At 35.5% G+C, this 212,043-nt stretch overlaps 12 protein-coding genes across 18 annotated transcripts; 8 read left to right on the forward strand and 4 right to left on the reverse strand.

Moving 5' to 3' along the window:
- Positions 1 to 6,126: 6,126 nt before the first annotated feature.
- On the forward strand, positions 6,127 to 8,626 carry LOC119083104 (kelch-like protein 10). The gene is made up of 7 exons (XM_037192734.1): positions 6,127 to 6,380; positions 6,437 to 6,712; positions 6,889 to 7,141; positions 7,212 to 7,610; positions 7,700 to 7,910; positions 7,976 to 8,321; positions 8,388 to 8,626. Exons 1-7 carry the CDS (start codon positions 6,202 to 6,204, stop codon positions 8,515 to 8,517), a joined length of 1,794 nt encoding a protein of 597 aa, XP_037048629.1. The 5' UTR covers positions 6,127 to 6,201; the 3' UTR covers positions 8,518 to 8,626.
- LOC119083103 (mediator of RNA polymerase II transcription subunit 15-like) lies at positions 6,579 to 57,484 on the forward strand. 4 transcript variants are annotated; one of them, XM_037192732.1, is made up of 11 exons: positions 6,579 to 6,583; positions 24,561 to 24,680; positions 24,763 to 24,936; positions 53,730 to 53,803; positions 55,251 to 55,550; positions 55,616 to 55,955; positions 56,026 to 56,181; positions 56,249 to 56,431; positions 56,495 to 56,664; positions 56,732 to 56,847; positions 56,906 to 57,484. In XM_037192732.1, the coding sequence occupies exons 2-11, from the start codon at positions 24,575 to 24,577 to the stop codon at positions 57,375 to 57,377; spliced, it is 2,091 nt and encodes a 696-aa protein (XP_037048627.1). In that variant the 5' UTR covers positions 6,579 to 6,583; positions 24,561 to 24,574; the 3' UTR covers positions 57,378 to 57,484. The 4 variants fall into 4 exon arrangements, with proteins under 4 accessions (XP_037048627.1, XP_037048625.1, XP_037048626.1 ...); XM_037192730.1 differs by lacking the exon at positions 6,579 to 6,583 and adding an exon at positions 24,339 to 24,480 and having other exon boundaries at positions 24,547 to 24,680; XM_037192731.1 differs by lacking the exon at positions 6,579 to 6,583 and adding an exon at positions 24,404 to 24,506.
- Positions 9,908 to 16,900, forward strand: LOC119083107 (replication initiator 1). The gene is made up of 3 exons (XM_037192739.1): positions 9,908 to 10,164; positions 13,539 to 14,439; positions 14,509 to 16,900. The coding sequence occupies exons 1-3, from the start codon at positions 10,105 to 10,107 to the stop codon at positions 14,784 to 14,786; spliced, it is 1,239 nt and encodes a 412-aa protein (XP_037048634.1). The 5' UTR covers positions 9,908 to 10,104; the 3' UTR covers positions 14,787 to 16,900.
- On the forward strand, positions 15,162 to 16,078 carry LOC119083094 (aspartic and glutamic acid-rich protein-like). The gene is made up of 2 exons (XM_037192717.1): positions 15,162 to 15,176; positions 15,287 to 16,078. Exons 1-2 carry the CDS (start codon positions 15,162 to 15,164, stop codon positions 16,076 to 16,078), a joined length of 807 nt encoding a protein of 268 aa, XP_037048612.1.
- On the reverse strand, positions 16,933 to 51,382 carry LOC119083106 (drebrin-like protein). 2 transcript variants are annotated; one of them, XM_037192738.1, is made up of 5 exons: positions 50,751 to 51,382; positions 50,415 to 50,624; positions 50,209 to 50,358; positions 50,026 to 50,147; positions 16,933 to 17,892 (listed from the first exon to the last, which is right to left on the reverse strand). In XM_037192738.1, the coding sequence occupies exons 1-5, from the start codon at positions 51,177 to 51,179 to the stop codon at positions 17,412 to 17,414; spliced, it is 1,392 nt and encodes a 463-aa protein (XP_037048633.1). In that variant the 5' UTR covers positions 51,180 to 51,382; the 3' UTR covers positions 16,933 to 17,411. The 2 variants fall into 2 exon arrangements, with proteins under 2 accessions (XP_037048633.1, XP_037048632.1); XM_037192737.1 differs by lacking the exons at positions 50,026 to 50,147; positions 50,209 to 50,358; positions 50,415 to 50,624; positions 50,751 to 51,382 and adding exons at positions 19,712 to 19,833; positions 19,895 to 20,044; positions 20,113 to 20,322; positions 20,458 to 21,136.
- Positions 26,460 to 43,305, forward strand: LOC119083105 (mediator of RNA polymerase II transcription subunit 15-like). Of its 2 annotated transcripts, XM_037192736.1 has the most exons (8): positions 26,460 to 26,718; positions 26,779 to 26,991; positions 41,642 to 41,768; positions 41,839 to 41,994; positions 42,066 to 42,248; positions 42,310 to 42,479; positions 42,550 to 42,665; positions 42,724 to 43,305. In XM_037192736.1, the coding sequence occupies exons 1-8, from the start codon at positions 26,470 to 26,472 to the stop codon at positions 43,193 to 43,195; spliced, it is 1,686 nt and encodes a 561-aa protein (XP_037048631.1). In that variant the 5' UTR covers positions 26,460 to 26,469; the 3' UTR covers positions 43,196 to 43,305. The 2 variants fall into 2 exon arrangements, with proteins under 2 accessions (XP_037048631.1, XP_037048630.1); XM_037192735.1 differs by lacking the exons at positions 26,460 to 26,718; positions 26,779 to 26,991 and adding an exon at positions 41,042 to 41,362 and having other exon boundaries at positions 41,429 to 41,768.
- LOC119083108 (mediator of RNA polymerase II transcription subunit 15-like) lies at positions 27,591 to 28,612 on the forward strand. The gene is made up of 3 exons (XM_037192740.1): positions 27,591 to 27,797; positions 27,865 to 27,980; positions 28,040 to 28,612. Exons 1-3 carry the CDS (start codon positions 27,645 to 27,647, stop codon positions 28,500 to 28,502), a joined length of 732 nt encoding a protein of 243 aa, XP_037048635.1. The 5' UTR covers positions 27,591 to 27,644; the 3' UTR covers positions 28,503 to 28,612.
- On the reverse strand, positions 30,664 to 33,767 carry LOC119083109. Its single transcript, XM_037192742.1, has 2 exons — positions 33,656 to 33,767; positions 30,664 to 31,231 (listed from the first exon to the last, which is right to left on the reverse strand). Exons 1-2 carry the CDS (start codon positions 33,696 to 33,698, stop codon positions 30,888 to 30,890), a joined length of 387 nt encoding a protein of 128 aa, XP_037048637.1. The 5' UTR covers positions 33,699 to 33,767; the 3' UTR covers positions 30,664 to 30,887.
- Positions 57,485 to 64,429: 6,945 nt separating the features above from the next.
- LOC119083101 lies at positions 64,430 to 114,808 on the reverse strand. Its single transcript, XM_037192728.1, has 3 exons — positions 114,145 to 114,808; positions 77,563 to 78,940; positions 64,430 to 77,494 (listed from the first exon to the last, which is right to left on the reverse strand). Exons 2-3 carry the CDS (start codon positions 78,914 to 78,916, stop codon positions 70,203 to 70,205), a joined length of 8,646 nt encoding a protein of 2,881 aa, XP_037048623.1. The 5' UTR covers positions 78,917 to 78,940; positions 114,145 to 114,808; the 3' UTR covers positions 64,430 to 70,202.
- Positions 114,809 to 128,181: 13,373 nt separating this feature from the next.
- LOC119083128 (multidrug resistance-associated protein 1-like) lies at positions 128,182 to 146,637 on the forward strand. 2 transcript variants are annotated; one of them, XM_037192763.1, is made up of 21 exons: positions 128,182 to 128,386; positions 135,756 to 136,052; positions 136,129 to 136,698; positions 136,986 to 137,095; positions 137,161 to 137,513; positions 137,577 to 137,719; positions 137,781 to 137,918; positions 137,983 to 138,115; positions 138,181 to 138,276; positions 138,349 to 138,759; positions 138,819 to 139,041; positions 139,106 to 139,182; positions 139,240 to 139,339; positions 140,045 to 140,168; positions 140,340 to 140,544; positions 140,611 to 140,831; positions 140,899 to 141,116; positions 145,168 to 145,409; positions 145,477 to 145,735; positions 145,800 to 146,181; positions 146,242 to 146,637. In XM_037192763.1, exons 1-21 carry the CDS (start codon positions 128,357 to 128,359, stop codon positions 146,461 to 146,463), a joined length of 4,554 nt encoding a protein of 1,517 aa, XP_037048658.1. In that variant the 5' UTR covers positions 128,182 to 128,356; the 3' UTR covers positions 146,464 to 146,637. The 2 variants fall into 2 exon arrangements, with proteins under 2 accessions (XP_037048658.1, XP_037048659.1); XM_037192764.1 differs by having other exon boundaries at positions 139,106 to 139,179.
- Positions 146,638 to 150,867: 4,230 nt separating this feature from the next.
- Positions 150,868 to 156,999, forward strand: LOC119083091 (multidrug resistance-associated protein 1-like). The gene is made up of 9 exons (XM_037192714.1): positions 150,868 to 151,195; positions 151,265 to 151,564; positions 151,623 to 151,773; positions 151,832 to 152,217; positions 152,425 to 152,534; positions 152,592 to 152,849; positions 156,064 to 156,154; positions 156,238 to 156,387; positions 156,470 to 156,999. Exons 1-9 carry the CDS (start codon positions 151,166 to 151,168, stop codon positions 156,512 to 156,514), a joined length of 1,521 nt encoding a protein of 506 aa, XP_037048609.1. The 5' UTR covers positions 150,868 to 151,165; the 3' UTR covers positions 156,515 to 156,999.
- A 2,399-nt stretch (positions 157,000 to 159,398) lies between these two features.
- LOC119083210 (UPF0764 protein C16orf89 homolog) lies at positions 159,399 to 163,604 on the reverse strand. The gene is made up of 6 exons (XM_037192877.1): positions 163,358 to 163,604; positions 163,128 to 163,268; positions 161,160 to 161,303; positions 160,980 to 161,094; positions 159,908 to 160,077; positions 159,399 to 159,733 (listed from the first exon to the last, which is right to left on the reverse strand). Exons 1-6 carry the CDS (start codon positions 163,542 to 163,544, stop codon positions 159,510 to 159,512), a joined length of 981 nt encoding a protein of 326 aa, XP_037048772.1. The 5' UTR covers positions 163,545 to 163,604; the 3' UTR covers positions 159,399 to 159,509.
- Between the last annotated feature and the right edge of the window lie 48,439 nt (positions 163,605 to 212,043).

Raw genomic sequence — 212,043 nt, forward strand, 5'->3', positions numbered from 1 at the left:
CAGCTTAACAAATTACAGGTTCTGGTATTCGTTAGCAATTTCAACGAAAACTGTAAGCTCGTTTTTTCGGTTAAAACAAAATGAATCCGCTAGGTGACACCACTTTATCAACGTAAGCTCTTTAACGCCTGTTAAAGAGACCAACATTTTTAAAATTTGATTTTTGTATTTAAAAGGAGGAAGGCATTTAAAGACATGAAAATAAATGTGTAAGGGTGTGGATGCAGTAGATTGCAGGTACTGTTACTTTCAATAAGCGTCCTTTCGAGACAGACTATTACTGAAAATGGAGGAAAGATTTGGTTGAAGTTTGTTGATAATTCTTATGTGTTATCTAATATTCGTCCGGATTGTTGCATATTTGGTTCTGTTCCTCTTATTTTCAGCACAACACACATCGCTATATAGTCTACGAAAATGTGAATCGTGCCTTCAGTAGCACTAGACGTATACTGTGTACGTATATACGTATATACGAGAGAGCACCGTTTTGAATTTCGTAACGTGTAACAATGCAATATGTAACGTATCATTTCGTATATTATATTGTTAGATATTGATGTCGTCAGATAGTTCGTTTCAACTGGGGGGCCTGACGCAACTATAAGGTAGCATTGTTGAATGGAAAATTTTTATTAGCAACTGCCTCTGCTAGAGATGTGTTTGTGTTGCTTGTTGCAAACGAACACTAGGTAATAGAAAACGACAAAGCATGGTAATAATTATCGGTTTTTTCTTCTTTCTGCGTCAGCCAATTAAACGTTCAGTTTTTAATACTTAAAGAGAAAACAAGCTGAACAACTGCAAGGCTGTATACTTTGGGGAGGTCACGCAGACCGCCATTTTATTAGATACGCGGGAACACACCACTTCTGATGATTTTACATGTAAAAAAATTCACCACATCATCAAGACGACTAGAATCATCAGAGTAGGTGAATTTTTATATGAAATCGGCCATTTTATCATCAACTGTGGTGTGTAACCCGCGTATCTGTATCTGCGTGACCTCCCCAAAGTATACAGCCTTGCAGTTGTTCAGCTTGTTTTCTCTTTAAGTATTAAAATTTAAAGCAAAATATAGGAGCGGAATTTTGCCCTTTAAACAATTTAATGTAATTCGGCACGTACACACATTGTTTGTGTGGAGAAAAAGTAGACGCAACGATTACGCTTCATTGTTAATCGAACTGGCAAGATAATAATTTTTCTTTGCGTGGATGCTTTATATGACAGACTTAAAATTAATTTAGTTCGAAGGATTCACCGATTTTCAAGAGTTTAATTTTAGAAGATCGCAATGAAATTATTGCTGACAACCAGGGCTTGTTACTCGTTAAATTTAACGAAATTTTGTGAAATTAACCGAAATTTTGTGAAATTTAACGAGATTTTGTGAAATTTAACGAAATTTTGTGAAATTTAACGAAATTTTGTGAAATTTAACGAAATTTTGTGAAATTTAACGAAATTTTGTGAAATTTAACGAAATTTTGTGAAATTTAACGAGATTTTGTAAAATTTAACGAAATTTTGTGAAATTTAACGAAATTTTGTGAAATTTAACGAAATTTTGTGAAATTTAACGAAATTTTGTGAAATTTAACGAAATTTTGTGAAATTTAACGAAATTTTGTGAAATTTAACGAAATTTTGTGAAATTTAACGAAATTTTGTGAAATTTAACGAAATTTTGTGAAATTTAACGAAATTTTGTGAAATTTAACGAAATTTTGTGAAATTTAACGAAATTTTGTGAAATTTAACGAAATTTTGTGAAATTTAACGAAATTTTGTGAAATTTAACGAAATTTTGTAAAATTTAACGAAATTTTGTGAAATTTAACGAAATTTTGTGAAATTTAACGAAATTTTGTGAAATTTAACGAAATTTTGTGAAATTTAACGAAATTTTGTGAAATTTAACGAAATTTTGTGAAATTTACCGAAATTTTGTGAAATTTAACGAAATTTTGTGAAATTTAACGAAATTTTGAGAAAATTTAACGAAATTCGGTTTAATCAAACGAAATTTTATGAAATTTAACGAAATTTTGTGAAATTTAACGAAATTTTGTGAAATTTAACGAAATTTTGTGAAATTTAACGAAATTTTGTGAAATTTAACGAAATTTTGTGAAATTTAACGAGATTTTGTAAAATTTAACGAAATTTTGTGAAATTTAACGAGATTTTGTGAAATTTAACGAAATTTTGTGAAATTTAACGAAATTTTGTGAAATTTAACGAAATTTTGTGAAATTTAACGAAATTTTGTGAAATTTAACGAAATTTTGTGAAATTTAACGAGATTTTGTAAAATTTAACGAAATTTTGTGAAATTTAACGAAATTTTGTGAAATTTAACGAAATTTTGTGAAATTTAACGAAATTTTGTGAAATTTAACGAAATTTTGTGAAATTTAACGAAATTTTGTGAAATTTAACGAGATTTTGTAAAATTTAACGAAATTTTGTGAAATTTAACGAAATTTTGTGAAATTTAACGAAATTTTGTGAAATTTAACGAAATTTTGTGAAATTTAACGAAATTTTGTGAAATTTACCGAAATTTTGTGAAATTTAACGAAATTTTGTGAAATTTAACGAAATTTTGAGAAAATTTAACGAAATTCGGTTTAATCAAACGAAATTTTATGAAACTTAACGAAATGTTTGTGAAATTTAACGAAATTTCACAAATAATAGGCACTGCTGACAACCATTATACTCGTGACGAACGCTGCCTACATCTAAATTTAGTTGGAAACTAAAAAAAATCGGTTTCGAAATGTTCACTATTTCATTTGGTACAACCTTTAACCAGCCACTTGGTTATCTGAGACTTAAAAAAAACGAACTCGTGCGAACTATATTATCAATGTGAAAAAAAGTGAAATAATAAAAACGTACAACTCAACAATCACACCGACTACCTAAGTAATTTTATCACCTAATCGTATTAAAGTAATTGATATCAATTTGATATGGCACAAATTGTAGAATACATATTTGGTTGTCTAGTCAAACAACGGCGAATAATATTTTTTCCGCGTTGTATGGCTGAATCGTAGCAGAAGGAATCCACAACGAAAAATATTTATTTTTTTTCCTACAACGAAATAACCAAATGGAAATGTACCTGCACCAATGTGGCGGTTTTATTAAAATCACCACGAACGTATATGTTATGTGGAAATAATATTGTTGCTCACAATATCACACACCTCCCAAATGTATGGCAAAATGATTGACGTCGCAAAACCGTAACCTTGTTTCAGTCAATATGCTTTATATATGCGGTCATCAGCCGCTGTTCACGTGATTGTACATCTGAAAGCATGAGGTCAATGCGTGATCGACGAAGGAAAAGAGCATGAACGAACAACAAGCCCCCGTATTTGATTGGATTTTTTCTCGTCTGAGTTCTATACACACACGATGTGATTCTCTGTAGGTACAAAGGCGTAAAAAAATCGAAATTTACTCAGCAAAATATTTATAGAAAATGAGCACGATACTCTCTGAGATGATGTCGTGATGAAGTCGTGACACAGAATATATTGTGGGTATGGTTATATCTACTGTAATGATTTTGTAAATACGACAAAGTTATTGTACCGATTATGGAAAATATGGGAGAGAAATGCGCAAGAATCGGTGTGCATTGTGAAAATTGTAACGGGAAATTGGGATGCTTATTTCGGGAAAATGTTAGACTTGAAACAAAATTGACAAAATAGTTTTCAGCCTGCAACTGATTCAATAAAAATGGTATCTTAATCACCCGAGATAAACTCACTTCCATTTTCTAAATTTTGTCTAGGCCATCCGTTAAAGAAAAGCAGTGGAAAAATGGTTCTACATATCTTAATGTTGCAGTGTACTTCAATACTTGAATACAGAGCAATGGTAGTCATAACCTACATCAACGCATTTTCTTCGAACACTTAAAATGATGCCTCATCTATCTTCTACGGCGGAAAGTAGACACGTAGAAAAATTATCTTAAAAGCACTGACAAGTTGGTATGAAATAACGAGTGAAACAGAACGTAAGAAACGACAAGGTTGAGGTTTCGATAAATGTAATTTTTTGCAAAAACAGCTTCAGCAGGAATCACAACTGGAAGTGTTGCCTGACGAGAAGTGTCCTGTCATTAGTGATCACCCTAGGATTCAGGACCAAGGGACAGATTCATTGACAAAGGGTTTTTAAAAAGAAAATCCTCTGAGGATTTTCAATGATTTTCTGAAGATTTTCTTTACTGGATTTCCTGGGATTTACATTGATTTTTAGATTTTGGAGATTTTATTCTTAAGCTTTAGGGATTTTCTTGGATTTATTTTTCTACGATGCCGTGTGTAATTGATGGAATTCGAAGCAGACGGTAAGGGCAAAGTGTTTGCCTATGTTCATAGATGACGAATCCGCAATAAAAATTTTGTCTGTCCGTCTGTCCGTCTGTCACGTCGATATCTTGAGTAAATCAAATCCGATTTCAAAATTCTTTTTTTCCCTGAAAGATAGTCGAAATAGTGAGGCTAAGTTCGAAGATGGGCATATTCGGGTCGGCCCTTCGTGAGTTAGGGCCACCTAAGTGATTTAAGGTCTTTTGGTGATATTTATGGCAAAATAAACGATGGAAATGTAAATGACACGGCAAATGATAGGTATTGTCAATACCAATCCAGGAAAAAATCGGGTGACTGGACCGTGAGTTAGGGCCTTAGAAGTGAAATGCTACTAGGGCCCTATGTGTATTTTACATATAACTCGAGCAAATTTCATCCGTTTTTCGTAATTTTTGTGTCATTTGGAAGGTAATCAAAGGCCGAATAGAATGTAGTTGAAAAAAAAAAATTTAAATTTGGGTCCTCGGACTGAGGCCGATACTAGGCCCTTCAAAAAAATAAAATTTTAGGGCGATTTGAAATTTTTGTTTCATTTGAAAGGAACGTCGTACGGGGCTTCGTAATTGCGCTATGCGCAATTTGTAAGATGTACACATTACATAATAATTTTACTTTCACTACTTTAACCGGCGCAATAGGCTTACGGTCAAAGTAGGGTGACAGACGCACTAGGGTCACGTACGCAATAGATATACGGGTTTGTACGGAGCTCAGTCGCAGCAAACGCTCCGACTGTTCTGATGGCTCGTTTTTGACCGACAAAGGTTTTTCTAATGAAATCAAAACGAATTTTTGAAGGTTGTGGCAACGTCGAAAGTCTGATACTAAAATTGAATACGATCGATGCAATTGACTCAGATGCTTTCGAACCATTGACGAATCTAAAATATATTTCCTTGAAATGGAATCAACGCATATCGCTCCCTGAGGGATTATTATCGAAGAACAAAAAATTGGAAGTACAGTATCACATCCCTTCCATCCGGATTCTTTTCCAATTTACCGAACTTACGCGAAATCGTCATCAAGAGTCAACAGTCCGCTATTCCGGATAATTTGATTCGTGGCTCCACCAATTTGGAACTTTTAAACCCACAATACAACAGATTGTCTTGGGTTCCCAGAACGTTACTCCAGAATCATACGAAATTAAAGGCGATTGAATTGTATGGAAACAGATTTGACGACACGACAACTAATCCGTTCGACAACAAATCACCGCTAACCATGGACTAATTTTGAGAAAATTTTAAAGTAAATTTGAGAAAATTTGGGAAAATTGAAAAAAATTGGGAAAATTGAAAAAATTTGGGAAAATTTTTGAGAAAATTTAGGAAAAATTTGAGAAAATTTTTGGAATTTTATTTCTTCTGGGAAAATTTGTAAAAATTTGGGAAAATTTGGAAAAATTGAAAAAATTTGGGAAAATTAAAAAAAAAATTGGAAAATTTTTGAGAAAATTATTTTGGGAAAATTGAGAAAATTTTGGAAAATTTTTGAGAAAATTTTGGAAAATTTTTGAGAAAATTGAAAATTTTTGAGAAAATTGAAAAAACGTTTTCTCAAAATTAGTCCCTGCCGCTAACCGAAGTCCGTTTTGGTAGATCAAAAAGATTGATCTCATTTTATACGTATACGATTCCATTTGGTTGCTTACATACCAACAAAGTCGAAAATAGTTATTTTCCTACCAAGGTAGGTATGAAGATATCTGTCACGTTCTTGCTTAGTAGCCTGAATTTATTTCGAAAGAAAATATTGTGATTTTTTTCGTCATTTTATTGCAATGGAACCACCAATTAAACGCAGCAAATCAGATAAATCAAACGAACCTTCCCTAAATCAAAAATCGTTAAGCGATCTTCGGAAATCGAACACCTTTTGTGATGCATTGATTGTACTCGAAGATGGTGGATGCATTCCCGTGCATCGAGTAATACTTTGCACAGCCAGTGGCTATTTTTAGTGAGTTGGATTAATAGCTGCATTTTAATTGCATTGATCATTCGTTCATAATTTAGCAATTTGTTCATGTCATCACCAATCGACAAACCGTTCGATAAGCCGGGTTACCTCGTCAAATGTGTTACAACGGCAACAATGGAATGTATAGTTGAGTTTGTGTATGCAGAGAACTGTGATGTGAATGAAACCAATTTGACGGAATTGTTATCATTAGCTGAACGTTTTTGCCTGTACTCATTAACTGACCGTTGTTTAACATTCTTACAAAGTTCTCTCAATGGGACCTTGACCAACTGCATTTCGTTGATGAGCACAGCGAAATTTCTATCAAGGTAAGTGAATAACATTTAATATTTTGTTACTTTGGCTGGTAAACCAATTTCGCGCTAAACGGTCGGACCTATAAATGGTCACCATTTAGTATAAGTTACAAAAAGCACTCAATTTTAATCGAAAAGAATTCAACGAAAATATTTTTGAATCAATCATTTTTCTTCTTTTTGTCCAGACGCGACATTCAGACAAACATTCACGTATACATCCTAAGCAATTTCCTAGAAATTGCTGCCACAAATGAAGATCTATTGACTCTGTCATGTGAAGACATTACAAATATCATTCGGGATGATGCGCTCAATACTAAAACTGAAGAGCCAGTCTGGGAGTTTTGCCAACGATGGATTGAATATGATGAAATGAATCGTCTACAAAGTGTTCCATTGTTGCTCAGTGGTATTCGGCTGGGACTGTTAACTCAGAAAGTAATGTATTCAATGCAATAGTGCCAATTGATTCCGTGAATGATGTTAGAAATTATTTTCGTCGTTGTAGTATTTTGAAGAGCGAGTTCTCCACAACAAATACGTGCGGTTGAATCCCGAAGCTACGGCATTTATTGAACAGGCCTACAAACTTGTATCCGATTCCAATGAAATGGAAGAGCTAAATGAATCTGATATATCTCTTCTTGTACCCCGTTTGCCTCAAGAAATTTTATTCGTCATTGGGGGATGGAAAGCTGGTTCAGCAACAACATTATTTCAAACATTTGACATCCGGGCTGATCGTTGGTCAGAATATGATGAGTTCAGCATTCCGGATGGTCCACGCTCATATCATGGTGCGGCTGTCCTTGGCAATAAAATCTACTGTATCGGCGGTTTGAACAGATCCTATGAGTTTAATAACAAGTGCAGTGTATTTGATGTTGTTGCAAAAACATGGACAGAAGTAAAATTTGTAGACACTTTCCGTTCGAAATAATTCGAAAACTTATTTTCGTTACAAAGATTTCAGAATTAAATTCTTTCTCCCATTAGATCGGTCCAATGCATTGCAAACGATGTTATGTCAGTGTTTGCGTCTTGGACGGAAAAATCTATGCAATGGGTGGAAATAGTGGAGACGATCGTCATAGATCAACGGAAGTTTATTGCCCAAAAACCAATCAATGGACCTTATTAGCAGATATGACGGATAAACGATCGGATGCTGATGCGGTTCAGATTGGTGGCAAAATTTACATTCTTGGTTTGTTCGCTTGATCTTCATACTCGAATACACAAAACTCTTTTATTGTTTTTATGCGCTTTTAGGCGGTTACGATGGCAACAAAAGTCTGCAAAGCTGTGAGGTATATGATGTTGCTGAAAATAAATGGACCTATATCCCCGACATGCTCAGTCAACGAAGTGGATTGAAGTGTGTGGTGTACAGAAATCAAATATACGCGATCGGTGGTTGGAACGGTGTCAGTCGAGTGACTACGTGTGAGTCATTTGATCCAGATTTAAATTGCTGGTCACCTGTTCCCGAAATGAATTCACCAAGAAGTAATTTTGGCGCTGAGATTATGGATGATGCAATTCTCGTATTCGGTGGTTATGATGGCTGTTCAATCGTCGATAAAGTGGAATATTTTAGAGCAGAAGAAAATAAATGGTATGAATAGTGATATGCTCCCCAATCAAATATTTAAATAATAAAACGTGCGCTACTGTTCAACAGGAATACAGCAACAAGTATGGCTCATTGTGTATCAGGATTCGCCTTTGCTAAAGTTGCAAATTTTTCGAATTTAGAACAGTTCGTTTGTGAAAAAGCACGTCGCGTCAACAAAAACGTATTGAAGTACTAAAATTATTGATCAAAGAAAACGATTGAGTGCACAAGAAGTTGTACCGGAAAACCCATTTGCAAATTTGAACCGTACGAAATTTCAAATACAAAATTTATGACTTTAGTTTTTCTGCTTCCTAACCCTTATCTCTACTTTTAAGTCCCATTTGAACTTAAGCAATAGGGCGTATCGAATTTTTAGAATTTTAAGGGCCGCGATAGCCTGTGTGCGGAAAACGTAGATCATTGAAAACTAATTCCAGGCATATGGTTGATGGATCCGAAGGTGCCCGGGAAGAAGTCCCCCCGGACGTCGATTTCGTTGGAAATACACATTTTTCGATATTTTTACAAAAGGTTGAACTTCGTGGTATACCGTGTCAATATAATGTGCTACATCGAGATCCCAAATATTTTGTAAAAGAGTTCAGCTACTGTTATGGAATATTATGTGCACTTACTGGCCAAGGTTACCTCGACTCAGCAACACCGGTTACATTGTCTGCAATGGCTTCGTGGGCGACGTGGGTACACTTAAAAAGTCCATTCAAAAATGTTGAAAAAGTGGTTTCGGATGGATCGCCGACCGGGACAATGCCTAGTGTACTGGTAGAACTCGACCTCCTCTACAACCTCATGCCAAAAGCTAAAGTTAATAATTTGTCTCTCAGGAAATAAAAGTCAAAAACCAAAATGTCGAACTTTCGATGTTAGAAAACCTCGACAGACACACCTTTTGGACCATCGGTTTCTTTGGCAGTTTTGTAGAGTTTTTAACGCTCTACATCCTGCTAGAACATTGTTTTCAGAAATACTCTCAACTTTCCGAGTTATGACCATTTGAAAGTTAAAGTCGTCCGGGGGGACTTCTTCCCGGGCACCTTCGGATCCATCAACCATATGCCTGGAATTAGTTTTCAATGATCTACGTTTTCCGCACACAGGCTATCGCGACCCTTAAAATTCTCAAAATTCGATACGCCCTATTAAGCAATCACTCTGTGTAGTGAAACAAAAGTTAAGTATTTGACGATTACAAAGAGGAAGCGCCTGGGCGACCATCCATCATTCAATTTATTATCTACATCAGATTACAACAGTGAAAAGACAATTTTTGAAAGATTGACGCAACAGTTTGTGTTCCACATCCGTTTGTAAATTAAATAACTTTATGAAGCGGATGAAACAAGCCAAAATCTATTACAGTGGAAGATCCTAGTTCTTCAACCAACAATTCCAGAGATTTTCACCAACAAAAAAATAAATTTCCTCATGACTGAAGGGAGCAAAAATTCATGCTCGCTCAACATACACTCAAACAAACACATTCATAATTCGAGAGAAACTCCATTCAAACCACTTGGCTGTGGCACAAAAAATTTTGCTGCTTCGCTTTTAAATGCCGTTCATTCAGTTCAGTTTTATACTGTAACGTGAAGAGAACAGAAGGCAAAAAGTTGCGTAAAAGGGAAACTAAATAAAGAAAATATTTTTTGTTGCTCAAAATTGAACTGAACATTTGAATTTGGTTTGAATTTGCTTTGAACAATTCAAGAGTAATAAATTTGCTGGTGTGTTTAAGTGATTATAATATTGTGCAAGTAAAATGGAACTAATGATTCTATCGCCACCATCCACCCCACCATTGAACAATACCAATTACACGGTAAGTGCAACAGTCAGTTTTCCCTTATACGAAAATTGTCAATGAAAAATTTCCCGAATGAACGGAGAACAAAAAAAAAAGTGATTAGAGAAGTGAATTCTTAGTGTCTAAAAATAGCCACATTATATTGACGACTTTCACATAAAAAAAAAAATTAATATTTTTCTGGTTGAAATCTGGGTGTTATAGTATTTGATATTCATACCGAGAAGATAGCATTACACATTTTCTGTACATTCCATTTTTTGTGTGTCTCTCACTTTGTCTTACACAATTTCCCAATACAAACATACGTTTGCTCTGTTGCTCCAAACATGCATGCTGAAAACACGCAACGAACACTCGCTGATCAGCTGGTGTTCACGTGAACAGTCAGTTGTAAACTTTGGACGGTGACGTCGGTCTTACACACCTATTATTATACCATATCAACATTTCGTTATAGGCATGAGTATGATTTTGAGTTTTTTTTTTGTTTTGATAAAATGTAGCACTCGTTTGAAACGTGCTTGGTCGATTTTTTTTTTCGTTTTAAATTCTTTGTAGCGAGAAGAGGGGCCAATATCATTTGTTTATACAAATTTTTTTTTTTTCCTGAAATGAGTAATAATAATCGGTCGGTTTTTTTTTCTGTTAAAGAGAACTTCATTTAATTGGTTGAATAAATTATTTAATTTTTTTTTAAATATTTCTCGCGATATATCATTCCGTTTCGGATTGTATATATGTTTGTTGTGCATCTTTTTGTCGATGACTGTTGCTTTCTACTGCTCAATCAGCAGTTCTTATTATGTGTCGTCCATACAGGCTTTGACTGTTAGTACATCAAATGGTTGTGTTTGCGTTGTCAATTATCGGAGGAACATAACACACAGAGATGACTCCTTCTGTTGCTCTTCTTTGTTAAATTATTTCGTTGAATTTTTTTTTTTTTCATGGCTGATGACGACGTAATAATTTTGTCCGAGACAATGAACAATATGCAACTTTAATTTGCAGACACACCCGAAAATGAAACATTTCGAAATAAAATAAAAAAAAGTTGCCGAATTGATTGAATTGAGTTTGCGGTTGCAAAACATTTCAAATTTGAGTGAAATACGAGTTTCGTTATTTAGCACATTATAGTTTCGGTAATCATTTCGGTTAGTACATACGACTCTGAGAATTTCCGGCCGAAAAATAATTTAAATGTCGGATTCGAATTGTTATTTGAAAAGTTGAAATGTCGCGTCAATTGAATTCGTTCAGAGCTAGAAATTGATTGGACCAAATTAGTTAGAGGCTATAGATGATTGATAGCCGAAAGAGTATAGGGTGGATCGAGTTTTGCAATTTATTTTATTTAAAAAATCATCGATGACGGATTCAGGATGGTCCAGATCTAGAGAATCTTTTGCGGAAGGAACTTTTTTTTAAAATATTCTCTTCAGATTTCCTATTCAGTCATACCACACCAGTCTTCATATGTCATGATTTGTCGATACATTCAACGCACTTCAAGCAAAAGTGGTACTCTAAATAGGGTACTGAAACGTGACAGTGTTCCATACAAAATTTTATACTGTAAAAAGAGTGAAGATAAAATTTTATACAAAATAGTACTCTATTTGACAGCTGTCATTAATAGCACTTTTGCCAAAAATTCAGGGTCAAGGCAACTTACTGCCTTTTTACTGTGCGAATGAAGACTCGACCTCAAACGTGTTGTCATTTTATGGCTACATTGTTCGGTAAAAACCTCCAGTCAATAGTAATGGTTATACCTCATCTCATTATACGATACATGCAACCTCACTTTAGTACACCAAAAATCAAGCTCTCAGGAGACAATTTTTTTAAGTTTAAGAAAAAGCTTAGAAAACGTTCAAAAATGTAAAATTCGACTCACCCTAAGTCGAGTAATTGCTTTGTATTGTCATTAACCCAGTGATTTCATTCGACTGATAAGGTCCATACGTTTCTTTTCGTCTTATAATTTTCTAATGCAATCAAACACTCGAACTCGACAATTTGTATTATCTTTCACTGAAAGTATTGTTTGATATCTGGAGGACTCTCCAGTGGAGAGGCAATTAACAGTTTGTGCCAGGGCCTACTTTTTAGAAACTTTTAGAGAAAATCGAGAAAATCAAGAAACTTCGAGAAATTCAAGAAACTTCGAGAAATATTTCTTGAATTTCTCGAAGTTTCTTGATTTTCTCGAATTAGAGAAATTTCAAGAAATTCCAGAAAATTCAAGAAATTCGAGAAACTTCGAGAAATTCAAGAAATTTCAAGAAACTAATTTCTCGAGTTTCTTGAAGTTTCTCGAATTTCTCGAATTCGAGAAATTTTAAGAAATTCGAGAAATTTCGAGAAATTCAAGAAATTAGTTTCCAAAAAGTAGCCCTTGGTTTGTGCATGTTAGATTGCTGAGACACTAGATTCATGTGCCTTCAACTCAGGGCCTATTTTAGGGAATTAACTTTTCTAAAATTTCTGGGTTCTCTTAAATACGAATCGGTTTATAGCTCAAAAGCATAAAAAACTACTAAAATTTTCGGGAATTTATTTCTTCGAAAATAGGCCCTGCTTCAACGTGAGTCCTTGTATTCTTATCCGTACCAACATTCGGAACTATATCAGACATTTTCCTCATTAATTTATCGACGAGTTCATCAATCTTTGGTCCTCAAGGTAAAACAAAAAAATTAACTTTTAACACCACACATCGGCTAAAAATAGATAAAAAAAACGAAAAATAAATTCAAACAGCATTGAAATACGCTACGATAATCATTCACACACACTATACGTCTCTGCAACTGAAAACCGAATTCGACCAAACGTACAAACCAAATTGAATACCCAAAAACTCACTCACCAATTTCATGTGTATCGTCCGAAAACATTTTGTCATAAATTTTATGGTTCAATGTTGGTCGACTTCGTCATTGAAAATTGGATTTTTAAGCGAACTCCGTCTATCTTATCGAATGTGTGTTTTCAGCAGCAAACACCAATTTAGCCGATTTATAAACATCAAATTTTCCATTGCGCGTTCTTCTCTTCCATCACACATTTCGTTTTTCGTCGAATAGCCTAGGCTTTCGAAGTGGTGCGATAACAATAATTTGATATTTTTGATGTTATCGATGAGGAATCAACTGGCTGTTGACTTAGCATTCATAAAAATAGATTTTTTGATAATTACGCAACATTTCGGTGGATGAATATCGATTATGAGATTGAGATCGTTGTGAATAGACACAAAAACATTTTGATTGAATTAAAAGTAAATTGAAACAAACCGAGACTGATAACACTCGTTCTAACGAAGCTCACATGATGTTCAAAATTTATTAACGTTCACATCGTCTTTCCCATTTCAGGTCCAAAAGTCGCCGCTAAAACGTACCTACGATGATATGCTGCTGCCGAAAAGTTTCGTCACACCAAATCCTAGCGATTCCGAGGACGAATCTGATCTACCTCCACGAAAGCGCCTTTACGCTCGTGATCAATTGAACTTCCAGTCAAACACATTGACTCCACCACCCGATCAAAATCAATTGTCAGCATACTTCGACAATCAGCAGAATGAATTCCACACTGCGCTCAACCAACGGATCAATGAAATTGTCAAAGGACTTCAGCAAGATGATAAAACATCCGCCGATGCAACGACACGGGAAGCAAATCAATTTTGTAGTACAGCACCTCCACAACAACAAAGGGCAAGCGTTATTATGCATGCCCGTTCTGATGGCACAACCAGCGCTCTGGGTTCAATAGATGAAGTTGGTCCATCGAAAGTTTTTTGGGACACAAAGGAAGTGAACTTGCTGCGTCGGTACAAATACAAGATGGGTAAAAATCAGGACAAACATTTCGACACAGATTCATCGTCACAGGAGAGCTTTTCGGTGGACAGCATTTCTTCGCCACCGCCCATGTCACCCACACCTTCAGAGCCAACAGTCAATGTGTCACTGAAAAAATCGCCTGCACGTAATACAACTCCAAAGCCAGCCTCGCCTCAATTGCCAACTCTAGCACCAAAACTTCCTCATAGCATTTACATAACGGGACCAAGTGCCATTTTCCAAAATGGCATCGTCATCTTAAAGCCCACCCAACTTCCACAAATCGTATCGGTCGTTCACAATCAGACAAAGCCGACAGTTACACCAGCGACACAAGAACGTCGCCGTGTCTTTAAGTGCACGTATGAAAATTGCAACAAAAACTATTTCAAATCAAGTCATCTGAAGGCGCACATTCGCATACACAGTAAGTCCTTTCTAACAAGTTTGACCAAAAAAACGATTTTCTAAAAAAAAAATCATTTTTTGCTTACAGCTGGTGAAAAGCCATTCCTATGCCGATGGCCCGACTGTAATCGTAAATTCACCAGAAGCGATGAACTCAGCCGGCATAAGCGGACTCATTCTGGCGAAAAGAAATTTGTTTGCGGCGAATGTTCAAAGGCATTCATGCGAAGTGATCACTTGTCGAAGCATGTGAAGCGGCACGCCAAGAAGAATAATCAAACCAATGGCATGTCTAATCTACGATCAATTATACCGGCTGGACCAACTGTTGGGGACACATACTATTTACATGGCATTCAACACTAGAGAAATAATGCGAATTCTTGACCAACAGGAACATTGAACGAAAAATGTGTCCGGAAACATTAATTCACTTTCGGACCGGCAAAAAGACGTTCACAATGAGATTTATATGAAATTGGTAGGATGTGAAGTAATCGATTTGTTTTGACCATGAAACCGATCTCGAACTGAGGAAAAAAAAAACAGAAAACTGAAGAAAACAGTACTCAGTCAATGGGAGAATCGGTGGTCGGAAAAATTCGGTTCTCGCTTATCACACTTCTCGTTTGTTTGTCAAATCGTTTACAATATCGGTTGACCGATCGGTTTGTGTATGCCGCGAAATTGTTATCGCGCATTTTATGTGGTAAGACGTTCAAGATACAAACGATTCGCAGAATGGTTAAACAAAATGTGCGATAAGTGAACTGTATATAATTGGTACAGTGACTTGTGCGAACAGTGTCTGGATTCGGGATATCCTGGAATATCAGTTAAAATTAATAAGTTTTTCGAAATTTAAGGCAGATCAGTCATTTGAAGATCAGTCGCATGAAGATCAGTCATTTGAAGATCAGTCATTTGAAGATCAGTCATTTGAAGATCAGTCATTTGAAGATCAGTCATTTGAAGATCAGTCATTTGAAGATCAGCCGCATGAAGATCAGTCATTTGAATGGCAATCATATGAAGATCAGTCGTATGAAGATCAGTCTTATGAAGATCAGTCGTATGCAGATCAGTCATTTAAAGATCAGTCATTTAAAGATCAGTCATTTAAAGATCAGTCATTTGAATGGCAATCATATGAAGATCAGTCGTATGAAGAACATTCCTATGAAGATCAGTCGTATGCAGATCAGTCATTTGAAGATCAGTCATTTGAATGGCAATCATATGAAGATCAGCCGCATGAAGATCAGTCATTTGAATGGCAATCATATGAAGATCAGTCGTATGAAGAACATTCCTATGAAGATCAGTCGTATGCAGATCAGTCATTTGAAGATCAGTCATTTGAAGATCAGTCATTCGAATGTCAATCATATGAAGATCAGTCATTTGAAGATCAGTCGTATGAAGAACATTCCTATGAAGATCAGTCGTATGCAGATCAGTCATTTGAAGATCAGTCATTCGAATGTCAATCATATGAAGATCAGTCGTTTGAAGAACATTCCTATGAAGATCAGTCGTATGCAGATCAGTCATATGAAGATCAGTCATTTGAAGATCAGTCATTCGAATGTCAATCATATGAAGATCAGCCGCATGAAGGTCAGTCATTGGAATGGCAATCAAGATCAGTCGTATGAAGATCATTCTTATGAAGATCAGTCGTATGCAGATCAGTCATTTAAAGATCAGTCATTTAAAGATCAGTCGTATGAAGATCAGTTATTCGAATGTCAATCATATAAAGATCGTCGTATGAAGATCAGTCGTAGAAGATCAGTCATACGATCAGTCATATGAATCCAAAACTTACTTTAAGAAATCAAAATTTCTGACATTCCCAAATTTTGCTCTTACAATTTAAGAAAACCCCTAGACCAACTGAAAAATGGTTGCTCAATGAGTCAATGAGGAGCGAATATTAAAAAAATTGCAGAATTTTCCAAGGTTTTATATATGAGGAGGTTACACCAATCGTTACGGCCGTTATCGCATAAGAATCACTTATGCAATTTGCGTACAAAATTTTGTCCCAATTTATGTCCAGTTGAAATTTTGTGTTGAAATTCAGTTAGAGTTACCGACAATTTTGCGATACGATCCCAGTGAAAAAAGTGGCGATCTGCGTAACCTCATCACATTACAACCTTGGAATTTTCAGGTATTTAGTTTCTTCAAAAAAGGCTCATCTCAGGGAACTTTTATCATAATTTGTTCGACAACAGAAAGTTTGTCGTTCGCACTGTAATTAAACGAAGTTTTTCGATGGAATTCAGACATTTAACAGCGAGCATTGACCAAATTTTGTTTAACTTTTTGCAGTAATAGATCAAGTGAGCGAAGTAAGCTTACGTTGCTGAAACTTTGAAAAGAAAAAAAAATTGTTTGCAGTCAAAGGCAGTGACTAAATAGATCTATAAGAAACAATGTGAGAGACCAACAATATTGAACGAAGAAAATAAGAAAACAAAAACCAAAACTTAATGATTCTATGTACACTTAACAACTAAATATTTTATTCATCATAAAGTTATTGATAAAGCATTTTGCGCCCTTTAGAAATCTGTGATAAAATTGAAATATTTTTTTTTTTGTTTTTGTTGTAATTTTCTTGCATAATTTCAATTCGATTAGAATTAGTGTTAACATTTTTTTAATTTTCTAAATTAATCTTAAGAAATAATTCGCTAAATTAATTGTAATAATAAGCGCAAAGTTAAATGAAATCAATACAAAATTGTCTGTTAGAATTAAAGTTGCAAAATATGTAACAATAAAATGAAACACGAAAAATTAAATGAACAACTTAAAAAAAACAATAAAAAGAAAAACAAAAAAAAAAATTCTTTTCAATATCCACTTTCCTCCGTCTTTCTCGCGCGCGCATACTCTGTAAAAAAACATAACATAAATAGAAGAAGAAATTTTTGTTTTAGATCGACTTTCGTGATCGATTTTTTTCATTCAAACGAGCTAGTTTGCTGGAAAATTTCCGTCTTGTTGTGAATAAAAGCGAGTCGCCTCACGTGAACGTTTATCCGTATTTTTCGCTTTCGGTAAAAATGCGAAATTTCCAGTTGAAATTGGCTGTGGCGGGAATAGATCGAACTGTCCCTGATCCAACTGTCGTTGATCGAACTGTCGCTGGGCGAACTGTTGCTGACCGAACTGTTGCTGTCCGAACGGTTGTTGTTCGTACTGTTGTTGTTCGTACTGCCGTTGTTCGTATTGTCGCTGATCGTACTGTCGCTGATCGTACTGTCGCTGATCGTACTGTCGTTGATCGTACTGTCGCTGATCGACCAGTCGTTGATCGACCAGTCGTTGATCGGCCAGTCGTTGATCGAACTGACGTTGATCGACCTGTCGTTGATCGACCTGTCGCTGATCGAACTGTCGTTGATCAACCTGTCGTTGATCGAACTGTGGCTGATCGAACTGTCGTTGAGCAAACCTGATGTGAAGGGCACAAAATCCGTTGTATATTTGATTCACCAATTAAAGAACATAAAAAGGACAAGGACATGAACAATAACAGTTGTAAATCTGCCAGCTCACTCAGGAGTATGAACATTCATCTACTAACTTTCCACAGTTGAAATTGCAAATCAAATGTTCAGATTAAGGGATTAAGATATTAGCTTTTTAGTAGGAGATTAGGAATCTCAACGGGTTGGAGCAGGTCAAGTGGATCTAAAACCTTAAGCTCTGAATCTGATCAGAAATTATGAACTGAAAATTTTTAGCTGACCTCAACTTACCTGAAATCTGAAAATCAGTAGGAGCTCAGGTAAATCAGGTACACCTGAAAAAATCACGGAAATCTGACCTCTTTTACCTGAACTTCTAATAATTTTCATATTTCTGTAAAATTCAGGTCAGGTCAGTTTAAATTCAAATATTCTCAGGTCGACCAGAAATTCAGCTCCAGAGATATCTGAACGAATCCGAGTCGTATTTCAATCTGTTGAAAATACTTCAATCAAAAGAGCTCGATGAATATATTGTTGATATGCTTGCCAGTTGTAAGGTGTTACCTCCATGCCGTCCAATCAAAATCAATCAATCAAAATATGAAAGATTCCGATGTCGGAAATCATTCATGAATGCACAGTGTTGCAGCACTGCGGTACGCAACTCTAAACCCATCGATTTCTTTGGCTTAGTCCACAATATTTTAACTTTTAATCGCCGCAACTTGGACCACCGAGTGTTCTATCTACTTCAGGACTCGTGAATCATGAGAAAATCAATTTTTAGTTACGTTTGAACAACACAACGCACATAATTCCGTACGCGGTTTCTGTTTTGTTTTGTGAAACGTGACTGTAGACGAAGCTACATGGTTATAAGTCAAGATGGCATTTCAGTGTTCCGAATGATAAGTGAGAAAGAAAAGGAAGGAAAGAACATTATGAAAAGTTATTATTTTTGTAGTAATCAATGAAAGCACAAAAGACACAATCTGTACGTTGTACCCGGTTCAGCTATTGACAATGTAGCTTTTTCAGAACGAAGTTCACTTATTTCCGTTCAATTAACTTCACCAATTAAAGCAAATCGTTTAAAAACTTTCGCATAACGGTGAACGCCCTTGCCGCACAGATACGACAATTATACATTTTGTACACTGACTTTCCGGTAAAGGCGGGCATGGAAATAACGTTTTCTTCCGGGTAACCGAGTCAAAATTTCCCGGTAACCAAACGTTGAAAAGTGACTTTCCGGTCCATACCTTTCCCGGAGCTTCGTTTTTAGCAGAGGCTCCATTTCCCAGTATCCAAATTTTTTTACAAAAAAAATTTCCCAGTAACCAGGTTACCAGGATAGCGCATTATATAACATGCCCTGGCAAAGGAAATGTTTTATCATTTTGGTGCACATTCAACGCGTTTCCGTGTGAAGAAGTTCTGATCTGTTACAATTGATGTTATCACAAGTTCATGCTTGCGCAGTGAGCAGTGAGCATACACAATCAATGAGACATAAAAGAGCTGTCCACTTCCGAACCCATACTATAAAAAGCTTTAAGCTCGCGATCGGGTACTGTTTCAACCATTTTTCGTCAATCGATTTATTGGGTAACGTGATAGCCGTTCAGTTTCTAACTTATTTCGAACGGAATATACTTCGTTCGCTTTCACACAAAGTCAAACACTAATAAAGCTCTCTACCAGCTACGATCCCTAAAGAAGTGAAATCACCGGAGGACCGATTTTCAAACTGGCTTCGCTTGACACAAATATTGAGCACAGCAAAATTATTCTTCTTACCTTTGACTTGGCGTCGTTTCTGGTGCTTTAGGAACATTCTGCCACTGATTTTTACCATTTACTTGTCCGTACGGGTTCGACATTGGCTGACTAGTGAAATTTTGCTGTTTTTGTTCCTGTGCCTGGAAGAGCAAAAGAATTTTCAACCGATGATCAGCAATGACCGAAAATCGCATCACTTACGGCAAACGATTCCAGTATGGTCTGCTGAATACGGGTCTGTTCAATGAATTGCTCTTGGCTTCTGGCGATTTCGCTTTGAATCAAACTGATTTTTTTGAAAGTGTTTTCAACTTCCTGTTGATTCGAATTGAGTTTAGCTCGACCGTATTCCTGTAAGATGACAGAATTGACAGAATGAGGACAAGTTAGTTGCCATTTTGTGGGTGACTGATACCAACCATAACATAAAAAATGAGCATTTGACACAGGTCGTAAAATTCCGGTGCCGTAGGTTCGGTCAAGATTTTGGGATCCAGGAAGCCATTTTTGACGATCACTTGAACTTTCTGCAAAAATGCTTCGAACGGCAGAGTTTGTGCCCAATATACTGAGTTCTCATAAATCGATGAGTTTGACAGGTTTGTCGATACTGAGCTGTTGTTGCTCGGCTTGAAATTGAGAAAGAACGCAATTAAACCTTCAAACTGTGAGGTTAAGGACTTTGGGCGCAAATACTTGAGATTTTTGAACCAATAAGAAGAATAATCTGAAAGGAAGCACCTGTCAGTAGATCCGCGTCTTACCTGATTCTCGCGGTTCTCATTACCATGATGCTGCGTACTGCAGCCGCCATTACGTGATGTTATGGCTCGTTTTTTCGTCGAGTTAGAATTTACGTTATTTGAGACTGTGTTGTAATGCGATCCCATACCAAGTGGTTGCACAACAGGCGTCGATTGAGCAGCTATGGCTATCACATTATTCCCGAATTGGACGTATTCGGTTGGTGGCGGTGGTTGTGCGAAATGTCCTTGCGGAACATTGTGCTGCGAAAGATCTGCACTGCTACAGGCACCAACGGCACCACCGGCACCAACGGCACCACCGGCACCACCGGCACCAACTGTTTTATCATCGGAAACGTCACTCCAAATCTGTTTCAGTGACGCAGAAATTTTGTAATCCTCACTCTGTGCTCCATCATTTTCGTCGCGCATGAAAACCATATTCCATGGATTTTTTGTTGTTTTATCGAAATTTTCGTCCGAGTTGGACATGTTTTTATTGTTCTTTAGTATACAGTGGGGGGAGTTCCGATGATTGGTAACGAAATGATTTTAACTTAACATGAAACACTTAAAGTATCGAAAAAAAATAAATTTTACAAAAGCAGCCAATGTAAATGTAACGGATAGAAGTATTGGAGGTTAGAATTTTTGATTCGTCCGTTCAATTTTTGTTGCGTGATCCGCATGTCACAGTAAAAAAGATTGCATTAAATTGATTTAAACGCACTCATTTGTTGGAGCGGTAATTTTTAAAATAACGGCTTTGACGTAAACATAAAAAATGATAAATCTTCTTGACGAACAGTTTAAAATACACTCCCAAACAAGGTTCTGGAAAAACAAGTTAAGAGGCATTCTTTTGAAAAACAGCCTACCGAAATCGGACGCATTTTCCGGTGGACTTTTCTATACGTGCCCAGAAAGGTATTCGACCCTAGAGGCCAAAACCACTTTCAAAAAAGTTCTTCGAAGATTGTTTGGCTGGTGAAAGGTGATCAAAAACCGAAAACTTGCACTTTTCTTACAAAAATGTCTCCAGTTACGCGAGCCGTACAGGGTCGTGTGGGGTGTCATTAGAAAGGTAATCACACGTACTATTGAGCCGAAAAGGGACTTATTGTGTTTAAAATTCATCGCCACTGAAATGTGTGCAGGTAAAGTTTTGAACCGAAGACTGACACTGCAATGAAAGTGTAAAACAGGTATGGTCTATTGTCCGCCCGGAGGACATAAAAATTTGATTTTCGTGCTTAAACGCACTCATTTTCAAATTATTTTGACATAAAATGTGAGTGCGTTTAAGACGAATTCGCCGATCGACCATACCTCTTCTAGACTTTCATTGTTACACTGTTCTTACTGAAATTTCTCGAGGTACACAAAATGTACATGGTCGTGTGGGGTATCATTTGAAAGGTAATTTAATGTGCTTTTGGGCCAAATAGGGTCTTATGAACTTGGGATGCATCTATGATGAAATATGTAGACCTAAACATTTCAACTTCTATTTCATCGTAGATGCATCCAAACCACATAAGTCCCTATTCACCCCAAAACTTTTTATCAAGTTGACATTTCGAATAATCTGTAATTCAACAAAATGTCTAAATTATCAAAATCTGTGTGTCACCGCCTTCGTGACACAGTTATTTTAATCTGTTCTTTTCTTCCATCACTGTACACACTATAAGAAACTCAAGGTTCTGAAAGAACAGGTTAAGACACCCACGAAGGCGGGTGACACCGAAATCGATAAACGCACTCAGTGCAGATTGTGTGTGAAATCAACTTGAAGAAAATGTTTTTTAGGAAAATTCGGAATTTTGTTTTTGGTACGTTGCCTTTTTCATATAAACTTCGTAGCCACTGAACTCAATTTGTGTGTCACCGCCTTCGTGATCAACTTAGAGTTGTCTTAACCTGGTTCTTTCAGAACCTTGAAGAAACTCAAAGTATATAAACACTGAAGGTAATGCAGACCCTCAGAGGATCAGAGAAATTACGGATCCAAACTTTCAGGTGAATTCATTTTCGTATGTTGTCTAACTTAGACTTGTGCAACATGACGGCCCTAAATACTTCCAATTCACCACTAAATACAACTTGACGCAAACGAATTTTATATGTGTGCAACATAACGCCGCTAAATCTTTCCAGATTCACCACTAGATGCAACTTGACGCAAATGAATTCAATACGTGTGCAACATGACGGAGCTAAAATTCACCTGAAAGTTTGGATCCGTGTGTAACTGCGGATTTGCATTACCTTCAGTGTTTATATACTTTGGAAGAAACTCACGAAGTAGGATGACATCAAATTCGTTAAACGCACTCATTACATTTTGTGTCTCAACATGTTCTTTCAGAACCTTGCTTCCAAAGGATCAACAGAAAATGTCGGTTTGTGTGTCCTAACCAAGCTTCTGTAGCTTCACACGACTATGCCAAAACGAAGGCGGCTGGCACCAAAATTAACCATTCGGTTTTACCATACAAAATACAAACCCCAAGATTTATAAACAAAGAGAAAGTAATGCCAACCCTCAAAGGCTAAAAAAACCAAAGTATATAAACACTGAAGGTAATGCAAATCCGCAGTTACACACGGATCCAAACTTTCAGGTGAATTTTAGCTCCGTCATGTTACACATGTATTGAATTCGTTTGCGTCAAGTTGCATCTAGTGGTGAATCTGGAACGATTTAGCGGCGTTATGTTGCACACATATAAAATTCGTTTGCGTCAAGTTGTATTTAGTGGTGAATTGGAAATATTTATGGCCGTCATGTTGCACAAGTCTAAGTTAGACAACTTACGAAAATGAATTCACCTGAAAGTTTGGATCCGTAATTCCTCTGATACGTTGAGGATATGCATTACCTTCAGTGTTTATATGCTTTGAAAAAAAAAACAGAGCCCACAGCGAATGTAGTTAAGTATTGGATCGGAAAAAGATGCAAACAGTAGTCACGCTGCATTCAGTAAATTTACCATAAACTCAACGTAAGGGTTCCGTGTGTTTTTTATGGATTTGCTTGCATTTAGTGTTTACATACTTTGACAATGTCGTTCGTCTTCTAAAATGATGGAAATTCTTGCTGTCATTGCTTTCGTAATCAATCAGTTAAGGTGGTGATTCTCGTGAATTTAAGAATTCGTAACTTGACCGTTGTCACCTTAAAATTTAAAAATCGTATGGACCACTCTTAGCATTAAGGGCTTAGATTATCGTAGCGTTCGTAACTTGACAGTTCTTTTGAGATTTTATTCACGCAATTTTCAAGTTACAAATAGTATTGGAGTTACGAAAATAAGAGAATAGTCGCCCAGAGGTTGTTAAATTAAACTTAAGATCTACTATAATCTTGCAGATTTTGATTTCAGTTGTAAAACAGTAGTAGTCCGTTGTTTATATAAACATTACTTCTCTAAAATTAGCTGACAGTTATTTGCGTATCTGCTTTGTATGTTCATACGATCGATGTTAAACAGTTTCGCGAATGAATAGCAAAAAGTGTAGCGTGGACGCTCTTTCCCGATATTTTTTTTAACACATTGAAATTAATTGCGGCCTGCCAACTTTCGGCACCCTGGACTTTACTTAAATAGTCGTGGAATGCCTCCAAATAAATTTCTAAAAATCCAAAAATGAATTCTAGATTTTTAGAAATTTATTTGGAGGCATTCCACGACTATTTAAGTAAAGTCCAGGGTGCCGAAAGTTGGCAGGCCGCAATTATTTTGAATGTGTTAAACAATTGCGCTACCGTTAAACTCACAACAAAAAATGCGTTTAATACTCACCATACTCACCATACATACTTCACCGATGCTAGCGACACTGTCATGACAGCTCTGACAGCTTCCTCCTGTGTCATTGTTTCAGATTTCATTTTAAATAGTCGTGCTTATGTTTGATTCGACATTTTTGTTTGCAAAGTAATTTTTTGAGTAAACAGTTGACTGTGCTAATCTGTGTCACGATGGCAGAAGAGTGGCAAACACCAGCTTTTCGTCAGAATGTTGTGAGCAAAATGTAAGCGCTTCTTGATCGATTTTCTCGCGAAAAATCCAAAAAATAATTTTGTTTTTCTATTCCAAGAAACGAAGCTATAGCCTCCGCAAGTCTGATGTCATCGAGAAACGGTACGGAAATGGAGAATCACGTATTCTCGAAAGCTAAAACCAAAGAAGAATATTTGGGATTTGTGGCCAAACTGATAATTCATGTCAGAGGTTAGTCGGCTTGTTGTTGTTGTTAGTTTAATCTTCCTGAGTGACTCATATTGTTCATGCACTCGACATTTTTTACACGTAGACACAAAGAACAAGAATGCACAGCAACAGCAGCAGCAGCAACAACAACAGCAGCAACAGCAACAACAACAACAACAAAATCCAGATGGTGGAATGCAAGATCCCATCAATGCGCTACAGAATCTGGCTAGCCAGGGTAGTCGACAACAAATTCAACCGCAAATGATGATGGGAGGCCGGTGCAGCAGGGATCGAATGTACTTCAGTCTCTTATTCATGTAAGTGTTAACGTTTTCCGGCTGACAAACAAAGAATCTGTGAATGCGCACACAGCAGGGGCCAGCTGAGAGCTTATCTTATTGAACTTTTAGCATATTAAAGAGACATTCTCACTCGTCTGATGATGAAATCTCTGGATTGAAGCCTTTTCAATTGAAACGGCTTACCATCCATTGTTGTTGTTGTCAGGGTTGGACTGGTTCGAAAAAGCCCTTTGGGCGATTTATGAAGAAATTTTGTAGAGAGCCCTTCACTGTCCTTTATTCATACAAAAACCAAAAAGGCCATTGAGGCATCGGCCGAATTTCCACAGGGCTAGTTCTTGTCTGGATGTTGCGATAAGCTCTGGTTGGTGTTCTTTTACATTGGGACACAAGTTTCGACTTCCCCTAGATCCCAAATTAAGAACAAGCTCCGTTTGTGTACCTGCAAGATTTTTGTCGACCTGTAGATTGGGTTAATGTATTGACTGTGGACGATGGGATGAGTCAAATACGATTCAAGTTCAGAAACACAATTTGGCGATGTTCGTTTTCGGATCAATTTGGTCTGATGCATGTTGCATGTTGTCCAGTTATTTGGCAAAGTATAGCCGAATTGTTAAAATTGGCGAAGGTCCAGACAAGGATTAGATTTGTAGCGTCCTGATCAGAATTTTCTGCCTACAAAATTGAAATTGTTAACAGGTAACTGCTGACGACTCAAACATTTCTATATCAAAAATGACTAACTTGACAGCCGACGACATTGTCAACCGATATGAATGCTCTGAAACCAGAAACATGTCGAACGCCCAGTTACAACGAATCATTGCGTCGGAACAAGGGAAGATTAGCAAGCTTAAACGAGTAAAGATGGAGCGCAAACTCAGTATGGCCGACGGCCAGTTGCAACGCATTATTTTGTTGGAGAAGCTTCACGTTCTCCAGTTGAAACGGATTCGAATGGAACGTGAATTGCAAACTACAGTTTGTAGTCACAATTCCGGCTAGAGGCGCCATAATTAATCACGTCTCAATTGTACACCGTCATTGGTGATAAATAGCAATAAAATGGAGATCGGAACGACCCATTCGAACGCAGTGCCTCAATAATTTTAAGTTTCGTTCATTTCAATGATTTCAACATTTTTGTATCAGAACTGGTTGTTCAATTAAATTGTCTGGAGAAAAATGAATTTTGTTTATTACGTCTTCCCGTCTGGTCGTTGGTATCATTTGCGGTTTTATCTTAATTTGTTTGAGGTTTCCTAATTCAATAATTTCTGGTTTGATCTTTTCCTTTGATGAAAAAGGAATCATTCCCGGGCAGTACTGTAGTAGCGGCACTAACAATCTATCGGGGATGTGTCTTAACGTTCAAGAAGTTGAACAAGCGGTCCGATCGTTCTTGGTTCCTCTTCTGCCGGTAGTAATGCGAATTTTTCATTTGTCCACAGCAAAGACCTGGCCAACAGCAAATGCCAAATATGCAAAATATTCGTCAGCAAATGCAACAAATGCCGGGCAATATGCAACAGGGTAATATGCCTCCGGGAGCAGGTATGGTCAATCACAATATGGGTATGGGAGCGATGGGGAATCAAGTTCCAAATCCGGCTGGTCAAATCGGTGGTAATATGGCTGGCCAGATCAACCAAATGCAGATGGGCAATATGCAAAATCAACAAATTAATCCCATGGGCAACATGGTGTCCATGCCAATCAATCAACAGCAAATGGGACAGAATCAGATGAATGTAAGGCATCGCCATACTATGGAAAATCGAACTGTTTCTCAAAATGTCATTCAATCTTAGGTCAACATGAACAATCAGATGAATCCTGGCCAAATGTCCCAGATGCTCGGCCGGATCAATGTGGGACCAGGTGCGGGTCCGATGAATCACCAGAACATGGGCAATCAAATGGGTCCGATGAATCCGAATGGAATGCCGCAAATGGCACCGAACAATATGCAACAGCAAATGGGACCGAATGTGATGAACGCACAGATACCAATAAATCAACAGGCCATGGCACCGAATCCAATGATGAATATGCAGCAACAACACATGGCTCGGAAGCCGCAGGAAATGATGATGAACAACAACCAGAATATGTATCAAGGTAACTAGCTCACAGTTCGAGTAAGACGCGCGTTAGAAACTATACCCTGCACATTGTATCCAATTCACAGTTCGAAATGTTGGTCCGAACCAATTTTTCCGAAAAAGTCCGAGTCCCAGTTCGACAACCTCGCCGGCAAACATTGCTTCATCTCATCAAAATCAAATGGTTCCGAGTCCAGCGTTGGTGGCATCACCTCAAATGCCAAACATGCAACAACGAAACGGTAATTTTCACAGAGATGAGGAGAATCACGGTCATGTGAGTGCAACATTGATTTCATTTTATTCCAGTTATGGGTATGGCGCCGTCTCCAAGCTCATCCATCAATACACCCGGACAGGCTGTCGCCGTTCCGAGTCCGTTGAATCCACACGAGGAGCAACAATATCGTGAAAAGTACAGACAATTGACGAAATACATTGAACCTTTGAAGCGAATGGTTGCTCGCATTGGCAATGACGGAAAAGATTCAAGTAAACGGCGAATCACACTGAAAATGTGAATCATTTTTGTTAACGCAGGCAAACTCTTTCCAGATGAAAAACTGTTGAAAATGAACAAATTGTTGGAGATTCTGTGCAATCCCAACCGACGTATTCCACTCGACACTTTACTGAAATGTGAAATAGCTTTGGAAAAGATGGACTTTAAAACGTATTCTTGTCCTCCGACCGGCGGTCTCATCGGTAATTTGAAAGAACATCCGGTAAGTCATTAATACACCAAACGTATACCACGCCTGGTTGGTCAATTAACTTTTTGCCCTGTTGTAGATAAACAATCCACTTCTGGAGGCTGTCAGTGCTAATCTACAGAGTCCGATCGGAAATCATACGTTGCAACGCTCATTTCGACCGTGTCTAGAGGCGCTCTTCGGACCAGACATCAAGTAAATATTCAGTCACAAATTTCAGGCTCAATTTATCAAACTTTTTCGTTGTCTAATAGGAACCTGCCGTCGCCAGCAAAACAACAGAGGTTATCCGTTACCAGCGATACAACTTCATCGTCAGCGCTCGAAATTCCGCATGTTCTGCAAGGGGAAATCGCCCGGCTCGACCAAAAATTCAAAGTGTCCCTGGATCCATCGTCCCAGAACGGCACCAAGCTAATCAAACTCGTCTGTTGTTTGGACTCGCAGCATCTGCCCTGCGTTCCGCCCGTTAGTGTTGTGATACCGGACGACTATCCGTACAGTGCGCCCAGCTGCAAATTCGCAACCGGACAGGAGTACAATGCAACTCCGTTCTTGATATCGGTGCAGAGTGCACTGATTGCTCGCATCTCGAAATTACCAAAATTATTTTCGCTATCGCATTTGCTGGAGATGTCGGTGCGTCAGGCATGCTCACCGGCGTTGAATGCACAACAAATGAATCCGACAGCTACGTCGGTGTTGCTGGGAATTTAAAATGAATGCCAACATTTAACGGAATTTATTAACTAAATTTATTTGGACTTTTTGGTCGTCATTTCTTGTTGCCTCAAAATAAAAACGAATATTTGTATACGTAGAACGAACAGAGTTGTTATTTATCGACGAAAATCTCTAGGTTAAAACATTCCTACCAGCAGAAACAACGAGTGCAATCATACAATGCGATTTTACCATTTTGTAAAACATAAACAAAGTTTGACAGTTTGAGTGGGAAATGTTCTATTTTCTCCCTCGTCAACAAAACAAAATTTCCTCATGGCCACTTGAGGGAGATGAGAAAGTAAGGTAAATCACGGTGGGGTTGAACAAAATTTAAATAGAGTCGCGACACCACCTCTGATTTTTTTTAATATTCTTATTGAGGGACTCGAGTACTACTATAAGGAACCACATTCAGTTCGAAAAATTTTCCAGCCGTTTCGGAGAACCGACACTCATGGCCGTGCGGGACCGACGAGTCAATTTGAATACAGATTGTTATCGCAACGGATAGAGGGACTAATTCTAAGCTAATTCGTATTGAAATGGCTCCCCTCGACAACTTGACCACGTAGCTACAGCCAGCTAAAGTCGAAAATTCGACATCTTTGAATGGTGATATGTCCAAGACGAAGAAAGTTTGAAACGCATTAGTGCGACAGAATATATAATAGTCATTAACAAGACACAAGCAAATGTTGCGTTGAAAGCGTATTCGATGTGTGGGATAAGTCTTTAAGTTTCTGATAAATCAAAAGAAATGTTGAGCTCACAAGTCGACTCGTAAATTAGAAGTTATAAGTCCTCTAATATGGAGGAAAGTACCATAACTTATAATTTATAGCTCGACCTTCAAGCCATAAATTGAAATTTGGAACTAACATTACATAACCGAATCACAAAAGTTTATTTTCAAAGATTTGCATCCCGATCTAACAATAACACTAAGAGTTGAATGACTTTTTGTACCATTTTTAACGTAAATTTTAGTTCGGTCACTAGTCAAGGGCTGTGCCTGTTTTAGCTTGATTCGGATAAAATAACAAAAGTTGTAGTCAAGAATTCATAAATATTTTCAAGTATTCGAAGATCGCCGTACGACGAAAGTAGGCATCATTCATAAAGTATGTAACGCTATAGTCTATGATTCTGTAGAACACGCTTCGCTGTCCCACAAAATGTAATTAAAACTTTCTTTTTATTAATGTGTAGACTGCCACGCAAGGCCAGATCCTCTTACGAACTTTAACAGACTTTATGAACACAGTCTCACAAAAGAACCAAATGTCGAGTCTTGACAACACTTGCTACAAAGCAATAAAGTAAAACTACCAAATACGAGCCCATGCTGTACTAACGTACAACGTGAAAAAGCCTCAGATTTTTTTTTGTTCTACGGTGGACGTCAGTGAATTTTAGGCATGAACTTCCTTTATCAGTTTTTCAGCTGGTCTACTCATACAAACAGAAGTTCTTATATTTGTTTATACCAGTGAAATAGTTACACGCACGCGTGTATCACTGGTAAAACCGTATAAAGACGTAACGAACAAGAAACAACTGAAGCCAATTCATGGCTAAATTTCACTACCGTCCAAGGCAAGAAATTCTCCTAACACTAAGCTCAGACCACGACATTTTACATAGAAGTAATTTGATCTATAGTTATCCTATTAACTTCAATTAGAACAGCAACTTTAATTAATTTCTTGCAAATGTACAGTTCATGAATGATTGTTTCATGTAAATAATTTGCTATGCATCGGATGCATCGGCTGATCGTCTGGATTATAGGTATATATTTCAGTGAGACGCATTACTATTTGCTCGGATGCTCGCCCGTGTTTTACCGATGTGAATTACCGAAATTACCTAATTCACTGACTAAATTACCTAAAAGTAAGTTCGGCAATTTTGCCAATAAATCAGGTAATTTCATCGGTGATTAAGGTGAATTTGGTAATTATTATCAATAATTAGCCCTGCTACTGATACAAACACTAGACATCGTAAAAAAACCTGGTGGCACAAGGAGCTATCGCAAGATACTGAACATTAACTATACATTGTAACGCAAAGACTAGACGATATTAATGAGAAAAAAGTATCGAGACTTTTTATGGAGTTTGATTCGATTTAAAGGCAAAAAAGCCGGACAAAACAGAAATAATTTACACATGCGGACGACCAATTATTATTTAAATTAGCTTTATATATATGTTAACAAAACTGTTTCAATATTTCAATTAGATTTTGACATTTCAACGGAATTCATTATTATTTTACAGGAAAAATTAATGTGAATCTAGACGATCAAAATGTTGAGTCCACAAAACCGGTCAACCAACAATGCACTAAAATTTTGTTAAATCAAAATATTTACCGTACGAAACGGTCATAATGCTTCATGATGCAACCAGCAAATCCAAAGATTGAGTGTACTCTTTCTTTTTGCTGAAAATCGGGACATGCAGATAGATTTAAAATTGATGCATGCGCTCTTGCTGCCAGGGCCTCCAAGCCAGCGCTGACAGTCTCTTGATCATCTTCCGGACTTGATTTGCCACTATCTTCGTCCGAAGACGATACATTCTCCGGCGTTATTCCGTCCCAAAAATTGAGGGTCGAAACTATTAAATTGTATTGTTTGACTGTGTAACTGGATTCTTGGATATGTCGTTTGACATAATCAGCGGCTGCTGTCAAGTCCATTGTACGTGGCCCTGTAACAAACACAATTATTTCATTTATTCTTCATTCTTTTCTTAAAAATTATTTTAATGTCGAAAATTTCGCAACATGGCGCGAATGCGATACAGGGGTCGTAGCCAAAATTGAGTGATCCTTATAAGGACATAAGGACAAAATTCATTGAGAAAGTAAGGACATATAAGGACAAATTTGGTAGTAAGAAAATTTTCAATTGATGCGATTTTAATTGGTACATTTTGTTGATATTCCAACAGACAGGCCGACTTTCCTTTTCTCGTTGAGTGCAGTGCAGAATCTTATTGTTTGAAAAACGCTTTTACATCACAAATTGTTTAAATGGTTTAAATCTATAGATACTGCTCTACTCTATCTACACAATCTTGACGCTAACATTGAGCAGACAGTGAGAAGTCTAAAAAAATCGCAGGATCTTTTGAAAACACTAATTTTGATGTCTTGAAGAGCGTTAAAGTAGCACCGATGGTCACGAGGTGAATCAGTGTTACTCTAAGAGAAAAGACAGTGGAGGCCAGCGTGTGTGACCCCAAGAAAAGAAGGTTTACAAAGGCTTTCGTCAATTAGGGGAAGTGAATTTATTACATTTCGGAAAATTTTTTTAAACTTGAACTGTAAAGATTTGAAAGTGTCATATGTGCCAGATTACTCTTGACCTATATATGCGATACGTTATTTTGCTAATTTAATTTTTATTAGGCGAAATACGCCGCAGGCGAAATTTTTACTGCCATACGTTCGTTCAAAATACTAGTAACTTCAATATTTTTCAGATCTGGTCAGCTTTATTCGAATAAAGAAACTTTGTTAATATCTGATTTCTGGTTGGGAACATTTAATACAGTTACCTTTCGAAGTCGGCGTGTCTGCTTTCCAAAATAGATTGATTCTGTTTTAAAATATGACTTACTGTAGTTTTTCCCGACTAATTTCGGACCCTCTTAGAACATTATTTCTTCTTAGTTTTGACTTTCATCAGCTAAGAACTTGCGGCTATACCTCGCGTATCTTTAAAGGCTCGGTCGAGCAGAGAAAATTTAGAAACAACCCCAGAACCACTAAATGACACTAAGAGAAACTTGACGCTACAATATTTTGACGTAATATTACGAATTAATAATGTTGGTTGCAGTGGATTTACCCAGGAATTTGTTCTTTTTACATTTCCTATGGAATTTCTTCCCAGCAGGTGAACTTCATGTTGTTTTTTAGTATCAATTATAAACTAGCCAAGAGCGGGCTAGCGGAAGATTACACAAACCCCAGATAATTTTAGTGCTTCTTATTGAACTTTGCTTATCAGTTTTTCATTTCAATTTTCACATTTTGTCTTGATGGGTACTACCCACTCAATTATTTTGTTACGTTCGGTTTACGAAACTCCTTATTTATTTATACGGAAGAACTGATAAACTTCTGTAGCTGATTGCGATTCTCTTAATAGTGATCAAATGACGAGAAAAGCCTTTTATAATACAAAATTGTTACCTAATAAATAAGAAATAAGGACAACTATGACCTCTGGATAAAATCATTTAACGAACTGTTAAGACCGCGTAGCTAACAATTCTAGGGAGCTACAATAAAAGTTGAGAAGAAACACAGCATTTTCAGGACCCAACTGAGATGCCATCATCCTGGAGCTTTGTGTCCAGAGACATGATTATCGAATGAACGTCACATTCTGAGATCGGCTCAAAGAACATCGACATTGGGTTAACTTTGAGAGTAGCGAACGAATTCAAGTCGTCTTTATCAGCTCCGGAATCTTACTGGCTATCCTTTCCAATACCAGCAAAGAACCTGTTGAACTTCTCTGGCACAACACAGCCTTCCGGAGTCACTACAATCGTGGAACAGGTCTTCCTATAATAGTCGGCTTAATACTTAATCTGAAACTTCTCAAAATCAATCAGGGCCACAGTTACTAAGGGGCTTGAGCGGGCTGAGCGGTTTTTCTTTAATTTTCCTATATAGAAATTTTTTTCTGGTCTTGAGCCCGCCCTGAAATTCCTGCTTAGCTACGTCCCTGAAATCAACGTTCAATGCCTCAAGCTTACCACTCAGAAAAGAGAAAGAGTGATCGAAACCCTGCCGTTTCTTTTTCTTAACCTTTCTTCTCAGGTTGCCGATCTTACGAATGACGTATTCCAGATGATCGTTCATGTACGGACAAGCTTAGTGAACAGTTTCGACAAATAAATCGAACCTTTGTAGGCTTCGAATGCTTCGAATGCAGGCCGTGTTTCATAATACATCGTGAGCCTAATCACGCACTTCGCACCGAGATTCATACGTTTTATGCAACAGAGGTATCTAATGTTCGCAGTTTTCGAACATTATGATGTCGAGTTGCATCAAAGTATTTAATGAAATCAAATAGTATTCCTGTATGCGCTCTAACTCAGCTAAATACTTACCACCGTAAGACCTTTTAAGTAACTTTTTCCGTAGATCTGGCATAGTTAAAAGAAAATATGAAAATTCTAAACTTGTATTTATTTCGGGAAATGACAGTTTTGACAGACGATTGGAGCGGTATTCATACGCTTCGTCCGTCAGTCCCAGCGTATATAGTTAAGATGGCATTTCAGTGCAATGAATGATAAGTCCAAAAACCCTTAAAGGGTAAATGTGACGCAAGTCCTTTATCTTACTTACAAAAAAACTGATATCGCTGAGGGTGACGCATTGTGCGTCGTACGCAAAAATTTTATCAACAAAAAATTGACTCAAAAAATTTGTGAAAGAAAATTTTACAAAAATAAATTTGCGTCACAAGTGGTAGATGATTCGGTTTTCTTCCGTTTAATTTCTTTCAGTTTTTCAACCATTTCCCAAACAATATGTTCCTCAACATCTGCCACTTGTGACGCAAATTTCTTTTTGTAAAATTTTCTTTCACAAATTTTTTGGGTCAATTTTTTGTTAAAAAAAACTTTTGCGTACGACGCACAGTGCGGTTTTTTGACTGATATCACCACTTTTGTAAGTATGTCATCCCCAAAAAAATGTTTTTTAAACATTTTTGGTAGTAGACTTGCGTCACGCCCGCTTACCAACGTGCGGGCATGATTTCGATAACATCAAAAAACCTTATGGAAATTAAAAAATTCTAGAGAAATCAGTCTGAATCCCAAAATCTAGAAACCAATCTTGGAACTTATATCGAAAATAACCCAAATCCAAGGCCCCTCTCAATAGAACAAAATGCCAAATAAAAATGAAAAATCATCTCTTGAATGTGTGTGTGTCGTTTTCGTGTACAGATAGCAACGTAACTTGAATTTGACATAATTCAAGTTACCTTATTTATGCGCGAAGGTTTTAAAATTCGCAGTAAATATTTGAAGTTTGTTTAATAAAATCATTTGAATTGGATGATTTGCAGTCGGAATTGGTGCATTGAATTATGGTATAGTATTTTCGATGCATTTTAAGACATCAAAACATTAAATTGAATTAAATAGTTCACACATAAAATGTCACTGGACACATGTTCATGAAGCAAGTACGATTGTCATGTTTAAAAAAGAAAAGAAAATATGACATTTTTGTCAGTTGTGTGTGTGAGATGATTTTTCATTGAATTTCGGCTCATAAATACTCTAGGTACCTCTATGCCCAAATCCATCAAAAAATCCGATGGAAGTTAGGTAGTGCCAGAGGAATCATCTGTCATCCCAAAATTTAGGAACCGACGTAGTATAAGTTAATACTTAATGATCCCAACAGTTCCCTACAAGAAATACATCTCAAAACAACACACATCTTTCACCACATTACCATCCATATCATGCACCGAAATATACAACACACACACACATACAAATTGGCTTTTCTATGGCATTGGTATGGAGACTTTGGAGAGCTCTAGCTCCCAAGATATGGATTTTTTCCAACTTTTGAAAATTCCATTCTTATTTTTGGGCCATTATTAGCCTACAGCCAAAATTTCAGGAAAATCTATAAAAGAAACGTTTAGGAGTTGCTGGATCCACTTTTCTATAGGTGAACTAACTAACGTAGGCGATTTGCATTATCTGACAATTCGAGATTTTGCTTTCATACAAACATCAATATTTCGAAGTTCAATATCTCAACCAATTTTGAAGCTGCAGTAACGTGTGATAGCTCGTTGGCCTCGTATAGATTCCTAGATTCCAGATATCCTAGGTTAGGGGTCGTTGAAGTTAAGGGCGAGAAGTCAAAAAGTTGCTGTAAATATGCTCCTCAAAATTTTTTTAAAACATTTTTGATAGTGGACTTGCGTCACGCCCGCTTACTAACGTGCGGGCATGATAAGCGAGAAAGAAAGAAAAGGAAGGAAAGAACATCATGAAAAGTTATGATTTGTATTTAAACGATGAAAGTGCCATCTGTCATCTGCCACACGGTTCAAACAAACTCAGGGAAAAAGGTGTAAAAAGCTCTTGGCAATACAATTATTACTCCGTCTCTTCAAACGTAAAGAACACGTCTGATTAATAATTCTAAAACAGCAGAATCGATGTTGAATGTAAAGTTGGTTGCTACAAGCATAAACCACAGAAGCATTCGGAATAATATTTCGTCTCCTCTTGTTAATAATAGTACATTTCGTAGGACTTAGACTTTTTTTAGAGTGTGAGAAGTTTCCAGACAGAGCCGAAGGCGAGGTCTGAAATCGAATACGCTAAAAAAGACTTTTAGTCCGTGGTACGAATAGTATTTTTCATACTGGACGGGTCCTAGGTATGAAATAAATATTATGCACGTATGACATAGTACTGCCCTAATTTGTAAAAAAAAAACTTATGTTTTTATGCAAATTATTTCTGGCCGTTTTTCCCCAAAAAGTTTTTTATGTGATTTTCAAAGTGCAGTATGAAAACCTGCATAAAAAACTTTTCTCAATTTCGTTCTAATTAAATTCACATAAAAAACTTTTTGCTGAAAAATGACAAGAAACAATTCGCATAAAAAGCTTTTTTTGACTACACGAACGGAATTTTGAAAACCGACACATTTTCTGTTTCTGTGTTTTACTTGAGTTTCTGATTTCTCCATATAAAAATACATGCAAAATTCACAAAAAACCAGTATAACATAAAACAGAAAATGTGTCGGTTTTCAAAATTCCGCGAGTGTAATTTTGTATTGAGATTTCTCAAAGTGTTTTTTATGCAAATTAATTGCAAGAAAAGTTTTTCTTACAAATTATTTGTTGTAATTTTTCGTCAATAAGTTTTTTATGCGATGAAAAATTTTGAGAAAAAATATTGAAAACCGGTTTGAAAGTTTTTATTACAAATTAGGACAGAGTAGTCGAGGCTTGCCGAGACTTCTTAGTAATACGTGCATATTCTTTTATCTACTGTAATGTCATAATATTCACAATTTGGTGACACTTTTAGAATCAAAATGAGCAAGATTTAAACACGTCATTCTCAGAACGTCAATTTACGAACTGAAAATTTCGATAATGTTTCATTCGCGCACGGCTAACTTCGATAATTTCTCATTTATTCACGGCGAACTTCGATAATTTCACATTTATTTACTGAAAATTGGCAGATTCTTGACAGTGTACTAGATCCGAGATTTATTTGTGGGGAATATGAATGTTTGACGGTGTCATGGCGTGTTGATGTTTCAGTTTGATTTTTTAAATTAGTTTTTTATGGTGATTATGACATTACAGTAGATAAAATCTTGTTCCTAACACGCTTCGCTCGTATCGGCAATCTCACATCTAGTGCGCAAAACACTCCCATTTACTACCTTGTTATGAAAATAGCTATTTTATCGCATAAGCGAAAACGAGACAACAAGATAGGCGAATGGCACATTTGACAAATTACAGAAGTATAATTCTTGATTATAGTACCTAGGTGAGTAATTTTTAGTACTTTATTTCAAATGGAGTGGAATCTTCGAGCGAGAATTCCACTCCATATGTATAAGTAATGATCTAAATCTCTGGTGATATAACGATGACGTCACAACATGGCATTAATGCGACAAATAGTAATTGATGTCACCCAGTGGTAATAGTTTTTTTTTGACGAATAGGAATGTACTTTACAAATTGATGACGTCGAAAGTAGTGGGGCATGGAAAATCAAACAAAAGATTTCGGTTATATTTATCAGCCCCAATAAATAATAACCGACAAATTTTCAATTTTCAACTACGGTCTTTGATGCATGTACATTGTACATGCTTTTTAGGCACACATAAGCAGATTTTCACTCGGATTCGTTTGACAAGTATGCAACAACAAGCATCTTGTGCCTAAAATAGCACTTTTCACAAATTACCACAAACGTCCATGAACGAGCTGTTGTACGATTCATTTTTTTCGGTAAACTCCCAAAACTAAAAGTAGAAAGCAAACCGATTTCAATAAAGAGACGATTCGGTTGCATTATTCAAACCATTTAGAATTTAGGATTCCTTAATTCGGAAACAATTTTGAGATACTCGCAAACTCACTCGTGTGTTGTTGAGCAACAAGCTTCGGTAACTGTTAGTTGAGACAAGGGTAGAGTTTACATATCCGAGCCGAAGGCGAGGTATTATGTAACTACACTTGTCGAAACTAACAGTTAGCGAAGCTTGTTGCTCAACAACACACGTGTGCGGTTGCTCTTATCTCAAAATTGTTCCCTCATGTAATGAATCATTTTCGCAGCATGCACCTATAACCTACTATTTTTGATGATTGACTTAGCCGTTACTCAGAACGACATAATTTCGAAATGCACAGAGACAAGACGAGGCCATTGTAAGATCACAATTTCCCCTTAACGGTTCACGTATAACCATTCATAAGCATCAAAAAATTCAAAATAATTGAACGACGATGGTTATTTATATTTTGTACTAATAACCCGTCACGATTTACTCAGTACTCAGAGCGAAACTTGAGCGAGAATTATGGGAATGAAAATTTGTCCGAGATCTTCTTTTAGCTATAATCTTACAAGATTCTTAAGAAAGTTATAACCGATTCTGTGGTCGATGCTCATTGGTGTAAATTAATTCTCTTACCTTTCTACAGTGCTCGATTTCGCAAATGTAACTGATAATTTTTGTTCAAAAGCTGAAAATAAATTCCTTTCTGTAACTGATTGATCGCTGTTTGTACGTTCCCTTTTTGTTGATCGGCTGGAAAGTGAGAAAGAACGAAATTAAACAATCGAACTGTAACGAATTTACTTAATTCATAACAACAACCACACAGATTGAACGACGATGGTTATTTATATTTTTTACAAGAAGAGCCTTTCAGCATTGATACATTTGAAGCGTCTTACCTTTCGATTATTAAATTGATATGTGAAAAACTGTCGAATAACAAATTAGCCAATATTAATACAACGGATAGAAGCACTGGATGTCAGTTGCGTGCTCCGCGTGTTCCTGGTAGGGTGGAAAAATTGAAGATTGCATCAAATTGATTTCATTTAAGAATGAAACGTATTCATTAGTTGGAGTGGCGATTTTTAAAATGTAACTGGTTTGACGTAGACGACATAGAAAATGATCATTATTCTGAAAGAACAGTTTAAAGCTCGGTTTGTGTGGCCTAACCAAGATTACTTTAGCTTCACACAACGATGCCAAAACCTTTGTTCCACGGTCATTTCGAAATGACAAATTTCATCCACAGAAGACGATCTAACCTCACCTTTGAGTATGACAAAGATTTAATCAAAAAATATACAAATGATTTGTTTGACGTTTAGGTTATGTTCATCTCTCTGGATGAAATCGTTGTTGTTAAAGTACCAGCCGGAGGCGATACACTTTCAGTGCTCTCTTTAGAGTATCACTCATGCTTGGTCACAAAATGATGGTTGTGTCTGTTTTTTTTTTAAATAATACTCGAAGTCATAGTTTTCGAAGGTTTACTTGTTTTTCTCATGAATGTTAGCTGGAGTTTTACGCAGTGACGATTTATCTCAATATTATAGTCAAGTCAAGCTACAAGCCGAAATAATACTTTGCGGAGGATATAGTTTAGATGAATTGGGATTGTAATATTAGGCACTGGAAGCAGAACTTCTACCATATTCATTGATTGCTTGTAGGCATTTAAAAAAAGTCAATATCAGTCGAATATAGATTATCGATTGAATTTTTTCATTGATTGATGATATTTTTCGGTGAACATGCCTACTTGTTTGGTAACTTTGTAAAAGACAATATAAATGAGCACAAATTTGAATTACGGTACTGCCGGACGAGCTCAAATGGCCAATTATCAACACAAAGTTAGAAAACGTCGATTACACTCTGGACGAACACAACGTTTTTTTTTCGCATTTGAGTTTAAAATTTTTCCGCGTAATTAATTTTTATGACAAAAATGCAATTCTGGCAGAGAACTAAATGTAAAATTAGGAAATATTGAAAAATAAGGAGGAATTGGGAGGATATTTCAAAAATAAGAAAAAATGAGAAATTAGGAGCCTGCAACTGCCATCGTAGGTGTCTTAACCTGTTCTTTCAGAACCTTGACGTAGAACACGTTATAACGTAACGTTCATTAAGAATAATAACAATAGATAATTTCTACTTAAACAACTTTCTGATATAATTACGAAATGAAACTACATAAAAATTAAAAGGATTTTGTGGACAATTTTTTAATTTACAAAAAAAAAATTGTCGTTTATCTTCTTACAGCCTGTAAATATTTTTCATATGCAGAATGAGCACCAGCTGAATATCACCAGCTGGATCTGCTAACACACACTTATTGTATGATAAACAATCAAAACACGTTCTTAACAATGTGTTTACTTCATTCATACGTGTTATGTGCGCGTAGATGACGTCAACGTAGAAATGGACTGTGTGTAGGTTGTCTTTGAATTGTATACAATACAAAGTGTTTGTAAACCAGCTGGTGATATTCAGCTGGTGCTCATTCTGCACATAAGGAACTTTTAGCAATTGTAGTGTTAGGAAATATAAATATGTTCCAAATTCAATGTTTAAGACAGACATCCACTATATACGTTTAGCATACGTGATGTGCGTTTAACTTCCGTCTCACTCGTAAGCTATTCACATTCCACGTTCACCACCACAATACGTTACACATGAATATTCAAATCTGACAATCGAAATACGTAGCCACGTTTTCAATGTATCTCACGTATAGTATAGAAAACAGTACTCATGTATGATATACCTCAATTAAGTATATGACACCTCCGAGAAATTTTACACACACCCGGAGTGTTGTCTGAATTTTCTTTTTCTGGGTGTACGAAGTGCAACGTATCTACATTTTTTGGATTGTTTGCTATCCAACAGAAAATATTGCAATCTAAAGCTAAAAAAAGGAGTCCGCAGTGGATGTAGTTAAATATGGGATTGGAAAGAGATGCAAACAGTTGTCACGCCGGATATACGTTATGCATGATTCCAGATTCCTATGTGTATCGATATTCAGTAAATTCACCAAACACTCACCTAGGGGTTCGGTGTTATATATTCACCTGTTCTGTACTTTCATTGATATATTCCTTGTTTACATACTTTAACACAAAACGTCGTCTTCTAAGTCGATAGAGATTCGTGCTGTCATTGATTTCGTAATCAATCAATTAGAGGTGTCAATGGCACGCAAAACTTTTTTCATGGAAAGAGTCGAAATACTTAAAAGTGTAACGTGGTCGCACTTTCTCGATTTGGTTTTTTTTTTTAAACAATCTACCGAAAATCAAACTTACACACAAAATGAAAACAGAAAAAATGCGTTTAATACTCACCACACATATTTCACCGATGCTAGCGACACTGTCATGACAGCTTCCTCCTGTGTCATTGTTTCAGATTTCATTTTAGTAATCGTGCTTATGTTTGATTCGACATTTTTGTGTGCAAAGTAATTTTTTGAGTAAACAGTAGACTGTGTTAATCTGTGACACGATGGCAGAAGAGTGGCAAACACCAGCAAAAAAAATATTTAAATTCCACGAAACGAAGCTATAGCATATGGGTATGGGAGCGATGGAAAATCAAGTTCCAAATCCGGCTGTAATATGCAAAATCAACAAATTAATCCGATGGGTAACATGGTGTCCATGCCAATCAATCAACAGCAAATGGGACAGAATCAGATGAATGTAAGTCATCGTCGTTATAAACTATGAAAAATGAACTGTTCAAAGTGTCGTTCAATCTTACGCTAGGTCAACATGAACAATCAGATGAATCCAGGCCAAATGTCCCAGATGCTCGGCCGAATCAATGTGGGACCAGGTGCGGGTCCGATGAATCACCAGAACATGGGCAATCAAATGGGTCCGATGAATCCGAATGGAATGCCACAAATGGCACCGAACAATATGCAACAGCAAATGGGACCGAATGTGATGAACGCACAGATCCCAATAAATCAACAGGCCATGGCACCGAATCAAATGAGTGGCGGTCCAATGGGCATGAATCCAATGATGAATATGCAGCAACAGCACATGGCTCGGAAGCCACAGGAAATGATGATGAACAACAACCAGAATATGTATCAAGGTAATGAGCACACAGTTTGAGTAAGACGCGTTTTAGAGATTATACGCTGAACATTGTATCCAATTCGCAGTTCGAAACGTTGGACCGAACCAATTTTTCCGGAAAAGTCCGAGTCCCAGTTCGACAACCTCACCGGCAAACATTGCTTCATCTCATCAAAATCAAATGGTTCCGAGTCCAGCGCTGGTGGCATCACCTCAAATGCCAAACATGCAACAACGAAACGGTAATTTGAACACAGATGGATGAGGAGAATCCCGGTCCAGTACATGAAACGTTGATTTCATTATTTTACAGTTATGGGCATGGCGCCGTCTCCAAGCTCATCCATCAATACACCCGGACAGGCTGTCGCCGTTCCGAGTCCGTTGAATCCACACGAGGAGCAACAATATCGTGAAAAGTACAGACAATTGACGAAATACATCGAACCTTTGAAGCGAATGGTTGCTCGCATTGGCAATGACGGAAAAGATTCAAGTAAACGGCGAATCACTGAAAATGTGAATCATTTTTGTTAACGCAGGCTAACTCTTTCCAGATGAAAAACTGTTGAAAATGAACAAATTGTTGGAGATTCTGTGCAATCCCAACCGACGTATTCCACTCGACACTTTACTGAAATGTGAAATTGCTTTGGAAAAGATGGACTTTAAAACGTATTCCTGTCCTCCGACCGGCGGTCTCATTGGCAATTTGAAAGAGCATCCGGTAAGTCATTCATATTCCGAACGTTTATCATGCCTGGTTGGTCAACTAATTTTTTCTTGTCCTGTTGTAGATAAACAATCCACTTCTGGAGGCTGTCAGTGCTAATCTACAGAGTCCGATCGGAAATCATACATTGCAACGCTCATTTCGACCGTGTCTTGAGGCGCTTTTCGGACCAGACATCAAGTAAATTTTCGGTCACAAATCTCAGACTCAATTTATCAAACGATTCGTTCTGTAATAGGAACCTGCCGTCGCCAGCAAAACAACAGAGGTTATCCGTTACCAGCGATACAACGTCATCGTCAGCGCTCGAAATTCCCCATGTTCTACAAGGTGAATTCGCCCGGCTCGACCAAAAATTCAAAGTCTCCCTGGATCCGTCGTCCCAGAACGGCACCAAGCTAATCAAACTCGTCTGTTGTCTGGACTCGCAGCATCTGCCTTGCGTTCCGCCCGTTAGCGTTGTGATACCGGATGACTATCCGTACGGTGCGCCCAGTTGCAAATTCGCAACCGGACAAGAGTACAATGCAACTCCGTTCTTGATATCGGTGCAGAGTGCACTGATTGCTCGCATCTCGAAATTACCAAAATTATTTTCGCTATCACATTTGCTGGATACGTGGGAGATGTCGGTGCGTCAGGCATGCTCGCCGACGTTGAATGCACAACAAATGAATCCGACAGCTACGTCGGTGTTGCTGGGAATTTAAAATGAATGCCAACATTTAACGGAATTTATTAACTAAATTTATTTGGACTTTTTGGTCGTCATTTCTTGTTGCCTCAAAATAAAAACGAATATTTGTATACGTAGAACGAACAGAGTTGTTATTTATCGACGAAAATCTCAAGGCTAAGACATTCCTACTAGCAGAAACAACGAGTGCAATTATAAAATAGGCATGAAATTGGTAGCCACTAATTGAATAATAAGACATAAACAAAGTAAGACAGTTTAAGTGGGAAAAGTTCTACTTTCTCCCTCGTCAACAAAACTAAATTTCCTCGTGGCCACTTGAGGGGAGATGAGAAAGTAAGGTAAATCACACCGCACACATCAAATTGTCACTTACATAACTCGGGATAAAAAGAAGAAAAATAGAGTTTTCGTGCGGATTTCGTTGATCCGAGGCGTAGCCGAGGTCAGTAATCACACGAAAACGAGACTTTTCACTTTTATCCCGAGTTATGTAATGGATTTTAAATGCTCAGGGCGACGAAAGTTTTTTTCTTTTCACTATAATGAAGTCTACCCACCCGCTTGGTGCAACATTGGCCTCTTTATACCAAATTTTTTGATGAAATACATTTTGGTCATCGACTGCTGTTTTCCAGCTTTCAGAGAGACTGGTGTAGATCAGTAGACCCTCTTTATAAAATTAATGGTCGTTGCCCATATAAACCAATAACAACCGTCAAGCACATCAAGCACTTCGTTCGGCTATAAATCCATTCGGCATTCCACCACAGATACGATACATATCCCATAAATAACACCACTAATGCCCCATTAAAAAACCTTCATGAAATTTGAATTTCGAATGAAGTGAAAAATGCCTTTCAAACCTGTAGTACTGTATAGTGGCGCCACTAAAAATCATGTGTAAAATATCCACTGAACCATTCAAATTCGGATGTAGTCCAGGTGGTGTCGCGACTCTAATTAAGTTTTGTTCAACTGCAAAGTGATTCCTAAAAATTCCTTAATGTGTAAATTCCTGAAAATAAGCTCTGCTGGACATCGAGTGTAAAGGGAAATGACAAGCATATGACGGAATAATTGACAAATCTCGTTCGTCTTTTGTTTTATGATTAGTTTGTTACAAAAATTTTTGCTTCGTTTTTTTACTATCAACATAGAATTTACTATATAAGAATAGGTTGCCAGCGATGAGTCATTGCTTATTTTTGCCACCGTTGTTAATAGCAGATGAGAATTGTTTTTGAAAGGCAAATATCCCTTGAGTAGTACCCAATGAATTAATAAAACTGATTGAATCCACAATACCAGAATGTGGATACATTCTACAAATGGAGTGCAAGAGAATTGCGAAAAGTTGTTCTAGACTTGTATGTTCTTACGTATCTCAAATTTTTTTACTCCAAATAATAAATTAAGCTTTTCATCGTAAGTCAGAAGAACAGAAAATAATTAAAATTACAGTTGCAGAGCAATTTTCCATACGGTTGATATTTAGAGTATTAAACTGCGACCATGCAGAGTAGTTCTAGCCGAAATGAACTTACCAAATCGATACAACGAAATGACAAATCAAATTGACACTCGCACCTGCACAGTTGCTCTGCAAAAAAATAACTTTTCAAACTGAACATCTGCAATGACTGGATCGTGTGAATTGGAAAATGCGAACATCTTTTTGAATAAAAATTTGCTTTTACAGTTTTTTGCCTTGACTTCTGTTTCTGTACCTAGTTGAGTTAACTGATCTGCCAGAAGGTCAGGTGGCACGTAAAAATAATCATAAGGAACCTCTGGCATTGAAAAAAAAACCTGACGAAACCGATCCGGTTATATTGTCTTAATCACTCTCGTCTCTAGATTATAGATGATACTGCACTGTGAGAGGCCTTTTTACCTCGTTGTCGATAGCCTCAGAGATCTTTCCAATGACCTTAAAGTCGTTTCCGAGTATTTTCGCATTAATAAGTTGACTTCGAACTTGAATAAGACCAAATTGGTTCTCTTACGCAAGCCCCACGTGAATATCGATGACTTGCCTACACTTAAGTTTAATGGTGTACTTCGGTCAAGTGTCTCGGTTTGATGCTAGACGAGCATGTCAGTTGGAACGAGCACATTACCAGTGTGCTAGTAGCACCACCTCTGGTGGCATTGGTGCTATAAAGAAGTTGAGTTTTCTTCCGAGGAAAATCCTCAGAATTATCTACTTTTCGATTGTACACCCAGTTTTGACGTATTGTGTCGGTGTGTGAGGTTCCGCATAGTTTCGCAGGCTATGCATTTCTCGAGTTATTTAGGATTTAATTTTGATGACAGCACTGAAAAAGCGTTACGTAATTTATGAGTCATCCTTTAAGCATTATAAAGGAGTAAATCTTGAGCTACGTTACAGAAAAATATTTTTTTTTTAATTCGATCTACAGTCAGAGGCAGCGAAATTTCAGCATGAATTTGATTCAGCTGTTTTTCAGCTGATCCACACATGCAATCAAAACTGTTTATACGGTTGAAGCTTCTACACGCGTGGTAGTGGAAGAACTGTACAAAGACGTATAAACAGTTTTGATTGTTTTTGTGGATCAGCTGGAAAACAGCTGAAGCAAATTCATGCTGAAATTTCACTGCCTTTGACTGTTCGAATATGCATCAAAATGCAATGAGAAAGAGGATACCGTGGGCTAAGTTACCAATTGTGACAAATATGTATTGTCGAGCAGCTTTTTCACCAAATAATGGTATATGGTCCCTAAGCAAATCAAGTGCTCCTGCCTGTATTAACTCTCGTGTCGTGCGAGAGATTGTAAAATAGTAATTTATACAACCGAGTGATAAATGCTTTTTTAGGCATTAGATGTGTAGATTGTCACTCGAGACCGCAGTTGTATACAACGTTTTTCGCAATAAAGGCAACGGAAGGTCCTACTTTTCGTCACTTGTTGCGAAAAATATCTATTGTCGATTTACCCATTTATGATTTAACTTACCTTCCACATCACACTTTTCACAACGGTTTGCTTCCGCCTACCTCCTACCGTCACTATTAGAAAGAATTCATTTCAACCATAAATTGTACATTTATTTCCAATTCAAAATACTTTTTTTCCGTGATTACAAAACAATCATTTTTAGTTCGTAATAATAATAATAAAAAACCATAACGACATTATACGACAGCAGTGACATAATAAATCCATTTCCTATACAAAAATAGGGTTGACAAAATTAACTTTAAAAATATAAAGTTCGTTCTACATGAAGGAACGACGTTATAGTGCACTTTCAAGAACCGCACACACACAATACACTCTCACTCTCACTCACACACAACCACGAATGTATGTATATATTACTGCTTTCGTAAAAGAAATCTTAATTTTTGTTTAATTAGAATTAAATATAATCTTCCAATCTATATTTTACCTTAAAAGCTAGTTCTTACACGTAGTTGGTTACTCTCAACATTTTAATATTTTTCTTTTAAACTCTTTTTTACTCTTCTTAAAAGTTTTCTTTCAATCAAATTCTATAATAATATCCTTTGGAATGCAAATTTTTTGTTTCAATTTTCTTTTATATTTGTTTGGTTTGGTTTGGTTAAACTCTTTTATTTTTCTATAATATTTACTTCATCGAAGTATGGTTTCATAATCTAATTCTTTTTTGTTTTTTTAAAAAAGGCACTCTAGTGTTGCAACCGTGAGAAAACTTCATTCATTTTCTGATAATATAATAGAAAAACCCAACCGTTGCAAAATCAAATTCATTTTTGCTTTAAAAAAAATATCTAAATAACGAGATATTTTAACTTTATATTTATCGTAAATTATTTAGTTTCTATTTTTTTTTTGTAAAAGCTCCTTATAAACGCATGATCCAATTTTAATTTTGATTTTATATTTTAGTGTATACGAAAAATTTGTAAATGTTTCATTATGCTTTGTGTATATGTAAGCCACGGATATTATTTATTATAAACATTTTCTTCTTCTTTTATATTATTTTGTTTTATCGTTGATAGCTAGTTTCCTAACTTGTGCCTAAATGGAAATTTGGCGAAGCCGAAGTATGAGCAAAATCCCAGTTTAGGCACAAGTTAGGAACAAGATTTTATGTACAGAAGTGGGATCCACGTTACATTACAAACGTCACTTTTACGCATTAGTGCGACAGAATATATAATAGTCATTAACAAGACACAAGCAAATGTTGCGTTGAAAGCGTATTCGATGTGTGGGATAAGTCTTTAAGTTTCTGATAAATCAAAAGAAATGTTGAGCTCACAAGTCGACTCGTAAATTAGAAGTTATAAGTCCTCTAATATGGAGGAAAGTACCATAACTTATAATTTATAGCTCGACCTTCAAGCCATAAATTGAAATTTGGAACTAACATTACATAACCGAATCACAAAAGTTTATTTTCAAAGATTTGCATCCCGATCTAACAATAACACTAAGAGTTGAATGACTTTTTGTACCATTTTTAACGTAAATTTTAGTTCGGTCACTAGTCAAGGGCTGTGCCTGTTTTAGCTTGATTCGGATAAAATAACAAAAGTTGTAGTCAAGAATTCATAAATATTTTCAAGTATTCGAAGATCGCCGTACGACGAAAGTAGGCATCATTCATAAAGTATGTAACGCTATAGTCTATGATTCTGTAGAACACGCTTCGCTGTCCCACAAAATGTAATTAAAACTTTCTTTTTATTAATGTGTAGACTGCCACGCAAGGCCAGATCCTCTTACGAACTTTAACAGACTTTATGAACACAGTCTCACAAAAGAACCAAATGTCGAGTCTTGACAACACTTGCTACAAAGCAATAAAGTAAAACTACCAAATACGAGCCCATGCTGTACTAACGTACAACGTGAAAAAGCCTCAGATTTTTTTTTTGTTCTACGGTGGACGTCAGTGAATTTTAGGCATGAACTTCCTTTATCAGTTTTTCAGCTGGTCTACTCATACAAACAGAAGTTCTTATATTTGTTTATACCAGTGAAATAGTTACACGCACGCGTGTATCACTGGTAAAACCGTATAAAGACGTAACGAACAAGAAACAACTGAAGCCAATTCATGGCTAAATTTCACTACCGTCCAAGGCAAGAAATTCTCCTAACACTAAGCTCAGACCACGACATTTTACATAGAAGTAATTTGATCTATAGTTATCCTATTAACTTCAATTAGAACAGCAACTTTAATTAATTTCTTGCAAATGTACAGTTCATGAATGATTGTTTCATGTAAATAATTTGCTATGCATCGGATGCATCGGCTGATCGTCTGGATTATAGGTATATATTTCAGTGAGACGCATTACTATTTGCTCGGATGCTCGCCCGTGTTTTACCGATGTGAATTACCGAAATTACCTAATTCACTGACTAAATTACCTAAAAGTAAGTTCGGCAATTTTGCCAATAAATCAGGTAATTTCATCGGTGATTAAGGTGAATTTGGTAATTATTATCAATAATTAGCCCTGCTACTGATACAAACACTAGACATCGTAAAAAAACCTGGTGGCACAAGGAGCTATCGCAAGATACTGAACATTAACTATACATTGTAACGCAAAGACTAGACGATATTAATGAGAAAAAAGTATCGAGACTTTTTATGGAGTTTGATTCGATTTAAAGGCAAAAAAGCCGGACAAAACAGAAATAATTTACACATGCGGACGACCAATTATTATTTAAATTAGCTTTATATATATGTTAACAAAACTGTTTCAATATTTCAATTAGATTTTGACATTTCAACGGAATTCATTATTATTTTACAGGAAAAATTAATGTGAATCTAGACGATCAAAATGTTGAGTCCACAAAACCGGTCAACCAACAATGCACTAAAATTTTGTTAAATCAAAATATTTACCGTACGAAACGGTCATAATGCTTCATGATGCAATGAGCAAATCCAAAGATTGAGTGTACTCTTTCTTTTTGCTGAAAATCGGGACATGCAGATAGATTTAAAATTGATGCATGCGCTCTTGCTGCCAGGGCCTCCAAGCCAGCGCTGACAGTCTCTTGATCATCTTCCGGACTTGATTTGCCACTATCTTCGTCCGAAGACGATACATTCTCCGGCGTTATTCCGTCCCAAAAATCGCGGTTTCTGTGTTGTTTTTTGAAACATAGCTTTAGACGAAGCTACATTTGTATAAACCCAGATGGCATTTGAGTGGACTGAATGATAAGTGAGAAAGAAAAGGAAAGAAAAAAACATCATGAAAATTTATGATTTATAGTAAACAATGAAAGCACACAATCTGTACATTGTACCCGGTTCAAACAAACTCAGGGGAAAAAAGTGTAAAAAGCTCTTGACAATACAACTTTTTCAGAACGAATTGTCCACAAGTTCATTTATTTCCGTTCAATTAACTTCACCAATTACCAGCAAATCGATTAAAAACTTTCTGAGACCGTGACTCTGACGCAACTTTTTTCATTGAAAACGTAAGAGTGAACGACAGTTACATTTTGTACACTGACTTTCAGGCAAAACGGGCATGGAAATAAGGTTTTCTTACCGGTCAACCGAGTCAAAATTTCCCGGTAACCAAAAGTTTAAAACTGACTTCCCGATCCATACATTTTCCGGAGCTTCGTTCAGCGACTCGCAATCGGGTATCAGTCAACCATTTTTCGTCAATCGATTTATTGAATAACGTGATTTAGTCGTTCAGTTTCAAACTTATTTAATAAAACTCTCTATCAGCCCCAATCCCTAAAGAAGTGAGATCACCTGAGGATCGATTTTAAGACTGGCTTCGCTTGACACAAATATTGAGCACAACAAAATTATTCCTCTTACCTTTGACTTGGCGTCGTTTCTAGTGCTTTAGGAACATTCTGCCACTGATTTTTACCATTTGATTGTCCGTACTGATTCGACATTGGCTGACTGGTGAAATTTTGTTGTTTTTGTTCCTGTGCCTGGAAGGGCAAAAAAGCTTTCAACAGAAGATCAGCAATGACCGAAAATCGCTTCACTTACGGCATACGATTCCAATATGTTCTGCTGAACACGGTTCTGTTCAATGAATTGCTCTTGGCATCTTAATATTTCGTTTTGAATCAAATTGATTTTGTAGAAATTTTTTTCAACTTCCTGTTGATTCGAATTCACTTTAGCTTTACCGTATTCCTGTAAGATGACGGAATTGACAAGTTTTCAGTGATTTTGTGGGTGAGGATACCAACCATAACATAAAAAATGAGCATTTGACACAGGTCGAAACATTCCGGTGCAGTAGGTTCGGTCAAGATTTTGGGATCCAGGAAGCCATTTTTGATGATCACTTGAACTTTCTGCAAAAATGCTTCGATCGGCAGAGTTTGCGCCCAAGATATTGAGTTCGCATGAAGCGATGAGTTTGACGGGATTGACGATACTGAACTGTTGTTGCTCGGCTTGAAATTGAGAAAGAACGCGATTAAACCATCGGACTGTGAGGTTAAGGACTTTGTGCCAAAATAGTTGAAATTTCTGAAGAATAATTCGAAAGGAAACGCCTGTCAGTAGATGCTGCGTCTTACCTGATTTTCGCGGTTCTCATTACCAAGATACTGCGCACTGTGGCCGCCATTACGTGATGTTATGGCTCGTCTTCTCATTGAGTTAGGATTCACGTTATTTGAGACTGTGTTGTAATGCGATCCCGTACCAAGTGGTTGCGCAACTGGCGTCGATTGAGCAGCTATGGCTATCACATTATTACCGAATTGGACGTATTCGGTTGGTGGCGGTGGTTGTGCGAAATATCCTTGCGGAACATTGTGCTGCGAAGAATCTGCATTGCTACAGGCATCAACTGTTTCATCATCGGAAACGTCACTCCAAATTTGTTTCAGTGACGCAGAAATTTTGTAATCCTCACTCTGTGCTCCATCATTTTCGTCACGCATGAAAACCATATTCCATGGATTTTTTGTTGTTCTATCGAAATTTTCGTCCGAGTTGGACATGTTTTTATTGTTCTTTAGTATACAGTGGGGGAGTTCCGACGATAGGTAACGAAATGATTTTAACTTAACATGAAACACTTAAAGTATCGAAAAAAAAAATAAATTTTACAAAAGCAGCCAATGTAACGGATAGAAGTATTGGAGGTTAGAATTTTTGATTCGTCCGTTGAATTATTGTTGCGTGCTCCGCATGTCATAGTAAAAAAAAGAATGGGAAAATTGGAGATTGCATAAAATTGATTAAATTTTGGAATGAAACGCACTCATTAGTTGGAGTGGCGATTTTTAAAATGTAACGTTTTTGACGTAAACATAGAAAATATCAATCTTTTGGAAGAACAGTTTAGAACAAGGCTGTAAACTTTGGGGAGGTCACGCAGACCGTCATTTTATTAGATACGCGGGAACACACCACGTCTGATGATTTTGCATACAAAAAAAATTCACCACATCATCACGGTAGGTGAATTTTTGTATGAAATCCGCCATGTTATCATCAAGTGTGGTGTGTCACCCGCGTATCTGTATCTGCGTGACCTCCCCAAAGTTTACAGCCTTGGTTTAGAACACAATTAGAACAAGTTAAGACACTTCTGAGTTGAATACGAAGGCGGTGAAACACAAATTTTGACATATAATGAGTGTGTTGAACAAAACATGTCTAAATTGTCAAAATTTGTGTTTCACTCAAGGTTCTGAAAGAACAGGCAAAGAGCTCGTTACAGTAATTCTTCGTTAAGTTTAACTAGTGAATTTTGACAAGTCTTCCCATATAAATTATACGGGTTAGACCTGTCAAAATTTTCACAGTGTTCGCAGCATTCTCGGATGTCTTTTTCGATTGTGGATCTCTACAACCTACGCCACTTATAGTTTAATTCAAATCGTCAACTGGCCTTACTATTATTTTCATCGATACCAGTGGATTAGGCTGTATTGATTCTGCACCACTAAAACCAAGATCGACGTCCTTGACCTACGATTGTTTACGTTTTCTTTTCACCGTAATGACTGAACTGTTCTCATTTGGTTTATATAACGACTTTTCTTCTGCGCAAATAATATGTAATTTAAAAGGCCGAAAGGCCTTACTCATATTATGACATGAAATAAACTAACTAACTAACTAACTAACTTCACTGGACAATACTGTACACAAAGTATATACAATGAAACCAGGTATGGTCTGTTCATTCAACCCGGAGGACAAGGCGAAAACAAACTCACCTCTCATGAGAGGTGAGTTTGTTTATATGAAATCGCTATGTCCTCCGCTCCATACAAAGTTTGACATTCGACCATACTTTGTTTTGACGGTCATTGAGTATATAAACACTGAAGGTAATGCAAATGGGTGAATTTGTGGTGAGTTTAAGGTATATTTATACACATACGTATTTACAGCACGATGTAAATATATGTATTAGCGTCATAGGAAATTCACCCGAAAGTTTGGATTTGATTTACGTACTTAAACGCACTCATTTTCATATTATTTTGACATAAAATGTGAGTGCGTTTAAGACGAATTCGACGATCGACCATACCTGTTCTATACTTTCATTGATTAAACTTAAGATCTACTAGAATTACGTAGATTACGTTACAAATTTTGGTTTCAGTTAAAAAACAGTAGAAGTTTATATACGTCGTTCAACAATAATTACCTCTCTAAAATTAGCTAACAGTTATTTGCGTATTTGTTTTGTATGTACATGCGATTGATTTTAAAACGTTTTTCATGAAAAGGGTCGAAATAGCTAAAAGTGTAACGTGGACGCACTTTCCCGATATTTTTTTTTTAAACTATTGCGCTACCGAAAATCAAACTGACACACAAAATGAAAACAACAAAGAATGCGTTCAATACTCACCATAAACATTCTTCACCGATGGTAGCGACACTGTCATGACAGCTCTGACAGCTTCCTCCTGTGTCATTGTTACAGATTTCATTTTAATTATCGTGCTTATGTTTGATTCGACATTTTTGTTTGCAAAGTAATTTTTTGAGTAAACAGTAGACTGTGTTAATTGGTGACGAGATGGCAGAAGAGTGGCAAACACCAGCTTTTCGTCAGAATGTTGTGAGCAAAATGTAAGCGCTTCTTGACTGATTTTTCTGGGGTAAAATCAAAAAATTAATTTTGTTTTCAATTCCAAGAAACGAAGCTATAGCCTCCGCAAGTCTGATGTCATCGAGAAACGGTACGGAAATGGAGAATCACGTATTCTCGAAAGCTAAAACCAAAGAAGAATATTTGGGATTTGTGGCCAAACTGATAATTCATGTCAGAGGTTAGTCGCTTGTTGTTGTTAGTTTAATCTTCCTTAGTGACTCATATTGTTCATGCACTCGACATTTTTTACACGTAGACACAAAGAACAAGAATGCACAGCAACAGCAGCAACAACAACAACAGCAGCAGCAGCAGCAACAACAACAACAACAAAATCCAGATGGTGGAATGCAAGATCCCATCAATGCGCTACAGAATCTGGCTAGCCAGGGTAGTCGACAACAAATTCAACCGCAAATGATGATGGGAGGCCAGCAAATGAACATCAATCCAAACATGGGACCGGTGCAACAGGGATCGAATGTACTTCAGTCTCTTATTCATGTAAGTGTTTTCCGGTTAAGTTTTTAGACAGACAAACAAGGAATCTGTGTGAATACAGTGCGTGCACTGTATATCGGGGTCGATTATTAAACTGCCAGAGCTTGTCATTGAACCTTAAGCATATTAAACCGACATTCTCAGCTACGTGCGAAATGAGATCTCTTGTTTGAAGTCTTTTCATTTGAAACGGCATGTGTACTTGATCAACAATCACTGTTATTGTTGTCAGGGTCGGACTGGCTTGAAAAAGCCCTTTGGGCGTTTTATGAAGAAAATTTGTAAAAAGCCCTTCGTTGCCTTTAATTCATACAAAAACCAAAAAGCCTGGTTGTTCGGGTCTGGTTGTTGCGATAAGCTCTGGTTGGTGTGTTCTTTTACTTTTCTCCTTCTTTTACACAAGTTTCGACTTCACCTAGATCCCAAGAACAAGCTCCGTTTGTGCACTTGCAAGATTTTTGTCGATTTGTGGGTTGGACATAACAATGGGATGAGTCAAATGCGATTCATGTTCAGAAACATATTTTGACGAATCTGTACAATGTTCGTTTTCGGATCAATTTGGTCTGATGTAGTTGCATGTTGCACAAAACGTTGTTTGGCAAAGTAGAGCCAAATTGTTAAAATTGGCGAAGGTCAATGGATTAGATTTGTAGCTTCCTGATCAGAATTTTCTGTCTACAAAATTGAAATTGTTAACAGGCAACTGCTGACGACTCAAACATTTCCATATCCAAACTGACTAACTTGACAGCCGACGACATTGTCAACCGATATGAATGCTCTGAAACCAGAAATATGGCGAACGCCCAGTTACAACGTATCATTGTGTCGGAACAAGGGAAGATTAGCAAGCTCAAACGAATAAAGATGGAGCGCAAACTGAGTACGGCCGACGGCCAGTTGCAACGGATCATTTTGTTGGAGAAACTTCACGTTCTCCAATTGAAACTGATTCGAATGGAACGTGAATTGCACACTACAGTTTGTAGTCACAGTTCTGGCTAGAGGCGCCATAATCAATCACGTCTCAATTGTACACCGTCATTGGTGATAGCAATAAAATGGAAATCGAAACGATCCATTCGAACGCAGTGCCTCAATAATTTTAAGTTTCGTTCATTTCTATGGTTTCAACATTTTTGTATCAGAATTTCTTGTTCGATTAAATTGTCTGGAGAAAAATGAATTTTCTTTATTACGGCTTCCTGTCTGGTCGTTGGTATCATTTGCGGTTTTATCTTAAATTATTCGAGGTTTGCCAATGCAACCAAGACATTGTCTTTCAAAGCAAATCATTCACCGACAGTAATGTAGGAGCGGAACTAACAATGTATCACGGGTGAACAAGCTTTCTCATCATTTTCAGCGTAAATCAATAAAAGGAAGCTTCGCTAAACCTTGGTCCATCTTCTGCCGGTAGTAATGCGAACTTTTCATTTTTCCACAGCAAAGACCGGGCCAACAGCAAATGCCAAATATGCAAAATATTCGTCAGCAAATGCAACAAATGCCGGGCAATATGCAACAGGGTAATATGCCTCCTGGAGCAGGTATGGTCAATCACAATATGGGTATGGGAGCGATGGGAAATCAAGTTCCCAATCCGGCTGGTCAAATCGGTGGTAATATGGCTGGCCAGATCAATCAAATGCAGATGGGCAATATGCAAAATCAACAAATTAATCCCATGGGCAACATGGTGTCCATGCCAATCAATCAACAGCAAATGGGACAGAATCAGATGAATGTAAGGCATTGCCGTAATGGGCTATGGAAAATCGAACTGTTTCTCAAAATGTCGTTCAATCTTAGGTCAACATGAACAATCAGATGAATCCTGGCCAAATGTCCCAGATGCTCGGCCGAATCAATGTGGGACCAGGTGCGGGACCGATGAATCATCAGAACATGGGCAATCAAATGGGTCCAATGAATCCGAATGGAATGCCACAAATGGCACCGAACAATATGCAACAGCAAATGGGACCGAATGTGATGAACGCACAGATCCCAATAAATCAACAGGCCATGGCACCCAATCAAATGAGTGGTGGTCCGATGGGCATGAATCCAATGATGAATATGCAGCAACAGCACATGGCTCGGAAGCCACAGGAAATGATGATGAATAACAATCAGAATATGTATCAAGGTAACGAGCACACAGTTTGAGTAAAAGGCGTTTTAGAGACTATACCCTGCACATTGTATCCAATTCACAGTTCGAAATGTTGGTCCGAACCAATTTTTCCGAAAAAGTCCGAGTCCCAGTTCGACAACCTCGCCGGCAAACATTGCTTCATCTCATCAAAACCAAATGGTTCCGAGTCCAGCGTTGGTGGCATCACCTCAAATGCCAAACATGCAACAACGAAACGGTAATTTTCACAGAGATGAAGAGAATCCCGGTCCAGTACATGAAACGTTGATTTCATTATGTTACAGTTATGGGTATGGCGCCGTCTCCGAGCTCATCCATCAATACACCCGGACAGGCTGTCGCCGTTCCGAGTCCGTTGAATCCACACGAGGAGCAACAATACCGTGAAAAGTACAGACAATTGACGAAATACATCGAACCTTTGAAGCGAATGGTTGCTCGCATTGGCAATGACGGAAAAGATTCAAGTAAACGGCGAATCACACTGAAAATGTGAATCATTTTTGTTAACGCAGGCAAACTCTTTCCAGATGAAAAACTGTTGAAAATGAACAAATTGTTGGAGATTCTGTGCAATCCCAACCGACGTATTCCACTCGACACTTTACTGAAATGTGAAATAGCTTTGGAAAAGATGGACTTTAAAACGTATTCTTGTCCTCCGACCGGCGGTCTCATTGGCAATTTGAAAGAGCATCCGGTAAGTCATTCATATTCCGAACGTATATCATGCCTGGTTGGTCAATTAACTTTTTGGCCTGTTGTAGATAAACAATCCACTTCTGGAGGCTGTCAGTGCTAATCTACAGAGTCCGATCGGAAATCATACATTGCAACGCTCATTTCGACCGTGTCTAGAGGCGCTCTTCGGACCAGACATCAAGTAAATATTCAGTCACAAATCTCAGACTCAATTTATCAAACGATTCGTTCTGTAATAGGAACCTGCCGTCGCCAGCAAAACAACAGAGGTTATCCGTTACCAGCGATACAACGTCATCGTCAGCGCTCGAAATTCCGCATGTTCTGCAAGGGGAAATCGCCCGGCTCGACCAAAAATTCAAAGTGTCCCTGGATCCATCGTCCCAGAACGGCACCAAGCTAATCAAACTCGTCTGTTGTTTGGACTCGCAGCATCTGCCCTGCGTTCCGCCCGTTAGCGTTGTGATACCGGACGACTATCCGTACAGTGCGCCCAGCTGCAAATTCGCAACCGGACAGGAGTACAATGCAACTCCGTTCTTGATATCGGTGCAGAGTGCACTGATTGCTCGCATCTCGAAATTACCAAAATTATTTTCGCTATCGCATTTGCTGGACACGTGGGAGATGTCGGTGCGTCAGGCATGCTCGCCGGCGTTGAATGCACAACAAATGAATCCGACAGCTACGTCGGTGTTGCTGGGAATTTAAAATGAATGCCAACATTTAACGGAATTTATTAACTAAATTTAATTTGGACTTTTTGGTCGTCATTTCTTGTTGTCTCAAAATAAAAACGAATATTTGTATACGTAGAATGAACAGAGTTGTTATTTATCGACGAAAATCTCTAGGTTAAAACATTCCTACCAGCAGAAACAACGAGTGCAATCATACAATGCGATTTTACCATTTTGTAAAACATAAACAAAGTTTGACAGTTTGAGTGGGAAATGTTCTATTTTCTCCCTCGTCAACAAAACAAAATTTCCTCATGGCCACTTGAGGGAGATGAGAAAGTAAGGTAAATCACGGTGGGGTTGAACAAAATTTAAATAGAGTCGCGACACCACCTCTGATTTTTTTTAATATTCTTATTGAGGGACTCGAGTACTATAAGGAACCACATTCAGTTCGAAAAATTTTCCAGCCGTTTCGGAGAACCGGCACTCATGGCCGTGCGGGACCGACGAGTCAATTTGAATACAGATTGTTATCGCAACGGATAGAGGGACTAATTCTAAGCTAATTCGTATTGAAATGGCTCCCCTCGACAACTTGACCACGTAGCTACAGCCAGCTAAAGTCGAAAATTCGACATCTTTGAATGGTGATATGTCCAAGACGAAGAAAGTTTGAAACTCTTTGAATGGCGATATTGGTAGAGCATTCCATGCTCTAATAAACGCCGAGAATAGATTTTACAAAATTTGTTTGAATTGTACAATATTTGAAAAAATTTATTTTCACCATCTTCGGCGAAACTAGGACTCGTCTGTAATACACAGGTTGATCCTGTCTGCAACAAAACAATAATGCCTGATCAGCCTGCAGTCTAAGCTTTACAACAATACCACACTCGCCATACCAGCCTCACAACAAGTATCTTTTACGACATTTTGTTTGCAGCAAGGTCACTCTACGACGAAATTTTCAATTTATCATCTATCTTCAAGTGCCCGTTCCTTTAGAATGAGTGGAATTGTTATGCATTCTTCATAAATAAGTGGTATAAGTCATTTGCAGCTATTCTTACATTAATTACGTGTATCTGGAGTCGGTTAAAGCTGATTTCCACATATTTTTACGGTAAATTTCCTCTAATGGTTAGCGAAATCAGCTTTAACCGACTGTTATTCTCGGCGTTTATTAGAGCATGGAATGCTCTACCAATATCGCCATTCAAAGAGTTTCAAACTTTCTTCGTCTTGGACATATCACCATTCAAAGATGTCGAATTTTCGACTTTAGCTGGCTGTAGCTACGTGGTCAAGTTGTCGAGGGGAGCCATTTCAATACGAATTAGCTTAGAATTAGTCCCTCTATCCGTTGCGATAACAATCTGTATTCAAATTGACTCGTCGGTCCCGCACGGCCATGAGTGCCGGTTCTCCGAAACGGCTGGAAAATTTTTCGAACTGAATGTGGTTCCTTATAGTACTCGAGTCCCTCAATAAGAATATTAAAAAAAATCAGAGGTGGTGTCGCGACTCTATTTAAATTTTGTTCAACCCCACCGTGAAATCACACCGCACACATCAAATTGTCACTGACATAACTCGGAATAAAAAGAAGAAAAATATAGTTTTCATGCGGATTTCGTTGATCCGAGGCGTAGCCGAGTTCTTTCTTTTCACTATAATGAAATCTGCAATACCCACCCGCTTGGTGCAACATCGCCCTCTTTATACCAAATTTTATGACCATTTCGGTCATCGACTATTTTGTTTTCCAATTAAAAATTAAAATTAATGGTCATTGCCCATATAAACCAACAACAACCGTCAAGCACATCAAGCACTTCGTTCGATATCCATTTGGCATTCCACCATAGATACTTAAATAACATAATGCCCCCATCCCCATTAAAACAAGCTGTCAGCGTTTGCTGCGACTGATCAACCCGTACAACCCGTAAACCTATTGCTTACGTGACCTTAATGCGTCTGTAACCCTAATTCGTCCGTGATCCTAATCCTTACGTAGCCCTAATACGTCCGTCACCCTAATACAGCTATAACACTTATGCGTCTGTTACCATAATGCTTCTGTAACCCTATTGCATAGAAAGTATTCACCTTAGCGCAATTACGAAAACCCGTCCGAAGTACCTCTCAAATAAAACAACAATTGACGAAGTAATTTTAGGAACTCAAATTCGAAGCTTTTCTATCACCATGTCCATATGCGTGATATATGGAACGCCTTTTTCCCCAAGATATATCACTTTTACTAAAATCCAATATGGCCGCCGGCAGCCATTTTGTTCTGACGATTTACATTCGTTCTTTCAAACAAAAAAAGAATCATGAAATTCGGTCAAAATTTACTCGAGATATTGACAAAATACACCACTGAGCCGGTTATGAGCTCACTCCAAAGGACCTATTGTACGCTATTGTCAAAATCAACGTGAATTTACCCATTTATAATACCACTTACCTTCCACATAACGCTCTTCAAAACGGTTTGCTTCCGCCTACCTCCTACCATCACGATTGGAAAGAACTCATTTCAACCATAAATTGTACATTTATTTCCAATTCAAAATACTTTTTTTCCGTGATTACAAAACAATCATTTTTAGTTCGTAATAATAATAAAAAAAAACCATAACGACATTATACGACAGCAGTGACATAATAAATCCATTTCCTATATAAAAATAGGGTTGACGAAATTAACTTTAAAATATAAAGTTCGTTCTATATGAAGGAAAACATATAGGAACGACGTTATAGTGCAATTTCAAGAACCGCACACACACACACACACACAATACACACTCTAACTCTCACTCACACACAACCACGAATGTATGTATAATATACATATATCACTGCTTTCGTAAAAGAAATCTTAATTTTTGTTTAAATTTTAATTTAATTTAATCAAATATATCTTCCAATCTATATTTTACCTTAAAAGCTAGTTCTTACTCTCAACAAATTTAAATATTTTTGTTTTAAACTCTTAGTTAAACGTTTTCTTTCAATCAAATTCTATAATAATATCCTTTGGAATGCAAATTTTTATTTTTTGTTTCAATTTTCTTTTATATTTGTTTGGTTTTGTTTGGTTAAACTCTTTTGTTTTTAGATATTATTTACTTCATCGAAGTATGGTTTCATAATCTAATTCTTTTTGTTTTGTTAAAAAAGGCACTCTAGTGTTGCAACCGTGAGAAAACTTCATTCATTTTCTTATAATATAATAGAAAAAACCCACCCGTTGCAAAATCAAATTCATTTTTGCTTTTTAAAAAAAATATCTAAATAACGAGATATTTTAACTTTAAATTTATCGTAAATTAATCAATTTATTTTTTTGTAAAAGCTCCTTATAAACGCATGATCCAATTTTAGATTTTAGTGTATACGAAAATTTGTAAATATTTCATTATCATTATGCTATGTGTATATGTAAGCCACGGATATTATTTATTATAAACATTTTCTTCTTCATTTATATTTCTCAAAACAACATCTAACAATGAATTTGAAATAAAAAATATTTTTGTAAATACTTTAGTTTTTCGTTTTCCAGTTTTTTTATAGGCTAAAATGTTTCTTCTTCTTTTTTCGTATGATAAAATGGAATGGAATGATGTGGAGAGACAAGACAATGATTTAACAAATAACTAGTATGTGATGGTCGTGATGAATAATAACGTTTTTATGGCTCTCATGTGTTCAAATTATTTTGTTTTATCGTTGATAACTATTTTCCAAGCATGTGCCTAAATGGAAATTTGGCGCAATAGATGTGAAAGTTGTTAATTTGAGGTAAAGCCAAATTTCACAACGCATCGTATGAGGAAAATTCCAGTTTAGACACAAATTAGGAACAGGACTTACTTTAGAGAATTTTAATTCCGAAAATTCTGAAAAAAATCCGAAAAAGTTCTGAAAAATTTCGAAAAATTATTTCAGAATTTTTCGGAACTTTTTCGGAATTTTTTCAGAATTTTCGGAATTAAAATTCTCTAAAGTAAGCCCTGGTTAGGAACAAGATTTTATGTACAGAAGTGGGATCTTTATTCTTACAAACGTCAATATTACGCACTAGTGCGACAGGATAAATAATAATGGATACTAATAAACGACCGATAAATTAATTCAAAACTACCGATAAAAAATAATAAATGACCGATAAATACGGTACCGATAGAAAATAATAAATTATCGATAGACAAATTCACAAGCACCGATAAAAATATTCAAAACTACCGATAACTTTTTACCGGTAAAAAGTGATAAAATACCGATAAATTAATAATTTTACGACTATTCATCGGTCAAATTCCATTTTCTATCGGTAGTTTATTACTTTATATCGGTAGTTCATTATTTTCTATCGGTAGTTCATTATTTTCTATCGGTAGTTCATCACTGGGGCCTTTCTGTTGATTTTTCTTCGATTTCAAATGGAAATTTTTCTACTGAGGGCCTTTCTGTTAATTTTTTTTTCGATTTCCAATCAAAATTTTCCAACTGAGGCCTTTCTGTTAATTTTTCTTCGATTTAGAATCAAATTTCTTCTACTGAGGCCTTTCTTTTAATTTTTTCGATTTCTAATCGAAATGTTTCCACTCAGGGCCTTTCTCTTAATTTTTTCGATTTCCAATCAAAATGTTTTCGATTTACAATCGTAATTTTTCCACTGAGGCCTTTCTGTTAACTTTTTTCAATTTCGAATGGAAATTTTTTCACTGTGGCCTTTCTGTTGGACGGGCAGCCTTACGACATTTATAAATTGGTTTTTGTTGTGTTTTCATTTCTCTATTATTACTTCCGTTATTTTTTTCGATTTTGTTTTTTATATTTTTCGTATTGTCTAAAAAATCTTGAGCACTAAAAATTTATGTTTGACCAATCGATAACAACAATTGACCATTAACATCAAGTATTATAAACTGCCGATAGAAAAAATTAAAGTACCGATAGAAAATGATGAACTACCGATACAAAATAATGAACTACCGATAAAAAATAATGAATTACCGATGGAAAGTAATAAACTACCGATAGAAAATGATAAATGATTGATAAAACCACCAGTTTATCGGTACTTTAGTACTTTTTATCGGTAAAAAGTTATCGGTAGTTTTGAATATTTTTATCGGTACTTGTGAATTTGTCTATCGATAATTTATTATTTTCTATCCGTACCGTATTTATCGGTCATTTATTATTTTTTATCGGTAGTTTTGAATTAATTTATCGGTAGAATATAATATCCCAATAATAATCCCTGACAAAAGACAAACAAAAGTAACGTTGATCGCGTGTTCGACAAATGGGATAATTTTTGAAGCATCTGATAAATCAAAAGAAAATTTCTATTAGACAGGCTGCGCTCGTGTACTACAAGTCGACTCGTAAGTTACAAATTGTAAGTCATCTAACAATATATGGAACCCTAAACTGAAATTTGGAACTTATTATGTAACCGAACCACTGAAGTTTCTTTATAAAGATTTGCATCCCGATTAAGAATAACGCAAAGAATGACTTTTTGTACCCTTTTGAACGTAAATCTTAGTTCAGTCACCAGTCAAGTGATGAAGGGGTTGTGCCTGTTTTAGTTTGATTCGGATAGAATACCAAAAGTCGTAGTCAAGAATTCATAAATAGTCTCAAGTATTCGAAGATCGACGTTCGACGAAAGTAGGCATCATTCATAAAGTATGTAACGCTACAGTCTATGATTTTATAGACCGCGTTTCCCTGTCTTACAAAATTGAATTAAAAGTTTTTTGTTTTCAATGTAATGACTGCCACGCAAGGCCAGATCGTCTTACGAAGTTTAACATACTTTATGAACATAGTCTTACAAAAGAATCAAACGTCAAATCTTGATAACTTTTGCTACAAAGACTCAAGTAAAGCTATCAAATAAGAGTCCCTGCTGTACTGAAGTACAATGTGAAAAAGTCCATTTTTTTTCTTAAGCTGGTATACTCATACAAACAGTGAAGTTCTTATACTTGTTTATACGAGTGAAATAGTGACACGCACGCGTGTGGTAGTGGTAGAACCGCATGAAGACGCAACAAAAAAAAAACAACTAAAGCAAATTCATGGCTAAATGTCGCCAACGTCCAAGGCAAGAAATTCCCCTAACACCTAGCTCAGACCAGGGCTTACTTTAGAGACTTTGAATTCCGAAAATTCCAAAAATTCTGAAAAAGTTCCGAAAAAGTTCTGAAAAATTCCGAAAAATTCCGAAAAATTATTTCAGAATTTTTCGGAACTTTCGGAATTAAAATTCTCTAAAGTAAGCCCTGGCTCAGGCCACGACATTTTACACAGAAGGCCGCAAAAAAGTAATTTGACCTATAGTTATCCTATTAACTTCAATTAATTTAATTAATTTCTTGCAATTACAAATTACAACCTACAGTTCATGAATGATTTCTCATGTAAATAATTTGCATGCATCGGCTGATCGCTTGGTTTGTAGGTATATTTCATAGAGATGCATTACTATTTGCTCGGAAGCTCGCCCGTGTTTGTACACTACTGAATCAGGGCACATTATTGGTTATTTAATTACCTTATTTACCGTTGTGAATTACCGAAATTACCTAATTTACTGACCTAAAAGAAAATTCGGTAATTTTGTCGGTAAATTAGGTAATTTCATCGGAAAATTAGGTGAATTCTGTAATTCAAATTAACAATAATTGGCCCTGTTACTAATACAAACACCAGACATCGTAAAAAAACCTGGTGGCACAAGGAGCTATCGCAAGATTCTGAACATTGAGGCTTGATTCCCACTTATAAAGCAAGTACTTCATGTGAGAGACAAAATGGTTTTTTTTTTAAATTTTTCTCTATTACTTGACAGCTTGCTCTCTCACGGATTACTTTTTGTTGAGTGGAAACCATACTTAACTATACATTGTAACGCAAAAAGACTAGACGATATTAATGAGAAAAAAGTATCGAGAGTTTTTATCGAGTTTGATTCGATTTAAAGGCAAAAAAAGTCGGACAAAACAGAAATAATTAACACATGCAGAGGACCAATTAGACTTTTTTTTTAATTAGCTTTATGATCAAAATTGGTTCTTTTTTGTTTCTAATAACAACGTACGAAGTTACCCTGTATATTATAATATGTTAACAGAATGCCACGTTTATTTATGATTATTTCAATGTTTTTATATGACAAACAATACACACGTCGATATTTTAATTAGATTTTTCACTTTTGATGAATAACAGTTTATCGATTTGGTTATTTCAACGGAATTTCATTATTTTACAGTAAAAATTAATGTGAATCTAGACGATCAAAATGTTGATCAGATATATTGTTGCATCCACACAAAGCCGTTCTCGCTCAGAAGTGGTTTTGAACAAGTTTATAAATTTCATTAGTTTGGCTATTTTGCTCACAACAATGCACGCAAATTTTTGTTACATTAAAATTAGAAAATTAATTTAACTCACAGACAATTGATTTTTCAATTTTTTTAAAATTTACTAAAATTACACATTTTAACGATCGTTAAAAGAAAACAACTCAAAGAAATCGGATATGACTACAAAAATACTAACAAAAAGACCACCCATCAACCTCTTTACAGAATAAAAACAAGAAATAAAAGGAAAACAAATAAAATCAAACAAAAAAACAGAAAAAATAATGAAAACAGAAAATTAATTATTTTTTTTAAATTAAATTAATTAATTAATTAACCTAATCAATAAAATGATGGATAAAATATTTTCGAATTATTTAAATATTTATTAAGCTCATCAATCGAAATTAAAACGAATTTCACTCACATTATTCAAACAATGCCATTTCATTTCATGACACACAACTTCGGGGTGTGAAATTTACCAACACGACAATTAAAAGTGGACAACTGATAATCACTCAATTTAATTTAATTTTTTTTTATTGTTTTTCAGAAATGAAAATATTTCTTTTTATTGTTTTCACTGAAAAAAAAATGGAATGTGTATGACAATGAATGAAAATGTATGTGACCTATGGGTCTTCAAGTGTAAATTGCGAATCAAATAGCGTAATACCACCGAGGAAGAGAATTTATGTAATAGGTGTGATCATTATCTCGAACCGAATGACACAGAAGTCGTAACATTCTAACGATAAATTCAAACGAACTGTATTCCATAAATAACAAAAAATATTTATTGTAAAGGTGCTATGACGTTCATTGCTCAATACCTGTATGGCGATTAAACAAAAATCATTTCACTATTTATTAGTGGTGTGCGACGGTTCGGGGAACGGACGATTTAAAAAAGAAAGTCGTTTGCCTTTCCTAGATGTCAAAATACCATTTTACAAATTTTGAAAAAGTCTTTAAAAACTTGCGCAAATCATTTTTAGGGCAGATAATCACTAACGCCACAAACATTTCAGAGACGTTTTTCAGAACTTTTAGAATCACCTACAAGATTCACAAGAAATTAAGCTCATTTGAGCAATAATCAATGAATAGTTGGAATCAAAAGCGAGCATTAGTGAAACTGACAGGAGAATTTACTCTTCCCCTGCATCAGTTTTCTCTTTTTCGCTTATGCAATTAAGTATTGACATTCAAATGCCAATAATATACTCGAGGGATATTTGTAAATTTCGATGACGAAGGATTTTCAAAAAGATATCCCTCCGAAGATATTGGAGGATTTTGCTATCGTTTTCCAAGGATTTTCAGAGGATTATTTACTCTTGGCTTCTCAAAGGATTTTTTCAATTTTCAAGGATTTTTTTCTGGGATTTGAGCCCTTTAAAGGATTTTGTATGATTTTGCGGATTTTCTCGAGGATTTTCTCTCGTAAAAGCTTGGAGGATTTTAAGGATTTTGTTTTCACTGACACAGGATTTGACATTCAAATGCCAATAATATACTCGAGGGATATTTGTAAATTTCGATGACGAAGGATTTTCAAAAAGACATCCCTCTGAAGATATTCGCAGATTTTCCTATCGTTTTCCAAGGATTTTCAGAGGATTATTTACTCTTGGCTTCTCAAAGGATTTTTTCAATTTTCAAGGATTTTCGTCTTGGAATTTCTTGAGCCCTTTAAAGGATTTTGTATGATTTTGCGGATTTTCTCGAGGATTTTCTCTCGTAAAAGCTTGGAGGATTTTAAGGATTTTGTTTTCACTGACACAGGATTTGACATTCAAATGCCAATAATATACTCGAGGGATATTTGTAAATTTCGATGACGAAGGATTTTCAAAAAGACATCCATCTGAAGATATTCGAGGATTTTCCTATCGTTTTCCAAGGATTTTCAGAGGATTATTTACTCTTGGCTTCTCAAAGGATTTTTTCAATTTTCAAGGATTTTCGTCTTGGATTTTCTTGAGCCTTTTAAAGGATTTTGTATGATTTTGCGGATGTTCTCGAGGATTTGCTTTCGTAAAAGCTTGGAGGATTTTAAGGATTTTGTTTTCACTGACACAGGATTTGACATTCAAATGCCAATAATATACTCGAGGGATATTTGTAAATTTCGATGACGAAGGATTTTCAAAAAGACATCCATCTGAAGATATTCGAGGATTTTCCTATCGTTTTCCAAGGATTTTCAGAGGATTATTTACTCTTGGCTTCTCAAAGGATTTTTTCAATTTTCAAGGATTTTCGTCTTGGATTTTCTTGAGCCTTTTAAAGGATTTTGTATGATTTTGCGGATGTTCTCGAGGATTTGCTTTCGTAAAAGCTTGGAGGATTTTAAGGATTTTGTTTTCACTGACACAGGATTTGACATTCAAATGCCAATAATATACTCGAGGGATATTTGTAAATTTCGATGACGAAGGATTTTCAAAAAGATATCCCTCTGAAGATATTCGCAGATTTTCCTATCGTTTTCCAAGGATTTTCAAAGGATTATTTACTCTTGGCTTCTCAAAGGATTTTTTCAATTTTCAAGGATTTTCTTCTTGGAATTTCTTGAGCCTTTTAAAGGATTTTGTATGATTTTGCGGATTTTCTCGAGGATTTTCTCTCGTAAAAGCTTGGAGGATTTTAAGGATTTTGTTTTCACTGACACAGGATTTGACATTCAAATGCCAATAATATACTCGAGGGATATTTGTAAATTTCGATGACGAAGGATTTTCAAAAAGACATCCATCTGAAGATATTCGAGGATTTTCCTATCGTTTTCCAAGGATTTTCAGAGGATTATTTACTCTTGGCTTCTCAAAGGATTTTTTCAATTTTCAAGGATTTTCGTCTTGGATTTTCTTGAGCCTTTTAAAGGATTTTGTATGATTTTGCGGATGTTCTCGAGGATTTGCTTTCGTAAAAGCTTGGAGGATTTTAAGGATTTTGTTTTCACTGACACAGGATTTGACATTCAAATGCCAATAATATACTCGAGGGATATTTGTAAATTTCGATGACGAAGGATTTTCAAAAAGACATCCATCTGAAGATATTCGAGGATTTTCCTATCGTTTTCCAAGGATTTTCAGAGGATTATTTACTCTTGGCTTCTCAAAGGATTTTTTCAATTTTCAAGGATTTTCTTCTGGGATTTTCTTCAGCCTTTTAAAGGATTTTGTATGATTTTGCGGATTTTCTCGAGGATTTTCTTTCGTAAAAGCTTGGGGGATTTTAAGGATTTTGTTTTCACTGACACAGGATTTGACATTCAAATGCCAATAATATACTCGAGGGATATTTGTAAATTTCGATGACGAAGGATTTTCAAAAAGACATCCCTCTGAAGATATTCGAGGATTTTCCTATCGTTTTCCAAGGATTTTCAGAGGATTATTTACTCTTGGCTTCTCAAAGGATTTTTTCAATTTTCAAGGATTTTCGTCTTGGAATTTCTTGAGCCCTTTAAAGGATTTTGTATGATTTTGCGGATTTTCTCGAGGATTTTCTTTCGTAAAAGCTTGGAGGATTTTAAGGATTTTGTTTTCACTGACACAGGATTTGACATTCAAATGCCAATAATATACTCGAGGGATATTTGTAAATTTCGATGACGAAGGATTTTCAAAAAGACATCCCTCTGAAGATATTCGAGGATTTTCCTATCGTTTTCCAAGGATTTTCAGAGGATTTTATTTACTCTTGGCTTCTCAAAGGATTTTTTCAATTTTCAAGGATTTTTTTCTTGGAATTTCTTGAGCCTTTTAAAAGTTTTTGTATGATTTTGCGGATTTTCTCGAGGATTTTCTTTCGTAAAAGCTTGGGGGATTTTAAGGATTTTCTTTTCACTGACACAGGATTTGACATTCAAATGCCAATAATATACTCGAGGGATATTTGTAAATTTCGATGACGAAGGATTTTCAAAAAGACATCCCTCTGAAGATATTCGAGGATTTTCCTATCGTTTTCCAAGGATTTTCAGAGGATTATTTACTCTTGGCTTCTCAAAGGATTTTTTCAATTTTCAAGGATTTTCTTCTGGGATTTGAGCCCTTTAAAGGATTTTGTATGATTTTGCGGATTTTCTCGAGGATTTTCTTTCGTAAAAGCTTGGGGGATTTTAAGGATTTTGTTTTCACTGACACAGGATTTGACATTCAAATGCCAATAATATACTCGAGGGACATTTGTAAATTTCGATGACGAAGGATTTTCAAAAAGATATCCCTCTGAAGATATATTCGCAGATTTTCCTACCGTTTCCAAGCATTTTCAGAGGATTATTTATTCTTGGCTTCTCAAAGGATTTTTTCAATTTTCAAGGATTTTCGTCTTGGAATTTATTGAGCCCTTTAAAGGATTTTGTATGATTTTGCGGATTTTCTCGAGGATTTGCTTTCGTAAAAGCTTGGAGGATTTTAAGGATTTTGTTTTCACTGACACAGGATTTGACATTCAAATGCCAATAATATACTCGAGGGATAATTGTAAATTTCGATGACGAAGGATTTTCAAAAAGATATCCCTCTGAAGATATTCGCAGATTTTCCTATCGTTTTCCAAGGATTTTCAAAGGATTATTTACTCTTGGCTTCTCAAAGGATTTTTTCAATTTTCAAGGATTTTCTTCTTGGAATTTCTTGAGCCTTTTAAAGGATTTTGTATGATTTTGCGGATTTTCTTTCGTAAAAGCTTGGAGGATTTTAAGGATTTTGTTTTCACTGACACAGGATTTTTTATGAATATTTGCCCCTCGAATATACTATTATCGATTTAAGATTAATTTTTGACGACTCACCAAACACACATTTTCGACAAATTTTTTCCAAAATCAATATTTCATGGTCAATGGAGTCTAATTAATAGAAAAAACAATAGTTTGACTAACAAACATCTCAAATCAGGCTTTTGGTAGAGGACGAACGACGAAACTCAAAAATCGATTTTTGACAAGGCAAGAATTTTTTGTGAGCCCTTTTCGTTCCGTTCCCTGAGCCACCACACACCGCTACTATTTATACAATTTCGGCGGGAAGAAAGAAAACTTTAGATTCGGAAACAAATGGGACAATCGGTAAACCAAAGTTCAACCGTTCGAACTAAATAGTTCTCAATATTAAAACATAACCCCAAGAATAGTGACCGAATCGAATCGTTTTAGTCTTCACTGACAAAGAAGATCTTAGAATGTTAATTCGTCTCTGTTTTGCATAAACAATTAAAGTTACCAGCAGCAGTTAAAGTATTTGTTATATGAGAAAAAAGGTTACCTGACGACAAGTTACCTACCACAGGTAACATTCTAAAATCTTTCTTGTCAGTATTCGTCCGTGGTCCATTAGTTTGTTTGTATTGAAACTGATTAGTTCGTCCGGAGTCTGTCCCACAGACCCAATGTTTACGAGACTTAGGTTTATCGCATTTTATTTTCGATAACTCACTAACTTGATCGTGCGTTTCACGTGAGACCTACTCAAACCATCAATGTACGGATCTCGAATCAATTTCACAAAAGGAATTTGTGCTACGGAAATTTGTCTACATTTTGTACTCACATTGGGTCCGTCGAAGATCTTACTTTTCGGTATGATCAATCGGCGCACCTTGTCTTTGGAATTGTTCAGAATATTTGAATTGGGCTGAACACATGACGGTTCTTTGGATCTATTGGGTGCATTGGATGGTTTCGTTTGTCTCGTTTCGATTCGGTCGCATTCGATCGCATTTTGTTTATAAAATCGATTAATGCCCAGCAACGTGTCGTCGAAGCTTAGTTTTCGTTTTTTATTGTTTCGCGTTTCCATTGATTCGGCAACGCTTTCACTGATTTTCCGCTTGGCTTTAGCTATTTGATTCGGTGGACTAACCGGCGACTGACCGATTGGTTTCGATTTGTCAACGATTGGCGATGATTGGGATGTGTTAGCCTTCGCATTCGATTTGGTTGACCGTTTTTTCGTGATGATTTCTTTGGCAAAGGCACGAGATTCTTTTAAATGATTATTTTTCGTCATTTCACTGACATAGGAACTTATTGCACTAACTTCATGTTTATTTACTTTTACCTTATGATTACGTTGTGTAGAATTTAAATTTCTTTTAGATTTAACATTATTGTTGGTCAACAATAACAGTTTTGATTTGTTAATATCACAATTCGATCGAAGAACATCGTTTTTGGGTACATTACCGTTATTTTTGACTGTGAAACGATCCAATGCCACCAGCATGGCTACCGAGCGACTTGTGGGTGTTTGTGGTGATGCTGATGGTAATGGTACCGTTTCATTGTTATTTTTTGTGTGTTTCGCAAGTGTTTTCTGCAAATTTTGCTGAATTCGATTCTTACAGTTTTGTATCGTGGCTTGCACATGGTTTTTGCGATATCTTTGGTAATTTAAATATTTTTTCAACAATTTCTTTATACAATGGATTTGAATGTCTTTTGGTTTTTGTATGTATTTGGATTGTAAATATCGTTTAAAAGTCTCTAATTTGTACATAGTTCGATTGACTGGCACAATTTCCTCATATTGAATGTCATGCGAATCGACGGTGAACGAATCAACGGAATGGGATTGGGAATTGCTCGAAAATGTCTCGGAAACATTCACTTGCTCATCCGGTACGTCTATCGGAGCGGCAAATTCAGACTCGACAAAAACATCGTCTTCCAATTCACCGTCGTAGCATACTATCAATGGTGGCGATGATTCGGTAGAACAATTCCAAAAATCGTCATCGTCATTCACGATGTAGAGATAAGAAATATTCTCATCATCGCCGCCGCTGATTGTCACAGCATCCTCATTATCGTCATCGTAATGTAGCCCGGCTACTCCTAACACTTTCTCGCAGAGAACTTTTAGGGAAGGAATAGAATCGTAAATGACTAGACTGGATTCAGGTGGAACGGTCCATTGATTATTTTCGGACTGACTAACTGCTTCGGTGTTTTCCTCATTTTTACCCACATTTCTCTCCCATTTCAATAGACTTTGGTTCTCTAAATATCGTCTTTTAAACTCGACGAAAACGGGCGCATTTTCGTTGATTGATTCGTTTGGTAATGGAATCAATTCGACTGGAATTTTCGAGTAAAAATCTTCAAAATCTATAATTTCATCGGCTTTTCGACTCGGGAAGATTTCACCGTTCGCGATCAGTGTCTGATAGAGCTTTTCATTGAAATTCTCGCCCGGCAAAGGAATCAGTTTGACTGGTATATCTAATACTGGATAGATTAAGTCTTTTCGGGCAGAAGGAGTAGCAGTTTCCTCTGCAACAGAGTCAGAATCTTCTTCTATTTCATCTATTTTCTCAACGAGTTGATTAATTGATTCTACTTCAGACGTGTTGGATAGAGATATCTCAGTTCTAGTATTGAAAATGGTTGCGATAGTTGCGACTTCACTGGCCTCATTTTCCCCGTCATCTTGACAATGACTTGATGCGATTGAGTTGATGGTTTCGGTTTCTACAATGTGATGTTCGGTTATTTCACAGTTTTTGGGACAATCTTCGTCCGTATCATTAACACTGAAGTCTTGGTTGGTAGTTACTTCAACGACATTTATCTCAAAAGCAGCAGTTTCATTCAAGGATTCATTGTCACATCCATCCATATTTTCTACTGACGAAATAACTTGGCAACATTCACCGGATTCATTCGACTGTAACAACACTTCACTGTCCGTTCCATCAATTTTAGCTGAAGCATCTGAATCTTCGTCATTCTGGAAAATGGTTTCCGGCTCCTGGTAGTCTTCATCTATTGAATTTTTAGAATTATCTGGACTGGACTGGTTTTCTCTTCTTGATTCATCATTTTCGGTTTCGTTTCGATCTGTCAGAATCGCTTCGTCTGTTGGAGTGTTGTCTGCACAATTGATCGATTCTTGAACAAGTTTTGGACTAGAAACAGGTACAACGTCTTCTATATCATCAATGGGTCTTGGACTAGAAACAGATAGAACTTCTTCTATATCATCAGTGGGTCTTGGACTAGAAACAGATAGAACTTCTTCCGTATCATCATTGCGTCTGGGACAAGAAACAGATAGAACTTCTTCTACATCATCAGTGGGTCTTGGACTAGAAACAGATAGAACTTCGTCTATATCATCAGTGGGTCTTGGACTAGAAACAGGTAAAGTTTCTTTCATGTCATCAATTGGGTCTTGGACATCAATATTTTGAATAGTCGACGGTTCATGAACATCTTCAGACGGACAACCACTTTTTTCATCACTTGCCACACAAGGAACAGGGATTTCGTCGCATGTTAAATCCGAAGTTATTCGTTCCGTGGAAAGCACGGAGTTTGATTCTTTCGACTCATTATCAATAGACATTTCTTTCGATAAAGTTTCGGAATTATTTTCCTGCTCACTTTCGAGCAATTCGTCTTCGACCTGTTCGGTCAGTATGTCAACGCTGTGACTCGAAATTTCAACAAATTCATCCAGACTATTGCAATGTATCAGATCATTTTGAACAATATGTTCCACCACTTCTTCGACATTGCCAATTGTTTCCAACTGTTCGAGAACATTGTCACTATCCTCCTGGTTTTTGTGTTCATTCTGTGCCATTTGATCTATTTCTTCGCTTTGTCTTGCTTCTGTTCTTTCCGAATCAATTGAATCAATTTTTTCTCTTGTATTGCTGTCTCGCATCTTTTGCGGTTTCGTTTCAAACACTTCATCATCATCAGACGAATCTTCATCAGAACTGGATGACTGTGAACTTGCTGACGATGATGAAGATGAAGAGGAACTGTAGCCGTCAGTGCTTGGAGTCGGTTTCAGACCTCGTATCGGAATCGGGACGACAGTTTTATTGGATAATTGTGATATTTTCCCTCTATGGTTGGGTATTCCTGAACAGTCACCCAGCGGACTGCTATTCATTGGACTGAGTTTCACGTATTCATCATCAGAATTGTCCGAACTGGACCCATGATGGTCGTCATTCATTGTTTCGGTTTTAATGAAATCTTCTTGTATCTCGAAAGTTCTGTTGCTGGAATAGGTGTCAATACTATCAGGAACGTGTTGTTCATCTGAATTAGTAGAAGAGTTTTGTCGAGTGATGGTTGTTGGGGTAGTCGTAGTACTGTCTGTACACGTCTCAGACTCTGTTACGCTATCGGATAAAGAATCGTGCTTATCGGTAATGGATGCCGCAGAACTGCGATGGCTTGAGCAGGACTTTTTGTCTTCATCGTCACTTTGATCAGTTTCCGAGGCGGTTTTGGGGCTTTCTACCAATTCTTCATCATTTTCAGCAACTGGATCGGATTTCATCGGACTGTGGGACACATATTCATCATCGGAATTTTCGGAACTTGAGTTCGACTTTATGCTATCGCTATCGTGCGCCGAATTACTTTTCGCAGGCGTTTTACATTCTGTTTCATCACAGCTTTCAGCTGAAGATTCGTCTGTCAAAGTATCGGAGTATCGATGCTCTAGCTCTGTCTTTATTTCTCTCACTACAAATGGCAAATGCACCTCCGGGATTTTCTTTTCAATATTGGAAACTGAATCGGAAACAGTGTCATCATCACTATCTGAAGACGATTCGTCGGAGTTATCTGAACAGCTGCTACTGTAAGAGCTACTCTTAAACTCATGATCTGGACTATGGCTCACTAGATCGTCTAACTTTGAGCTCGCTGCATTCTCTTCATTTTCGATTTTTATTTTCGGTTCGTTTTCCATTTCGATGGAACTTTGCTTAGAGCATACGTTATCCGAAACTGTCGGTGGGTTATTCAAATTCAATTTAGGTCCCGAACTACTCTCACTACTTTTGTCATCCAAATCTTCGGATTCATCTTCCGAAGAAGTACACGAAGTGTCGGCCACTTGAGCTTTATGGCCGTTATCCATATTGGTAACCGAAAGTATTGGCTTCGGTTCAGGTACGTCCGTTTCAGTGTGAGAATCACTATCGTCTGAATCGTCAGAGCTTGAGAAGGAAGAACTCGAACTGTCTGTGTAGTAGGACTCAGTTTTAAAAGCATTGCTTCCATTTGCTAATCCTTTTAAGTCATCTGTTGATTCGGTCGCTGATGCAACAAAACTCGCGTTTAAACTGATAACTGGGCAAGAACTTAGATCAGAATTTTCGGCTGAGTTATTTTCCCCTACTTTTTCCGTGTTAACACCAATTAGCTCTTCTAAATCTTCCAGCGATTCCATCAATTCCGAATCATTCACACAACTCAGCGGAGTTGAATGCGGTTCTTCTAAATTGACAATGATTTTTTCCACCGATTGAATGTCCACGATACTTTCCATACATCTCTCACTACCTTCAACGAGTCTCTGCGTTACTACTGTGTTGCTTGTGATGTTGTTGTCGCATTCTATGTGAATGCCATCAACGTTAACCGATGGCAAGTCAATTGTTTGTCGATTATTAATGGGGGAAAATGGCCTAATTTCGTCATTTGTATCATTAACGGTGATCGGACCTGGAGGCAGGTCGTCAGGAATCGATTCAAAATTTGAATCAAAATGGGGGTTGGCGAAATCATCACCCACGGAAGGAGTGTGGAATTTATAATCGGTCAAAGGATGTGTATCTAAGACAGTGTCGTCCTGTCGGAGGAAATCATGGGCGTCTGAGCTCTCTTTAGTGCTCTGATCATTATTGCCGAGAATAGACTGTGATTCGTCTTGTGTTGATTTATCAACACAATTGCTACCATTTAACGGCAAGCCCTTGTCATCGTCAGAGTCTGAACACACTGTCGGACGCGCTACAGGAGAATAATTAACTTTTTTACTAGCTATGAGATCAGTAGAAACATTCTTTACTTCAAACACTTCGTCGTTCCGTTCACCACTATTTTTCGACTCATCAACACAACATTCAATATGGTTCTCAATCGATGCGTGTCCCGAATACTGAAAAACATTTTGCGATTCAAACTCTTTCAAGGAAATTAAATGTTTTCGAAACGAGTTCGTATTTATGACGTCTACACAACATAACTTTAGAGTCTTAACCTGATATTCCGCCATCTCTTCATCACCTCGACATAATTTAATTTCCTCGTCAGTGTCAAAGGAATCGCTGCCGTTCTTTAACTTTCGACTGCGAAACGGTTTCGCCGATTTCGGACGCATAATTTTAATTTTTAATTTGGGAATGGAATAATCGGAATGAATACGGTCATCCCCGTTTGTACTAACCTTCTTCTGCACACATTTGTACCGAATCACCTCGCCGTCGTTTCTCGTTTCTATTTCTTCTTCCTTGTCGTCGTCTTCTTCTTTATCGATGTCATCGTTGGTCTGACCATCGTCAGCAGTCTTATCGTGAGCATTGCTCGAAATCTCTTCATCCGGTTCGATTGTGGGACTCGGAGCAGGTACAGTATGTTGATCCGCATGCACTGGAATGCTGAGTGGATCGCTTAACATTGCATTTTCTTCAACATCACTTCGACAGTCCGCCCGTATTGGACTAGCACAAGGTTCATTATCAAATTTTGCATCAAATTCAAAATCACTTTTATGCTGTCGAACACGTTCTTCACACTTTTCGATCATTTTCAACGTCTCTTCAACATCATCCAATGTATCACTCTTGCGACGGTCTATTTGCACTATATTGTCCGGCAATTTGTTGACAACACTTAAATGTTTGTACTTATTCAAGTCGGACAGCGGCACATCGATCGATTCCAGCACGTACAGCTTATCAGTCGCCGACGAGTAGCTTTCATCATTGCCAACTACTTTGGGCTTTTCAATATCGATGATAATATCCGGCAGATTTTTCGTTGGAACGCCACCGTTGTCCACCTTTATTCCGAAATGAATTTTGGTCGTTGGCACAGCGTCCATTTCTAATTTACTTTGGCCACAGCTACGAGACATAACGTCAACTGAAGCTATCCTTCGTGGATTCGACTTTTTGAGCCCACCGTGTGTCTCACTCTCATCTTCTTCATCGTCATTCCATGTTGTGATATAGTTTCGTATATCTTGATTTTTGGACGCCTCCTGGTCAGTGCTTCCACGCAACTGCTGATAACTGTTGCGCATAGCATCATAGTTGTAGAAGTAGGAGTTTTTGCTGTAATTACTCTTCGAACAATCATACGGATTGTTCGGTGTGATCTCGCGCGTTTTCAATATCTTTACACCGGTAACTTGTTCCTCGACATCGACCATTGCCATTTTATCGGTTGATGACGTTGTGTGTTTTGTATCGTACATCTGGTTATACTTTGGCAACTCTGTTTGGGCTACTTCACTTGTACCATGCGGATAAACCATTTGAGCATGAGTAGGATAAGAGTACTGGTCTTGAAGGTAGACCTTATTCGAACAGTTTGATGGTTGAACGTTTGAGCAACTGTAGCGCGAATAGTCATTCGATGAAACCACTTGATTCTGGATAACCGATTGATGATGATGATGATGATGCTGCTGTTGCTGTGGTGGTAGATTGTGATGTTGTTGCTGTTGCTGAGGTGGCTGCTGTTGATGATGTTGTTGTGGAGGATTTATTGGTTGTTGATTGGTTGTACCGGTTGTGTACGAATTCATTTGATTGGAATTGTAGGGGGCGAATATCACTTTGGACGATTTCGTTGGATAATGTGTTCCAGTCGGTGGTATTTGAGGATATTGAAAATCGTCGTAGTGGTCGTAGCTAACGTACGGCCGATGGTAGATATCATCGGAAAGGCCTGAAAACAACGAGAAACTTATCGTAAAAATCGCCAGACTCCAGCAACGAATTTAAAGACAAACTCACCGCTCATTATATCGATGTCGCCCTTCGTTTGTAATTTCGGCATCGGCATTGGATAATGCGATCTTGCGTGGGATGGATAGTGGCTCTGCTGAAATGCAATTTGACTGCGATTGTACGAACTGCCCCGTACAAGTAAATTGTTATGATGGAAATAACTCGGACTATCATCAATAGCCGGTTGCAACGGTGGCGGTAGAGATATGTTACGGTGTACATTGTTTGATCGATGATACATGGGGGGAAAGTAACTGTTGTTAGGTGTTGTGAATGCGCTGTTTTGTAATAAAAAATTTCGATTCGACAATCGGCTGTGTTGTTCAGCTGTGCCCGTACTGCTGCAAAAGAGTTCCGGTTGACTGGTTGGCTTGTGATTGGTCGCCATTGGCATTGTTTGGCAAACAAATGGTCGACTGTTGGCTGGATTATCGTCGTAGGATTTATGATGGGATGTCGGTCGCGGCTGAATGCTATACTTATCGTATGGTGGATACACATGGTGATATGTTTGTGGTACTGGTGGGAGTTTGTATGGCATTTTGGTGTCTTTATATCCTGACTGTTGTTGATAAGTATGCAGCGAATTCGTTGCTGGTGTTAATTTACTGTTGTAACATTTAGACGACGTCCGTTGATCAAAGGTTCCTAATACTTTTGTTTGCTGATTGCTAATGTCGTTTTGTACATTACCAATTGTCTGTGGAATAATCGCTGCGGTTGGTGGGTGCTGTGGGTGCTGTGGGTGCTGCGGGTGTGTTTGATGTGTTTGCTGAATTTGCTGTTGATTGAGTTGTTGATGATTGGTTTGATTAGATGAAGGATGTTGTTGAGTTGGTTGTATCTGTTGCTGCTGTTGTTGTTGTTGCTGTGGTATTACGAACGAACTGAATGACTTTTGTCCGATAGACGAACCACCGATGTGCTCGAAATCTGAATAGTTACTAACTGATGTTTGATTATATGCTGCTATGCCATCACCATTATCCAAACTTTTGGTGTAATGATACAAATTACCATGAAAATCATTCGCTGATGATACGGAATTGTTTCCTGTGTATCCGCCGCTGCACGCTTGAATTTCGTCATTTTTTTGCGTCGGCGATTTATTGATTGTATCGAGTTTAACACTAATCGTTGATTGGATGTCATGATGATGTTGTTGTTGATGCGTTGCTTGAACTTGATGTGGTAGCTGATGTTGTTGTTGTTGCTGCTGCTGTTGCTGCTGCTGCTGCTGTTGTGGTTGTACTTGACTGGAAGCTTGATATTCGGTGTAGCTATCATACGGTATCGAAAAGTTAACTGGTGGCAGCATGTAACTGCTGTGTTTGCCAGTGTAGTACACATTATTATCCATTTTTACATTATCACCAACTTAAATCTGAAAATTTAAAAAAAAAATGGAAAATCATTATAATAACAGCACACGACAGTAAATGGGGACAAATATAAATATTTGAAATAAAAACATTTAAAAATCAATTTTGTACTTAAATTGAACTGAAAATAGTCCGTAATGTTTATAGCTTTCGATTTTATACAATTCCGAATCCAATTGGTTATTCAAGCGCCATTTACACGGACAAAATTTATATTTTTGTTGTCCAGCTTTAGTATACACACAATTTTGAGGTATGCTCAGGCAATTTGACAAACAAACAAACATGGGGTGTTGCGTATACGAATAATGAGTTCAAAAAGTGTTAAAGTTGAACGTATGGTGGACGAAGCGAGAGACACGGGGTAAGTAGTAATATCTTTAATTGAGAATTTATACGCACAACCAGTCAGTCAGTCAATCAATACTCTTCAATACATTTTTATTCTCAACTCAATAGTGTAGTCGATAACGCAAATTCTGTTAAGGAACGTTTACCGAGCGAGTTCCGACAAACGAGTGATTGGAGGTTGTTGGGTACATCGAAGAAATAATTTTCTGAAGAAGAGACAAAAAATTCCTCCTCGTCCTTCCCCTCCCCACCCCTTCAAAGTTTAAATGCAGAGGTGTCTTTGTCGAATTATTGACAGGGCTGTGTGAAACGGAGAGATACGTGTGATAGCTCATTTTAAAGGTAAAGGTTCAAAGTTTTTTTTGACGCAGTTAGATTTTCCGAATTTTCCAAATCGTTTAAGAGTTTAAAAGTTAAATAATTTCTTAAATATGTTCCGAAGTAAATTTTTTTTTTGGTAATATTGTTCTGTATATCATTTGCTACAATTTTGCCGAAGAAAATAAAATTGTATTTTACAAAATGTAGGCGCCATATTAATTTTTCATGAAAAAATTCCATGGTTTCGCATAGGATTTTTAGACCGGTTTTTTGGTCAAAATTTCTTTTTTTGATTTTCTTGTTTAGATTGCTTCGAAATCATAAGAAATACATAGAAACACAAAATTTACGTCTTTAAACATGTTTAAAACGTCATTTTTGTCCATTTTTCAATATCAATTTTCGATTTCCACGCTGTCAGGGAAATTTGAACCACTCCCACATCCTTGTGATGGAGTACACAACTCCAAAATGATTTACTAGCTAAAGGAGAAAGCTAAGAAAGGTGTTTTGGTATTTCATGCTCCATCACAAGCATGTTAGGGTGGTTCAAATTTTCCTGAAGGCGAGGAAATCGAAAAATGTTATTTAAAAATTGACAAAAATGACGTTTTAAAAATGTTTAAAAACGTAATTTTTTTGTTTCTATGTATTTCTTATGATTTCGAAGCAATCTAAACAAGAAAATAAAAAAAATAAAAAATTACCAAAAAACCATGGAATTTTTTCATGAAAAATTAATATGGCGCCTACATTTTGTAAAATACAATTTTGAAATTTTGAGGCAAATGATATACAGAACAATATTTAAAAAAAAAAAATTTACTTCGGAACATATTTAAGAAATTATTTAACTTTAACCTTAAATTTAAAACATCAATTTGAAGAAAAGTCGGAAAAGTCTTAAACGATTTGGAAAATTCGGAAAATCTAACTGCGCCAAAAAAAACTTTGAACCTTTACCTTTAAAATGAGCTATCACACTTATCTCTCCGTTTCACACAGCCCTGTCAATAATTCGACAAAGACACCTCTGCATTTAAACTTTGAAGGGGTGGGGAGGGGAAGGACGAGGAGGAATTTTTTGTCTCTTCTTCAGAAAATTATTTCTTCGATGTACCCAAAACCTCCAATCACTCGTTTGTCGAAACTCGCTCGGTAAACGTTCATTGCGTTATCGACTACAGTCAAAAGCTACTCATGTAAGTGGATTTGGGGCTTATCAAGCTTGCGGAATGTATTTTGTCCATTCATAAAATTGCACAGAAGCTTTCAAAATCATGGTAAACATTTCGTGGTAATGATGATGAAAGTAAGAATAGTTTCCCCGTTCTGAAAACGGTTTTTAGTAAATTATATGAAGACTTAATTTTTTGTGTTGCAAAAGCCATGCAAATAATTAGGCCGGAAAATCTTGAAAATGTTTGGGTCGTCCTACCACAAACATAGAAATTTTTCGAAGTTACCTTGCATTACCACCTTTTGTGGCAATCCAATCCTATTGATTCTATAAAATTCCTCTCTCTCCATTCCCCATTGCTGAAATGTATTTATCGACAAGGACAACAAAAATAAGCGATGATCTCTCGCTTTGTGTTTTCTTGTATTCTTGGCATGATAGAGTTAGTCGCTTCTAGGTGATTTACTGCCAGTAATCTATCAGACAAACTCTATCAAAATCTCTTTGTAAGAACACATAGACCAAATCTAAGCAGATTCCTTCTCATTGCGATAAATACGTTTTATATGCTTCTGCACCGAAAACCGTTCATTCGATGAGGCGACATAACTACACGGTCAATATCGTCAGGAACGATTTTATCGTTTTTTGGACGATAGTATCGTTTTTTGGACGATAGTATCGTTTTTTAGACGATATTATCGTCCAAAAAAAGTTCATCCAGGACGATAATATCGTCTAAAATTATAAATTTTAAAATATTTTCAGGACGATATTATCGTTTTCTTGACGATATTATCGTTTAAAAAAACGATAATATCGTTTTTTTGGACGATACTATCGTTTTTTTGATGATACTATCGTCTAAAAAACGACATTATCGTTCAAAAAACGATAATATCGTTTTTTTGACGATAATATCGTCCTGGATGAAAATATCCGCTGGACGATATTATCGTTATTTTCTTTTTCTGAACAAATTTATCGTCCTGGGCGATAATTTTTGGGACGATAATATCGTTTTTAATTTATTTAAAATAAAAATTCTAGACGATAATATCGTCCTGGGCGATATTATCGTTCTGGATGGTTGTTGAAGACGAAACACAAAATCTTGTAGATAAACACCTTTTTATAGACGGCAAATATATATTAAAAATTGGTTCATTTGGTTCCGTAAATTTAAATTTTATATAGAAAAATTACACAGACTAATTATGAGACGATGCGAGAAAAAAAAATTAACTCCTAAGTTCCGACACCGTTCCGGCGCCCGGCTCGCATTGCGGCCCTCCGCTTCGCTCCGGGGCAATGGGCCGGATCGCTCGGCGTGTTAAAACGCTTTTTATGTATTCATTTCGTAAAAAGATGCATTATTTAGGGACGAACTAAACGCCTTTTTTAAACACTGATGTGTAGGTGATTTCCTCTGACAATTGTTTTTCGATATTTTGGAAGAGAATTCCGTTCTTGCTGCACCTCTGAGTAAAATTGAGTCCTGGACAATATTACCACCCAAAACTAAACGATAATATCGTCCTGGGCGATATTATCGTTTTTTTAACCGATAATATCGTCCAAAAAAACGATAATATCGTTCCTGACTATATTGACGGTGTGGAAATGTCCCGCCACCGTTCATTCCATCAATGAAGGATTCTTTACGGCTTCGCCTCGGATCAACAAACTTCGCGCGAAAACTCGACTTTTCCGTCCTTGTGACAGAAATATATCAGTGACAGTACACGACCCGATTTTTAGAACCGACCCGAAAAAATCATCATTACAACACTCGTAACACAACATACTTATTATATGCTTTTGATTTCCCTAGGGCCGAAAATGACTTATTGCATTACTAGGGAAAACAAGAGAATTGGTTTGGGAAATCAGAGCAAGTAAAGCCCATTACATCACAAAACTCTGGATAAAAATGAAAAGTCACGAAAACTGGCCTCTTCAACTTTTTATCCCTTCTCATGTAAATAACTATTGCTTGAAGCTCTATGAGGGAATGTGACATATTTCCATAGAAGAACTATAAAATAATACATGGGCTGCACCCTAAATTCAAGTCAAAACATAGCTAACGCCGACCCGTACGAAACACCTATTCGTATCAAAAGCCTTTACTGTGAAACTCTTCATTTCTTTTACTTCATTCTCTACTGAAAAGCTTTTCGCCCTTTAAAATCACTTACATTATCTTTCTTTGCCTTGTTAGCATATACAAATAAATTGCCGGAGGCAATATAGACAGCCCCGTACGAAGACAAATTTCATAAATTCCTATTTAAACAGCTATATACCGCTATATTTACCTATATTTTCCTATAAATAAACATTTCACAGATGAATATGCTATTATGTAGCTCTATATGCCTGTATATAGCTCAATATAGGTGAATATAGATATATATAGATGTCCATATATGGAATGCCTGAAACACCCCACACACATAACAAATTATTTCCATGTTAACAGAAACACTCTACAGTGGGTTCATTTTAGTTCGGAACATATTTGAAATTTTTGAGAGTTCTAAAAGTCATCGATGTTCCCAGTCAATAAAGCGTTTCCAGGTTATGATATTTTGGCACAAAATTTGAAAATCCCATAGCGAATTCAAATTTCGCGCCAAAATATCATAGACCGGGAAGAACTTAATTGACTGGAAACCTCGATGACTTTTAAAACTCTGATAAATCTGAAATTGTTCTTTCTAAAGATGAACACACTGTAAGTACCATTTTTCCCAAGATATATCACTTTTATTAAAATCCAATATGGCCACCGGCAGCCATTTTGTAAGGAGACCGGAAATTTTACCGACGCTTTACATTCGTTAATACCTTTCAAACAAAAAAAAAATTCAAGAAATTCGGTCAAAATTTACTCGAGATATTGACAAAATACTCCACGTTCACTGTACGGCCGAGTAGCCAGATAAGAGCTCACTCCAAGAGACCTAGCTCACGCTCCGGAGAACATAATTTCAAAAACTTTTTTTTCCCTGATTGGTACGGTCAATACCTATCTAATAAAGCTAAAACAGACGAAATATGTTCAAATGTGGCCGACCTACATACAAAAACTGCTTGCCGCCCTGTGCCTGTTTCACACCAAGGGGTCTAACTCACGAGTCGGTCATCCGATTTCCATAAACTTTTTTTTTGTTGATCGGTATTGTAAATACCTTTTATTTGACGTATCAGTTACAAGTGTAACGTTTAAATGTCCGGAGATATCTTCGAAAAACCGTAAAGCACTTATTGGGCGACAGCTCGGGAAGGGTCGATCCAAAATCACTCATCTTCGAACTTAGCCTGTCTTTTGACATTACCAAACGGGAAAAAAAAGAATTTTCAAAATCGGATGCGTTTTACTCAAGTTATCGTGCAGACGGACAGACGGACAGACGGACTTTTTTTTTCACTGATTTGGCATCTCTAGACAACCACAATAGGTTTCCCCTTACTCAGGGAGTCCAATTCGACGTGTTACGCATAAGACCCCAGTACTTCGTACGGGTCTAATAATAACTTTCCTTTACTAGGGACGGAAAATTGACTTTCCGTCCCTAGCGAAAAGTCTTTCGCTCCTTCGTAAAGGAAAACGTCATACTACACTCGGGAAATAATTGATATTTCGTATCACGATGAGTAAAAGTACCTCGGGCTAAAGCTCTCTGACACTTTACGAAATACGAAATATCAAATTCCTTCCATCGTATAGTAATATACTATTCTTGTATGCCACATGCGAAAGTCGACCATAACGTATCAGTTTTTCCCCTGCGAAAATGATCGATTACATGAAGAATATTTTCGGTTTATTTTGCGTGAATTCCTTTGATAATCAACTTTTAAATGAGGCAGACAATAAACCAGAATACATAGGATGCTGACACGTAATTTATTAATTCGTAAGTGACTTACCCGAAAAGCTTCCTCGTATATTTCTGAGCAACTTGCTACGGTAACTGTGTACCTCGATTTCAGCTAAGATGCCGAATCTTTATATTTGCCGAATATACAGCTTGTTGTTCAAAAACACACTTGTGAGTTTTCTTTTATCACAAAATTATTACCTAACGTAATGAACTATTTTCGAAACATCCAATGTAATCTACTAATCGTTCTACTGACGTAAATGACTATTCAATTAAGATATTGTTTACACTATTGAACTATTGTATAACTTTGATGCTAGAATTGGACCTCACAATAGTGACTATTCTAAGCCTGGCATTGGAACTTGCAATATGCAAGCGCTGATAAGAAAATCCTTCGGTTTTGTCCTACATATTGATAAATTATAAACTGGACATAGAAATGCAATCGTATGCAAAATCTCCTATCTGCCGAACAGTTGCAGACTCATCACAAAAAATCTCATGCACTCATTACAATATGATAACCGACACAGTTATGCATTCGGTTAATTGTAAATTATTTGTGAATAGGTTTGTTCCAAGGCCATACGAATTGTCAAATTACTGTCAAAGTTCATCCATAGAGACATACCTCATCAGTATTTGAAAACCGATCTCTATGGATGAAATCGTGTTCGTTCGGCCAGTGTAAATTCGTGCTTACAAATATTCGAAACAAACCAATTGCATATTCCAGCGTCAACAAATGAAGAAGTAGACTTCTAAGTTTTAGCATACCTAGTGACCGGCGTAACATATATAATGTCGATTTTCATTTTCAGTTTTTCCAACGCACTTCAAGCAAAAGTGCTTCGAGTGACAGCTGCCAAATAGTGGAAAATGTTTCCAGATTTTTTTACAGTGCCAAAATTTGTTTGATACACTGTCCCGTTTCAGTACTCTACTTAGAGTACCACTCATGCTTGAAGTGCGTTGATTTTTCGAAAAACCATTCCAATTATCCATTCTAACAAACGAAACTTTACTTTCAAATGGAAATGTGTTTTCAATTTGGTTTTCTTCACGAAATTTCTAGTTTATACGAAACTCATTTGCATTCAATTGTCCGACTGACAAATTATTTGAATATTCAACATCTAAAAATATAATTTCCAAATAATTTGTGATAAAGACACTGAAAAAACAATTTAACCAATAAAATTGTAACGACTAGGTCTTGTTTTGAAATGTTGTACAAAACAAAGCTTTTCAAATACCCATGTGAGGTATATGGAGATGACATGAAGAAATATTATAAAATGTTTAAATATAGACTCTGTCGAGCAGTAGAGGGGGGCGTGACGTAACATTGTCACGCAAGATAAGAGAAGAAATTGTCAATGACATGTTTGAAAGCCAAATTAGGTTCTTGATTCTCGACTACCTTGCGACTTTGCTAAATTTTTCTTTCAACCAATGCCATGGTCAGTCCCTCAACTTCCATCTGTTATTCGTAGAAAACAAGGCATCAGAACAGTCGGAGCGTTTGCTGCGACTTAGCCCCGTACGACCCGTAATCCTATTTCGTTCGTAACCATAATACGTCCGTAGCCGTAATACGCCCGGAACCCTAATATGTCTACAACCCTCTAATGCGTCTGTTACCAAAATGCAAGTCAAGTTGGGCATGGTCAAATTTACTGAAAGTGTTCATTTTTAAAATTGCGCATAGCGCAATTACGAAAGCCCGTACGAAGTACCTCTCAAATAAAACCAACAATTTACGATATTATTTTCTATTGGGTATTCAATTATCTCTCAAATGAAACCAAAACTAGCAAAATCGGATGAGATTTACTCGATTTATGTGCAAAAAACACTTAGGGCCGAGTAGCGGCCTTAGTCCAAGGGCCCAAATTTGAAACTTTTTTCGCCACGTTCTTTTTGGTATTCAATTAGATTCCATAAAAAACTAAATCTAGCAAAATCGGATGAGATTTACTCGATTTATGTGCAAAAAACACTTAGGGCCGAGTAGCGGCCTTAGTCCAAAGGCCCAAATTTGAAACTTTTTTTGCGATCATTCTATTCGGCATTCAATTATCTCTCAAATGAAACAAAATCTAGCAAAATCGGATGAGATTTACTCGATTTATGTGCAAAAAACACTTAGGGCCAAGTAGCGGCCTTAGTCCAAGGGCCCAAATTTGAAACTTTTTTCGACACGTTCTTTTCGGTATTCAATTACCTTCCATAAAAAACTAAATCTAGCAAAATCGGATGAGATTTACTCGATTTATGTGGAAAAAACACTTAGGGCCGAGTAACGACCTTTGAGCCCTCCCAACAAGCTCGCGTTGCATCCTACACAAAAACAATGTTCAGCAACTTTGTTCTACTCGTCAATACCTTTCATTTGATATATCACAAGCAGCTATTGCGTGCGTATTTCGGTAGATATCGTCGAAAGACTGAAAAACACCTATAGGGCCCTAGCTCTGGAAGGGCCGACCCTACCATGCCCATTTTCGAACTTGACCTTACTTTTGTCGATACCAATCGGGGAAAAAAAGAATTTTGAAAAAAGGTTGTGATTTGCTCAAGCTAGAGGGGTCACGGACGGACGGACGGACGGACGGACGGACGGACGGACATTTTTTTTATTGCGGATTCGTCATCTATGAACATAACAAAATGCTTTGCCCTTACTGTCTGCTTCCAATTCGACGTGTTACAAACGGCATATTAATCTTATAAGCCCCCAGTACTTCGTACGGGGCTAAAAATATATTACGCGGCGGCATGTGAGTGTTGTTGCTTTATGTTAGTGGAATTTTCGCACCAGCGTCACAATTTGAGATGTAAACATTACATCATGACTGATTGTTTAACTGTTTAATATTTTAAGCCGATTAACGTATGCATAACAAAACCAAAAATCTCTTTTTGTTGTAAAAATACGGAAGATTGTGAGAATCGATTTTCTCTACTTATTGATCCAGATAGGAGTTGTTGGGCACAATTGTAACAGAATTTTGGGTCGGGTGTAAATTTGCGAATTTCCGACAGGGAGTCAGGAATAGATTTTTAGCCCCGTACGAAGTACGAAGGGGCTTATAGGATTACGATGCCGTGTGTAATTGATAGGTATTGTCAATATCAATCATTTTTTTAAATCGGGTGTGTGGACCGTGAGTTAGGGCCTTAGAAGTCAAAAGCTACTAGGGCCCTATGTGTATTTTACATAGAACTCAAGTAAATTTCATTCGTTTTTCGTAATTTTTGTTTGATTTGGAAGGTAATCGGAGGCCGAATAGAATGTTGTTGAAAAAAAAATTAAATTTGGGTCCTTGGACTAAGGTCGCTACTAGGGCCCTATGTGTATTTTACATATAACTCGAGCAAATTTCATCCGTTTTTCGTATTTTTTGTTTCATTTGGAAGGTAATCGAACACCGAATAGAATGTTGTTGAAAAAAAAATTAAATTTGTATCCTCGGACTGAGGCCGATACTAGGCCCTATGTGTATTTATACTCAATAAATTAAAATTTTAGGTCAATTCGAAATTTGTGTTACATTTAAAAGGAACGTCGTACGGGGCTTCGTAATTGCGCTATGCGCAATTTTTAAGACGTACACATTTCATAAGAATTTTACTTTACCGACGTTTACGGGCGCAGTAGGTTTACGGTAAGAGTAGGGCGACGGACGAACTAGGATCACGTACGCAATAGATGTACGGGTCTGTACGGGGCTCAGTCGCAGCAAACGCTCCGACTGTTCTGACGGCTCGTTTATTTATTTATTTATTTATTTCGTCAATGGCATCCGCCCCTGTAACCTAATCGATACCGATTAGAAAAAGAACCATAGGTCCAGCATATTTGCAAGTGAAATCAGTCATGACATTTTGATCTTACCATTCAATTTGATTGGAATTTTCAACATTCTTGAGAAACGGTTAAATTCCAAGCACATGTTATTTATTGGTTCATGGTAACCATACTTAGTCCTGTGTTCATCGACAATGAGTAGATCGTCAGCTCGAGTGGGACGAGGATTTAGAGTAATTCTTCTCGTTATTTCAAATGAATCAAGACCACCACCTAAAAGGTCAAAAGTAAACTATGCACAGGCATTTATCCTGCGTCTAGCAAGCGGTTCAATGTCGATGGAGCAACATCTGTCAATGTAAGGTGGAAGTTTATAGTTCTCGTCACGTCTCACTGATCGTCTGAGTGCAAGCATCAAAAACTTCTTCTGCTGATCGTAGTTGAGAGAATAACTCAAATACATAAAATGGTCAACAATGCGACGAAGCATAATTTCGCTTTTAATTCCCGCCATTCTGTTCATGGAAGAACTACTAGACGTAGAAATGACATTTTCGTGGCTGCTAGCCATCCTAGCATTTTGAAGGCCCTTACCGATTATAACACTTTGGATGATGAATTATGTGGTATTAGAAATGCTAAATCCTTTAGGGAAAAGCTAAGGATTAAAGTGATGAAGGACTGTGATGTGTTCGTAGGTATCTCTCCTTTCTACTTTTTGAATTGATTTGTAATTTTTCTATTGATTTGTTTATTGTTTTTTATTTATCCAAAATTGACCTATGAATGATTCATTTAATTTTTCTAAATTAAATAAGATGTTTTTCGTTTTTTGATATAATGTTGTTTGGCAAACTGTTTCTTACAGTTTCCTACTGATTGTGTTCCACACTTAGAAAAAGGGACAATAATAAAGTGAAATTAAAAAAAAAAATCGATTCAATCCTATCAATGAAACTTTCTTGATACGGGTGCCAAACGACCGAAGCATATTCCAGATACGAACGCACACGTGCAAAATATAAACTCTTCAAGGTTTTGACATTCTTAAACTCCTTACAAGTCCTGATTTAACAGGCACGTAACATATAGCCAGTTTTCGAATTTTTGTTGATCCGAGGCGAAACCGATGTCAATTAGCATACCAAAATGTGACTATTCCGAGTTATGTAACGGATTTTACATGTTGAGGGCGTTGGTAGTAGTGCTTGAAACGGGGAAAGTACGGTTTGTCAAGTATTTTGGTTGAAACGAAAATAGTTATTTGTTTACAGAGTGGAGAAAATAAGAAATTCCTACAGTTCATCACTGTTGGATGTGGAATTTCCTATTCATATGTCAATGAAGTCATGACTTATTTCTCTGGGATGTAGTGTGTAAAATTCTATTTTCTCCACAAAATCTCAAGTGAACGGTTTACAGAAAATGCTGAAAAAATAGAAAGTTTCTAGCCTGAATTGTCATCAGTCAAAATGTCAACAAAACAGAGCCTAAAATAACATACATCGTTGGGGGAAAAGTGCACCAGACGCCCTCTGAGGTGCTCCAACGCCTTTTCCTGTCCTCCGGCGGAGGACGCCTCTTATTTTCTGTCAAAAAAATATTTAGAAAAATAATTCAAAAGAAATATTTGTGAGACCAGAAAAAAATGAAAACCATTATGATTGCTTATTTCAAATCAATTGCTTTTAAATTGTTGCACTACCTGGACAATTGACAATCAGAAATATTCAGTGCAAAGTGTGAGAAAAATACAAACTACGATTCAAATGAAAAAGACCACAGACCATGCATATTAGATAACACCGATTGTAGATAACATGGAAAATTAATGATTGGGGTTTCTACCTCGCTTTTATATCAAAACTGCGCTCACCCTTACATTTTCACACTCGAAACTTGCAATATCTGACGGTAGTAAATATATCTCTCTAAAACTAAAACTCTCAATGCGAGTTGAAACAAAAATTTCTTCGGTTGAAAATTACTCGAGTTATGGTGTCGACGAGATACAAGATCTTTTGAAAATAATGGATCCATTCACGAACTTATCCTGTAAATTTTTTTGGAAAGTAGAGATCTACTGGAAAATAATTCTGCTAGATAATTCTTGCACTTCTACTTCAGGAGCTCGGTAATAGAAGATCAGTTTAGATTTATTCATGTTACCGTGTAGAAATAAGTTTAAATATATTCTACATTTGTCGTAGATTTTTGAAAACCTACTATACATTCTTACAGTAGTAAATACACGAAATTCTGAGTATCCGACTGACACTTCATTTCGTAAAATTGTTGTTTCCGTTAGCTTTATAACACCATGATCCATACGATACCATACCACCATCTATTATTCTTCATTATTTTCATTACCGAAATTTAATAGTGGTGCAACATTTTCGCTCGCTCCGCTCGCAGTTCTTTCTTTTCTGATCTTAAATAAATGATATTTTTTGATTTCCAACCTCCACAAGATTCCTTATGTTAGTCCCTGTCTCTAGCTTCACTTTTCTTAGTGTTATTGTCAGGGTTTTATGACTGTGAGGCAAACAGGAATTTGAGTCGCTCGACCGACGTTTACAGGGCATTAAAGTCGTGGTGCTATGGTAAATGAAAGGCATACACTCTGAAAGAAATGTGACTTTGCTATTTCAGAACCGAAACCTCAGTGTATGGGAAAATATTCTTTCTTTAAACATATACTCCATTTCCGTTAAATGTATGCGCCTTTTCCGTTTAAAAAATGCGCCTTTTAGCGAAAAGTGCACCCCAGTCGAAGATCCTTACTTTAGGCTCTGCAACAAAACGTCTTTTTCTCAAGGCCTCTTGAGTGGAGAAAATAAGGATAATCACACCGCACACATGGAAATGTTTTACATTTAAGGAAGTATTTTCAATCCATTTACGTGGTGTGCATGTAAGCCACCTAAATACATGCACTATACTAAGCACCATTTTAAATAAATGATTTCGATCAGACAGAAATTTAAGGGCCATTCTATTCGGCAGAGATTTTTGATTTGTCCTGTTCAATATCGGAAATATAAAGGGCAAAAATTCACGGTCGTTTTCAAGAAAACCAGAGAATCATAACGACTCTCAATAGTTTACAGCCGAATACCTACAGAAAATTGACGAACAAGATAATTACCAAAGATAAGTTACATGCAACGATTAGCATATAAACCATTGACGATTTTATTGAAATTTGCCACAACGCACAACATGCCAAACTAGATCATAATTCGAATAATTTTTATTTTATTTTATTTTATAAACTTGAAAATCTTCTTTTGCATTTAAGAATAAATCAATAAATTCTTACGCTTGGTAACTTCTCCGGCTCAGTCCCGTATATGCAACGATAAAACATTTGAATCGGATCAATGATTATTTGTGTAAAGTTCATTGTCGTAATGCATGTTCACAACTCACGAGTTACAAGGAAATGTTCAGTAACAGAAAAGTTGCTAATTGAAGAAACGAATATTTGTGTTGTTCAGTATTTAGAAAGGTGAATGCTCTGTGATAACGTTTCGTTCTGACTACCTGTTCTACTCAATTCCATTTTTCAGCAGAGTATTTGAATGTTCGATTTAGAAAAAAAATGTGTTTCAGTCAAAATAAGAACTAAATCTTCGAGAGTTCAAAGTGGTTGCCACGGTGTTTCTAAGAAATACATCAGAACACGTAGGAAAAAGCTGTAAGCCTCTACTTCTCAGGATATTAAACCGAGTCTGACGTACGTAATGCTATCGATGTTTCTATGGTAGTATTACATTTTAAACTCATTCAATGCGGTTAGGTGTAAGATTTCACATCAACTTATGTGGTATGAAACTCGACCATACAGCTAACGAATGAGAAAATTCTTTTATTTCTTTTTCCACTTGACAAACATCACATTTATTTATACGCAGTCCAGTGGAGAATGATAAAAATACACAATTTTATCAACACAGTGTTGCACAATATAGCAAGCATCTCAATCTTCATGTGCCAGCGTACTTTTGTGGTATAATAACTGATTAACTAGCGGCTTTATCCATCAATTACTGATAATAAAAATAGCTTTCCAAAAATGTATAAACAAGCTCTGAAAGAAACCTGGTGATGTTTTCACTCAGAGTCCATTTCATTTTGATTTACGGACGCATTTTATTGTCGACTTAAAACTGCAAGCTCCACATTCGGTGTATATCACTTGAGAATGGTATTCTTGTGTTCTGGGAGCTCTGGTTGTTCTTCAACAAATGTACTATTGTAGCGAATTATTATAAAACTTTTACGGAATTGGATTACAGTGTGTGTTATACTAATTTCGTAGTAAACAAGCCATCTGATATCGATTAACAATAAGAGAGGATTGAGTTTAAATATTTTATTGTTGTCATAACAATGCCTGTTGGACGATGTGAGTTTGAACCAATTTTACTCAAAAAATCGGTCGACAAAAACTCAGAATATTTCGTAAAAAAGAAACGCGTGAAACAATTAGAACAACAAATTACATGCCACAGTAGAATAGTGTTTAACAATTCATTTCATTCATCGATTCATCTGTCTGCACGGGTAAAACATTCAATCGATCAAATTTGTGTACTTAATTAATTACTCAATCGATTGAATTAATTATGTAATTCATCATCTAGCCGTCCACGTCTGGTATAACTTCTGTAGCAATAGCATGTGTTTTCATATGGAACAGTACAGGGCCGTAGCTAAAAACCAGATGGGTCTGATCGATATAATTATGTAAGAGTGGACAAAATAAACGATTCCTAGCCATTTTGGACTACTGCAACAACACGTGACAGATAAATCTTTATTTAGAAAATATACTTTAGTTTAAACTAATGAAGAAGAAGTACAATAACATCTGTTGGACCAAGACATACAGAGAACCAAAATCTAGCGAATATATCCCATTGGTAACATCCTGAAGTTCACTTAAGCTTCATAATTTGTGTAGTTGCAGTGTGTTTGGGGTCTGCAATGACGTACGTATGTACTGAATGACGACGAAATTTTGTACATATGTCTAGCCTACATTTAGGCAAGATATCAATTAAAGAGTATTTGCATACTTCGAGTCGTGCTTTGAAAGTCATGTTAAGAGTGATATCGCCAAATCTTCAGGTGATTGGGAAACCGGTCTCCGATTTTAATGAGTGATAGCTCGTTGGATTCGTCTTTCAATTCTAGAAAACACGTGTCTTTCACTTTTTCTTAAAAAAATTTGTGTTCTGTGAAAAGCGCTCAAAAGTGAAGACATGCCAGAGGGTACCAAAAACAGTTTTTCGGCAATAACTCAAGAAAAAATTATTTTAAATGGTTGTAATGTTGTACGATTTTCGGCCTTGAAAAGACCTACAGGTAGAGTATACGCACCGCTTGGTGCTAGTTGATCCACTAGAGTTATGACTAGAAATATAGTGAATGTTCGGAGAGTCCGCCTTCTCTGCAGCTTAGATGTACCACGGAACTGAGTATGGGGTGGTGTAGCTGGCCTCACCCACTATCGTTGCACATATAAATGAACCCAGTACTTTTGGGCTGCAAGCCTACAGAAGTCTTGAAAAAAAAGTTGGTGCCAAAATGTAGATTTTTTCCTTCTGTCTGAGGGCCCAACTGCCAGAACAGCGTCTGGAACGGTACTACGGCAATCATTTCTTATTGTCTACTATTCTTTCACCTTATCAATAGAAAAACGCTTCGCTATGTCTCGAATATATCAGATCCACTATTAGTAATATCAAGAGAAAAATCATTAAAGTTTTCTCCGAGGATTTTAGTCAAATTAAGTGTTAGCGTATAGCAAATGACCTCAGGACTACGGAACAGTAACTAGTTTTTCAATTGGACCAATATTTGCTACGTGACAGGAGTTTGGAAAACCGTTTGCTCCCACTTGATCGTATCGTTTTTCCAAACTCCTGTCGCGTAGCAAATATTGGTCCAATTGAAAAACTAATTACTGTTCCGGACTCCTGGGGTCATTTGCTATACGCTAACACTTTATTTGACTAAAATCCTCCGAGAAAAATTTAATAATTTTTCACAAGAATTACTAACACTGGATATGTTGTAACGACCTATATTCGAGTCAAAGTGAAGCGTATACGGTAAGGGAATAGTAGACGATACAAAATTACTCACGTAGAACTGTTCCAGACGCTGTTCTGGCAGTTGGGCCCTCAGACAGAAGGAAAAAAATCTACATTTTGGCACCAACTTTTTTTTCAAGACTTCTGTAGGCTTGCAGCCCAAAAGTACTGGATTCATTTATATGTGCAACGATAGTGGGTGAGGCCAGCTACAACACCCCATACTTAGCTCCGTGGTACATCGAAGCTGCAGAAAAGGCGGACTCTCCGAACATTCACTATATTTCTAGTCATAACTCTTGTGGATCAACTAGCACCAAGCGGTGCGTATACTCCACCTGTAGGTCTTTTCAAGGCCGACAATCGTACAACATTACAACTATTTAAAATAATTTTTTCTTGAGTTATTGTCGAAAAACTGTTTTCGGTACCCTCTGACATGTCTTCACTTTTGAACGCTTTTCACAGAAAACAATTTTTTTTAAGAAAAAGTGAAAGACACGTGTTTCCTAGAATTGAAAGACGAATCCAACGAGCTATCACTCATTAAAATCGGAGACCGCTTGTTTCCAAAGTTAAAAAAATCACCTGAAGATTTGGCGATATCACTCTTTTAAGACGATGGTCCAGACTGCACTTATTATTGTCCTGGCTATAGGCTGTTATAGTGAGATCTCAAACAAATCAAATCAAACTTATTTGGACATTATTTCCATTATGATGTTCACAATCTTTTGTTTAAAAATTTTAAAAGATTTGGGCACGTTAGGCCCTGGAACAATATCGGGTGCTTGCTTAGACAAATTATACTCGGTATAGTGGACCTGCTTAGGCTGAAAAATGGGCTTAATCGTGCATCTTAGAAAATCGTTATAACGATGATTGTAGGTTGTTCCGTATCGATTACTAATTCTAAATTGATGTGGGGCCAAGACGGCAGCTCAATGGTTCTCTGGTGAGCGGCCGTTATGTCCCTTTTTTTCTATGATTTTTCATTCGTAAGCGAGAAGAGATGTCAATCCACTTCCAAAGGATAAGTTATAGAGAAAAGTCTAAATTTTTTTTTGGTGAAATTTATTTTTTGACATTTGAATCCAAAATGGCGGAAAAATTGGTCAAAGTAGAAAAATATTTTTTTCTCAAAGGAAAATCTCTGAAACCGATAGAAAGACTGTAAATTCGCAAAAAATTTCTTCTAAAGGTTTATAGAGACTTTAAAGAGCTACGTTTTCGTTTTTTATTTATTGAAATCGGGCAGCTCGTTCCAGAGATATGTCCGTAACAGTGAAGTCACCACATGCTCTTCATGTAAAAATACATCGAAATTATTATTTCTTTAGAGTAAATAATCGTATTTCCATGACAATCGACCTAAAGTTGTATTTTCTGTAAATTTTAGTAACTCAAGGCGTAACCGAGTTTCATATTTTCACGAAAACATGCTCCCTGTTCTAGAACTTAAGGATTTTGAAGGATCTCTGGGTTTTTTGGATTCTCTTCAGGATTTATTGAACTGTTGAGGTGGTCAGTTCCTAAAATTATGTCACTGCTCATGCACAATATGTTCCCAGCTCTAGAACGTAAGTATTATGAAGGATATCTGAGATTTTATTGGGTTCCCTTATGGACTTTTGGGATTGTTGAGGTTATATTATGTTAGTTCCTAAAATTCCACCACCTTACATGGTATACCATGCTATCAGTTCAAGAATTTGAGTAATTTGAAGGATTTGTCAAGTTTTTCTGGGTTTCCTTCTGGTCTTCTGGTGTTAATGAGATGGTAGTATTTTGGTTCTCAAAATTCCTCCATCCAACATGGTCTACTATCTTCCCAGTTCTAGAGTTTTGAGGTTTCTTAGGATATCGTTTGAACTTACGGGATTGTTAAGATGACTCTCAATAATCCTGAATATCCAGATGATGTACCATAATGGTTAAATTTTAGGATCTGACCAGTTCTATAATCCAAAAAGTCCAGAAGGAAACCCAGAAAAACTTGACAAATCCTTCAAATTACTCAAATTCTAGAACTGATAGCATGGTATACTATGTAAGGTGGTGGAATTTTAGGAACTAACATAATATAACCTCAACAATCCCAAAAGTCCAGAAGGGAACCCAATAAAATCTCAGATATCCTTCATAATACTTACGTTCTAGAGCTGGGAACATATTGTGCATGTGCAGTGACATAATTTTAGGAACTGACCCACTACCACCTCAACAGTTCAATAAATCCTGAAGAGAATCCAAAAAACCCAAAGATCCTTCAAAATCCTTAAATTCTAGAACAGGGAGCATGTTTTCGTGAAAATATGAAACTCGGTTACGCCTTGAGTTACTAAAATTTACAGAAAATACAACTTTAGGTGGATTGTCATGGAAATACGTATGATTATTTACTCTAACGAAAAAAATAATAATTTCGATGTATTTTTCCATGAAGAGCATATGGTGACTTCACTGTTACGGACATATCTCCGGAACGAGCTGCCCGATTTCAATCAATAAAAAACGAAAACGTAGCTCTTTAAATTCTCTATAAACCTTTTGAAGAAAAGTTTTGCGAATTTACAGTCTTTCTATCAGTTTCAGAGATTTTCCTTTGAGAAAAAAATATTTTTCGACTTTGACCAATTTTTTTGCCATTTTGGATTCAAATGTCAAAAAATTAATTTCACCAAAAAAAAATTTAGACTTTTCTCTATAACTTATCCTTTGGAAGTGGATTGACATCTCTTCTCGCTTACGAATGAAAAATCATAGAAAAAAAAGGGACATAACGGCTGCTCACCAGAGAACCGTTGAGCTGCCGTCTTGGCCCCACATCAATTTATAATCAGGAATTGATACGGAACAACATACAATCATCGTAATAACGATTTTCAAAGATGCACGATTTTTTGCCTAAGCAGGTCCACTAGTATGAGGTATGATTCTTCTACGGATGTTTGAAATTTGATATCACGAGATTTATTTATGTTACGGACATAGGTCAAGCAGCGTTGTGTGATCTCGACTTTCCGATTTACACTCCCGAAACCAATATAGATTCTGTCAGAAGTCCCTCGAGACATTTGGAAAATGTTTCTATTTGAAGAATTAGTTAATTGAAACAAGTCGATTTCAGCTGACAATCATTTTTCTGCTGTTTCTCGTACTCCAACTACTTATCTATACTTACAATTTATAAACAATTACGCAACAGAACACATAAAATACAGCCAGCAATGACATGACAATAATGCATGAATTTTAGCCTCGATCATGACACAGACAACATGTCTAACACAGATACTACTTCGTGCACATACATACCACATTTTATAGCATCAATTGCAGTATTTAAATTTCATATTTTTCTGTTCCAAGCAAACATGAAAAATTTAATGACAATAATCATGTGCTTTCGTACCTCTTGTTTATGGACAAGTTGTCTGTACATTTTTCAAACTATAAAGCAAAGTCAAGCGATTCGGTGTGACACTCATCACCGTCAGTGTTTTATTGAGTACTCGTAATATTAGCTATCAGTTTTTAAGACACCGACATAAACAAACGCGTTTTATTTATAGGAATACTGGTATTTACGCACTTTTGAAATGTAAAACGGCAATAAATGAACATGATACGAGCGTATTGATTATTTTGGTTTTTATGTTAAATGACACCATCGAACAAACGAAACAAATTTTAATGCCAAAGCAATGGGAAATAGCAAAACCGCCTTTTCATTATCGTTCTCGTTCTAAAGAAACCATGTAACGTCGTCAAATAAAAAAAAAATGAAAAATCGACCAAATACTTGCTTGTAGGCAGCAGACATTGTTGTTTCTTTAATGGATATATTATGTGAGGGGAATTCTTTAGATAAATAGTAGATTACATACAATCAACGCTGAACATGGAAATGGAAAGATTGATTTTACTAGAGAATACTAGCAGTTTTATTGCCTGCCCAATGCTAATGTTGACCATTACATGTGACAGTTGGGATCAAAAGTCGGTCTATTTCATCTGTCAAAGTGACGTTTTAAACGTCAAATCTAAAAATTTTACAAAAATCATTTATTTTTCTATAAGTCTCTTCCGCTGACAGAATTGTGGAAAAATAGGCGACTTCTTAACTATCTGGCGGAAAAATTTTGGTTTGACGTTTAAAACGTCACTTTGACAGATGTAATAGACCGACTTTTGATACCAACTGTCACACATGACAGTTTGCAGAATTTTTCTAGCAATTATGTCGCATTGATAACGTTCTGAAGTTCACTCAACTTGAGTGACTCAAACTTCATAATTTGGGTAGTTGCATGTATGACGTAAACCAAAATAAATAAATTTGTGTTCACATGTCTAGCCTACATTAAGGCGGAATATCAATTAAGCTTATAACGTTACCCAGCGAGTATTTGCATACTTCGAGGCGTGGTTCAGAAGTCTCGTTAAGAGGCACCGATACTTCGCTGAAATTGTAGCCTACATTTGTGTGCCTCATATTTCGTTTTTGATGATATCTTTCGATCAGAATCCTTTTTCAGAAATGAACGACCACAATTCCGACCACGAAATTTTCATCAACTGCTCACGTTTTTCAGAGCCGGACAAACTGTTACAACCAAATGTATTTTCTGTTGAAAAGTATCAGTGGTCGGAATTGTGGTCGTACATTTCTGAATAAGGATCCTGATGGAAAGATATCATCAAAAGTAAAGTAAAATCCAGTATTTAAAAATCGCCCTAGTGTATGCTTTTCAGCAAAGCACCGATGCCTCTAAATACCAATGGACTCTTTGCGCATTTGTAGCCTACATTTAGGCTGAAAAATATTAATTTTTTGATGATTTCTCTGAACCAAAATCTTTCTTTTTAAGTTAAAATATGAAAGCACGCAAAAATGTGTTAATTTTAAAGGAAAAATTGTTGTGTGAGTCATAACTTAACCCACTTGGAGAAACATGTGCAGATCACAAAAAAATTGCACAATCTGCAAAGGTTTCTCCAAGTGGGATTAGTTATCACCCACAAACCAATGCTTTCAAAAAAAAAGATTTTGGTTCAGAGAAACCACCAAAAAACGAATATTTTCCGCCTAAATGTAGGCCACAAATTTGCAAAGGGTACACTGATCTTAAGTCGGTGGTCCAGCCTGTATGTTTACAGTAAAAAAGCTGTTAGTGAGGTCTTTAAACAAAGAATGCCTTCTTCGAAATCATTCACGTCTGGACTCGCTAACTCAATCGTGTGCTGTATTACTTGCTTTAGTGACCGTTTTTCGACAAGTGTAGTTGTATACCTCGCCACTGGGATCCGATATATAAACTGTGCTTTTATCACAAAAGTGTTACCTCACGCAATGAATTACTTTCGCAGTCTCCACAGTAATCTACTATTACTCAACGCAGTGTTTCTCTGGTGATTGGGCTATAAGTTACACATTATTTTGTCCAATCACCCTCGTCCTCGTGTCAAATATCCACAATTTCTGTCGCAGATACGTAAACTACTATTAACGCTAAGGTCAATAACGAATATGCAGTGCAACGAGTCAAATTATAAACGCCTGAGTGTGTATCGTGACTAGCTTAATACGATTCGGAAACAAATATTTGGCATTTATGTTTGCATTTTGAACTACAGTTTTCTATTAATTTTGATCTGTTGACAATTTAAAAGACTTTTAGCAGTAATAATCCGTGCAGTGTCGAACATCGTTCCCAGTTTGAAAAAAAAAAAACAGTTCACAACTTTTATAATCATATTTACTGGCTTAAAACATGCACTAAGCGTAACGTAACGGGAGCAGTAGAGTGGATAAAATCAAATAAAGTTATGATTGCGCTGACATTCTTCCAATTGTGTGTCGTATTTATGTTATCAGAAACCAACATGGCATAAAACATTGTGGTCTGTCCTTTTTAAGATACAGTGTTGTTGTTCTTGCTTGTTATCCGTTTAGTGATTACATTTTAGTGATTTATTTTTGAGCTAAATGGGTATATGCCATTCGCATCCATTGTAAAAGATAACAAATTATGAGGCTCTCTCATAATGCGTATTCGGTGAAATGAATACGTATTCGAAATTGTCGGAAATTATTGGCCTCGTTGGCAATAGAGTATGGTGACAAACAAAGTCATGTGTAGTACATAACATGCACACAGTGACATGAATATTATCGTAAATGATTAAATGACGAAATTCGGTTGACGATCGTACATTTTATAGCAATTTTTAGTTTTGAAAAAGTAACACGCAAACACAAAAAATATTGTCAACAAAAAACAAGGTACACGTGAAAGAAAAGACAAAAAAAAAGAAGGTTTCGTAGAGATACACAGCAAACAGACCATAAATTCTGTGAAAAAAAAACTTATTTATTGTAAAACGTATCATAATTTAATAGTTTTCCGTTGCAAAGCACTTTTTCTCATTACCAATGGAGGTATAGGTATGATAGGTACATTACATACCCATGTATACCATACATTACTCCATAAAACGATATAAATATAGAAAACAACTTGAAACAAATTCATAGATTATAATGTTCAATTATGTAGTTGTATTTTCATTGATTACATTTTCAATTTTTTATTTGTGGCAAAGTTGTTCGGTAATATACCGCACATGGTAAAAATCAATTATTTGTGTTCTTAAAAGAAACAAATGTCGAGAGAGGGAAAAAAAAAACGTTTCGTTCTACATAGTAATTTCAATCGGTCAGAGAAAAAAATCAACAATTTTACCTACGATGTGTACATTCATATATATACGTTCCACAGGTTCGGTCTGCAACGCTTTTAAAAAAAATGGTTTCGATCTCATCCCTTGAGGGAATTGGAAAATAAAAAGTTGTGTGATTACCCACTGATAGCACACACACCGGCGTCGTATACCGTGTTTCGTACACAGCTCATTTCTCTTTCTATTTTCGTTTAATGCTTGGCGCATTTTTGTTATTTGATAAGAATTCTAATGCATATCGACCTACATATTAAGCGATTTATTACCGGGACTACTGCAACGTAAAAACAAAAGTTTAACTTCGTTTGTGTTCTCACAATTTTTTAACACTGAATCTATATACGAGGCGCCAGCATTAGGGTGGATCAGGTCACTTGACTGAGAATGTTTTCACTAGATTTTTGAATAATAAAAAATGATCGTGAAGGGATCGCAAACTGTGACTTTGGTTCGTTTCATTCGTTCTATTCGTCCCACAAAGAGTACCGACTCTCTTTACATTTATTCCACTTCATTTTCTGAATAAGGTTCTTAACACGTAGGGGATAATGCTCGAGCAGGCACTTTAGGCATTTTTGATTTTTAGAAATTTATTTAGAGGTATTCCTCGGCTCCTTTAGCACTTTCCGGTGTGTCTATTGACAAGTCACAATAACCGGAAACGTGTTAATGTTTAAGCTAGGTTATGACAGGTTTTTTGTCCATAAAAAGCTCTGAAGCGATGTTGCCATATTGTCTAATTGTAAAAAACACGTGTGAATTACGGCCCTCGCTTCGCTCTGGACGCAAACTTCATACTCATCAATTTTTACTGAAATTATCATTTTATCGTTTTTTTTTTTTTCAGGAAATACGTTTTTAGAACTACCATCTTCTCCATTATTATCCACGGACAAGCTCAACCTCCAGAATTTTATTCATTTTTGATTAAAGCAAAAATTCTGAAAATCAGTTAGAAATTACTTCAGTTTTCTTGTCATGCTAGCTAGGAAAATCGTCTGTGTAGAATTATTCATATCTCGTTGTTCCAATATTACCCATTCAACCTCGAGATTTTTATTCTACGTCGATTAAGAGTGATATCGCGAAATCTTCGAACAGCTTTGCGCCAAGGGGTCACGGATATTATTCAGTTATATCTCATTCGATTCGTTGAACTATATTGCGAGTAAAACGTAGTACTACGTTTGGTGAAATTTATTTTGTTGTCGACGATCGAGGTCATGAAGTAAGGGTCTGCCAAAAGAGTCCCAAAATCATTTTCTTGCGATTAATCGAGTGAAACAATTTTGAGAAAAAACTTTTTTTGCTAGCCCTGTAGGCCTTGAAGAGACGCACATTTTGAGTATACACACCACAAGGTCCATGTTGACCTGTTGGTGATATCAATGATTTTAGGTGAAAAAATAGGTGATTTTCCCGAGTCCCTGACCGCCTGCAGTGACACAAGTCCATGGCATAGTATACATGGTAAGATAACCTAGTCTCAGTAGTACCCTACTATGGAAAAACATCCTTGGATTAGTTTCACTGCAGAGGGTTGGAGCGACTTTAGTGGAAGTCCACCCCAAATCGACGAAATTTTATCGCTTTTTTGTGGTTTTTCATGTGGTATTCATTATTTACTGCATATAAGAGTGAGATCAACTAATATAAGGAGCTCCTCGATATATCCACGTGGGTCAGATACTCTTGGAACCCAATTGACAATTGACCTGGTGGTGTGTATACTCAAAATGTGCGTCTCTTCAAGGCCTACAAGGCTAGCTAAAACAGTTTTTTCTCAAATATGTTTCCCTCGATTAATTGCAAGAAAATGATTTTGGTGCTCTTTTGGCAGACCCTTACTTCAGGACCTCGATCGTCTGCATCAAAATAAATTTCGCCAAACGTAGTACTACGTTTTACTCGCAATATAGTTCAACGAATCGAATGAGATATAACTCAATAATATCCGTGACCCATTGTCCCAAAATGTCTGATTTTGTTCGATGTTTTGGCGATATCACTCTTAAAGCAAAAATTTTGAAAATAGGTAAAGAGTCACACAAGTTATCGTGGTAACAAGGGGGAAAAAATCTGTTGAGAATTACTCCCACCTCATTACTCCAACTATCGATCTACGAACTTGACCTAATAAACACGAACATGTCAAGTGATTTCTTGCAAGTGATTTTCAGCTATAAGACCCTGACTCACAGTCAACGGAATAAAATGCAATGTATTCCAACAAAAGTGGAACTGACTTCAATGGTTATTTAATAAAAACACTTACGATAACTGCATTAAATTATAAACCAGCGCTTATAACAATAAAGATGATAATGTTTACAAAACTTTAAACTAGTACATAAAACACAGGCGAAGGCCGAAGCGCTTTTCACAGAATCATTATGCTTTGAGGTTTATTATGCGGTGATGTGCTATAAACAACAGAAAAAAATAAATCGGTTTGCAAGTGAAAATTTTTGGCTGACACAGCTAGTGTAAAACGAGTAAAAGAATTCGGTTTTTCGAGGAATCATATTTCATTTTCAATAAGTAATGCGAACCTACCGTTATTGGATAAATCAACATAAATTTGTTTGATGGCATTGGTGGATGCGAACGGACCCGATTATTATCTGAGTATCTGATAAATTTGTATTAAAAAAAGTGGCTCCCTAGACTGTCTATATGTGATATGAAACAATGGTTTCCATTGTTCATGTAACAACTAGAAGCCATATGTCTTCGAGTATATAATGAATAAATTAGCTTAATTTTCAACTGGTTCACAGATGTGACAGGTGGAATTGAACTAAATTATTTCGAACGACGACATCAAATACAAATTCAAATTGAAAATATTTTCCTGACAATATCGAATTCACTTCGAATTTTTAGGCGCAGATTTTGTGCTTACTTACCTGCAGGTAATTCGGCTACAATATTACGAATTCTAGAATAAATTCAATGTAAATTGTATTAATTATCATTATTTTGAATGGAATTGTTGCCTTGGATTATTCTAATGTTTCATAAGACACATTCTGGCGATATTATTTTGAATGTTTCTCATTCCTTCGTTCTTTCTATCGTCTTTCTTTTCAATTGAATCCAAGCAAATTGAATTTCCATGAAAAATTTTTATTCACAGGGGAAAAATGCAGAATGTCAAACAAGCGATTCAAATTAAACGCGGAAAAACCACGAAATATGTCTAAGATTATACAAAACATCTTCATTTGAAGATTGAACAAACAGCAACAGAGGCAATCCTACTGAAGCTGATTTACGAAAAGTTCGAAAAGTTGGTATGACAAAGACAAAAAAAAAATATTTTACATTTCTCTAGGGTCGTAAGTGGCTTATTACATCACCAAGAAAATTGGTTTGGGAAACAACTACATTGTAGAACTGGGAATGAAAATTAATAGTCACGTTTTCGTGTGATTGTTGACATCGGCTTCGTCTCGCCTGCATACGAAAAATGGATTTTCCAACTTTCATGTAAATAACTATTCCAAGCGCCCTTAGCTTCGAACTTATTTCGAAATACCAGTGAAGAAATCGTGAATTTTTCACTGAAGAACTAAAGGAAAATGAATGAGTGAATCATTTGGTTCCTTTGGTTCAAAAGTTCCACCAGTAGAAGGTACTAAACTAAATAGCCTCAATACGAACAACACACTCTACGGATAATAGCGGCAGAGTCAAAATGACCCAAAATTATATCGGCTAAATTTGAAGTTTTTGGACAAAATGATGTATGGACGACTTGTTCATTATCAAAAATAAGGGGCACCTTCCATACATCACTTTTCGATTGGACCACGGGAACCACCCGGAACCACCTGGAACCACTTGCAAAAATCAAGCAAAATTTCGACTCTGCCGCTATTATCCGAAGAGTGTTTGTTGTTTGTATTGAGGCTATTTAGTTAGCAGTTGGTATCTTTCGAGTCAGAATGAATAATAATGAAATTTATGGCCGTAAGATATCGTAGCAAGGGTGGAACATGTTGATAAATTTATACATCATATTTGGATTAGTAATCAAAAAGGTGCCTCGGCCTCTCACCTCGGGCTGACTATTTACATCTATGATTGCAATTGTTAACTACAATATCGATAAATAATGTCAAGCTGCTCTTTAACCTGACATTCTGACATTGAACCTGACATTGGTTTTCTTTAGGGTTTAAAGTGGCTCATTACAACCCAAGGGATGAAAAGTAAACTGACGTTTATCTCAAAAGTAAGTAATAGTACATTAAGAGTCATATCGCCAAATCTTCAGGCGATTTTTTTTTTAACTTTGGGAACAAACGGTCTCCGATTTTAATGAGTGATAGCTCGTTGGATTCGTCTTTCAATTCTAGGAAACACGTATTCACTTTTTCTTAAAAAAAATTGTTTTCTGTGAAAAGAGCTCAAAAGTAAAGACGCGTTTTTGTATTGTAAAAGAATAGTAGACGATAAAAAATGACTGTTGTACCGTTCCAGTTGTAGAGCCCTCAGAAAGAAGGAAAAAATCTGCATTTTGGCACCAACTTTTTTCCAAGACATCTGTGGGCTTGCAGCACAAAAGTACTGGGTTCCATTTATATGTGCAACGGTAGTGGGTGAGGCCAGCTACAACACCCCATACTCAGTTCCGTGGAACAACGAAGCTGCAGAGAATTAGGACTCTCCGAACATTCACTATATTTTTAGTCATAATTCTCGTGGATGTACTCGCACCAAGCAGTGCGTATACTCTACCTGTAGCTCTTTCCAAGGCCGACATTCGCACAACATTACAAATATTTAAAATAATTTTTTCTTGAGTTATTGCCGGAAAATTGTTTTCGGTACCCTATGACATGTCTTTACTTTTGAGATCTTTTCACAGAAAACATTTTTTTTTAGAAAAAGTGAAAGTTACGTGTTTCCTAGAATTGAAAGACGAATCCAACGAGCTATCTCTTATTAAAATCGGAGACCGCTTGTTCCCCAAACGCCTGAAGTCTTGGTTATATAACTCTTAAGCTGAAGGCAAAGGCGCCCCTCGTCGCAAAATAACAATCTCCAAACAAAGGACATAAAGTATTTCACTTGGGAAGTTCTTCGAAAATAAAAATTATCGCAAAGGTCAACGGTGTGTCCCTTACGAAAATTTCTTTTTCGCAGGATGCTGCAAGTAAAATCAATTACAAAGATCGCTTTTTAGGTCTTTTTTCCATAGGAAAAAAAGACCTATTGTGGGCACTTCATCTGTCCGTCAGTCCGTCCGTCCGTCCGTCTGTGTCACAAATAAAATGTGATTGATAAAAGTTAAAATTGCAATGCTACTATGAGCAAACCAACACCAGGCAAATCAATTATTATTTGTTATCTGGTAACCAATCGCTCATAGCAGACATTGCAATTTGAAAGTTTGGTAGTTGTTGGTAGTTGGACCCCCAAAATATTTAGCAGCAAATATGTTTCTTACTCGAGAGACGCACACCGACTGACGAAATTACTCTGACTGCTTGCCTATTTATAACTCAAATATTTGGTAGTTGACTACCTCGGTGGTAAATTGCAATGCTACTATGAGCAAACCAGCACCAGGCAAATCAACTATTATTTGTTATCTGGTAACCGATCGCTCATAGCAGACATTGCAATTTGGTAGTTGTTGGTAGTTAGACCTCCAAACTATATAGCAGCAAAGATGTTTCTTACTCGAGAGACGCACACCGACTGACGAAATTATTCGGCCTGCTGGTCTATTTATAAATCGAGTATTTGGTAGTTGACTACCAAAGTGGTAGTTGACTGACTACCAAAGTGGTAGTTGACTGACTACCAAAGTGGTAGTTGACTGACTACCAAAGTGGTAGTTGACTGACTACCAAAGTGGTAGTTGACTGACTACCAAAGTGGTAGTTGACTGACTACCAAAGTGGTAGTTGACTGACTACCAAAGTGGTAGTTGACTGACTACCAAAGTGGTAGTTGACTGACTACCAAAGTGGTGTGGTAGTTGACTGACTACCAAAGTGGTAGTTGACTGACTACCAAAGTGGTAGTTGACTGACTACCAAAGTGGTAGTTGACTGACTACCAAAGTGGTAGTTGACTGACTACCAAAGTGGTAGTTGACTGACTACCAAAGTGGTAGTTGACTGACTACCAAAGTGGTAGTTGACTGACTACCAAAGTGGTAGTTGACTGACTACCAAAGTGGTAGTTGACTACCAATGGGGTAGTTGACTACCAACGTGGTAGTTGACTAATACGGATGTTGTAGATGTTTACTGTTTGAAAGCTGCACACCGACTGATGAAATTAATCGGCTTGCTTGCCTATTTATAATTTCAAAATTTGGTAGTTGAATACCAAAGTGGTACTTGAATGAGTACCAAGCTAGTAGTAAATAGAAATTGCAAAAAAATTAAAAAAGACCTCACCAGGCTTCAGCCGGTCTATTCTTGTTTACTGGTTGCGTCATTATTGTGACGCATTTTTTGCGCATTTAAATTTAAAAAAAAAATTGGATTACAAAACTCGGTATTAAAATGAAAAGTCTCGTTTTCGGCTACGCCTCGAATCATCAAAAAAACAGCAAAACTCTACTTTTCGTCTTTTTATCCCTTGTCATGTAATAGTCAATTTCATCCCTGGGGAAAACAAAAGACTATTGGATTGATTGCGTCTGAAATTTTACTCTGAACTTCTATTGTTTCTGTGTTTGTCTCTTAGAGCAATTATAATAATTATAATTCTCTTAGGTTAGTCCACAAAAAAAAATCGAGTTTGTGCATCACGGTGTGCACAATATACTATTTTCAAACGTAGTATGACTCTGAGTTGTTTTTAGCTTGACCCGCTACACTTAATTGTTCTAGAAACCTAAATATCAATATACATACTAAACCTACCAGTTCATACAGTTTTTCGTTCGATAAATGTGTTCAATTTGTTACAATTATGAAATGTTCCGTAAAAATAGAATCTTGTTCGACAGCCTAACCACTCCAGTCTAAATATACATACCCGCAAATGCGTACAGAATTTCCCTTTAAAAACTATTCTGAATGTATCGACACTTTCAACCTTGTATACAACATTTAATTGAGTTTTCGCTTTAATCAGTTTTGTTTCGATTCGTTCTTATCTACAGAAAAAAAAATGAAAACTCAGAAAAACACTGTACGACAGCAAAAATGTAAATAATAAAACCAGTCAATGTAAATGGTATTAATAACAAATATAGAATTCCGTTAACAACAACAACAACAAAAAAAAAGGTAAAACCAGTGAGCTCATGCTCATAATATATGACCAAACACCAAAATGTTTAGCATACATACACTACCTCTCTCTTTCTGTTATCAATTACGAAATTAGAATTTGAATAATTAATTTTTATTTTATTTTCTTCTTTGGATTGGCTGGATGCAATGACCCATCTTTTGCGTAATCATTTTAATAAACATAGCTAACGCCGACCCGTACGAAACACCTATTCGTATCAAAAGCCTTTAATGTGAAACTCTTCATTTCTCTTACTTCATTTTCTTCTCTGCTGAAAAACTATTCTCCCTTTAAAATCACTTACATTATCCACTCTTTGCCTTGTTATCATATACAACTAAATTGCCGGAGGCAATATAGACAGCCCCGTACGAAGTCAACTTTCATAAATTCCTATTTAAACAGCTATATACCGCTATATTTAACTATATTTCACTATAAATAAACATTTCACAGATAAATATATGCTATTATATAGCTCTATATGCCTGTATATAGCTCAATATAGCTGTATATAGGTATATATAGATGTCCATATATGGAATCCCTGAAACCCTTCACACTTAACACATTATTTCCATGTTAACAGAAACTCTCTAAGCATCATTTTTCCCACTTTATATCACTTTTAATAAAATCCAATATGGCCGCCGGCAGCCATTTTGTTAGGAGACCGGAAATAGTACCGACGCTTTACATTCGTTAATACCTTTCAAACAAAAAAAAATTCATGAAATTCGGTCAAAATTTACTCGAGATATTGTCAAAATACACCACGTTCACTGTACTTCCGAGTAGCCAGATAAGAGCTCACTCCAAGAGACCTAGCTCACGCTCCGGAGAACATAATTTCATAAAACGGTCAATACCTATCTAATAAAGCTAAAACAGACGAAATATGTTCAAATGTGGCCGACCTACAAGCAAAAACTGCTTGCCGCCCTGTGCCTGTTCCACACCAAGGGGTCTAACTCACGAGTCGGTCATCCGATTTCCATAAACTTTTTTTTTGTCGATCGGTATTGTAAATACCTTTTATTTGACGTATCAGTTACAAGTGTAACGTTTAAATGTCCGGAGATATCTTCGAAAAACCGTAAAGCACTTATTGGGCCACAGCTCGGGAGGGGTCGCTCCAAAATCACTCATCTTCGAACTTAGCCTGTCTTTTGACATTACCAAACGGGAAAAAAAAAATTTTCAAAATCGGATGCGTTTTACTCAAGTTATCGTGCAGACAGACAGACGGACAGACAGACGGACAGACGGACATTTTTTTTTCGCGGATTTGGCATCTCTAGACAACCACAATAGGTTTCCCCTTACTCAGGGAGTCCAATTCGACGTGTTACAAACGTATGCGTAAACCTATAAAGACCCCAGTACTTCGTACGGGTCTAACAACATCGTCGTCACGGAGAAATACCCAACGACCAGGGGTGTAACTTAGAACAATTTTTATTGTCGCTGCTTAAAAACATTTTTGATTTTTGTACCAGCCCTGTTGAATGTCGTTCAAAAACATCGACTCGTTTTTTAATTTTCTGAATGTTATGGTTTTCGGCAACAACGATTTTCTGTTATAGCAATAACTTCGGCAATCGATGGTATTTCACGACAATTTTTATGGTAAAGTGGTACACCCGTGGTGGTATTTCCATATAATGTATGGTTAAAAAACGAAAAGAAAAAACGAAATTATAAAGACAACAACCTTATCCAACGGTTCAGTCGTCAAGTTCGTTTTTCCCATTTTTATTTTAGCAGTATCGGTGCCACACAATATAGTACACAACGAAACGGGGGAAAATGTGTGTGCCCGAAAAGATAGCAAATAAACAACGACAATATGATGAATAATGGAAATACAGTTGAATTTAGCACAAAAAATTGAGAGTATTTAGCATAAAGTATAGGGTGGTTGGCTGTTTTTATCACATTGATTACGTACGTGTTTACACATCCAGTGAATCATTGTTTGTCTGTAATTTTCGTATCGTTACAGATTATTCAAAATTCGTATCATTCAATAAACCTACATTCGCGAAATTTGTTTTTGTTTTTTTATTATTTTCAATTAAAGGTATGCATCGTCGTGTGTTCATATATAGCTGAAATACGAAATACTGAAATAGAACGTATTGTGTGAGGAATTGCTTTTTTTTATCAACAAAAATATTGTTCGGTATTGATAATACGTGAAAAATTCTTCGATAAAGTGTAAAAATTGGCTACATTTTTAAAGCAATTAAAACGGTTTATTTGTTTAGCTGAATAGATAAGAGACAGAGACACGTTGAAAATGTCATGGCTTCGGTCTGGTAGTCAACAAAGAGTTGAACACGACAATATTTTTTTTTTTCGAAGTTCAGGCGACGTCATTGAAATTTAGGCATGGGATTGCTTCAGCTGTTTTTCAGCTGGTTCACTCATAAAAACAAAAGTAGTCAAGGAACCAGAAAGGAAGACAATCGTATCTGAATTGATTGATAGACTTTCGAATGACAACCATTGCTCAAAGTTCAATTGGTGTGAATGTCCGAACTGATCGAGATCAATGCCAGATGGCGATTTTAGTCTCTCGCAGGTCTTGGCCACGCTTTGAAACAAATGCCATTACGCTATTCGATATGAAAAGCATTTTTTCTAGAAATTAAATTTTTGAGCACCCCAAGGCCCTACAGAATAGGGTGTAGCGTTTTGCAGTTTTTTTTTTAAATTTTTGTAAGGCCTGCGGGTAGGCTCGATGCAGAATGGTCCACTGATCACGAAAATAACAAAAAAAAAAATTTAAGTTCGAAGCTCCCATGCGCACCTCTGAAAACCGGCAGAACTGCTCTCACTATGGCTCTGTGACCAAAAAGTCGGTTTTCAGAGGTGCGCATGGGAGCTTCGAACTTTATTTTTAGCCCCGTACGAAGTACAAAGGGGCTTATAGGATTACGATGCCGTGTGTAATTGATGGAATTCGAAGCAGACGGTAAGGGCAAAGTGTTTGCCTATGTTCATAGATGACGAATCTGCAATAAAAATTTTGTCTGTCCGTCTGTCCGTCTGTCACGTCGATATCTTGAGTAAATCAAATCCGATTTCAAAAATTTTTTTTTCCCTGAAAGATAGTCGAAATAGTGAGGCAGTTCGAAGATGGGCATATTCGGGTCGGCCCTTCGTGAGTTAGGGCCACCTAAGTGATTTAAGGTCTTTTGGTGATATTTATGGCAAAATAAACGATGGAAATGTAAATGACACGGCAATACCAATCCAGGAAAAAAAAGTTTTTTAAAATCGGGTAAGTGGGCCGTGAGTTAGGGCCTTAGAAGTGAAATGCTACTAGGGCCCTATATGTATTTTACATAGAACTCGAGTAAATTTCATTCGTTTTCCGTAATTTTTGTTTGATTTGGAAGGTAATCGAATGCCGAATAGAATGTTGTTGAAAAAAAATTAAATTTGGGTCCTCGGACTGAGGCCGATACTAGGGCCCTATGTGTATTTTACATATAACTCGAGTAAATTTCATCCGTTTTTCGTAATTTTTGTTTCATTTGGAAGGTAAGGAAAGGCCGAATAGAATGTTGTTGAAAAAAAATTGAATTTGGTTCCTTGGACTAAGGTCACTACTAGGGCCCTATGTGTATTTTACATATAACTCGAGCAAATTTCATCCGTTTTTCGTAATTTTTGTTTCATTTGGAAGGTAATCAAAGGCCGAATAGAATGTTGTTGAAAAAAAATTAAATTTAGGTCCTTGGACTAAGGCCACTACTAGGGCCCTATGTGTATTTTACATATAACTCGAGCAAATTTCATCCGTTTTTCGTAATTTTTGTTTCATTTGGAAGGTAATCAAAGGCCGAATATAATGTAGTTGAAAAAAAATATTAAATTTGGGTCCTCGGACTGAGGCCGACTGAGGCCCTTCAAAAAAATAAAATTTTAGGGCGATTTGAAATTTTTGTTTCATTTGAAAGGAACGTCGTACGGGGCTTCGTAATTGCGCTATGCGCAATTTGTAAGATGTACACATTACATAATAATTTTACTTTAACTACATTAACCGGTGCAATAGGCTTACGATCAAAGTAGGGTGACAGACGCACTAGGGTCACGAACGCAATAGATATACGAGTTTGTACGGGGCTCAGTCGCAGCAAACGCTCCGACTGTTCTGATGGCTCGTTTTTTTATTATTTTCGTGATCAGTGGACCATTCTGCATCGAGCCTACCCGCAGGCCTTAAAAAAATTAAGAAAAGACTGCAAAACGCCACGACAGTCACTCATTTTGAAAAATTCAAATTGGCGTTGAAATGGTCGCAAATGTCGATTGAAATTTAAAAGTGAAGATTTGATTGAAAAGTCGCTTGTGCCGGGCAAGTTGAAAATTCTAAAATTGGAGTTGTCTGGCACGACATGCCTCTTTAAAAAAGAATGTTTTCTTAAATTTCATTCGTCATTATGTGAGCAATTCCTTCATTTTGACGCTAAATTCGATTGTCTATGATTTTTGTCTGCCAAGATAAGGGTCTACCCTCGTTGAAATATGAACAATGATGTTTAAACTAAAAGAATACAGAACGTTTCTGTTGTTATCGTTGAATTTTTGGAAGAAATAAAATTGTTATCAGCTGTTTTACAACTCTCTTTCTCTAACACAATATAAAATATTCAACAATCACATGAAACCCATTCGGATTTGCATAAAATTTAGCAAAGATTTTATCACATAAAATTCAAGAAATCTCAGGGATATAGATAACATTCCGGTTGAACGTATAGATGTGGCTTAAACGTGGATATATATCAGTTCTACACAAACAGACACATTTCCACACACAGAGATGCTTCTCAGCAATTCGTTAAAGTATAATCTAAGCTCGTTTAATTTCAAGACTACCAAGGCAAGCGTGCTCGTACTGAACAAAACAAGGTATATTGCGTAAAACATTGATTATTTAGATTATTATACACTCGTCTCGGTTAGTGAAACCATAGAACGGTTCGGTTCTGATAGAACGGCCTCAGCGGTTTAAATTTCACATTTTTGTTGTTGTTGTACTTTTCTTCATTTTTATGTACAGTTTATTAAACCGGGAGACAAGTCTAAACGAAATAATAATCCTTTACTATTCGTACCATGTTCGTATAAGTAATATCGACAATTTCATTTGCATTAAATTCAAATTTTATTGCAAACAAACCTTTTGTTAAAAAAAAAGGTCAAACGTCAGAAAGGGCAACCGTAAAAATACCCGACAATACGATTTTTTTTTTGAAACGAACTCCAAACAAATTGTCGTTCGTCGTTTTTTTTTAATGAGAAATTACTCATTGCTACACACAATTGTCAAGTTATTTACATTTTGCTGTTCAACAAAAAAGTTGATAGCAACGACGACCAGAAAAAAAAAGTTACAAAAAATTAGAGTGGCTCTAAAATCGGTTCGGTCCGTTGATTTTTGAAATTTATTTTTTTTACTGGAAACCAAAAGATTAAAAAAAGACGACAATTTGAAACTCACCGAAGAAATTGTTCATCAAATCGTATTTTATCTGCTCGAAAGGCACTAAAACGAATGTTATATTCCAGCTTTTATTTTTTATCACTGTTATCACCACACAACACACAAACCGTTCAATGGATTAATCTAATTAAATATTAGACTCTTTTCCAGCACAAGAACTTATAATACAACCACAAAAATTCACAACAAAAATCGTGTAACTTTTTCTATTTAGTTCAATTTCTATAGCAACGGCATGCACACACATTGAATTCTGAATATTCGATTCGAATTGAACATATGCATATTAACATATTAATCGATTTATTTGCATACGTAATCCCGTGGTTTGTATTTTATGGAAGCCTTCGAAAAACAACTCAATATTTTCAATATTTTTACACCGAGTTTTTCACCATCCATATGTATCCAACAAAGCGCATTAATTCGTTCGCAAAATGTCACTACTTTAACCGATATGCACTGCACAATCTTTTTCAATTGGTTAAACATGCAATAACTTACGTTTAATGAGTCTATAAATTGATTGAAAGACGAAACAAATTTACACGTACACAATAAATCAGACTGCCATATTTTAACTTTCGAACTGTCATGTTGATAATGAACGTGTAGCGTTCACAATGCGAGCTTTTCTGATATCGTGTGTTTTGGTTAGTGTTGACGCAGTAGAGTAGTGGGAAAATTATTATGGTTGTGGGGGGATTGAGTGTTCGATTTTTTGAAGCGGCAATTTTTTTTGTCATTTTGAAATGGGACTTAAGAGAAAATTGGATGTAACAATTGTTAGAGGAATAGATAACTGAAGCATATTTAAATTAGTAAAATTTCCAATCAAAGTAGAAACAGCGCGGAATACGAAAAATAACTTAATAGCGAATTGCACGAGCTTTTTTGTGGCAGAGCTTTTTATTCGTTAATTGTCATAGAGAAAATGTTAATTTAACATTTGTCGGCATTAGTGATTAACGTTCAATGTGGCACATAAACATCTGAAATAAATTCATTTTTGCTCGTCTTGTTGGTCGAGTTGGATAGGCGCTGGATTTATAAACCAGAGGTTGCTATGAACAAAAATGCTTTCAGACCAGGGCCTACTTTTTAGAAACTAATTTCCTGAATTTCTTGAAATTTCTCGAATTTTCTCGAATTTCTTGAAATTTCTTGAATTTCCCGAAGTTTCTTGAATTTCTCGATTTTCTCTAAAAGTTTCTAAAAAGTAGGCCCTGCTTCAGACTTTGATGTTGTTGTATGTCTCACTAAATAAAAGTTAATTTAAAAGTTTTTTATTCACATTTTTAGAAGCTATGGCTGCTAAAGCTACTTGAGAAATGTGTTTGAAATTGTCTACAGGCTATCGGGAGGCTAAAGGAAAATAAACAACGGCCTTTGAATGATAATTTGCATAAAGCGAAGCTTATTCAATATGAAACGCTCGTATCAAAACTGAAGTATTACTGAAAATACACAAAGCAATACGAGTTTGACTTAAAATTCTTTTGTTTTCAGGTCTTTTCCAATTGTTTTGAAATGTCAAACTTGCTAACGCCACATTGAAATGAATCAATCGACCAAATTGCGTAGCTGTCGCAAGTTTGACATTTAAAAACAATTGGACAATAGTATTTTACATGACAAGGGATAAAAATATGAAAGGTAGAGTTTTTGTGTGAATTTTGTTGATCCGAGGCGTAGCCGAGGTCAATAAACACACGAAAACGAGACTTTTCATTTTTATCCCGAGTTATGTAATGGATTTTAGTTGCTGAGGGCGTCGAAAGAAGTGCTTGAAACATGAAAAGTACGGTTTTTGACGTATGTAGCATGTAAAAGTATTCTATGTCAAACTTGCGTTGTTATGTGTATCTACCATTACAATGGGCAGTGTTGTAAGCGGAACCAAACTTTGTTGAAATTTAGAGATTGACATGGAGTTTCGCTAAAATTTCATCAATCTTGAAAAGCTCGTTAAGCTCATAAATTGAGTTTACCTGAGTTTACCTGAATTTATTGCACTTTTATTGACTTCTTGAAATTATTGACTTATTGAAATGATGATAGATTTACCCAAATTTCAATAAATCCACGAAAATAGCATTAACATAGATAACATTTGGAGGTTGATTTGTATCAGAATAAGATCTGCATTCGTTTAGACATGGAGTCATGTTTTCTTGGTGTGCGTTATAATATACAACACATGCAAGTGAATGCAACCGGCGTATAAAAACCGGTGATAAAGCGGTAATGACGATTTCCCGGTAAATGATAAAACATAAATGTCTCGCTAGGCTCGAATGCAATCCACACGTCGAAACAACAAATTTCCCAGTTGTTTTTCATACCCAGGACCTAAAAAGTGCGACTTCGTACTTCTAACAACAAATTTGAGAAGACAAGACACAAATCATCGTTTTGTGATGGATTTTTTTTTTTCGAGAAGATCGATATAAGAGTGAAAATGCTAGTCTTTTACGCTAGGTAGTATAGCATATGTGGTATCGTTTGAAAGTCCTTGGCATACAGAACTCGATAAAATTCGATTAGGACCAATTCCACACAAAACGGATAGTCATGGCTAGGTCAAAGTTCCCGAATATGGCAACATATGTTGTTTTAATCGGCAACACTTTATGAACAAAGCGTTGTTCCTAACTTATGCTAAGAGGCTTTTTTAGCGAACGAGATGTTTCCAGCACGAGCCGGAGGCGAGGAAAAACACTATTTGTAGCTCTTGACAACATCTATTATTTCCAAAAATATCCAAAGCCGCATCATCCTCGGTCCAGCAGTTTTCCTCTGAAAAAAATCTTGAATTTGGGGTGTCGTAGCCAGAGTTGCTCGATGAGGCGACATAACTACACGGTCAATATCGTCAGGAACGATATTATCGTTTTTTAGACGATAGTATCGTCTAAAAAACGATAGTATCGTTTTTTGGACGATAGTATCGTTTTTTAGACGATAGTATCGTCCAAAAAACGATAGTATCGTTTTTTGGACGATAGTATCGTTTTTTAGACGATAGTATCGTCCAAAAAACGATAATATTGTTTTTTTAGACGATACTATCGTTTTTTTGATGATACTATCGTCTAAAAAACGATACTATCGTCTAAAAAACGATACTATCGTCTAAAAAACGATACTATCGTCTAAAAAACGATATTATCGTCCAAAAAAAATTCATCCAGGACGATAATATCGTCTAAAATTATAAATTTTAAAATATTTTCAGGACAATATTATCGTTTTCTTGACAATATTATCGTTTAAAAAAACGATAATATCGTTTTTAAACGATAGTATCGTTTTTTTGGACGATATTATCGTTTTTTTTGATGATAATATCGTCCTGGATGAAAATATCCGCTGGACGATATTATCGTTATTTTCTTTTTCTGAACAAATTTATCGTTATTTTGGACGATATTATCGTCCTGGGCGATAATTTTTGGGACGATAATACCGTTCTGGACGATAGTATCGTTCAGAACGATAATATCGTTCAGAACGATAATATCGTTTTTAATTAATTTATTTTTTTTAAATTTGAGACGATAATATCGTCCAGGACGATAATATCGTTTTTAATTTATTTAAAATAAAAATTCTAGACGATAATATCGTCCTGGGCGATATTATCGTTCTGGATGGTTGTCGAAGACGAAACACAAAATCTTGTAGATAAACACCTTTTTATAGACGGCAAATATATATTAAAAATTGGTTCATTTGGTTCCGTAAATTTAAATTTTATATAGAAAAATTACACAGACTAATTATGAGACGATGCGAGAAAAAAAAAATTAACTCCTAAGTTCCGACACCGTTCCGCGTGTTAAAACGCTTTTTATGTACAATCAAAGTTGGTATTCATTTCGTAAAAAGATGAATTATTTAGGGAGGAACTAAACGCCTTTTTTAAACACTGATGTGTAGGTGATTTCCTCTGACAATCGTTTTTCGATATTTTGGAAGAGAATTCGGTTCTTGCTGCACCTCTGAGTAAAATTGAGTCCTGGACAATATTACCACCCAAAACTAAACGATAATATCGTCCTGGGCGATATTATCGTTTTTTTAAACGATAGTATCGTCCTGGACGATATTAGAGAACGTTAGCTAAACGGCCGCTAACGCTAATTTCCAACGCTAAATCCCCCGCTAACGCTAAATTCAACGGTAATGCCCTGTCAATAAATGGCACCATTGTGAATGCATACACATGGACGACGCAATTTTCGATTTATTTTCATTTATTATTTTAAAAGGTCATCCGGATCAATATTTTATAACTGCAATCCGTAGATCTAATTTGCAGGAAGGCAGCGACACTGTGCTGGAAAAAATCTATAAACTTTACAATGTGCTGTTCGACGACAAACATCCTCAACTACACAACAAACACGTGGTTAACCTGCAATTGAAACACATGAAATTAATTTTGTGATTATTACTTCCACAATGTGATCGGATCAATATTTTATCAATGCAATTAGTAGGTCTGACTTGTAGGAAGCCAGCGGTTTTAAGCTGGAAAAGTTTTATTCACTTTTGATTGCAATAAAACGTATTACGAATCACATTTTCCAACTGCATGTTCGTCGCGTCGTGTGGAGCATACTATTTGTAACAGAGAGAGAATAAAAGAGAATAAAAAACGTTTCCAGCTTAATACCGCTGGCTTCCTACAAGTCAGATCTACTAATTCCATTGATAAAATGTTAATCCGATCACATTGTGGGAGTAATAATCACAAAAATAATTCAGGTGTGTTTGGGACTAAACCTGTCTAGCCCGTTTCTCTTCTATATACTCATTGCAGAGTATAACCTGAAGTGAGTCATAACTCGCCGATCCATGAAGCAATCGTCTTCTTCTCGTCTTTTCTACCTCTTAATACATTCATTCCTGAACCCAATACCACATCATACTGTATATAGAAATACAGTTAAAACAATGCTCTGGTCTGATACATCTCGCAATGAGAATGGAATTTCTTACCTGTCGTATTAAGAAAGACGCACAGGGGTTTAGAGGGTCCACGTATTATCTGTGTAAGAAAAGAAATCTCGTCCATTGATCCACTGTTCACTCACAGTCTCAGTGTCAGTTTTCAAGACTTCAACCGAGCTAAACCGAACAATAAAAACCACGACAGAAGGGCCATATTCTAAGTCCAAGTACAGTCAAATCCGCGTAAAAACGCAAGTGCGAATTAAACAAAAACAAAAAGTCGTCCGAGTCTCGTTTATCCCTAGAGTACCCAGAGACACCGTTTTGTTCCGCTAAATTCAAAAACTTCGGAGTTCATCTTTACAATTCCAGTGAAATGTAAAGTGAAGACAAACACATTGGGGAACTCATCAGGGACGACTCGGTGTGTTTGTTACCTGTCTTGCCCGTTTCTCTTCTATATACTCATTGAAGAGTATAACCTGAAGTGAATCATAACTCGCCAATCCATGTGTTACACCGAGAAACACACCGACACCGAGACACACCGAAATTGCGTCGTCCATGTGTATGCATTCACAATGATGCCATTTATTGACTGGGCATTACCGTTGATTTTAGCGTTAGCGGGGGATTTAGCGTTGGAAATTAGCGTTAGCGGCCGTTTAGCTAACGTTCTCTATTATCGTTTAAGAAAACGATAATATCGCCCAGGACGATATTATCGTTTTGGACGATATTATCGTACAGAAAACGAAAATATCCATTAGATTTTCTAGAACGGTAATATCGTCCAGAAAACGATAATATCGTTTTTTGAACGATAATATCGACAAGAAAACGATACTATCGTCCAGACAATATTTTAGAATTTTTCAATTTAGACGATATTATCGTCCTGGATGAAAATTTTTTGGGCGATAATATCGTTTTTTTGGACGATAGTATCGTCTAAAAAACGATAATATCGATTTTGAGACGATACTATCGTCCAAAAAACGATATTATCGTTTTTTGGACGATACTATCGTCTAAAAACGATATTATCGTTTTTTAGACGATAGTACCGTTTTTTAGACGATAGTATCGTCCAAAAAAACGATAATATCGTTCCTGACGATATTGACGGTGTGGAAATGTCCCGCCACCGAGTTGCTCATATCGACAAGTGGCCCTTATTCCATTCGCTTTTTACACCATTTGGGAATGTAACAAAAACAACTAAGTTCGATTTTGGACCCGATTTCAAGAGGCGTGTTTGATGTCATTTTCGTACTCTGATTTTGCGCTAGCCCAACAAGCGGCTTATCATCGATTTTTTTATGCCGATCTTAGTTTCTTGCCATGACAATTCATGATTGCTAGGAAGGCGCGAACAAAAGTCATTAACAAAAAATTTGCATACACATTTGGACCACCCTAATTTCGATATGAACCTACCAATAACAAGTTAGAGCCTACTAAATAACTCCAAATACACAATGTTAACATCGGAACATTTGGACTGCATTGCCATTTCTTTCAAATCAATATTTAAGCATCTCTGCTCGAGATGAAAATCTTTCTGTTCCCATTTTAAACCCACCCCTCATATCAAACTTTAATATTTAAAAATACTCAAAACGTCCATCACATGTATGTATGTTCACTTAAACCAATCCACTCCAATTTCAAATGGAAATAATACATCAGTGGTATACTCTACAAATTTCCAGGATGAGTGCACTTTTCACTCACACCACCTTATTATCAGTAAACGTCCTGTGAATGAAATTCTCGGTCGAATACAGCACGTATACTCAAACTGTAACGTTGAGCTTTGTAAAAATAAAAATAAAATAAATTCCAGTGTATTGGCCTGACATCACAACAAAATACTCACAACTTCTATAGATAAAGGAAGAAATTGTGAAAAACATGGATGACTCCGCGAAATGTTTTTCCAACTTTTGTTTATTCAGGTCATCCATCACTTGTAAACATTAATGGCATATGCTTTACTTTCATTTCATTTCATTTATTTCAATTATAAAAAATATCTCGTTTGACATAGTCTGCGTAACTCTAGTTTGCGTAAACAATTTAAAAGAGCTACTGAAACCTTTACTTTACTTTATTAAGCGTTCAGTTGGTAGACTATTACTTGAGATAGTAGACGGAATTGACGTTCACATCATGGCTTTTTTCCCATTTTATGTTCAAGCTAGGTATAGTGTATACCATGCAGTATACAACACTCTATCAATCCATCTAATTTTTTCTCGTTCAAATGCTTCATAACATCCCAGGCTGGAAGATTTTTAAGAAAAGTTCGTCGTCATCTAAATTGAGTTGTTCAGTTAGAAAAAGTGTATTTGGTAATCAGTCAAAAACACTCAAAAGAGTAAAAGTGACGCAAGTCCCTGTGCATACTTCCAAAACAACTGATATCGCTGGAGGTGACGCATTCTGCGCTTGTACGCAAAAACTGTAACAGCAAAAATTTGACCAAAGAAATTCTAGAAACAAAATTTTACCAAAAAAATTTTGCGTCACAAAGTGGCAGATGGTTCGGACGTATTAGGACATATTCTTGCCTATTTTAAAAAATTTCTTAAAAGTACTTTCCTCAACATCTGCCACTTGTGACGCAAAATTTTTTTGGTAAAATTTTGTTTCTAGAATTTCTTTGGTCAAGTTTTTGCTGTTACAGTTTTTGCGTACAAGCGCAGAATGCGTCACCTTCAGCGATATCAGTTGTTTTGGAAGTATGCACAGGGACTTGCGTCACTTTTACTCTTTTGAGTGTTTTTGACTGATATCAGTTCTTTTGGAAGAATTAATAGATTGAAAAAATTTGAAAAAATTTGAAAATTTTTTAAAAAATTTGAAAAAATTTGAAAAATTTGAAAAATTTGAAAAATTTGAAAAATTTGAAAAATTTGAAAAATTTGAAAAATTTGAAAAATTTGAAAAAAAATTTCAAAAATTTGAAAAATTAAAAAATTGAAAAATTTGAAAAAAATTTGAAAAATTTTGAAAAATTTAAAAAATTTGAAAAATTTAAAAAATTTAAAAAATTTGAAAAAAAATTTGAAAAATTTGAAAAATTAAAAAATTGAAAAATTTGAAAAAATTTGAAAAATTTTGAAAAATTTAAAAAATTTGAAAAATTTAAAAAATTTAAAAAATTTAAAAAATTTAAAAAATTTGAAAAATTTGAAAAATTTGAAAAATACTAAATTTAGGAAAGAAAATTGAGGCGAGCAGAGCTTACCAAATACCAAAAGCGAACAAAGTTCTACCATACCCATCCACACACACACACACTTAAAGGTGTTCTTATATGGGGCCTATATGGGAACTTCGAGGAGCCCTAGCTCCGAAACGAGGCCGGTTCCCCCCAAATTTTTTTTCTGGAATGTCTTAGAATGACGACTAGAATCTACTCCCTAAATTTCAACAAAATCTAAAGAAGACTTTAGAAGATAGGAAACACGGACGGACGGACGGACTAACAAAGTAACGTAGGATTTTTTCATTTCGTTTAAAGTATTGAAATTGACCAAAATGTATGGAAATGGGGCTTCTTGGAAGATTTTTTGCGTGGCCAAATTTTAAGCTGCAAGAACGTGTGATAGCTCGTTGAACTCGTAATGACGCCTAGTTTTATGTAATGGTAATTTGGAGTCATTTGTATTTGAACTGTGGAACTTCAATATTTGCTGTATATATGGTTCTGCAGTCTACAAAACTTTTTTTTTGAAATTTTTTCTAGTAATAGGACTTGCGTCACGGGCGCTATGCTAACGCGCGCCCATGATAATGTGGTCGTTCATCGATTTCGGGAGAGAATGAGTATAATTTTGAACACATCATTGCTGCTGAGGACTTATTTCAAGAAGCATATTGTCGAACTGAAACAAAAACTTCTGCTTCATACTTTCGTCCATCAAAAATGCAGGAAAAACCAGTACTCGTAATCGATATTACTAATCAGAGGAGTATTAGTTGAATCATCCTGACCGAATAAAATTTTCTTTGCTGAAATCATCACAAATATGGTCGAATACAAAAGAAGAAAAGGTGAATGTCGTCAGAAGTACATTGTAACGATGACAAAAGACAATTTTATCGGTATCGGTTGAGTGTGGTTGTTTTTGCTAGAGGTGTTGTTACCACTCATACTGATAGAAAGTTTAGAGTGGTCACAGTACAACCTCACATATCCATATACTGCGTCATACCATTCAAATTGATATCGAAAGTTTATTTTTACTTTACTTTACCTTGATTGGTTCTCTGATTTCATTTTTTTTTTTTTGTAAAATTCAAGTCGGTTCCACAACTTTTTCTCGTCACACAAAGAACCATTGACAAAATTACTTCAAAATCGTATACTGTTTTCTGAGCTCACATTCACACAGTTTTTTATCTGACTTCACGTGTTTTACACCTTCATGAACATCGGTGAAAAAATTCTACTCTAGGAGATATGTACGTCGATAGTACTAACTTGATGTTGGTCGATTTAGTCGGTTGTAAATTTGATTGAAATTGACATGGCGTGTGCTAGTGTGCTAGACACTTATTAATCGATTCATTTGCTTTGAATTGTTGAATCGAAATTATAGTGAGAGGTTCGAAGACACTAACATTATGGTAGTTTCCAAACGATGCACAGAAACCTCTATCTTTTAACAATGACCTATGTAAAGATGTAAGCCATTTGAATAGTTTTACATTATACGCATCAGTGAGAAAATTGGTTTATTTTTGAGGGCTGTATCCCAAGTAGGAGGCATGAATACATTCGTAATGTCAACGCACCTAGCATAGCAATAGAATATTTGGTGTGTCAAAATACTCCTAAAAGTGACATGGTGTTATCAATCTCTTGTTTGTCTAGTTCACTCTGTTTCACGCGTTCATACGTATCTTGTGACTCCATATGTGAATATGTGGAACAAAGTGGAACAATAAAAGTAAGAGACTGATAAAACAGAGGCACTTTTTGGTGTTCATGAGTGTAATAACATTAGCAGCAACAACACTGCCACTCCGACTCCGACTCCGACTTCACTATACCCAGCGAGCGATGTATTCCATTCGCTATGCCTCCTAGATTACGCTAGGCCAACCAGGTATGTGGAAAAGGGACAAACACACAAAGAACTGACCCTCAGCTGGTGTACAGTTCGACTAACTACGACATTTATGTTTAGCTTGTTGTTGCTATTCCGATCACATTTAGTGTCGAGTTTCCGGTCTCTCTGAGAGATTCACCTTTCACCTATGATGACTATCGTATGATTGCTCTGAGAACGGTTCATGTTAATTGTCTTTGTTTAAGATCTCCTTGCGAGATTCACCTTTCTTGAATAGTCAGGTTTAACGGGAACTTTTGTTAGGCGCAATAAGAGTACTCATTTGGAACGACTGTTGCTTAACGGTTGATTATGTTTTTAGTTCGTTGTAAATTGACCACGTTAAAAATGAAACAGCGGTGTACCAAATACAATTAGCAGCAACAACACTACCACTGCTTCCAATTCACGCCGTAAGTGTGCCTAAAATTTGAATTTTAAGTGAACGATTCGATGAAAAAGTGAACCGAAAAATACATTTCAACGCTTCATTGTATGAAAATGACGCTACGTTAGAAAGACCTCCGCACTTTCCATTTTGAATTTCGACCGCACTTACAGCATGAATAGTATTGAGAGTAATGGCTATGACGCACCAAATATTCTATAACTATGCTAGGTGCGTTGGTTATGTTCTTTGCGAGAAAACTGATAAGTTACGGGTTTTGTTTCTTCGCCGTTCATGTTGAAATTTTCTTGGACTTAGAGGCGTTGCATAGACGAAAGATAGAACGAGGATTTTGGCAATATTTCTAGATTTTCACCTCTTCATCAGGCTCTTACCTGAAATGAAAACAGAAAAGTGACAAGAGTAAAAGAGCAAAAGGGACATGGGACAATAACAATGCCTTGTAAAAAACATTTAATAGACAACTCCCTGGACAACTCAGTTTTCTTCATTATTTGTAAGGTGCACTGACAAGAGTTGAAAATCATACCTGTAGCTGGTAGCTTCGTCTCCAGGTAATCCACAATATCTGACGTCTCTTTTGTCAGTGCATGAGCTTATGAGGTTCTTCGCTGAAATTTGCACTAAATGCTTCAACTATTTCAAAACTTCAGCAATCACAACCACAAGCGGTGAACTAGCATTATAATCGACAGATGAGGGACATAACTACACGGTCAATATCGTCAGGAACAATAGTATCGTCTAAAAAACGATAGTATCGTTTTTTGGACGATAGTATCGTTTTTTAGACGATACTATCGTCTAAAAAACGATATTATCGTCCAAAAAATTTCATTCAGGACGATAATATCGTCTAAAATTATAAATTTTAAAATATTTTCAGGACGATATTATCGTTTTCTTGACGATATTATCGTTTAAAAAAACGATAATATCGTTTTTAAACGATAATATCGTTTTTTTGGACGATACTATTGTTTTTTTGATGATACTATCGTTTTTTTGATGATACTATCGTCTAAAAAACGATATTATCGTTCAAAAAACGATAATATCGTTTTTTTTTGACGATAATATCGTCCTGGATGAAAATATCCGCTGGACGATATTATCGTTATTTTCTTTTTCTGAACAAATTTATCGTTATTTTGGACGATATTATCGTCATGGGCGATAATTTTTGGGACGATAATATCGTTTTTAATTAATTTATTTTTTTAAATTTGAGACGATAATATCGTCCAGGACGATAATATCGTTTTTAATTTATTTAAAATAAAAATTCTAGACGATAATATCGTCGTCCTGGGCGATATTATCGTTCTGGATGGTTGTTGAAGACGAAACACAAAATCTTGTAGATAAACACCTTTTTATAGACGGCAAATTGGTTCATTTGGTTCCGTAAATTTAAATTTTACAGTGAACGACATCTCAAATGTCTCACTGTCATTTTTTTCAGAGAATGTCATTGTGAATTTGCATTGACACAATAAAATTCTCAGAAAAATTTGACAGTGAGACATTTGAGATGTCGTTCACTGTATATAGAAAAATTACACAGACTAATTATGAGACGATGCGAGAAAAAAAAAATTAACTCCTAAGTTCCGACACCGTTCCGGCGCCCGGCTCGCATTGCGGCCCTCCGTTTCGCTCCGGGGCAATGGGCCGGATCGCTCATCGTGTTAAAACGCTTTCTATGTACAATCAAAGTTGGTATTCATTTCGTAAAAAGATGAATTATTTAGGGACGAACTAAACGCCTTTTTTAAACACTGATGTGTAGGTGATTTCCTCTGACAATTGTTTTTCGATATTTTGGAAGAGAATTCGGTTCTTGCTGCACCTCTGAGTAAAATTGAGTCCTGGACAATATTACCACCCAAAACTAAACGATAATATCGTCCAAGACGATACTATCGTTTAAAAAGACGATAATATCGCCCAGGACGATATTATCGTTTTGGACGATATTATCGTACAGAAAACGAAAATATCCATTAGATTTTCTAGAACGGTAATATCGTCCAGAAAACGATAATATCGTTTTTTGAACGATAATATCGACAAGAAAACGATACTATCGTCCAGACAATATTTTAGAATTTTTCAATTTAGACGATATTATCGTCATGGATGAAAATTTGTTGGGCGATAATATCGTTTTTTTGTATCGTCCAAAAAAACGATAATATCGTTTTTTGGACGATAGTATCGTCTCAAAATCGATATTATCGTTTTTTAGACGATAGTATCGTTTTTTAGACGATAGTATCGTTTTTTAGACGATAGTATCGTTTTTTAGACGATAATATCGTCCAAAAAAACGATAATATCGTTCCTGACGTGGAAATGTTTCACCACCTAATCGACAATATAGTCCGTTTGTGCGTAAAAAGGAACATAGTTTTTCAAACGTTACCAATATCTGATATATGGAGGGTACAGGTAATCTAACAATTTTAGTATATTGTACGATACAACACCGACCGTATAGCAAGAGGTGTGTCATAAAAGTTTATTGTTCACTTAACAGCTAACACAGCTGATAAAAAAGACTGCGACATGGTACTAAAAATTGTGTAATTAAAAAAAAAAACGGCAACCTCATGCACACTGACTCTGATCCCGTGTGTAGAATGATATTTAAAAAGTTAATGCGAACTATTGAGCTATGTAGTAGCAAGAACTGTTCGATGAACCGATTTTAGGAAGATGTGGAAGAACAATTAGACATTTTCATATTCAACTTTTCAGACTCATTTTCCTCACACTTCCACAATATGTAGCACGAGGCAGTCAAATGCTAAGCGGGAAATGTTTGTTGCCTGTAAGTTCATGATTGTCGTGATATATGTAAAGCACTTCATCCATTCAATTGTAGGTAGAACAAGTACAAAGGTTGTGTCTGGCATTTCATTTTTAAATGAAATTAAACTGGAGAGTTAATTGAAGGTTCTAGTGCAGGTCGGTAACTGTTACGATAAGGTTCACACAAAACTAAATCAAATTTGGAAGGCCAAAGGTTTACAGATCTTTTGATCGATCTGATTATTTGCTAACTCGGTACAGTCAGGCCCTACCCTTCACCACTTGTCTGTATTGACTGTATTTATAATTGAAATGAAAATATGATTTCTGTGTACAAAATTAAGGTGAAACAATAAATCGAAAATGAAAATAATGAAAACTCATCGGTCGCTTGATGTGGATTCTTTCACGGGTGCGATAAGAACAGCTCATACTGGTTGATAAAAATTTATATAGAAAAAAAGTGATAAAACTGTGCTGATGGTGTTGAAAAGGGATTTCAGCACACAATCGAACGAATTATTGTTCTTTCCTTTGTACGCACAGTTTCTATCATTTCATTGATAACAGTGACTGGAATAGAGTTAATCAAACCGAATATCATTTACCACACACATTGTGCATGTAGGAGTGTTATCAAATTCGGCTAAATGATTTGCGAAATTTTGGCTAATAATCTTGCCAATAGAAGCTTTTTGCTTATATACAATTCTCGTTGAACGAGGAAGCTCAGTTCAGTCATCAGTGCTAAAGTGATCGGATCAGGTCAAAGTGTTCAAGGTGCTTTCAGTGTTGGAAACGAGTGAAGAATAGATGCAATTTATAGGAATAATTTAGATAGTTTTAGAGTCGAAAAAATATTGTGAAATTTTAAGTTCTTCGTACTTCGTCCACCAGGATGTACGATTTTTGTGGATCGGAATTTTGGGTGAGTGGATAGTAATCATGGTACTACATAATATGGTCAATCCATCCATCGCAGTAGTGTTTAAATGTTCCTAATTGATCACGAAAAACTTCTCGAATTTTTCATTTTTCAATGAATTGTTACACATTCGTAGACAATTCATAAATCAATTATATTACGAACGTAGATGTAGGTCTCGATTAAAAAATATCTCGCTCTCTCTTTATGTTTCTTTATTGAAAATTTGATAATTTTTTTTATGTTATCTCGTTATCATTACACCAGTCGATTCGAACGAGTCGAAAGATAAGTGATTGAATTTCGCGTTGTCATGAAACGTTGTTTAATTACATCAGAGCGTAGATATGTGTATACAACCGAAATGTGATTGCATGCCTTCGGGGTGAGAAATTAAATTTAAAATCCTTTAAAACACCGTGGTTGCACCATAGTTTTCCATTGGTAAAGTCATTGGTCATCGATATTGTTAGAGATCAGTCAAATTATTATCATTTTGGAAAGGGATGAGTAGTCAAAACCGATGTCCAGTCATTGGATTATGTGATGAAGTGAGTCACGGTATATAGTCACTTTACCGGTGAAATTCATAATAAAAACCAAAGTTTAAATGGAGCGATTTTTCACATCGACCATCGACGTTAAAAGTAAATCTGAGCAAAATGAATCGCTTTTTTAAAAATGAATTAACCCTTCTAGAGGCATTTGTCTTTTTTTGTCAGATTTAAAAAAGTGGTAACGTTTTGAGCACTGCCGTAGAACCGTTCTTTGTTCCGATTTAAATTTCATATAAAATTATTGAAAACGTTGAAAGTTTGAAGGACTAGACTTTGATGAGCAATAAAAACATAGCTAACGCCGACCCGTACGAAACACCTATTCGTATCAAAAGCCTTTACTGTGAAACTCTTCATTTCTTTTACTTCATTCTCTACTGAAAAGCTATTCGCCCTTTACAATCACTTACATTATCCACTCTTTGCCTTGTTAGCATATACAAATAAATTGCCGGAGGCAATATAGACAGCCCCGTACGAAGACAAATTTCATAAATTCCTATTTAAACAGCTATATACCGCTATATTTTCCTATAAATAAACATTTCACAGATGAATATGCTATTATATAGCTCTACTAGCACTGTTTCCCGGCCTTCGGCCGGGTCGTACTGTTCCCAGGGTTATTTATCAAAATAAAGTTTCCTTACTTGGTTATCAACCCTACATGTGGTATTTAAAAATTATCATTACAATTCTGGCTTCGCGTTCCGAAATTTAATTCTACGCTTATCGTGTTTCGATTTTTAACTCTACACTTCTAGCTTTCCGGGATTCAACTCAAAGTTCTTGCATTCAGAGATTCAACTCTACGCTTCCAGTTTTCCAAACTTCGAATTTTAATTCTACATTTTTAATGTAATCATAATCTCAATCCTTAATTTCGTTTCCCTTTCAAAATCATAATTTTCATTAATTATCTCTCTCTTACTTTCTTTTTTGCTCTTTTTAATCACACAAACGAAAATTATCAACAATCGTTTCTTTAAGTAAATTCTAGATTAAACAAAGTTTCATCGATTAAAATGTACAAGGACGCCATGTTTGATTTTGCACTTAGCTATAGCATTTGCCATAAAATAAAAAAAAAAATTTTCCCTCACATCGGCTTTCCTTTTCACCTCTTATATCTGACAGTTATCCGCACTTCATCCTCTAGTTTCCCGGCCTTCGGCCGGGTCGTACTGCACTGTTTTCTCGCTTGGGATATGCACTGTTTCAACCGTATTTATTTTGATATAACTGAACTGGTATTTAAAATAGTACTAATACTTTAGGTAGTGTTAACATTCCGATTCCTGTAATTACCAGTAATCGTTCTGTTATTCGTAATTTTACTGATACCAAAATCATGTCTACATGAAATTGTTCAAAAAATTGTACACTTTTTCTGAAAACTGATTTAGTTTACTTTTTCGTTTTTAAGTTATTTTTTCTTATGTAATAATTTGCAGAGATTGTTGGTTTTTTGCATAAGATGTTGCTTCAATAAAAGTTTTAAACAAAGATTTTTTAAGACGGGACGTGTATCTTTGAAGGTATCTTTGACATGATTTAAATCCTTTAATCGGGCGCTACAAATAAGCGCCATAATTTCATTTAAATATTCATAGCTAAATGTGTCAAAGCTTAACCAAACACAACGTTCAATTCAAGACAATCATTACATAAGGGGCCTTTACAGTTTGCGCACTATTTGAATGACCCCTTAAGATGCTTAGATATTTTTATTACTTATAGTAATATCTGACATTGGACAAACATTTAGGAATAATTTCAGATTTTGTTTTGACGCGTGCGAGAATTACGTATGCTGCTTTTCGAACTTTACGTACCGAGGCGAAGCATATAAATCTGTTATAAAACTCATCGTAAGTTATTGTTTGATTTTTTACTTCGACTAATCCTCGGGTCAAGAAATTTCTCACGAAAAGACGACTTCCTTGTTTTATTCAGTTACTTTGAATTGAATTTTAATGTTTGATAGAGTTTTAGTAATTTATCCCTGTATGAAGCACACTTTGGAGAAAAGAAATTTATGTCCTGAAAACTTTTTGAAAAACGCACTCTGAGGTCCTGCCAGCTAATTTATTTGAGCTAAATTTTGACAATCCGAATGAGGTCCAGATACTGTTTTCGAAAAATGCCATTGAAAAGCATTTTTCAAAATCGTCCTCGGCGGCGTAAAAAGGTGTGCCGTCGGAGACCGTTTTTAAAAAACGGCTACGGAGGGCTGACCGGTTAAATTCTCTGATTTTGGAAAACGGTCTCGGAGGGCTGATCGGTGATACATCGGAGTTCAATTTAAAAAAACGGCCTTGGAAGGCTGAGCGGCTGATCTGTCGGACGTCTATTTTGCAAAACACCCTCGTAGGGCTGTCCGGCTGGTCTGTCGGATGTCGATTTTAAAAAACGGCCTCGGAAGGCTGACCGGCTGATCCGTCGGACGTCTATTTTGCAAAACGGCATCGTAGGACTCTCCGGTTGGTCCGTCGGAGGTCGATTTTAAAAAACGGCCTCGGAAGGCTGACCGGCTGATCCGTCGGACGTCTATTTTGAAAAACGACCTCGTAGGGCTGACCGGCTGATCCGTCGGAGGTCGATTTTGAAAAACGACCTCGGAGGGCTAACCGGCCGACCCCTCAGAGGTCGATTTCAAAAAATGGCCTCGCAGGACTGACCGGCCGACTTCTCGGAGGCTGGGTGCCCCCAGGTGCTCCGAGGTGCTCCGTGGTGCTCCGAGGTGCTCCGAGGTGCTCCGTGGTGCTCCGAGGTGCTCCGAGGTGCGCCAAGGGGCGTCGTGGTGCGCCGATGTTCAGATTTATATGTATAGATATGCCTGTATATAGCTCAATATAGCTGTATATAGGTATATATAGATGTCCGTATATGGAATCCCTGAAACCCCACACACATAACAAATTATTTCCATGTTAACAGAAACTCTCTAAGTACCATTTTTCCCAAGATATTTCACTTTTATTAAAATCCAATATGGCCACCGGCAGCCATTTTGTTAGGAGACCGGAAATAGTACCGACGCTTTACATTCGTTAATACCTTTCAAACAAAAAAAAAATCATGAAATTCGGTCAAAATTTACTCGAGATATTGACAAAATACTCCACGTTCACTGTACGGCCGAGTAGCCAGATAAGAGCTCACTCCAAGAGACCTAGCTCACGCTCCGGAGAACATAATTTCAAAAACTTTTTTTTCCCTGATTGGTACGGTCAATACCTATCTAATAAAGCTAAAACAGACGAAATATGTTGAAATGTGGCCGACCTACAAGCAAAAACTGCTTGCCGCCCTGTGCCTGTTTCACACCAAGGGGTCTAACTCACGAGTCGGTCATCCGATTTCCATAAACTTTTTTTTTGTCGATCGGCATTGTAAATAACTTTCATTTGATGTATCACTTACCAGTGTAACGTTTGAATGTCCGGAGATATCTTCGAAAATCCGTAAAGCACTTATTGGGCCACAGCTCGGGAAGGGTCGATCAAAATCACTCATCTTCGAACTTAGCCTGTCTTTTGACATTACCAAACGGGAAAAAAAAGAATTTTCAAAATCGGATGCGTTTTACTCAAGTTATCGTGCAGACGGACAGACGGACATTTTTTTTCACTGATTTGGCATCTCTAGACAACCACAATAGGTTTCCCCTTACTCAGGGAGTCCAATTCGACGTGTTACGGATGTATGCGTAAACGCATAGGACCCCAGTACTTCGTACGGGTCTAAAAAGAACGGTACATTTTAGAGCATGCATAAACAACCAATCTATAGCTGAAAATAAAGAGTTGCATCGATTAAGGTGAAATAAAATGCAACTCCTTCGAATCAAGTTACAATATTTATTTGCTTCAATCTTACATCTACTGGATGCTATAACAGAATGAAACTTAAAACTAATTGAATCTCCGTTGTAACCTTACATAATAGTCATTCACGCTCATATGTACGTTCAGAAAGTTACACAAAGTTAATGTCAGATGGCTCTCCTATCAGTTAGTTCTCGTTAGTATAACACTTATCTATTTGAATGTTCGCAACGGTTTCCGAACCAAAGGAGGACAATTTCTTTACAAAAATTATTACACTCACGGAATTTTGAAAACCGACATATTTTCTGTTTCGTGATTTACTGTTTTTTTTATGAATTTTGGATGTATTTTTATATGGAGAAACAGAAACTCAAGTAAAACACAGAAATAGAAAATGTGTCGGTTTTCAAAATTCCATGTGTGTACAGATCAGGATAGTAAAGTATTTAACGATTTATTTAGTGTCCTATTATCTCGTTCTGTCATGTCAACCTACGCACCTCCAAGAGAAAAGGATTTATTTTTGAGGAATCTATTTTATTTAAAAGCAACTTAATTTAATTAGTGCACTCCTAGTAGGGATCAAGATGTTCAAAATGTCGAAATGGGAGACTGAAATCGGTAAATTATTGGAGAGTTAACAATTCCATATGAATTCCCTTTATTTATTCAACTGTTAGATATAGTTATGATGCGATGCCTCGACTCTTGCCGTCTGCATAATAACAGTTTTACTGTTCACACTATTAATTCACTAGCACTGTAACCCGGGCTTCGCCTGGTATATACTGACAATCTTAGCCACACTGACATATTACATTCAAGTGACACTCCAAGTACACCGACACTACCAACAGCACTGACACTCCTGAGACCATGCTGAGACTCAAAACATCACTGACACTTGTAACCATGCTTACATTCCCAACCACAATGTTTTCAGCATACTGAAACTCCTACAATTTCACATCTAATCACAATGACAAACCTAGTCATACTGGCACTTCCTACACCACACTGACACTCCCAATAACACTGAAATTCCCAACATAACTATAACTTGATCGAAGATTTTGAACATCCTTTCAGAGTTTGTCGTTTATTCTTGCTGTCGTTGTCGATAACAGATGACAGCCGTCTGTAACAGATCAATAGCATCGTTGTGATCCCGTAATATAAGTGACAATGTTTTACTCTTGCCCTAACTTCGATCCCACAAATAAAACCGTGTAATTACACTGTCATAAATCATGGAGGAAAGAAATTTTATCACAGAAAACCCCAAAGTTTAGAGATTTTGAATTCGGTCCCGTTTGCAGGTTTGGAATCTTTAATGTGAAAAATAGAAAATGAAATCACAAACCATAGAACAGCAGAACGGCGACTCTTTTGTTCACATGTTCGACGACTTTCTGCGTGCATGGTACTTGTCGTAAATTATTAAGTCTTTGTGCAATTTCACAATGGACATGAAGTTGCATCAAATTGCATAATGTCAAAATCTATCACGCATAGAGACACAGACCCTCTCTACCGACAACAGCTTAGCGACAAATAACAAAACAAGAATAGCCCAGCTGAAGCCTGGTGAGGTCTTTTTTCATTTTTTTTTCAATTTCTGTTTACTACTAGCTTGGTTCTCATTCAAGTACCACTTTGGTATTCAACTACCAAATTTTGGAATTATAAATAGGCAAGCGAGCCGATTAATTTCATCAGTCGGTGTGCAGCTCTCAAACAGTAAACATATCTACAACATCCGTATTAGTCAACTACCACGTTGGTAGTCAACTACCACGTTGGTAGTCAACTACCACTTTGGTAGTCAACTACCACTTTGGTAGTCAACTACCACTCTGGTAATCAACTACCACTTTGGTAGTCAACTACCACTTTGGTAGTCAACTACCACTTTGGTAGTCAACTGCCACTTTGGTAGCCAACTACCACTTTGGTAGTCAACTACCACTTTGGTAGTCAATTACCACTCTGGTAGTCAACTACCACTCTGGTAGTCAACTACCACTTTGGTAGTCAACTACCACTTTGGTAGTCAACTACCACTTTGGTAGTCAACTACCACTTTGGTAGTCAAGTACCACTTTGGTAGTCAAGTACCACTTTGGTAGTCAAGTACCACTTTGGTAGTCAATTACCACTTTGGTAGTCAACTACCACTTTGGTAGTCAACTACCACTCTGGTAGTCAACTACCACTTTGGTAGTCAACTACCACTTTGGTAGTCAACTACCAAATACTCGATTTATAAATAGACCAGCAGGCCGAATAATTTCGTCAGTCGGTGTGCGTCTCTCGAGTAAGAAACATCTGTGCTGCTATATAGTTTGGGGGTCTAACTACCAACAACTACCAAACTTTCAAATTGCAATGTCTGCTATGAGCGATCGGTTACCAGACAACAATAATAATTGATTTGCCTGGTGTTGGTTTGCTCATAGTAGCATTGCAATTCTAACTTTTATCAATCACATTTGATTTGTGACACAGACGGACGGACGGACAGATGAAGTGCCCACAATAGGTCTTTTTTTCCTATGGAAAAAAGACCTAAAAAAATGTTTGAATTTGTCGCTACGTTTCTTATGCAAATTACGAAAGCTCTAAACATATACCACTGAATAGACAGTTTGCGCGAATGACGTATAATTTGTAAGTCAAGTTGGAAATTATTTGTCACATCTTCTCTTGTATGAAAGGTTGTATGGATGGTTACTTGTAGTTTCAAACTTTTATCAGTTGACTTATAAATTATAAGTCATTTGCGCAAACTGTCTAATAAAAACCAGAAAATTCCCGGAAAGTCCATCATTTTTCGACTCAAAAAGACATGGAATTTTAGTGTAGATCGTGAAGTAAATTCAATTTTTAAGATTCCAATGTACAGAGAACTTTCCTCATCTTTGTGTCTACCATCATTACCAAATTAATCGTCACCGCTTTAATGTGAAAATTCATTTGTAGGATGCAGATTTAACATGGAACACCGAGAATCCATTCTTCCCGCCGTGCTTCGAAATGACTGCACTGGTGTGGGCACCATGTGTGTTTTTATGGGTATTCATACCGCTTGAAATATATTACATAATATCGAGCAAGTATGCCAACATACCATGGGGACTGTTGAATATATTCAGAATTGTGATTACGGCTCTTTTGTGTGCCATCGCATTATCCGATTTAATTATGGGAATCGTAAGAGCAGGAGACGGAGCGTATGATGTACATATTGTGACACCGGCTGTTAAACTGATATCATTTGTGAGTCAATTATTTTTTGCGATACGAATGAAGAAGGGGAAATTTCAGCAATGACAATATGATTTTCGTTCAACAGTTACTGACGGCCCTATTAGCGTATTTCCATCGTACGAATGGCATTATGTCGTCTGGTTTAATGTTTTTCTTTTGGTTTTTCCTCGTTCTGTTCGGCCTACCACAATATCGAACCGAAATCGTTCACTACATGGAACGGAGTGAACGGGACGAGCTCACATTCGGTACAGACGAGATGTCATGGGCAGACTATCAGTTTTTGAGCTACATGATCTATTATCCGCTGATCGTTATACAACTGGTGTCGCAGCTATTTGCCGATAATCCTCCGACCGAAATGAAATATGAAGAAATTTCGTCGAAGACTCTGAATCCCAACCCGGAAATAGAATCTAGTTTCATTCGAAAATTGTTGTTCATTTGGTTCGATCCATTGACATGGCGTGGCTTCAGGAATCCGTTACAAGCAGAGGATATGTGGGATATTCGACCGGATGATACGTCGCGTGAATTGGTACCCGATTTCGACAGGCACTGGTTGGATAGTGTGGCTAAGGGCGAGCGACAAAGACAAAAGGAAAAGCTTAAGAAGAACAGCAAAGACACGAATTTGGATAGCAAATCGACAAGGGTATGTGGAGCACGAGGGGGAAACTACGCGAGCAAATACTGGGATAGGTGCTTTTCTATCGTACAACGCCTAAAAACCTTAGAGAGACGAATTTGTGAGAGAATTTAATTTCTCTCACAAATTCGCCTCTAAGGTTTTTATGCGTTGTACGGTAGGATTGGTGACCAATTGAAGGAAATAGTGATACCAATGGAAGTGGAACATAGTTTGCTCGCGTAGTTTCCCCTCGGTATTACACTGTTTGTTAAGAAAGAAATCCTCTCAACGAAAGATTGTCACTCACGTAGGGAAGCGTGATCATTCCACTATTTAAATCATTTGGTGGCCCATTCTATTTCGCTGGATTCCTCAAACTGTTGATTGACGTCCTGTCCTTTGCGTCGCCACAAGTGTTAAGGTACTTGAAGGAAATTGGTGTTTGTTTCCGACTCTGCAGTAATTTCGTTTTTGTCATAATTTTAGTCTGCTCATCGCATTCACCTTCTCGGACGATCCGTTGTGGCACGGAATGATTTTTGCAGTGGCACTATTTTTGATATCATTTATCACATCCCTACTCAACGGACAATATCTGTACCGATGTTTCTTGGTTGGATTTAGAATTCGCAGTGTGTTGATCAGTGCCATATACCGGAAGGCTTTGACCATCTCAAATGCAGCCAAACGTGACACAACAGTTGGAGAGATTGTCAATCTTATGGCGGTTGACGCCCAACGTTTCTTTGAATTGATCCAGTACATACACATCATTTGGGCGGGACCACTTGTGATCGCATTGGCCTTGTATTTCTTATGGGACATCCTTGGCGTGGCTGGTAATATTTTTGGTTTAAAGTCAGTGTCGCAACAGCTCCTCAATTTTGAACTATATTCCTCAGTCATGGCCGGCTTGGTTGTAATGATACTGTCTCTTCCTCTGAATGGTTTCGTAGCCACCAAATTGAAACATTTCCAAGTCAAGCAGATGACCAGAAAGGACGAAAGAGTGAAACTAATGAACGAAACGTTAAGTGGTATCAAGGTACGAGACGAATTCCAATCAATTTTGATCATTCAAACGTAACCCACACACTTGTCGATAGGTACTTAAACTCTACGCATGGGAGATGAGTTTCCAGGAAATGATTCAGGCGGTCCGTAACAGGGAAGTGAAGGTCATTTTACAGGCGGCTTACATGAATGCGGTGATTTTTATGGCCTGGAATGTTCTTCCGTTTTTGGTAAGGAAATTCATTGCAAACCGAGATAACGCACTGAATACTAACGCTTCGTTCCGTGAAACAGGTCACATTAGCTTCCTTTGCCACATATGTACTCATGGATGAGACAAATGACATCAACGCCAATACAGCCTTCGTTGCACTTTCACTCTTCAATATTTTACGAATGCCAATGACAATGGTGCCGCTTCTAATCAGTATGTCCCAACTCAGTAGAATCAAATTGAGAATTGAAATTGAAGTTCCATTCACTTTTATGCAGGTATGCTTATGCAGACGTGGGTATCAATCGTCAGAATCAATAAATTTTTGAACAGCGAGGATCTTGATCCTGAGGCGGTGCAGCATCTTAAAGATGGTAATTGTTAAGACATATCTTGAGATATGTCGACAAGATCGTCAACTTCATCAATTCCTTCCTTTATCTCAGAAAATGCGCTGAAAATAGAAGACGCAACATTCTCGTGGGAGGCCGATGATGCAGTGCTGAAAAGTATAAATATATCGGTCGGAAAGGGCAGTCTAGCAGCCGTTGTCGGGCCGGTAGGATCCGGAAAGAGTTCGTTGATCTCGTCGATACTGGGAGAGACAGTTAAGAAAAGTGGAACATTAAACACTGACGGTACAATGGCATTTGTTGCCCAACAAGCTTGGATCCAGAATGCTACGCTCAAGGACAATATTCTGTTCGGAAGATCCTTCGACAGTGCTTGGTACAACAAAGTAATAGACGCTTGTGCGTTGACGCCTGATATCAAAATGTTGCCGGGCGGGGATCAAACAGAAATCGGTGAAAAGGGCATCAATTTGTCGGGTGGTCAGAAGCAGAGAGTTGCTTTGGGTAATTATTCAAATGCTGGCCGACGTGTGTACCAACCTGAAACGAATTCTCAATTTTAGCGAGAGCTGTTTACAGTGAGGCCGAGATTTATTTACTCGACGATCCGCTGAGTGCAGTTGACTCTCACGTCGGCAAACACATATTCGAGCAGGTTATCGGTCCTAGTGGAATCTTAGCTGGCAAGACGAGACTTCTGGTTACACATGGCATTTCATATCTTCCGTTTGTCGACACGATTTATGTCATGAGTCATGGTGAAATCACTGAAAATGGTCGTTACGAGTGAGTATACCTTTAGTGCATGTAGTTATGAATCGACGACTGATTTTAATGAAATTTTGAACAGCAAACTGATTGCACAGAAGGGAGCCTTCGCCGATTTTATTATTGAACATTTACGCGAAATGGACGATGATGAAGATGGTAAGCGAAATAGATTTCCGATTTCATTTCCGAGCTCATTCATAAACGAACTTTCAGAATTGAAAGAGATCAAGGAGGCGTTAACGCCAAGCGTGAATGGTAGCATAATATTCGAGAGGGCGATATCAGTTCGATCGTCTGACACAAAGATGAAAAGGTAATGACCCGATACGATTTAAGAGTGATATCGCCAAATCTTCAGGTGATTGGGAAACAAGCGGTCTCCGATTTTAATGAGTGATAGCTCGTTGGATTCGTCTTTCAATTCTGGCAGTTGGGCCCTCAGACAGAAGGAAAAAATCTACATTTTGGCACCAACTTTTTTTTCAAGACTTCTGTAGGCTTGCAGCCCAAAAGTACTGGGTTCATTTATATGTGCAACGATAGTGGGTGAGGCCAGCTACAACACCCCGTACTCAGTTCCGTGGTACATCGAAGCTGCAGAGAAGTCGGACTCTCCGAACATTCACTATATTTCTAGTCATAACTCTAGTGGATCAACTAGCACCAAGCGGTGCGTATACTCTACCTGTAGGTCTTTTCAAGGCCGACAATCGTACAACATTACAACAATTTAAAATAATTTTTTCTTGAGTTATTGCCGGAAAACTGTTTTCGGTACCCTCTGACATGTCGTCACTTTTGAGCGCTTTTCACAGAAAACATTTTTTTAAAAGAAAAAGTGAAAGACACGTATTTCCTAGAATTGAAAGACGAATCCAACGAGCTATCACTCATTAAAATCGGAGACCGCTTGTTTCCAAAGTTAAAAAAATCACCTGAAGATTTGGCGATATCACTCTTAATAGTCAAGTCGATTGCTCGGTAAAGCGGACTAATTGAACGTAATTTTTTGATGCAGAGCATCCATTCGAAGTTCTAAACGAAGTGGCGGCAAAAAGAAATCACTCACCGACACGACTATTATTAAACCAGCCGACGACGGACGAGTTCTCATTCAAAAGGAAGAATCAGCAACAGGCAGTGTAAGTTGTTCACTTGATTCGGTCTCTCTCAGAACAGTTGTTTCTCGATGTTTTGCTTATTAGAACCAGAGAAATGATAACAGATGGCCCACTCGCGGAAGCAACGCCATCTATTACAATTTCTATGGTTAGAACTGCCATTCCCGTAGTAAACGATTTTTCGATTTTTAGGTGGGCATCGGCGTTTACGTACGATATTTCAAAAGTATTGGCTTGCTTTTCTCATTGATTATGCTCGTTGGTACAATTGGTAATCAGGCCTTTTCAATCTATTCGAATACTTGGTTATCGGAGTGGGCCGACGATAAAAACTCCACCATTCCAGCCACACGTGATCTGTATTTAGGAGTGTATGGAGCCTTGGGAATCGCTCAATGTAATTAATTGAACAATCCGTCCCGTGAATGAAATAATCAAAAAAACAATATTTGTTCGGTTACAGCGATTACTCTGTTTGCGACGTCTATTGCAATGGCAGTAGGTTGCGTTTACGCAGCAAGAAATCTTCATGACAATTTACTTCACCAGACTATGAGACTACCTATGGCATTCTTCGATACTACTCCGCTCGGACGTATAGTCAACCGATTTTCAAGAGATGTCGATGTGGTCGACAACATCCTTCCGCAAATTATGCGAATTTGGATAATGATGATATTCAATGTGAGTCCTGCAGTGCGGCGTATGCACGATACCAAATATCAATTTTGTTTTTTACGTTAAATTTCAGACACTGGCTGTGTTCATAGTCATCAGCATACAGACACCAATTTTCATGGCCGTCGTCGTGCCCATTTTTATTTTGTATTATTTGATACAGGCATTCTACGTGGCAACGTCACGACAACTGAAACGCATAGAATCGGTGACGAGAAGTCCGGTTTATTCGCATTTCGGCGAAACAATTACTGGCCAGTCAACGATTCGAGCATACAATGCACAGTCAAGGTAATTTCATCAGAAGAATTATTTGATAAGACATATCGTCGACCGCACTATGAATCAGCTAGTCAACGCGACGGTCCTCTTATGCAGCCAAATGTATACTTATGTTAAGGCAAGGAGTAGGTTACATTGGATGCTGCGAAAGTAGTTCATTACATGAGGTAACAGTTTTGTGATAAAAGCAAAGTCACTCGTGTGGTGTTTGAGCGACAAGCATCGAAAAGACAGTTAGCGAAGTTGTTTAAAAAAACACGAGTGAGTTTGCGAGTATCACCAGGCTGTTTCCGAAATTAAAGAATTACGTAGCAGCATCTAATATATTCTGGTTCATTGCCTGTCCCATGCGAAAGTTGGTTATCACAAACGAATTGACGGAAAATGAATTGAAAATACTCTTAGTTGTAATGGATCATTTTGGCAGGAGACAAACTGTTGTGTAATGGCCAACTTTCGCATGGGGCAGACAATAAAACATTTTTCATAAATCACCCTGGCGAAGACAGTTTAGGTGCCATTCCTGTTCCTAAAAGCTTACCCTATTTTAGAACCGAAATTGAAGTTTATATTATGATACGAAGGTGAACCCAGATCTGTAGTTCAAGTACTTTCCACGAGGAAACATACATTGGATGGATTTAAACTAAGGCCCGGAATCGGTCGACATAGGTAAAAAAAAATGATTCGACCTCAAAATTCGGGTCAGGTAATTTCATGAAGACAAACCTGACCTAACCTGATTAAGGAATAAGGTTTAGCTGAACCCTTGTATGAAATTGAAATTTACATACAAACGTTTTCAAGTAAACCTGACCTGACAAGTCGAACCTGATGATTGTCTTCAGGTTTCCGGTTAATTTAGGTCAGGTCGATATTGATTACATCAGATTTAGGTCAAAACAAGTTTTTACCTGCACCTGACTTGTTTCAACCCTTAGTTTACACTATTCTTTAGCAAAGTTCTGCAGAAGTGTCGATAGTAGTCACCTTCTATGCAGAATCTACATTGCAGATAGTTTCAAAACGATTGGAATCTAATTTTTCAATTTGTTTGCTACTTATTTGAATTTTAAAGTCACATGCGCGAGTACTGTCTCTTAGATTTGACTACATGGATTGGAAGAAACGACATTAAAAAATTTAACTGAAACTGATTGGAATTGAAACCGATTGGAACTGAACGTGATTCGAAAATTTTTACCTGACCTGAATTTACCTGAAATCTGAAAATCAATAAAAATTCAGGTTAAATTTAAGAGCGCTCACCCCTTTGCAATTTTGTAGCCTACATTTCTGCGCAAAAATATTCGTTTTTTGATGATTTCTCTGAACCAAAATCTTTTTTTTGAAAAAGTATGCAAAAATGTGTTACTTTTAAGGGAAAAATTGGTTTGTGGTCGATAACTCAACCCACTTGGAGACACCTTTGCAAAACACATAAATTTACACATTTGCAAAGGTTTCTCCAAGTGGGTTAAGTTATCAACCACAAACCAATTTTTCCCTTAAAATTAACACATTTTTGCACGCTTCAATGGTTTTTCAAAAAAAGATTTTCGCTTAGAGAAATCATCAAAAAACGATTATTTTTGCTCACAAATGTAGGCTACGAAATTGCGAACGGGGTGAGCGCTCTTAATGTTATATCTGAAAACTGATCTGATTTCCCTGAATTTTTATTGGTTTTCAGATTTCAGGTAAACTCAGATGAGTTCAATTCACATTCAGATATCTTCAGGTCGACTTGAATTGCAGTTTAGGATACGACAAGTTCCGCGTCTTACTTTATTTAATTGATTTTGGCCTTTAAGAGGCATCTGTGCGTAGCTAAAATTGCAGCCAGATTTATGTGTTTTCAATTTACTTTGCCGTGATCACACAATGTTTTCTTGTTGACATGGGATATAGCGGCGGATTGATCCGCCGCTATATCCCATGTCAACAAGAAAACATAGCCAGATTTATGTGTCTCGTATTTCATTTTTGATAATATCTTTTCATCAGAATCCTTTTTGAAAAATGTAGGACCGCAATAACGACCACGAATGTGTTAGATTTAAACAAAAATTAGTCGGATGACCAACGTCACAGCTTAACGAAATTTTCATAAATAGTGGACCTGCTTAGGCTGAAAAAAGGGCCTAATCTTATGTCCTTCAAAAATTCTATAGATCTTGAAATATGAAGATGATGTACCATAAATTATGATCGATAATGGTTAAATTTTAGGATCTGACCAGTTCTATAATCCAAAAAGTCCAGAAGAAAACCCAGAAAAACTTGACAAATCCTTCAAATTACTCAAATTCTCGAACTGATACATGTCAAATGGTGGAATTTTAGGAACTAACATAATATAACCTTAACAATCCCAAGAGTCCAGAAGGGAACCAAATAAAACCTCAGAAATCCTTCATGATACTTACGTTCTAGAGCTGGGAACATATTGTACATGTGCAGTGACAAAATTTTATGAACTGACCCACTACCACCTCAACAGTTCAATAAATCGTGAAGAAAATCCAAAAAAAAAACTCAGAGATCCTTCAAAATCCTTAAATTCTAGATCAGGAGATTAAAATTAACGGAAAATCCAAGTTTAGATCGATTGTCATGGAAATACGTGTGATTATTTACTCCAAATAAATAATAATTTCGATGTATTTTTACATGAAGAACATGTGGTGACTTCACTGTTACGGACATATCTCCGGAACGAGTTGCCCAATTTGAATAAATAAAAAACGAAAGCGTAGCTCTTTAAATTCTCTATAAACCTTACAAAGAAATTTTTTGCGAATTTACAGTCTTTATATCGGTTTCAGAGATTTTGCTTTGAGAAAAAAATATTTTTCGACTTTGACCAATTTTTTCCGCCATTTTGGATTCAAATGTCAAAAAATAAATTTCACCAAAAAAAAAATTTTGACTTTTCTCTATAACTTATCCTTTGGAAGTGGATTGACATCTCTTCTCGCTTACGAATGAAAAATCATAGAAAAAAAGGGACATAACGGCCGCTCACCAGAGAACCATTGAGCTGCCGTCTTGGCCCCACATCAATTTAGAATCAGGAATCGATACGGAACAACAGATTCTACATAATTTCTAGATCCACAGATTTGACAGTCTTGATATAGACTGTTATGATCAGAGCGAGAAAACCGAAGACTAGTTATTATAACTTGCCTTGGGGTACTTGTCAAAGTATTTGCTTCTCTATCAACGTGGTACGTTGAGAGCGAGAGGACAGAAGACCAGTTTATTTTAACTTGCCTTGGGGTACTTGTCAAAATATCTTCTTCTCTTTCATCATAACACTCTATTGAATGGTTTTTTGGTTTGTATCCCAGTTACATGTGTGCGACAAAAATTTCGACTGGGAAAAAATTGAAATATTTCATTCAATATAACAGCTGTCAGAGTCTGTGGTACTAGAAATATCAGATCCTACATAAAACAAAAATGTGATAATACCTAATTTTTGATAGCTGTACAACCAAAACTAATTTCTGTTGAAATTTGTGAAAAAGGATTCTGGTGGAAAGATATCATTAAAAGAAAATCAAAATTCAGTATTTAGAATACGCCAAAATGTATGCTTTTCAGTGTAAAGCATCGATGGCTCTTAAAGAATTTTTAAATTCTCTAAATCTTCACTTGGATTTTCCGTAGATAATTGTCCATAGATGGTCGTAAATAACAGCTAAATATACCCAAAACTTACCCTCTCCGCTGAGTCATTGCATCCACCAGTAGTACATAAAATTCAATTTCAATTTTCAAGCATTTTTTTCTTCTTCGTTCTTTCGTATCATCCTTCGACATAACAATGAATATAAAAAGCAATTTTCCAGTGATGAGATTTTCCGTCAAATGAATTTTCATTGCATTATGCTAAATGAATAGGAATTATAGAAGAGATATTCTCTGTTTTAATCTCTTCGTTACGGTACACAATTTTCCGTTTATTTTGACACCGAAAATTTTTGTCAGTTTTGCTTGCGAAATTAATTACAAAAAATGTTCACTTCTTTCCCTTCATCCTTATCCACAGATTTATTCTTGATTCGGAATATCGAGTTGATTTCAACCAAAAATGTACATACCCAAGCATCGTCGCTAATCGGTGGCTCGGTGTACGTTTGGAAATCGTCGGAGCATTGGTTATATTCTTTGCAGCATTGTTTGCAGTACTGGCACGAGACACAATCTCTGGCGGTGAGGTGGGACTATCGATAAGTTATGCCTTGCAAATAACAATGGTTCTCAGTTTCCTGGTTCGAATGACGGCTGAAGGTTGGTCAATTAAACACAAAAATTGAATGGACAAATGTTTAACCATTTTGACGCTCCTCTATCTTAGTGGAAACGAACATTGTTGCAAATGAGCGCATGGAGGAATATTCGAACGAGAAAAAGGAAGCCGAATGGGTGACCAAACACGTTGATCCCAAGTGGCCGGTTAGTGGCGAAGTGAAATTTATCGATTATCAAGTTCGATACAGAGAGAATTTGGACCTGGTCTTGAAGGGAGTAACATTTGATATTAGGGGTGGGGAAAAAGTTGGCATTGTTGGCCGTACAGGTGCTGGCAAGTCTAGTTTAACTCTAGCATTATTCAGGTACACCAGGACATCTTTTTCGTTTGAATCGACCAAATTCAATGTTAAATTTCTCGTTCCATAGAATCATTGAAGCGGCTGGAGGAAAAATTACCATCGACGGCCTAGACATTTCTGACATGGGTCTTCATTCTCTGAGATCTCGTTTAACTATCATTCCACAAGACCCGGTATTATTCTCAGGCACGTTGCGAATGAACATCGATCCATTTAATGCATACACTGACGATGACGTTTGGCAAGCATTGGAACTTGCTCACTTGAAATCGTATGCCAAAGGTTTGGACAAGGGTCTACTGTTCGAAGTAGCAGAGGGTGGTGACAATTTGTCAGTTGGACAGAGACAACTGGTGTGCTTAGCTCGAGCATTACTCAGGAAGACAAAGGTATTGATTTTGGACGAGGCAACAGCTGCCGTTGATCTAGAGACTGATGATTTGATACAGGTAATTGGAGTCGACGATCGGCGGTGTATCAAAAATTTTAATTTTTTAATTCCGCAACAGAAAACCATCCGAAGTCAGTTCAAAGAGTGCACAGTTCTAACAATCGCTCATCGGTTGAACACAATTATGGACTCAGACAAAGTGCTTGTGTTAGATAAGGGCCAGGTAGCTGAATTCGCATCGCCGAAATCGTTGCTGGACAATCGAACTACGATATTTTATGGAATGTGTAAAGATGCCGGTCTTGTCGGAGCTGTGCAAGATCCTTATGGAGTAGAGTAAATAGTGTGATTTGGTTGTTGTACGCGTGTGGATATGAATGGAGTATAACTGTGATTGCAGCAATGATTGGTTGGAAGATTTTTATTTTTTTATGCCATAAGGGGGAAATCTAATTTATTGTAACGTTTTAGATTAAGGCACCAAAGTTGTACATATAAATAAAATAGAGAAAATAAAGTAATGAAGAACAGAAAATGATCCATGGCTCCACTTTACAATTTTAAAAATCCCGCGCCCGCTATACTATCAACAACAACAACAACGTACCGATCATGTCCGGAGCGATAGCGGAGGACTTGACGCAGTCTAACTTCCAAAGAAAGAACCAAATTATTTTTTAAATATTCTCATTGGAAATGCAAAGAAAATGAGCTATCACACGCCTACTAAAGTGCTCGGGAGCCGGAGATATTGCGTTTTCCAAGTCGTCATTTTCAGTACAAATACATGAAAAATGGCATTCTCCAAACAATCAACATCTTTCAACTTACTCTTTATGTTTCTGTCCATCTGTCTATCTATCGACGGGCTATCTCGGAAAGTAGTCAGCAAAACTCCATGAAACATTGCAGGAACCTTAGTCAGGCCATTAGAACTTAAGATTCATTCATCATTACCCCAGGAAAAATCAGAATTTTGTGGAATTAATTAATTTTCGGAACAATTTCTCTCATATAAAAATGTACAGCCATTGATAGTGTTGTGATGATAGTGATGTTATGATTGTTGTGAAGTTGGTTGTAATTCGGTCGAAATTTCAAAATTCAAAGTTTATGAATATTATGGTTTACATGTTGGGTAATTAAAATAAATTTTGTCACTTTCGGGGTATGTTGGGCAGCTCGAAACATTTGGTCAATTTCAGGGTATGTTGGGCAGCTGGAAATATTTGGTCACTTTCGGATAGCTGATTTTCGTCAAATTTTCGAATTTCGTCAAATTTCGTCAAATTTTTGAATTTCGTCAAATTTTCGATTTTCGTAAATTTTTTGAATTAAAACTAAACTGTTCTAAAAAGCAGTGTTGACTACACTTCTAAAACGACTGATATCCCAACAAAAATCTCTTCGAGAAAAGTGTGACGCAGTCTTTGAGGTACAATTTCTAAAATGAATGATATCGCTAGAGTTGACGCTTTCAGCTTCGTTACGCAAAAATTAAATTTTACACCCAATTTTAGTTCAAACAAGCTGGCTTAGTTTTTCTCATCATCTGCCAAATAATTTTTACCAAAAACAAAAATTGACTGGAAATTTTAGAAATTGTACCTCAAAGACTGCGTCACACTTTTCTCGAAGAGATTTTTGTTGGGATAGACTATTATGTTGAGAGGGAGAGTTCCGAAGACCAGTTAATTATAACTTGCCTTGGAGTACTTGTCATTGTATATTTTTGACATATCTTCCAAGGCCAATTTAAATTACTGCTCCAAATTATGTTTTCGCCATTATAGTCTAGAGAGTGTTTAAGTAGAACGACAACCAGCTGAATTTAACTGGTCTCGGACGAGCTGTCGAAAGTTTATTGTTGAAAAATAAAATTGGAAGTCGACAGAGTGCAAACAAAATAAATTTGTTTCGGTTTTCATCAATTTGAAGTGTCACCCTCCAGACCAGTTATATCAAAATATACTCTATAGAGTGTTATGATGAAAGAGAAGAAGATATTTTGACAAGTACCCCAAGGCAAGTTAAAATAAACTGGTCTTCGGTTTTCTCGCTCTGATCATAACAGTCTATTAATTCTTGCTGTTTCATACACTAAAACCGACAAAGTAAAAACAATAATAGACCAGCTGCTGAGGTCTTACTTCTCCAATTATTTGATCTAATCTGATCAGTCTATGCGTAGCTTTCGAGCAATGGACATCTCTGCCAAATATTTGAGTTATAAATAGACAACTTTCGAGCAGTGAACCTGTACATCTGTGTCAACTATTAATTACGTCGATAGTCACCTATCAACTGTCACTGTGATAATCAACAATATCAGATAATCGAGTTATAAATAGACAAGCTGGCAAAATGATTAGATCAGTCGATGAGTAGCTGTCGAGTGGTGAACATCTTAGTCAACTATCGCATATTTGAGTTATAAATAGACAAGCAAACACAATAATTTTATCAGTATGCGTAGCTTTGGAGCAGTGAAACTCTTACCCAACCTTCAAATATTATTGTATCAGTCAACTGTCGAATTACAAAGTCAACATACAATTTCAATCACTCAAGAACCAGCCATTAGGAAACCTCCTGTAGAAGCCTGTAGAAGCACCTCATTTTTTTTCAACTACTTCATTCTCTGCGCTCAATTTTCTATAGTGAAATAACTTCACTTTGGTAAAATATCCATGAAAAGGCATGGCAGTGAAGTTGGTTCACTCAAAAATAGAGCACATTTGAGCTTTTAAGACGAAATGTACCAGAAATGTAATAGAATTGTACAAAAATCTTTTACATTTGAGCTTCAGTTTCCAAACAGCATTTCGCTGTATTAGGAATGTTAATCAAATTCCACATTCCATCCACTTATTCCATTTATCGTCTCGGTTGCCAAGAAGTACTGGATGAATACTTCAGTTTCAAATTCGATTCGAAACAAGTTCATTATTTGTGTTGATCAATCAATTTTGATGTTAATTTTAGTACTTAATAATTACGCACAATGTGCGAATAGAATTGAATAATTGAATTCTATTTAACACACAGTTCATTGTTATGTGCGTTATTTTAGTGACGAAATAGGTATTGATTGTCTGATGTTTATTTGTTCATAGCGCGTATTGTAATTTTGAATGTCAATCTAACGTACAACTACCACGTTTTCGATTTATCAGTAGGCGAGAAGGCAGCATAATTTCGTCAGTCGGTGTGTAGTTCTCGAATAGTAAGCATCCCCGCCGAGAATTAAATTGCTAGTCAATTATAATCGAGGAAGTAGACTTTGATAAATTTTCGAACCGCAATGCCATAGCAGCATCACAATTTTGAATCCAGTTGACAACCACGGCAGAGTAAAATAAACCAGGCAGGAGCGGTTCATTTTCGAAACGTCAAATAAGGGACCTAATACACTGGATGAAAATGAACTCAAATGAACACTGACATAAATCGAAAACTTTTATTCGCAAAAAATTTAGGGCTACTAGATTATTCAGGTCCCTAGTCAAATCACCGCACCTGCCTGGTTAACTTTACTCTGTCGTGGTTGACAACAATCATCTACCGACTATTCTAACGAAAAAAAAGACCTAAAACAGAAGGCGGTAACAGGCATGAGCGCCGACGGAGAAACCTCGGCGGTGGCTAGCCGAAAAAAATTTCTCGGCGGCGGCGAAAAAGTCGGCTTGAGCCGGCTTAAAACGGCTCGGCTGGAGGTTCCTTTTAAATTTTTTTCAAAATAGAAACGTTTAGATAAATTCATGGAAAATGAACTAGTAAGCATGAAAATGAAATTGTACGGAAAGCGAAAATGTAGGTAGATTAGGTTGTTCAAAGTGCAAGTGGAACTGGTCTTGTTACAAGCAAGTCTCTAAGTCTAAGGTTCACTAACACGTCAAGTTTTATTGCCTCAAAACTTGAACTAAATGGAAAATCATGCTCCGGTACACTCATTTAACTCATTAAGAAAATGGATTTCGATAAGAAATCGAAAGCTCACGAAAATCAAGTAAAAATTGAAAAGAAAAAAAAATCGAGAAAATTCGCAAAGATCGATAAAGTTTTCTCAAATTTGTGAATTCAAGAAAATTTTCAAAATTTTCTTAATTTTGAAAAAAAAAAAATCAAAAAGTACTTGAGCTGCTTAGGATCGACAGGAATCTCGGTTTTCAAAATTATTTCACCCATTCACCTTTCGAAATCTTTATTTCATTTTCCAGCCGTTTCAAGCTGACTTGAGCCGTGTTTTTGGCACCGGCTCGGCGGCGGCTTGATCGGCGGCTTATTTTCGGCGGCGCTCATGCCTGGGCTGTAATGTCAACAAGTGAAGTAGTAGATTTATTCCAAAAATTCCTGCCAGCACAAACACTACATCCATAACTCCAAATTCATTTGTTGAATGGAAATGTTTGTCAATAGCACTGCTTCTAGCATTAATTGGAAGCTTATGGTATCAGAAGTGTGCCGTACAAATAATAGCCATGCTTTACTATTTAACCTACAGTTAAACACATACATGTATCAAAAGTTGAATCCCATTTGACCCCTGATATACGAGTGTTAACGCTCGGAGCAGTGCTATGGTTTCACCTATAATTGCTTAACACTTTTGCATTGCATTTAGTGTTGCAAACCGTCGATTTTCTTGTCATTTTCTAACTTTCTTCGATTGATATCAAATAATCGAAGTGATAAATCAATCTAATCTCTCACACACTTACTCAGCAGTAACAGGTCTTGATTAATATTCGAATAGCTGTGTTCGAGTGAACTTTTTAAACTCAGCCAATTCTCAAATCCTTATCGGTGATGCGTTGGGTATTACGAAAGTGATACGTGAACTAAACGTTTTTTGTATTATTTGCTTTTGTTGATAACTCGGGAGATAAAAGATGAAATACATCACAACGTAAAATTCCCATGTGTTCGATCATTTAGTCATTTGATGTTTGCGGTGAAGTAAGGTTGTGTGTACAGTCGATATTGCGAATTTAAATTTTTTTGTTGAAAAATTTGCGAGAAAAAAAGTGAATGAAAAGAAAATGTTTGGATTTTGTGGATCGCAGCTGTGGGTTCGTTTACGTCAATCCATTAATAAATTCCAATTTCCTAATGGTTCTCTGTCCGCTAATGCATCGCAGGATTCGAATACAACCTGGCATACAATAGATCCACACTTTACACAATGCTTTGAACTGACAATACTCGTTTGGGCACCATGCTTACTCCTTTTCGTGCTAGCTCCACTGGATATTTACTACATTAGATGCAGCAAGTACGGCAATATTCCTTGGGGATTTATCAACATCGCACGTCTGGTTATTCCATCGCTACTAATATGTCTGTGTATTGTCGACTTATCAATAGCTGCAGCGTATCGCAGCGAATACAGCTTGCAAAATGTGTACATGGTATCTCCAGCCGTTAAAATAGTTACATTTGTAAGTGTCTCGTCACCATAAGTGTCAAGTGATTCCCTTGAAAACGATTTTCCTTTAGCTTCTAGCCATTTACTTAGCGTACCTGCACAAAGCTAATGGCATTGTATCATCGGGTAGTTTGTTCCTGTTTTGGCTAACATTGGTAGTGTGTGCGATACCACAATACCGTTCCGAGATCGTTCAATTTCAACAAAGAACTCCCACATTCGGTAAATTTGAAACAGCAATCGCAGCGAACGTTATCTCAATCGCTTTTTGTATGATTAGGAAGTGAAAAGATATCGTGGCATGACTATCAGTTTTTGAGCTACATGTTCTATTTTCCGTTGGTCACCGTACAATTGCTCGTGAATTGTTTCTCTGATAAGAAGCCCTCGAAGTCAGCGTATGCAGAGCAAAGGCAACCGAATCCGGAAATCGAAGCCAGTTTTTTGAGGAAACTGTTCTTCATCTGGTTCGATTCGTTTGCGTGGATGGGCTACCGGACTCCATTGACGACCGATCATATGTGGGATATTCGACCAGAAGACACTACTCGAGAATTGGTACCCGGCTTCGAGAAACACTGGCAAGAAAGTGTTGAAAGTGGTAAACGGAAAGCGCATAGTAAAGCGAAGCCAAGCAAAGATGATTCGAATAACAAAACGACAAACGTAGGTCACCAACGAACAGGGTGAATTCAGTTACAGAATTTTCCGATTTTTTACCGAAATTTACCGAATTTATGATTCGGTAAAATTCGGTAAATATTCGGTAAATTCCGGTAAATTTTGGTAAATTCGGTAAATGAATTTACCAACAGACCCTGCTAATGATGAGCTTTTCGATTAATTATTCTTTGGAAATGTTCAAAATTTTAGGGATCGATTCTACCTGCTATGTTCAAGACATTTGGTGGAACATTTTACTTTGCTGGATTTTTAAAGTTAGCTCTGGACGTACTAGCTTTCGCATCGCCACAGCTTTTAAGGTACATTGATGGTCCGCTACATGTAAGAAGTTAAAATGCATAAACCGAAACTTTTAGCCTTCTCATCAACTTCACCGGCGACTTTGATGCCCCACTATGGCATGGAATCCTGTTCGCCGTTGGCCTATTTCTAGTTTCCGTTGGATCGTCCTTAATTAACGGTCAATTTTTGTACAAATCTTTTCTGGTTGGATTTCGCATTAGAAGTGCATTGATTAGTGCGATATACAAAAAGGCGCTGACCGTATCGAATTCTGCGAAGAAAGACACGACAGTCGGAGAAATTGTTAATTTAATGATCATCGATGCACAGAGGTTTGTTGGAATTTTTTCTTTTGTTTATTGCCGACACGATTAGTCGACGGAGTGGAACGCTGTCAATGAATGACCCCGCCTACACTATCAAAATTATAAAAAAAATTCCCAGAAAGTTTCTTTAGGAAAAGCTTCGAACTATGGAACGACCCATTATTGTCTGTCTCTATTGAAAGAGGGATTTTCTTTTAAAAACAGCCTACCGAAACCGGGTGCACTTTCCAGTTGAATTTTTTATATGTGTCTAGAACGGTATCCTGGACATTTCTGTGGATAGTGAGAGGTGATCGAAATTCCTCCAAGTATACTAAACGTAGAAGGACGTGTAAGACGTAGTTATGAAGGTTATTGCATGAACTTTCTGTTTAAAAGTCATCCATTCTGTGATATGGGTAGTTGTAAAAATGGATACAAATTTGATTATTTCTATGAACTTCTAGCGATTCCTCTGCATCCGGAACACAACAAAAAAATTCAAAAATCTGTTATCCCTGATCTCAATGGAGATTCTCCCTATTTGCCCAGAAAGAACATGCAATAACCTTTCCAATGACACCTCACAAGACCTTCTACGTTCCATGTGCCTGGAGAAATTTTCATTTTGGCTTCTTAGTCCAGCCCCTTGTGTCAATCCGCTCGCTTTAAGTTTTTCGAATTTTTTCTTTATCTCATGTGATTGAGCATGAAAAACTGTGGAACTAAATTTTTTTCTGGAAAATGGAAAATCGCTTTTCCGGTCGGAAGCCGGGAACCTAGAAGTTGAAGGACCCATAAGGAATGGGCAGTTGATAGGAACTGACCTCGTATTACCTCAAGAAAGACATAAATCCAGAAAAACATGAAAAAAATCCGATAAAAATGCGAGAAATCCATAGGTTCTAGAGCTGGGAAGACGATGGAACATCAGGAAGGAACGTAACACGAATGTATGGAGCAGTTAGTTATCACTATTTAAAACACTTCTGGTGTTAAATCGTCGAATTCAAAGTAGTTTAGTGCAAAATTAGGGTTTATTTTGACGAGCTATGCAAATTTGGGTATTGAATGACATCCACAACATCCAGAGCTAGATTTATGACTAGGATTCGATTCTAAAATGATGTGGACATGCTATTCTTCAAAATTCATCAGCAAAAATTAATCATGCGTCACTATTTTGCTCAGAAATAAATACTAAAGAATGTTGGAAAATATCAGTTCTAGGAACCGTGGAAATCCTGGATTATATCTCGACATTTAGAAAACGGCGTCAAGCCCGCCGGGCAGCATTCGAAAGGTACTGACTTAAGCTTTCTAAGGAATCCTCATTTTTCGAAATCAGTTTTGAATTGACGGTGTGAGGTGAATTCAAAGTTTAGGAATTTTCAGGGTCATTTTTTGGGAAGATTCCTATATCGACGCCATTTTATTTTACAAAAAAAAAAGTTGTTCCACGAAATGTTGGTATTGAATCAGGCTTTCAAGGAAAAAAAGAATTTTTGGATAAAGTTGTCGCGTTCGATAGATATTGGAGTTTAAATTTTTTCGTATAAACCGCTTTTCCGGCCGGAAAAGCGATTTTCCATTTTCCAGAAAAAAAATTTAGTTCCACAGTTTTTCATGCTCAATCACATAAGATAAAGAAAAAATTCGAAAAACTTAAAGCTAGCGAGCCGACTTTTTCTGACACAAGGGGCTGGAATATCTAGGGACACATAAAAAAGTCCGCTGGAAAGTGTGTCCGATTTCAGTAGGCTGTTTTTCGAAAGAATCCCTCTAATTGAATATGGATACTAATAAACGACCGATAAATTAATTCAAAACTACCGATAAAAAATAATAAATGACCGATAAATACGGTACCGATAGAAAATAATAAATTATCGATAGACAAATTCACAAGTACCGATAAAAATATTCAAAAGTACCGATAACTTTTTACCGATAAAAAGTGATAAAATACCGATAAATTAATAATTTTACGACTATTCATCGGTCAAATTCCATTTTCTATCGGTAGTTTATTACTTTCTATCGGTAGTTCATCACTGGGGCCTTTCTGTTGATTTTTCTTCGATTTCAAATGGAAATTTTTCTACTGTAATTCTGTTATTTTTTTTCGATTTCCAATCAAAATTTTCCAACTGAGGCCTTTCTGTTAATTTTTTTCGATTTCCAATAGAAATTTTTAACTGGGGCCTTTCTGTCGAGCTTTCTGTTAATTTTTCTTTGATTTAGAATCAAATTTCGTCTACTGAGGCCTTTCTGTTAATTTTTTTGATTTCCAATAGAAATGTTTCCACTCAGGACCTTTCTGTTAATTTTTTTCAATTTTCAATCAAAATTTTTCCTCCTGAGGCCTTTCTGTTGATTTTTCTTCGATTTCAAATGGAATTTTTTTTTCAAAATTTTCCAACTGAGGCCTTTCTGTTATTTTTTTTCGATTTCCAATCAGTAGGATTTACCATAAGTTCGCTAAAATGGGCTGCATTTGTTTGAACACCAAATGGTTGAAATTTAAAAAAGCCCTGCCGGGACTTCGCCAGACTGAGGCAAAAGGCCCTTCGGGAATCGCCCGAACGCCCAGTATGGCCAGTTCGGGCCTGGACGGGGAGCCTCACGACATTTACGACATTTATAAATTGGTTTTTGTTGTGTTTTCATTTCTCTATTATTACTTCCGTTATTTTTTTCTATTTTGTTTTTTATTGTCTAAAAAATCTTGAGCACTAAAAATTTATGTTTGACCAATCGATAACAACAATTGACTCAATTGCACGGTGTACCGCGAACCATGTATAATGCGTAAATTTGAAGAACAATTGACCATTAACATTAAGTATTATAAACTGCCGATAAAAAAAATTAAAGTACCGATACAAAATAATGAACTACCGATAAAAAATAATTAATGATCGATAGAAAGTATTAAACTACCGATAGAAAATAATGAATTACCGATGGAAAGTAATAAACTACCGATAGAAAATGATAAATGATCGATAAAACGACCAGTTTATCGGTACTTTAGTACTTTTCATCGGTAAAAAGTTATCGGTAGTTTTGAATATTTTTATCGGTCCTTGGGAATTTCGCTATCGGTACTTTATTATTTTTTATCGGTACCGTGTTTATCGGTCATTTATTATTTTTTATCGGTAGTTTTGAATTAATTTATCGGTAGAATATAATATCCCATTGAATATCCCCTCTTGATGTCACCATTTCTTTACAGATTCTTCGAACTTATACAATATTTGCATATCATATGGGCTGGACCGTTAACCATTGCTTTGTCATTATATTTCCTCTATCAGATTCTCGGCGTACGTACACCCAAATAACATTTGCTATGAACTCGACCCACAAGCGAACATTCAAATTTCAACGAAAATCAAATCCATTTCAGGTAGCTGTATTTTCCGGATTAATCGTCATGATTCTGATGTTTCCACTGAATGCTTACATTGCAACGATGTTGAGGAATTATCAGATAGTTCAAATGAAACGAAAAGATGAAAGGGTGAAAATGATGAATGAAACGTTGAGCGGTATTAAGGTCAGTATGCTCGGTCTGCTTGTTAGATTAAATTGTTTCGAACAATTTAAAGACCAATTAAGCAGTGAACGTTTCCGCACAGGTGCTGAACAAAATTATCGAGAAATTTGTATGGAATATACTTTGAGTCGGCCGTTTTTCAGCCTGTAAGCAAATTTTCAACATGCGAGAAACATTTTTGTTTCTGAAAAAAAGTTATGACATATGCTGCTTATAAAGTGTTCAGTATAGTCCAGAGATGTTTTTAAGCCACTTTCCACAAAAATTTGGAGATACGGACTTTCGATATGGCGGTATAAAGTCAAACTTTTGTTTCGCGGAAGTCTTTAAAGACTTTATCTCCTGTAATGTCATAATATTCACAATTTGAGTGTCACTTTTAGAATCAAAATGGGCCAGATTTAAACACGTCATTCACAGGACGTTACGTTTATTAACTGAAAATTTCGACAATTGGTCATTTGCGCATCGCTATCTTCGATATTTTCTCATTTATTCACGTAAAACTTCGATATTTTCTCATTCATTCACGGCGAACTTCGATAATTTCACATTTATTCACTGAAAATTGACAAATTCTTGACAGTGTACTAGATGTGTGTTTCATTTGTGGGGAATATGAATGAGTGACGGTGTCATAGGAGAATGGAGTTTAGAAACTAAGGGTAAAATCTACTACAATTTAGTACTTTTCTTCATAAAAAGACTGCTGTCACTGAATTATTTTTTCATGAACAAACTTCACTGCTGTGACATTTCATGGGAATGAATCAATGTGAAGTTGTTACACAAAAAAATAGTACAGTGAGATTGAAGTACTATAAAAAAAATGTGGCGCCTCTACAGGCCAACCGACTAGCCGAATGGCGTGTTGATGTTTCAGTTTGATTTTTTTAAATTGGTTTTTATGGTGATTATGACATTACAGGAGATAAAACCTTGTTCCTAACACGGTAGTAAATGGGGGTTTTGCGCACACGATGTGTTGCCGAACTCGCTTCGCTCGTATCGGCAATCTCACATCTAGTGCGCAAAACAATCCCATTTACTACCTTATTATGAAAATAGCTATTAAAAATTCATTTCTCGTGAGTAAAAAAATATTTTTTCTGGTTTTAACTTGTTTTGTATACTTTGGGGTATCTGGAATGTGGTGCAAATAAATTTTCAAGAATTTTTTCGGTTTTTCTCGATTTTCTCAAGTCTTTGACATTTTTTCGAAAGGGACTTTTGGGACATAGAGGACCCCAAGGTCAACCGAAAACCGTCGAGTTCGCTTTTGTTCCGATTTTTGCGATGTCGTTCGTCCATATAAAAATTTCTAATTGCCCCATACTAAAAGAAAATAATTCAAATGAAAGTGGCGGAAATCTCGAGAAGTCACGAGTGACACGAATAGTCACGAGCAGTATGTATGATTATGCGTCGGACATGTACAATATACATGTCAGACGTTGGAATATACATATCTGAAGGAAGACAGAAATGAAGCTGCCTGTCAGCCATTTGATACATACTGGACGTATGTTGACGAATTTTTTTTAACAGTGTACAGCACAGAATTCAGCGTCAAAATACACGCAAGTAGCACATAGCAAGGTTCTTTCAGAGCCTTGGCACAGAGTACATAGTATAATTTATGTGCGCTGTGTTACTTACGAGCGCTGACCACCATAAGTGATAAAATATGAAAGAAGGGTTCTATTGTACTATCTTCTGTACTCTTCTCTTTCATGTTGTGCGCGTAACAAACATTGGGCTCGTAAATAGTGCTTTTCCCCGAAATGTGTCCAATTCATTCACTATGGGAGGACGGGAAAAAAATTGTTATGATTTTTAACATTTTTTACAAACTGCCTAGCGTAATTGACATCTTCCTAAGAAGCGACTAAACCTTATATATTACCATATTCCAATCAACCTTTACAATAAAATCAGTTGAGACGATATTTTCGGGGGTTCGTTGCATAGCAAATCTCAAGACACATCGCCTTAAAGCATTAATTAACGTTACTTTGTAACACATAGTTTGGAATGAGGTATCATCATAACAGTTATATAATACCTTCACTGTTGTAATTATGAGAATGAAATCCGTCCGTTGTAATACATATTTTCCATCTTGAGCACAGTGATAAATTTTCTACTTTTCGTCTCTTTCGTCTTCTGTAGAGATCAAAGAAATAAAAAGTACGAGGACTATGCTGACGAGAAAATAAATGATGACTCAGTTCAACTTATGAATACAAAATGAAAAGTGGTGTTGAGATGGATGCACACGGAAAATAATCATTAAAAGTTTGCACTTCCTTTTGTTGTACTAAATTGAAATTATAGTTGTTTCTAGTAAATATGTCTAGCAGTACCTTTTGTGTCAATTAACGTTTGGCTGAAATATTGGATTCAAAGCACCTTTTGTGTTGAAATTTAGAAATGTTCTGACCCGGTCGGTTTTTGATAAATTGCATTTAGAAGGCTCAAAAATCAAAAAATTTAAATTTTTGACTCTGGTTTAGGACTTATCTCTACATTGAGATATGAGTAAGTGAAAACAAAAAAAAAATGAAAAAATTTGCCTTCGTCGGTTTCTATGACTTCCTTCCCCTACAAAGCGCCTAAAAGATCGTCTCCTCGTTGGGTTACTATAGTCTCAGCTTTCCAAACATGCATGGGTGGTTAATGGTGATGCGATGAGTACACTTTTTGCTTATGCAAATGTGACCGAGACTATAGCAGTTAGTCACTCTACTGAAACAATTCTGAATGTAGGGAAAATCACTCTTCCTTTGATTGACATCTCACTTAATTAAGTCTCTTTAATACACATCGTAAGGAAGTGCGTAATTTATTGGTCAAAAGATTTTCCGTCTGCTTACAGTAGTATTGACCCGTTACAATTCATCGAGGCTCAACCATTTTGGATTACATCAAAGTAATCTCAAATCGTAGGAAATGAATTTGAATTTTAAGAACATTTGAACGTGAATAATTCCCGGAATAAACATATTTTGTGTAAGGTAAGGAGTTATATTCGACTTACCATAAACGAAGCACCGCACTAGCGAGCATGCAGTTTATTTATTAAGTCAAAGGAATGGCTAGCACTGAGTCTTAGAACTAATTTAAATTTCTAAAAGTAGAATTCTGATGAACATACTGATTGCAGCAGCTGCAAGTCCAGTCATATGATCGGAACAGTTGTCCCGTAATATCACCATGCTTCTCTTGTCTCTGCGCTCACCATGATATTCGTAGCATCCGCTCGCCGAATTCTGCCATTCGACAATATTCCTAATCCATCGTTCTTCCAAAAATTCGGCATATCCATTGAAGCCACACAGCAGCACTAAAACACGGCACAAAAGAAAGAAAAAACTTTTCGTTTGATTTTAGTTGACTACACATCGCATTAAATCCTCCTCAACACACTCCGCGATGTACATTTTAGAAATTAATATAAATTCAAGTTCGAAAATATGATTTTTAATGTAAATATTTATATACGTCGTCCAACACTAACCTTGCTCCAACAGTAAATCATTCATGTCTGATGGAAATTCCATTTTGTAAATCAAAATACTTTCTTGATAAATATGCGAACAGAGCAACGTAATTATTGCTCGGACCGAAGAATATGGTTCGAAATTCGACGTACAATTGCTTTGCGATAAAACAGTGTAGTACAACAATCTGGAATTAAATTATTAAAAATCGTCGGATTTTGTTTATAGCATTCATGATACACAAAGCCGTCAATGATTTTAAGAATTTTTATTTTTTTCAAAATCAAAAATAGAGAGCAAAACAGACAATGGTTATTTGGATCACAAGGGACGAAAGTAAAAAAATTCAACCGTGTGCGAAGTTTGCAGCCCGTGGCCGAAGGCCAGGGCGGCAATCGCACAGGTTGAATTTTTTTACGTCGTGCCATGTGATCCATACAGCTTTTCATTACAATAACTACTAAAATTGTAATTTGAGCTTCCTAAACACGTTCCAACTGATGAAATTTACCGAAATATGCTGAAATATGCGGGGGTCCAGGGGCGGCAGCCCCCTGGTATAAGAAAAAATAATAAATTATTGGCATCGTTCTTTTCTATCACAACAATCACAGCGATCACAACGACACCAGACTGAACACATGTTGTTGCTGTCATTTACTTTCGCATCTTCGTTTGAGAGCCGAACGTACTTTCGCTCCTCTGTTGTTGCTGTCATTTACTTTTTCATGCTTCGGGGCCGAAAATGAGGGCAATTTTTCGAATTTTCTCGGGTTTCCGGCCCTCTGCATGAAAACTCACATGTGCACCTGTTTGGGACGGTTGATTTAAGGCACTTTCGCTTGTAGACCTCACTTCGTTCGGCCTACAATCCGCGAAATTGCCTAAAATCAATCGTCCAAAACAGGTACACAAATGAATATCGCATCCTCGTTTGGGGGGCGAAAGTACTTTCGCACCTATTGTGATGTCGTGGCTTACTGAGAGTTGAATTTTTAAACTTTCGCATCTCATTCGGGAAGCGAAAATTACAATTTTCGTAGTTAGTGTAATGAAAATTCATTTGCTGGTATAAATTGAGAAAATTACTTGTGAGTCAATTGATAGCCGTACGATTCGATTTTCCATGACATTATCGCCGAGCATATGGAGCTAACGAAACAAACGTTCGAATTTGAATTTAACAATTCGGCCAAACACACATCTGAAAATCGATCAATCGAATAAAATAAAATTAATTTTCTTTTCACCGTTTATCTCGTCCACAACCTGATTCCAGTGCAGTTGGCGACCCGGTGTCCACTTTGTACAGATATTCATCATATGTCATGAATGGTTGGTTGGCTGTGAAAATTTCACCGTATCTGACTTTCTCAGCTGGCACAAAGTCAAACTCCAATAATTGCTGGGAAACTGGAAACAAGAGGAAATAAGGATGAATCGGTGGCACACGAATGGGAATAATGTGGCTCTTTTATAGACGTGATGGCCATTCTGATTGGTAGAAACATTTTCCCAAAATTTTCAGATTTTCGCATTTGTTCTGATTTGATCAGAGCTTCATTATTTCCATATTTTTCAAGAAAATTTAGGGAAACTTTGGAAAACTTAATAAAATTTGATAATTTGGGAAATTTTCTTGAACAATTTTGAAAAACGTGAAAAATTTTGGAGACATTTTCCTCAATTTCTCATATTTTCTAGGAAAATGTAAGAAAATTTCAATAAAATGTTTCCGAAATTTTTCCTAATTTTCCTGAAAATTACAGAATTTCTGACGGAAAATGTTGGATTTTTAAAATTTTTCCGGAAAATTAAGGAAAATTTCTCTCATTTCCCAATTTTTTCATGAAAATTAAAAAAAGTGGAAATCTAAGAAAAATATAGGAATGTGCAAAATTTTGGAAACATTTTCCACATTTCTCAGAAAATTGATGGAAAATTTGAGAAATGTGATCAATTTTACTGAAAAATATGGAAAAATGTCGCAGGCTCAAGTGAAAAATTGCTATTTCCTAAATGAAACTTTCCTTGATTCGAGCAAAAAGTTGAGAAAAAATCATCAAATGTCCCAACTAAAGCTAGAATCACCAAAAAAAAAAATCGGAACAAAAATTTTGTTAAAGGAACAAACTCAATATGGTCGTTGAATTAGCTTCTAAGTTACATTTTGTAAAAGGGAATCTGATAGGGTCGTTCCCAAACTGCAAATACCCGAAACATTATTAACAAAAATAGAAAGGCCAGCGCCGGTTTTTTTTACGTTGCGATTTAGCAACGGACTAAATGCAACAGTAGAACACACCCACAGCGCGAGCCTAATAAACTAAAAACTTCGAAAAGATTCTTGAAAAGATTTGAAAAGAACAAACTAAAAAGCTGAAATACCTACCAAGAGGTACTGAAAGTGGCTGAAATGCCCATAAATTCAAGAAGCTCAAATGCCTATAAGTGTTAGCAACTTAAGCTGCAATAAACTCTTAAGAAATCACAGTCAAAACGTTTACAAAAAAATCACAAAAAATTAAACAGGCAAACAAGAATTCACAGGTAAAATGTCTACAAATTCAAGAACTAACAGAGCAAGAAAGCTCTTCCATTACCCACCCACATCGATCACGTGAAGTGAAAACAAAGAAGCAAAGACGCTGTTTCGACCTCGGGACTCAGTGGCGTGATCCAGCCATCATCAGTTGTTTCCAACTGATCCCTTCCCAAGGAAGTAAATTTTCGATTGAACGAGCATTGAAAATTTACAATGAAAATTTGCCATCTACTGATGGAATGTTTGGGCGCAAACGGAAAGCTACTGTGAAGGGAAACCCGAAACGTAGCAAGAAAACAGTGAAAATTCAGTCAATATTCAAGCAAATAAACAAAAAGGCAAACAAAACAGAAACCTTCACGATGCACTGACGATCGAAATTCATCCCCCCGGCGAAAATTATCATCACCGTCAAATGTCCCCATCAAAGCTAGAATAGTGGTTTTCTATGTATCACTCCACAATCATGATTCATGTAGCAACTATAAGAGATCCAGAACGGTCTACGTAGAAACTTTGTAAGTTTTCTTTTTAAATTTAAATTTTGTTAGAACAATGGTTCCATATACGGAATGGAAATATGGTTTCTTGTCTTTATTGTTCGTCGGAGTATGATATGATAAGGAATAGCTTTATTCAACTGTCACATCAGTCTATAATTCCCACAATATGTGAATGTGAAAATCACTTACCGATTGTATTGTATGAGTTTGCTGATCCACTACTATTTGATTGAATGTTTATTTTGTTAAAGTCGTCCAAAAGCTCATTAATTCGAGTTGCAACAAATGTTTCACTATCAACGCAACCATCATATGTTGACTTAAGTAGCACTGGAAAATAAACCGAAATTCCCCAATTGTTAATTGTATTCTGGTCTACTGCGAAATTTTAATTAAAACACAAAATTTCAAGCGTTTACACTTCACAAAATGAATTCCCAGCATTGCATCTGGTGTGCGAGATTGATTATTTTGATTGAAATAAACGGATAGTAGCTTCAGCGAATTGAACAAATCAATTGATTCGACGCCGGCAATTATTGATATCATTACGCTGATCCAAAATAATAAATACCAAATGGTAAGATGCAAATTGAATAGCATCATAATTTCACACCAGAAATCAAAAGAGACTTGGCTGTTTAAACTTTATGGAGCAGCTCTTTGTGTTCAATGAAGCGGATGAGAATAACAAAAACTGTACGAACCGAACACACACAAAAAAAAAAAACAGAAAACCATTTGAAAAATGTATGTTTTCACTCGCATTTGCATGAAATATATTTTCATTCTTTTTTGTTTTACTATTTGTTTGCTTGTGCGTACACTTTGACTTCCTTAAATCGTTTCCTGGCGTTGAAGAAGAGAAACGACTGTGTGTGTTAAAAGAAAACTTTTTACTTCGAGAAATGGCATTTCGTTTATGTTTATGCAAATTTAAAGAAATCAAAATAAATGTAAGATTCTACCTACGACTCAAAGATGAAGTGTGTTCTCTGTGTGTAACCGATACTGAAACAGCGATGAAAATTATATTGTATTGTATGGATAGCACATTAACCTTGTTGGGCTTGAAATTGTGAAGAACGCCAGTGAAATGAATGCTTTTATTGTCGATTTTTGAAAAAAAAGGAAAATTTTGGGGGAAAATGCCGCGGTACAAAGTATGTATAGGGCCGAAAACACTAGCAATTTTACGTTGCTGAAATCGACAATAATCCTCTGTTTTCCTGTGTAGTCCGATATGTAACATACGGTAAAAGAGGCAGCGTAATTGTCGATCACAAACAAAGCACCAGATCAGCTTTTTTACCCGTCCCTTATATGGAACGTTGGAATGCTCTGACATTAAACCAACTGTTTAAACGGTATTTCTTGTGTGTTTATCGACCTCGGCTGCGCCTCGATCGGTAAATTTCACACAAGAAGTACCATTTCCATCATTTGCCCCAATGGTAAATAATTTACTATTATTAACTTGCTGAGCCCGCGGGAAATGAGCGTTAACGTTGATGTCAATGAACTAAGTGACTCATTTCACGGGGGTTTAGTGATAGTGAGTAATAAATATTATGCACCTGTGTCCAAATGTTTATTTTGATGAGTTGGTGATTGTGATCCTAAGGCGAAGGCGCGGATCATAATTCAACTCGTCAAAATAAACATTTTGGACATAGGCGCATATCATTTTTTATGTAAAGATAAATCCAAATTCCCTCTCTGAGCGGATGCATAAGGTTAGTCTTACCACACAGATACATATGAAATCATAATTTATATAATTGTGGCTTCTGCATCGAGCCGGCCCGTTGTTTAAATTCTGTTCTGGTGCTTGGTTTAAAGTGCGTTGCGTTACCTAATGCACTTCATTATAAATTCATATAAAGCTTTTGATCCCTCGTCATTTTGCTCGCCTTACCCCAACAATCTCTCCAGTCTGTCTGTTTTAGTATTTTACGAATTTAGTTCAACAAACAACATGGTTTTCAATTAAAAAAATTCGTTCCTATCTTTCAATCATCAATTACTTTTTTTAACTCGTTCAATTATTAAAAAAAATAAATTACACCAACCCTAAAACTGTCTCTTCATACTGCAACGCCAACAAAATTAAATAAATTTTAATTAGAAGTGGGACTGCCAGAAAAGGTTCGTCGTAACAAAAAGGTCATATTGGGTAGTCTCTCTCTTGTTTAAGATGACTAAACATGTAGAATTAAGGCAAGAAATTTTTAGAAATTATTTTTTATCGAACCACATTGCTAACGGTATCATTAAATCTGCTACTTCTTTTTACTAAATTTCTGCCTAGTGTCTCATACGAAACCTCGAACCATTAATTTTGCCACTAAATGTTGTCGACGTTGTTACGTTGAATAACAGGCAGCTAACCAATACACAAGAAGTATTAAAACGATCTTTTTAGAGTCAAGAAAGTGACGGCGAAATAAATAAAAATAACTTTGAAAGTAACCATAAGGCTAATGCTCAATCCTTCCAAAATTTTCAAAAAACGATGAAGCTGTTATAGTCTTGAACGACAGAAATAAGCGACGGCCAACTGTTAAAACGTGCAATCTTATATCGAAAAACGAACAGTTAAAGAAACGAAGTAAAAGATTTTGTGGTAAACGCCAGGCGATGCGTTATACACAAAATAAGTCAACGATTTAATTATTATTCCAAGATGCCGTAACCTTTTCTAAAATGCTAATTCAATGTAAAATAAGCAGTGTATCCGAGCCTCCTTGCCCGAAATAATATCATCAGCTAAAAAAGCATCGATTTTATAGTCATAATCTTATTCTGTACCACATCACCAACAACAACACACTTACCCCGGGATAATCTCCATGACTTCGATATTGTTCTCACCACCTACGCCATCAAATCAGCCTACAGTTAAAAAAAAAGACCAATTCTGAAACGATATGACACAAAAAATAATCTGTTTTCGGTGTGTAAATGAAATATTATGGACAACACGACACATTTTCATCTCGTTCCATCTTGTCAGAATCAATCGTCTAATTCTACGAAAGTCCTCCAGCAAATTGAAAAAAATTGGAGTCAATTTCATGTACTTAAGCTTCTCCCGAAAGCACATTACGTTGTGGTGTTATATATACAATTACCCCCCGACTTATACTCTCTTACATTGAGACTGAATATGTGTAGCAAAAGTGGTACAGAAAAGGTTGCCTGACTGGAATGACATCACCGTCATCCAGATAATATGATGCTACTGGAAATAAAAAGAACGAAAGAAAGAAAATAACAGACTGAGAGATACTTATTTCAACGTACATTTAAACTGACGACTTGTGTGGTGTATATTATATTAGCTCTCACCGAGGACATGAGGGGGGCAAGTATAACCCTGACAAAAACGAAATCAATTTTGATTTTGCTTTTTAATTCAATTTTCTTTTATTAAATGGAAATTATACTATTTACGATGCGGATGTGATCCAGAAAATAGCTGAGGCAAAAAAAAATTTGTTTCGGATGTTATTGGTCTCGAACACTAAAAATCGTAATTATGGTGTGTGGATGTGTGGGTCCATAAGATTGTATGGGATGTTCTTTGAGAGAAAAAAAAATTTATTTATAGAGTTAATGTTCAACAATAAATCATAATTTTCTGTTTATAACTGCAAAATATGCATATAAGATATCGGCAATTTTATTCGAAAAATATTTAATGTTCGCTATTTTATGAGGGCCAGGTGGAACCATGCATGCATAGCCGGTTCATAAGCATCGCGAGTGTGCCTGTGCATAAATATATTATTTATATGAGAGCAATAAAATGTTGATAGATTGGATCGAATCTTTTATTAAATATCGAAGTGTATTTTTATACACTCACAATTCACTGTAATGTGGTTAGCATAACTGCCGCGATTAATGAACTATTAACGTTCGATGATGTGTTCTGAAAACGTTTTGTTCTTGAATTTTATGCATCACTAGTGGAGTACCCGGCTTTACGCGTTACAAAAATGTTTCAAAGTTTAAGAAACGCATCCACGAAGTAAACAGGCAAAACGAGCCGTCAGAACAGTCGGAGCGTTTTCTGCGACTGAGCCCCGTACAAACCCGTACATCTATTGCGTACGTGACCCTAGTTCGTCCGTCGCCCTACTCTTACCGTAAGCCTACTGCGCCCGTAAACGTCGGTAAAGTAAAATTCTTATGAAATGTGTACGTCTTAAAAATTGCGCATAGCGGAATTACGAAGCCCCGTACGACGTTCCTTTCAAATGTAACTGACCTAAAATTAAGTAAGTATCATTTTCACCGATTTATACTGATTTTATAAAAATCCAAAATGGCGGCCGACGGCCATTTTGTTAGGAGGTGGAAAGTAGTACGGCTGCTTAACATTCGTTAGTACCTTTCAAACAAAAAATATACAAAAAAGATATTAACAAAAAACACCACCTTCACTGTACGGCCGAGTAGCCACATATAAGCTCACTCCAAGAGACCTAGCTCACGCTCCGGTGAATCGAATTTCATAAACTTTTTTTTTTCCCTGATTGGTACGGTCAATACCTATCTAATAAAGCAAATAAAGCAAAATCCATCTAAATTCGTTCAAATTTGGCCAACCTACAAGCAAAAACGGCTTGCCGCCCTGTACCTAGTTCACACCAAGGGGTCTAACTCACGAGTCGGTCATCCAATTTTCATAAACTTTTTTTTTGTCGATCGGTATTGTAAATACCTTTCATTTGACGTATCACTTACAAGTGTAGTGCTTAAATGTCTGGAGATATCGTCGAAAAACAGTTAGGCACTTATTGGGCCCCAGCTCCGGAAGGGTCGACCCAAAATCGCCCATCTTCGAACTTAGCCTCACCATTTCAACTACCTTTCAGGGAAAAAAAATTTTTGAAATCGGATTTGATTTACTCAAGATATCGACGTGACAGACGGACGGACAGACGGACGGACGGACGGACAAATTTTTTATTGCGGATTCGTTATCTATGAACATAGGCAAACACTTTGCCCTTACCGTCTGCTTCGAATTCCATCAATTACACACGGCATCGTAATCCTATAAGCCCCTTCGTACTTCGTACGGGGCTAAAAAATCGCGCGTCAAATAACGCATGAAAGAGAAACACTTTTTGCGCGTTAGTCGTAACTTTCTCCCATTACTCCGTATGGAAAGTTCAAGTCTTTCCGTCTGTGCTCCCACAGCGAAACAAACATTGAACTTTATTTTATTTGATTTGTTTTGACGTAAATTTTCAATTTTTTCTTTTATTTTCCATCGAAAAAGTAGTTTCAAGTCAACCGATTTCGAATTCCGCGAAAAACGTGAGAAATTGCACTGAGAAGGAATCTACTTTGGCACGTGCGTCTTTGCCGTGATGCAATAACTTTAAAACTAAACTGCAAACTGTATGCATTCGTATGCCAACTTTTACGTTTTTGCGTGATTTTAAGCATCGGCTTTGCTTCGGTCGGCAAGATCTTGTTATTGTTCTATGTTTTGTTTTTGCAAAAGTTTAGTTCTCACTTCCATGTCCTTGACCCTATTTTGAAAGTTCTACGCGTTGTTGTTACCATTCAGGGGAATCGTAGACCGTAAAACAATGCAAAATAGGATGGAGAAAATCTAAGGAGAAGTCATTGTGACACATTAAATGAATGCAGGGCTTATTTTAGAGAATTTTAACTCCGAATAATTTGTAAAAAAATCGGTTTTCTTTTGATTTTCGGAATTTTTCAGAATTAAAATTCTCGAAAACAAGTCCAGAAATGAAGTACATATACATTAGATGTCACCTGTCGAGTACACACTATTTTATAAAATTAAAAAAATTAAAATAAAATAAGAATTAACACCACAGGAAACCTCGGCCTATAGAGGTGTAGAGGCGCCAGTTCAAAATAAGTTTTTACTTTTTTGTGGATTCTTAGGTCTCCATCGTTATATTCGTTCCACATTCGATCCGTCACTCACTGTGAAAATTTTTTGGAAGTCATTTAGACCGATGTATTGAGCAAAAAACGGCGATTTTTTTAAACTATTCTTGCACGTTCCACACGTACACGTATACGAGTAAATGCAGCGACTCTATTTATTCTGTTAAAATGATAGAAAACGATGTGGAACGAATGAAGCTGCAGAGCGTTGATCACGTAAAAACTTTCTTTGAGTTATGTTTCAACCAAAAAAAACAGCAAACGTTTTTATTTTCCCGTTCAAAGAAAAACACGAACACTCACGCTCACCTGAATCATTTTAATTTCAACCAGATTATCAATGGTTTAAAATAAATCTGGAATGATTGAAATGCTCTATTTATTTGTCAGAAAAATCGATTTCGGTTCATATATGTATTTACATTAATTCAACGGATTGCACGATTTTAAAAACATTTTGCACGGGGAACATTCAAAACGAACGTTTGCTGTTTGGTTTTGGTGGTAAGGGTGTACTCAACTGTGCACTCAACTGTGTACTCAACTGTGTACTCAACTGTGTACTCAACTGTGTACTCAACTGTGTACTCAACTGTGTACTCAACTGTGTACTCAACTGTGTACTCAACTGTGTACTCAACCTGTTACAGACGGCTGTCATATGTTATCGACCACGACATCAATAATAAGCGACAAACTCTGACTGATGAGGTCTTATATAGCAAAAAGCATGTTCAAAACAAATGAAGTAAAAGATTTCTGAAATCAATCTCTGAAAATCTTCGATCAAATGAAGTAATAGTTTGAACGGTAAAATTGGTAATATGCTTGCCGTCTGTGACAGGTTAAATGACATTTAAAAAAATCAGGAGATGTTGTAGAAGGACTTTCATTTCTTTATGCACTTCTTATTGCAACGTTTCACGCAAATGTGCAACATTCACATTATGTGTTTTTATGTGAACACTTATACCATCGTAAGTACAGTAAATAGGTAATTGATGATGCACACTGTTCACTGACGTCTTTATTGAATATCCTCTTGAAAAATACAAGCATATCGTCTTGACGTATTTATGTGCCTGTCCAAATATACAATTGAGAATGAAGAAACATTATTTTTCCCAAAAATAAACAGAAAACAATCGTTCTTATTAGAGCAAGACTTATATGCACGTTTAAGTTCAATAGGATTTTTGTTTTATACTGATGGGTATGTGTGTACAGGTTACACATAATGTACGAAATCCTACCCATCAAATTAATGTTAAAAAATTAATCATAGACCGACAAAATGAGATCGTTGTTTTAATTATGTTTGAAAGGAGTGAGTGTTTTTCGGCTGAATTGGCGTACAACTGTTCTGTCATTTCACTCTGTCGATTTCTTTTTTCTTGGAAACGTCATGTTACCTAAGCGCCTGTAGCTTTAAATAAGCGATACGTTGGGTAAAAAACGAAATAGAAGATTTTGAATGAATCTTTTCAAAAATAATTTATCAAAAGAAGTAAAAGATCGATAAATAAACTGGTGGCACGCTTGCCATCTGTGTATAGCTAATCGGTATTTATATACGTTTGCTACATTACATGGTATACACGATTCTAGTTAGTAATACGAGTAGTCGACAAGACATACACTGTGATATATGTTCAAAAACTAATGAAATTCAAGGATTATCTCTGTTTGTTTTCAACTTTAAGTGTTATACTTCAATCACTACGGCAAATAAACGTTCGTATTTTGTGATTATAATTGTGATATGTTCCAAAAAAGAACAGAGACGTTGGAAGCGTTCAAATAGAACGAAAAAATTTGGAAGCTCTTGGAAGTTAAGAAAGTTCTTAATTAGTTATCATCGACTCAACTGTTCGAAAAATATCGTTTTTCCAATTTTTTCGAACAGTTTAAAACGATGAGGCGACATAACTACACGGTCAATATCGTCCAAATATCGTCTAAAATTATAAATTTTAAAATATTTTCAGGACGATATTATCGTTTTCTTGACGATATTATCGTTTAAAAAAACGATAATATCGTTTTTAAACGATAATATCGTTTTTAAACGATAATATCGTTTTTTTGGACGATACTATCGTTTTTTTTTTGATGATACTATCGTCAAAAAACCGATATTATCGTTCAAAAAACGATAATATCGTTTTTTTTGACGATAATATCGTCCTGGATGAAAATATCCGCTGGACGATATTATCGTTATTTTCTTTTTCTGAACAAATTTATCGTTATTTTGGACGATATTATCGTCCTGGGCGATAATTTTTGGGACGATAATATCGTTCTAGACGATAGTATTGTCCAGGACGATAATATCGTTTTTAATTAATTTATTTTTTTAAATTTGAGACGATAATATCGTCCAGGACGATAATATCGTTTTTAATTTATTTAAAATAAAAATTCTAGACAATAATATCGTCCTGGGCGATATTATCGTTCTGGATGGTTGTTGAAGACGAAACACAAAATCTTGTAGATAAACACCTTTTTATAGACGGCAAATATATATTAAAAATTGGTTCATTTGGTTCCGTAAATTTAAATTTTATATATTAAAATTACACAGACTAATTATGAGACGATGCGAGAAAAAAAAATTAACTCCTAAGTTCCGACACCGTTCCGGCGCCCGGCTCGCATTGCGGCCCTCCGCTTCGCTCCGGGGCAATGGGCCGGATCGCTCGACGTGTTAAATCGCTTTTTATGTACAATCAAAGTTGGTATTCATTTCGTAAAAAGATGAATTATTTAGGGACGAACTAAACGCCTTTTTTAAACACTGATGTGTAGGTGATTTCCTCTGACAATTGTTTTTCGATATTTTGGAAGAGAATTCGGTTCTTGCTGCACCTCTGAGTAAAATTGAGTCCTGGACAATATTACCACCCAAAACTAAGCGATAATATCGTCCTGGGCGATATTATCGTTTTTTTAAACGATAGTATCGTCCTGGACGATATTATCGTTTAAGAAAACGATAATATCGCCCAGGACGATATTATCGTTTTGGACGATATTATCGTACAGAAAACGAAAATATCCATTAGATTTTCTAGAACGGTAATATCGTCCAGAAAACGATAATATCGTTTTTTGAACGATAATATCGACAAGAAAACGATACTATCGTCCAGACAATATTTTAGAATTTTTCAATTTAGACGATATTATAGTCATGGATGAACATTTTTTGGGCGATAATATCGTTTTTTTGGACGATAGTATCGTCTAAAAAACGATAATATCGTATTTGAGACGATACTATCGTCCAAAAAACGATATTATCGTTTTTTTGGACGATAGTATCGTTTTTTAGACGATAGTATCGTCCAAAAAAACGATAATATCGTTCCTGACGATATTGACGGTGTGGAAATGTCCCGCCACCGTTTAAAACAGTTGAGCTGGTGTCTTTCGTTGAATTAACTTCTGTGAGTCCTCCCACTTTGATTTCAGAATATGACTTTTTAGGCATAGATGGACTGTTATACAAATGCGTCGGTACCCATGGATCACCACCATTTAGCTATGTCCCTGATTGTGGTGGCATAAATACTTTCTTGACGAATATCAACGATAGGATTTTCCTGAACCGGACATAATAATCGGGGATTGTGAAAGTGATGCAGATTATGTTGGGAGTGGAAAAGGGGTCAAAGTACAGAAGTTTAGTGTCATTTGTGAACGGATCCCATCAATTATTTGTTTGCATAGTTGATGAGTAAAGTACATTGGAATTAGAAAGCCGAATGGAGCAACCACTCGAATCCAGTAAGATCTCATTCTCAATAAGACCAGTTATCGTTTATATCTCAAGCATACGGAGTGTGCGAAACATGAGTGTATGCTTTAATTGGACGAGCAATATTCCATGAAAATTACCAGAGAGATATTGGCCAGGTCTTATACAGAAAACCAGCTGTTGCAAATTAGCCTCTAATATATAAGAATTAAATTCCAACAATTTGAATAGCCAATTAGTATTTCACGTCGGGCATTCGTAGAAAATGCTCCTTATTTACATGGAAATTTCCAATGAAATATGTAACCGTGAAGGACAAAACACCAAAGAATGATAATATATCTAATAGGCCACCCAGCATTTTCACACGTGTAACGCATATAACATGCAAAAGTCTATCTTTGACGACGTAAATCATCTCGTAGTTGTTGAACAATGCTTATAAACGAACAAATCTATATGAATGTATAAACGGTGAATATCCGCTCCTTATGATAACATGTGTCATGCCATGTCATTGCCGGGAAAACAGATGAGAGACTAGCTCAATAAGAGCGATGTTCGGAGAACCGCGTTTTCTTCTTTCTTGGGGAAATAAATCTTGCGCAGAATTTCCATTACGCTTGTGTGCTGTTCTGCTTTTTTTCCCACACACGCGAATTCGTCGAGCATCGGTTAGCATTCGATGGTCTCTGGCATTTTCTCCGTTTTTTTTTTCATACAAAATTTCGAAAACGAAAATTATACAGACGGAAAGGAGGTTGAAAATTGAATGGGAAAATGCTATGTGTGTTCCTGTTGTTGTGTTATGAATTTTTGTTTCTCCCGTCTTTCTCGCTTTTCTTTTGATCAGTGTGCCTTTGTTTGTGTATCAGTTCGCATATGAATGCAATATAATACGCTTTCGACACTCCACAATTTATATATATTTTGAAGTGGTTTCGGTTGGATTTATTTTTCAAAATCGTTAATTAATAAAAAAAAGAGAAAAGAAAAAAGAAAATAGAAATTCCGATTTTCAAAAATAAAAGTTTCAGTGGTGTTTGTGATTCACGAACCAAGTTTTAATGGATAAAATTCATCAGACGATTTAGAAAAATGTAAGATGAAATCTTTATAAATTTAAATTTTCAAACAAACGAGCGAACGGAAAATAGTGTAGCAGACACGTCGACCGTTAAAATTTATGTGAGTTGCATTTTATTGGAACTCTATTTACCGTTCGTTCCAATATAATGAATCGATGATGATGATGATGATGATGATGATCGTAAAGTTTTGCATTTATGATTGAAAATTGATTTTGCAAAAATAATTAGATTTGATGTGCCGACGAGTATAATTATGTATTCATCGTGAGTGTTTTCGAGTACTTCACATATCCAATTAAAATTGCTCCAAACTCGTCAGTGCGAAATATACGAAAAAAAAGCACATCCGTAATTAGTTGCTTTCTGCTGGCGTTTCCATACCTCGTCAATAATGTGTAAACAAAATTCAATTCTTTTTTTTTTGTTCTCGTTATATTTTGCGAACACGTTTTAGGGTATGCACAATATACCACCATGGCATTATAACTATAACATGAGTCAAAGTCAGATAAATTTTTTTTTGTTTATCTATGTTTACAAAATAGACCATCTGTAATTACTGACTATCTGGATTATTTTTTAATAACATACCCATTGGATTACAGCGAAGTCACAGTCGCCGGAATTGTTTTTTTTTTCTATCGTAACACGTATTTCTACTGTGCTATGCACAGTGATGAGAAGAGGTGTGTTTTGCCAGGAATTTTGTTGTTTTTTTTTAAACACTTTTAATAACTCATTAACATTTTTATGATAAGCAAAACAGTGTTTTTCACTTTTGAGAAAGTTGATGAAAACACTTTTTAGAAAAAAAAAAATGGATAGGCGTCTAGCTGTTTGTTTTTTAAATTTCTGATAGACTTTGACTACCTTCCAGAAACGACTATTCATCGACAACTATGACGAATAAAATTGAAAAACTCTGACGAAGTAAAGTAAACATTAAACAATAGAAGTACCAGATCTACTAAAATCGTAGTAATAGTCATATTGGCTATGACACGCACTTTTTAGTACCATTTGTCACACTTCGACAAGGCGGACACATTTTATTCTTATTACTTCATTCTCTGCAGCTTTTTTTATAGAAAGCTACTTCATATTTGTCATTTTAGAGTTTACATTTGCCATAATGTTTACACAGTTTCACTCTGAAAAATGATTAGGTGAGTATCTAGTATGGAAAAGTACATTTCGTACCTAGGACTAAAAGTCTTTTTTAGCGTGTGAGAAGTTTCCAGACAGAGCCGAAGGCGAGGTCTGAAATCGAATAGTATTTTTCATATTGGACGGAGAAAAAGTGTGACGAAGTCGCACTTTTCGGGTCCTAGGTATAACTTATTTTTGACATTTTCTACCAACTTTGTTTTATCTTTTATTTTTGCACTGCATTGGTCTATATTTTTCAATTATCTTTGAACTGAGTACTCACCTTAAGCTCCACCTTGAACAATTATAATGCCCAATCTAATGAATCCATTAAAAATAAACCTTGAATTTCTCTGACATTCAAGCACCAATAATGTCTCGTTATGGAGTTCCATTCGGACTTCAAATAATTTGCAGAGGCAAACCAACAAAATTGCTATGTTAAAAACGAGCCATCAGAACAGTCGGAGCGTTTGCTGCGACTGAGCCCCGTACAAACCCGTATATCTATTGCGTACGTGACCCTAGTGCGTCTGTCACCCTACTTTGACCGTAAGCCTATTGCGCCGGTTAATTTCGAAAAACGAATGAAATTTGCTCGAGTTATATGTAAAATACACATAAGGCCCTAGTAGTGGCCTTAGTCCAAGGACCCAAATTTAATTTTTTTTCATCAACATTCTATTCGGCCTTTGATTACCTTCCAAATGAAACAAAAATTACGAAAAACGGATGAAATTTACTCGAGTTATATGTGAAATACACATAGTGCCCTAGTAGCGGCCTTAGGCCAAGGACCCAAATTTAATTTTTTTTCAACAACATTCTATTCGGCATTCGATTACCTTCCAAATCAAACAAAAATTACGAAAAACGAATGAAATTTACTCGAGTTCTATGTAAAATACACATAGGGCCCTAGTAGCATTTCACTTCTAAGGCCCTAACTCACGGTCCACTCACCCGATTTTAAAAAACTTTTTTTTCCTGGATTGGTATTGACAATACCTATCATTTGCCGTGTCATTTACATTTCCATCGTTTATTTTGCCATAAATATCACCAAAAGACCTTAAATCACTTAGGTGGCCCTAACTCACGAAGGGCCGACCCGAATATGCCCATCTTCGAACTTAGCCTCACTATTTCGACTATCTTTCAGGGAAAAAAAAAATTTGAAATCGAATTTGATTTACTCAAGATATCGACGTGACAGACGGACAGACGGACAGACAAAATTTTTATTGCGGATTCGTTATCTATGAACATAGGCAAACACTTTGCCCTTACCGTCTGCTTCGAATTCCATCAATTACACACGGCATCCTAATCCTATAAGCCCCTTTGTACTTCGTACGGGGCTAAAAAATGGATTGGGATAGGCGTCTAGCTGTTTGTTTTTTAAATTTCTGATAGACTTTGACTACCTTCCAGAAACGACTATTCATCGACAACTATGACGAATAAAATTGAAAAACTCTGACGAAGTAAAGTAAACATTAAACAATCGAAGTACCAGATCTACTAAAATCGTAGTAATGTTCATATGGCTACTTAACATTTGTCATTATAGAGTTTACATTTGCCATAATGTTTACACAGTGTCACTCTGAAAAATGATCAGGTTTGCATCTTGTATGGAAATTTATTTTTGACATTTTCAGTGGTCCCACTAAAAATGTCCTGTCCTTCGGTAAGACATGTAGGACAATATTTTCGCATGAAGAGTGATAGGACTTCTTCATATTTGTATTTATGTGCCCGACCTAACTATGACATTCTACCTTTCTTGTTCCTCTTTTCTCGTACTCAGGCTTGACCTCTTCATTCTGACAAGCACCAATTTCAAGACTTTTACGGCTTACTTTCGGAATAATGAAAACAAGAAATCTCCTATATCATGACCAGTGTTGTGGTCCTATGAATCAAATATAACTCCATTGAACAAGATTCATTTGTTGACTGTGACTATGTTTTATATTCTACTTCTCATTTTTTTTGGGAATGTAGCTTTCTTTGACACTCGATTTTCCATCAGTAGATGGCAATCACTTAAACTGTAAACTTTCTAACGCTAGTTCAATTAAAAGATTTACTGCTGTCGTCTTGTGTAAGAGGCTAGCGGAAACAACTGAAGATACTCCGTCCACTCTGGTTTTTGGACCGCCGCTAGTTCTCGAAGTCATTCACTTAACGTGAGTCCTGTGTAAGGGAAGAGTGTCTAAACTCTGTTTGTTCCTATTTTATTTCGTTTTTTTTCTTCATTTGATAGGCATTTCAGCTGTGGATTGAAGATGAGGAACGCCAGCTCGCTGTGATTCACTTCAGGTTATACTCTTCACTGAGTATGTAGATCATTCATACAATGTGGGAATCCATTCACACATTGTCGCAAAATGGTTCATTCCACGAACGAGAAGGAAAATGTAAACCACAGAAGAGTAATTCTCGTCTTTATCCGAATCTACCAGATCTGCTCTAAGATAAACTTTTTAACAGATTGTGAGGAGATTGTGATTTTCACGTACAAGTTGACTCTACATGTACCTTGGTCATTAAATTCAACTGCAGACTACAGTAGGAACCGAATAAAAGTTTTATTTTTGTAGAAGTGTTTGAGAATGGTTTAGCAAAAATGTCCTACGCAGGACAGTAGGACAAGTAGGACGAATTTTCAAAATGTAGGACAAAGTAGGAAAGTTGGACACTGTGGGAGCGCTGCATTTTCTGCCAATTTTTTTTGATATTTTGCACTGCATTAACTCATTAACATTTTTATGATAAGCAAAACAGTGTTTTTCACTTTTGAGAAAGTTGATGAAAAAATTTTTTAGAAAAAAAATGGATTGGGATAGGCGTCTAGCTGTTTTTTTACATTTCTGATAGACTTTGACTACCTTCCAGAAACGACTATTCATCGACAACCTCGTCGACAACTATGACGAATAAAATTGAAAAACTCTGACGAAGTAAAGTAAACATTAAACAATAGAAGTACCAGATCTACTAAAATCGTAGTAATGGCCATGACACGCACTTTTTAGTACCATTTGTCACACTTCGACAAGGCGGCCACATTTTATTCGTATTACTTCATTCTCTGCAGCTTTTTTATAGAAAGCTACCTCACATTTGTCATTATAGAGTTTACATTGGTCATAATGTTTACAACAGGAACTGAGAGCCGAATATGATTTCATCATTTAGAAACGACTATTCAAACAAAAGTGAAAAATATTGATGAAGTAAACAAAATACAATCAAATAGCAAAGGCGAGTACACAGTTTCACTCTGAAAAATGATCAGGTTTGCATCTTGTATAGAAATTTATTTTACATGCTACATGCGTCGAAAACCGAACTTTTCATGTTTGAGCACGTCTCTCGACGACCTCAGCATGTAAAATCCATTACATAACTCGGGATAAAAATGAAAAGTTTCGTTTTCGTGTGTTTATGGACCTCAGCTTCGCCTCGGATCAACAAAATTCACACGAAAACTCTACTTTTCATCTTTTTATCCCTAGACATATAATATATATTATGCACCTGTTGCCAAGATTGGTATTTTGACGTGTAGGACATTATTGCCCTAGCTGAAGGCGTGGGTCATAATGCCTACACGTCAAAATAACAGTCTGGCAATAGGTGCATATCATATTTTATCTGTCGAGAACAGATATATCGAGATAAACAAAAACTCCCTAGAGGGATAAGCTCGAGATTATCGTTCTAGACAGATAAAATACTATTTGACATTTTCTGCCAACTTTTTTAATCTTTTGACATTTTGCATTGGTCAATATTTTTCAATTATCTTTGAACTGAGTACTCATCTTAAGCTCCACCTTAAACAATTATAATGCCAGATCTAATGAATCCATTAAAAATAAAACTTGAATTTCTCTGACATTCAAGCACCAATAATGTCTCGTTATGGAGTTCCAGTCGGACTTCAAATAATTTGCAAAGGAAAACCGACAAAATTGCTATGTTAAAAAAATGCAAACTCTGAACTATATATCGTGGAATTTTGCATAAAGTTCAGAATATTTCTCATTCTACACACAGAAACTGTCATAAACTGATTAGCGTCGAATAGAAGTGTGACCTGAAGTGTTTAATATATGCACAAAAAACTTATTTAATATTAAAATTACAAACTTCATAAACATGCCCAACAACAGTAATTATAATTTTGTCCGAATCGCTGCAATTGCTTCATTAATTGCGAGCAAAAAAAAATTTCTACTTCAACTTCTCTACAAAATCACGGCAGAGTAAAATGCACCAGGCAGGAGCGGTTCATTTTCGAAACGTCAAATAAGTGACCTAATACACTGTACGAAAATCAACTCAAATGAACAATGACATAAATTGAAAAATTTTATTCGCGATAAATATAGGGCTACTAGATTATTCAGGTCCCTTGTCAAACGTCCACTCCTGCCTGGTTAACTTTACTCTGTCGTGATAAAATTCGAAAATGTTTGTCCAAAGTTTAAATGCACAACGGAATCGCATCCTGTAGCTATTTCCCTCATAATCGGTAGAAAGACTGGCTTCGGGGTTTAGTAATTTATTCATTGATTCGATATTAATTGTGAGATAATTAAATTACTATAAGTTTCGAGGAATAAATCAAATTGAGATGAGTTCATTGAAATGGTTCGGCCTTTTTTTTAATAGAAAAATTGCAAGACACCAATCAGGAGCTTTATTACGGCATGAGTTTTATATATTCTAAACTCTTTCGTTCTACCATCGCTTCGCTAGTTCAAGCAAGATGTCGTTGCATTAACCCGGTGTCGGTATAATGTCAACCAAAAAGCAATTAAATTTTTACTCGACGGATTTCAGTCAAGTATAATGTCAGCGTATAGCAAATCATCTCGGGACTGCAAAACAGTACCTACGTAGTATGTCAATTGGTGCAATATTTGGTTCGTGATAAGAGTTTGGAAAACCAGATACTGGGTTATTGTAACGACATCTCGCTTGTAATAGCGAAGCGAGGCGGTGGAATAGAACAAGAGAAGAATATAAAAAGCTTATGCCATAATACTGCTCTGACAAAAAAGGCCTGAAAATCTTACCTGTTGCAGGTGTCTTTGTCTCCAGATAATCTGTGTTATTTGCTACAGCTGTATTTTTCGTATTGACAGCTGTGGCAGCTGTTGTAGGCTTCCCTTGAGACAAAGTTACCTACAACAGGTAAGATTTTCAACTCTTTTTTGTCAGTGTGAGCTGTTTATCTTAAAGTTAATCGCTAATGTTTATCATAATAATTAAGAAAATGCAAAATCCTAACAAATTTATTGGAAATTCTTTTCGCAAAAATAGACCCTTGCACCACAAACCCTTACTTGTTTTACCTCTTTTTCTCCTAATTGTACGTCTCCCATTTGTGTCCTCATTAAGACTAATCAACTGTAGAAGCACTTCGTTTGTGTACTTCCAGTGACCTGTAACTATTCATGATACATGATTCATTATACAGCTTCTGTCCATTGTAACGTAAATAGCGCAGACATCACAGATGTGTGCAATTTCTTTTTTTATTTAGTTCATGTTCAACTCCAACCCATACAAGCATCCATTTCGCTTCATATATTCACTTCCTTGCTCTTCATGCAAAAACAATCAATTTCTTGTGCAATCAATCGTTTTGCATCAAAAATATTTGTTTACTGCAGCAAGCGGTGGAATCAACTTTTGCGTCGTATTTGTGCACACACTGCACTGTTTGTTTCAGAAAGGAATGCAAAGCGATTGATCTGTTACATATACAGTTTTTCGGAGGGCAATTTATGACATTGTTTGTGTATGATAAGGTTTGATAAGAAATTTTATTTTGATATAAAAAATTGAAAATGTGCATGGTTGACGTTACTCGGAAGCGGTATTGATTTAACTGACTTTAGGTTGGAATTGTTCAGAGGAAACCGGGCTTGATTCGAGTAGACTACAATCGGTTCAACTATGAAGAACGAAAAATTAGCATGTTAAGATAGAAGAAGTACTAGATTTTGTACATAATGTTAGCAGTTTATACTAGGGCGTATCGAATTTTTAGAATTTTAAGGGCCGCGATAGCCTGTGTGCGAAAAACGTAGATCATTGAAAACTAATTCCAGGCATATGGTTGATGGATCCGAAGGTGCCCGGGAATAAGTCCCCCCGGACGACTTTAACTTTCAAATGGTCATAACTCGGAAATGTAACCGGTGTTGCTGAGTCGAGGTAACCTTGGCCAGTAAGTGCACATAATATTCCATAACAGTAGCTGAACTCTTTTACAAAATATTTAAGAATTCGGTGTAGCACATTTTGTACTACAAAATCTGAGAAAGTGAAATTTGTGAGAAAAACAACAAATAATCGTTTTAATTAGTTATTTGACCCACGAACAGTAGTAAGAAGTCGATTTCGTTGCAAATACACATTTTTTGATATTTTTACAAAAGGTTGAACTTCGTGGTATACCGTAGTATAGTTCAGCTACTGTTATGGAATATTATGTGCACTTACTGGCCAAGGTTACCTCGACTCAGCAACACCGGTTACAGTGTCTGCACTGGCTTCGTGGGCGACGTGGGTACACTTAAAAAGTCCATTCAAAAATGTTGAAAAAGTGGTTTCGGATGGATCGCCGACCGGGACAATGCCTAGTGTACTGGTAGTACTCGACCTCCTCTACAACCTCATGCCAAAAGCTAAACTTAATAGTTTGCCTCTCAGGAAATAAAAGTCAAAAACGAAAATGTCGAACTTTCGATGTTACAAAACCTCGACAGACACACCTTTTGGACCATCGGTTTCTTTGGCAGTTTTGTAGAGTTTTTAACGCTCTACATCCTGCTAGAACATTGTTTTCAGAAATACTCTTAACTTTCCGAGTTATGACCATTTGAAAGTTAAAGTCGTCCGGTGGGACTTCTTCCCGGGCACCTTCGGATCCATCAACCATATGCCTGGACTTAGTTTTCAATGATCTACGTTTTCCGCACACAGGCTATCGCGACCCTTAAAATTCTCAAAATTCGATACGCCCTAGTTTATACATATGAAGTAATAGATTTGACTCCGTCATTCAGTTAGAGGTTAAAGCGTTTATGAAAGCATTTACCCATAATTCCTGTATAAGCTTGGAAAAATGTAATTTTTTGCCATTTGCCGTATGTCGTCGCACAAAACCACATTGGATTCCATTTATTCAAGATGATCATCAATAGATCAGAAAATGTGAATTTCAACTTTATGTTTAAATGGCACTGAAAAGACACACTCAGAAGCGATTTTGTCTAAATATTCTGATTTGAAATAGATTATTATCTGCCTAGAACAGTGTTCGTATTTGTGTTATAAAACATATTGCAACATCGTAAAATTTCAATTCAAAACCTCCCCATTAGTCGAAACAATGTTTAATTAGTTTTGCCATACTCGTCACAATGTTTATTTGAATCAAACCCACCGCATATTGCCATAAATACGATGCCTGGGTACATAAATGTGTGCATAATGTTAATGTATACTATGAGCACAACTTGTACATTTCAGTTCATATTAGATTTAGATCGATTTTAGTGAATATAAGATTATATGGTTTATCTCATTAGACGCTTGCCGGAAGCGGTTTGTATAGTTTCTTAACACATTCGTCGAAATATGTGCGGTTAGTATCCCGGGAAACAATATACGGTTGCTGATTCAATAAGATCTTGAAACTCCTTTGTGGACTTTGTTCGGCAAATCATTAATTCATTTAAGTAAATGAAGCTTAGCATTCAGATTAATTACCATGTGAACGTTGAAATTCGATTTGAAGATGGCTTTACACAGAGATGAGTGGATGAGATGAGCTAATATGTTTAGACTGAAATTCATGAAGATGTTTGAGAATAATAAAATGAAACTTAATGTCCACAACACGTCTCCATTAAATCAAGAAATTAATTTCCCCGCCGAACACAATTGTACGCTCGAAAGTTTTTATTGTGTACGGCATTTATAGGATAACTTAACGGTAATTAAATGTAAAACAGCTGCACGCATCGTCTCTCGATTATGATTTAATTCCAAGTTTAATTCATTCATAAAAACGTTTTATGGAGAGTAAAATCTATTCCGACTTTTCATTTTCGTTTCGAATTATTCGTACAGCTCATTTATAATTATAACAATGGAACTGCTTTCCCGACAGTTAATTTTCGTCGGTGAAATTTGTTTACAGACCGGAATTCAACTGTATACAAAGATTTTCGTTCTTTATGGGAACAGCAGAAACAGGTCACAAGAACCGAATCAAAGAAGAAATATTTCTTTCTTTCTTTTTCGCTTTCTTTCCATTTGTAACAAGTAAAACTTGTAAAGCTTTTACACGCAAAAACTTTTCCGCAAATAAATTAATTCTGTAAATTTTCCGATCGAAATTAGAAAGTCGGTCCACACTTTTTCGAGTTGTTGAAGTCTTAGCTGCTTGCTAAATTGCAACTGAAACTTTTCGTATTATTTCACAATTCCGGTTTTTCTTTACTTCACGACACATTAGCCAGAAAGTTTTTAATTGCTAATGATTATTGGGGAGATTGAAAAGCTGGTTTAGCCTCTGACGTTTACACTTGGTGACCGACAATTATTTCAAAGTTTCTACCGCAAACGTAAATCGATCTTAATTGGTAAAAAGGTTACCTGTCGCACGATTTGGGAACCCCAAACACACATTTTCGAAGAAAATACCGATACGGATATCGTGTTTATATCATGGGCGCGCGTTAGCATTGCGCCCGTGACGCAAGTCCTATTACTAGAAAAAATAAAAAAAAATTTTTTGATTTTTTGTCGTAGACTGCAGAACCATATATACAGCAAATATTGAAGTTCTACAATTCAAATAGAAATGACTCCAAATTACCATTAAAACTAGGCGTCCGTACGAGTTCAACGAGCTATCACACGTTCTTGCAGCTTAAAATTTGGCCACGCAAAAAATCTTCCAAGAAGCCCCATTTCCATGCATTTTGGCCAATTTCAGTACTTTAAACGAAATGAAAAAATCCTACGTTACTTTGTTAGTCCGTCCGTCCGTCCGTCCGTCCGTCCGTGTTTCCTATCTTCTAAAGTCTTCTTTAGATTTTGTTGAAATTTTGGGAGTAGATTCTAGTAGTCATTCTAAGACATTACAGAAAAAAAAATTGGGGGGAACCGGCCTCGTTTCGGAGCTAGGGCTCCTCGAAGTTCCCATATAGGCCCCATATAAGAACATCTTTTAGTGTGTGTGTGTGTGGATGGGTATGGTAGAACAAATTTGTTCGCTTTTGGTAAGCTCTGCTCGCCTCAATTTTTTTTCCTAAATTTAGTATTTTTTAAATTTTTCAAAATTTTTTAAAATTTTTTAAATTTTTTTAATTTTTCAAATTTTTTAATTTATTAATTCTTCCAAAAGAACTGATATCAGTCAAAAACACTCAAAAGAGTAAAAGTGACGCAAGTCCCTGTGCATACTTCCAAAACAACTGATATCGCTGGAGGTGACGCATTCTGCGCTTGTACGCAAAAACTGTAACAGCAAAAATTTGACCAAAGAAATTCTAGAAACAAAATTTTACCAAAAAAATTTTGCGTCACAAGTAACAGATGTTTAGGAAAGTACTTTTAAGAAATTTTTTAAAATAGGCAAGAATACGTCCTAATACGTCCGAATCATCTGCCACTTTGTGACGCAAACTTTTTTTGGTAAAATTTTGTTTCTAGAATTTCTTTGGTCAAATTTTTGCTGTTAAAGTTTTTGCGTACAAGCGCAGAATGCGTCACCTCCAGCGATATCAGTTGTTTTGGAAGTATGCACAGGGACTTGCGTCACTTTTACTCTTTTGAGTGTTTTTGACTGATCGACAAATTATTGCAGTGAAAGGCAGTGAAATTTCAGCATGAATTCGCTTCAGCTGTTTTTTAGCTGATCCACACAAATAATCAAAACGATTTTTCCGTCATTATACGGTTTTATTACTACCACACGCGCGTGTGTAGCAAATTCAACCAACCGTATAAATCAGTGTTGATCAGCTGGAACACAGCTGATTAAATTCATACTGAAATTACACAGCCTCTGACTGTAGTAGTTGTAAAATCATCAATCGGTTAAACGATAAATAATTAAACAGATCTTAATCAATGATAGACGAATAGTCCTTCGTAAAAGGTCAACCAATGCATTCTTTCAATCATGTTCTCGAAGGTAGTACTTGTCAGTAAAATTATTAATTTTCAATCGGTATGACATAGGAGGATTAAATAGGTCGCTTCTCTACAAAATTCCTCATTTTTCGCAAAAGAAATCTAAAAGATCCAAATCCGATCAGAAAGGGGGATTGATATTCGCTGTTTAATCACTTCCTATTAACAGTGCCGGCTTTCTCACTTGAGTTATAACGAAACGATATGAATGTTAGCTCTTCTCACATCGTGCTTTACAATACTTGTATCTTCTACAAATTGTACAAGGAAGATGTTTGGTTTGATCCAACTGAATTCTTCCCTTTGCAAAATTGAAAGGAATGGTTTTGGTTTAATCATATGGAGTGTATCTTCTCACAAAAGTTATTCGATTTTACTGAATTTATCAATTGACGAAATGCCAAATGTAGAAAGTCTTCAGAATGTGCGAATAGCCAAGAAGGAACTATTCACACATGGTGCGAATATTTACTTTATAACACACAATGTGCGAATAGCATCTACAAGGAAAAAACACAAAATGTCGATGTACGTTTGAGTCGATCACGTTTTACGTGTGGGTCGCAAATGCTACGTCTCGTACGTAGTATGTACATCGAAGTCGTAAAATTCTACGTCTACATCGTACAATAAACGGCTGAGTGAACCATTGGTTTTGTCCTCACTCAACTACAATGTACAAAACCAATGGTTCACTCAGTCGTTTATTGTACGATTTAGACGTAAAATTTCACGCCTTGATGTACAATGTTCATACTACGTAGGAGATGTAGTATTTGCGACTCACACGTAAATCGTGATCGAATCAGACGTACATTGACATTTTCCGTTTTTTCCGTGTACTTACATCAATTGACTGAAAACAAGAACAATGAGAAGAGTGCTCGCTGCGTTTGCGTTGGTTTAGATGAACAAAAATTCCTAACAGAAATGAGATTCATAATCAACACTGCCCATAGTTCCTTTCTACGTGAAACATGCCACTTTGAATGGAACAAAAATTAAATTTTAATTTTGAATTTTACCGTCTGACTTTCTCACTTTTCAGTTCGAATCCAGTTCTCGCTTCCGCCTCGTGCTTTTATCCTCTCATTCGCCAAAAAACGCCTCTTAGCATGCGTTAAGAATATAACTCTTGTGAATGTCTCAGAGAAGTCAAAGTCCAATTACAATTCGCACGTGAGCCAATGTTGAAAACGGCACTGAATATTTACCAATGATTCAAAATATTGGTTAAATGGTACGTTTTATATTGAAAAATGTGAAATGTTTTTTTATAGACATTTTCAACGATGTCATCATCACTGTAGTTTTATCCATGCGAATGAATAAAACGAGCCATCAGAACAGTCGGAGCGTTTGCTGCGACTGAGCCCCGTATAACTATTGCGTACGTGACCCTAGTGCGTCTATCACCCTACTTTGACCGTAAGCCTATTGCGCTGGTTAATGTAGTTAAAGTAAATTTTTTATGTAATGTGTACATCTTAAAAATTGCGCATAGCGCAATTACGAAGCCCCGTACGACGTTCCTTTCAAATGAAACAAAAATTTCAAATCGCCCTAAAATTTTAATTTATTGAGTATAAATACACATAGGGCCCTAGTACTGGCCTTAGTCCGAGGACCCAAATTTAATTTTTTTTCAACTACATTCTATTCGGCCTTCGATTACCTTCCAAATGAAACAAAAATTACGAAAAACGGATGAAATTTGCTCAAGTTATATGTAAAATACACATAGGGCCCTAGTAGCGGCCTTAGTCCAAGGACCCAAATTTATTTTTTTTTCAACAACATTCTATTCGGCCTTTGATTACCTTCCAAATGACACAATAATTACGAAAAACGAATGAAATTTACTCGAGTTCTATGTAAAATACACATAGGGCCCTAGTAGTGGCCTTAGTCCGAGGACCCAAATTTAATTTTTTTTTTCAACGACATTCTATTCGGCCTTTGATTACCTTCCAAATGACACAATAATTACGAAAAACGGATGAAATTTGCTCGAGTTCTATGTAAAATACACATAGGGCCCTAGTAGTGGCCTTAGTCCAAGGACCCAAATTTAATTTTTTTTCAACAAATTTCTATTCGGCGTTCGATTACCTTCCAAATGAAACAAAAATTACGAAAAACGGATTAAATTTACTCGAGTTCTATGTAAAATACACATAGGGCCCTAGTAGCTTTTCACTTCTAAGGCCCTAACTCACGGTCCACTCACCCGATTTAAAAAAAACTTTTTTTCCCTGGATTGGTATTGACAATACCTATCATTTGCCATGTCATTTACATTTCCATCGTTTGTTTTGCCATATCACCAAAAGACCTTAAATCACTTAGGTGGCCCTAACTCACGAAGGGCCGACCCGAATATGCCCATCTTCGAACTTAGCCTCACTATTTCGACTATCTTTCAGGGAAAAAAATTTTTGAAATCGGATTTGATTTACTCAAGATATCGACGTGACAGACGGACAGACGGACAGACAAAATTTTTATTGCGGATTCGTCATCTATGAACATAGGCAAACACTTTGCCCTTACCGTCTGCTTCGAATTCCATCAATTACACACGGCATCGTAATCTTATAAGCCCCTTTGTACTTCGTACGGGGCTAAAAATCCACTCAACGATAATACATGAGTTATCTGTTATTGACACCGACGACAAGAATAAGCAATGAGTTCTGGATAATGTTCTACTATTTATACGCGAAACGTGTGGTAAGAATATTGAAGTAATAGATTTTGTATGAAACAACAGGAGATGCTTTACCAAATGGAGTAACAGATTTCATTAATTCGTTACAATACATTTGCCGTTACTAAAAGGTTAAAGGGAAGAAAAGATCTTATCAAGATCAAACCCTTCTTCAAACGAATTGAATTGTAAAGAGTGAACCAATTATAAAGCTTAAAGAGGCAATTCACTATAACAATATCCATGTGAACACCCCTAGCATTAAACGTGAAAACCGTATTTAGCAAAAAGTAGGTCTCCATATTCTATTTAAATGCAAGTTGTATATTGCCGTTGACCCAAATATACCACCACACATCGATTCGGGTGAAACAAATTAATATTTTCACAGTTTTTTTTGGTCTTTTGATTTTCGGTCCTACTCATCGCTTTTCAATGGACTCGACCAATAAATCATAAAATAATTGCGTTGGAAACTTCATTTTTGCATACCGACGCACATAACATTATATTCGTGTTGGGTGTATGCTTTAAAAATCAATTCGATAAGCCATCACGGAAACCAATCGATTTAATATTTGAAAATAAAAAGAACCAACTAACCCGTGTCCTATATTTTCCTTACATACTTTGTGTTGGCTGTCCCGCAGGTAAATATTTTTCTTACACTTTACCGTGTAATGGATCAATATAGAATGGAAAAGCCGTTTGTGGATGGAAAGTGAGTTCAAGCGACCGTTTGGCTATTAAATTGTAATAATAGAGAAAACAAACATTGCTGTTAGATTTCAAATACAATTTTAAAAATATCAACACGACGTGTTTGGAACGAGGAAGTCCATGTATAAAATAGGGGTTTAGAAGAATATGTGTACGGAATATGATTGCGGTGTGAATGTTATACATTTAGGTGATTAAAAATAAGGAAAAGGTACTTGCACCATGACAAAGGGTAGTGATTTGTAGATTTTAAGTATCGTGCCACTCGGAATTATTACATTCCTGAAAATAAATTTATTTGAAAATTGTAGAATCAGAGAAGCAGAATGGTGGTGAACACAAACAGAAGGGGGTGAATTGCATGATTTTGTAACGGGTTATACATCAAGTGGTTATAAGAGTTGGATTACACCGTAGACTGTTTAAAATGGCTTAAAATTTTCGTCTAATTAAGGGCATCCAATGATAAGATGAGGCGACATAACTACACGGTCAATATCGTCAGGAACGATATTATCGTTTTTTAAGAAAACGATAATATCGCCCAGGACGATATTATCGTTTTGGACGATATTATCGTACAGAAAACGAAAATATCCATTAGATTTTCTAGAACGGTAATATCGTCCAGAAAACGATAATATCGTTTTTTGAACGATAATATCGACAATAAAACGATACTATTGTCCAGACAATATTTTAGAATTTTTCAATTTAGACGATATTATCGTACTGGATGAAAATTTTTTGGGCGATAATATCGTTTTTTTGGACGATAGTATCGTCTAAAAAACGATAATATCGTTTTTGAGACGATACTATCGTCCAAAAAACGATATTATCGTTTTTTTGGACGATACTATCGTCTAAAAACGATATTATCGTTTTTTAGACGATAGTATCATTTTTTAGAAAATAATATCGTTCCTGACGATATTGACGGTGTGGAAATGTCCCGCCACCAATGATAACACAACCGAAAAGACCAGAAAGTAAATTTCCCTTTTATAAAAATCACAGTGACGACACGTCCCGAGGGATTCTTTTGAAAAACAGCCTGCCGAAATCGGACGCATTTTCCAGTGGACTTTTTTATATGTGCCTAGGAAGGTATTCCACTCACGACGTCCAAAGCTCATTCTAAATGCGAAATTATTTGTTCGATATTGTCGGGTGATGTTATCAATATCTGAACCCTCGTTCGTGCAGATCCAGTAAGTGGCTGTAGATTTCTGTTCGGATTGATGTTGATTTCAGTGTCGATCGCCTGAGCTCACTTATGAAATTCGGCCATGCGACGGGTGCTTTCGAAACGCTGCGGATTGAAACTTTCGAAATGAAGGCGACTTTCAATTTGGTTCACCCAATCATTGACATTGGCTTTCCGTTGTTCTTGATCGAATTCAGGAATATCAAGTTCATCTTGATCGTCATTGTTCGATAAGATTTCTTCTTGCTTTTTAGTTGCAGTCTTCTCATTTATTCTGTGCTTCCAATTGAACCATCTTCCATACTCTGTTTAGGACCGTAATTCTCAAACCCAAAACACATTGGAGTAGCTACAGTAAGTTAAAGCCCATTAGCCTCCAAATAGCTCTTATGTTCGTGCTAGTTAGGGCGTATCGAATTTTTAGAATTTTAAGGGCCGCGATAGCCTGTGTGCGGAAAACGTAGATCATTGAAAACTAATTCCAGGCATATGGTTGATGGATCCGAAGGTGCCCGGGAAGAAGTCCCCCGGACGACTTTAACTTCCAAATGGTCATAACTCGGAAAGTTGAGAGTATTTCTGAAAACAATGTTCTAGCAGGATGTAGAGCGTTAAAAACTCTACAAAACTGCCAAAGAAACCGATGGTCCAAAAGGTGTGTCTGTCGAGGTTTTCTAACATCGAAAGTTCGACATTTTCGTTTTTGACTTTTATTTCCTGAGAGACACATTATTAAGTTTAGCTTTTGGCATGAGGTTGTAGAGGAGGTCGAGTACTATCAGTACACTATCAGGCATTGTCCCGGTCGGCGATCCATCCGAAACCACTTTTTCAACATTAATGAATGAACTTTTTAAGTGTACCCACGTCGCCCACGAAGCCAGTGCAGACACTGTAACCGGTGTTGCTGAGTCGAGGTAACCTTGGCCAGTAAGTGCACATAATATTCCATAACAGTAGCTGAACTCTTTTACAAAATATTTGGGATCTCGATGTAGCACATTATATTAGTGTACTGGTAGTACTCGACCTCCTCCACAACCTCATGCCAAATGCTAAAGTTAATAATTTGTCTATCAGGAAATAAAAGTCAAAAACCAAAATGTCGAAATTTCGATGTTAGAAAACCTCGACAGACACACCTTTTGGACCATCGGTTTCTTTGGCAGTTTTGTAGAGTTTTTAACGCTCTACATCCTGCTAGAACATTGTTTTCAAAAATACTCTCAACTTTCCGAGTTATGACCATTTGAAAGTTAAAGTCGTCCGGTGGGACCTCTTCCCGGGCACCTTCGGATCCATCAACCATATGCCTGGACTTAGTTTTCAATGATCTACGTTTTCCGCACACAGGCTATCGCGACCCTTAAAATTCTCAAAATTCGATACGCCCTAGTGCTAGTAGCAGAGCTGTGAATCTGCTGAGACGCAAACGTTTAGCGTATAATATTTGGCGAGGATCATAAATTATGGTAAAACTGTCATTTTCTATAGGAAAACGTGTTATAACAGTGTAATGGATGTGAAATCCATTTTACATTCATAATGGATATTCCATGCAACTCCGGGACATAACCCTATAACTTCTATTACATGCTACCATTGATGTTTTATTGATGTTTTTTTTCACCCGAAATAGAATTTGGAATCCCTTTAACCCTTTAGTCAATTTCTATAGACTCCATTTCCGTATTAAGGATAAGAATATTTCAATGATAAATTGCACGTAATTCACTTCGGCAGACAAAACGCTTACTCACGGATCCTATTTATTATCCCTTGCATAATCTTATTTTCGTGTGTATGGGATGTGACACGTTCTTGTATTATACTCAATTTCATTTCAGATATTATTTTCATCATCAAAACCATCACCTAGAATTCCACTTTGTTTAGTGCACATTTCTATGATAACATAACACAAAATGCCGAGGCAAATGCACATAAAATGAATTTAATCAAAGCTTCGACGTAACATTTTGTACAGTTGAGAATGCTACCGTTAATCGTTCAAAATTGAGGTACAATAGCGCTGTAAACACGCGAAAGGTCGTTGTTCTAACCGTCGTTGTAGGACGACGGTGAATGTATACATACAGTAAAACTGTACAAGACGTTATCGATTGTGGAGTAAAAGTATGTCAAATTTATTTTTATTTCACTTGGAAATGCATTTTGTATTTATAGGAAGTTATTAAAAGGACTACGGTGTGTTGTGCTGTGTTGTTTTCAAAAGGGTAGAACCAATTTTGCACATATATATTACAATGGAACGTTTTATAGCTAGACGGATGCATTTACGGTACAAATTTCGATAAAAACAATTTTTTGGAATAGAAAACGATAGATAGGGATAGAGTTGAGTTGATGGAAAATAAATTGGCTGGTTGGAAGTAGATATAAACCCATTTCAAAATGAGCATATGAGAAGCGATATTGCTCTTCAATTTAACAATTTTGCCATAAAACAGAAATTGTTGGAAATATAATTTCACTTAGCAGTTGTGTCTCGAAAAGATATTACCTGAAACTACCGGATGAAGTTGATAAATTGGACCGAATCAATTTCGTATTTATGTTCAATTGTAAGTTTTAAAAGCACTCCCCCACTGCACGTCATAGTGACAATTCTACGGAAATTGTAGCCGCAAGCTTTATCACTTAATGTAGCTACACATAGCCGAGAGACCTAATTCAAATTTTTCTTCTGTTCTCCTGTGAAGTTTGGCAGTATCAGTCAAAAACACTCAAAAGAGTAAAAGTGACGCAAGTCCCTGTGCATACTTCCAAAACAACTGATATCGCTGGAGGTGACGCATTCTGCGCTTGTACGCAAAGACTGTAACAGCAAAAATTTGAACAAAGAAATTCTAGAAACAAAATTTTACCAAAAAAATTTTGCGTCACAAAGTAGCAGATGATTCGGACGTATTAGGACGTATTCTTGTCTATTTTAAAAAAATTCTTAAAAGTACTTTCCTCAACATCTGCCACTTGCGACGCAAAATTTTTTTGGTAATATTTTGTTTCTAGAATTTCTTTGGTCAAATTTTTGCGTACAAGCGCAGAATGCGTCACATCCAGCGATATCAGTTGTTTTGGAAGTATGCACAGGGACTTGCGTCACTTTTACTCTTTTGAGTGTTTTTGACTGATATCAGTTCTTTTGGAAGAATTAGTAGATTGAAAAAATTTGAAAAGATTGAAAAAACTTGAAAAAATTTAAAAAATTTGAAAATTTAGAAAAATTTAAGAAATTTAAAAACTTTAAAAATTTGAAAATTTTAAAAAAAATTGAAAAATGTAAAAAATTTTGAAAAATGTAAAAAATTGTGAAAAATTTGAAAAATTTTGAAAAATTTGAAAAATTAAAAATTTAAAAAAAATTTAAAAATTTGAAAAAGTTTAAAAAAAATTAAGTTTAGGAAAAAAAATTGAGGCGAGCACAGCTTACCAAAAGCGAAAAAATTTGTTCTACCATACCCATCCACACACACACACTTAAAGGTGTTCTTATATGGGGCCTTGGGGCCTATATGGGAACTTCGAGAAGCCCTAGCTCCGAAACGAGGCCGGTTCCCCCCAAATTTTTTTTTCTGGAATGTCTTAGAATGACGACTAGAATCTACTCCCAAAATTTCAACAAAATCTAAAGAAGACTTTAGAAGATAGGAAACACGGACGGACGGACGGACTAACAAAGTAACGTAGGATTTTTTCATTTCGTTTAAAGTACTGAAATTGACCAAAATGTATGGAAATGGGGCTTCTTGGAAGATTTTTTGCGTGGCCAAATTTTAAGCTACAAGAACGTGTGATAGCTCGTTGAACTCGTACGGACGCCTAGTTTTTTTTAAAGCTAATTTGGAGTCACTCGGATTTGAATTGTAGAACTTCAATATTTGCTGTATATATAGGACTTGCGTCACGGGCGCTATGCTAACGCGCGCCCATGATAACAAAGGAAAAATTTGAGTTAGATGCCTTTTACGTCGCTATAGGTAGCTAGGGTAACACGGACACGGCAGTGTAGTATGGACTGTGACTATTTTTAAGGATATTTACACCAACAAATTTTTAATTTTTGCCTAAAGAAGTGAAGCTAGAAATAAACACTCATACAGTCGGAGAAAGATAGATTTCGGGATTTTTCTGTATTCTCTCATTTCGCATGTTATTTCAAATGACAATTGAGAGAATTAGAGAAATGATTACATCTCTAAAAAAACCCGAAATCTATATTTCTCCGACTGTAAAGCTGCTGTAAATCATGGGGAAGGATTCTTTTGAAAAACAGCCTACCGAAATCGGACCCATTTTCCAGTGGACCTTTTTATATGTGCCTAGAAAGGTATTCGACCCAAGAAGCCAAAACCACTTTCAAAAAAAATCTTCGAAGTTTGTGTGGCTGGTGAAAGGTGATCAAAAACCGAAAACTTGTACTTTTCTTACAAAAATTTCTCCAGTTACACGAGCCGTGCAGGGTACTGAAATTAAAGAATCTACCGAATAGGTAGGAAGAGAACGTGCAGCTATTTTATAGCAAATTATTAACGACTATCAAAAACATGAAGGCCAACACTTATCTCCATACACCCGAATTGTTAAGAAGCTTAGAGGAAAAGCTTCCAGCAATTATTGCATCCACTACAAGGCCGAATGAATGCGTCGACAAGCAACCGTAAACATAGAATCAGCTAAATTGGAAGCCGTGCTTTTCTGAATCAAAATCAAAAATCAATAAATCATCGGTTTTTGTCGCAATTGTCTTTTACCAAATCGTCTGACCGTTCTACAAGTGTTGTCATTCATATCTTCAAACCCTATCTATTGTATAATTTTATGAATCTCTTAACGTATTTGAATATGCAATTCGTTTCAGCAAACTAAAAGACTGAAGGCGACTCTAAGGGGCCATTCATAAATTACGTAAAGCAAGAGGAGAGTCTTCAAAATGGAAATTCTAGCCAAACTTATGAATAATTCCATCGAAATTATTTAAATATTTTTTTCACTTTTTTACCATACAGAACTAGTTGTAAGTTTTGTGGAGCTATTGGAGTTATTGGAATCTAAACTCTCCCCCTTCCCGCTTGGTGAGTGAGCCAACGAGCTCTTATGCTAATCCGTCTCTGTATTATAGTCATGGTTGATAGATGAGAAAAACAAGATAGGATTTGCTTTAAAATTTCCCAAAATGCTGCAGGCGCGTATCATCAACGACTCGTGCCAACAATTTACGTGCGTCCTACATTGAATGGTGTTCTCAAATAAACTGAAATTCAGCTACTTTTCAGAAGGAATGAGGACAATGTTAACTCTTTTCGTTATGAAAATCACTTTCGTTCATGCTTTTTATGTAAGGATTTTATGGAAGTTCATTTGACATAGAATCATCAATTTTGTTGGTATGGGTAATGTATCGACTAGGCATAGTTTTAACAGGCATCATTCTAATGTCCTATAACGTTGTTATTCAAGCGTATCGCGATATAATTGCCCAATGGTATATTACTTTCACATTAGCTAGAGAGATCATCCTTTATAGCAGGGACTATTTTAGGGAAAACGTTTTCCCGATTTTCCTTATTTTCCTTAATTTTCCAGATTTTCCCGATTTTCCCAATTTTCCTTATTTTTCCTTATTTTCTTGAATTTTTCCTATTTTCCCAATTTTACATTAATTCTAAATTACATTTCAAATTACACTATTGTTTGACAGTTGGACAGTTGTGGACGATTTCGAGTCCTTTTTTTTGGCCAATGAAGAAAATAACTTGTAATGAATGGCGAACTAGACCAGCATCCTGACACATTGCGACATTTCACAATATTTGAATACTAATGTAAGTCTCTGAGACTTCTACAATCAATAATAAATATAATTCTATCTAATAGAATCACATAATGAATACTGAGGAAAGGATTTTGTTCGTAAAGTAGGACCAAGACCCGGTGCTTGATCATACGCGAAAAGTAAACGTATGTCTGAGGTGCTTGAATTTCATCGTTTGGAAAATAATTAATTTAAACGTTGAATTTCATCTTTTGGAAAATAATTAATTTAAACGTCGAAATTCGTCATTTGGAAAATAATTAATTTAAACGTCGAAATTCGTCATTTGGAAAATAATTAATTTAAACGTCGAAATTCGTCATTTGGAAAATAATTAATTTAAACGTCGAAATTCGTCATTTGGAAAATAATTAATTTAAACGTCGAAATCGTCAGAAAAATTAACGTCATTTGGAAAATAATTAATTTAAACGTCGAAATTCGTCATTTGGAAAATAATTAATTTAAACGTCGAAATTCGTCATTTGGAAAATAATTAATTTAAACGTCGAAATTCGTCATTTGGAAAATAATTAATTTAAACGTCGAAATTCGTCATTTGGAAAATAATTAATTTAAACGTCGAAATTCGTCATTTGGAAAATAATTAATTTAAACGTCGAAATTCGTCATTTGGAAAATAATTAATTTAAACGTCGAAATTCGTCATTTGGAAAATAATTAATTTAAACGTCGAAATTCGTCATTTGGAAAATAATTAATTTAAACGTCGAAATTCGTCATTTGGAAAATAATTAATTTAAACGTCGAAATTCGTCATTTGGAAAATAATTAATTTAAACGTCGAAATTCGTCATTTGGAAAATAATTAATTTAAACGTCGAAATTCGTCATTTGGAAAATAATTAATTTAAACGTCGAAATTCGTCATTTGGAAAATAATTAATTTAAACGTCGAAATTCGTCATTTGGAAAATAATTAATTTAAACGTCGAAATTCGTCATTTGGAAAATAATTAATTTAAACGTCGAAATTCGTCATTTGGAAAATAATTAATTTAAACGTCGAAATTCGTCATTTGGAAAATAATTAATTTAAACGTCGAAATTCGTCATTTGGAAAATAATTAATTTAAACGTCGAAATTCGTCATTTGGAAAATAATTAATTTAAACGTCGAAATTCGTCATTTGGAAAATAATTAATTTAAACGTCGAAATTCGTCATTTGGAAAATAATTAATTTAAACGTCGAAATTCGTCATTTGGAAAATAATTAATTTAAACGTCGAAATTCGTCATTTGGAAAATAATTAATTTAAACGTCGAAATTCGTCATTTGGAAAATAATTAATTTAAACGTCGAAATTCGTCATTTGGAAAATAATTAATTTAAACGTCGAAATTCGTCATTTGGAAAATAATTAATTTAAACGTCGAAATTCGTCATTTGGAAAATAATTAATTTAAACGTCGAAATTCGTCATTTGGAAAATAATTAATTTAAACGTCGAAATTCGTCATTTGGAAAATAATTAATTTAAACGTCGAAATTCGTCATTTGGAAAATAATTAATTTAAACGTCGAAATTCGTCATTTGGAAAATAATTAATTTAAACGTCGAAATTCGTCATTTGGAAAATAATTAATTTAAACGTCGAAATTCGTCATTTGGAAAATAATTAATTTAAACGTCGAAATTCGTCATTTGGAAAATAATTAATTTAAACGTCGAAATTCGTCATTTGGAAAATAATTAATTTAAACGTCGAAATTCGTCATTTGGAAAATAATTAATTTAAACGTCGAAATTCGTCATTTGGAAAATAATTAATTTAAACGTCGAAATTCGTCATTTGGAAAATAATTAATTTAAACGTCGAAATTCGTCATTTGGAAAATAATTAATTTAAACGTCGAAATTCGTCATTTGGAAAATAATTAATTTAAACGTCGAAATTCGTCATTTGGAAAATAATTAATTTAAACGTCGAAATTCGTCATTTGGAAAATAATTAATTTAAACGTCGAAATTCGTCATTTGGAAAATAATTAATTTAAACGTCGAAATTCGTCATTTGGAAAATAATTAATTTAAACGTCGAAATTCGTCATTTGGAAAATAATTAATTTAAACGTCGAAATTCGTCATTTGGAAAATAATTAATTTAAACGTCGAAATTCGTCATTTGGAAAATAATTAATTTAAACGTCGAAATTCGTCATTTGGAAAATAATTAATTTAAACGTCGAAATTCGTCATTTGGAAAATAATTAATTTAAACGTCGAAATTCGTCATTTGGAAAATAATTAATTTAAACGTCGAAATTCGTCATTTGGAAAATAATTAATTTAAACGTCGAAATTCGTCATTTGGAAAATAATTAATTTAAACGTCGAAATTCGTCATTTGGAAAATAATTAATTTAAACGTCGAAATTCGTCATTTGGAAAATAATTAATTTAAACGTCGAAATTCGTCATTTGGAAAATAATTAATTTAAACGTCGAAATTCGTCATTTGGAAAATAATTAATTTAAACGTCGAAATTCGTCATTTGGAAAATAATTAATTTAAACGTCGAAATTCGTCATTTGGAAAATAATTAATTTAAACGTCGAAATTCGTCATTTGGAAAATAATTAATTTAAACGTCGAAATTCGTCATTTGGAAAATAATTAATTTAAACGTCGAAATTCGTCATTTGGAAAATAATTAATTTAAACGTCGAAATTCGTCATTTGGAAAATAATTAATTTAAACGTCGAAATTCGTCATTTGGAAAATAATTAATTTAAACGTCGAAATTCGTCATTTGGAAAATAATTAATTTAAACGTCGAAATTCGTCATTTGGAAAATAATTAATTTAAACGTCGAAATTCGTCATTTGGAAAATAATTAATTTAAACGTCGAAATTCGTCATTTGGAAAATAATTAATTTAAACGTCGAAATTCGTCATTTGGAAAATAATTAATTTAAACGTCGAAATTCGTCATTTGGAAAATAATTAATTTAAACGTCGAAATTCGTCATTTGGAAAATAATTAATTTAAACGTCGAAATTCGTCATTTGGAAAATAATTAATTTAAACGTCGAAATTCGTCATTTGGAAAATAATTAATTTAAACGTCGAAATTCGTCATTTGGAAAATAATTAATTTAAACGTCGAAATTCGTCATTTGGAAAATAATTAATTTAAACGTCGAAATTCGTCATTTGGAAAATAATTAATTTAAACGTCGAAATTCGTCATTTGGAAAATAATTAATTTAAACGTCGAAATTCGTCATTTGGAAAATAATTAATTTAAACGTCGAAATTCGTCATTTGGAAAATAATTAATTTAAACGTCGAAATTCGTCATTTGGAAAATAATTAATTTAAACGTCGAAATTCGTCATTTGGAAAATAATTAATTTAAACGTCGAAATTCGTCATTTGGAAAATAATTAATTTAAACGTCGAAATTCGTCATTTGGAAAATAATTAATTTAAACGTCGAAATTCGTCATTTGGAAAATAATTAATTTAAACGTCGAAATTCGTCATTTGGAAAATAATTAATTTAAACGTCGAAATTCGTCATTTGGAAAATAATTAATTTAAACGTCGAAATTCGTCATTTGGAAAATAATTAATTTAAACGTCGAAATTCGTCATTTGGAAAATAATTAATTTAAACGTCGAAATTCGTCATTTGGAAAATAATTAATTTAAACGTCGAAATTCGTCATTTGGAAAATAATTAATTTAAACGTCGAAATTCGTCATTTGGAAAATAATTAATTTAAACGTCGAAATTCGTCATTTGGAAAATAATTAATTTAAACGTCGAAATTCGTCATTTGGAAAATAATTAATTTAAACGTCGAAATTCGTCATTTGGAAAATAATTAATTTAAACGTCGAAATTCGTCATTTGGAAAATAATTAATTTAAACGTCGAAATTCGTCATTTGGAAAATAATTAATTTAAACGTCGAAATTCGTCATTTGGAAAATAATTAATTTAAACGTCGAAATTCGTCATTTGGAAAATAATTAATTTAAACGTCGAAATTCGTCATTTGGAAAATAATTAATTTAAACGTCGAAATTCGTCATTTGGAAAATAATTAATTTAAACGTCGAAATTCGTCATTTGGAAAATAATTAATTTAAACGTCGAAATTCGTCATTTGGAAAATAATTAATTTAAACGTCGAAATTCGTCATTTGGAAAATAATTAATTTAAACGTCGAAATTCGTCATTTGGAAAATAATTAATTTAAACGTCGAAATTCGTCATTTGGAAAATAATTAATTTAAACGTCGAAATTCGTCATTTGGAAAATAATTAATTTAAACGTCGAAATTCGTCATTTGGAAAATAATTAATTTAAACGTCGAAATTCGTCATTTGGAAAATAATTAATTTAAACGTCGAAATTCGTCATTTGGAAAATAATTAATTTAAACGTCGAAATTCGTCATTTGGAAAATAATTAATTTAAACGTCGAAATTCGTCATTTGGAAAATAATTAATTTAAACGTCGAAATTCGTCATTTGGAAAATAATTAATTTAAACGTCGAAATTCGTCATTTGGAAAATAATTAATTTAAACGTCGAAATTCGTCATTTGGAAAATAATTAATTTAAACGTCGAAATTCGTCATTTGGAAAATAATTAATTTAAACGTCGAAATTCGTCATTTGGAAAATAATTAATTTAAACGTCGAAATTCGTCATTTGGAAAATAATTAATTTAAACGTCGAAATTCGTCATTTGGAAAATAATTAATTTAAACGTCGAAATTCGTCATTTGGAAAATAATTAATTTAAACGTCGAAATTCGTCATTTGGAAAATAATTAATTTAAACGTCGAAATTCGTCATTTGGAAAATAATTAATTTAAACGTCGAAATTCGTCATTTGGAAAATAATTAATTTAAACGTCGAAATTCGTCATTTGGAAAATAATTAATTTAAACGTCGAAATTCGTCATTTGGAAAATAATTAATTTAAACGTCGAAATTCGTCATTTGGAAAATAATTAATTTAAACGTCGAAATTCGTCATTTGGAAAATAATTAATTTAAACGTCGAAATTCGTCATTTGGAAAATAATTAATTTAAACGTCGAAATTCGTCATTTGGAAAATAATTAATTTAAACGTCGAAATTCGTCATTTGGAAAATAATTAATTTAAACGTCGAAATTCGTCATTTGGAAAATAATTAATTTAAACGTCGAAATTCGTCATTTGGAAAATAATTAATTTAAACGTCGAAATTCGTCATTTGGAAAATAATTAATTTAAACGTCGAAATTCGTCATTTGGAAAATAATTAATTTAAACGTCGAAATTCGTCATTTGGAAAATAATTAATTTAAACGTCGAAATTCGTCATTTGGAAAATAATTAATTTAAACGTCGAAATTCGTCATTTGGAAAATAATTAATTTAAACGTCGAAATTCGTCATTTGGAAAATAATTAATTTAAACGTCGAAATTCGTCATTTGGAAAATAATTAATTTAAACGTCGAAATTCGTCATTTGGAAAATAATTAATTTAAACGTCGAAATTCGTCATTTGGAAAATAATTAATTTAAACGTCGAAATTCGTCATTTGGAAAATAATTAATTTAAACGTCGAAATTCGTCATTTGGAAAATAATTAATTTAAACGTCGAAATTCGTCATTTGGAAAATAATTAATTTAAACGTCGAAATTCGTCATTTGGAAAATAATTAATTTAAACGTCGAAATTCGTCATTTGGAAAATAATTAATTTAAACGTCGAAATTCGTCATTTGGAAAATAATTAATTTAAACGTCGAAATTCGTCATTTGGAAAATAATTAATTTAAACGTCGAAATTCGTCATTTGGAAAATAATTAATTTAAACGTCGAAATTCGTCATTTGGAAAATAATTAATTTAAACGTCGAAATTCGTCATTTGGAAAATAATTAATTTAAACGTCGAAATTCGTCATTTGGAAAATAATTAATTTAAACGTCGAAATTCGTCATTTGGAAAATAATTAATTTAAACGTCGAAATTCGTCATTTGGAAAATAATTAATTTAAACGTCGAAATTCGTCATTTGGAAAATAATTAATTTAAACGTCGAAATTCGTCATTTGGAAAATAATTAATTTAAACGTCGAAATTCGTCATTTGGAAAATAATTAATTTAAACGTCGAAATTCGTCATTTGGAAAATAATTAATTTAAACGTCGAAATTCGTCATTTGGAAAATAATTAATTTAAACGTCGAAATTCGTCATTTGGAAAATAATTAATTTAAACGTCGAAATTCGTCATTTGGAAAATAATTAATTTAAACGTCGAAATTCGTCATTTGGAAAATAATTAATTTAAACGTCGAAATTCGTCATTTGGAAAATAATTAATTTAAACGTCGAAATTCGTCATTTGGAAAATAATTAATTTAAACGTCGAAATTCGTCATTTGGAAAATAATTAATTTAAACGTCGAAATTCGTCATTTGGAAAATAATTAATTTAAACGTCGAAATTCGTCATTTGGAAAATAATTAATTTAAACGTCGAAATTCGTCATTTGGAAAATAATTAATTTAAACGTCGAAATTCGTCATTTGGAAAATAATTAATTTAAACGTCGAAATTCGTCATTTGGAAAATAATTAATTTAAACGTCGAAATTCGTCATTTGGAAAATAATTAATTTAAACGTCGAAATTCGTCATTTGGAAAATAATTAATTTAAACGTCGAAATTCGTCATTTGGAAAATAATTAATTTAAACGTCGAAATTCGTCATTTGGAAAATAATTAATTTAAACGTCGAAATTCGTCATTTGGAAAATAATTAATTTAAACGTCGAAATTCGTCATTTGGAAAATAATTAATTTAAACGTCGAAATTCGTCATTTGGAAAATAATTAATTTAAACGTCGAAATTCGTCATTTGGAAAATAATTAATTTAAACGTCGAAATTCGTCATTTGGAAAATAATTAATTTAAACGTCGAAATTCGTCATTTGGAAAATAATTAATTTAAACGTCGAAATTCGTCATTTGGAAAATAATTAATTTAAACGTCGAAATTCGTCATTTGGAAAATAATTAATTTAAACGTCGAAATTCGTCATTTGGAAAATAATTAATTTAAACGTCGAAATTCGTCATTTGGAAAATAATTAATTTAAACGTCGAAATTCGTCATTTGGAAAATAATTAATTTAAACGTCGAAATTCGTCATTTGGAAAATAATTAATTTAAACGTCGAAATTCGTCATTTGGAAAATAATTAATTTAAACGTCGAAATTCGTCATTTGGAAAATAATTAATTTAAACGTCGAAATTCGTCATTTGGAAAATAATTAATTTAAACGTCGAAATTCGTCATTTGGAAAATAATTAATTTAAACGTCGAAATTCGTCATTTGGAAAATAATTAATTTAAACGTCGAAATTCGTCATTTGGAAAATAATTAATTTAAACGTCGAAATTCGTCATTTGGAAAATAATTAATTTAAACGTCGAAATTCGTCATTTGGAAAATAATTAATTTAAACGTCGAAATTCGTCATTTGGAAAATAATTAATTTAAACGTCGAAATTCGTCATTTGGAAAATAATTAATTTAAACGTCGAAATTCGTCATTTGGAAAATAATTAATTTAAACGTCGAAATTCGTCATTTGGAAAATAATTAATTTAAACGTCGAAATTCGTCATTTGGAAAATAATTAATTTAAACGTCGAAATTCGTCATTTGGAAAATAATTAATTTAAACGTCGAAATTCGTCATTTGGAAAATAATTAATTTAAACGTCGAAATTCGTCATTTGGAAAATAATTAATTTAAACGTCGAAATTCGTCATTTGGAAAATAATTAATTTAAACGTCGAAATTCGTCATTTGGAAAATAATTAATTTAAACGTCGAAATTATTGAAAATAATTAATTTAAACGTCGAAATTCGTCATTTGGAAAATAATTAATTTAAACGTCGAAATTCGTCATTTGGAAAATAATTAATTTAAACGTCGAAATTCGTCATTTGGAAAATAATTAATTTAAACGTCGAAATTCGTCATTTGGAAAATAATTAATTTAAACGTCGAAATTCGTCATTTGGAAAATAATTAATTTAAACGTCGAAATTCGTCATTTGGAAAATAATTAATTTAAACGTCGAAATTCGTCATTTGGAAAATAATTAATTTAAACGTCGAAATTCGTCATTTGGAAAATAATTAATTTAAACGTCGAAATTCGTCATTTGGAAAATAATTAATTTAAACGTCGAAATTCGTCATTTGGAAAATAATTAATTTAAACGTCGAAATTCGTCATTTGGAAAATAATTAATTTAAACGTCGAAATTCGTCATTTGGAAAATAATTAATTTAAACGTCGAAATTCGTCATTTGGAAAATAATTAATTTAAACGTCGAAATTCGTCATTTGGAAAATAATTAATTTAAACGTCGAAATTCGTCATTTGGAAAATAATTAATTTAAACGTCGAAATTCGTCATTTGGAAAATAATTAATTTAAACGTCGAAATTCGTCATTTGGAAAATAATTAATTTAAACGTCGAAATTCGTCATTTGGAAAATAATTAATTTAAACGTCGAAATTCGTCATTTGGAAAATAATTAATTTAAACGTCGAAATTCGTCATTTGGAAAATAATTAATTTAAACGTCGAAATTCGTCATTTGGAAAATAATTAATTTAAACGTCGAAATTCGTCATTTGGAAAATAATTAATTTAAACGTCGAAATTCGTCATTTGGAAAATAATTAATTTAAACGTCGAAATTCGTCATTTGGAAAATAATTAATTTAAACGTCGAAATTCGTCATTTGGAAAATAATTAATTTAAACGTCGAAATTCGTCATTTGGAAAATAATTAATTTAAACGTCGAAATTCGTCATTTGGAAAATAATTAATTTAAACGTCGAAATTCGTCATTTGGAAAATAATTAATTTAAACGTCGAAATTCGTCATTTGGAAAATAATTAATTTAAACGTCGAAATTCGTCATTTGGAAAATAATTAATTTAAACGTCGAAATTCGTCATTTGGAAAATAATTAATTTAAACGTCGAAATTCGTCATTTGGAAAATAATTAATTTAAACGTCGAAATTCGTCATTTGGAAAATAATTAATTTAAACGTCGAAATTCGTCATTTGGAAAATAATTAATTTAAACGTCGAAATTCGTCATTTGGAAAATAATTAATTTAAACGTCGAAATTCGTCATTTGGAAAATAATTAATTTAAACGTCGAAATTCGTCATTTGGAAAATAATTAATTTAAACGTCGAAATTCGTCATTTGGAAAATAATTAATTTAAACGTCGAAATTCGTCATTTGGAAAATAATTAATTTAAACGTCGAAATTCGTCATTTGGAAAATAATTAATTTAAACGTCGAAATTCGTCATTTGGAAAATAATTAATTTAAACGTCGAAATTCGTCATTTGGAAAATAATTAATTTAAACGTCGAAATTCGTCATTTGGAAAATAATTAATTTAAACGTCGAAATTCGTCATTTGGAAAATAATTAATTTAAACGTCGAAATTCGTCATTTGGAAAATAATTAATTTAAACGTCGAAATTCGTCATTTGGAAAATAATTAATTTAAACGTCGAAATTCGTCATTTGGAAAATAATTAATTTAAACGTCGAAATTCGTCATTTGGAAAATAATTAATTTAAACGTCGAAATTCGTCATTTGGAAAATAATTAATTTAAACGTCGAAATTCGTCATTTGGAAAATAATTAATTTAAACGTCGAAATTCGTCATTTGGAAAATAATTAATTTAAACGTCGAAATTCGTCATTTGGAAAATAATTAATTTAAACGTCGAAATTCGTCATTTGGAAAATAATTAATTTAAACGTCGAAATTCGTCATTTGGAAAATAATTAATTTAAACGTCGAAATTCGTCATTTGGAAAATAATTAATTTAAACGTCGAAATTCGTCATTTGGAAAATAATTAATTTAAACGTCGAAATTCGTCATTTGGAAAATAATTAATTTAAACGTCGAAATTCGTCATTTGGAAAATAATTAATTTAAACGTCGAAATTCGTCATTTGGAAAATAATTAATTTAAACGTCGAAATTCGTCATTTGGAAAATAATTAATTTAAACGTCGAAATTCGTCATTTGGAAAATAATTAATTTAAACGTCGAAATTCGTCATTTGGAAAATAATTAATTTAAACGTCGAAATTCGTCATTTGGAAAATAATTAATTTAAACGTCGAAATTCGTCATTTGGAAAATAATTAATTTAAACGTCGAAATTCGTCATTTGGAAAATAATTAATTTAAACGTCGAAATTCGTCATTTGGAAAATAATTAATTTAAACGTCGAAATTCGTCATTTGGAAAATAATTAATTTAAACGTCGAAATTCGTCATTTGGAAAATAATTAATTTAAACGTCGAAATTCGTCATTTGGAAAATAATTAATTTAAACGTCGAAATTCGTCATTTGGAAAATAATTAATTTAAACGTCGAAATTCGTCATTTGGAAAATAATTAATTTAAACGTCGAAATTCGTCATTTGGAAAATAATTAATTTAAACGTCGAAATTCGTCATTTGGAAAATAATTAATTTAAACGTCGAAATTCGTCATTTGGAAAATAATTAATTTAAACGTCGAAATTCGTCATTTGGAAAATAATTAATTTAAACGTCGAAATTCGTCATTTGGAAAATAATTAATTTAAACGTCGAAATTCGTCATTTGGAAAATAATTAATTTAAACGTCGAAATTCGTCATTTGGAAAATAATTAATTTAAACGTCGAAATTCGTCATTTGGAAAATAATTAATTTAAACGTCGAAATTCGTCATTTGGAAAATAATTAATTTAAACGTCGAAATTCGTCATTTGGAAAATAATTAATTTAAACGTCGAAATTCGTCATTTGGAAAATAATTAATTTAAACGTCGAAATTCGTCATTTGGAAAATAATTAATTTAAACGTCGAAATTCGTCATTTGGAAAATAATTAATTTAAACGTCGAAATTCGTCATTTGGAAAATAATTAATTTAAACGTCGAAATTCGTCATTTGGAAAATAATTAATTTAAACGTCGAAATTCGTCATTTGGAAAATAATTAATTTAAACGTCGAAATTCGTCATTTGGAAAATAATTAATTTAAACGTCGAAATTCGTCATTTGGAAAATAATTAATTTAAACGTCGAAATTCGTCATTTGGAAAATAATTAATTTAAACGTCGAAATTCGTCATTTGGAAAATAATTAATTTAAACGTCGAAATTCGTCATTTGGAAAATAATTAATTTAAACGTCGAAATTCGTCATTTGGAAAATAATTAATTTAAACGTCGAAATTCGTCATTTGGAAAATAATTAATTTAAACGTCGAAATTCGTCATTTGGAAAATAATTAATTTAAACGTCGAAATTCGTCATTTGGAAAATAATTAATTTAAACGTCGAAATTCGTCATTTGGAAAATAATTAATTTAAACGTCGAAATTCGTCATTTGGAAAATAATTAATTTAAACGTCGAAATTCGTCATTTGGAAAATAATTAATTTAAACGTCGAAATTCGTCATTTGGAAAATAATTAATTTAAACGTCGAAATTCGTCATTTGGAAAATAATTAATTTAAACGTCGAAATTCGTCATTTGGAAAATAATTAATTTAAACGTCGAAATTCGTCATTTGGAAAATAATTAATTTAAACGTCGAAATTCGTCATTTGGAAAATAATTAATTTAAACGTCGAAATTCGTCATTTGGAAAATAATTAATTTAAACGTCGAAATTCGTCATTTGGAAAATAATTAATTTAAACGTCGAAATTCGTCATTTGGAAAATAATTAATTTAAACGTCGAAATTCGTCATTTGGAAAATAATTAATTTAAACGTCGAAATTCGTCATTTGGAAAATAATTAATTTAAACGTCGAAATTCGTCATTTGGAAAATAATTAATTTAAACGTCGAAATTCGTCATTTGGAAAATAATTAATTTAAACGTCGAAATTCGTCATTTGGAAAATAATTAAACGTCGAATTTAATTTAAACGTCGAAATTCGTCATTTGGAAAATAATTAATTTAAACGTCGAAATTCGTCATTTGGAAAATAATTAATTTAAACGTCGAAATTCGTCATTTGGAAAATAATTAATTTAAACGTCGAAATTCGTCATTTGGAAAATAATTAATTTAAACGTCGAAATTCGTCATTTGGAAAATAATTAATTTAAACGTCGAAATTCGTCATTTGGAAAATAATTAATTTAAACGTCGAAATTCGTCATTTGGAAAATAATTAATTTAAACGTCGAAATTCGTCATTTGGAAAATAATTAATTTAAACGTCGAAATTCGTCATTTGGAAAATAATTAATTTAAACGTCGAAATTCGTCATTTGGAAAATAATTAATTTAAACGTCGAAATTCGTCATTTGGAAAATAATTAATTTAAACGTCGAAATTCGTCATTTGGAAAATAATTAATTTAAACGTCGAAATTCGTCATTTGGAAAATAATTAATTTAAACGTCGAAATTCGTCATTTGGAAAATAATTAATTTAAACGTCGAAATTCGTCATTTGGAAAATAATTAATTTAAACGTCGAAATTCGTCATTTGGAAAATAATTAATTTAAACGTCGAAATTCGTCATTTGGAAAATAATTAATTTAAACGTCGAAATTCGTCATTTGGAAAATAATTAATTTAAACGTCGAAATTCGTCATTTGGAAAATAATTAATTTAAACGTCGAAATTCGTCATTTGGAAAATAATTAATTTAAACGTCGAAATTCGTCATTTGGAAAATAATTAATTTAAACGTCGAAATTCGTCATTTGGAAAATAATTAATTTAAACGTCGAAATTCGTCATTTGGAAAATAATTAATTTAAACGTCGAAATTCGTCATTTGGAAAATAATTAATTTAAACGTCGAAATTCGTCATTTGGAAAATAATTAATTTAAACGTCGAAATTCGTCATTTGGAAAATAATTAATTTAAACGTCGAAATTCGTCATTTGGAAAATAATTAATTTAAACGTCGAAATTCGTCATTTGGAAAATAATTAATTTAAACGTCGAAATTCGTCATTTGGAAAATAATTAATTTAAACGTCGAAATTCGTCATTTGGAAAATAATTAATTTAAACGTCGAAATTCGTCATTTGGAAAATAATTAATTTAAACGTCGAAATTCGTCATTTGGAAAATAATTAATTTAAACGTCGAAATTCGTCATTTGGAAAATAATTAATTTAAACGTCGAAATTCGTCATTTGGAAAATAATTAATTTAAACGTCGAAATTCGTCATTTGGAAAATAATTAATTTAAACGTCGAAATTCGTCATTTGGAAAATAATTAATTTAAACGTCGAAATTCGTCATTTGGAAAATAATTAATTTAAACGTCGAAATTCGTCATTTGGAAAATAATTAATTTAAACGTCGAAATTCGTCATTTGGAAAATAATTAATTTAAACGTCGAAATTCGTCATTTGGAAAATAATTAATTTAAACGTCGAAATTCGTCATTTGGAAAATAATTAATTTAAACGTCGAAATTCGTCATTTGGAAAATAATTAATTTAAACGTCGAAATTCGTCATTTGGAAAATAATTAATTTAAACGTCGAAATTCGTCATTTGGAAAATAATTAATTTAAACGTCGAAATTCGTCATTTGGAAAATAATTAATTTAAACGTCGAAATTCGTCATTTGGAAAATAATTAATTTAAACGTCGAAATTCGTCATTTGGAAAATAATTAATTTAAACGTCGAAATTCGTCATTTGGAAAATAATTAATTTAAACGTCGAAATTCGTCATTTGGAAAATAATTAATTTAAACGTCGAAATTCGTCATTTGGAAAATAATTAATTTAAACGTCGAAATTCGTCATTTGGAAAATAATTAATTTAAACGTCGAAATTCGTCATTTGGAAAATAATTAATTTAAACGTCGAAATTCGTCATTTGGAAAATAATTAATTTAAACGTCGAAATTCGTCATTTGGAAAATAATTAATTTAAACGTCGAAATTCGTCATTTGGAAAATAATTAATTTAAACGTCGAAATTCGTCATTTGGAAAATAATTAATTTAAACGTCGAAATTCGTCATTTGGAAAATAATTAATTTAAACGTCGAAATTCGTCATTTGGAAAATAATTAATTTAAACGTCGAAATTCGTCATTTGGAAAATAATTAATTTAAACGTCGAAATTCGTCATTTGGAAAATAATTAATTTAAACGTCGAAATTCGTCATTTGGAAAATAATTAATTTAAACGTCGAAATTCGTCATTTGGAAAATAATTAATTTAAACGTCGAAATTCGTCATTTGGAAAATAATTAATTTAAACGTCGAAATTCGTCATTTGGAAAATAATTAATTTAAACGTCGAAATTCGTCATTTGGAAAATAATTAATTTAAACGTCGAAATTCGTCATTTGGAAAATAATTAATTTAAACGTCGAAATTCGTCATTTGGAAAATAATTAATTTAAACGTCGAAATTCGTCATTTGGAAAATAATTAATTTAAACGTCGAAATTCGTCATTTGGAAAATAATTAATTTAAACGTCGAAATTCGTCATTTGGAAAATAATTAATTTAAACGTCGAAATTCGTCATTTGGAAAATAATTAATTTAAACGTCGAAATTCGTCATTTGGAAAATAATTAATTTAAACGTCGAAATTCGTCATTTGGAAAATAATTAATTTAAACGTCGAAATTCGTCATTTGGAAAATAATTAATTTAAACGTCGAAATTCGTCATTTGGAAAATAATTAATTTAAACGTCGAAATTCGTCATTTGGAAAATAATTAATTTAAACGTCGAAATTCGTCATTTGGAAAATAATTAATTTAAACGTCGAAATTCGTCATTTGGAAATAATTAATTTAAACGTCGAAATTCGTCATTTGGAAAATAATTAATTTAAACGTCGAAATTCGTCATTTGGAAAATAATTAATTTAAACGTCGAAATTCCGTCATTTGGAAAATAATTAATTTAAACGTCGAAATTCGTCATTTGGAAAATAATTAATTTAAACGTCGAAATTCGTTCATTTGGAAAATAATTAATTTAAACGTTCGTCATTTGGAAAATAATTAATTTAAACGTCGAAATTCGTCATTTGGAAAATAATTAATTTAAACGTCGAAATTCGTCATTTGGAAAATAATTAATTTAAACGTCGAAATTCGTCATTTGGAAAATAATTAATTTAAACGTCGAAATTCGTCATTTGGAAAATAATTAATTTAAACGTCGAAATTCGTCATTTGGAAAATAATTAATTTAAACGTCGAAATTCGTCATTTGGAAAATAATTAATTTAAACGTCGAAATTCGTCATTTGGAAAATAATTAATTTAAACGTCGAAATTCGTCATTTGGAAAATAATTAATTTAAACGTCGAAATTCGTCATTTGGAAAATAATTAATTTAAACGTCGAAATTCGTCATTTGGAAAATAATTAATTTAAACGTCGAAATTCGTCATTTGGAAAATAATTAATTTAAACGTCGAAATTCGTCATTTGGAAAATAATTAATTTAAACGTCGAAATTCGTCATTTGGAAAATAATTAATTTAAACGTCGAAATTCGTCATTTGGAAAATAATTAATTTAAACGTCGAAATTCGTCATTTGGAAAATAATTAATTTAAACGTCGAAATTCGTCATTTGGAAAATAATTAATTTAAACGTCGAAATTCGTCATTTGGAAAATAATTAATTTAAACGTCGAAATTCGTCATTTGGAAAATAATTAATTTAAACGTCGAAATTCGTCATTTGGAAAATAATTAATTTAAACGTCGAAATTCGTCATTTGGAAAATAATTAATTTAAACGTCGAAATTCGTCATTTGGAAAATAATTAATTTAAACGTCGAAATTCGTCATTTGGAAAATAATTAATTTAAACGTCGAAATTCGTCATTTGGAAAATAATTAATTTAAACGTCGAAATTCGTCATTTGGAAAATAATTAATTTAAACGTCGAAATTCGTCATTTGGAAAATAATTAATTTAAACGTCGAAATTCGTCATTTGGAAAATAATTAATTTAAACGTCGAAATTCGTCATTTGGAAAATAATTAATTTAAACGTCGAAATTCGTCATTTGGAAAATAATTAATTTAAACGTCGAAATTCGTCATTTGGAAAATAATTAATTTAAACGTCGAAATTCGTCATTTGGAAAATAATTAATTTAAACGTCGAAATTCGTCATTTGGAAAATAATTAATTTAAACGTCGAAATTCGTCATTTGGAAAATAATTAATTTAAACGTCGAAATTCGTCATTTGGAAAATAATTAATTTAAACGTCGAAATTCGTCATAATT

This window comes from Bradysia coprophila, unplaced genomic scaffold, assembly GCF_014529535.1.
Source record: "Bradysia coprophila strain Holo2 unplaced genomic scaffold, BU_Bcop_v1 contig_561, whole genome shotgun sequence".
NCBI lineage: Eukaryota > Metazoa > Arthropoda > Insecta > Diptera > Sciaridae > Bradysia > Bradysia coprophila.

Bases quoted from the DNA above. Each gene is read 5' to 3' on its own strand.
- LOC119083107 (XM_037192739.1), top strand. From the start codon at position 10,105: ATGGAACTAATGATTCTATCGCCACCATCCACCCCACCATTGAACAAT. The intron at 10,165-13,538 runs GTAAGTGCAACA...TTCCCATTTCAG, and splicing joins TGAACAATACCAATTACACG to GTCCAAAAGTCGCCGCTAAA. The intron at 14,440-14,508 runs GTAAGTCCTTTC...TTTTGCTTACAG, and splicing joins GGCGCACATTCGCATACACA to CTGGTGAAAAGCCATTCCTA.
- LOC119083091 (XM_037192714.1), top strand. From the start codon at position 151,166: ATGTTTGGATTTTGTGGATCGCAGCTGTGG. The intron at 156,155-156,237 runs GTACGTACACCC...AATCCATTTCAG, and splicing joins TCCTCTATCAGATTCTCGGC to GTAGCTGTATTTTCCGGATT. The intron at 156,388-156,469 runs GTCAGTATGCTC...GTTTCCGCACAG, and splicing joins AAACGTTGAGCGGTATTAAG to GTGCTGAACAAAATTATCGA.
- LOC119083109 (XM_037192742.1), bottom strand. From the start codon at position 33,698: ATGCCAGATCTACGGAAAAAGTTACTTAAAAGGTCTTACGGTG. The intron at 31,232-33,655 runs GTAAGTATTTAG...TGTTTGTTACAG, and splicing joins ACTTAAAAGGTCTTACGGTG to GGCCACGTACAATGGACTTG.
- LOC119083104 (XM_037192734.1), top strand. From the start codon at position 6,202: ATGGAACCACCAATTAAACGCAGCAAATCAGATAAATCAAACGAACCT. The intron at 6,713-6,888 runs GTAAGTGAATAA...CTTTTTGTCCAG, and splicing joins ACAGCGAAATTTCTATCAAG to ACGCGACATTCAGACAAACA. The intron at 8,322-8,387 runs GTATGAATAGTG...ACTGTTCAACAG, and splicing joins AGAGCAGAAGAAAATAAATG to GAATACAGCAACAAGTATGG.
- LOC119083103 (XM_037192730.1), top strand. From the start codon at position 24,428: ATGGCAGAAGAGTGGCAAACACCAGCTTTTCGTCAGAATGTTGTGAGC. The intron at 24,937-53,729 runs GCCGGTGCAGCA...TGATGATGGGAG, and splicing joins ACCGCAAATGATGATGGGAG to GCCAGCAAATGAACATCAAT. The intron at 55,551-55,615 runs GTAAGGCATTGC...GTTCAATCTTAG, and splicing joins TGGGACAGAATCAGATGAAT to GTCAACATGAACAATCAGAT.
- LOC119083128 (XM_037192763.1), top strand. From the start codon at position 128,357: ATGTACGATTTTTGTGGATCGGAATTTTGG. The intron at 137,096-137,160 runs GTACTTGAAGGA...TCATAATTTTAG, and splicing joins GCGTCGCCACAAGTGTTAAG to TCTGCTCATCGCATTCACCT. The intron at 140,169-140,339 runs GTAAGTTGTTCA...TTCGATTTTTAG, and splicing joins AAGAATCAGCAACAGGCAGT to GTGGGCATCGGCGTTTACGT.
- LOC119083210 (XM_037192877.1), bottom strand. From the start codon at position 163,544: ATGATGCTATTCAATTTGCATCTTACCATTTGGTATTTATTATTTTGG. The intron at 160,078-160,979 runs GTAATTTTCTCA...ATTTAATTCCAG, and splicing joins GGCTATCAATTGACTCACAA to ATTGTTGTACTACACTGTTT. The intron at 159,734-159,907 runs GTTAGTGTTGGA...GCCGTGTTTTAG, and splicing joins TGATTTACTGTTGGAGCAAG to TGCTGCTGTGTGGCTTCAAT.
- LOC119083101 (XM_037192728.1), bottom strand. From the start codon at position 78,916: ATGGATAATAATGTGTACTACACTGGCAAACACAGCAGTTACATGCTG. The intron at 77,495-77,562 runs GTGAGTTTGTCT...CGTTGTTTTCAG, and splicing joins CGACATCGATATAATGAGCG to GCCTTTCCGATGATATCTAC.
- LOC119083105 (XM_037192736.1), top strand. From the start codon at position 26,470: ATGCAACAAATGCCGGGCAATATGCAACAGGGTAATATGCCTCCGGGA. The intron at 41,995-42,065 runs GTAATTTGAACA...ATTATTTTACAG, and splicing joins AAACATGCAACAACGAAACG to TTATGGGCATGGCGCCGTCT. The intron at 42,480-42,549 runs GTAAGTCATTCA...GTCCTGTTGTAG, and splicing joins GCAATTTGAAAGAGCATCCG to ATAAACAATCCACTTCTGGA.
- LOC119083108 (XM_037192740.1), top strand. From the start codon at position 27,645: ATGAACAAATTGTTGGAGATTCTGTGCAATCCCAACCGACGTATTCCA. The intron at 27,798-27,864 runs GTAAGTCATTAA...GCCCTGTTGTAG, and splicing joins GTAATTTGAAAGAACATCCG to ATAAACAATCCACTTCTGGA. The intron at 27,981-28,039 runs GTAAATATTCAG...GTTGTCTAATAG, and splicing joins CTCTTCGGACCAGACATCAA to GAACCTGCCGTCGCCAGCAA.
- LOC119083106 (XM_037192737.1), bottom strand. From the start codon at position 20,931: ATGTCCAACTCGGACGAAAATTTCGATAAAACAACAAAAAATCCATGG. The intron at 20,045-20,112 runs GTTGGTATCAGT...GTCATCTTACAG, and splicing joins TGCTCATTTTTTATGTTATG to GAATACGGTCGAGCTAAACT. The intron at 17,893-19,711 runs GTAAGAAGAATA...CCTTCACATCAG, and splicing joins GAAACGACGCCAAGTCAAAG to GTTTGCTCAACGACAGTTCG.